General features: G+C 45.0%; 10 protein-coding genes and 1 pseudogene across 36 annotated transcripts in view; 6 read left to right on the forward strand and 5 right to left on the reverse strand.

Moving 5' to 3' along the window:
* The window catches only part of LOC106609297 (coiled-coil domain-containing protein 136), a 46,545-nt gene extending 10,519 nt beyond the window's left edge, over nucleotides 1-36,026 (reverse strand). For 2 of the 5 annotated variants that reach the window (XM_045722007.1, XM_014207954.2), the window contains exons 1-6: nucleotides 35,926-36,026; nucleotides 34,747-35,022; nucleotides 5,904-6,215; nucleotides 5,415-5,489; nucleotides 3,103-3,402; nucleotides 331-448 (exon numbers count right to left, since the gene is read on the reverse strand). In XM_045722007.1, coding sequence (XP_045577963.1) covers nucleotides 331-448; nucleotides 3,103-3,402; nucleotides 5,415-5,489; nucleotides 5,904-6,215; nucleotides 34,747-34,798 — 857 coding nt within the window. In that variant the 5' untranslated portion in view covers nucleotides 34,799-35,022; nucleotides 35,926-36,026. Of the gene's footprint in view, nucleotides 1-330; nucleotides 449-3,102; nucleotides 3,403-5,414; nucleotides 5,490-5,903; nucleotides 6,216-34,746; nucleotides 35,023-35,205; nucleotides 35,552-35,577; nucleotides 35,674-35,925 lie in introns of those variants that run through there. The other 3 variants (XR_006770652.1, XM_014207953.2, XM_014207955.2) reach the window with 3 other exon arrangements.
* A 7,821-nt stretch (nucleotides 36,027-43,847) lies between these two features.
* LOC106609296 (protein SCO2 homolog, mitochondrial) lies at nucleotides 43,848-46,076 on the forward strand. Its single transcript, XM_014207952.2, has 2 exons — nucleotides 43,848-43,995; nucleotides 44,653-46,076. Exon 2 carries the CDS (start codon nucleotides 44,669-44,671, stop codon nucleotides 45,626-45,628), a length of 960 nt encoding a protein of 319 aa, XP_014063427.2. The 5' UTR covers nucleotides 43,848-43,995; nucleotides 44,653-44,668; the 3' UTR covers nucleotides 45,629-46,076.
* LOC106609295 (condensin-2 complex subunit H2) lies at nucleotides 45,846-58,646 on the reverse strand. Of its 2 annotated transcripts, none has more exons than XM_014207951.2 (19): nucleotides 58,485-58,646; nucleotides 58,083-58,203; nucleotides 57,744-57,845; nucleotides 55,372-55,433; nucleotides 54,311-54,389; nucleotides 54,101-54,169; nucleotides 53,874-53,953; nucleotides 53,532-53,698; nucleotides 51,859-52,004; nucleotides 48,635-48,736; nucleotides 48,462-48,525; nucleotides 48,238-48,339; nucleotides 48,109-48,153; nucleotides 47,943-48,013; nucleotides 47,641-47,836; nucleotides 47,374-47,417; nucleotides 47,150-47,251; nucleotides 46,842-46,991; nucleotides 45,846-46,614 (listed from the first exon to the last, which is right to left on the reverse strand). In XM_014207951.2, the coding sequence occupies exons 2-19, from the start codon at nucleotides 58,194-58,196 to the stop codon at nucleotides 46,474-46,476; spliced, it is 1,836 nt and encodes a 611-aa protein (XP_014063426.1). In that variant the 5' UTR covers nucleotides 58,197-58,203; nucleotides 58,485-58,646; the 3' UTR covers nucleotides 45,846-46,473. The 2 variants fall into 2 exon arrangements, with proteins under 2 accessions (XP_014063426.1, XP_014063425.1); XM_014207950.2 differs by having other exon boundaries at nucleotides 47,374-47,423.
* Nucleotides 58,647-60,680: 2,034 nt separating this feature from the next.
* Nucleotides 60,681-68,586, forward strand: LOC106609294 (suppressor of cytokine signaling 2). Of its 10 annotated transcripts, XM_045722010.1 has the most exons (5): nucleotides 60,693-61,082; nucleotides 61,200-61,262; nucleotides 62,045-62,090; nucleotides 62,435-62,704; nucleotides 66,305-68,586. In XM_045722010.1, exons 4-5 carry the CDS (start codon nucleotides 62,581-62,583, stop codon nucleotides 66,781-66,783), a joined length of 603 nt encoding a protein of 200 aa, XP_045577966.1. In that variant the 5' UTR covers nucleotides 60,693-61,082; nucleotides 61,200-61,262; nucleotides 62,045-62,090; nucleotides 62,435-62,580; the 3' UTR covers nucleotides 66,784-68,586. The 10 variants fall into 10 exon arrangements, with proteins under 10 accessions (XP_014063422.1, XP_045577966.1, XP_014063416.1 ...); XM_014207941.2 differs by lacking the exon at nucleotides 62,045-62,090 and having other exon boundaries at nucleotides 61,200-61,267; XM_014207942.2 differs by lacking the exon at nucleotides 62,045-62,090.
* Nucleotides 68,587-74,098: 5,512 nt separating this feature from the next.
* On the forward strand, nucleotides 74,099-92,803 carry LOC106609292 (death domain-containing protein CRADD). The gene is made up of 2 exons (XM_014207938.2): nucleotides 74,099-74,744; nucleotides 90,317-92,803. Exons 1-2 carry the CDS (start codon nucleotides 74,438-74,440, stop codon nucleotides 90,610-90,612), a joined length of 603 nt encoding a protein of 200 aa, XP_014063413.1. The 5' UTR covers nucleotides 74,099-74,437; the 3' UTR covers nucleotides 90,613-92,803.
* A 14,768-nt stretch (nucleotides 92,804-107,571) lies between these two features.
* On the forward strand, nucleotides 107,572-142,085 carry LOC106609289 (plexin-C1). 7 transcript variants are annotated; one of them, XM_045722016.1, is made up of 37 exons: nucleotides 107,572-108,734; nucleotides 109,875-109,977; nucleotides 110,180-110,359; nucleotides 110,477-110,647; nucleotides 110,761-110,857; nucleotides 111,089-111,160; nucleotides 116,849-117,879; nucleotides 118,123-118,283; nucleotides 118,420-118,554; nucleotides 119,113-119,247; nucleotides 119,337-119,431; nucleotides 120,877-121,157; nucleotides 121,251-121,353; nucleotides 121,602-121,689; nucleotides 121,871-121,909; nucleotides 123,721-123,854; nucleotides 124,080-124,256; nucleotides 127,528-127,630; nucleotides 127,833-128,012; nucleotides 128,136-128,306; nucleotides 128,430-128,532; nucleotides 128,750-128,851; nucleotides 129,072-129,175; nucleotides 129,312-129,353; nucleotides 129,485-129,609; nucleotides 129,821-130,019; nucleotides 130,952-131,098; nucleotides 132,004-132,172; nucleotides 132,367-132,467; nucleotides 134,341-134,413; nucleotides 135,113-135,147; nucleotides 135,228-135,323; nucleotides 135,625-135,788; nucleotides 137,639-137,786; nucleotides 140,429-140,569; nucleotides 140,660-140,734; nucleotides 141,257-142,085. In XM_045722016.1, exons 7-37 carry the CDS (start codon nucleotides 117,318-117,320, stop codon nucleotides 141,359-141,361), a joined length of 4,293 nt encoding a protein of 1,430 aa, XP_045577972.1. In that variant the 5' UTR covers nucleotides 107,572-108,734; nucleotides 109,875-109,977; nucleotides 110,180-110,359; nucleotides 110,477-110,647; nucleotides 110,761-110,857; nucleotides 111,089-111,160; nucleotides 116,849-117,317; the 3' UTR covers nucleotides 141,362-142,085. The 7 variants fall into 7 exon arrangements, with proteins under 7 accessions (XP_045577972.1, XP_014063402.1, XP_014063403.1 ...); XM_045722014.1 differs by having other exon boundaries at nucleotides 107,573-108,008; nucleotides 108,653-108,734; nucleotides 116,849-118,283; XM_014207927.2 differs by having other exon boundaries at nucleotides 116,849-118,283; nucleotides 129,497-129,609.
* Nucleotides 141,706-162,654, reverse strand: LOC106609290 (centrosomal protein of 83 kDa). Of its 3 annotated transcripts, none has more exons than XM_014207931.2 (16): nucleotides 162,574-162,654; nucleotides 161,414-161,593; nucleotides 161,144-161,294; nucleotides 160,929-161,021; nucleotides 160,406-160,537; nucleotides 158,145-158,396; nucleotides 157,836-157,967; nucleotides 157,566-157,680; nucleotides 157,237-157,381; nucleotides 156,791-156,940; nucleotides 156,601-156,676; nucleotides 156,311-156,468; nucleotides 156,029-156,158; nucleotides 155,825-155,928; nucleotides 155,552-155,747; nucleotides 141,706-142,338 (listed from the first exon to the last, which is right to left on the reverse strand). In XM_014207931.2, the coding sequence occupies exons 1-16, from the start codon at nucleotides 162,633-162,635 to the stop codon at nucleotides 142,192-142,194; spliced, it is 2,223 nt and encodes a 740-aa protein (XP_014063406.1). In that variant the 5' UTR covers nucleotides 162,636-162,654; the 3' UTR covers nucleotides 141,706-142,191. The 3 variants fall into 3 exon arrangements, with proteins under 3 accessions (XP_014063406.1, XP_014063405.1, XP_014063407.1); XM_014207930.2 differs by having other exon boundaries at nucleotides 161,414-161,596; XM_014207932.2 differs by lacking the exon at nucleotides 162,574-162,654 and adding an exon at nucleotides 161,788-161,965 and having other exon boundaries at nucleotides 161,414-161,596.
* Nucleotides 162,655-162,819: 165 nt separating this feature from the next.
* Nucleotides 162,820-169,342, reverse strand: LOC106609287 (host cell factor 2). 3 transcript variants are annotated; one of them, XR_001329675.2, is made up of 16 exons: nucleotides 168,966-169,342; nucleotides 168,582-168,730; nucleotides 168,201-168,364; nucleotides 167,769-167,971; nucleotides 167,470-167,554; nucleotides 167,256-167,359; nucleotides 166,818-167,042; nucleotides 166,378-166,560; nucleotides 166,045-166,109; nucleotides 165,677-165,857; nucleotides 165,535-165,584; nucleotides 165,314-165,457; nucleotides 164,941-165,126; nucleotides 164,343-164,656; nucleotides 164,168-164,243; nucleotides 162,820-164,023 (listed from the first exon to the last, which is right to left on the reverse strand). XR_001329675.2 is itself a non-coding variant. In XM_014207923.2 (16 exons), the coding sequence occupies exons 1-16, from the start codon at nucleotides 169,153-169,155 to the stop codon at nucleotides 164,014-164,016; spliced, it is 2,313 nt and encodes a 770-aa protein (XP_014063398.2). In that variant the 5' UTR covers nucleotides 169,156-169,303; the 3' UTR covers nucleotides 162,820-164,013. The 3 variants fall into 3 exon arrangements, 2 of the variants coding, with proteins under 2 accessions (XP_014063398.2, XP_045577974.1); XM_014207923.2 differs by having other exon boundaries at nucleotides 164,359-164,656; nucleotides 168,966-169,303; XM_045722018.1 differs by lacking the exon at nucleotides 168,201-168,364 and having other exon boundaries at nucleotides 164,359-164,656; nucleotides 168,966-169,259.
* Nucleotides 169,343-175,110: 5,768 nt separating this feature from the next.
* Nucleotides 175,111-184,799, forward strand: LOC106609286 (ETS domain-containing protein Elk-3). 2 transcript variants are annotated; one of them, XM_014207921.2, is made up of 5 exons: nucleotides 175,111-175,600; nucleotides 178,393-178,601; nucleotides 180,932-181,705; nucleotides 182,673-182,795; nucleotides 183,834-184,799. In XM_014207921.2, exons 2-5 carry the CDS (start codon nucleotides 178,395-178,397, stop codon nucleotides 183,927-183,929), a joined length of 1,200 nt encoding a protein of 399 aa, XP_014063396.2. In that variant the 5' UTR covers nucleotides 175,111-175,600; nucleotides 178,393-178,394; the 3' UTR covers nucleotides 183,930-184,799. The 2 variants fall into 2 exon arrangements, with proteins under 2 accessions (XP_014063396.2, XP_045577976.1); XM_045722020.1 differs by lacking the exon at nucleotides 175,111-175,600 and adding an exon at nucleotides 180,407-180,486.
* Nucleotides 184,800-223,550, reverse strand: LOC106609285 (cyclin-dependent kinase 17). 2 transcript variants are annotated; one of them, XM_014207919.2, is made up of 17 exons: nucleotides 223,184-223,550; nucleotides 215,374-215,457; nucleotides 194,159-194,305; nucleotides 193,149-193,313; nucleotides 191,463-191,596; nucleotides 189,519-189,644; nucleotides 189,215-189,271; nucleotides 188,986-189,100; nucleotides 188,689-188,783; nucleotides 188,467-188,529; nucleotides 188,113-188,357; nucleotides 187,666-187,763; nucleotides 187,341-187,446; nucleotides 187,084-187,126; nucleotides 186,810-186,900; nucleotides 186,630-186,707; nucleotides 184,800-186,436 (listed from the first exon to the last, which is right to left on the reverse strand). In XM_014207919.2, the coding sequence occupies exons 3-17, from the start codon at nucleotides 194,283-194,285 to the stop codon at nucleotides 186,399-186,401; spliced, it is 1,581 nt and encodes a 526-aa protein (XP_014063394.1). In that variant the 5' UTR covers nucleotides 194,286-194,305; nucleotides 215,374-215,457; nucleotides 223,184-223,550; the 3' UTR covers nucleotides 184,800-186,398. The 2 variants fall into 2 exon arrangements, with proteins under 2 accessions (XP_014063394.1, XP_014063395.1); XM_014207920.2 differs by lacking the exon at nucleotides 215,374-215,457.
* Nucleotides 223,551-225,760: 2,210 nt separating this feature from the next.
* Nucleotides 225,761-232,348, forward strand: LOC106609331 (phytanoyl-CoA dioxygenase, peroxisomal-like; annotated as a pseudogene).
* Nucleotides 232,349-235,334: the final 2,986 nt, after the last annotated feature.

A 235,334-nucleotide genomic window follows, 5' to 3' on the forward strand; every position in this document is an offset into this window, starting at 1 on the left:
TATAATGTAGGAACGAGATCACACTCTCACACATCCAGGCACACACAGACGACCAAAGAAGAAATGTCTTGGGGATACAGAGAGAGATGGAAGAGACAAAGGCTTTAACCATGCAGAAGGCTTTAAAAAGACTCTTGTCTTATCTTGTCTTATCTGTGGACTGACAGCTCGTTATTGATACATCAGACACCAGACAAAAAGTTATGATAGATGGTCTGCAGACAATAAACAGACAGTAGATTTTGTAGAGCAATGTGGGGGGTCTCCAGACATAGAGAGGCTGTGACTGATTGGTCGGCAGCTTGATCGACTGGCGGCTCGGCCACTCACCCGGCTCGCTGCTGCTGTAGCTGCTGCAGTTTGTGGCTCAGCTGTTTGTTTTCGTCCTTCAGGGTCTGACACTCGTCTGAAATCGTATGACACTCCGCCGTCAGCTGGCTTACCTCACCTGGAACACACACACACACACACACACACACACACACACACACACACACACACACACACACACACACACACACACACACACACACACACACACACACACACACACACACACACACACACACACACACACACACACACACACACAGGGTCACGAGTGTGTGCTGTTTCGTCTTGGGTGTGTGTGTGTTGGGGTGGGATAGTTGACGCACTGAACCGTGTTAACAATAAGTAGTCATGGTAACAGATTCCACAGGAAAGGGTGTGATATGGCGAGGAAGGTAGTTGAGGTTTTGAACAACGTTGGTTCCACCATGGCCCTGTAACATATCGGTTTAGATATAGCCCTGAAATGTGTTCAAGTGTCCCGGAGTTAAGAACGTGACGTAAGCTCACTCCACAGCGAGCTCAAAATGTCTGCCAAGAAAGCTATCCAATGGGTGTTTGCGAGCAGAGGTTCACTAGATTCGAGACTGGTATGAAACAGGGAGAGTGGAGGACGCTACAGTATACTGTTAACGACACACAGACGTTGGCTGACAGGATCAATCCTCCCCTGGATGAGGGTGGTCAATGAGTCTGGGAGAGTTGAGGATAAAGTCTGAAAATAACCAAGTATAAGCTTACCTTTAAACACGACAGCGCTATAGCGCCAAAGAGCTCCTCTTACAGGTGTTATAATTAGGAATGTTGTTTGTAATGTTGCTGGGCAGCGTGTGTTTATGTGTGTATACCTAAACGTGTGTACATGTGTGTATACCTGAAAGTGTGTATGCGTGGGTGGCTATGAGAGAGGTTGCCACTTCTTGTTCAAGATCCTGATTTATGGCTATAAGAACAGCCTAATGTGTTGATGTGACTGGGTGAGGTACAGTACACTTAGACCTACCACTGTATCTTGCTCACAGTCTTCTTTACTGCTTTACCCTTTCTGAATCCCTGCTTTCCTTTACTTTTATAGTCCTAATTCTGTCTCAATACCACCTTCTCCTCCTGCCTCCCTCTCTCCCTCTCTCCCTTTTCTTTCCTTCCTCTCTTTTCTTCTCTCTTTCTCTCTCTCTGGCATTAGCCCTGCTATTAGACAGGCTAATGAAAGTCATGCACAGACTGAAGATGCACGAGGATAGAGTACTGTGAACTGCTAATATAACACAGGTCCCAAACACACACCGAGAGAGAGAGAGCCTTTGATCTAGTAACCCTGTGTTACTCATTCTGCTAGATAATATGTTATGTCATCATTATACTGAATACATAAAGTAGGGAGAGAAGAAACCACCAGAAGAGAGGTTTACAACACTGAGGAGGAATGGCCAGGAGGGGGGGAGTACACAAACCCAGAGTACCCAGGCTCTCCTCTGAAAATAACCAATTGAAAAAAGCAGCTCTGGAAAAGTATGGGACTTTAACTCATTTATATCTACTTTTGGGTTGGTTTTGTGCAGGGCAGAGTTGTTTTTCTACTTAATTAGCATTCAATTCAACTAAAGGAGTCGCAGCTGTAACAAATGAGCACATCGAGACAGAGAACCCAGTAAAACTTTTAAAAGTTTTCGCCTGCTTTCTGGACTTGAGGGATTTGAAGGAGGAATCAGTTTTCAGTCTGCATCATCCCTACAGAGGCCAAGACAGATTGTGATCCTCATTTTCTCCGAAACAGTTTGTTACTCATCAGGTAGAATAGATTTTTATTGGTATCTTTTATTTAGTCTGGGGAAACCCTTCGAGACCAGGGTCTCATTTTCAACACAACAATACAACAATAGAGAAATGATTACTCTAACAAAGATTTTTTTTAAACTTTTACAAAGACTACAAATGACAACTTTCAACATTACAACCACAACAGTCTCTTCATTCACTCAAAACAACTGCAACTCTCATTCAACACATCTCATACAAGAGTCATAAACTACCCTGGCGGCACCAGGGAATCAAGAGGCAAGGAGTTCTGCAGCCGATCCAACAATGGGGGGGGGGGGGGGCATTAAAACTGAAAGGGGATCTACCTAGATCGTTACGGACTAGCGGAACCACGAGAGAATCAACCCATCAAACTTAAACAGAGGCTTTCCTCCCTCTTGTTTGAGTACACACAGTGGTGCTGTGTCATTACCATATTATCCTAACAGTATAGTGGTGACACCTTGAACTCTCCATGCGTGACTTCACCAATAACCATAAGCCTGCGATCAATAACACTCATAAATCCTCTAAACATTGCCGAAGTGTGTTTTAATGGAGAGGCCTAAAGCCAAATCTGGCAACCCTGGAGTCACGATGATGAGTCCCAGACTCTCTCGTATTTTCCCACAATTCTCTGCTGCTAAGAAGGCCTCTGTGCCAACTGGACCTGTTGAGTCTGTAAAAACCTGGATCTTTTCTCGTGTTTCTATTGGATCCGGCCTACAGTTTCAACTGGATCATATTACTGTGCCGTATTATTGGGTATACTGACTGGGATTTTCCTCATCACTGATTGGGTTCCATTGCTTCAGTGTTATGTATGGAGTGGTGTACTGGTTGGGCAGGGAATGGGTGTGTGGAATGGTTGTGTTTTGTGTTTGTGTAAGGGGTTTAAGCAGTGTTGCAGCTTGTGTGGTGTTGTAGTGGTTAGTAGTTTGAGTTAGATGCAGGGTTAGTGCAGTATGGTAGTACCGTCAGTCTCTCCCTCCCTCCTCATGCTCTTCATACTGATTTCGGCCCGCAGGGTGGTGATCTCCAGCTCGTACTCTTGGGCCGTGGTGCGGAGACGCTGCAGCTCGGCCCTCAGACGACACAGCTCCTCCTGCAGGGAGGCGATGTCGTTCTCCCTCTCTGCTGCCGCCTCCTCCCCCGCATGCTGCAGCACCAGCACCTCCTCCTGGGCAGACCTTAGCTCCTCCTGCACCTCCCCCAGCTCACTCTCCTTCTCCTCCTCCAGAGAGTCCATCTCCTCCTGGACTGAACGCAGCTGAGCTAGAGGGGGAAGGAGAGGAGAGGAGAGGAGAGGAGAGGAGAGGAGAGGAGAGGAGAGGAGAGGAGAGGAGAGGAGAGGAGAGGAGAGGAGAGGAGAGGAGAGGAGAGGAGAGGAGAGGAGAGGAGAGGAGAGGAGAGGAGAGGAGAGGAGAGGAGAGGAGAGGAGAGTTCATGTCAATCTGTGAATCAGAAAAGACAAGCAATGTTGACTTGTACTCTGTCAAGGACCTTTTGTTTCAGGAAGGTCTGGTAAACACTCTAGTGAACATGTCCTGGCTGCAAAGAGCAGACACAAGAGCTGAATGAGCCAGGGATATGGGGAGGAGAGTTAAAAGGGAGAGGGCAGAGGAGAGGGACAAGGGAATTAGCTCTGGTCTGGGCTTTCTATCTCTAAAGTATAACCCCTATCGCCTCACCTCTCCTCATTAATCACACACACACACTTTACTTTTAAAGTAAAGAGAGACTGATGTGTTTACACAGACACAGCTCAAGAGGCCATGGCTATATGGCAGTGTCTGCAGACCAGCTCTCTTAACACACACTGCACAGAGGAACCACACACCTAGATCACTTCTTGGACCACAACATTACAAAGATGTACAGTCTGGGCCGTTCTGGCTCAGACAAAGCTACTTACGTACTTAGTTATAGTGTGAGGTACAGTATAGTATTGTACTGGACATAGGCTTGTCCTGGGTTAGAGACAAAAGGAGTCTGGGCTCACCAGAGCGAGGGGGCCATTCTTGAGCACTCACACGGTTGTACAATCCGTTCACATTCTCCTCTTGAGAACGTTCCTTACGGGAACATCAATCCCCTTCTGCCTTAATGTTTACAGTCATTCAGCCAATCACATGGCCTCTCTCCGACATCACATGGCATTCTGCCTTGGTGTTGCCGTTACGTGGAGCGCACCATGTATGGAGAGTTCTCTCCCTCTCGCTCCTTCTCCCTCACTGTGGATGGGAAACACTGGCGTCGTGTGCGTACAACAGCAGAATAACAAAGCCAAATGAGCTAAGACAAACTACCCCTACCTCGGCCTGCCCCCCACCCCCCTCACCTCCAGTCTGCATTCCAATAGGAGTCATGTGGTGAGTGTCACTGCAAGGGGGGAGTGAGAGAGGAATAAGGAGGGAGTGCTGTGCTCCCTCTCACCCCCCACGCACCCTTACACTCAGTCATCTACATAACCCCATGTTTATCCAAATGCTGAGCCTGGAGACTGAGCATCTTCTCCTAAGGAAGTGACATCATGACAAGGCCTCTATGTCGTCCGGAGCCACTGTCCTCCCTGTAACTAATGATGTCTGGTGCACAGAATGAAGTAGAACAGAATAGTAATATATGGATTTCTAGTCTGGTGTCTCTCTGGTCACGTGACGTCATTCATACGGTGGCCACCAATTCTCCTGAGGTTGAGCACCATTGAGATTTCAGCCAATCATGGAGCTATACCAGATCTCTTCCCAAGCAGACAAATTCTGTGAATGCAGTCTAAGATTGGTAATTGGCGCTAGATAAGCCTGTCATTTTAGGCAATTAGACCATATAACTATTGTAGGACTAAGTCATAAGAGAATAGATATAATGTCATATTCATCTATGTGTATTGAAACCCTATAGCGCTTTTTATATTGACTCTACTTGGAACAATTTATTTGAAAACTTTTGTTTAAATCTGATAGCGTTGTTAAGTGATGGGGACAGTACAAATAGAAAGAGAGAGAGAAGGATATTGTGTCCAATGCATGTATCTCTTAAAGTTGTCCTCTCTCCACTATCATGAGCCCCTGCTAGGAGACATAGGAGTGGGGAGTTCATTAATCTATAAAAGTTGTGTTTATTGGTAACTTTTCCTCAGCCAATACACTATTTCATGAGACAGTAGGGGAAGATAATGGTACTGTGTTCATTTATCAGAAGTGGAGAGAGGAGAGGTTGTGTGTAATGGTGTGTGCGCTTGTGTGCATGTTTGTGTGTGCATACACGCTTGCGTGTGTGTCTACCTTGCAGTCTCTGGATCTGTCTGGTAAAGCTCTCTGCCTGGTGAGCACTAGCCAGACGCTCATCTTCCAACAGACCTGGGACAGAGGAAAGAGGGAGAGAGGGGAGGAAGAGAAGAAGGGGGGATATGAAAGGAGGAAATGTACAAGAGGAGGGAGAGAAAGGGGGAGGAGAGGAGGAACAAAGTGAGTATGCATGTGAGTCAGCAGAATGGACCATGGGGGAGTTGGGGCAGGGACAGCTGAGCAAAAGGACCTCCCAACCCTCTCACAACCCAGCTGTGATGTCACAATGAACTAAACACCCAGCATGCAATCATGGCTACAGCTGTCACACGCGCACAGGCACACACGCGCACAGGCACACATACACTCACACTCACTCACTCAGACACACGCAATTCCACACACTAACACAAATACAGTCACACTCAGACACAAACGCTTCACTCACACACACACTCACATTCACACACACAAACAGCAACTCACCCTGGAGCTCCATGAAGCTCTCTTCATGTTGTTGAGACACCTCCCTGGCCTCCTCCAGCTCCAACACCAGCTGCAACACCTGGGACCTCAACTCCTCCAAGTCATCCTCCTCTAACATTCCTCCTTCCACCTCCTCCTCCTCTTTCACCTCTTTCTCCTCTCCCTGCTCCTCCTGCTGGCCCTTCTCTCCGTTCCCCACCTCCACATCCTTCTCTTTCTCCTCCTTCTCATCGTTCTCCTCCAGGGACTCCCTCTCTTTGGCCGTCAGCATGTCCACAATGCCAGGCCTTACCTTCAGGTCACATATGTCATCTAGAGAGAGAGGGATGGGGGAAAGGAGAGATAAGGATAGATAGAGTGTGAGAGAGAAAGAGAGAGAGAGAGAGAGAGAGAGAGAGAGAGAGAGAGAATTACTACCTCTGTAAACAGCTTAGTTTGCAAACTCCTTTCATACAGAGGTCTGTATTGGCCTACAAAGTGGTAGCAGTTCTTCCTAACTCATTGACCCTGCTTCATAGCCCCCAGCCCCCCCCCGGATTGTTCGTTCTTGCCCACACAGTCCACTACCTGAGAGTGCTGTCCTCAGACCAAGCAGAAGGCTGCTGAGCAACTATTCAAGTAGTGTAACCTGTTCTACAGAGCCATCTAGTGGGAAAACAGAGGAACATTCAGAGAAACTCAGAGGAACTCAAAAAACTCAATACACTCTCTATGGAGCTATATATGTCTCTTCAGAATCATCTAAAAATAATGCTGAGTCAGGGGAAGAAAGAATATTTATCTTTTGATACACTTGAGTCATTGCTTATGCAATATATGACGGAGACTGCTTTCCATGTTAAAGAGATGATAGAAATCACAAAAACTCAGAGCGAGAGAGAGAGACAGACAGAGACAGCGTAGGAGAGAGAGAGACAGAGAGACAGAGACAGAGGGAGAGCGAGAGACAGAGAGAGAGTCAGAGAGAAAGAGTGAGATACACTTCCTCTCTCTCTCTCTCTCTCTCTCTCACACACACACACACACTTCCTATCTCTCTCACACACTTCCTCTCTCCTCCTCTCTCTCTCTTCCTTTCTCTCTCTTCCCCTCGCTCTCTCTCTCTTCCTCTCTCTCTCTCTATTCCCCTCTCTCTCTTCCTCTCTCTCTCTTCCTCCCTTCCTCTCTCTATTCCCCTCTCTCTCTCTTCCTCTCTCTCTCTTCCTTTCTCGCTCTTCCCCTCTCTCATCCAGTGGGACTGTTGGTCTGTTACATGTACAGTTGAAGTTGGAAGTTTGTATACACCTTAGCCAAATACATTTAAACTCAGTTTTTTTTAATCCTAGTAAAAATTCCCTGTCTTAGGATCACCACTTTATTTTAAGAATGTGAAATGTCAGAATAATAGTAGAGAGAATTATTTATTTCAGCTTTTATTTCTTTCATCACATTCCCAGTGGGACAGAAGTTTACATACACTCAATTAGTATTTGGTAGCATTGCCTTTAAATTGTTTAACTTGGGTCAAACATTTTGGGTAGCCTTCCACAAGCTTTCCATAATAAGTTGGGTGAATTTTGGCCCATTCCTCCTAACAGAGCTCGTGTAACTGAGTCAGGTTTGCAGGCCTCCTTGCTCGCACACGCTTTTTCAGTTCTGCCCACAAATTTTCTAAAGGATTGAGGTCAGGGCTTTGTTATGGCCAACCCAAAACCTTGACTTTGTTGTCCTTAAGCCATTTTGCCACAACTTTGGAAGTATGCTTGGGGTCATTGTCCATTTTTAAGACCCATTTGCGACCAAGCTTTAACTTCCTGACTGATGTCTTGAGATTCAATATATCCACATAATCTTCCGTCCTCATGATGCCATCTATTTTGTGCAGTGCACAAGTCCCTCCTGCAGCAAAGCACCCCCACAACATGATGCTGAAACCCCCTTGCTTTACGGTTGGGATGGTGTTCTCCGGCTTGCAAGCATCCCCCTTTTTCCTCCAAACTTAACGATGGTCATTATGGCCAAACAGTTCTATTTTTGTTTCATCTGACCAGAGGACATTTCTCCAAAAAGTACGATGTGCAGTTGCAAAACGTAGTCTGGCTTTTTTATGGCGGTTTTGGAGCAGTGGCTTCTTCCTTGCTGAGCGGCCTTTCAGGTTATGTTGATAAAGGACTCATTTTACTGTGGATATAGATACTTTTGTACCTGTTTCCTCCAGCATCTTCACAATGTCCTTTGCTGTTGTTCTGGGATTGATTTGCACTTTTCGCACCAAAGTACGTTCATCTCTAGGAGACAGAACGTGTCTCCTTCCTGAGCGGTATGACGGCTGCGTGGTCCCATGGCGTTTATACTTGTGTACTATTGTTTGTACAGATGAACGTGGTACCTTCAGGCTTTTGGAAATTGCTCCCCAAGGATGAACCAGACTTGTGGAGGTCTACAATTTATTTTCTGAGGTTTTGGCTGATTTCTTTTGATTTTCCCATGATGTCAGGCAAAGAGGCACTGAGTTTGAAGGTACGCCTTGAAATACATCCACAGGTACACCTCCAATTGACTCAAATTATGTCAATTAGCCTATCAGAAACTTATAAAGCCATGACATTATTTTCAGGAATTTTCCAACCTTTTTAAAAGCACAGTCAACTTAGTGTATGTAAACTTCTGACCCACTGGAATTGTGAAACAGTGAATTATAAGTGAAATAATCTGTCTGTAAACAATTGTTGGAAAATTACTTGTGTCATGCACAAAGTAGATGTTTTAACCGATTTGCCAAAATGATAGTTTGTTTACAAGAAATATGTGGAGTGGTTGAAAAACAAGTTTTAATGACTCCAACCTAAGTGTATGTAAACTTCTGACTTCAGCTGTACATCATGGCTGACAGGTGCTGGTTTCTATATATATTTCTATATCCCGTTCTCATCCTCTCTCTCACACTTCCTCTCAATTCAATTCAATTCAATTCAAGGGGCTTTATTGGCATGGGAAACATATTGCCAAAGCAAGTGAAGTAGATAATAAACAAAAGAGAAATTAACAATTTTACACTCAGAAGTTCCAAAAGAATAAAGACATTTCAAATGTCATATTATGTCTATATACAGTGTTGTAACAATGTGCAAATCATTAAAGTACAAAAGGGAAAATTAATAAACGTAATATTTGTATTTACAATGGTGTTTGTTCTTCACTAGTTGCCCTTTTCTTGTGGCAACAGGTCACAAATCTTGATGCTGTGATGGCACACTGTGGTATTTCACCCAGTAGGTATGGGAGTTTATCAAAATCGGGTTTGTTTTTGAATTCTTTGTGAATCTGTGGGAAATATGTATCTCGAATACGGTCATACATTTGGCAGGAGGTTAGGAAGTGCAGCTCAGTTTCCACCTTATTTTGTGGGCAGTGTGCACATAGTCTGTCTTCTCTCTGTAGGTGATGGCTTTGTTATGGAAGGTTTGGGAATCGCTTCCTTTTAGGTGGTTGTAGAATTTAACGGCTTATTTCTGGATTTTGATCATTAGCGGGTATCGGCCTAATTCTGCTCTGCATACTTTATTTGGTGTTTTACGTTGTACACAGAGGATATTTTTGCAGAATTCTGCATGCAGAGTCTCAATTTGGTGTTTGTCCCATTTTGTGAATTCTTGCTTGGTGAGCAGACCCCAGACCTCACAACAATAAAGGGCAATGGGTTCTATAACTGATTCAAGTATTTTTAGCCAGATCCTAATTGGTAAGTCGAATTTTATGTTCCTTTTGAAGGCATAGAAGGCCCTTCTTGCCTTGTCTCTCAGATCGTTCACAGCTTTGTGGAAGTTACCTGTGGTGCTGATGTTTAGGCCAAGGTATGTAGAGTTTTTTGTGTGCTCCAGGGAAACGGTGTCAAGATAGAATTTGTATTTCTGGTCCTGGAGACCGGATCTTTTTTGGAACACCATTATTTTTGTCTTACTGAGATTTACTGTCAGGGCCCAGGTCTGGCAAAATCTGTGCAGAAGATCTAGTTGCTGCTGTAGGCCCTCCTTGGTTTGTGACAGAAGCAGCAGATCATCAGCAAAGAGTAGACATTTGACTTTAGATTCTAGTAGGGTGAGGCCGGGTGCTGCAGACTGTTCTTGTGCCCTCGCCAATTCGTTGATATATATGTTGAGGAGGGTGGGGCTTAAGCTGCATTCCTGTTTTTTGCCAATTTTAACTTGTTGACTTGACTTGTTGTTTGTGTACATGGATTTTATAATGTCATATGTTTTTCCCCCAACACCACTATCCATTAATTTATATGGCAAACACTCATGCCAAATTGAGTCAAAGGCTTTTTTGAAATCAACAAAGCATGAGAAGGCTTTGTTATTTTTTTGGTTTGTTTGTTAATCAATTAGGCTGTGCAGGGTGATTATGTGGTCTGTCATACAAAAATTTGGTAAAAAGCCAATTTGACATTAGACAGTACATTGTTTTAACTGAGGAAATGTACGATTCTGCTGTTACTGATAATGCAGAGGATTTTCCCAAAGTTGCTGTTTACGCATTTCCCACAGTTGTTGTTGGGGTCAAATTTGTCTCCACTTTTGTGGATTGGGGTGATCAGTCCTTGGTTCCAAATATTGGGGAAGACGCTAGAGCTAAGGATGATGTTAAAGAGTTTTAGTATAGCCATTTGGAATTTGTTGTCTGTATATTTGATCATTTCATTGAGGATACCATCAACACAACAGGCCTTTTTGGATTGGAGGGTTTTTGTTTTGTCCTGTAGTTCATTCAAGGTAATTGGAGAATCCAGTGGGTTCTGGTAGTCTTTAATAGTTGATTCTAAGATTTGTATTTGATCATGTATATGTTTTTGCTGTTTGTTCTTCGTTATAGAGCCCAAAAGATTGGAGAAGTGGTTTACCCATACATCTCCATTTTGGATAGATAATTCTTTGTGTTGTTGTTTGTTTAGTGTTTTCCAATTTCCACAGAAGTGGTTAGAGTCGATGGATTCTTCAATTACATTGAGATGATTTCTGACGTGCTGTTCCTTCTTTTTCCGTAGTGTATTTCTGTATTGTTTTAGTGATTCACCATAGTGAAGGCGCAGACTCAGGCTTTCTGGGTCACTACGTGTTTGGTTGGACAGGTTCCTCAAATTCTTTCTTAGGTTTTTGCATTCTTCATCAAACCATTTGTCATTGTTGTTCATTTTCTTCAGTTTTCTGTTTGACATTTTTTGATTTGATAGGGAAGCTGAAAGGTCAAATATACCGTTTAGATTTTCAACTGCCAAGTTTACACCTTCGCTATTACAGTGAAATGTTTTGTCCAGGAAGTTGTCTAAAAGGGATTGAATTTGTTGTTGCCTAATTGCTTTTTGGTAGGTTTCCACACAACATTCCTTCCATCTGTAGCATTTGTTAATGTTCCTTTGGCTTTGATGCCTCATTATTGAGTATTGCTCTGTTTAAGTAGACTGTGATTTTGCTGTGATCTGATAGGGGTGTCAGTGGGCTGACTGTGAATACTCTGAGAGACTCTGGGTAGAGGTCAATAATAAAGTAGTCTTCAGTACTACTGCCAAGAGATGAGCTATAGGTGTACCTACCATAGGAGTCCCTTCGAAGGCTACCATTGACTATGTACATACCCAGCGTGCAACAGAGGTGCAGGAGTTGTGACCTGTTTTTGTTGGTTATGTTGTCATAGTTGTGCCTAGGGGGGCATATGGGGAAGGGAATGCTGTCACCTTCAGGCAGGTGTTTGTCCCCCTGTGTGCTGAGGGTGTCAGGTTCTTGTCCAGTTCTGGCATTTAGGTCATCACAGACTAGTACATGTCCCTGGGCCTGGAAATGATTGATTTCCCCCTCCAGGAGGGAGAAGCTGTCTTCATTAAAGTATGGAGATTCTAGTGGGGGGATATAGATAGATATAGGGGCAGCAGGGTAGCCTTGTGGTTAGCACGTTGGACTAGTAACCGAAATTTTACAAGATTGAATCCCCGAGCTGACAAGGAAAAAAATCTGTCGTTCTGCCCATGAACAAGGCAGTTAACCCCACTGTTCCTAGGCCATCATTGAAAATAAGAATTTCTTCTTAACTGACTTGCCTAGTTAAATAAAGGTAAAATAAAGATAGCACACAGGAGGATGTTTTTCTCTGTTAAGATCATTTCCTGTCACACCCTGATCAGTTTCACCTGTCCTCGTCTCCACCCCCTCCAGGTGTCGCATGTTTTCCCCAGTGTATTTATCCCTGTGTTTCCTGTCTCTCTGTGCCAGTTCGTCTTGTATGTTTCCAAGTCAACCAGAGTTTTACCCGTTCTCCTGCTTTTTGCATTCTCCTTTTTCTAGTCCTCACAGTTTTGACCCTTGCATGTTTCTGGACTTTGTACCCGCCCACCTGACCATTCTGCCTGCCTTGACCACGAGCCTGTCTGCCACTCTGTACCTCCTGGACTCTGATCTGGTTTTGACCTTTTTGCCTGTCCACAACCATTCTCTTGCCTACACACTTGGATTAATAAACATTGTAAGACTCCAACCATCTGCCTCCTGTGTCTGCATTTGGGTCTCACCTTGTGCCTTGATATTTCCTTTTGAATTTCTAGCCAAATGTATCGCAGGTCTGTGAGAGGGTTTTGCTGGTCTGGGCGGGGTGTCTATTGATCTATTACTCCTGTGTGAGATGTTGGGTCTGTGTTTGAGAGCGATGTCCTTTAGGGTCCGGGCGAAGGTGGGCACTGCTGCCTTGTATAGGTGGACCTGGTCATAGAGGCTGTTCAAGTCCACGGGTGGAGTGGTGGGCCAGGAAAATATTTGGTTTTGAGGCACAGTCACGGGAAATACTTGCATTTACTCGCTGCATGGTAGCAGGGTGGAGATAACCACGTGCATTGGGTAAAGTAGAAGAAGCTTTTTCAATCACTCCCTTCAGTGCTGTGGCCACCCTTTCCTGCTGTGTCCGGCAGGTTGTTTGTGTCTGTGTGTATTATTATGTAGCTGGGTGATCCTAGTTGGTCCTCAGGCAGAAGGTCTAGGGCGGGCTGGGTGTTTGGACACCAGAGTTTAGACACACTGTGTTTGGCAAAAGGTTTTCTTCTTGTATATATTTCCCATTTGAGTCCATAAGGAGTACAATCTGTGTCTTGTGTATGTCCTCAGTGGGTGTGGGGGGGTTGTCAGGAGGGCTATCAGGCTGGCTGACAGTGGGGGCCTTGGGGTTCTTCATTTGTCTGTTCTGCTGTGATGTCGCGGCTATGGTCAGGGGTAGACTGTTCTGCTGTGGTGTCGAGGCTATGGTCAGGGGTAGACTGTTCTGCTGTGATGTCGAGGCTATGGTCAGGGGTAGACTGTTCTGCTGTGGTGTCGAGGCTATGGTCAGGGGTAGACTGTTCTGCTGTGGTGTCGAGGCTATGGTCAGGGGTAGACTGTTCTGCTGTGGTGTCGAGGCTATGGTCAGGGGTAGACTGTTCTGCTGTGGTGTCGAGGCTATGGTCAGGGGTAGACTGTTCTGCTGTGGTGTCGAGGCTATGGTCAGGGGTAGACTGTTCTGCTGTGGTGTCGAGGCTATGGTCAGGGGTAGACTGTTCTGCTGTGGTGTCGAGGCTATGGTCAGGGGTAGACTGTTCTGCTGTGGTGTCGAGGCTATGGTCAGGGGTAGACTGTTCTGCTGTGATGTCGAGGCTATGGTCAGGGGTAGACTGTTCTGCTGTGATGTCGAGGCTATGGTTAGGGGTAGACTGTTCTGCTGTGGTGTCAAGACTTTTGTCGGGAGCTGAAGTGGGCTGTTCTGCTGGCTTCTCTGCTGGGGTGGCCACCTCTCAGTGGGTTGTTCTCTGTCACACGCCATCCCCCTCACCCTCTCCTCCAGCAGTCTGATCATCTCCTCTAGTGCTCTGTTCTTCTCCAGCTCTTGCTTTTTATATTGTTGAAGTTGTCTCATTACAGTCCAGAGTGCAGATATGTCTCTCTCCACCTCCAGCTCTCCGGGTCTGGTTAAGGGGGTGTTGTTGTTCTGGACTGTTGTCTGGGTCTGTGCTGACTGGAGTGTAATCACCTCCTGTTCCAGCTCCACCTGCCTCTCGTCCAGCTGGGTAAATGTATCCTTCATTTCAATGAGGGAGTAGTACCCTGTGCTGGGAGGTTGACTTTCCACTTGGGGTTGCTCGTCTGTGGGGTTATAATATGAAGAGGTCTGGTCTGACCCACTCGGGGTGGGGGTATCTTTCTCAAGGGAGAGCTTCTCCTGCTGAGCTAATTCTTTGATTAGGTGAAAGTCCAGCTGAAACTGTTTGGGGTTACCCTGTACCAATACTGTCCCAGACTTGGAAATTTATATTAGCTGACTCAGAGTCGTCAGTATCCTGAGTTTCAACCCATTTCACCCTCTAGACCCTAGCTCCTCTCATCCCCTTTGAAGTGATTGTTTAATGTGGGTGAGGCCTTAGGAAACAACGTTGTCTAATTCTAGGATGCATAGACTAGTAAGGATGCAGCCTGTGTATGCAAGGGTACTGTATCCTGACATAAGTCATTTCCTGTTTTTCAAAGATAACTTGTGTCTTTTCATTGTGAGATCTGGGTTTGTGGCAACTTCGTATTAGGATGGACATTTTATTGAATTCATTCCCAAGTCCGTCTTCCAACCCAAATCTACTCAAATGAAAGACACGACACACTTATCCAATGTTAGCCTCGGAGAAAGAAACTCAGACTTAATTTTTTTTTTAAACACAGCATAACAATTATCATCATGGCACAATTATGGAAGAATATCTGGAGGCCCTGGTTTAGTCTGGATTTAACAGTGATGCCTAAAAGCTAGCAAGGCCAATCTATTTTTAATCAAATGTAATGAGTTGTCGAAGGGAGACGAGACAGGAGTAAAACCACACACATCTGGGACAGAGCAAGGTGAGGGAAACGCATGATTTCAAAGATGGTTAAAGTAAAACTATAGTGCCTTCATAAAGTATTCATACCCCTTGACTTATTCCACATTTTGTTGGTTACAACCTGAATTAAACATTTATTAAATAGATGTTTTTTTCTCACCCATTTACACACAACACCCCATAATGACAAAGTGAAAACATGCTTTTAAAAATATTACATTTTTTTAAAAGTACAGCTTTGAGTCTTTCTGTAAGAACTTTACAAACATTAACACATTATTCTTTTTTATATTCTTCAAGCTCTGTCAAGTTGGCTGTTGATCATTGCTAGACAGAAACATTTTAAGTCTTGCCATAGATTTTCAAGCCGAATTAAGTCTAAACTACAACTAGGCCACTCAGGAACATTCAATGTCGTCTTGGTAAGCAACTCCAGTGTTTATTTGGCCATGTGTTTTAGGTTATTGTCCTGCTGAAAGGTGAATTTATCTCCCAGTGTCTGTTGGGAAGCAGACTGAACCAGGTTTTCCTCTAGGATTTTGCCTGTTATAAACTCTATTCCGTTTCTTTTTATCAAAAAAAACCCTCCCTAGGGCTTGCCTATGACAAGTATACCCATAACATGATGCTGCCACCACCGTGCTTGAAAATATGAAGAGTGGTATTCAGTGATGTGTTGTGTTGGATTTGCTACAAACATAACGCTTTGTATTCACGACATAAGGTTCATTTCTTTGCCACATTTTTTGCAGTTGTACTTTAGTGCCTTATTGCAACCAGGATGCATCTTTTGGAATATTTGTATTCTCGGCTACCTTCTTTTCACTCTGTCATTTAACCTCTACGGGATTGGTGTCCACCCCATGGAACGGTTGAGCTAACGTGGGCTAATGTGATTAGCATGAGTTTGTAAGTAACAAAAAGATTTCTCAGGACACAGATATATCTGATATTGGCAGAAAGCTTACATTCTTGTTAATCTAACTGCACTGTCCAATTTACAGTAGCTATTGCAGTGAAAGAATGCCATGCTATTGTTTGAGAAGAGTGAACAGTTATGAACTTGAAAATGTATTAATAAACCAAGTAGGCACATTTGGGCAGTCTTGATACAACCTTTTGAACAGAAATACAGTGGTTCATTGAATCAGTCTAAAACTTGCCACGTACAATGCTTCCATCTAGTGGCCAGAATCTAAATTGCGCCTAATCTGGAATATTACATTTTGGCCTCTCTCTTGCATTTCAAAGATGATGGGAAAAAATACATTGTAGGTGTTTTTTTCTTTGTATTATTGTTTACCAGATCTAATGTGTTATATTCTCCTACATTAAGTTCACATTTCCACAAACTTCAAAGTGTTTCCTTTCAAATGGTATCAAGAATATGCATATCCTTGCTTCAGGTCCTGAGCTTCAGGCAGTTAGACTTGGGTATGTCATTTTAGGCGAAAGTTGAAAAAAAGTGTCCGATCCTTTTGTTAGTGCATTGATAAACATTTTTACTGAGCCACACGGGATCCTACCCAAAGTGTTATTAATAACTTCACCATGCTCAAAGTGATATTCAATGTCTGTTTATTTTTTATTTTTACCAATCTACCAATAGGTTCTCTTCATTGAGGCATTGGAAAACCTCCCTGGTCTTTGTGGTTGAATCTGTTTGAAATTCACTGCTTGACTGAGGGACCTTACAGATAATTGTATGTGTGGGGTATAGAGATGAGCCTTACGACAGGCCATTGCAAATATGGTTATGTGCCATTTTCAAGGTAATTTAGGGTGAAGTGATTGAAACCATTTTATTCATTTCCTTACGGTTCCCTCCCCTCTTGTTTGTTTGTTTTGTTTAACCTTTATTTAACCTTCTTACCCCTCCTCCTCCTCTTCCTCTCTGTAATCAACTCTGCGCCCCAACATCCTTCTGGTCTGCCACAGGACTGACTGATTGGTCAGGGCTTCTGGCAGGCGACCAATGATGTCCCTGCTACAAAAGCATCACTGTCACAGGGATCATTCAATAATCACTCAACATCGCTGTCTGACCCTTTCCTCTCGCCCCTCTCTCTATCCATCTCTTTCTCTACTCCTTCTTCCTCGCCTAACTCTCTTTCTCTACTCCTTCTTCCTCGCCTCTCTCTCTCTCTCTCTCTCTCTCTCTCTCTCTCTCTCTCTCTCTCTCTCTCTCTCTCTCTCTCTCTCTCTCTCTCTCTCTCTCTCTCTCTCTCTCTCTCTCTCTCTCTCTCTCTCTCTCTCTCTCTCTCTCTCTCTCTCTCTGCTAGCTCTCTCTCTCTCTCTCTCTCTCGCTCTCTCTCTGAAACACAATACTCATTCTAAAGAATGAGATTGAAATGCTCTTGGCAAGATGAAATAGACGTGTCTCTCTCTTCTGTCTGACTGAGAAGCCACAGTTAGAACAGAGCCCAAATAACAACCATAACCACAATGATCTCCCTTCTACACAACTGTGCCTGTAGATAATGACCCTCCTCCCCACCATCCATAATCCCAGACCTGTCCCTCTTCGTGTCCACATGACGAAGGGACAATCACAGTGGCTGGTGGTTTGGAGGTGAAGGGGGGAGGGGGGGTCTGCGATGGCAGAGTGAGTCATACCTCAACAGTGCGTCAGAAAACAGCACCTTGGTAACCATGGCCACACTCACTTCTCTGCGTACGGTATGCTACACATGCATCCTATCACACAGAAAGCAGCCTATTTACGCAGTCATAGAGATACACCCCCTTTAAAATACACATGAGGAGACTCGAGTCTTACACACTTGATCCCATCACTGCAATGTTACGTCAAATATGGGTTTATGGCTACAGACAATTTGGTTGCAGGGTACTCAGGGGAACAGAACTAGAGCAATCTTATAGGTATAATATGTAGTAAATAAGCTACTGAAACAATAACTGGGAGTGAGAGCAGGAGTATTGTCATCTAGCCGTGTATAGGGAAGACGGGTGACTATTAGGGACATGAACGCAAAAGAGCAGTAAAAACCACAACATCAATTACAGAGTTTGAGACATACAGACTTACTGAAGGCTAGGATTCCAGCACACACGTACATACAAACACACCCTACAGTCTCCTTAGCATGCAGACACCTGAAGTCACTGTCCACTGGGGTGTAAAGCTGATGTTTCAGCTACAATTCACTTCTGTCTGAATAGCATGTTTCACCAAGACACCATCTGTCACACAATGCTTTGGTTCCAACCTGACTCCACTCAAAGTAAAGCAATAAAAAAAGACATTACTTCCTCTTTCTCTGTTCTGACCACTCCAACACCCTCTGCAATATACTGTAAATTGCCCTGATACAGAGGAATTCAACCCAACGTAAATTGGCTTAATCTAGCAGTGAATTAGCCTGCCTTAAAGCGGCACCTTTTTTACAAAGGCAGGCAGGGCAGCCCTCTTAGCCTGTATAAAGAGTGATGTACTGCAGGTTAATGTGTATGTGGGACCTCTCACTCACTGGAAATAAACAGGCAGTGTTACAGCCGCCTCTAAAAGACGGCTATGTATAGAAAGTTCACCCACTGTGGCTGCGGCTGAAATGGCACCCCATTCCCTATATACACTACTTTTGACCAGTGCACTATAGGGGAAAAGGGTACCTTTTAGAATCAGACTATGAATAGAAAGTCAATACGAGTGAAGGGTGGCCACGGAGTGCCTGTCAATAAATATTTGTGACAGCCCAGGCTAAAATAGACTGCTGGGATATGGGCCACTGGGCTGGGGGGAGGACAAACTATGACCCCTTTCAGCATGTCTAGTCACTTACTTTATCCTTTCTCTCTCTCACTTGCCCATTCATATATTTCTGATGGATTAAGGTAAGGTGAATTAAAGATGGATACGTTTTTCAGTCCTTTTTCCTAATCTATACAATTTATGTGCCCCCAGACGATTGTGTTTTTTTGTTTGTTTATAACTTATTTTTTTACTTATTTTGTACATAATGTTGCCACGACCGTCTCTTATGACCGAAAATAACTTCTAGACATCAGGACTGCGATTACTCACCACGGACGGGCAGAATCCTATTTTTCCTTTCACGACTCTGACGAGCCCGACGTGAAGGATACACTGCTTCCTCGGGAACAAGCCCTGATCCCCGTGATCTGCGTGAAGAGGAGGCGGAGAAAGAGGGGCCAAAGAGTGGGCTGCCCCACTCTTTGGCGGTCGAATAAAACGGGTCGTAGGCGGTCGAATTCGAAGGTGGTCGAATAAACCCCCACTTCCCTCCATTCTGCTAGCAAACATGCAATCCTTGGAGAATAAAATCAACGAGTTACGCGGAAGATTAAACTACCAACGGGACATTAAAACTGTAACATCTTATGCTTCACGGAGTCGTGGCTGAATAACGACAATATCAACATACAGCTGGCTGATTATACAATGTACCGGTAGGATAGAATAGCGGCGTCTGGTAAAACAAGGGGTGGCGGACTATATATTTTTGTAAATAACAGCTGGTGCTCGATATCTAAGGAAGTCTCGAGCTATTGCTCACCTGAGGTAGAATATCGCATGATAAGCTGTAGACCACACTACCTACCGAGAGAGTTTTCATCTGTATTCTTTGTAGCTGTTTACATACCACCACAGTCAGAGGCTGGCACTAAGACAGCATTGAATGAGCTGTATTCCGCCATAAGCAAACAAGAAAATGCTCACCCAGAGGCGGCGCTCCTAGTAGCCGGGGACTTTAATGCAGGGAAACTTAAATCCGTTTGACCAAATTTCTATCAGCATGTTAAATATGCAACCAGAGGAAAAAGAACTCTGGACCACACACAGAGACGCATACAAATCTCTCCCTCGCCCTCCATTTGGCAAATCTGACCATAATTCTATCCTCCTGATTCCTGCTTACAAGCAAAAATTAAAGCAGGAAGCACCAGTGACTAGATCAATAAAAAAGGGGTCAGATGAAGCAGATTCTAAGCTACAGGACTGTTTTGCTAGCACAGACTGGAATATGTTCCGGGATTCCTCCGACAGCATTGAGGAGTACACCACATCAGTCATTGGATTCATTAATAAGTGTATCCATGACGTCATCCCCACAGTGACCGTTCGTACATACCCCAACCAGAAGCCATGGATTACAGGCAGCATCTGCACTGAGCTAAAGGCTAGAGCTGCCGCTTTCAAGGAGAGGGACTCTAACCCAGAAGCTTATAAGAAATCCCGCTATGCCCTCCGATGAACCATCAAACAGGCAAAGCGTAAATACAGGACTAAGACCGAATCGTACTACACTGGCTCTGACGCTCGTCGGATGTGGCAGGGCTTGCAAACCATTACAGACTACAAAGGGAAGCACAGACGAGAGCTGCCCAGTGACACGAGCCTACCAGACGAGCTAAACTACTTCTATGCTCACTTCGAGGCAAATAACACTGAAACAGGCTTGAGAGCACCAGCTGTTCCAGAAGACTGTGTGATCACGCTCTCCGCAGCCGACGTGAGTAAGACCTTTAAACAGGTCAACAAGGCCACAGGGCCAGACGGATTACCAGGACGTGTACTGCGAGCCTGTGCTGACCAACTGGCAAGTGTCTTCACTGATATTTTCAACCTCTCCCTGTCCAAGTCTGTAATACCAACATGTTTTAAGCAGACCACCATAGTGCCTGTGCCCAAGAGCACTAAGGTAACCTGCCTAAATGACTACCGACCCGTAACACTCACATCTGTAGCCATGAAGTGCTTTGAAAGGCTGGTCATGGCTCACATCAACCCCATCATCCCAGAAACCCTAGACCCACTCCAATTTGCATACCGCCCCAACAGATCCACAGATGATACAATCTCTATTGCACTCCACACTGCCCTTTCCCACCTGGACAAAAGGAACACCAATGTGAGAATGCTATTCATTGACTGCAGCTCAGCGTTCAACACCGTAGTGCCCTCAAAGCTCATCAATAAGCTAAGGACCCTGGGACTAAACACCTCCCTCTGCAACTGGATCCTGGACTTCCTGACGGGCCGCCCCCAGGCGGTAAGGGTAGGTAACAACACGTCCGCCACACTGATCCTCAACACAGGGGCCCCTCAGGGTGCGTTCTCAGTCCCCTCCTGTACTCCCTGTTCACTCATGACTGCATGGCCAGGCACGACTCCAATACCATCAAGTTTGCCGATGACACAACAGTGGTAGGCCTAATCACCGACAACGACGAGACAGCCTATAGTGAGGAGGTCAGAGACCTGGTCATGTGGTGCCAGGACAACAACCTAACCCTCAACGTGATCAGGACAAAGGAGATGATTGTGGACTACAGGAAAAAGAGGACCAAGCACGCCCCCATTCTCATTGACGGGCTGCAGTGGAGCAGGTTGAGAGTTTCGAGTTCCTTGGTGTCCACATTACCAACAAACTAACATGGTCCAAGCACACCAAGACAGTCGTGAAGAGAGCACGACAAAACCTATTCCCCCTCAGGAGACTGAAAAGATTTGGCATGGGTCCTCAGATCCTCAAACGTTTCTACAGCTGCACCATCGAGAGCATCCTGACTGGTTGCATCACTGCCTGGTATGGCAACTGATCGGCCTCCGACCGCAAGGCACTGCAGAGGGTAGTGCGAACGGCCCAGTACATCACTGGGGTCAAGCTTTCTGCCATCCAGGACTTCTATACCAGGCGGTGTCAGAGGAAGGCCCTAAAAATTGTCAGACTCCAGCCACCCTAGTCATAGACTGTTCCCTCTGCTACTGTACGGCAAGCGGTACCAGAGCGCCAAGTCTAGGTACAAGAGACTTCTAAACAGCTTCTACCCCTAAGCTACCCAGACTATTTTCATTGCCCTCCCCCCTCCCCACACCACTGCTACTCTCTGTTGTCATCTATGCATAGTCACTTTAATAACTCTACCTACATGTTCATACTACCCGCACATTGACTCTGTATTGGTACCCCCCTGTATATAGTCTCGCAATTGTTATTATACTGCTGATCTTTAATTACTTGTTACTTTTATCTCTTATTCTTATCCGTATTTTTTTTAAACTGCATTGTTGGTTAGGGGCTCGTAAGTAAGCAGTTCACTGTAAGGTCTACACCTGTTGTATTCAGCGCATGTGACTAATAAAATGTATCTTGCTTGCTATTTTTGTCTTTCTGTCTCTTTCGCCATCTCTCCTAATCTGTTAATCTCTTTCTTCAGCATCCTTCTCTTTCTGTCTCTCCCTGACAAAGGCAGTAATGTCCAGACACATTCCCTCTCCACAGCCCTGATCACTCCTGACAAGCACCATCAACACTGTCTACACAGTACACACATCCACTCAAGACCACTCACACAAACAAACACACACACACACACACACACACACACTCACTCACACAAAGAGGAACATATAACACTGCTCTGTGGCACAGCTGAGCCAGTGAAATGAATAGGAATCTCCGTACACTCATGATCAATGCATCATTTTACATTTATTAGGCTGAGCTTTCAGTCGTCAGACCTTCATCAGAGAATACAAAAACACACGATGACACACAAGGCCACATATAGGAAACGTGCATCAACGCAATCAGACATGTTGTGCATCAGCAACAAAAGCGCCAGGAGGCACATCAGTAATCAATTATCTCAGAAAAGTGTGACTTGATCCAGTATTTTTATTCTCATTATTTTAACATGAGGGTCATCCTTTAATATGTTTCCCCTTAACCCCTGGCTTTATGTGGTTCCTGTAATTTATGTTGGTTCTTTAACCCAATACCCGCTTACAAGTTCCCATAGGCCCACCCCTTTCGCATTTTTATTTTGTTTATTTAGTTCACACCTGTTATGTAAAAATGTAATTACAAAAAAGGTACAATTATGTCAAAACTATACTGAATCCTAAAAATATCTATACTGTCTCAATCAAGTCACACTTTTCTGAGATAATTGAGATAATTGACTACTGATTGCTTTGTACGCAGGTGTTGTTCGTCATGTCTGATTGCATTGACACAAGTTACCTATATGTGGCCTCTGGCATTGTGTGTTTTTGGATGCTCTGATTCCTTTTAATTTCAGTGTCACTCGTTATCTCCTGCACCTCAGCAACGGTCAGGTGTGCCACATATCCACTCAAGATTCTACAGCTGAGCCAGTGAAAAGAGAGAAAGGTTGAAAAGAATGAGTGACAGAGAATCAGAAACTAGTCTTTTGCCCCAGGCCAACACCTGCACTGATTACTATTCTGGTGTGATTCATCCCAGACCAAGGACAGGGTGCTAGCTTGCCTTTATCACATACACACACACACACACACACACACACACACACACACACACACACACACACACACACACACACACACACACACACACACACACCTGAGTGAACTCACACACACACACATGACCACACACACACACCACACACACACACACACACACCACACCACCACACACACATCACACACACACACACACACACACACACACACACACACACACACACACACACACACACACACACACACACACACACACACACACCACCCCAGCCTTGATGAGAAAAGACAGTAGATCGTAGGCCAGAGGAGAGAAGTACTGGAATATCAATAGGTCTGCATTAGTTCTGTGAAGACATGTAACATCTCTCCTTCACTTCCTCCATCCCTCATCTCCTCTGGTTCTCAGCATCTTCCCTTTCTTTCTCTCTGGCCAAATCAGACGTCATCACTGTGGCAGTGGTATTTTTAATGAATGTTTGATAGAGCTGTAATGAGTATTTCATATGAGATGGAGAGAGGAGATGAAGCCAGTAAGATGATGAGAGAGAATGAAAGAGAGGAGAAAAAAAGAGAAAAACAGCTGAAGGGAGAGAAGGACCGATGACAATTTTAGAGTAAAAAAGGATGAAGCAGAGAGAGGATAGGCGAGAGAAGATAAGAGTAAAAAGGCATGAACAGAATCAAAGAGTAGGAATATTAGAGGACCTAAATAAAAGCCTAAACCAGACTAGACTAATCACCAGTATTAATGTTTACCCGATTATGAACCCAATTCAATTTGTTTTCCTTCTGTACGAGGGAGGGGAGATCAATATGAGGAAAATATCTCCTATCAGAGCACCCCTGTCTCTGTGATTTACTAGGAGATTATGAATACACACACACACTCTCTCACACACACACACAAACGCACACAGAATGAGGGCTCATAAAATCCATATGACTAACCTGACTACACACAGCCCCAGTGCAGAGGGGATATGATATATTGTAGGATGATGAAGATGGAGGAGGACGGAGGGCATTGGGACATAATGTTATCGATTTCACTCTCTCGCCCTTTCTCTCCTCTACCTCTATCCTTCATATCCTAATCTTCTACGAACACACGAAGGTAACAGACACCTCACACTCACACACAAAAAGATGACATCCCACACACACTGTCAATGTCTAGCAGCACCGCATAGACACAATGCAGTCTTACTGGGAACAGTCTCATGGTCCCATTTGGAGAAAACCCACACACACCTTAAACTACAGTTATGTGCAGAATCCTCACGTTAACTCGCATCCCTCCATTCCAATGAGCCCATCCATCTTTTTTTATTGACGTCGCTCCCTCAAGGACAAAACATCCCATTCAGAAGAGAAACCATGACAGGAATCTAGCCACGTTATGAATTCACATTCTCACTGAGACAACTATGTAGGTTGTGTCAGCCGAGATCTTTCATAATAATTGACACACACACGCACCTGTTAGAATATATATATTTTTATAAGACCATACAAGGGAAGTTCACACCCACGAGCTCCTTTGGAGATGGCTGCTGTCTGGTTAGTATAGAGCAGGGGTACTCAAATACTATTTGAGAAGGTCCGGATGGATGTTGTAATTTATCGCCGAAGTAACAAACCCCCACCAAGCGACCCAATGCAACCTCAAACTGTTCACACCCCTCTTGTTGGTGGAGAAAATGTTGCAGTTTTAAAGCTAAGTTCCTGCATTTCTGCACATTTTGCCATCTTATGTGTGTTTATACAATGATACACTACATGACCAAACAATATGTGGACACCTGCTAGTCGAACATCTCATTCCAAAATCACAGCCATTAATTCCCTTTGCTGCTGGGGAGGCTTTCCACTAGATGTTGGAACATGGCTGCGGGGACTTGATTCCATTCAGCCACAAACGCATTAGTGAGGTCGGGCAGTGATGTTGGGCGATTAGGCCTGGCTCGCAGTCGGCATTCCAATTCATCTTAAAGGTGTTCGATGGAGTTGAGGTCAGGGCTCTGTGCAGGCCAGTCAAGTTCTTCCACACCGATCTCGACAAACCATTTCTGTATGGACCTGGCTTTGTGTACGAAGGCATTGTCATGCTGAAACAGGAAAGGGCCTTCCCCAAACTGTTGCCACAAAATTGTTAAATTTTTAAAATTTTAGTCATTTAGCAGACGCTCTTATCCAGAGCAACTTACAGTAGTGAATGCATACATTTCATACATTTTTTTTTCTGTGCTCGCCCCCCGTGGGAATCGAACCCACAACCCTGGCATTGCAAACACCATGCATTGCAAACACCATGCTCTACCAACTGGGGTAACATCTCACAGCAAGAACTGGCAAATCTGTTGCAGTCCATTAGGAAGAGATGCACTGCAGTATTTTATGCAGCTGGTGGCCACACCAGATACTGACTGTTACTTTTGATTTTGACCCCCCCTTTGTTCAGGGACACATTATTCCATTTCTGTTAGTCACATGTCTGTGGAACTTGTTCAGTTTATGTCTCAGTTAAGTTTGCTGAAAATAAATGCAGTTCACAGTGAGAGGACGTTTCTTTTTTTGTTGAGTTTATGACCACATCTAATGTCCACCATTTTTATCATTATGCACATTTTCCCACCAGAGATGTGTTTTCATCAAATGTACTTGTTGCAGATAAAAAGGCTGTGCTTGATGACTTAGTGCACATACAAAAAACGTTTACAATTAAATTCCCATGTACTGAATAAAAACGACAAGTTAAATAGGTTTCCGTTGCATTTTCCACTCTACTGATGGTTTTTGCCACAAAAAAATGGCATTGTATAGCGAATGTGCCGACTCTGGTATTGGTACGTGCGCTCCAGCCAACAGCTCTCAGATATAGTACGGTTACGGGTATAGCCTACACATGATGAGATTAATATGAACAAAAGAGCGAGATGTATTTTTATTTGTCAAATGGCAGCCAAGCATGGATAATCATGTCACCAGAATAAAACCCTAGATATTTATTGGAAAGGAGCATCAAGATCATCACCGTGCACTTTCACCCCCCTGTGAAATTCATCGTCACTTATTTAATCTGTAGCCTAATAAACTGTAGGCTTTCCTGACAAGTTGAAGTGGGAGGACCACAGAACATGTCATGACTCCAAGTTTACTTTCGAGATTTACTTTTGTTATTTGCGCATAAAAACGTTTCCACCGCCATTTCTCGCATAACCCATTTTACTGACACAAGAAGATCTCACCTTGTTTTGTCGACATTTGGAAAGTTTACTAACAAATTAGCTGTTTCCATCAGGCCTGTTGTGAAATGTTTTATCCAACATGTACTTTACTTGCATAAAAAGGTTGGATAGAAACCCACTGGTCACTGCGTGCAAAAAAATACTTTGTGTTTCACTTCAGTGCTGTATTCCTGTCATTACACTGGTGTGTAGCCAATGATATAGGCTTGCCAGGGATGTGCAGATGACCTGGATGGGATTTACAACCTCACTAGGAGGAAGAAGAAGCCCTTGCAGCTTGGACGAGTGCATTACCTGCTTCTGGTGAACAGATTAATTTAATTGCTTTCAGCATAACAAATGCCCACGAAATATGTTTTTGAGGAGATTGAAAGAGAAAGTGAGACTGAATATGGCTTGACAGGAAGTGATCTGGCTCCGGGAGAAGAACAGACGGATCGGTCAGTAAAAACATGCATGAATAGCTAGCTAAGCTAACGTTAGCTGGTTTCAGTAGCTAGCTAGCCATGTATTTTGTTTTATGTAGTTGTGGTCTTCCTAGTTGTGTTTGGGATACAGTAGCTAAGTTATACAGTCTAGGGCCCATGCTCAGTTCCAGTGATTTAGGTTATAGCTAATATTGGATATAAACAACGATAGTAGTTTTATATTGTTTGCTGTTAAAATGTGGATACCTGTGCATTTTTACTTTGGAGACAAATGGCCACATTGCAATTCCCCATTGTCACACCTCTGTGTGGGACTCTCCAGACAAGCAGTTCAGACTGAGTTTTTTCTTGTAGTGGGCTGTATTGCTTTACAGAACGGTGTTAAACTTTAGTTCTGGTGTTGTACTTTGTATTCCAGGTTATAGAGAAGCTTCTCAGGAACACAGAACACTGTATTTCATGAGGATAGGACTTACCATTGCTAAGAATTATATTTTGAAGTGATTGAAAAAGGTCACAGACAATGTTAATCCCTGGTCAATAATGGCACCAAATCACCAGCCTGGATTCTTAAAATCAACATGTTTTGTCCAATATCTCAAGATAGGGTGGTCATGTTGTTATGACATTTTCAAGGCTGATGTAGAACACAGAGATTATTCAATTTAAAGTAAAATTTACTAAATGAAAATGTAATATTATGCAAATTAGATCGTTAATAGTACATTAGGCAGTACAGAATACATAATTACAGTAATTTAAGCCCAATAATTTAAAGTAGGGTGGTCATATTATTAATAAATCTTCATGCTTTATGCAAAACTGAGAGTACGTAGCAATTTCTGAAATTAGAATATAACTTTTATACTATTTTATGCAAATTAGATACCTAACATGCTAATTAGCCTGTACAGAATGGAATAATTACAACACGTTAAGCCCATTAATTTAAAGTAAGGTGTTCATATTGTTAACATATATTGTCGAGTAAGGTGCGTGTTGTAACTATATGTGTGTTACCAGGGATTGTAACAAAGTACATATAATTGGGATTCCAAAATAATGAACAAAAAGCAGGGTTTCTATTAACCAATTAGTAACTGTTAGGTTGTATATATCACAGTTATATTGTATTCAGTAGACCAACTGATTAGGCCTCGAGTACCAAATAATACACCCAACCCTGTGCCCGTGTGCCACCTGCATACACACAGCCTAACACAGACACACACTTCTCACTAAGTCTGAATGTTACTAGTCTAACAACATAGCTTACTTCTAAAGCATGAAACACACTGAGAATCTCACTGCCGATAGACTGCCAATATGTACTTATCACAGTGGGAGGCCGTTCCTTCTCTTAGTAGAACAAAAGCGTTACCTGCTGCGTGCCGACTTGGTAGCGACGAACCTACCGATTCTACTTGTAGAATCACCATGCTCATTAGCGGCCAAAAATGTAACTTTGAGCCAATCAGAAAAAAGAAAAAATTGTGCATTTTCTCCAAACATCCACGGATGGGCCTATGGGATGGTAGCTAGCTAAGTGCACAAACACAGTACACACAACACTAAATACTTCCTCCAAGCTAGCTAACCACTGTATCTAGTACTGACATTATAATTAAATCCCAATTAGCTAGATTAGCTAGTTTACCTGAAACAGCTACCTGTGTTAACTGCCGAGTTAGTGCAGTGTCCTTAGCTAACGTTAGATAGCATCCCAAATGGCACTATTCTCTATATACTGTAGTTCACTACTTTAGATAGACCATAGAGCTCTGGTCAAAAGTAGTGCACTATATAGGGAACAGGATGACATTTGGGACGCAGATTGTCATTCTTAACAGGATATTTCATAGGGATTGCCAGCCAGGATACACATCCACAAGCCATTTCCAGACTTGGCTCAAAGCAGCAGAAACAAATTCACAGTCTACAGACCTGTTCCAGTCAGACATCTAGTGACTTGATGAGGGTATAGTGATGAATTGTTAGTTTGACAGTTATTGCCTTTAAGTGGGTCGTAATACAGAGACAGTGTAGGAGTTCAGTACTCAGCTACACTGATAATAATCATGTTAGACAGCGGCACACACACCAGAGAGAGCGAGCGAGAGAGAGAGAGTAAACACGGAGTTTAAAGAAGGTTATACTGTAACTAGACAATCAGCTCTCAGGACTGTACTTGTTGTTGACCTCTGTTACAGACACACTCCTACGATTAGCTCTGTGTACTAGGCGAGGATGGGTTGCAGAGTTGAGGTAGTACAGGAGGAGGACATGGGGATGGGGGGACTGGTTACTGGCAGGAAGGAAGGGAAGGCTCAAGAGGCCTCGTTTTTGCTGGGTCACGATCCTGAACTTTTCATCGCCAGTCACATCCAATTACAGATGACAGAGGAGAGGAGAACTATGGCTGCAGAACTATGGCTGCAGCTGTCTCCCTGTGTGTGAGAGAGAGAGAGAGCAGCGAGAGAGACTGCAGTAGAGTGGTGTGTTAGTGGGCCATGGAGGCGTGATGGTGGGAGGATGAGGTTGGCATGCGCTGGGCTCTGTGGGTGCTATACATGGCATATGTGAAGAGACGGAGAGGAGGGGTGCAGCTGCTGGGGGTGGACAAGTAGAGACGGGGATTGGTGAAACCAGTGGGTATTGAGGGAAGGAAGCGCTATGGGAGTCAATGGTTCTTCAAAGGCATATTGTGTGTGTGTGTGTGTGTGTGTGTGTGTGTGTGTGTGTGTGTGTGTGTGTGTGTGTGTGTGTGTGTGTGTGTGTGTGTGTGTGTGTGTGTGTGTGTGTGTGTGTGTGTGTGTGTGTGTGTGTGTGTGTGTGTGACACAACATGGATGGTGTGTTCTAGAATGTCACTGTCAGATCAAAGGAGATTGAGATGCAGTGGGTGTTAGACCTTCTCCGTCCCTCTCCCACAGTGTGTCCATCATTATCCTCTACCTCTCTATCAAACTCCTTAGAGTCAGATCAGGTGAGGGGGGGAGGGAGAAGGAGAGAGATGCTGTGTGTTTGTCAGTGCTTTGTAGTGAGAGTGGAGAAACACTGTAGTCATTACAGTAGCAGAATAAACTGGGCCATCAGCAGACACACACCGAATGAACCGCACACACACACACACACAGAGAGAATGAACCACACACACAGAATGAACCACACACAGAGAGAATGAACCACGCACACAGAGAGAATGAACCACACACACAGAATGAACCACACACATAGAGAATTAACCACACACACAGAGAGAATGAACCACAGACAGAGAGAATGAACCACACACACAGAGAGAATGAACCGCACACACACACACAGAGAGAATGAACCACACACAGAGAGAATGAACCACACAGCATAGAGCCATCACAAAGCAGCTCTGAAGATCACAACGGACGTGGGTTTTGATCAGAGACAGCATTTTACAGGGAGAACTCCCGGGACTCTCTGTTTCATCTGGGTATAGCTAGCTATACCTAGCTCAAGTCCTTCATACTAGCTAACAAACCCCATTAACTAGAGCAGCTATGGCTAACTCACAGCTACAACAGCTAACTAGCCCCATCCACTCTGCCAGAGTAGCTTTGGCTAACTAAATTTATCTTGAACAGCAACTCAACTCAGACACCTGTGGCTAACCCAAACTCACCTGTACATACGGTAACTACAATATTGTCTCACCTGTACCTGTTAAACTCTCTCCCACCTGCACCCAGAGTTAATTTCATCAATGAAAATAGTGACTACAATTTTTGTTAAACACCTATTTTTCAGAGGAAATTGACGAGACAATAACTAAACTAAAATTATATTTCATTTCAGTTATCTCTGTGATTAAAATCAGACTATTAATGTTTTTTCATTGAACCTTTATTTAACCAGGTAGACTAGTTGAGAACAAGTTCTCATTTACAACTGCGACCTGGCTAAGACAGAGCATAGCAATTCGACACATACAACAACACAGAGTTACACATGAAATAAACAAAACATAGTCAATAATACAGTAGAACAAAAGAAAACAAAAAGTCTATATACAGTGAGTGCAAATGAGGTAAGATAAGGGAGTTAAGGCAATAAATAGGCCATGGTGGCGACGTAATTACAATTTAGCAATTAAACACTGGAATGGTAGATGTGCAGAAAATGAATGTGCAAGTAGAGATACTGGGGTGCAAAGGAGCAAGATAAATACATAAATACAGTATGGGGATGAGGTAGGTAGATAAATGGGCTGTTTACAGATGGGCTATGTACAGGTGCAGTGATCTGTGAGCTGCTCTGACAGCTGGTGCTTAAAGATAGTGAGGGAGATATGAGTCTCCAGCTTCAGAGATTTTTGCAGTTCGTTCCAGTCATTGGCAGCAGAGAACTGGAAGGAAAGACAACCAAAGGAGGAATTGGCTTTGGGGGTGACCAGTGAGATATACCTGCTGGAGCACGTACTACGAGTGGGTGCTGCTATGGTGACCAGTGAGCTGAGATAAGGCGGTGCTTTACCTAGCAGAGACTTGTAGATAACTTGTAGCCAGTGGGTTTGGCGACGAGTATGAAGCGAGGGCCAACCAACGAGAGCGTACTGGTCACAGTGGTGGGTAGTGTATGGGGATGAATGGGCTGTTTACAGATGGGCTATGTACAGGTGCAGTGATCTGTGATAGACTGCAATTTGTTGAGTAGAGTGTTGGAGGCTATTTTATAGATGACATCACCGAAGTCGAGGATCTGTAGGATGGTCAGTTTTATGAGGGTATGTTTGGCAGCATTAGTGAAGGATGCTTTGTTGCGATATAGGAAGCCGATTCTAGATTTAATTTTGGATTGGAGATGCTTAATGTGAATCTGGAAGGAGAGTTTATAGTCTAACCAGACACCTAGGTATTTGTAGTTGTCCACGTATTCTAAGTCAAAGCCGTCGAGAGTAGTGATGCTGGACAGGCAAGCAGGTGCAGGCAGTGATCGATTGAATAGCATGCATTTAGTTTTACTTGCGTTTAAGAGTAGTTGGAGGCCACGGAAGGAGAGTTGTATGGCATTGAAGCTCTTCTGGAGTTTAGTTAACACAGTGTCCAAAGAGGGGCCAGAAGTATACAGAATGGTGTCGTCTGCGTAGAGGTGGATCAGGGAATCACCAGCAGCAAGAGCGACATCATTGATGTATACAGAGAAAAGAGTCGGCCCGAGAATTAAACCCTGTGGCACCCCCATAGAGACTGCCAGAGGCCGGATGCAGTGCCTAACACCGCTGCACCACTCGGGAGCCCAATGGACTGGATAAGAGTTTTTAGGTGAGATTGAGAGCTTTTCAGTGATAAGCACAATGAATATTAGCAGCACAGATACACAGAGCAGTTCTGTTCAGCAGTCTAAAGGACACACCACACCCGGGCACACACAGCCTGCCTCCGATTATACACATTGTGAAGCCGACTCTCTTGCTTCCCCGTGGCTAACCAGTCACCACCAGCCTTCTAGTTAGCTACCTTTTGCCTGGTTAAGAAAGAAGCTTCTTTACTAAATGAAAAACAACAGCAGCATTGAGCTTAATAGTGAAACAACAGTCTAGCTATGTTTTTCTCTCCCTCTATTATAGAAAAGTAGTCCGTCTTTGAATGTGTGGTCTCGTTCAACCCTCCCACTTTCCCCACTGCATTTCATAGCCAGGTTCTGTAGCCACCGTTACCAAGTCTCCTTCTTTTCCTCAGAGAAAATGAGCCATATACCAGCTCTACTTTTTTTCTTCTTTCTTTCGTGCGTTGGTGGGACGCTTTTTACAGACATAAAGCATATTGCCGGCTGTTCTGAAACTCGACTACTTACGGACCGAACCTTTAACCATTTCTTTAGGCTACACTAACTACACCAGCTATAGCTAACAACCTGGGGCCTCTCTGACATGTTGAATAAGGAATAACGTCAGTTCTATTCATGGTATTCTCCATCTGCAACATTCTAGAATGTTTTGGAGCCCTGGTAACATTACCAGAGTCATGTTCAGTTGCAAAACATTCTCCAACGTAAAAACATCTAGGACTAGAATACATTTAAAAAAAGAGTGGAAAAACTAACACTGCCTACACCTGTTAAAACTACAACACTGTCTCACCTACACCTGTCTCACCTACACCTGTTAAAACTACAACACTGTCTCTCCTACACCTGTCAAAACTACAACACTGTCTCTCCTACACCTGTTAAAACTACAACACTGTCTCTCCTACACCTGTCAAAACTACAACACTGTCTCACCTACACCTGTCAAAACTACAACACTGTCTCACCTACACCTGTTAAAACTACAACACTGTCTCTCCTACACCTGTCAAAACTACAACACTCTCACCTACACCTGTCAAAACTACAACACTGTCTCACCTACACCTGTCAAAACTACAACACTGTCTCACCTACACCTGTTAAAACTACAACACTGTCTCACCTACACCTGTTAAAACTACAACACTGTCTCACCTACACCTGTTAAAACTACAACATTGTACCTGCTTTAACCACCCACTGCACACCTCACACTCTCACCTCAAATACAGTATGTCTTGGATAACTAACATAAGGAACCATACGTGTGATCAGACCATGGCTTATATTAAGGTTACTACAAGCTTCCCTCCGTTGATCTACGTGCATGTGTGTGTGCATGGGTGGAGTGGGATTTCTGGAGTAGAGGATACCTTTTGGTAACATGATATCGGCCACGGTCCCTCTCCCATTTGCAAGGGGGCGATAGCAACGTTTTTCATTTTTGTCTTTTTATTTAGTTAAAGCAAGGAAGAGTTGCCTTTCCTTGCTAGTAGTAGTTAGGTGGCAGCCTGGCTAGCTGGTTTTAGCCTTGCTAAAAACATAGCGAGCTAGCTAGCCTTTTCAGCTTCCCACATCTCCATGTGAAATAATCAGATTTATAATTTTATAAATATTTTTATACTTGCTGGTGTAACCTAAAACATTATTCCAGTTTGATAGGCTGCTTGTGTATTAATTTCCATCAGCTAAAAATAAAACGTTATCATGTTTTGGTCATGGAGAAAAAAGCACATGGCTAGCCACTTGCCTGCAGCAGGTTCTACCATTTCACAATAGCCTATATCACAAGTTCTAAACAAAATACCTTGTCCGGTGGATTCTTGTTGTTTGGTTTACTGTTTGAACAGTTACTGAGATTATATTTGGTTATCAATGCAAAATGGGCTACTTTGATGAATAGCCTATGTAGCATATAGATCAGATCAAGAAACCAAGCGGCAAAACCTTTCAGGTAGTAAAAAGGTATGTTGAATGTCGGAGTGTATTACAAGGCCCCTTTTGTAACGAAAAACATTGCAACACTCCAAATCTTGCGTCTGCATAGAGCTTGTAGTAATCAGCTCAATGGCCAAACTTAACCTGTGGACCAACGGTCAGTCATACACTGTACATAAGCTAGTTATCATAAAGGATTCACAACAGAGGTCATAGGTTACAAAACAAATACATAGGCTGAATGTCCAACATCATTAATGCCAGGAAAACCCCTGGGGATCTAATAGCTGAAAGAATGTATACAGAATTCCTATTGTTCTGATGATTGAATATTTACCCAGCATCAGCATTTATATTTGAATAATATTAAGAGTTTATGAATGTAATATTGACAGAGCTCTGTGATCCAGCTAGCTTACAGTCTCTGCTGGATGACGTCCCTAAGTAGTGTCACTATGGAAGGCTGGCAGGCTGTCTCTCCCTCCCTCTGAGATGAAGCCTGCCTGGATCTCTCTGTTAATCCATCTGTTCTGGTAAACACAGGCCTCGCTGACTGGCTAACACAAACACCCAGACACACAAACAGACACACACACACATACACTGGTAGACCATTTATGGCTCACACACTCACGAACACAACATTTTGTGTAGACATCCATGGAGTCATTGGTATGCAATGCACACACGCAGGCATATAAACAACACACACATGATTGTGTGATAAGCACACACACAAACAAACATACACACAAACAAACACACACACTAACCTGCAGGGTCCATGACCTCCTCGATGACCGGTGGCAGGCGTAGTCCGTCCATGGTTGCCCTGGCGATTCAGTGTGGGGATTAGGTGGAAGGTGTCGTGTGGGACCGGATGCTCTCTTGTACTGCAGAGGTCGAGTGATGGATGAGTATAGGGGGACCAGGGCAGAGAGAGACAGGGGGAGGATGACACAGACGAAGCCCAGGAAGGCTCCTCAAGCTCCGGGTAGACTCAGCCGCAGCAGCCCCTCCATCCTGGAGGTGAGAGAGACGCACAGACGCTGGAGAGCAAAGAGACAAACTGAGTCAGGGACCGCAATCTGAGATGCATGCAACAAAGAGACAAACTGAGTGAGGGACCGCAGTCTGAGATGCATGCAACAAAGAGACAAACTGAGCGAGGGACCGCAGTCTGAGATGCATGCAACAAAGAGACAAACACTACAGCTCTCTCTCAAACTCACTCAGATGCTACACAATTCACTCTCTAGACCTCCTTTTGTTTTGATACTGCACTCCTGTCTTCTTTTTACTTGAGCTGTTATTCTATAACCCTTTCCTGTCCTTTTCTCTCTCTCACTCTCATTTGCACGGTTGGTCCCTCTACTGGTTTCTCTCCCGTCTCGGTCTGGGTATGAAGCACGTTTGATGCTAATGCTTTGTATCCCTTCTCTCGTTTTACCTCTCCCTTTCTCTTTCCCTCTATCTGCTCTTTCTGCTGCTTTAACCACACGGGTCAAATCAAAGGCATTCATTTCTCCATCTAGCACACGTATCTGTAAGTACAAATATCAGGTAAATATAGACACACACACACACACACACACTGTATTTACCTTTAATGAGAGTCGGACCTTGGAGCTCTGGATGCTGACAACCTATTCTCCTGCAGCTTGCGATTCATTTCCCATCTGTCGTTCACTCCTCCCTCCCTCCCTCCATCCTCTCTCTCACACACACACACACACACACACACACACACACACACACACACACACACACACACACACACACACACACACACACACACACACACTCTCCCTCCGATTCTCTTTTCTCCTTGTGTTAACTATGCAGGCCTCATTAGTAAAGGTTCTCATACTAAATACCGCTGTCTGATTAATTCCGTCTCCTTCTATCCTCCCTATATCTTTCCTTACAGATTAAAACGGCTTAACCCTTACCTGCTGTTGACCCGTCAGCTGTGATCAATGAACACAGCTAGTTTCATCCAGCCATCGAACCTAACGAGAGAGCCCAGATTGTATGTCATGAATACACAATGAACTTATGACGTGAGTGATTTAACCCTTCGCTGCACTGAGGACAGGTACTGGGGGAGAGACTGATGAGGGAGGACTCTTGTGGGTTCTCACAGCTGCCGTGTACCTTCAGAGGGACATGAAACACTGCGGGGGGAAATATGTACAGGTTTATGGTATCTGTCATTCTGCGAGCAGCATTTTGTAATATCTACAATGCCTTTGAAAGCTTTGTGTAGCAAGAACCTTTAATATTCATGACTATCAGAATGGCATCAAATGAAACTAAAGTAGGCTACTTGTCAATGCTGATTATTCTCAAACTATTCATTACGAATTTTGATCAGTCATGGAAATAAAATTGCTGAAAACAAATTGGCTCCCTATTTAAAAAGAAGATGGAGAACAAGCTATGAAGGAAAAATACTGAAGTTTTGGTGAAGGTAAAGCCAACTAGCGCAAAAATAATATTGCGATATTGTCAAAACGATACGATAAGAATTATCATAATCTGCAAGCCATTGAAAGCTTTTCTCCTTTGTGTTGCAAGAACCGTTAACATTCATGACTATCAGAATGGCATCAAATGTAACCGAAGTGGTCTATTTGTCAGTGCTGATTATTGTCAACAGATGTAACTATTTATTATGTGCTCTCAGCTTTGACATGTTGTCATTGTGAGCACAAAGGCCATGAAGTAAAAACTGAGTAACACTTCACAATACACAATGACTCACAACAAGCAGGCCTCTCGTTATAAAAATGGAACTGCGACGAGCTCAGAGCATCACACAACTCGAGGCGGAGGGGTTGCTAGGCAACCAAGTCCACTGGACCGCATCACATGAAATAGGCTAGACGCAAATTGTTCAAGCTAAAAACAAAACTACAGAGATAAGTGAAACATTCTTAACAGTCAAACCTCAATATCTAAATTAGTTGTAATTATTGGTCCTTACTAGCCAATGATGAAAGTTTCAGGAAAGACTACAAAAGTTCAAAGTTGACTTTGAAGGATTTTTCATCTTTACCAGAACACCCTGGTATCCTCTGCCCTGTGGGTTTTCTCTCGATCAGATGGCGAGTCAGTAAACCTGACTACAGTGAGTGAGTGTGACTGACCTGCTGTGCATCGCTGTGCAACACTGCAGCAGAAGTTATATAAGGCAGGATTTCAGAGAACCAGAGAGAGAAAGAACACTACTGTCTGAAAGGCAGAGGGAAGGGAGTATACCCAGAATTATGACAAATTGCATAAGTAGAATTGAATAAGCTAGCAACACATATAGGTATTGCTCCCACCACTGTGCCGCAAGGAGTGTAGGTTTCTGCTGTGTGCTATCCTATGGGAGATGCTATGAATGCCATGCTACCATCACCAGGAGGTACAGTCTACGAACACACATGGATGCACACACACAAACTTGATAACCGTGCCATGGAGGGCCCTGTGTCCTGCTCTCTCCAACAACTCTCTCCAGAATATCTCCTCCCACACACACACACACACACACACACACAAAAACTGGTATAAAAGACAAGAAGACAAGCAGGCTGTGAAAACTAGCCTAACCTCGCCATGGGCTAAGACTGGATCTCCCAGTCTCTCCTGTCATCACTTCTCTGGGTAACACAGACATTCACATTTAAACAGGCAGGAAAATGGAGTGCGTTCATTGCCATTAAGCCAGGGTGTAGATAACACACACACATAAACACTCCAGGCGTACACAATGTGCAAGTCCATTTGGTAAAAAGAAGTTGCGGCTCGGAAAAAACATCAACACAATGTTAAAAAGGCATATCCCCTAATTGTTTTTTCTTTCCTCTTTCCAACCAGCCATAAGAGCAGCTGACAGATTTGCTCCATCTCAAAACACGTGCAACAGTTTACAGTCAGGTGCCCCAGTTAGCATGAGAGAGAGTGAAACTGGGTATTCCCAGATGGAACATGGTTGCCCTGGGCACAAGGCAGAGCACTCTGTTGGAAACACATTGTGACCTTGTTATGCTGGGCCAGAGTTGGGATCAACAGAAGTGTCATTACAACACCGTTTCCATATTATATATCCATATTAATATGCCTTAGTACCATAGTGAGGTGAAGGAATATTATTGTACCTAAGGAGGTTCTTGCAGTGAAAAAAACGTGTAAAAATATTCGGTTGTGTGTAATAAGTAGATGTTCTGTGTTTTAAACCAGCATGGCTATAATACATTATGCACTATAGTCTTATAAGTCATTATAGTTCATGATCCCTAAAACATCATACAGAGTATTATGTTTTTATTTTATTTATTTTTATTTAACCAGGCAAGTCAGTTAAGAACAAATTCTTATTTACAATGACGGACTACCCTGACCAAATCCTAACCCGAACGGCGCTGGGCCAGTTGTGCGCCACCCTATGGGACTCCCAATTACAGCCATTTGTGATACAGCCTGGAATCAAACCAGGGTCTGTAGTGACGCCTCTAGCACTGCGATGCAGTGCCTTAGACCGCTGCGCCATTCGGGAGCCCTAATGTAACCACTTATGAGAATGGAGAATTATGGACGCTTATAGTTAGTGTCATAACACAGTATAAAGCTTGTTATAGAATGTGTACTTCATAGAATGTTACCAAATATGTGTGCGTGCGTGTGGCTTCCCATGCCCCCCCCCAAAGAGTATTAGCTCACTCTCCTTATTGAGGGTAAGAGAGTCAACACAAACCAAACTACATACTTCTCACACATACTTTTTACAGAGCAGAGCAACCCTGTCCTATAGGCTAACACCGCATTAGCACAAATGTCCATTGTATAACTCAAAAGGAATATTATTTGAAAGCACAAACAACTTAACTGCATTACATTATAGGCCTAAGCCTAATAATCTGTTAATAGTTCTCCTATTTCACACATGTACAAATTGGAGATCTGCATATCCCTACTCCTCCTGAGACACCCTCGAAGAGTGTGGTCAGAGATCAGCCATTATTGACAGCGACCCTAGAGCAATTAGAGTTAAGTGCCTTGCTCAAGGGCACGTCAACAGATTTTTCACTTAGTCAGCTCGGGGATTTGAACCAACGACCTTTCGGTTACTGGCCCAACGCTTCTATCCGCTAGGCTACCTGATACCTGCTGTAGGCTACAGCATCATAATCGTCATTAATTGTTACATCTAGGAACGCTGACACAACCATTGTATTTCTGCTGAAAATGGAAAGATGTGGCTATGACATCATAAATAAAGTCCTGTGATATTCTAGAATTTTGACAGTGTATATCCCGGGTAACAGAACACTCAAATGCACTTTTTCACCAAAAAAGACACCCTAAACTTCATAACACAAACTGCGCTCATAGAGTAAACACATGTAAGTATTACAATGTCTTATTTTGAAAACACAGAAAACATCCCGCTTCGCCCTGGCTTGCTGCCCTCAGCTGTCCACGTTGTGAAGAATGAGAGGAGGTCATTTGGGCCTTCAGGTGTGGGGAGGTGCCAGAAGCCTGGATGTCCTCCCTCCATCCTCTCCAGACCAAGGGACCAGTCTGCCAAAGACTGCCTGGAGCTGAAGGACATCCAGTATTACGTGCTAGTGGACGTGCGGGAGCCCAACATGGAGGCCCCTCAGAATGCTAATGTCCCCCTTTCTGCCTCCTCCTCTTCCTCCAGATGATTTCACCTATCACTCCAGCACCTGCAAAAAAAAGGACCTGGATACATAGTAGGAAGTAGGGGTGCTGGCCTGAAAAAATCTGAAAAAAATGAATAACAAAATATATTTTCGGAGAAAAATTAGGCAGAAACCGGATTGGCCCTTACTGTCTAAATACATGGCTCTGCCTATGCCTACAACTTGTTCTTATGCGTCAAAAGGCGGGACAGTAGCCTAACCTATTTGTTTTGTTTCAACAAATTTCCTGCTTAGGGTATATTTAACTTCTCAACTGTGCCCACTTTTGGAGTCACACTTGCGTATAAAGACCAAAAGATATTGATAATGTATTTGCTGTATTCAGAAGGTTAATTTATTCAGGTGTGGTAGGCTTTTAGCTCAGGTGTGCAGCTTTTCTCCCTACACTTGCAGAGTGATCAGGCAAGGTAACCCAAACAAATGTTCATCTTTATATTCATTTATTTGTAGTGGAAATTTAACCCAGACCTCTATTGTTTCCTTTCCCGTTGATAAAAAAAAGTCAACACTGTGTATGCAAACTTTAGTGCCACAGAAAGAGAGCGTAGTAGCCTAGCCAATGCCTGCTGTGCTGCCTGCTGTTGTTGATTAAAGCATTGTTGTTCATAAAACAATAATAATATCAACTGGCCCAGAAATGCATTTTCTCTTCTGATTTATTTATGGCGTGGACCTTTTCAGCCCAAATCCATTTTACAGAACATCTAGCGCACTTAGGGGAAGGAAAACACTGGCAAACAAAACAAAAGATTTTTGCATATTTATCAGGGAAAACACAGAAAACATCCCGCTTCGCCCTGGCTTGCTGCCCTCGGTCCACGTTGTGAAGAACGAGAGGAGGTCATTTGGGCCTTCAGGTGTGGGGAGGTGCCTGAAGCCTGGATGTCCTCCCTCTGTCCTCTCCAGACCAAGGGACCAGTCTGCCAAAGACTGCCTGGAGCTGAAGGACATCTAGTCTTACACGCTAGTGGACGTGTGGGAGCCCAACATGGAGGCCCCTCAAATGGTCAGTGTCCCCCTTTTTGCCTCCTCCTCTTCCTCCAGAGAGAGAAGCAGCGGACCTGGCCACACCCGGATCTGGAGAAAGGAGAGGCGCGCTGACCCCTACAGCTGCTGCTCCAGGTCCAGCCATGTTGAGAGGCATAGGGGGAGCGAGGTGATGCGGCTTGGCTTCTCTGGCGAGAGACACAGCCACCAGAGCCGTGAGCCTCACAGCCACCACTCCTACCAGAGCCACACGGAGAGAACCAGCAGGACCTCTGCTCCCAGCTGTCCAAGTCCCGTAAGAGGAGCAGGGAGGGTCGGGACAAACTTCAGGTTTCCTCCAGCTGCAACAGTAGCAGAGTTGAGCACTCAACCTACAGCATGGTGCACCCAAGGCACTGAAATTATTTTGAATTCAATTTTTTCAAATGAGTTTAATTTCGAGCTAAATATGAGTTACTTGTTGTTTAACTCTTGAGTGTCTGCCTTATATTTTGTCCCAAAAGCATGCACATATTGTTCATGTGTATATTTGTGCGATCAAATAAAACATTTCTCAAACATTTGAAGATGTTTGAGAACAGGCTAATATGGTTAGCAAGTTTAGCGCAAAGGGAGTGCGATACAGACTCTGAAGTGACCTGGATACTGCAGCCCTGTAGTCTGCTCAGCATATTAATTAAACATGGAAACCATAGCGAGGGAGAAACGTATGTGTTTTACGCAGAGAGAGAGTGTCAATGAAAGAAAAATGAAGAAGAAAAATGGGGAGGCAAGGAGTAGTTACTGAGAGAAAGAGAGGAGGAGACAGAAAGTGAGAGAGATGAGGTGGTTGAGTCAGGGATAGTGTTGACGGAGAGAGGGAGAGAGAGATTGGGAGGAGAGGAGAGGAAAAGGATTGAAGAGGAAGAGAGATGTAATTCCTGTTCTTGTTCCACAGTGACCACAGTGGTCTGGAATAGGGAGCTTGCCAATTACTGTCAACACAGCAGGGCCAGAACACACACACACACACACACACACACACACACACACACAATACCGAACCCACACACTAGCACCTACATTGACTTCTAAAAGCCAGATCTGACTTCATTTTCCAAACTAAAACAGACTATTCCAGTTGTGTTTACATACAATAACGCCACACCCCGTTTCCTGATGGTGTGCTCACAGGACATTAATAAGAGGTACCTTTTTCCCTTGAACATCACAAAAAGTCTCCAAAGCACTGTAATATCACTTTAAATACAATAACACGTAAATGATCTGAGCGGCTGAAAACAACCAGAGACAGTTAGGTAAGAGATGTCTGAGTGCAGAGCTGTAGTAGGAGGGACATGTGTGGGCAGGAGATTAGGGTGAAGGGATTTCACCTTTGGCTAGGAGACAGCAGATACACACACACATTGTTTTTTTGGTCTGGGCTAACACTGGTCCTCACGGCTGTAGTTTGTCTCATCTATAGTTTGGGTGGTTGATGCTCTAGAAAGGGGTCTGGCCAGCTTTTGTTTATTGTGGTGTGAGTGTGAGTGTGTGTTGTGTGTGTGTGTGTGTGTGTGTGTTTGTTTCCGCCCCAGAGACCAAGGCAGTGCTCCCTGAATAACATTAACATTTAAAGCAGCACACTAATAACAATGCAGCTATAATAATCACCACATTCATTGCATTACAGCTATGCAGCTACACCACACATTGCCTGCCTACCTCTTATAACAAGAAATGGCTTCGTAACAAAACGTTAACATAAGCCCGGTAATTACCTAAAATGGTAATATCAAAACACTAAACATTAGAGAGACTACACAACCCAGCTTTGCTTAACTCAAGTGAACCCTACCACACTGGTTTTTAATTCATCTGCAGACTCCGACACAGTTTACATCAAACGTATCTAGTTATTATAGCCTGGGTACTGCTTGGGCCATTTACATTTGCACTTATTACAGTAGAACAAAACAATGCATCTTACTATAAGGCCTACATTGTATTATGCACTACATGCACCACTACTACATCGGTAAAAATATCTAAATTAGTTTCAATTTGAAAGGCAAACATATCCCATGAGAAAGAGACAGAGGAAAAGAAAGAGATGAAAAACAGCCTTAGTTAAACAGCCAAGCTTTTTACCAAATTACAGTACGACAGACCACGCGTTCACCCTGCACACCCTAATTGGCAAACAAACAAAACAAAACGCAAAGTTTTCTCATGCTTTGTTGATTTCGAGCGAGAGAGAGAGAATGTATATGGGCCAGAGCTCAGTGAGGTGGTGAGAGAGTAACTCTATAATAATTCAATGTTATTGGTCGCATACACATATGTATTTTGCAGATGTTATCGCAGGTGAAACGAAATGCTTATGTTCCGATCTCCAACAGTGCAGTAATACCTAACAACACAAAACAAAACCCCAAAAGAAAAAGAAAGGAATGAAGAAAAATGGAAATATGGGAACGAGCAATGTCGGAGTCTGGAAATTAAAATATACAGTATATGTATATGATGGTGTATAGACATTATGGACAGTATATATAATATGGCGCACGCACAAACGTTCACACCATGGTATAAAACACACCATTACTATTAGGATGGAAAAACACGAAGTGCACAAGCTACACCAGTGCATAGAGATCAAGTCTATAATCTGAGGCCGGGTAAGAAGATAAATAACATTCTGTCTTTCATTGATTGGGATGGATTTACGCCAAACCCAAATAGCTGTGTAGGCCTTCATTCTCAGCTCAATAATGGAGCAAGATTGATGAGAGGGAGCAGGTTGCACCATAAATATAATGGAGCCTACCTTTTCAGAGCCTACGTTTTATTTTTTAATCTGTATTTTTGGGGGTTTTACCTGTTGCCCTTTTCCCATGATCTCTTGAACCATGGAAGTATCTAACCATGCAGAAATGTCTGATGAAATCATTGGATATCCAGCATCAACAAATTACTTACACGTAAAAGAAAGAAGCTAAACTGAAGGAATTCATATAAATTTGAACTCTGGTGAACTCCAGCATGTAGGAGAGACAACAGCTCCACCTATTGGAAAGTCTGGGACACAGAGATATACACGAATCTGGCGATGTGACTTCAACATGTAAAAGACAATTATTCTAACTCTTTTGTAACAACACAATTGTCAAACACATTTACCAATTGTCTTGTTCAAAATAGTAGTTTTTGTTTTGTTTATTTATTATATATCGGTATTGTCGAAAATACATATCTGAAAAGACGGTGGTCATGTAACAGCAGCATCACATGAGCAGTGTGTGCACGTTAAGATCGAACAGCCAGGAAGTTGAGGTAGCTAGCCTAGCAATGTTATCCATTTTGCAATCATAATTGGATATTATAAGATAACCTGCATGTTGTATGAAAGCATGACTACTTTAAAAAGCTTCGTCATTGCTCATAAAACCTGATTTAGGTAGCTTGTAGGCTTAGCCAGATAGCTAGCCACTCAAGCTGGACATAAGAATGATGCCGTTTAGCTTGAGTCGCCTAGTAGTCACAGTTTCTAAACCAGTATTGTATCTAAATCAGGTAGCTTGTAGGCTTAGCCAGATAGCTAGCCACTCAAGCTGGACATAAGAATGATGCAGTTTAGCTTGAGTCGCCTAGTAGTCAGTTTCTAAACCAGTATTGTCTTTGTGGTAGTGCTGTGTTGCTGATGATTGTGGTATGGTTTGACAGGGTCAGGACAATTACAGAGCTAAATCCTGTGGTGTTAGACTGAATGAGCTGGTATGCCTTGGGAACACAGCTTGCTTACATTCTCACTTTTCTGGTTTCCCCTAGTTACCACAAAGTCAAAATTAGCTCCATCTTAAAAAAATGCATAAAAAAATGGGGTTAGGTTTAACACTCACATTTCAAGAAGATAAATTGTAGAAATAGACAGGGTTTATGACTTTGTGGCTGCGGTGACTAGTGACGACCCTTTATTCTCAACCCCTCAAGGTTTTCTGTGGGAAGTATGCTGTGTCTGGAGAGGATGCTGGGACTTGTAGACTTCATAGGGGGTGACCTCCATGCTACGTCTGGGAGACTCCTGAGATGCACCGTGAGGTCTTTAGCAGTCCGACAGACTTCTGGCTCCACACACCACCCCCAGAGGGTGTGGCCCTCCTCACAGGCACCTCTCAGTGGTCACCATACCCCTAAACATAGGACAGGCCTGTATGGGCCTTTTACACGCCCGCAGCAGACACTGGGGAGTTCCCGTGGCCCCCTCTCCCTCCCCCTTTTCACCCAGAGGGTCACCCTGTCCCAGGGACCCAACACCTCCACAGCCAAGATCAGGCTGCGAACGCGACTGGTGGTCACCCTGCTGTTCGGCGGGGGTCTGCTTGGCACCTGGTGGTACGTGCGTAACGAGAAGCAGCAAAATCACCGAATGCAGCGTATAGAGCAGTTGAAAAAGGTGGCCCTGGGCCAGGGAGACTTCAGCCTCCTCGACCACAGGGGGCACCGCAGGACCAAGAGAGACTTCCTGGGTAGCTGGGTGCTCCTCTACTTTGGCTTCACCCACTGCCCTGACATCTGCCCCGATGAGCTGGATAAGATATCTGCTGTGGTCAGCGCTCTGGACAAGGACCGGTCTCTCCCCGCGGTCCAACCATTGTTTGTGACGGTCGACCCGGAACGAGACGACGTGGCGGCCCTGGAGAGGTACGTGAAGGACTTCCACCCCCGGCTGATCGGCATGACGGGTACCCCAGAAGAGGTGAAGGTGGCGGGGAAGGACTACAGGGTGTACGCCAGCCCTGGACCTAAGGATGAGGACGGGGACTATATAGTGGACCATACCATCCTCATCTACCTGGTCAACCCAGATGGACTGTTCCTAGACTATTACAACAGGATGAAGGACGACGTGCAGATTGCCGAGAGCGTCAGGAACCACATGAAGAGCTACGTCAAACTCTCTGAATGAATGACGGTAACCACACCAACAAGACTTTATCAAAGACCTATGGTGTGTCACGCTTAAACTGAACCCAAAGTCCAGATAATCTCCATCAGAAATGAGGCCGTGTTGAATTATTCCCAGACCAGACTGAACCACAACAACATGGACGCTTCATCAAGGCTGTGTGCGCAATAAGTCAAGGGCACTAGTGTTGCGATATTGAAAGTGTCTTCACATAATCTTAGTAAAATCCACATGCTCATGTTTTATTTTATACACATTTTTGGCCATTGTTAAAAAATATATTTTTCCTAACAAACCAGTGAAACATAATTTCCCAATTTAGGTTATTCTCTTATTAAATGAAAGTAGAAAAATGAAGTTTTTCTTAAAAGTCCTCTCATCTGATATAGAAAATGTATGAGTTCTACACCACTTGGACAAACATGCAAATAAAAAGCTGTGTATACAATTGTCATGGTTACAAAGGCAAACATTGTGAAAAGGGGGATATTCCCAGGGTCAGTCAACACCAGAACATACCCCGAGTGCGACATCTGGTAAATATATTGTGTGGATGCAGGTGAATGAGAAAAAAATAGCTTCTTTCTCTTGACATAACCAGAGGAATACACAGACATATGACACCAAAGATCAAAACAATAGAGAGGAGATTGAAATGAAATAAGAGCAAGTACATGAGCGAGTTAATGGGTGCAGCCAGGTCATGTTGATAGAGCAGGTTAGTACTAGTGGTCCGGTAGGCACAAGTGGCGTCACACACACAGGAGTGTGTACCACGTTTCAGAGTAATGGGTCTGTAGGAGGCAAGAGCTCACAAACTGGTTCAGAAGATGAATGGCTCTGGGTCATATAGGGTCGAAGGTTGCTGCAGGGGCTTTCTTGAATCGTTGGTTGGCCCGGTGTTTGCTGAGCAGAGTGAGTCCCATGGTGTCGATGCTTTCCTCGAGACCCTCACTCCTATCGATCTCCACTGTGTAGTCGTTGGCCTGAAGAGGAGAGAGCATGATAATAACCTGATAGCACAGTGTCCTGATGGTAGAGTAATGGAGTTACTGTAGACAAATACACCTTGACCTAGAAGCTATTAAACTAAATTTGTCATAAAATAACATCAAGCATCTCTAAATATCAAGTGTTCAGTGTCAAGACTGTAAACTCCAGACAGTGGTTGATTACGCTCGATTAGTTTGTGATGTATTAAAATCACACACACCAGTTGAAGGGAAGCCAGCATGTACTTGCAGGCCTCGAAGTTGTCCATGCCGTGGACTACAGAGGCGAAGGTCCTCCTCTGGCCCACACTGCACAACGCAGCTACGATCCTGTCCCCATAGTCATGGATGTCAAAGGTAGCACGCTCCTCCTACAGAGACATGGGGTCAGGAGTGTCTGGAAGTTTAGCCAACAGATCACATGACACCACACTAGAAATGACCAACAGGGTGAACAATGATATATTTTATTAGAATAGATACTTGATCTACAGCAAAATGTCTAGAAAGTATGGTAATTGAGTCTTACCTGATAGATGAGCTCTGGTTGTATTTTGTCCTCCCATTCCTTCACTCTTTTCGACAGCGCTGTCTCCTGGGCATAACCCTGGGAGTTCACCAGGAACTGCTCCTGAAATATGAAGGAAGTGGGGGGGACACATCAGTGACTAGCTACACAGAACCCTGTAGTATTTCTTGCTGGAACATGACCCAGAAAGACTGGCTCATTGAGACCGGCCTGTGGAAACGTACCACGCTCTTCTTCACCAGGTCTTCGTAACTCAGCCCGTCCATGTCTGCCCCTGGCAGCAACAGAAACATACTGTAAACATACTATCTTTGCCGAGGATTGCCTATAGTGTCTTAAAACTTTGAGTGGTCAAGAATGTTTTTTTTTTTTTAAAATTTTGTATCTGTGTTTTGTATTGTCAAGTAACATATCATTGTGGAGTGACACTAATAGATTAGTCTAACTCTACAGTCACACAGTGGAGACCTGACAGACAGGACAGTGTCTACCAGGTATGAAAGCCTGTCCATTCAGGAAGTCAGCCGGGGCTTCATCAGTCAAAGGGTCATGTTCGTTGTCAGAGATGTCATCGTGCAGGCCTAGGGGGTCGTGGTTTCTGAGGCCCTCTAACTCCTCCTCCCTCTCTACTCTCTCGTCCAGCTGCAGGTACGTCCTTCTCAGCTCCTCGTCAGACACAAACACACCCTGTAAGGGCACAAGGCTGTATGTTCAGTACATACTCATACACTCAACAGTAAAAACAGCAACAAATGCTCTTTGCAGCATGACCCATAGAAGTACAAACACATACCGTTTTTCTAAGAATCTTTTTCCGGGTCTTCAGCTTGTCTTTCATTTTACTCATATAGATGTAGTTCAAGTCTGTAACAGAAACACCACTTGCTGTAAGCGCCAAATAATAGAGGGTCCAAAAGAAAACTAAATGAGGGGATAGGAGTTATGAGATCCACCCTTACCTGTATACGTGGGTCCATTCTTTAGCCTGGGTTCAGGGGGGTCATCTGCAACAAGGAGGCATTTGTCAGGTATATTCCATCCTATTCAGTCTTCATAGACACACCAACACGTGTTTATGCACAACTTACAGGTGCCAGTGTACCAGGCCCAGAAGTCTTGCAGCGCAGCGGGGCCTTTCCTTTTCCGCTTCCCAGAATCATCAAGACCCGGAGGAACCTTATAACATTTTCCTATGGCGAAAGAACACACATTTAACACAGACAGGCCCCCTCACAGAAAATACACTGCGATACCCTCTCAGTGAGTAAGAGTCAGTTGGACTGCATCTCATCGATAGGAAAAATGTTCTCACCTGTTTTCAGAGGCTTGTCCTCGCCGACTGTATCATAAAGGTCATGTAACCTCCACATGTTTGCCTGCATCACAACAATCCTCACATCACAAAGACAAAAAAAAACAACGTGCATACTAGAATGGTTCTTTTCCGTCTCTAAATGTGTCGGTGGTTGTGACGGGTAACCGTACCATCTGAGCCCTCTCCTCCTCCATCCTCTGTTTCTTCTGCTCCTCCTCAGAGAGCTGCTGGACTCCGTCCCTCTCCCTCAACACCCTCCCTTCACTGGGGGCCTGGGAGAGAACAAGTTAGAACACACCAATAAATAACACATGGTAATACAAATCATACACAATTCAACACAAGGTCCCATAAAAAGGGCTACGATAAAGCTGTAATGGAACTAGGCGTGTGTGATACATACATACATACAGAGGAACCGTTGGTATGTACAGTGCCTTTGGAAAGTATTCAGACCCCTTGACTTATTCCACATTTTGTTGCGTTTCAGCCTGAATTCAAAATCTATTAAATACCCCATAATGACAAAGTGAAAACATGCTTCCTTTTTTCAAATGTATTGAAAAGATCTCATTTACATTAGGTATTCACATCCTTGAGTTAATACATGTTATAATCACCTTTGGCAGCGATTCTAGATGTACTTCTTTCTGGGTAAGTATCTAAGAGCTTTGCACACCTGGATTGTACGATATTTGCCAATAATTATTTTCAAAATTCTTCAAGCTCTGTCAAATTGGTTGTTGATCATTGCTAGACAGCCATTTTCAAGTCTTGCCTCAGATCTTCAAGCAGATTTAAGTAAAACATGTAATTCAGCCACTCAGGAAGAGTCAGTGTCTTCTTGGTAAGCATCTCCAGTGTACATTTGGCCTTGTGTTTTAGATTCACCTTTCAGCAGGACAATTCATATCCCAGTGTCTGGTGGAAAGCAGACAACCAGGTTATCCTCCATTTATTTATTTTATCCTCAAAAACACCCTGGTCCTTAACGATTACAAGCATACCCATAACATGATGCAGCCACCACTATGGTTCAAAAGATGGAGAGTGGTACTAAACAATGTGTTGTATTAGATTGGCCCCAAACATAACACGAATTCAGGACAAAAAGTGAATTGCTTTGCCACATTTTTCCCCCTATATATTTATCCCCTATAGGCTTCCTTCTTTTCACTCTGTAAATTAGGTTAGTATTGTGGAGTAACTACAATGTTGTTGATCCATCCTCAGTGTTCTCCTATCACAGCCACTAAACTCTAACTGCTTTAAAGTCCCCATTAGCCTCATGGTGAAATCCCTGAGCGGTTTCCTTCCTCTCCGGCAACTGAGATAGGAAGGACACCTGTATCTTTGTAGTGACTGGGTGTATTGATACACCATCCAAAGTGTAATTAATAACTTCACCATGCCCAAAGGGATATTCAATGTCTGCTTTTTTACCCATTTACCAATGGGTGCCCTTCTTTGCAAGGCATTGGAAAACCTTCCTGGTCTATGTGGTTGAATCTTCCTTCCTTTCACAGTCTTTCTGTTTGAAATTCACTGCTCGACTGAGGGACCTTGCAGTTAATTGTGGGGTACAGAGATGAGGTAGTCAATCCAAAATCATGTTAAAACACTCACAGACTGAGTCCATGCAACTTATTATCTGACTTGACAAGCAGATTTCTACTCCTGATCTTATTTAGGCTTGCCATAACAAAGGGGTTGAAAACTTATTGACTCAAGACATTTTAGCTTTTAATTTTTAATTAATTTGTTAACATTTCAAAAAAACATTCTTCCACTTTGACATTATGGGGTATTGTGCGTTTTAAATTCAGGCTGTGACAACAAAATGTGGAAAAAGTCAAGGGGTGTGAATACTTTCCAAAGGCAATGTATATCTATATAAACTCAGCAAAAAAAAGAAAAGTCCCTTTTTCAGGAGCCTGTCTTTCAAAGATAATTCGTAAAAATCCAAATAACTTAACAGATCTTCATTGTAAAGGGTTTAAACACTGTTTCCCATGCTTGTTCAATGAACCATAAACAATTAATGAACATGCACCTGTGGAACGGTCGTTAAGACTAACAGACGGTAGGCAATTAAGGTCACAGTTATGAAAACTTAGGACATTAAAGAGGCCTTTCTACTGACTGAAAAACACCAAAAGAAAGATGCCCAGGCTCCCTGCTCATCTGCGTGAGGAGGCATGAGGACTGCAGATGTGGCCAGGGCAATAAATTGCAATGTCTGTACTGTGAGATGCCTAAGACAGCCCTACAGGGAGACAGGACGGACAGCTGATTGTCCTCGCAGTGGCAGACCACGTGTAACACCTGCACAGGATCGGTACATCCGAACATCACACCTGCGGGAAAGGTACAGGATGGCAACAACAACTGCCCGAGTTACACCAGGAACGCACAATCCCTCCATCAGCGCTCAGACTGTCCGCAATAGGCTGAGAGAGGCTGGACTGAGGGCTTGTAGGCCTGTTGTAAGGCAAGTCCTCACCAGACATCACCGGCAACAACGTCGCCTATGGGCACAAACCCACCGTCGCTGGACCAGACAGGACCGGCAAAAAGCGCTCTTCATTGACGAGTCGCGGTTTTGTCTCACCGGGGTAATGGTCGGATTCGCATTTATTGTCTAAGGAATGAGCGTTACACCGAGGCCTGTACTCTGGAGTGGGAACAATTTGGAGGTGGCGGGTCCGTCATGGTCTGGGGCGGTGTGTCACAGCATCATCGGACTGAGCTTGTTGTCATTGCAGGCAATCTCAACGCTGTGCGTTACAGGGAAGACATCCTCCTCGCTCATGTGGTACCCTTCTGCAGGCTCATCCTGACATGACCCTCCAGCATGACAATGCCACCAGCCATACTGCTCGTTCTGTGCGTGATTTCCTGCAAGACAGGAATGTCAGTGTTCTGCCATGGCCAGCGAAGAGCCCGGATGTCAATCCCATTGAGCACGTCTGGGACCTGTTGGATCGGAGGGTGAGGGCTAGTGCCATTCCCCCCAGAAATATCCAGGAACTTGCAGGTGCCTTGGTGGAAGAGTGGGGTAACAGCTCACAGCAAGAATTGGCAAATCTGGTGCAGTCCATGAGGAGTAGATGCACTGCAGTACTTAATGCAGCTGGTGGCGACACCAGATACTGACTGTCACTTTTGATTTTGACCCCCCCTTTGTTCAGGGACACATTATTCCATTTCTGTTAGTCACATGTCTGTGGAACTTGTTCAGTTAATGTCTCAGTTGTTGAATCTTGTTATGTTCATACAAATATTTACACATGTTAAGTTTGTTGAAAATAAACGCAGTTGACAGTGAGAGGACGTTTCTTTTTTTGCTGAGTATGTGCGTGTGTGTAAGAGAGAGAGATTTCTACGTTCCTACCTGGTGTCTGTCAATATGTTCCTCCGGTCCCTGGTCCATCTCCATCCCGTTGTCCTCCAGGGGCAGAAAGTCCTCCGCACCGGCATCACCACCATCATCCCCGGCAACGCCAACCATGGCATCCCCTGTTGCAAGCTCTGCGTCATCTGGACACACAACAACAATAAGGGTGTCAGCACACGGTCTTAGCTTAGAAATACACATTAAAGGTCCGTATATTCTATTTGAGCTGGTCCTGGCAACATGGTACGGGATTTTTCAAATGTATTTTTTAAAAACCTTTATTGATGTGTTTTGCCTCTGTTGGAGGCAAAACACATCAAACGCTCCCAACCCGCTCACAGAGAAATCAAATATTTGGGGTGTTTTCTCAAATCAAATGTTATTGGTCACATACACGTGTTTAGCAGATGTTATTGCGGGTGTAGTGAAATGCTTGTGCTTCAAGCTCCAACAGTGCAGTAATATCTAAGTTTCACAATATATTACCAAAATACACATAAATCTAAGTAAGGAATGGATTAAGATATGTGTATGTATGTATGTATGTATGTATGTATGTATGTATACAGGAGTGATAGTTGCTGATATATATATATATTCAGCAACTATCACTCCTGTGTTCCAATGGCACGTTGTGTTAGCTAATCCAAGTTTATCATTTTAAAAAGGCTAATTGATCATTAGAAAACCCTTTTGCAATTATGTTAGCACAGCAGAAAACTGTTGTCCTGATTAAAGATGCAATAAAACTGGCCTTCTTTAGACTAGTTGAGTATCTGGAGCCTCAGCATTTGTGGGATCGTTTACAGGCTCAAATTAAATAGTACCCGCAGCTTCATTAAATCGTACCCGCAAAACACCAGTCTCAACGTCAACAGTGAAGAGGCGACTGCTGGATGCTGGCCTTCTAGGCAGAGTTGCACAGAAAAAAACATCTCAGACTGGCCAATAAAAATAAAATATTAAGATGGGCAAAATAACAGACACCGGACAGAGGAACACTGCCTAGAAGGCCAGCATCTCGGAGTCGCCTCTTCACTGTTGACATTGAGACTGGTGTTTTGCGGGTACTATTTAAATGAAGCTGCCAGTTGAGGACTTGTGAGGCGCCTGTTTCTCAAACTAGACACTCAGTGATGTGTACGCCAAGGAACTTGAAGCTTTCCACCTTCTCCACTGCGGTCCCATCGATGTGGATTGGGGGGTGCTCCCTCTGCTGGTTCCTGACGTCCACGATCATCTCCTTAGTTTTGTTGACGTTGAGTGAGAGGTTATTTTCCTGGCACCACACTACCAGAACCTACTACTGTTGTGTTGTCTGCAAACTTGATTGAGTTGGAGGCGTGCTTGGCCACGCAGTCATGGGTGAACAGGGAGTACAGGAGGGGGATGAGCATGCACCCTTGTGGGGCCCAAGTGTTGAGGATCAGCGAAGAGGTGTTGTTTCCTACCTTCACCACCTGGGGGCAACCCGTCAGGAAGTCCAGGACCCAGTTACAAAGGGCGGGGTTCAGACCCAGGGCCTCGAGCTTGATGATGAGCTTGGAGGGTACTATGGTGTTGAATGCTGAGATAAAGTCAAGCCAAAACGCTTGTGTACAGTGTATAGACCTAGACACAGTAATGTACAACTGTCGATATACTGTATCGATCTCTAAATGCCTCTCTACCTTGGTGCCCGAACAGGGTGACGGGGGCCAGGGGTGCGTCAGACAGGGCGTCCCTGAGGAAGTGGGACTGAGAGGAGGCCAAGAAGAGGCGGATGATACCCAGGGAGTCCGGAGTGAACGTGTTCATCTTAAAGTCCTTACAGCTGCCCAGCACCTCTCCTTTCAGACTGCAGCACATACACAGGGCACACACACAAACATTGATATGACAGCCCTCTACAGAAATTTGTTCCATCAGAAAGTAAGGCAGCTACATATGGCAAGGCTGACAATGTTCCATAGTTATTCTACAGAAGAGCTCATCATGTTGAGGGCGGTTTAGGCCGTGGACTTGGCACCCACCTGACGAGAAGCAGCTTCTGTTTCTCAAACGCCTCAGGAGGAATCAGAGACTCGGGGGGAAGAGGGGCCACGTCCACATTCTAAGGAACACACAGGACAATCATTTACACAGAGAATCATGGATACACACACAAATCAGTTAGTCTGATTAGAATGTACAATATATTGATTGGTGTTTCAGAGGGGCATTTATAAAGGGTTAAATGTTTCCAGAGGTGAACACTCACCGTGGTGGCATCATTCTTCATCTCTGACTGCAGGGAGACATCTGTTGTATCCTTGTCTAAGGAGTCAAACTGGGGGAACAACAAACATCAGTAAAATCAGGTAATAACAGTGTTGGGCCGGAACTAAAGCCTGCTACACACCCCGCATGGCTCTCTTTGGCCAGGGTTTCCTAGCCCAACTGTCACCACCCCCCAGCTCCACACTCTTACCCCGTCGGCATCATTAGCATTGATGGATGAGGCCCCATTCGTGCCATCCTCTCCAGAAGTCAATGCTTGTTTATCTTTCCTGAAAATGACAGGTACAAATCCCTTTAACTCAATGGGAAAGGAAGTGAAGAAGCAGAGCAGCATGAAGAATGGTGGCTTGAGTGGTGCTGTGTGTGTTCACAGGGAGCAAGGCAGGGTATAGTGCCTTGCGAAAGTATTCATACCCCTTGACATATTCCACTGCGTTGTGCTACACCCGGAATTCAAAATGTATTAAATCATTTTCTCCCCCCCCCTCACCTAGCTAGATACAATACCCCACAATGACAAAGTGAAAACATGTTTTTAGACATTTTTGAAAATGAAATACAGAAATATCTCATTTACATAAATAGTCACACCCCAGAGTCAATACATGTTAGAATCACCTTTGGCAGTGATTACAGCTGTGAGTCTTTCTGGTTAAGTATCTAAGAGCTTTGCACATCTGGATTGTACAATATTTTCACATTATGCTTTTTAACAGTCATTTTCAGGTCTTGCCATAGATTTTCAAGCCAATTTAAGTCCACTATAACTAGGCCAACGCTTTGTATTCAGGACATAAAGTTAATTTATTTGACGTATTTGTTTGCAGTTATACTTTAGTGCCTTATTGCAAACAGGATATTCCATGTTTTGGAATATTTATATTTTGTACAGGCTTTCTTCTTTTCACTGTCTTTCTGTGTTTGAAATTCACTGCTCGACTGAAGGACCTTACAGATAATTGTATGTGTGTGGTACAGAGATGAGGTAGTCATTTAAATATCATGTTAAGCACATTTTTACTCATGAACTTACTTAGGCTTGCCATAACAAATGGGTTGACTCAAGACATTTCAGCTTTTCATTCATTTGTAAAAATTTCTGAAAACACAATTCCACTTTGACATTATGGAGTATTGTGTCGGCCAGTGACACAAAATCTCAATTTAATCAATTTTAAATTCAGACTGTAAAACAACAACATGTGGAAAAAGTCAAGGGGTGTGAATACTTTCTGAAGGCACTGCACTTACTTCTTGTTTCTGTCGTTGATGTAGTCCAGAGTTTGGTACACCAGGTTGTACAAATGCTCCACCTGAATCAATCAATAACAAAATAATACATTTTAATAAAGTGTTTCCCCTATATTCATTTAGCAGCGGTGGGCTGTTAAATCGTTGCCGCTCCCAAAAAGACATGATCAAAGAATGATGTGATTTTGTTTTGAAAATAATTTGAGGGATGGAAATTTTTTCAGTGTAAACTTAAAACAGTTAAGCTAGATATCAAGTGTGTAGAAATGATAATGGACCTATATATACTGCTCAAAAAAATAAAGGGAACACTTAAACAACACATCCTAAATCTGAATGAAAGAAATAATCTTATTAAATACTTTTTTCTTTACATAGTTGAATGTGCTGACAACAAAATCACACAAAAATAATCAATGGAAATCCAATTTATCAACCCATGGAGGTCTGGATTTGGAGTCACACTCAAAATTAAAGTGGAAAACCACACTACAGGCTGATCCAACTTTGATGCAATGTCCTTAAAACAAGTCAAAATGAGGCTCAGTAGTGTGTGTGGCCTCCACGTGCCTGTATGACCTCCCTACAATGCCTGGGCATGCTCCTGATGAGGTGGCGGATGGTCTCCTGAGGGATCTCCTCCCAGACCTGGACTAAAGCATCCGCCAACTCCTGGACAGTCTGTGGTGCAACGTGGCGTTGGTGGATGGAGCGAGACATGATGTCCCAGATGTGCTCAATTGGATTCAGGTCTGGGGAACGGGCGGGCCAGTCCATAGCATCAATGCCTTCCTCTTGCAGGAACTGCCGACACACTCCAGCCACATGAGGTCTAGCATTGTCTTGCATTAGGAGGAACCCAGGGCCAACCGCACCAGCATATGGTCTCACAAGGGGTCTGAGGATCTCATCTCGGTACCTAATGGCAGTCAGGCTACCTCTAGCGAGCACATGGAGGGCTGTGCGGCCCCCCAAAGAAATGCCACCCCACACCATGACTGACCCACCGCCAAACCGGTCATGCTGGAGGATGTTGCAGGCAGCAGAACGTTCTCCACGGCGTCTCCAGACTCTGTCACGTGCTCAGTGTGAACCTGCTTTCATCTGTGAAGAGCACAGGGCGCCAGTGGCGAATTTGCCAATCTTGGCGTTGTCTGGCAAATGCCAAACGTCCTGCACGGTGTTGGGCTGTAAGCACAACCCCCACCTGTGGACGTCGGGCCCTCATACCAACCTCATGGAGTCTGTTTCTGACCGTTTGAGCAGACACATGCACATTTGTGGCCTGCTGGAGGTCATTTTGCAGGGCTCTGGCAGTGCTTCTCCTGCTCCTCCTTGCACAAAGGCGGAGGTAGCGGTCCTGCTGCTGGGTTGTTGCCCTCCTACGGCCTCCTCCACGTCTCCTGATGTACTGGCCTGTCTCCTGGTAGCGCCTCCATGCTCTGGACACTACGCTGACAGACACAGCAAACCTTCTTGCCATAGCTCGCATTGATGTGCCATCCTGGATGAGCTGCACTACCTGAGCCACTTGTGTGGGTTGTAGACTCCGTCTCATGCTACCACTAGAGTGAAAGCACCGCCAGCATTCAAAAGTGACCAAAACATCAGCCAGGAAGCATAGGAACTGAGAAGTGGTCTGTGGTCCCCACCTGCAGAACCACTCCTTTATTGGGGGTGTCTTGCTAATTGCCTATAATTTCCACCTGTTGTCTATTCCATTTGCACAACAGCATGTGAAATTTATTGTCAATCAGTGTTGCTTCCTAAGTGGACAGTTTGATTTCACAGAAGTGTGATTGACTTGGAGTTACATTGTGTTGTTTAAGTGTTCCCTTTATTTTTTTGAGCAGTGTATTTTTTAAAGAAGATCCGTGAGAACTAACAATCACCAAAATAAAAACTAGACAGTCATGGAATTGATTTTGTTATAATGTTTGAGTCACTCAGATAGATAGCATAAGAACATGCATTAAGCCATGGCAAAATGTGTAGAAGAATTTAAGGAAATTAGCTTTAAACTGAATGTATTCTCTCTCAGCCAGCAAGCCCCTTGACAAAATGCAGGAAACTAGTTTTAAAAGTAAAATTCTCTCCGTCCCGTAACGAGGGCCTCTAAATAATGTTGGTCAGAGACGGTGCCACAACCCCCCCCCACCCAACTTTGCTGAAACAAATCCTAAGGGAAACACTAATAATAAGACATTTTATCTGTAACACGCTTTTCAAAAACTCAAGCTGCTAACAATAACATAGTTATACCACAGTTGAGATCAAATGAATTGTGGTGGATCACAGTAGCTCTTGGACAACAAGTCAGGAATATTATATGAAGCCAGTCTAATGTTATTTTCTACCAAACAACTTCTCACCTTCTTGCTGTAAATGCATGCTGAGCCTTGGATGAGCAGCGCTGCCTCTGCAAAGTTCAGAGTGGTTTTACCCCCATCGAACGAGATGCACATCTCATCCAACTGCCAGAACATAGAGACAATATGAGAGTGGTAAGTGTATATGAATGTGTGAGAGGACAAGCTTTCTTAACAGTCTACTCCAGCCTTGGTCTGTGTGATTTTCAACCCGGTTGGTGACTCCATTTATTCATTCAAGGCTGTGTGTGTTGACACACAACAATGTTGTTAATACAGTACTTTAAATCTATTTTGTTTACATGATTTTCCCCATAATGCATGTCACGGGCTCATTCCTACCTCCTCCAGATAATCTGCCAACTCCGAGGCCACATCAATGTCCCAGTTTTTCGTGAGCTCCCGGATAGGCTGCAACAAATGGGCGAATCGAGTCTCCACTGTGTCCATGACCATGGCTCCCCTTAAAATTAAAGAGGAAATCAAGTCAGATTTGAATCGGTGTGGTTTTTAGAAAAGCTAACACTTTATTCAGTAGCTATCTACAAAATAGATTGGTTGACATTTAGCTATGTAGCTAGCGAACGTTTAAGTTCATAGAAAAGTATATTTGGTTAATATAGTCGCTAACGTACTGACCTACTAGTAGTACTGACGTAGTTACACCATTACTGTAACGTTAGCAAGCTAGCCAGCTACCAAAATGTTTTAATACAGACATTCATGAAATGCTATTACACTCACCAAATGATTTCCAATCACCGTAGGCGTTGATTCACAAAATACGAAGTTGACCCAAATATTTAATATGCGATGATAAACTTTGGAGCCCTTTCAAAAGAACCGCGCGTCCACCATTTTATAATTGTATGTAATATTCGCGCGAGATATTCTTATTCGCCGACTGTTTCCTCTCTGACGTCAGAGCCAGAGCTTATGCGCTTTGCTGCCATCTACTGGCGGGTGTACCACTAAAAAACAAGCTGTACCCATCTCACCGAAAGATGGAGCACTTGGATTTTATATTTACAAGGCATCCTTCAATAAGTGTGATGATGTTCGATGCTTGTGGCCAGTTAGGCTGCGTTTACACAGACAGCTCCAATCTGATATTATTCCTAATCAGATCAAATATCTTGTCAATCATTTGAACATGTTTATATCAGAATTTGGCTGCCTGTGTAAACGCAGCCTTAGTTATAATTTAGAAATCAAATGAGCATCTGTGTGTCATATATTAACCACTTCTGATGTTTTATCGAAATACCAAAACATCAACCAATATCAGCAATGCAACATTTCGTTTTTTGCGAAACTTTTCCAGTTGCTGTATACATTTTCTACTTTTATTGCATATAGGCCTAATTCGCACAATGTTTTTTGACTTTGCCTCTAGCTTACATGCCCTATAAGCCATACATGAAACGCATTTAATGTGGTTTAGTTTTTAACCAGTGGTGGGAAAACTATTCTGAAAATATAGTTTACCAAGCTACCAATTAGGCCTACTTCACACTGCAAGAAGTTAAGCAACTAAAGTCACTACATTCAAACTACTTCATGAAAAACTATCATATCTAAACATGCAATGTCATAGACTACACATTTCAAGAACAGATCATTCAGAGTCAGCTGTTCACAGAATGTGTAATTTAGCCTATTGCAAAACATGTTTCAAGTGAGAATTAGGCAGGTTTGATGCCAAAAAAGTAAGAAAATTCTTGCTTCTTCACTCATATTTTATTTTTGCAAAAAAAAAAGTATTGTGTAGTTCCATAAGTTAGCTACACCGCAACATCGCAAACAAAGTAGGCTAATTAACTACTGAAAGAATACTACGATTTGAACTTAGTTCAATACCACCAAGCGACTGCAAAATGTAGTGAAATTACTCGTTGAACTAGTCTACATGTAGTTCGCTAATCGCCACTCCCCAACACTGTTAACCCTTGCCTGGAAACCCGATGTTGAGTTGCTTTGCTACTCCCCAACACTGTTAACCCTTGCCTGGATACCCGATGTTGAGTTGCTTTGCCACTCCCCAACACTGTTAACCCTTGCCTGGAAACCCGATGTTGAACTGCGTTGAATTCTGCCTCAGGCAGAAATTAGTGTTTGAACCCGTACTTCTCACAGAGAGTGGATAATACCACCCATAACCTTTTTCAACTACTTGCTATAGGGACCGCCAGCATACCCCCAGGTGATAGTGATAGTCTAGACTAGCCTATGATGCTCAAGCATTGTTCACAGAACCATAATACATTTTCCGACACACATATAGTGAAGCCCTTCAGGGCCTTATGACAGTCTATGTGGGTGAAATTCTACTTTCAGACCCTTGACACTCTGTGGCTTCCCTAGGCCTATTGCATATTTGACCCTTGCAGATGAAGCCAGCAGTAGACTAATTTGCAAAAGTCTATCAATGATCCAGGCCTAATTGCTAAGTAAGGTCATACATTTGTCAAATAGCATGTTGTTTGTTGTGTAAAGTGATTTGAGGCCCTGGACCAGCTCGTCTTTCCCGCTGCGTCCGCACCCCAACCATCTCTCTGGGGCCGTAGCCCGTTTTGACTAGGACCCAACATCTATAATGACCATCATTAATACATTTTAGGCCTACATAACAGCACATGTGAGTCCCCAACAAAGACTCAGTATATTCAAAGCCAAACAAATACGGTGGTTAATTAAAACGTGAGTTAGACTAATTCTAAGGGCACAATCCCATTTAAAATGGGATTTGTGTGTTTATTGTATTCTATAGCAGCAGGCCGGTTAGCGTTTAGCAGCGCAGGGAACTAGACACTTCACGGTTCTATGAAAATGCAGGTTTCTTCGAAAGGATTTTCTTTCTTCCATTCTCTATCACACGCACACGCATATATATTATGAGCACGCAAATATATTCATGAGGTGCAGCTGGCTTGGCACTACCTTAAAAATGGTTGCGCTCTACACCACGTGACGTGATTCCTGGAAAGTTCTTGGAAATCGGTCTTTTGTGTATAGCTGTGGGCTTATTGGGGATTTGGTTATTCAAAACACATAACGAAGGAAGGGGATTCAACGCCGCGGAAAAGACTGTCATTGGGATCTGTACCAAAAACGAGACAAGAGTGGTTTGGTGACTTTCTGCATGGCATTTTAAACCTTAACATTACCAGCAGCAAGCGAGTCGTGCGGAGTCGACTTGCCTCGGTCGCGAGACGTTGTCATCGCCTGTTTTGCACCACGGGTTGGAAAATGTTCTTAGTTTGTTTGCCATCTCGCCAAAATGACAACCGATTGATTAGCCCGCAAGAAGATAAATAATACCACATGGAAAACTCTAGCTATGTAATGTCATCTTTCAATGTGATCGACATGGCTAAACTAGCTAGCCGTTCCCTGGAAGTGTATAGTTAACGAGCGGTTTTGTGCTTCGTTTATTAATCTTAGTCCCTTTTTCTCTAGGGAGAAGTGTGTATTTCAATGGCCATCGGTTGAGTCGTTTGGTGCTGGATCCACTCGCAAATAGTTAGGTGATTTTTCATTCATATCTGTTCATAGTATATTTACTTTGTAAACTACCTAGTCAGCATTAGACAGCTAAACTGTAATGTTAAAAATGTGTTGTGAACATACGCAATAGTCGATGGCACGTGCTTTATTGGCTTTGGAACAGCGGTTATTTAAAAACGTTGCAAATGTACACGACCTCAATGTAGGCTTTAATGTAGCCTACACAAAATAATCAAACATAGCTACAATAGACAAGTTGCAAACACCGAACAAGGCTGAGAATGGTGATTTTATCTGTTTTCAGTATCCCCCGCCCTGCGTATAGTGAGTTTAAATTGCAATTTCCGAGAAGTAGTCGATTTCGCAGATCGTGCCTTAATCTGTTTTTTAATTCATATTTGAATGCAGACAAAACACATTTCCTAATCTTTCATCTCCAAGCAGCAATTGTAATACCTCGAGCATTTAAGTGAAATGGTATTGTTTTATTGAATATTTATCAAGCGAATTAATTAGGCTTTTCAGTGTTGACCTTGTTTCGTGCCCCCTTACTTGCCATGTTTTTTAGTTTTTTTAAGATTGCGCAAAAGTAACCCCATTCATATACATCAACTACCTTTAGCAGCTATTGAAGTATCTTCTGGCAGGGGAGTTAGAACCCCGACGCTCGTGCTGAACGTTAAAACGCATCACTTGCGGTACGATTTTGGAAACGTATTTAATATCAGCGAGAAATTAAATTACTACACGCCTTTATAGGGTTCGGGTTCTCACACGGGTATATTTCCATGTTACAGGGGTACCAGTACCGAGTTGATGAGCAGGGGGTACGAGGTAATTGCGGTAGGTGTGTAGGCTACTTAAGGGTAGGGGTAAAATGACTAGGCAACAGTTAGCAGCAGTGTATGTGATGAGTCGGAAGAGTTAGTGCAAAGGTGGGTCAATGCAGATAGTCCGGTTAACTATTTAGCAGGTTTATGGCTTGGGGGGGTAGAAGCTCTTCAGGGTCCTGATGGTGCATCGCTACCGCTTGCGGTGCGGTAGCAGAGCGAACAGTCTATGACTCGGGTGGCTGGACTCAAGCACATAACAGATATGCCACAATGTAACGTTAGCTGGTATCTAGCACGAATGCCCGTGGTTAAACTGCATTCATTTACGTGTGTATCTTATTTATTGATTTACAGGACGATTCATTCATAAAATTCGAGAAGAAACCTGCAGAAGAAACTGGTTTTGTGACTGTGGGGCAACTGCCTGTCTTTTGGGGAATATTTTTGCATTTGTCGGATGTCTTTTGGCCTACGGCTGGGCAATTTCGGGTGGTTCCCCAATGACCTGCCACTCACCCGAATCCACCGAGACCATCGAAAATGAGAGAACGGATACGGAGTCGCGAGTTGTAGACTCCGATGAGACTCGCATCGGTCAAGCCATGAGAGACCTTAAAAATACAGGTGGGTACATGTCCTCATTTTATAGCTTTAGATTACCTCTACACAAACATTTCGACATGATTACTTATTAATGTTCCTATTTTCAGCGTTCTAGTAGTTTTACCAGTACCCAGTACTGTTATATACATACGAGCATGACATATAATGTCAAAGCATTTCTGAATTACAAATAAACGATATAGCCTAACTTTCTAAATATTGTTTTGCAATACAAAATCAAAACAAGACCATGTATCTCTATGACCCTGAAAAAAAACGAGTGATTGTAAGTAAACTAGTTTGAAAGTAACCTTATCTAAATGCTCAGTACGCACTGTCTGTACTCTTTATGCATGGTTGAAAATGACAACTAAACAAAGCACACTTGGTATTTCATCGTTCAATGAATGCCTTTCACCCATATTTATCGTGAACAGTAACGGGTTTGGTCTCTTGAATTTCGTAGTAATTCATGCATGAGTTTCTGTTTTTAAGTCGCAGAATGTATAAGGAAGATTTTGTTATTGTGAGTTTGTTTGAGGACAACTTTTATTTTTTTACAATTAGACGCATTCAATTGAAAACATGTTCAGAACATGTCTATGAATGAATACAATGTGCCTTCATTCACATGTTCGGCATTGATGTACCTGTTTCACAAGACTTGTGTTAATTTACTGTTCTAATGAAATGTATGTTTCACTTCAAATGCTGTTAGAGTGAATTTAGATATAGGATTGCCATTATTGGAATGCTGTGGAGAGGGGATCATGAAGAGCTTGTCCAATGTTGTGATCTTAAAATGGAGGTGGTCATTTTATTAGGTAAACATTTGTGGGTTATTCAAAGATCAAGCATCTTTAATGTATTTTAATAAGAGGCATGTATTATCATTAAAGGGAAATAAATTTTTTATACTTCATATTCATCATCTCCAGCAACATGATCAACATATGTGAAAATGAGGATGGGAGATAAGTGTTTCCAATGACATCAACCAATTAGTAAGCAATGCCTACTAATAAATTGGTGATGTCATTGGAAACACTTATCTTTATTTACTACAAAACATAGATGTGCAATTTTCACATGTTGATGTTGGGGTGGTGTTGGAGATGATGAATATGAAGTAAAAAAAAACAAATCTTTATAATTTCCCAGAAAAGCACATTGTTTCTAAGCAAAGCTCATAACTCACAACTATGTGGGGAAGCTGTGCCAACCTTTACTGTTGAAAAGCGATATCTCAAGTATAAATACAGTAAAGTAGACACACTAAAGCAGGGATCATCAACTAGATTCAGCTGCAAGCTGAGCGGATGGTCGGGGGCCGGAACATAATTGCATATTAGTTTACTGCAAATTGACCTCAAGAAGCCCAAACAGATAATATTTGACTAAAACATAATCATTTCAAACCTTGCTTACATTTGTAATCGTGATCATGTTTCATTATTATATGTGGGAATAAATCACTTAAAGCTGATTTCCTGTTTTTAGTCTTTTATGTCCAACATATATTCTATTAAAAATATTATATATATATATATACTGAACCCAAAATATAAATGCAACAATTTCAACATTATGCTGAGTTACAGTTAAGGAAATCAGTCCATTGAAATACATTCATTAGGCCCTAATCAATGGATTTCGCATGAATGGGCAGGGACGTAGCCATTACATTTGCATAAGTAATCAGACCCTTTATGCAATATTTTGTTAAAGCACCTTTGGCAGCGATTACAGCCTCAAGTCTTCTTGGCTATGACGCTACAAGCTTGGCACACCTGTATTTGGGGAGTTTCTCCCATTCTTCTCTGCATATCCTCTCAAGCTCTGTCAGGTTGCTCCCCATCCAACGCAGCACAGCTATTTTGAGTTCTCTCCAGAGATGTTCAATCGGATTCAAATTCGTACTCTGGCTGGGTCGCTCAAGGACATTCAGAGACTTGTCCTGAAGCCACTCCTGTGTTGTCATGGTTGTGTGCTTAGGGTCGTTGTCCTGTTGAAGGTGAACCGTCGCCCCAGTCTGAGGTCCTGAGTGCTCTGGAGCAGGTTTTCATCAACGATCTCTCTGTACTTTGCGAACGTTCATCTTTGCCTCGATCCTGACTAGTCTCCCAGTCCCTGCTGCTCATAAATATCCCCACAGCATTATGCTGCCACCACCATGCTTCACTGTAGGGATGGTGCCAGGTTTCCTCCAGACGTGACACTTTGCATTCAGGTCAAAGAGTTCAATCTTGGTTTCATCAGACCAGAGAATCTTGTTTCTCATGGTTTGAGAGTCCTTTAAGTGCCTTTTGGCAAACTCCAAGCGGGCTGTCGTGCCTTTTCCTGAGGCGTGGCTTCTGTCTGGCCACTCCACCATAAAGGCCTGATTGGTGTAGTGTTGCAGAGATGATTGTCCTTCTAGAAGGTTCTCCCATATCAACAGAGGAACTCTAGAGCTCTGTCAATGTGACCATCAGGTTCTTGGTCACCTCAATGACCAACGCCCTTCTCCCCGATTGCTCAGTTTGGCTGGGCGGACAGCTCTGGAACCACCAAGACTCTTCCTAAACTTCTTCAATTTAAGAATGATTGAGGTCACTGTTCTTGGGAACCTTCAATGCTGCAGGTATATTTTGGTACCCTTCCCACAGATCTGTGCCTCAACACAATCCTGTTTCGGCGCTCTACGGACAATTCCTTTGACCTCATGGCTTGGTTTTTGCTCTGACATGCACTGTGAACTGGGGACCTTTTTATATCGACAGGTGGTGCCTTTCCAAATCATGTCCAATCAAGGATGATCAATGGAATCAGGATGCATCTGAGCTCAATTTTGAGTCTTGTAGCAAAGGGTCTGAATACTTATGTAAATGAGGTATTTCTGTTTTATTTGTAATACATTTGAAAAAATGTCTAAACCTGTTTTCGCTTTGTCATTATGGGGTATTGTGTGTAGAGTTGAGATTTCTATTTAATCCTTTTTAGAATAAGGCTGTAACGTAGCAGAATGTGGAAAAAGGGACAGGGTCTGAATACTTTCCGAATGCAGCGTGAGAGGGAGACATATTTAATTAATTACTTGGGGGACCAAATAAAACCACCTGTGGGCTGCCAGTTGAGGAACCCTGCACTAAAGGGTACCAGCTTGTGAGTGCTACTTTCAGAACTACTGGCTAAAAAGTGTACAAAAGTACTGGAAAATATCTAACTTACACAAATCCAGTCAAACTTAGTTTTTTGGTTGAGGGGGTCAGTGAGAGGGGGGGGGGGGGTGGAGGTAGACAGTCGCTGCTGCAGTGTACACTAACTGCAGAGATTCCTCTCATACATTTCACTGCAAAAGCACTATAAAAATTGTGAGAATTTAACATGTTAACCCACTCTCTAAGACCAAGTGGAATTTGTTTTAAAATTCCTGTGGTCAGTATGAAGGTCTTTTTTAGGGTTAAGGCTTAAATTCAGGTTTAGTTTCATGTTCATAATTTCTGACTGTGTGCGCTCGTGCATGAGATTTTGATTTGGATTACCGTCTTTTCTCATAAAGCGATCTTGTTTTCTTTGAATAACCCAATGTTGTCCTGTCTCCATGTGCTAATGCATGCGTGTGTTTCTCTCTCCTAACAGGCTGGTACTGGGGCAGCCTGACCGCCAACGAAGCCAAAGAGATTCTCCAGGATGCATCAGAGGGCACCTTCCTGGTGCGAGACAGCTCCCAGAGGGACTACCTGTTCACCATCTCTGCCATGACCTCCGCCGGCCCAACCAACTTGCGTATCGAGTACAAGGAGGGAAAGTTTAAACTGGACTCGGTGGTGCTGATCAAGCCCAAGCTCAAGCAGTTTGACAGTGTGGTGCACCTGGTGGAACACTACGTGCAGCTGTCCAGGACTACCAGTAAAGGGGCGTCGTCAGGGGCGTCGAAGTCCCTGGCCCCACCCAACGGGACAGTTCAACTGCTACTGACTAAGCCTGTGTACACTGCCACGCCCTCTCTACAGCACCTGTCCCGGATCGCCATCAACAACGCCACCAGGCAGGTGCAGGAGCTGCCTTTACCCAACAGGCTAAAGAACTACCTGACGGACTACAGCTACAATGTGTAGTAGGACTGCAAATCCCAGATCTGGTTTGGGGATAGAGAGCAGTGCACCTGCCATGTAGTGGCAGTCAGACTATCACCCAGTCCGAAGTCAATCTTTAGCCCCAACCACTAGACACGGCTTGACGGCCCCCGTACTTCTGGAAGGATTGCTGTTGAGCAATATGCTTATAGAGCCAAGTCAGTCATCTAATCCTCAGGAAGCTAGGTGGAATGTCTCCCATATTACTACACCCTTCCAGTTCCTTTAGCGCTACAGTTGTTCATCAAAAAGGGCTTAGGAGTTGGAGCTAAGGGTTGATTTCAGACCTGGGTCATGTTCATAATCTCTGAAACGGGTGCAAATGTTTTCAAGCCGAGGTGGTATACCCTGCCTGCAGACCAGCTCAGGTAAACAGGGTTTCAAACCCTTCTGAACGAAACCCAGTAGGGATTGCAGTTGGCACTCACCTTTTTTTTTTGCTTCTCGTTTCAAGCTCTTTGTTGTTGCTTTACATACTCTGCCTCATGTCTGAGAAATGAGCATCTGACACGGTGTCCACTTTTTGTTCTGATTTATGTTTTTGTTCATATTCTAGATTTTATTTTTTTGTACTGTAATCATAAGAAGGGGCAGTGCTGGGGTGTCGGGAACTACATGTAGTGCAACTAGTCATTTAACTACATTTTTCAGTAGCTTGGAGGTAGTTGGAACTAAATCCAAGTCTTGGTAGTGTTTTCAGTAGTTAATTACTTTTTTGCCGTGTAGTGAACTACTCCATTTAATTTTTTTTTGTAAAGTTTGCAACTTATTTTTCAGACTTACTTAATTGTCACTTGAAAGTGTTTCGGTGTTTTAATAGGGATAAATTATGAATATTTGACTCCAAGGTGATCTGACTTGCAATTTGTAGTCTGACATTTCAGATTTAGATATAAGAATTTTGCACGTAGTAGTCTGGATGTAGTGAACACATTTTTCAAAATAACTTTAAGTAAGCTATAAGTAAGTGTAGCTTACTTTCTTTCAGTGCAAAGTAATTGGTAACTTGGTAAACTATTTTCAGTGTAGCTTCCCCAACACTGAGAAGGGAGAATTATTATTTATTTATTTTCACTCCTGATTTATTTTTTATAAAGCACAAGCAATATACAGGCTTCAAATCTGGCGTTGATTTCTCTCACACTGTCTCGCTCTGCCTCCTGCTAAGAGGTTAAAAATAAGATTTTTGTCGTTTCTTAATCCTGGATGTTCCTCCCACTACGCATCACTGTTCTGCGAAACATCAATACTTCATCACTGTCTTTTCCTTCAATAGAAAATGCCCTTGAGCAAGTCGCTGCTCACACCGCAGAACTAGACCTTGGTTTGACAGACAGGCTGTATCTAACATCTAGCTACTACTATAATAAGGAATTACATTTCCAAGAGCATATTAGATGTTCGGCCAGGGGTTTTCATTGGATCCACGTGAATCTTATTTTAATAAATATTTTTGAAGTATTTGATTGTGCTAATGTGTTTCCTAGAAAAATAAAAGTTACAAAAATAAACCCTGAAAGCATGCTTTATCATAGCCTCTATTCTGCAATTTGGACTGCAATAATGAATGTGACGCAGGGGTGTCATGGTGCTCGTGTATTGTTTGACTCATTCTCAATTTTCAGTACATAAGGTTCAGTGTGAACAATTCTCGCAGAATATTCCAGAATTCACTCTTGATACATGATCATGACATTTACTGTTTTCATATGGTGCTTAAATACAAGTGTCTAATGTTTTCTCTGTGAGGAAACCAGAAAAATAAAACAAAAGAATGGAATCGAAGACTCGTTCCTATCTCTGTGTGAAGGTTTTCAGTTTACATTTAGCTATAGGCTCTGGGCAAGAGGTTGGGTCGATGTCGAGGGGGCACAGGGATGAGGCACCAGTCAATATTGTTTTTGTTTGAAATTAAACGTAATAGAACCCACCCACCGGCCACTAAAACAATCAATTCCTGCTACTGAGACCTGGCTTGGCGGGCAACAACCCCAGCACACACAGCTCTGGTCTCTCTGGGTTGACTGCATTCCTGCGGCTTCTAAAGCAGGAGGGGACGTTTAGACTAGGCTGGAGCAGACAGAATTTGATGCAAGACAGAGAATCAGCAATCATGTCCTGCAGAATATATTTCTGTAAATGAGTTCTGTAATGTTGTCCTGTATAATATGCCCCTTGTTAGCAGCAGATCCAAAACACTGTTCAAAGGTACAGATTGGAGTAGACTGAATTGAAGCAATTTCCTATGACTCAAAGAACTGAGTGCTTCAGTAGGCTATATGTTCAAATTCCACCTGCAGCATTCAGTTTTATGTAGTGTATGTTGGATCCATCCTTGCTCACAGTACAGTGGCTTACCCACTGAGAAAACAGTGTTTGGGGCACATCGGCTGCAGCCTGCTTAGCTCTGGGCCGTCCTAGCTATCGCTGGTTTGATGAGATCAGGCTGGGTATTAGATCGTATTCTGCTTGTGGAGCAGAATGAGAGACTTAAATCCCCGTGCCCATGCTTACACTTTCTATAGGGACTGTTCATTCTGTAGCGGTCGCATGATGGAAAGGCCGGTGGTGTAGGGATGTGTTCTGCTGTACCTGCGGGTTCTCGCCTTCCTCAGTCCAAACACCATTACCTCCAGTAGGCGAGGAGAAAGGTTTAAATTTAGCAGGCTGGGAAACCTGCCTATTTGGTAACACCACCTGAACACTCAATATGGACTCATTTTGTGTGCAGACAGTGTATCAGAAAGCATTTTTCTGAGAAATCCACCGGGTCCAAAAACAAACCTTGGTAACGGCCAAGTAGTGCTATTGGAGAGGCAGCTTTGGAATATGTCCATATGTGTTGCACTCAGCTGATTGCTAACCAATTACATATTGATAATGCGTGTGCTTTGTCTCTTCATGTTATATACGTCAAGTCACCTGCAAAGCACATCTGTCAACAAATGTTATAATAGATCACTTCGAGGCATAACACTTCCTTCGTTACATGACAGAGGAACAGGTTATAAAACAGGTCTGTTTTACAGAAATGGTCAGTTTCACTCCACGTTGCTTCCTCCTTTCATAATCCGAGACAACTGCAGACTTCAACAAACCGTTGTTGTAATGGCTGAAGAGGAAGAGCTACTATGTCAATCAGGACTCAAAAGGTAAGACCGTTGATGACCGGTTGAATAGGAAGAAGACATGGAAGAAGGATCAAGGCTGTCAATTGTCCTATCGACCATGGGTTAGGGTTTCCCCTGCTGAGCTGTAGGGAAGCTATCTGACACTCCCTGAAGGGAGAGTAGGTAGACCTACTAGTGCTTACGCCTTAGTGTCGTTGGCTGCAAAGCTCTCACCGGGTCACTAGGGCTTTTTTTTCTCACTGTAAACGTGTTACTGTCTTACACTCGCTATCTGTTATCAATCACCGGTCCAACCTGTTTTGGTGTCCGTTATTATTACTGGGATATTTAAAAGGCAAATGCAGCATCCTTGTTCTTGTCATTCATATCCAAGTCTACCATGCAAATATGAAGCCTGGTAACAGCCTCAACAGATCAGTTGGGACATGAGTTTCAGCACTGATCTTATATCTCGACATGGTTCAGTAATGCAGAACTGGGTGCAACTAGACACATTTGAAAGTTTTATATTAATTGTGCAGTTCATCTCTATTATTGTAGTATTATAAAAAACCTTAAGCACCGGAGATGCAGAGATGTTCCTTCGGCTCTGTTCGCATTCTCATGTAGTTATGTTGGATTGGCTCTGCAGCCGTATAGGTTTTAGACTGGACACTGTTCTGAGAGTTGCACTGACACTGCACATTGCCATGCGGATGGGACATGACGTTTCAGATGCAACTGTAATTGAAAATGGCAGGTCAGATTAACATGACAATGATGACACGTAGGCCTGCCTGTCAACATGGGTTTAACTCATTAACTGGTGTCACATGGGATCCCATCAGGGATTTATACTCAAGGCTTCGGCTCCCTCACCTTATACCTCTCAAACATAACTTACAGTGTTATTAGTTTAATAAGAATGAAAACTGTTTTGTTTTATTGTTGACAAATAAATCAGTCTAAAGCTGGAAAAAAGAGGACATTTATTTGAAATTAATGTAAAAAATAAACAGTTCATCTCTGGGGTGCATTGTTTACAAGACAAACATGAGACAGGCTAATTCTGCCACAAACAGAATATTTTTGAAGTCATCAGAGGAAACATTCCCCAGTGCAATTGCCGGCCCGTTTACTTCCTCATCTGGGGCGCAGCTACAGTTGAAGTCGGAAGTTTACATACACTTAGATTGGAGTCATTAAAACTCATTTTTCAACCACTCCACAAATGTCTTGTTAATAAACTATAGTTTTGGTAAGTCGGTTAGGACATCTACTTTGTGCATGACACAAGTCATTTTTCCAACAATTGTTTACAGACATATTATTTCACTTATAATTCACTGTATCACAATTACAGTGTGTCAAAAATGTACATACACTAAGTTGACTGTGCCTTTAAACAGCGTGGAACATTTCAGAAAATTATGTCATGGCTTTAGAAGCTTCTGATAGGCTAATTGACATAATTTGAGTCAATTGGAGGTGTACCTGTGGATGTATTTCAAGGCTTACTTTCAAACTCAGTGCCTCTTTGCTTGACATTATGGGAAAATCAAAATCAATCAGCCAAGACCTCAGAAAAACAATTGTAGACCTCCACAAGTCTGGTTCATCCCTGAGAGCAATTTCCATACGCCTGAAGGTACCACATTCATCTGTACAAACAATAGTACGCAAGTATAAACACCATGGGACCACGCAGCCGTCATACCGCTCAGGAAGGTGACGTGTTCTGTCTCCTAGAGATTAACATTCTTTGGTGCGAAAAGTGCAAATCAATCCCAGAACAACAGCAAAGAACCTTGTGAAGATGCTGGAGGAAACCGGTACAAAAGTATCTATATCCACAGTAAAACGAGTCCTATATCAACATAACCTGAAAGAAGCCACTGTTCCAAAACTGCCATAAAAAAGCCAGACTACGGGTTGCAACTGCACATGAGAACAAAGATTGTACTTTTTGCAGAATTGTCCTCTGGTCTGATGAAACAAAAATAGAACTGTGGCCATAATGACCATCATTATGTTTGTAGGGAAAAGGGGGAGGCTTGCACGCTGAAGAACACCATCCCAACCGTGAAGCACGGGGGTGGCAGCATCATGTTGTGGGGGTGCTTTGCTGCAGGAGGGACTGGTGCACTTCACAAAATAGATGGCATCATGAGGACAGAAAATTATGTGTATATATTGAAGCAGCATCTCAAGACATCAGTCAGGAAGTTAAAGCTTGGTCGCAAATGGGTCTTCCAAATGGACAATGACCCCAAGCATACTTCCAAAGTTGTGGCAAAATGGCTTAAGGACAACAAAGTCAAGGTATTGGAGTGGCCATCACAAAGCCCTGACCTCAATCCTATAGAAAATGTGTGGGCAGAACTGAATAAGCATGTGCGAGCAAGGAGGCCTACAAACCTGACTCAGTTACATCAGCTCTGTCAGGAGGAATGGGCCAGAATTCACCAAACATATTGTGGGAAGCTTGTGGAAGGCTACCTGAAATGTTTGACCCAAGTTAAACAATTTAAAGGCAATGCTACCAAATACTAATTGAGTGTATGTAAACTTCTGACCCACTGGGAATTTGATGAAAGAAATAAAAGCTTAAATAAATTATTTTAAGAATGTGAAATGTCAGAATGATAGTAGAGAAAATGAAGTGGTGATCCTATCTGACCTAAGACAGGGAATATTTGCTTGGATTAAATGTCAGGAATTGTGAAAAACTGAGTTTAAATGTATTTGGCTAAGCTGTATGTGAACTTCCGACTTCAACTGTATGTAATGTCCGACTAAAAACTTGCAGTGGCTCAAGTTTTTAGTCGGACGTTACATAGCTGTGCCCCTGATGAGGAAGTAAACTGGCCGGCATTGGAGAACGTTCCTCCGTGGCTGTTTCCGAAACCAAGTGTAGGTGGGGTGGCAGGTAGCCTAGTGGTTAGATCGTTGGGCCAGTAAATGAAAGGTTGCTGGATCAAATCCCCGAGCTGACAAGGTTAGGGTTCCAAGTTCCTTTCTCAGATCTGTCATCAAAAGTAGGTGATCCAGTGATGTCTGAATAGTTGTCAGTTTCAGAACAGGGAACTAGGTTTGTGTGTGTTTTTTTGGCACAATGTGTGAACAGAATGGAACATTTCATGGAAGTGTATGGGTTGTGGTGAACTCACATACTCTTTCTATTATCTGCACGTATGCTGGGATCATGAATGACATGATTGTGCCCAGGGGTCAGTGGTAGTAGATTTCAAACCATCCATCATAATTTCATACAGTATCTCTACTGTGAGCCGGTGTGTGGGGAGACATATAGATAATTTGTATTATTTGTTTTTAAGGATATATACAGATGGTTCAAAGGATCCAGTCAGTGGTAGGGTGAGGGCTACACCCGTATATCCCAGGTTTCAATGTTATGTTAGAGTATGTAAGCGGTTAACCTATAATGTGGCCGAGTTGAATGCCATGATTCTAGGTTTGAGATGGGTGGAGGAGATGAAACCACTCAGAAAGGTGATCTGCTCTGATTCGGCTGCAGTGTTGAGTAGTGTGAAGACGGGCAGGTCAGCTAGTGGAGAATTGTTTGTGGAGATGATGGTGCTGTTAATGGGATTGGAGAGGATGGGAGTAGTGGTAAGCTTTTGCTGGGTTCCCGCCCATGTGTGTTTGGAGGATAAGAGTGCTGTGAGGAGAGCGGGTGTAAATATTCAGGTCCCGTTGGGCCGCAGGGAAGTGAAGTCCTTGATCCAGGCAAAAGGGCTACATTTTTGGCAAAGGGAGCGGGATGCTAGTAGTAATGGGAGGCAATTGTATCTTAAGCATGGGTCAGTAAAGGAAGAGGTGGAGAGAGGATGTAGGAGGATGATGTGTGGAGTAGACTACAGTCTGGACACACAGATTTGAATGCCATGTTGTGGATGATAGGGAGACACAGAACAGGCCTGTGAGATGAGTGTTTAGTAGAGGAAATGTAGAGCATGTGTTGATATTTTGTGAATTGTATGATGTAGATAGTGAGAGCTTATGTGAAACGGTTAGAGTCTGGACGGGGTTGGGGTTTGAGTGGTGCAGTGGGGGGAGGAAAGTGGTGTCTAGGGCTCTATGTCAGGACAAATGAAGATAATTTTATGTAGTTCGGCCGTGACTGGCCTCACACTCCATTACAATAGGTGGCGGTGTATGCGCCTTAAAAGTTGGGTGTGAGCCGCCAACCCAATCCCAAAGAAGAGGAAGTAAGCAGATGAGCGTGCCGAAAGTAATTGTAAAACAAGAGGAATGACAGTTGACATGAATCATGTAATAAGGTTAGTTTTTGTTCACGTTGAGACAACAAAACAAGAAATCGTTTGCGTATATGCTGCAGTTAACGTTAGCAGCAAACCAAACGTCACATGAAGGCGACCTAGCTGGCTAGCTAACTTAAGATGGCTAACGTTAGTCAAATATTATTGGCTATGGCGGGTTAGTTTAACGAAATAAATGTTTATAGACCTTAGGTACGACTAGCTAGTTATTTCACGACAACTATGGACCCGAGGCACAAAGAAATACTCAGGAAACACCGGCTGGACCTGTCCAACCAAATTTTAATTGATGACACCATAGTTCAATTCCTGTACCAGGAGAACATTTTAACAGAGAGCCAGGTGGACGAGATTCAGTCCCAAATAAGCAACAAGAAGAAGACGTTGAGACTGCTGGATATCCTTCCCACCCGAGGTCCGCGGGCGTTTGGTACATTTCTGAATTCCCTGGAGGAAGAGTTTACTTGGGTGAGAGACAAGTTACTCCAGAATTTGGAGCAACCCAATGTACCTGTGCAAAGTCCAACAGGTGAGTCTGATGCCAAGTGTTTGACGTCAAACTAACGTTATAGGCTAGATTGTCTACGGCTCTTCATTTGTACAGTAAAAAGTTCAAACCAGTGCTGGCACTTATTTTTGAGTGTAGGTACTGTTTATATTTATGTGAACTCTGCAATACTTTAGTGCTAATATTCTATAAGACGTGCAGGAACTCCAGCAGTAGAACATGGTTGTAACCATAGAAATATAATTACTCTAAAGAATTAATATTAATAATGTATTACATTTGTAAAGAACTTTTTACTATATAAGAATAATTTAAAAGTGTATAAAATAAATCAATTAGGAAAAAAATTGTAATAAGTAAACTTGATAATATAAAGAACAGAAATGTTGAAATATATAACCATATAAAGAAAGCAACAATTAGATTGGAGGAAAGGTAGGCCAGCCGATAGAGATTAGTCTTAAAGGCCAGTTTTAAATGCACCAATATGTTGACCAGCCCTGAGATTGTCAGGAAGGGAGTTTCAAAGGTGTAGTGTGTGTGTGTGGGTGGAAAAGGCCCTTAATTCCCATAATTCTATGGTTCTAACATTTGTTGGCAGTTTTATGCCTATTGCCCTGCAGTATATCTGTATAATAACTGCAATATGTTTGCATAGTACGCAAAAAAATGTGGCTTTCCTTTGCACAAACATTCCATAACAATACCTATCTGGTTTGGTGTCAACATGGCATCCATCCGAAATTCGAACTCTTAAAAACGTAGAAATCCATTGTATTCTGAGAAACTATACAAAATATCTTTGAAATTGAATGTCGCTCCAAATCTCTTTTTTATCCGTCACATGCTTTGTAAACAGGTGTAGACTAACTAGGGCTGTGACAGTAATTGAATACAATAACTGTTTTAAATAGGCCTACATTCATTTTAGGATAAACCCCCAAAATGTTTTATTAACTTTATTTTCATGTAGATACATTTGACCTAATAGCAGTTTTCACTGATAATTATGAGCAATTATTTAGCTAAGTTACTCTTTAAACTTTCTACATCTCCTCTTTCCAACAGTGCTTTGATGCTCCAGCATCTAATCTGCTAGATGCGCAGGAGGGTGCAGAATGCTGTCGGCTATGGCACTATTTTATACAATGCACATTTTCATTGCTTGCTAGTAAGTAAATAAATTGGCTTTCTTTAAAAAAGATTGGATTCGTCAGCAGTCGACAAAGTTGTTCTGGGTCTGAGGCCTATAATGTGCTCATGTTGTGTCAAATGGACAATGTGCCAATTCTCTCCAACCTGGCATGGTATAATTTGATACGGAATCTTTTCTTAATTTATAGACTAATCAACGCTGATCAGGCCCGGTCCTGTCTGAATTGCCGCCCTCCTATCTCCACAAAGTAGAGTAGTAGCCTAGGCTTTCCAGTGTCGGCCCCCAATGCACTTTTATGAATGCCTGTTTTGGTAGCCTACTGTTTGTAAAACAGGCAATTTACCGTTAAATCCCTGTCATTTGGTTACCTTCATTTCTGTTTATGCATGTATTAATTCGTCATTTACCGTTCTCATTCTCGGAGTGGAAGCGTTGTTTGTAGAGTAAACATCCTGCTACGTTTGGGAGAAACACATTTGGGTTTATTTCATACCATCAGTTACGTGCTCGATGTGAGCAATGAGCATATGTCTGCTTTCTCTGTCCTCTTAATTTTGATAGAGCCTGTGTGCCTGAGCATGTATAGAAGTACCTGGCCTGCAAATGTAGGAAGGTGCCCATTGTCTTAACTCGCCACCACTAAAAAATTGGGCTTATCAGTCTTTAAACATTTTATTTTTTTAAAACTTTTTTTTACATCCATTCAAATTATAATAGTTCCTCATTAGCCTACTTTTAGAAAGCCTAAGGTAGGCCTCGTTTCAAAAAAAAAAAAAAAAAAAAACTTTTTAAGGAAATTAGTAATATTTGCTCTTGCGTCTGACACATGCTGTTGTCTTTGATTGAAGGGTGCTTTTACGGGGGTGTGTATGTGAGAGTTCACTGATTCTCTCTATAGGCCTATATGTCTATTCAGAAAGTTTCCTAAAGTAGCTTGTCTGGACTCCATCTCCTTTAATATAGGCCTATAGAGTGGCGCAGCAGTCTAAGGCACTGTATCTCAGTGCTGGAGGCGTCACTACAGACACCCTGGTTTGAATCCAGGCTTTATCACAACTGGCTGTGATTGGGAGTCCCATAGGGTGGCGCACATTTGGCCCAGTGTCGTCTGGGTTTTGCCAGTGTAGGCCGTCATTGTAAGTAAGAATTTGTTCATAGCTGACTTGCCTAGTTAAATAAAGGTTACATTTAAAAATGTAAATAACAATCAAATTCTCCTGTCATGATTTAATCTTGTAAAAAGCTGATTTTCAGTAGCTTAGGCTAGAGGTCGACCGATTATGATTTTTCAACACCGATGCCGATTATTGGATGACCAAAACCCCCCGATGCCGATTTATTTATTTGTAATAATGACAATTACAACAATACTGAATGTACACTTAATATAATACATCAATAAAATCTATTTAGCCTCAAATAAATAATGAAACGTGTTCAATTTGGTTTAAATAATGCAAAAACAAAGTATTGGAGAAGAAAGTAAAAGTGCAATATGTACCATGTTAAAAAGCTAACATTTAAGTGCCTTGCTCAGAACATGAGAACATATGAAAGCTGGTGGTTCCTTTTAACATGAGTCTTCAATATTCCCAGGTAAGAAGTTTTAGGTTGTAGTTATTTTAGGAATTATAGGACTATTTCTCTCTATACGATTTGTATTTCATATACCTTTGACTATTGGATGTTCTTATATGCACTTTAGTATTGCCAGTGTAACAGTATAGCTTCCGTCCCTCTCCTCGCTCCTACCTGGGCTCGAACCAGGAACGCATCGACAACAGCCACCCTCGAAGCAGCGTTACCCATGCAGAGCAAGGAGAACAACTACTCCAAGTCTCAGAGCGAGTGACGTTTGAAACGCTATTAGCGCGCACCCGGCTAACTAGCTAGCCATTTCACATTGTTTACACCAGCCTAATCTTGGGAGTTGATAGGCTTGAAGTCATAAACAGCACAATGCTTGAAGCATTGCGAAGAGCTGCTGGCAAACGCACAAAAGTGCTGTTTGAATGAATGCTTACGAGCCTGCTGGTGCCTACCATCGCTCAGTTAGACTGCTCTATCAAATCACAGACTTAATTATAACATAATAACACACAGACATACGAGCCTTTGGTCTTTAAAATGGTCGAATCCGGAAACTATCATTTCGAAAACATAACATTTATTCTTTCAGTGAAGTCTAATGGGTGGCATCCCTAAGTCTAAATATTGCTGTTACATTGAACAACCTTCAATGTTATGTCATAATTATGCACAATTCTGGCAAATTAATTACGGCCTTTGTTAGGAATAAATGGACTTCACACAGTTCGCAATGAGCCAGGTGGCCCAAACTGCTGCATATACCCTGACTGCTTGCACGGAACGCAGGAGAAGTGACACAATTTCCCTAGTTATAAGAAATTCATGTTAGCAGGCAATATTAACTAAATATGCAGGTTTAAAAATATATACTTGTGTATTGATTTTAAAGAAAGGCATTGATATTTATGGTTAGGTACATTGGTCCAACGACAGTGCTTTTTTCGCAAATGCGCTTGTTAAATCATCACCCGTTTGTCGAAGTAGGCTGTGATTCAATGAGAAATTAGGCACCGCATCGATTATATGCAACGCAGGACATGCTAGATAAACTAGTAATATCATCAACCATGTGTAGTTAACTAGTGATTATGTTAAGGTTGTTTTTTATAAGATAAGTTTAATGCTAGCTAGCAACTTACCTTGGCTTCTTGCTCCCCTTGCGTAACAGGTAGTCAGCCTGCCACGCAGGCTCCTCGTGGAGTGCAATGTAAGGCAGGTGGTTAGAGCGTTGGACTAGTAACCGGAAGGTTGCAAAAACGAATCCCCGTGCTGACAAGGTAAAAATCTGTCATTCTGCAACCTGAACAAGGCAGTTAACCCACCGTTCCTAGGCCGTCATTGAAAATAAGAATGTGTTCTTAACTGACTTGCCTAGTTAAAAAAATATATAATAATAAAAAATAAATAAATCGGTGTCCAAAAATACCGATTGTTAATGAAAACTTGAAATCGGCCCTAATTAATCGGCCATTCCGATTAATCGGTCGACCTCTAGCTTAGGCTATATTAGTTCTCTCATTACGGAGACTTCTCTTTGAAGAGCAAATGCCACGGCCTTCGAATGACCGCAGCATCAGGGTTTGTGACATTATGCAAATAATTCTGGAAAAGTGGGAGAGAATCCATCAGACTTGGTTTGAATGAAATAGGACTGTATTAAAGAAATTATATGCTGAAAAGCTGACAAGGTAACATAGCTGAAAAGCTGACATATCTTTATTGTTGTGTCAATATGAAATGCCGTGTCAATACAAAGATGCGACTTCCTCTCCAACCTGGCATTTCTTAAGTTGTTTAATATTTATGCGTAATAACCTGAATGATAATAACGAAGTGAAATGGCTTGTTTCAAATAGGTTTTATTAAGATGCATATCCATGTAAACAAGAGTACAAACAGAATTGTTGTCTCCCCCCCCATGAACTGTTATGTTGGTGACGATGTACATTGGCCTGGACAATTACCTTAACCTAAAATCCCAAGACCGTCACAGCCCTAAGACTAACAATGAAATGCTTAGGCCTACTTACGGGCCCTTCCCAACAGTGAGGAGATGTATAAATATAACTATACTGAACAAAAATATAAACGCAACATGTAAAGTGTTGTTCCAATGTTTCATGAGCTGAAATAAAAGATCCCAGAAATGTTCCATACACACAGAAAGCTTATTTCTCTAAAATTTTGTGCACAAATTTGTTTACATCCCAGTTAGTGAGCATTTCTCCTTTGCCAAGATAATCCATCCACCTGACAGGTGTGACATCAAGAAGCTGAATAAACAGCATGATCATTACACCGGTGCACCTTGTGCTGGAGACAGTAAAAGGCCACTATAAATTGTGCAGTTTTGTCACACAACACAATGCCACAGATGTCTCAAGTTTTGAGGTAGTGTGCAATTTGCATGCTGACTGCAGGAATCTCCACCATAGCTGTTACCAGATAATTGAATGTCCATTTCTCTACCATAAGCTGCCTCCAACGTCGTCTTAGAGAATTTAGCAGTACGTCGAACCGGCCTTACAACCGCAGACCACGTGTAACTATGCCAGCCCAGGACCTCCACATCCGGCTTCTTCACCCAGTGGATCATCTGAGACCAGCCACCCGGGCAGCTCTATTTCCGTCTGTAATAAAGCCCTTTATGGGGAAAAACTAATTCTGATTGGGTGGGCCTATGGCTGAGCCCCTGTCCAGTCTTGTGAAATCCATAGATTGGGGCTTAATGAATTTATTTCAATTGACTCATTTCCTTATATGAGTTGTAACTCAGTAAAATCGTTGAAATTGTTGCATGTTGCGTTTTATATTTTTGTTCAGTATAGTAATAAAGTGACAGATAATAAACAGAAGCAGTAGCATATGTGATGAGTCACAAAGTTAGTGCGAAAAAGGTCAATGCAGATTTAACTAACTATTTAGCAGTCTTCTGTCTTGGGGGTCGAAGCTTTCACGGTCCTGTTGGTTCCAGACTTGATGCATCGGTACTGCTTTCCGTGCGATAGCAGAGAGAAGTCTATGACTTGGGTGGCTGGAGTCTTTGACCATTTTTAGGGGCTTCTGACAAAGCCTGGTATAGAGGTCCTGGGTGGCAGGGTGCTCAGCCCCAGTGATGTACTGGGGCCATACGCACTACCCTGTAGTTCCTTGCGAGAGGTTGCCATACCGAGCGGTGATGCAAGCGGTGACTCTAGCTCCGTTTTATTAAATCGATCCTCATGTTTTTCTCTCGCATGGAACTTTTTTGGTGAATAAAAGGTCAGTAGACTCATTATAAAACCATCCTGGAGGTCACTGGCATGCGTGTCCTTATCTGAAGGTCACCAATACAATGAAAACACCATGGTTTCATTTAGTAAAATGCTTCTCTTTTCTTTTTTTTTTTTTAAACGATGCCTTGTTGGCATCCCCAACTAATCATGAATTGATCAATTCTGTTCATGAATTTTTCAAAAAAAAATCCCAAATTCTATTTCATGGAATAAACTACGTGGTTTCCAGTAGCAGCTAGATACTGCCATGAATGACGTTAGTCGACTGTTGTAATACCTGCGGACTACTTACCCAATCAGTAATGAGGATCAGAGGACTGAGGGCCACTACTACTTTTGTGTAGGGCTGGGCGACGTATTCAATTAATTTGAATTTGTTTTAGCGCGATGTTCCAATTGTATCACAAGAATCTAGGTTTTTATTTTTTGTTTGTTTTTATGAGCGTTCTGTGTTTTTTTTTTTTTTTGGTCTAGGCTCCTTCTGTGCTGTGTGCACTGTGTACCTTCCCACTCTCACAGACACCAAGCCCCTGCCACTCACAACAAATACGAAAGATAACGAATTCCTCTCTCACAACAAGCAGTTGAAACTCAGAATCTGTCATGTCGACGCCGAAACTCTGACATTATTTTACTCTAATAGAAGACCTTTCTAATGATACCCTTTTTTATGTCTCAACTACCAAAATGTAGAACAGAGCAGACCCTACTAAAACGAGAGTATCAATGAACATCTTATGGGAAATGTACGCTCAGTTTCTGCCTCGTGTGGTATTGTGGTACCATGTACCGCTAGGAGCTTTTTAGCCACAGACTTTTATGTGCTAGCTGTCTAGTGTTTTTATAAATGTGCAACGAGCAAAATACACATTTATATAAGGAATTGGCATCTTTCTCATTCTGAGAAATAAACATATTCTTATCCAGGTAAGACACTTGATTTCAACGTCTAAACACTGTGAACAGGCGCTGTTGTTCAATCGGTTGGAGACGGACCAGAGGGGTGTCTTCATAACAGTTCAACTGTTCTTCTACCTTGTTAGAAAGCAAATAGATTAAAGTTGGCTAGACTTGAAAAACAAGCCCACGTGCTTTATATATTTTTTATAATGCCTGCTACAAGAAATTATTAGTGGATGTGCATGGTTCTGGTAAAATGTGTTACAAAAATTGCATTTTCATGAAAGCCTGAAAAAGAAGCAGGTTATTAGTGGGTCTTATGGTTGCGGAAGGCTTATCGTTAGCCTAGGTATACTTTCACAAGCACTGAATTCATTTGATTATTCCTGACAGTTTGAAATAGTGTATTGATCTTTTAATTGTGCAACAAAGCTTATTTAACATTTACAACATCGACATACATATATACGACATATAAAAATGGAGATGTTTTTTTGGGCTATATCGCCCATCTATACTTTTGTATGAATTTTTTGGGACAAAACTAATGAACTTTATCTTTGGCAGATACTAAACATTTAGACATTTCAACATGTGATGATGTAGAACACATGTAGGCCCAACCACTTCCAGTATAATTGGAAGCCTTAATATTTATTTAGAATGTACAGTATCCGTAAAGGAAAGGGGAAATGGCGAGGGGAAAAGTCTGTTTTTAGTGTCGAGTCTCTCAAAGGCCTGGTTTCCCTGACAGCTGTTTTCACTCGCAGCACTAGCACTGAGGTCAGGCACACACTGCATCCTCCTTTCTAGGAAAAATATTTAATCAAAGCCATTTGTCTGTTCTCTATTTCTCTCTCTCGCCCTCCTGTGCTGGACCCCCCCATTCACTGTACAGATTGTAATAAATAGATGTGGGGGGATGGACAGGGAGGGGGGGGAAAGAGAAAAGAATCTGCTTTCAGATTTCCTAGAAGCAGCAGCGTAGAGAACTGAGTGCGGGAAGAGTTTCAGGTGGAGGAGAGGACGAGAGCCTTCACTTTCTAAAGGCTTTTATTCTACTTGATTGAACACAATGGGGAGAGTCTGACGTTCTGAAAAGGGTCATTTAGCCTGAAAAGGATTTCATGTATTCTTTTATACAGGCCTCTCACTGAATCATTTGGCCTAATTCACATAAATGTATGGATGTGCTTTGTGATTTTATCCCCGCTTCCCCCGCTCCTGTTATGATGGCAACAGATGACATTGGTGGGTTGCCTAGGAAACCATGTGATGGTATTATGTTTTTCAATAACCCTTACCTCGTCCCTGCTTCACTCGCTGCCCAGTACACACACACACACACACACACACACACACACACACACACGCGTGTGTCTTAAATATGTTTTATTGCCACCACTGTATTTGTTTGGAACATATGCTGTCACTCCCTGTTCCCTCCTGCTCCTCCGCTCATGCAGAGTGACAAAGAAAGCATGCATCCCTCAATCAGCTCACAGGTTACCATGGTTTCTGGTCTCCACCAGTAAGGGATTCCTGTCAGCACTTGTTTGGATAGATGCTGGTACAATATGTCCTCTCACCATGACTTAACATTTCATTAGAGCTTTACCTCTCCCTGCACTGCCTGCAAAGAGCCAGTGCTGTGTAGACTATCTTTTACACAGAACAGCATCTAACAGGAGGACAGGAGAATTAGACCAGCTGCCTACCAGGGTATCCGTTAGGAAACTTTACCCGACATCATATGTGTTGGGTGCGTAACGCATTAGGGCATCCAGCCAAGGTGCTCAAAATCTACATTTTGTTTGTCGTAAATCATAACAGAATAGAAATTAGCCTGTAAAGTATAAACGATGTTCTTATACCAACATGTTTTATTGAAAATAAAACATTGGCTTTTGCATCTTCATCCCTGCTATTAATCATAAATGTATATTGTTTAAAAAAAAAAGAAAACATTTAGCCAAGAAGAACGAGTCACCTACACAGTAATAACACACAACTTCAACATTTGCATAATATAACTTGCGAAAGACCTGTCCTGATGGTTATTTGCATTAACATTTTAATTAATAAATACCAAAACACAGCTGTTTTCAATTACAATCTAGGCCTCATTTCATTTAGCCTATGCATGAACATTTTAATTAGGCCTAATAAACAAAGTGAAGAAATTATAAAACCGGCCTGTGAAATGAGGCCCACGCCATGCATTTATGAAAGCACTTGTTTCCAAAGCTCAAATTATCTCTTTTTACAGTGCTTCTGGATGATGATAATAAATGTTATGTTGATTATCATTTTCAATATTGTGGTCAAATACTCATGTCATGTGTTTTATTTATTTATATACATACATACATACATACATACATACATACATACATGCATATACACACACACACACACACACACACACACACACACACACACACACACACGAGAGAGTACACAAAACATGCTCTTTCCATGACATAGACTGACCAGGTGAATCCAGGTGAAAGCTATGATCTCTTATTGATGTCACTTGTTAAATCCACTTCGAATCAGTGTAGATGAAGGTGAGACGGGTTATTTAAAGAATAATTGTTAAGTCTCGAGATAATTGAGACATGGATTGTGTGTGCCATTCAGAGGGTGAATGGGCAAGACAAAAGATTTTATGTGCTTTTGAATGAGGTATGGTACACTGCTGGGTATTTCACGCTCAACAGTTTCCTGTGTGTATTGTGCCAAACCTTGGCCTGCTCAAAGTGAGCTGCTGCAGTTGGTAAGTCAACACTGTCCAACTCCTTGGAGCCTCGTTACTTTCTCCTCAGAAGGCGCCTTCTTGAGGTAACCTTTACTCTTGTTTTGGAGAAAGAATCCCCTCTCGGCGGGTATACTGGAAACGGGGATAATCAACACATTCAAGAATTTTTCTCCAGTCAGGGTACACTTAGCAGAAGACCCTTATGAGGACCTTGTGTATTTTGCCCGAGTAAAAATAGCACACACATTCGGCACTATTTTCCGAGAAGCTTGAGGATTTATTAGCCTATTAAGTATATTTGCCTTTGAAGTTGGGGTGAAGTTGGGGTAAATGGACTGGTATTTCCAACAATGAATGAAAAGCATTATTTTGCAATGGATTTTTCATCTTGTCCCGGACAATTTGGCCGGCAACATTATCGACTTTATATTTATTTATTTTTATCGGCCAAAAGCCAGCGTTTACCGGCTAACGGAAACCTTGCTGCCTACCCGATCATGTACAGGAGGCTATGGCTGAAATGGGAGCAGATTTGAAGACGTTTGACTAAAACGTTTCTTCTCACACTGTTACAAAGTCACCTGTTGCCATGGTGATCAGATATGACCGTCAGGAACATTAATCTAGATGGTCCATTTTTTTTTTTTTTTTATCTCCTGTGCGGTTGAAAACATGTTAATATCATACACCGATTTATCAAGACGACAACCTTCAGTGGTACAACCCTGGCCAGCAAACAGATTGTAGTGTGTTCGTAGAAGGAACTTATCTATTTGGCATGTTTAGAGCTTTGTAAAGTGAGAGTAAAAAATATATTCTTGCTAAGTCTTTGTAGCTTGTTCTTAGAAGGACCTTTTTATCTAGGCTATTTGGCACGTTTAGCCAGGGCATGATTAAGTGAGAGTTTAACTGTATTCTTCATTGCAGCTTGTTAATAGGAGCGTATCTATTTGTCTCATGGAGGGAGGGGATAGTGTGAGTTAAAGCTGAACTTGGAAGGCGTTGTATAGTGAGTTAACGCTGAGGCTATAGTCTGAGGCTTCCCTGACTGGGAGTAGAGAGGTGCGGCTGTGTCCTGATAAAGAGCAGTAAATTCATGCTGGGACAGGCCGAGAGGGAGAGTGCCGTGTGCTGCTGCTGCCTTGTTTTCCTTGGCCATGCGTTGCCTGCCGTCTGCTTTCCAGGAATCTTGGCAGGAGGAGTGTCTTCCCGTTCGAACTGTGAAGCATAAGAGTCGGAGGCCCGCTGCTCCGCACAGAGGTAGCCAGGCGACCGATCGCACGGCCAGGACTAGGGCTGTGGCGGTCATGACATTTCTGTCAGACGGTTATTGTCCTGCAAAAGACTTCCTGTCTCAAGGTTAATTGACCATTAGTTAACATAAACAGGTTTAGTGTTGCTAGTCCTCCACGCATACATTTCCCTACTCAGGGTTTGGGTTCAGGCTTTTAGTCATCGTTCATCCCTTCGTTATTACGTTGCAGTGTAAGTGCTAATAACTGAGATAAAAGTAGAATTGAACAGAAATGAATGGAACCGTTTGAACTTAGATGAATGGATCGGAATGAGTGTGTGTGTGAGTGTGTGAGAGAGAGAGAGAGAAGGTAAGGTTGGACCGCCTGCCCCCCTCCTCATCAGTGTCTGATTGGACGCCTGCTTTTCTCATGAAGAGGCGATTCCTAGAAAAGTATTCAGTTTCGTCAGTTCATTTTTTTCTCCCACAGCTCCTTTTTTGGTTACAATCTCTCTCGCACTCCCTTTCTCTCGACCTTCTTTCTCTCGACCTACTCTCTCCAGTGAAGGCCTATTTCTCAAAAGCTCCCAGCATCTTAACTGTTAGCCTATGCGCCTTTCAGCAAATGGGTTTTCAAGGAAAAAGGATTTGTTTATTCTCACACAGCCCTGTCACTCTCTCCCCGTGTGCCCTCCCTCTGAGTTTCTGTGTGTGTGTCCCCTTTTGTTAGGGAACAGATGAAGGCCTGGCTTGGTTGGGCCGAACCGTTCTTGGCATGCGTTTGGGAACATGATGTACATCAGAGTCCTACTGTTTTCCTCTGTGGGGGGGGGTTTATTTATGACACTGTGTTAAGGGTGTTTCCGGGCGTTGTTACCCAGGTTTGAGTTGCTTAGCCTAGTGTGTCAGCTGCTAGCTATCCCATAATGCGTCTTGTTCAATAGTAAGAAATGTTGACCAATGGAAGATCTCTGAAAAAGAAAGTGGCTCACACACTGTCAGGTGCAAAATGCATTCATAAATGAATGACCTATGTCACGGGAGCGTTGGAGCGCCTACTCTCATTAACTTTCAATCAGTGACTGGCGGTGTCATGTTTGGCAGTTCTCTGTCAGCCACTCTTTTGGGAACTCGACACATGACCTCCCGTGACCTTTTGGATCCGGAACTCTTCCCCCCCCACGTCTCCCAGTATTAGCTCAAACTCTTTTTTTTTTTCTCAGTATGTTGGATTCCCAAAGCGGATGATGCCATGGATGAAATCCTACATGTCCCTCTGAGCTGCTTGCCCATATAATTTCAATAGGGGAGGGGGTTGTGTGTTGCCCTCATCGCGCCTCAGTGAGTTCTCAACTGTCCATTAATTGGATGACAACCATTAGCTCGCCAGACGTGTCACGGGCCTGGCCCTGTGTGTGTGTGTGTGTGTGTGTGTGTGTGGGGGGGTGTGTGTGTGTGTGGGGGGTGTGTGTGTGTGTGTGTGGGGGTGTACTACTTGATGGTCACTAGACTTGATACTGAATGTTATGTATTGTTCATGTCTGTTGATAGTGATTGACGCCAGACTGGCGGTACAAGGACCGAGGACACGGATTGTTATTGTATTCTGGGACACTGATTCTGTAGCAGCTGATGATGTGACTTCCTACAAGCCTCTCAGCGGGTGTTTACAGAACATTGGTGCTGTGAGATGAGACTATAAGGGCCTGCTTCTCTGCTGGAGGTGTCTCCCTGTAGCAACTTGTATTAAACCACATTGATTTACTTTGTTACTTATTTTATTCACCTGGAAAATCCGTATTACCTGTGTGTGTACATGCGTAATCTGTGATGAGTTGGGCAGGGTTATGAAATCCTCTTTGTATGAGGGCTCAGAGTGCAGTGACACAGGCTGGCACAGTGATCTCTTTTGGCTGAGGGGTCGAGAGCAAATGGCACTATCAGCACAGAGTGGGGGGAGAGTGAAAGATTACCTTAAACTGGAGAGGGAGGCACGGAGGATAGATTGATTTGTGGAAGGGAAGGAGAGCGTGATTGGAGAGTGAGGCAGAGGGACTAGCGGGAGGGAGGGGATTGGGGATATAGGCCTAAGCAGGGAGGAGAGCTGGGGAAAGGGGAATAGTGTGCGGAGGAGAGACCACTGTTAGGCTATTTACTCGCCATACTGCCCCCGACCGTACACCTCCTTATACCGTCTCATAACAGCCCCACATCCATCTGTGTCCTTGGTTCCACCATCCCTACTGAACGTAACGTGGCTGGACCTTGACCTGCTCTATACATACAATGCATGATATACAGCTGTCCCCAAAGCATGTTTATTTACCATGCAAACCCTGTCACCTCCATGTGTGCACCCTTTTGATACCCTCTCCAAGGATAGTTGCTCTACTACCCTCAGCCCCTTACCGGCTGGGCAAGAAGACCATCCATAGGTGACAAACAACTGACTGTATTTGGAGGTGACTGCGGCGCTCAAGCCACATCTACTATACGTGTGTGTGTGTGTGTGTGTGTGTGTGTGTGTGTGTGTGTGTGTGTGTGTGTGTGTGTGTGTGTGTGTGTGTGTGTGTGTGTGTGTGTGTGTGTGTGTGTGTGTGTGTGTGTGAGTGAGAGAGAGAGAGTCAAAACGGCAGGTGTAGAAGCACGGTGGCTAGGAAAAACTCCCTAGAAAGGCCGAAACCTAGAGAGAAACCAGGCTATGAGTGATGGCCAGTCCTCTTCTGGCTGTGCCGGGTGGATATTATAACAGAACATGGCCAAGATGTTCATAAATGACCAGCATGGTCAAATAATATTACAGTGAACAGGTCAGGGTTCCATAGCCACAGGCAGAACAGTTGAAACTGGAGCAGCAGCACGACCAGGTGGACTGGGGACAACAAGGAGTCATCATGCCAGGTAGTCCTGAGGCATGGTCCTAGGGCTCAGAGAGAGAGAACTTAAATTCACACAGGACACCGGATAAGATATGACTGACCCTAGCCCCCCGACATATAAACTACTGCAGCATACATACTGGAGGCTGAGACGGGAGGGGTCAGGAGACACTGTGGCCCCATCCGATGATACCCCCGGACAGGGCCAAACAAGCAGGATATAACCCCACCCACTTTGCCAAAGCACAGCCCCCACACCACTAGAGGGATATCTTCAACCACCAATTACCATCCTGAGACAAGGCCGTGTATAGCCCACAAAGATCTCCGCCACGGCACAACCCAAGGGGGGGCGCCAACCCAGACAGGAAGACCACGTCAGTGACTCAACCCACTCAAGTGACGCACCCCTCCTAGGGACGGCATGGAAGAGCACCAGTAAGCCAGTGACTCAGCCCCTGTAATAGGGTTAGAAGCAGAGAATCCCAGTGGAGAGGGGAGCCGGCCAGGCAGAGACAGCAAGGGCGGTTCGTTGCTTCAGTGCCTTTCCGTTCACACTCCTGGGCCAGACTACACTCAATCATAGGACCTACTGAAGAGATGAGTCTTCAATAAAGACTTAAAGGTTGAGACCGAGTCTGCGTCTCTCACATGGGTAGGCAGACCATTCCATAAAAATTGAGATCTATAGGAGAAAGCCCTGCCTCCAGCTGTTTGCTTAGAAATTCTAGGGACAATTAGGAGGCCTGTGTCTTGTGACCGTAGCGTACGTGTAGGTATGTATGGCAGGACCAAATCGGAAAGATAGGTAGGAGCAAGCCCATGTAATGCTTTGTAGGTTAGCAGTAAAACCTTGAAATCAGCCCTTGCCTTAACAGGAAGCCAGTCTAGAGAGGCTAGCACTGGAGTAATATGATCAAATTTTGGGGTTCTAGTCAGGATTCTAGCAGCCGTATTTAGCACTAACTGAAGTTTATTTAGTGCTTTATCCGGGTAGCCGGAAAGTAGAGCATTGCAGTAGTCTAACCTAGAAGTAACAAAAGCATGGATTAATGTTTCTGCATTTTTGGACAGAAAATTTCAGATTTTTGTAATGTTAGAAGATTGGTGTTGAGAGAAATTAAAGGGGGGGGGGGGGTAAAAAGTGTGTAGCCTAGGTCTACAGAACTGGAGGACAATTGAAAATATACTTGAAAACCTGCCTGCTCTGCTCTCCATCTCCCCACCTCCTCTCAGCCAGAGGACAATGACCTGGTATTTGATGTTGTTTTGGTCTGACTCTATTATAAAAAGTGGTTTCCAGGAACAGTGTTCCTGGTCTGCCCACCTCTGTTATGCAACACATTCAGCTCATTTAAAATGCTTTTTTAAAATAAAACACTATCTCACTCTCATTCCCTCTCTCCTAAACAGAGGTCATTATCAGACAAGCTGATTTGGAAAACATGCAGTCCTACACACACTCCTAAAAACACACCTTTTCTCAGTCACTCAGACCCTGAAAAGTAAACACACACCATGGCATTGTGACGTTCACTCTCTGTGGAAGTATTTTTCCTCCTTTCATGTCCAATAAATGGACATGGAATTACATAACATCTAGTCTTATTTTCACAACAAATTGTTGTAGCGTTACATCACAATGAATCAGCGACATGTTTTTCTTAAATGGAAATTGATAAACTGTCTCTCTCTCCCTTCACCTTTTCCTTACTCCACCTCTCTTCCTCCATCTCTTTTCTCTGCGTTTCCCTCTTTCCATGCATACCCACCACCTTTCCCTCCTTCCCTTCCAAAGATGAGTGGAACATTCCAGAGGTGACGCTCCGAGCAGTCCCGTCCGACAGACAGTTGTCCCGGCTGGCATCCCGTCTCGGTTCGGAGTGGGAGTCGGTTCTCCTCGACCTGGGCCTCTCCACGGGAGCGCTGTACCGTTGCCGTGCCGACCACCCTCTGAGCTTGCACGGGCAGGTGTTAGCGGGGCTGATCCAGTGGAGGCAGAGCCAGGGGAGGAGCGCTACAGTCCACAGGCTGCTCCAGAGCCTACAGTCCACTGACGTCCACCCCTCTACCCTGGACGAGGTGTTCCAGTGAGGGGAGAGAACACTATGGATCGTGGGTGAAATCCTAAATGGATGACAGGCGTTAGCTCAGCCAGACCAGGGTTTCCGTTAGGAAAATGTGACCAGCAACATTTTTTACCAGACATTTGCGTAATCTGCCGGTCCCATGTGCATTGGGTGCGTAACCTGATTAGAGTGTCCAACCACGGTGCTCAGAATGACAAATCACATTTAGATTATGGTAATTCATAGTAACAAAATTTGCAAGTCGAGGATGCAACAATGAACATAGAATAACTGTCTACAGTTTACTTTTCCTCAGCCAGCAAGACAAGTAACTAACAGCAAAATCACTAGCCTGTCAATCTACTATCCCCCATAGTACAAAAGTTTACGTATTCTATTGGTCAGCTTGTTGAGAAATAGTCTATTCCAACCGACTCTGGGACAGTTGTGGGACGATGGAGCCCAAATTCATACAACCAGTAGGCTTAGGCTACATAAAAAAACAAACATTAAAAAGCAATGAGTCTGATGCAACAGAACAGAACGTTTAGCTTAAAATGTTAATAAACTATTTATTCACATTATAAGCACAGGCAGTGGGAAACTCCCGAATGTTCGTTCCATAATGCATTTAGCGGGAAAACGCAGTTGTCAAAAGGGCACCACACACTTGAGCGGTTTCATGCGACGGAGATGAAAACTGAGCACTCTCCAGTCCATTAGAAATGTAGAAAGCCATCTAATAGGCTACTTTGCAGAAAGGTAAGACATGCCTCATATGTATTAAAACGATATGCATAGCCTACTGCCTCCAGCTCATTGCAAAGTGGTGTGTGACGCAACAGCAACTCTCGTTCTTTGACAGATTATCTGCTCAAAGGCTCTGTATTCTGTATTCTGTACAGGTGTGATAAATAAGATGCATAACAAATATGCTGTAGCCTACACATTTGCCAATTTAATAATAACCTATCGAACGATAAATATGACCAGTCAAACGTATTTCCATCAATGAAGAGGCTAAAAAGCATTATTTCACAATGGGATTTTTTTTTTCCCAGGACAATTGGCCAGGGCCAATTTTCTTTTATTCATCAGCGTTTCTATATACTTTTTTTTTTATAGGCCAAAAGCCGTCTATTACCGGCTAACGGAAACCCTGAGCGAGATGTGCCACTGGCCTGGCCCTGTTTGTGTGTGTTGAAATGGGGAAATTTAAGATGAATAAAGTTAATATTCAGTTAAGAGTAATTAACACAATGCTGAGCATATTTATGTTTTCTCGTTCTGTAATAGACATGATTTCCAGTGTTTTATTTGGGCAACTCTTTCTGTTTGACGGTCTGAGTTGTTACGAATTGTTCTCGTTTCTGTTGATGTTGATAGTGATAGTTGATAGTGATTGACGCCAGACTGGAGGACAGAGGTCGCTGATTTGTTACTGTAAGATTAGAATAAGCTGATTTTGAAAAACACGCAGGCCTTCACACAAACACACACTCCTAAAAACGCCCCTTTACTCAGTGACTCAGCCCCTGAAAAGTCAACAAACACGATGGCGTTGCGACATTCACTCTCTGTGGAAAACAAATTCACTGATAGTGTTTTTCTTCTTTCATGTCCGTTAAGTGGACATGGAATTACATAACATCTAGTCTTATTTTCACAACATATTGTTGTAACGTTACATCACAATGAATCAGCGACATTTATGGCCAGCAACAATAGTTAAGCACCGCTGCACTCAGTTTTTAGAAAACGAAAATGCCTCAACAAGGTCAAGGCTGCATGCCCAACGAGCACTCTCCAGGATTTTTCCACATTTTTTAAAGTGGAGCTGGAATTAGAGGAGTTTGTACATGAGCTATATTCTTGAACTTTTTGCCTATGATTTGCCTTGGAAAAAGCATTCTATATTTGTCCACCTTTTTTTAAGGGGGAACTGGAATGGGGTTTTCTCTTCAAATGGCATACAATGATTGTACATTTTTCTGTGATTGCCTCTTTATTTAGTGTTTTATTGGTCTTGATGTTATGTTCCCATTTCTTAATGTAGGGCCATTTTACAAGATGTTTCATTTGCAAATGTTTACAGTTGTAAAAACAAAATCCATACAGTTTCATCTGCATGTGTCTTGCTGTTCATGACCACAAGGTTAATGCCAAACAAATTCTGTAACTACTCTAAGTAAATGTGAGAACCCGTTCTTCTCTGACATGCACGACGTGTGAGTTCCTCCTGCACCTCGGCCAATGCTAGTATAATTCTTAATAGGATCATTTATGATAGGCTTAAGGTAATTCATAGCACAGCCACATGCACAAAGTGTCAGTTACAGTTGACTCGCATACGTACACACCTCGCTGCAGGGATTTCTACACATCTGTTTTTGTGGATTGACTGGGCTGGCCCAGAAACGCAGAGCCAGGGAAACTGGGCTAGCGCAGGTAGGGTGCAGTGACTGCAGCTAGGCAGCAGTCAAATCAATCAAACTTGATGTAGTCTGTGACTTTTTACATAACACTAGTCACTGAGCAAGGCCAGAGGGGGAGAGGAAAGACTACCTACCTCTGCCTTTGTATTTATTAGGCATCAGACTGAAAGTGGGAGGGACTACCTCCCCTGAACTTGTCCAACAAATAACACTTGTTTTTCGGTGTGCCCTAATGACTACAACCCAGTTGTGTGGCAGTCCTTCTCTTGAGATCTCTACATCCAACCCCCATCTTTTTCACCATCCCTTTCTCTTTCGCAGTCTCTGCTATCTGTTGGTCTGGTTGGTGAGTGGTGGCTTTGGAGGAAAAGGTCAGAGACCCCTCTCAGCCTCTGTCCGCTGACACCATCACGACCCCTGAGAGGATCACAGGCCGTGAACCACATGGCCTGAGCTTAAATCCCTCTCCTGCTTGGTTGAGACAAAGCCACAGTGACCTCTGACCTATCCAAGGGAGTTCCAGGCCAGGGATCAACTGTGTCTAAGACATTCCCGGATGCTCTTTGGAACGCTGCACACTGACTCCAGCCAAGCGTTTAGCCTTTTCCTTTTTTTGTCAGTTTAGACCGAACAGGAGGAGGGATTTTGGGTAACTCTCTGCAGGGGAGTTGTTAGATGGGAGTGTTGAATAATGGAAGACGTTTTGGCTGCTGTTGTCACAAAGCAGCATGAACAGGTTACTACAATTTTAGTCTTTAGTGCCTTTGTGAAGAGTGTTGTGGCCCATACAGTATGTGAAAGGTACTGTCAAAAAATTGCTCCCCCTCATAAAATGTACTCTAACATAATACCACCATAAATAACAATTGTAGCAACCCTGAGTTTACAATTGTGGATATCGACTTTACCATTTCTGAATGTTTTTGTTGTTGAGACTGTTGATGCCACACAGGGCTAACAGGACAGAAGGTTGAGGGATCGCCGATCACCACGGACTAGCTCACTCCCTGTCTGTATCATTACATTACATCAGAGCCAGCTGCAGACAACCATCAGCTATATTTATATAATGAATACAACACATTTTCCACCAGCAGGTTTATGTGCCAATGCACCACACAACCAATAAGCAATGCATAACTGCATACCAATTACCGACTTTGAACTCTCATTATGGTTTGCGTTTTCAACATCACAGTCGAGTATGTCAATCCCACAATCGAGTAATGTGATTCTCGACCAGCAGAAAATGCATCCCTCTCTACTCAGTATTAAAGGCTTGGTTTGACAGTCTCCGAATGCCATTAAACTTGTTGGTGTTTTGTAACAGATTAATCGAATGGCCGTTGCGCAGTTTGGATGCTGGGATTATATTTGAGTGGATGAACGTGAGCAGGTAGCCTACGAAAGACTTGAAGTAGCCTATTCAGATGAAAACATTTTGACTAGTTGTGTTTATGCCACACAAAAGGTAATACATTTTCAAAGTATAATGACAAATATTTAGGCTATATTGAACGTTAGGTCGAGGAATAGCCGCTCTGATCGGAAAGGAGTCTGAACGCGTGTTAAGCTTTCCTGAATAGCTGTGCTTACTGGGAGCGTAGGGACACACACACACACACACACACACACACAGGTTGGTTGGACGTATTGCCAAATTCTCTAAAACGACGTTGGGAGACAGCTTTTGTAGAGAAATGAATCTTCAATTCGCTGGTGACAGCGTTGGTGGACATTCCTGCAGTCAGCCTGCCAATTTCATGCTCCCTCAACTTGAGACATCTGTGGCATTGTGTTGTGTGACAAAACACATTTTAGAGTGGCCTTTTATTGTCCCCAGCACAAGGTGCACCTGTGTAATGATCATGCTGTTTAATCAGCTTCTTGATATGCCACACCTGTCAGGTGGATGGATTATCTTGAATAAGGATAAAATGCTCACTAACAGGGATGTAAACAAATTAGTAACCATACATTGAGAGAAATAATATTTGTGTGTGTATGGAAAATTTCTGGGATTGTTTATTTTAGCTCATGAAATATGGGACCAAAACTTTACACGTGTTTTTATATTTTTGTTCATTATATTTAGCAATCTTGGGGGTAAAATCTGTTCAGGCCAGTGTCCTGTTGGTTCCAGACTTGGTGCATCACTACCGTTTGCCATGCAGTAGCAGAGAGAACCGTATGACAAATGTAATTTTCACTGCAGTTTACAGCCTACTCAACTGTACTCACTTGAAAACAGTAATGCAATTTCTTAATTAGATTGTGCTGTTGTAGGGTAGTCTAGGTAGGATCATGTCATGGTCCCTAAACAAGATCAATAGGGGAGCATTTTGAGCTGCGTATCTTCACTGTTCTTTAATGCGCAATGAAGCATCTGGCCTCCACTGCCTATCAGCTATTCCTCTATCTTGTGTATTTCTATAGAAAATGGGTTCAGATTTGAATGATTTTTACAGAGCCTTCGGAAAGTATTCAGACCCCTTGACTTTTTCCAAATGTTACGTTACAGCCCTTTTCTAAAATGGATAAAAAATAATAATCCTCAGCAATCTACACACAATACTCAATAATGACAAAGTGAAAACAGGTTTTGTATTTATTTTTTTGCAAATGTATAAAAAAACTGAAATACCTTATTTACATAAGTATGCAGACCGTTTGCTATGAGACTTAAGTTAGCTCAGGTGCATTCTGTTTCTATTCATCATCCTTGAGATGTTTCTACAACTTCATTGGAGTCCACCTGTAGTAAATTCATGTCAGGACAAAAACAAAGCTTTAAGGTTGAAGGAATTGTCCGTAGAGCTCCGAGATAGGATTGTGTTGAGGCACAGATCTGGGGAAGGGTACCAAAAAATGTCTGCACTATTGAAGGTCCCCAAGAACACAGTGGCCTCCATCATTCTTAAATGGAAGAAGTTTGGAACCACCAAGACTCTTCCTAGAGCTGGCTGCCCAGCCAAACTGAGCAATCGAGGGAGAAGGGTCTTGGTCAGGGAGGTGACCAAGAACCTGATAGTCACTCTGACAGAGCTCTAGAGTTCCTCGGTGGAGATGGGAGAACCTTCCAGAAGGACAACCATATCTGCAGCACTCCACCAATCAGGCCTTTATGGTAGAGTGACCAGACAGTAGCCACTCCTCAGTAAAAAGCACATGACAGCCTGCTTGGAGACTCAAACCATGACAAACAAGATTCTCTGGTCTGATGAAATCAAGATTGAACTCTTTGGCCTGAATGCCAAGCGTCACGTCTGGAGGAACCCTGGCACCATCCCTATGGTGAAGTATGGTGGTGGCAGCATCATGCTGTGGGGATGTTTTTCAGATGCAGGGACTGGGAGACTAGTCAGGATCGAGGGAAAGATGACTGGAGTGGCTTCGGTTTAGCCAATGTCCTTGAGTGGCCCAGCCAGAGCCCGGACTTGAACCCGATCTCTGCAGAGACCTGAAAATAGCTGTACAGCAACACTCCCCATCCAACCTGACAGAGCTTGAGAGGATCTACGGAGAAGAATGGGGGAATTGTGTGTAGATTGATGAGGGGAAAAAACTATTTAATACATTTTAGAATACGGCTGAAACATAACAATGTGGAAAAAGTCAACGGGTCTGAATACTTTCCTGAAGGCACTGTGTGTGTTATGATTGCAGATCTGGACAAACGATCCACCTACCACTATTGTCACTATGGATAGATGGCAGGATAGACAGTTTACTGGTAGACCATATTGACCTTTTAGTATTGTAAGTGCGTGAATATGTGTAGTGCATAATGTTAAGTATGCAAGCAGATGAGGAAATGTTTCTATATGGAAGACATTAAATAATAAAACCTGAAAATTGTGAATGTAAATCAGGGAAAAAGTGCACTACCCTCCCAAAAGCTAAAAAAAAAGTTAGAGAACCGTCCTCTATTTTGGACCCCCCCCCACCCAAGTACATTTCAAACTGTCCCTAATCTCAAGTTAGGACTTATGCCTTGTTGTGTTTATTGACAGGGATTTCGTGTGAGTTCATTTGAGGACACAAGCGTCAACGGGTATCAAAGGTCCTTTCACAGAGAGGAAAATCATGTGGGCACACACACACACACTGAAACACATCCACGTACTCTGGATCAGTTGTGTCAACTGCCCACACACACACAGAGGCCACACTTACGAAGCTGAGGAGAGAAACCTTAGTTCTCCCCACCCTGTAATTAGAGAGAGAACAACAGGGAGCACAGCTCTAGAATAACAGGAAATAAGACCCGAACCAAGAGAGAGAGGAAAAGTGAGAGTATCTATGTGTGTAACCAGACCCGGCTCAAAAACAAACAAGATGGCTAAACCGGCTCAAATTGTAGAGCATGGCAAATGTCCCGAGTGAAGTTTCGACATTTGTGCCACTCTCACATGGACGCCAACCAACGTTGCTCTTCTCAAAGCACCTGTTCACACTTATGTTTGCTTTGCGCCACAAGGTGCAGTTCAGCAACTTGACAAATAACAAATACAGTACCTCATGAAGAGAGGCTTCGTACGCTTCATTCATACATAATACACACTCAGCTACGTGTGTGTGTGCGTCTCTGTTCTGGGTAAGGTGTGTGTGTGTGTGTGTGTGTGTGTGTGTCAGTTCTGGGTGAGACTGGCTGATTGGAGTGTTGGTTTGGTGTGTGGTTTTAAGGGTGTGCCTCACCCCACGACCCATTCCTCTACTTCTGAACACCCAGCTCTAGTCACCCCACCACGTGGCCGTGTGTTTGTGTGAGCCCAGCATTCTGTCCTGGACCATATCTCCCATCTCTGAAGAACTCATCCACTTCCTCCATCACACGTCCCTCCCTCAGTGGCACGGCTGTATATCAGTCTACGACTGCGGCTCCCGCCGGTGTGCACTCTGTTCTAAATCACCGTCTAAATCATAGTCATCCACTGACACCGTGTTATTTTCTGTACATTAGACCTGTTGGAGATTTTCTTCATGATTTATGCACCTCCCCACCCCTTCTACTCCACACATAAGGCCTGAATGAAGTCTAGACTTCAATGACCTTTGCGTCGTATACGGTGTGTATACAGTTCAGGACGGTTTAGAAGCAGTCATACAATAACCAAACACACATAGAGGGGACTAGGTTTGTTTGAGCGGATATTCATTCTAATCTGTTCAAAGCTGGAGGCTATATTTAAAACCTCCCAACCCAGGAAGTACAAGGAAAAAGAGGGAGAGTACAAAGAAGAGGGGGAGGGGTGAAGGAATTAGGAGAAATGTTACACAACACCTCTTCAGATCTCCTCGTGTGTTTAACGAGCAGTGAGCACACTCAGTCTGTACAATTACCTCCGGCCATATGACCGAGCATATGCCCAAAAATGGAGATGAATATTTGCTTTGTTGTGTCTGTTTCCATAAACAAATAATGCAGTAATTTCAGTCATGTTGCCTCACGGATTTACAAAATACAAAATGGACGGGGAGAAACTCGTTTTCCGTGCGGACTCTAGATCTCGAAGAGAAGCAGCAGAATGGATGTAAATGAAATCTTGTTTTGTCTTTAAAGCTTGTTTTCTGGTCCCATGCCACCGCGAACCCAGCTTCCCAGAAGAGCATCTGCCTTCCCAGTAAAACTTTGTGCTGCAGCAATGCTACAGAGTCTCTTAAACACTCACCCCCTCACATATACATGCATACCCACACACACTTCCTTTGACACACACACTTGCATTCACATGAAACGCTCATAGAAACACTCAAACAGTACAGACCGAAACACACCTACTCTACCTCTCATACATGCGCACATACACACGCCACTGTCTGATTAATTAACCCAGGCCAGGAGAGGGAGTCTCCTTACAGTGCTGAAGGAGGCCAGAAATCATGGGAGGAATTTCAGCGGGATTACCTAGCGACCGCTTCCCAGAATGCCCCAGTCAGCGCCTGGAAACGGCTTTCCCAGAAGCCTGATTAGAGGAAAGTGGCAAAGTGCCAGCCAGCCAGAATCCATCCACAGGCCACGCTGCCATGCTGCAGCTAGGACGTACACACACACACAGTAATTAAATCACACACTCTGACAGACACACACATTAAATCATACATGATTCCACGTATTTTCAACCACCCCCACACACACAAATGCACTCATACATTTGCATCATTTACGTACACACACATCGCCATCACACACACTCACCCTAACCTCACAGAGGCAGACAGGCAGTCGGTAACAATCCTCAGTCCAATCATGTCTCTCTCTGTGCCCTGTGGGGGTGACCATGACACCTTGACACTAAACACTAAAAAGAGTATTATAAAGAATCCCTATCCCCTGAGTGAGAGTATTTACAAAGAATCCCTATCCCCTGAGTAAGAGTATTATAAAGAATCCCTATCCCCTGAGTAAGAGTATTATAAAGAATCCCTATCCCCTGAGTAAGAGTATTATAAAGAATCCCTATCCCCTGAGTAAGAGTTTTATAAAGAATCCCTATCCCCTGAGTAAGAGTATTAGTAGTCTAGTGTGTACACAGAAACGCAGTCAAGCACATTAGCCAGGTATGTTTACATGTGATGTGCGTTAGGTGTAGGTTGTCTGGCGTGTCGGAGTGTTGGGCCAGTAATCGAAAGGTTGCTGGATCAAGTCCCCAAGCTGACAAGGTAGAAATATGTCGTTCTGCCCCTGAACAAGGCAGTTAACCCACTGTTTCCCAGTAGGCCGTCATTGTAAATAACAATTTGTTCTTAACTGACTTGCCTAGTTAAATAAAGGTAACATTTTAAAAGGTAGTGTATTTAAATGTAACTAGGTCAATTCCCTGTAGATGAGTGGTTAGGTTAGCTGGACCCAGGCCATGTTGAGGTACCTGATACCACAAGGCTTTCCCTCTGAATATGTGGCAGTGGATTTCACTGAGATGGGACACAGATATTATCCTCTCCTTTTTTTCCCTGCCCTCTCTTTCTCCTCCTTCCTTTTAGAGATAAACAATATATTAAAGCTGGATGTGAGTTTGGCTAGTCATGAATCGGTTCATACTGTGTTCTCTTTCCTGTCCCCCTGTCTCTCCCTTCCCTCGTGTTCTCTCTCTCCTCCTAATCACTTTAATATCCTCTCTCCTTCCCTCTCTCCTCCACTTCATGTGTCTTGGTTTTGGCATTCATCAGTCCCATTGTTCTTCCAAACCTTTCCCTTCTTTCGCTCTCTCTCTCTTTCCATCTGTTCTTTGTGTACAAGGCAGACTCGAGCATCCCTCCCCCCTCCTCCTTTCTTACTCTCCCTGTTCAGAGGATTGCAGGGCTCTGAAGGAGCTAACCATATGAGGTGTGATGGAGAATTATTGCGATTTAAATTAGACGTCAGTAAAAACCTGTTTGTTGGCTTCCAGACAAGCTCTCGCTTTAATTGGTGCGTCTGTCGGCTCCTGGCCTGATTCCCTGACCCCGAGGGGAAAGGGAAAAGAGAGAGGGGGGATGAATAGAGGGAGGAAGAGGAAAGTGGCTGCGTGTTAGACATGGTTGGCTCAGCGTGCAATTACGTCCTCATCTGTTTTAAATCCCAACGGGATGTTTTCTCCGAATTAGCCAGCTTTCCAACTCGGGTTTTATTATCCTGATGGGTTTAAGGGAACAGTTCCTTCTGTATCTGGAAAAGACTCAGATGAACTACTATCTGATTAGTGATCCAGCTGTAGGAGTTAGCTTGATTGTGCAGTACAGATGACTCCTGATAAGTGTGCTTGCCTTCGGATAAATAGTTTTACATTCCCAATTCAAATACATTCTTTTCTTATTTTATCTTAAATGTTCTCCTGGAATCTGCATTGCCCAGTTAAGTCCTTGCGTCCACAACAGTCCCAAGAATGTGTATGAGTATCTATGAATTTGTTGTTTAGGCTACACACCCACACCCACACACCCTATCTTCACAGAGAGTGACAGACGGTGACAGTCCTCAGTCCTCTGGTTCTCCCCTGTGAGTGGGGGTCAATGATGGGGTACACCATGATACTAAACACTAATAAGAGTATAATAAAGAGGGCACTGCCAGAGAGTCCCATAGGGCGGCGCACAATTGGCCCAGCCTCATCCGGGTTAGGGGAGGGTTTGGCCGGGGGGGCTTTACTTGCCTCATCGCGCTCTAGCGACTCCTTGTGGCGGGCCGGGTGCCTGCAGGCTGACCTCAGTCGTCAGGTGAACGGTGTTTTCTACGACACATTGGTGCGTCTTGCTTCCAGGTTAAGCGGGCCGGTGTTAAGAAGCGTGGTTTGGCGGGTCACGTTTTGGAGGATGCATGACTCGACCTTCGCCTCCCGAGCCAGTTGCGGAGTTGCAGCGATGAGACAAGATCGAAATTGGGGAGAAAAAGAGTATTATAAAGAATCCTTATCCCCTGGGTAAGAGTATTAGTAGTCTAGTGTCTACGATATACACTGCACTTAGCATAGGCTACACAAACACAGGCAAGCACATTAGCCAGGTATTAGTAGTGTCTATTCCTTCTTATATCTTCTTAATTGTATGTTGTGTTATGACTATGTTTTCTGATTTAAATAGGAAAAGTGTGAATTATACAAGAAGAGAATATCCCATATAGTGCCGTAGCGTGAGGAAGAAGGGAATCTTTTACTCAGCTCTTAAACTTGACAACACACACCACAGGGATAACCACGTCTCAGAAAGCACTGTTTTACACTCCCACGTTTCCACCTTGCATGAACTACACACACACATTGACCGACGGGCTCATATGCATAATTGAACCTGCATTCTCTCACACAGACATACAGTACTGTACATAAATAACATCCTCACAGACACTCAGACAAGAATGATCACACACACAAATGCAAAGGTGACAAATTGCAGGTATAATGTGGAGTTATTGGAAGCAGAGGGAGTTCTCCACTGGTTTAGGATGAGAGTTGTCTTCTCTCTCTCTCTGAGGAGGCTGGACCCACGTTGCCCTGGCTGCCGACGGACCTCCTTCACCCGGCTGAGTTCCCTGAACTGGGAACGCCATATGGAAATGTGGAGCTACTGGGGGATTGTAAGCAGGCCACTGATGAATCCATACCTCACTGGCCTTTCTGTGAGGTGACCCGCGGGATTAGTCCTGTGACATAACCTAATGTCATTATGACATAACCGCCACCACATAACGCCTCAGTCAGGAGCGCTGATTAGATTCCTAATGAGCTGTCTTAGACCCAGACATTGGTTGGAAACCGTTGATTGAGTTTCACAATAGCTTACAATTCCCATTACAGTGCAGTGCTGTTCCTGTATGACGTTTGTTTCGTCACAGAGGGTAACACTTTATATGGTGGGCTATAACTACTGTTAAGTGCCATGAAAAGTGAAGTCTGCCCAGGCTATGAAATAGGCCATTAGGACTGGAAGGAACCTGCGTCATCTGAGATCAATTTCAAAGAGTGTCCTTTGTGATTCACTCATTCAGGCCCTGGTCTGTGCTGGAAATACATGCAGCCTATAAAGGGAATAGTGTAAAAAAGACTGTTATCTCCCTCACATATAAGGCCTATCATCATGGTTAAACAGGGGATTAATCAGGATCTCAATGTAAGCCTATGTATATTATAATAACCTTTTTTATGGTAAACTCTGGGAGAGTAGGCTACACCTGCCACATGGGTGAACACATCTTTAGGCCAAGGCCTGTGTGTGTTGGTGTTGGCCTACGTGTGTGTGTGTGTCTGTCTAACCTAACCCGGACAGGTACTCTAATCGATGTTCCATTTCAGACACTGTGATGGCCGGCGACTTCCTAGAATAGCACTAGAGTGAAATAAACATTTGAAAACTCCTTGGAATCTCAGAACGAGGCAATCGTTCCCGTATTGATCTTTCCACAAAGGGAGAGTCCCGGGATGTGGTCATTACTGTTGCCGTGGTGACTGCATCGCTCCATGGCTGGGTGGATAGGTATTGGAAAATACAAACGTGGGGGGGTGGTGGTGAGGGCTTTGGGTTGCAGCTGTATGGGTACCGAGCTGTACTGTGTGCTGGCCTAGTTAAACATCTACCATAATTGCTGGAAGACTGCATGAACGTTTCTTTTCACATTGACCTATCTGAGTCAGCATGGTACGGTTCAGGTCTTTATGATAGTGTGAAAGGGGTTCTGGTAGAGTACAGATTCAAGGCCGTATGAAATCACACAGCCAAAGACAAGTGTGATGAATCGTAAGGGCTGGCTTACTGTAAACTCTGAACAGTTCATTAAGGATTCCTTTCTCACAAAGGCACTTGTATAATCTAATGTTATGGAGCCTCCCTAAGAAGCCTACTGGTCATGTGTGTGTCGTTTCATTTCCATGATTGGCTGAGCTGTTGTCTAAACAGTACACAGGGTGTGACATCGCTTGATTGGTTACAGGTGAATGTTATAAAAAGCTGTGGCTTAGAATATACAAATGTCCAAGTGCTTTGATCACTAAAACATTCCCCTAGGGAATTCACATACTGTAGTGGCAAAGATATTTAAGATATACTTTATTGTCCATTAACTTGCAGAGAACAGAAATGTGCCTTTATACTCAACCAAGCCCCCGAACACACACACCCTGAGGGGCTGGAAGCAAGGAGGGCGCTATTTTTGGTGGTTAAGTCCCTTGCTCAAGGGCACAATGACAAGGATGATGTCAGCAACCCTCCTGTTGCCGACTCACTCTAAGCCCGATTTTCCCGTCGGAGCTGGGATCCGCACCTGCAACCCTGCTGTTGCTGGCCCTCTTCTCTTACCGCTAAGCTATCTGCCTCCTCCAGGGTCCATTTGGAATTGGGCATCAGTTGGCTATTTGTGGAGTCCCTATAGGACCTTGGGAGTGTTAGATTACAGTGAGCGATAATGACCCAAAATCTAGAGGTGAGAGAGATGCCTTTTAAAAAATTTAAAATTATTCGGATCCCATTAGATATAGCCAGAGCTGCAGCTACTCTTCCTGGGGTCCACACAAAACATAAGACACGACATAATACATAACATTAATAGACAATTACAACTAAAGGACAGAACTGCATAAAAGGAAACAATACATAACATTATTAATAGACAGATACAGAACTACATAAATGAAAATGTTTAAATGCAATGGGCCCATTCTCAACTTTAAAGGTGCCCCCCCCCCACCGCCTGACATTTTTGCCTGTTTTGGTGGGATGAAGCTTTGGCCTTTCAATGGTGACATCACCATTCGGTAAATTAGTTAATAGAGCAATAAGAAAGAGAGTTCCAAACCTCTGCCAATAACAGCTAGTTTTACGTTTTCCCGTGCCTACTGAAGGGGTAAAACCAAAGTATCATACCTTTTGAAAGGGTTAATAAATTGTTTTATGATAAACTATAAGGTCTCCTCTTTAGGAGACCTCTGTGTGTGTGTGTGTGTGTGTGTGTGTGTGTGTGTGTGTGTGTGTGTGTGTGTGTGTGTGTGTGTGTGTGTGTGTGTGTGTGTGTTAACACCTGTTTTGAGTGTTGTGCCCTTCAGACACTATCAGAAGGCGAAAACCGCCTACGCTCAGACTCCTCCTGTCTGGGCCCCACCTGGCTATCTGAGGTTCTGAGAATACGACTGTTTTTCTGAGAACACAAGGCTGATGAAAACAGCCACCTCAGAAGATGCTTGGACTCGTTCACCTTGTTATGACTCTATACTTGTGATGAAAGGTCAAGTTTCAGTCAAACCCACTGCTGAGCTTTTAATTGCGGACAAGATGGTTGCTGCTGTCAGGGGGAGGTTAGATTTATTAAAATGTTGTTGCCAGGGAAACTCACACAAGGAGGACTGGGGAGGCTATATGAGTTACAGGATGTCTTAGACATTTTGCAGAACCTGGGGAGAGCTATCATATACTGTACTCTGTACCAACTTCTGCCTACAATTGTATTACTAAAGGATAATATTAATACTTAAACAAAGAGTCTGTGTTTCCTTTCCATTACTAATGTATGTTTGATAATTATACAGACCTGATCATCTGTTGAAGAAATTGACCAACACTTTGGCGAGCTAGCCAGGAGCGAGTGACCACTTCACTGGACTGACCATTGATCCACGTGCAAGACCTACAAAATTATAAGGTAAGCAGATGCCTGTTGTATCTAAAGTCTGTAATTTGCTATAGCACATTGCGGTTAATGAGTCATTCTGGCAAGTAAGTGGCGCCTCGCTGTTAAATTTATACAAACCTAAATTTCTCTGTAATAGTGGAATAATTGAAAGTGTGAAATAATGGTTACACAACCCATGGGAGGAAGCACAGACCACCTAGGTGGAAATAGGTTCTAAATTCCTGGGTTAAGTGTTCATGTGATGAGACTTGGTGATAGGACTTAGGGCATAAATTCCAAGTATAAAACGCCGATTGTTGATAGAATTGAGAGTTGTTGAAATATTTTCCGATAACTGAATTTGTAATTGTTCTATCTATGATATTTTCTGTGTGTTATGACTGGATGGTGGAACATTAAATCAGGAGTTAGTTCTAAACAATATAATGCCCGTGTATTTGAATTAACTGAGTGGACATTCGGATCCGATGCTCGAAGAGTTGCCTGTGGGGGTATAAACCTTAAAGCATACACCATTGCTGTATTAGGAAATACACCTGCCCGTGTGTTACTGACCCACGCTATTTTAAAAATAAATAGTTTTGAAGTAATAGTTTCTCCCTTTGAAGGAGAAGATTATCACAGAAATACCAGGATCGTTGTGGAGGTTACACCAAAGTTTATACCAGTTATAAATCATCTTGAACCCTTTACTATTTCCTGGTTGCGCCATAGAGGACGATTATTTTACACCACCCATACATTACATGGTATTCAGTTAGAATTTACTTATCACCCTGCTTTAAATAAATTTTTGCGAGTTAAGGTATAGACTATACACATATAGGGTTATTTTGCATTCATTCATCTGTATTCACATTACACGTAGAGCCTAATTTAAAAAAAAAGAGATATGGCAGACGGGAGCTCAGAGTTGTCTGAGGGGCCAGTCGCAATGAAACCCACCACCACTCTACAGTTTTTAATTGGGAAATACCCCACTATGGAAAAAGACTTAACTTGGGTTTTCAAGAAATGGCACGAGTGGACCAAAGAGGCTTTTGAATATGGATGGCCTATGGATGGGTCATTTAACAAAACCAAATATCATCATGTGCTGGACATTGTGAAAAGAAGACAGGAAAATAAGACCAAGGGAAAGAAACAAAATCCACCCTGTTTTCTGTGACTGCTTTGTCAATGTTAAAAACTGAGGGTAACCTATTCTGGACTCAAGAAAGCTACCTGTTTGAAAAAGGAATTGACAAAGATTAAAGACCCTGCCTCCGTCAAGACACAGAAACTTCCTCTAGAATGCAGCGCCCCACCATATGCTCCACCACCCCCTCCCTACTGCGGAGATAGGTTTAAAGGAATTTATCCACTACTCCCAAACGAACTAGTAGCTCCAGGCGATAATTCTTCTCCACCACCGGCACCGGGTAGAATGTATCAAGAACTAGGAGATATATGGAATGATGCCAGGGCACACTCAACGCCTCTCTACCCGAGAGTTACCACGGCAAAGGACCTCATGACAGCTCAAGAAAAGAAAGTGCAGAGAGAAATGGATAAAGCTGTTGACAAAATCCGATGACATTGCGACGATAAAGACAAAAGGATGAGTGGAAGTAACATAACAAAGGAAGAGAAGAGAAGAGGAAAAAGATGAAGACTGAAGAAAAAGCAAGGAAGACTGGACTTGACACACAGCTCAAGAAGGCCCAGCTAGCCCAGCTGGACAAAGGAAAGACCAACAACCTGATGGAGGCTGTAGCCTCTACACCTCAACAACCACCACCACACCAACCACAGCAACAGCCACCCTGGCAGCAGAGAGGGAGAGGGAATGCTGGCAGCGGGAACTTCCAAGGTGGTAGAGGTGGAAGACCAGCCTACACTGGACAGCCTCAACCTGTTTTTTTTGCCAGACTCAACCAATGAATGGTCGACAATATGGATGGCCCCAACAGCCTCCTGTGACAAACCAGGTGTGGTTCCCACCGCAGAATAATCAACAATAGGGATGCCCTGACCCCCTTCTCCAGTGTCACCAGTACATATTTCCGGATGGTACCAAAGAACCAATCATTACTCTGAAGGTCAACGATCAAGAGGTACCATTTTTAATAGACACTGGAGCTCACACCTCCTGCATTGGATCTACAGGCCAACACCTCGGCCTGGGACTCACATCTAAGTCAGTGAGGACGATGGGAGTCGCTGGGATATCTCAAAAGCTGTACTGGGTAGAGTGTCTTCCCTTAGTCCTGATGAAAATGCGCAATAGCATAAACTGCGGAATAGGGCTTAGCCCACACGAGCTCTTAACTGGCCAGCCAATGAATGTTCCTTTACACAGACCAATGACTCCAAAACTGACTGACCTGACTGCACTGGATGATGGTTTGAGTAAATATAATTAGGAACTAATCCATGCTGTTAGGTCTTTGAATTCCCAATACAGGAAGGCCCAGGAAGTTCCAGAACAGGGTGACCCAGACAAGCCTACCTGTTGACGTTGGAGAATGGATCAAGCTGAAGGTCCACAAGAGGAAGTGGAACCACCCCAGATGGATGGGTCCGTACCAGGTCATCGCGGCGACACCCACAGCAGTGAAGGTCCAGGAGCGCGAGGGGTGGCATCACCTATCACACTGCCAGAAGACGTCCCAACCATCATAACAGATAAGAGTGCACACCCAGACCCAGATGTTGTTACACATGACCACTATGGTCACATTGTTAAAAAGAAAACTTGGGGTAAACCTTTGAGGTACATGTTTTTGATACTTCTTATCATCCACCAGCAGCCTCTTTTGGGGGGAATAGAGATCCAATAAAATCAATTGAAGACCGGTAACCAATGGGTAAAAATGGTCCAGAACCTGAGCCGACAAGCCACACCTAGTGGTTCGTATGTAGTCCCTTTTTTTGTGAACAAATGTGCAGTGCACTTACTGAACTGTGAAAGGTAGCCATACAGCCACAAAGCATCTAGTCTGCCGGAAAACTACAAGAAGAAGAAGAAGAAGACTGGAGTAGGACTTTAAGTCCTGGTTTAACATCTGGAGTAGGACTTTAAGTCCTGGTTTAACATCTGGAGTAGGACTTTAAGTCCTGGTTTAACAGGAGGAAGATAGAAGTACAGTACCAGAACCTGACCGAGGCTACTTGCGTTTGGGATCTATTATTACTGGTATTAGAGCGCCATCTTCTGGTCCAAAGTTAAAAACCTTTCCAGAAGTTTCTGCTGTAGTATATACACATAGGGGACAGTTCAATGTATGTGAGCGTACACTTTTTGTTACATGTATTGTGTGTGTTGATTGATTGATTTATTGATTTGTTCGGTGGGCCTGTTTCAAACTACAACCACAAACAATTGAATATTTTTCTTAGGTGGTTGTTACCTATCCATTTTTAACGCAATCTTAATTCAAGACCTGGTATGTGAGTAGATTCCGGTGTACATAATGCCAGTCTTTAGGCTAGTAATTTGTCTAGTACATTCTAGTGTTAGCATAGTAGGCCTAATGGAACATTTTCACCACCAGGATGCAGCAAATGACTGAACAAAAAGAGCCACCTTGAAGTATCCCATGACGTCAAAAGGAATGTGTGAGGCATGTGCTCTCAGTTAAGTATTTAATTGTTAAATCTAAGTATGTATTTCAATCTCAATAAAGTCTAGCCTATGTGATAATGGCACTGGCATTTGAATAGATAATGTAGGCATTACCTAAAATGCACGAATTCAAACAACGATGTTAATGATACGTCCTCCGCTGAGATTGAAAGGTGTCACACCTGTATGGGGTCTGAGTTGGCAGACCTGGGGGTCCAGGAGCAGGTATCATTACTCCAGCTACATCCAGCTGTCATGCACTGAGAACACCTGAGAGATGTTGAGAAATAAAAAGATCTACGAAATGTGTGTGTGTGTGTGTGTGTGTGTGTGTGTGTGTGTGTGTGTGTGTGGCATGCTTACGGCACAACGGGTTGTGGTGAACTCACATACTCTGTCTGTTTTCTGCACGCATGCTGGGATCATGAATGACATGATTGTGCCCAGGGGTCAGTGGTAGTAGATTTCAAACCATCCATCATAATTACATACAGTATCTCTACTGTTTGTGTCCTTGATTAACACTGGTTCATTAAATCAATTAACAGAGCATATTGAAATCACCAAAAATAAAAACCAAGCCTAGGGCCACAGAAATATCTAGTGTATAGAAATTATTTAGTTTAGCTTTGTTGGGTCAGTAATCGAAAGGTTGCTAGATCGAATGCATGCGCCCGCACACACACACACACACACACACACACACACACACACACACACACACACACACACACACACACACACACACACACACACACACACACACACACATACATACATGTCTACCTGTTCAAGCCCACACATCAATTTGCATTTCTATAGTAATTCACACACGTATAAGATCCAACAACATGGGTTCACCTTTGGAACGAGCTATACAGGTTAAGAAGCATGCCTTTAACTCTTTTCTATAAATGGCTACTGGCCGTGGGGTTGTCTGATGGGGAAAGAAAGTGGGTGTGGCAAGCTTTTTTTTTTTACATACTTTATTTGTTGTGTAATAAAAAATTGTTACAACTTGTGCCATGAAGCATCTTTGTTTTCCAGTGGCTTCAAATAATGTGGTTTAGACATGACTACAATTCCCATCAGCACGCTAGGTGTGACCAATAACCCTCCTCTGATTGGATGATTTCGTATGTGTCCTGCAGTGGGAAGAGGAAGATCAAGGTCCAAGGGTTCCATCTGGAGTTTGTGGAGAGAGTTGTTCATGACCACACCCCTCAGACCATCCATACCAACTACAGCTCTGAGGTAGGCATCTTAACACACTGATTTAATTGATTTCTTGACTAAGTGTCATGTCTTCACCCACTCTCACGTAACCAGTCAGTCACCTAATATGAACATGCACACTGCCACACCTCACCAAACCTTCACCTTCACACAACACAGAAATCAGTCATGGGGGCCTCAATATCTGAGGTATTCTAATTCATGTTGTTGGTGTTTTTAGACTCTGTGGTACCACACACCTCTCTTTGAACACATCAACCAGGCAGTCACCTCCACTGTGTCTCTGAGAGTGGCCAATCAGACACTGGCCTGCTCATCACAGCTCACCTACCATCCCGACCCAGAATTCACCAGCTACACCGCAATCAAGACAGGAAATGACCTGCGTGTCACCATTGAGGTATATGCACATGCATGGAGGCATGGATACACACACATATGTACGCTGGTAGCACACTCTCTCTCTCTCTCTCTCATTCATTCATACACTCACATTCCATTTCTATTTTTATTTCAGAAAAGGGCTGACAAGTTGAACATCACCACAGAAGAGATCTTAGTGTTTGGTGTTCAGGAGGAGAACCAGGATGTAGAGTGTGTCATGGACACCATCCAGACGAGCAACGAGACTGACTCTGTCATCTGTGAGATAAAGAACACTCACAACGCTAACATCAAGTCAGTGAAGGTAAAAATCTTACTCAGATGAAACCTCAACCCGACATTTTATTCGTTTCGCTGGAACACTGTCCTTGGAAATAGTGAACAATAATCATGCATTATGTTGTCTTTGTTCATCAGATAAGAGTTGGCAATGTCACAATAAACCTTGATTCAACGCACACGGTACTGCTAAGACTCTTTCTGCTTATACCCATCATCACTATAGTCATCGTTGGTAAGTATTCCTTACTTCAGCTTCATTCTCATGGTTTTCTATAGCTTTTAAATGTGGTTACTTAAGTAAGATGTACTGTTGAATAAGGCTCCTAGTTTTAGGTATGGTGTGGCGGTGTGTGTTGTGATGTCCTCAGCACTAACTTCACATGCCTCCTTTGCCACTCACCACACCTGTCCCCACTGCTGATTAGCACCACTGCACTATTTAAGCAACAATTTCCCCCTCCAGTATTCCTTATCCTGCTGGGGATCGCAATGGCCAAACTTGTTATTCATTTCCTTGATCTGCATCACTGACAACGTGAGTACATTTGATTTATTGGAGAATATGTAATAATGTTAATATTTAAGATACTTTGAGTTTGTTAAAGTTTGTGTTGTGTGCTGCTGTCATTTTCCTTAGTACATTTTCACTTAGTTTTGGTTGTGTTAACAATTATTTAATGAAATGAATTATGTTGGAGTCACTTTTATTGTAAATAAGAATATAATATGTTTCTAAACACGTCTACATTTTGGATGCTCCAGGTCATCTATAAGTCTTTGCTAGGTAAAGCTCCGTCTTATCTCAGCTTACTGGTCACGATAACAACACCCACCCGTAGCACGCGCTCCAGCAGGTATATCTCACTGGTCTTCTCCAAAGCCAACACCTCCTTTGGCTGCCTTTCCTTCCAGTTCTCTGCTGCCAAAGACTGGAACGAATTGCAAAAATTGCTGAAGCTGGAGACTTATATTTCCCTCACAAACATTAAACATCAGCTATCTGACAGGCTAACCAATCACTGCAGCTGTAAATAGCCCATCCAATCTACCTACCTTATCGATCTCGCTTCTATTTACTTTTCTGCTCTTTTGCACACCAGTATTTCTACTTGCACATCATCATCTGCACATCTAACGCTGCAGTGTTAATTTTCTAAATTGTAATTACTTCACTACTATGGCCTATTTATTTCCTTACCTCCTCATGCCATTTGCACACACTGTATATAGACTTTCTTTTTTTCTATTGGGTTATTGACTGTACGCTCGTTTATTCCATGTGTAACTCTGTGTTGTTGTTTGTGTCGCACTGCTTTGCTTTATCTTGGCCAGGTCGCAGTTGTAAATGAGAACTTGTTCTCAACTAGCCTACCTGGTTAAATAAAGGTGAAATAAAAAATAAATAAAAAATGCTACCATTATTATGGATAATCCTGAATTAATCTTGAATAACGATGAGGGAGAAAGTTAGACGCACAAATACTTTTGTTCATGTACTGTATGTGGACACCTGCTGGTCCAACATCTCATTCCAAAATCATGGGCATTAATATGGAGTGCTGATACAACAGCCTCCACTCTTCTGGGAAGGCTTTCACTAGATATTGGAACGTTGCTGCGGGGACTTGCTTCCATTCGGCCACAAGAGTATTCGTGAGGTCAGGCACTGATGTTGGACGATTAGGCCTGGCTCGCAGTCGGCGGTCCAATTCATACCAAAGGTGTTCGATGGAGTTGAGGTCAGGGCTCTGTGCAGATCAGTCAAGTTCTTCAACACCGATCTCGACAAGCCATTTCTGTATGGATCTCGCTTCGTGCACGGGGGCATTCATTCTGAAACAGGAAAGGGCCTTCCCCAAACTGTTGAAACAAATTTGGAAGCACAAAGCCATCTAGAATGTCATTTTATGCTGTAGCGTTAAGATTTCCCTTCACTGGAAGTAAGGGATCTAGCCCCAACCTTGAAAAACAGCCCCTGACTATTATTCCTCCTCCACCTAACTTTACAGTTGGCACTATGCATTCGGGCAGGTAGCGTTCTCATGGCATCCACCAAACCCAGATTAGTCCGTTGGACTGCCAGATGGTAAAGCGTGACTCATCACTCCAGAGAACGTGTTTCCACTGCTCCAGAGTCCAATGGCGGTGACCTTTACACCACTCCAGCCGACGCTTGGCATTATGCATGGGGCTCTTAGGCTTGTGTGCGGCTGCTCAGCCATGGAAACCCTTTGCATGAAGCTCATGATGAACAGTTTTTGTGCTGACATTGCTTCCAGAGGCAGTTTGGAACTTGGTAGTGAGTGTTGCAACTGAGGACAGACAAGGTCGCCGTTCTGAGGTCGCCGTTCTGTGTGCTTGTGTGGCCTAGGACTTTGCGTCTGAGACGTTGTTGCTCCTAGACGTTTCCACTTCACAATAATAGCACTTGCAGTTGACCGGGGCAGCTCTAGCAGGGCAGAAATTCGACAAACTGACTTGTTGGAAAGGTGGCATCCTATGACGATGCCACGTTGAAAATGTAATGTAACGTAACAATGTGGAAAATGTCAAGGGGTCTGAATACTTTCCGAATGCACAGTAAGTAAATTTGTCCCAATACCTAAAATGGGGGGACTATGTACAAAAAGTGCTGTAATGTCTAAACAGTTCCCCTGATATGGATGGAAATACCCTCAAATTAAAGCTGACACCCTACACTTTAACCGCATAGTCATTGTTTGCTTCACTGTCCCAATAATTACTGAGGGCACTGTATATCCTTAGTTTGTTTTTGTTAATTATTTTCAGTTTATTTTCCCTTTTGCTTGATTTAATCTGCTATTACGTCTGGAAGGAACCTGCATTATCCGTGGTCAAGCGCGGACAACACTGAAGACTGTCCTTTGAGTCTTTGCAAGTTTGTTGGTAACGTGGTTGATCTTACTCCAGTGTAAATCGCCTTCTCCTCCCTTACTTTGGGATCAAATATGTCTTACATTTTTGGAAATTGGAGAAAATAAAATGTACCTGTCAGCCTTTCTTTACTTGGGTAGAGACACTATCATTCCTCCCCACTCAACAGTTAACTGCCTGCACTTGTTTTGCCTGTAATTTATATTAATGTTTGTAGTATCCTGACTTAATATAAGACTGTGTACCACTGTCATATATGTACCTTTTTTTGTTTTACCATGTTACCATGTTATGTTTTTATGTATAAAATAACATGCCTATTCTAAATCAATTGCTGTTTTGCATTAAAACTGTGAAAAATGTTTATTTTGTGATTCCCCATTCAGGCGGGGTTTGTGCTATTTGTATATTCATGTAGCATAAGGCTAATTTGAGAAATAATGTTGCCATCCTTCAGTGTGTGAATCAATCAGGCCATCTGAACTGTTGTGTAAACATGGTACAGGATGTAAAACGTGATTGGTAGCAGGGGAAACTTGTCGACCAGTGGCCTTGAGGTTAGTGTCTGCCCTGAGATTGGACGGTTGGGAGTTTGATCCCCGGCTGAGTCATACCATAGACACTCATAATTAAGGAGATCGCTTGGGAAGGCCCTGCGCTTGACTAGAGTCCTCTCCAGGGGGTGTACGTGTACATCAGGCTGCCTCACGCTACAGAAACAGGAGATCCTGTTCCTATGGGTTGTTCCAGCTCGCAGAAGCCAAGGCTTGTACAAGGCTACTTACTTATAGGACCTTGTGGAGAGTTGGATCATTGTGAGCTTTATGACTCCCAATCTAAAGAGCACTGAGAGGGATGCCATGGGCCCATTCTCAACATTGAGTCCTGTATCAAGTGATGCAGAGTACGAGTGCTGATCTTTCCCCCCCCCTGTCCATGTAGTCTAATTCATTGTGATCCTAAAGACAAAATGGACCCTTAATCAATACTCCTATGCTGAGTAGCTTGATCCATACGGTTCCAGGTGGTTTAACATGAAGACAAGAGAAGTGTGGAGGCCACTTGTATTTCTATTTTTACTGGTATTAGACCGCCATCTTCTGGTCCAAAGTTAAAAACCTTTACTGAGGTTTCTGCTGCAGTTTACACAGAGGGGACAGCAATGGCCAGGGAAAGATGGTTGGGGTTGCTGTTGACGGCATTGGCGAAAATCTGATATCAACTTTGGAGGGGACAATTACATGACATTTTCTCAAGAGCAATTCCTGAGGGGGACACCAAAAGTAGTGCTGTAACACATAGCCTACATTGTAATATGGTAAATGTATATTGAGGAACCAAAGAAATAAGGTGTTTGCCGTACTCCTAACTACCGGTACCCAAAACTACACAACTAATCACAACAGCAATACCATTGCCTTTAACAAATCTTAGTTCAGTCACCAGTTTAAGTTGAGAGTGGGGGTATCCATGGCATTTTCCAATTATGTTCCTATTTTACAAGTTAAAAAAATTGAGAACCTTTCATAATGTTGCCAAACAAAGACTCAACAAACTTACCTGAGACTCCCTGTCTCTGCCAGTCTGTCCCTGCATATCTGTCCCCAACTCTGCTGTCTGTGTGCCATCTGTTGCCTGCTCTGCCTAATGACATCATTGTGAAACATTTCCATTAGAATTTCATTTCTTTCTTATGAACATTTTATCAACTAGTCTTTCAGATATTAGGCTACTAGGGTTCTTACTATGCGTTTTGGTGTATTGAAAAATACTCTGATGTCCGTCTTTTATTTTTCTGCCATTTTTCTACCTGGCTGGCTACACACACAGTGTGTAGGTTATTTACAGTAGGAGATGGGCTTCTATCATCTTCAATCATTCTATTTGGGCTTCGATCTAAAAGGTAGTTAGCAAATGTGAAACGGATTAAAATGACAAGAGTTGACAGCTGTATGAGTTCACCATTTACACAACATATGCTGCAACCTTTTGTAATTTTAATAGTTTGTTTCATATTGGCTGGCTTCCAACAATAGCTGAATATGCAAAGCTAGCGAGCACCAATTCCGTTTCAGTGGTGTTTGCTATAATCTTTGCTACCCGGGTTAAATAAAGGTGAAATAAAATAAATAAATAAAAGTTCACTTGCGACAATTTAGCTTTTGCAACGAGACCATTAAATATATTTAAGACAATGGTAGAAGTTTGGATTTCAGTTTATCGCTAACCTTATCACAGGGACTTTGAAGCACTAACTTACATCATCTGCATGCTGATTCCATCTTTGACGACGCCACATAAATGGAATAGGTACTAGCTAGCTCAATAGTTAATATTTGCACGCTAGCTCTGCATATTCAGCTAGTGTGTGTGCGCGATTGAATGGATAGCATATGATCTTTGATACAATTTAGCTACATAGGCCTACAAACATTTACAATGAATAGCAAAACCACAATCACAAGAATGGCTTCAGATCAAAGTCTACATTGAGACCGAAGGGAGCAAGAGTCTTTAAATTAAAGATCCAGGAAGCCTCTCGTTTTAACAATAAATTGTCGAGGTCACCCCCTCTCGCAGGGAGGGTGACATGTTCGATGCCGATATAACGTAGGGACGAAATCGAGTGGTTTGCTTCCAAAACGTGGGCCGCAACTGGGTAAATCGAGTTTTCGACATAATGGTGCTAAGATGCTCCGAGATTCGTACTTTTAATTCGCGCTTTGTTTTACCCACATCATTTTACCACAAGTACAAGTTATAAGATAAATAACTGCCTTAGTGGAGCACGTGATAACACCTTTGATTGGGATCTGTTTCCCTGTTTGTGGGTGTTTGAAGGATCTACATTTATAAGTGCCATTCATTGAGCACAGCCATTACACTTATAGTTTCCATCCAGTAGGGGCGCAGATAGACTTCTAACTAAATCTTAATTCAAGACCTGGTATGTGAGTAGATTCTGGTGTACATAATGCCTGCAGTGGTAGAAAAAGTACCCAATTGTCATACTTGAGTAAAAGTAAAGATACCTTAATAGAAAATGACTCAAGTGAAGTTACCCAGTAAAATACTACTTGAGTAGAAGTATTTGTTTTTAAATATACTTATTAAGTATCGAAAGTAAAATCATAAATAATTTCAAATTCCTTATATTAAGGAAGCCAGAGGCGCACTTCAACACTCAGAAATAATTTACAAACAAAGCATTTGTATTTAGTGAGTCCGCCAGATCAGAGGCAGGGGATGACCAGGGACGTTTTTACACCACTGCATGCCAGTCTTTAGGGTAGTATTGTGTCTAGTAATTCTACACTTTCTCCACCAGAACGCAGTGAAGGACCGAACAAAAAGTGGGATCATGAGGACATCAAAGTAATGTGTGAGGCATTCACTCTCGGTTACGTATTTCATTATTGAATCAAAGTATTTCAATCTCAATAATCATATAGGTGACTTTGATGTCGACACTGGCATTTTAATAGGCAATATAGGCATTACCACAAATGCACGTTTGGAGACGTTTTGGAAACATTCAAACAGCGATGTTGAGATTGAAAGGTAAGGAACTAACGTTAATTTCGACATCACGGTAGAGAGTTAAACACGGAAGTCTGAGTCTCGGTACATAACCGCCGGAACTAAATTTAATGACCTAAAGTTAAGACATAGTTGCAGCATCCATCCACTGTGCGCTTTTACGCAATCCCTTTTATTGGCCTCCGGCACCGTATGACAGTGGCATCAGAGACGCAGAACGGAGTTTACCATGCACTCTCTCAGGCTTGACTGACTGCATGACATACGAGATGAGGGCTGTTTTCTGGGGCGTTCTCCTCGCCTGTGTGGACTGGGGTCGGGGCCAGGAGAATCACACATTTGATGGAGACGTCCGCGACTTTGCCATTGGTGACCGCTCGGTATACGTCGTTACGGATGACCGACTCTACCAGCTGAACCATGATTTTACCAACGTTATAAAGAGGGACAATCCGAAAGTAGTTTATCCTAAACAAGAGGCACCTCTTTCCAATGAAACGTATCTATTTAAGGTGAACATTTTACTGCCATTCATCAAAAACGAGACCTTGATCATCTGTGGAACCACAAAATGCGGTTACTGTGAAATACTGGATCTCAACGAAATCTCCAAATCTGTGTATTCGGAGGATATTGAAGTGGGTTCATTGGACCCTGGAGATTCAACCATTGGCTTTATTGTTGATGTCGGTACGAACTCCTACATTATGACTGGAAGGTTGCAGAGTGGTGTGCATAACGCGTGTGCCAATACAGATCGATTGCTTGTCCTACGGAATTCACTAGATGGACAGAATGGGGGAATCTTTTCTGATACAGGTGAGCATGTGACTCCGTATATTGACGCCAGACAAAAGGAGAAGTTTCAGTTTGTGGACGGCTTTCAGAGTAATTCACACATCTACGTGTTCTTGAACCTTCCCAAAAAGCGTAAAGTTCGACTTATTTGGTTCAAGAGCGAGAACAATAAAGCAAGTACTTTGGAGTCCCTCAATGGTGCGACACTCAAATGCTGTGGAAACATGGAGCGCCGGGAGCTCCTATCTTCCTCTGTGATTCAAGGTCCTGGTGGGCTCCATGGGCAGGTGCTCTGGGCAGGTGTGTTCACGGATGGTAACACAAGCGACCCCATCAACACCATGCTGGCCATCTATAACATCAGCTCTACAAGGCCTCATCTCAAATACGATGACCCAGACTTCTGCTATGAAGACTGTGCAATGGTTGGTGAGATGATAATGATTTTATGTATGGTTAATAACCAACACCATAGCAAAGACACTCATTATCGTTACCCTAATTTCTTAGCAAGTGTGTTGAGATTGTCTGTAACACTGATATATATGTATGCTGTTCCAGTCAAAGGGTACCACCTTGAACCTGCAGCCTGAGGCAGTGGTGTTTCAATACAGCTCCATGACATCAGTGTTGGCAGTGAGACACAACTCCTGGCTGGTGTTCTTCATCGGGACAGGAGACGGACAACTCATCAAGGTCTGTGGAACACAGTTATGAGAACTCTTAACACACACACACACACACACACACACACACACACTGGCCTCATAACACCCCTCTCATGTCATTAATTCTCCCTTGAACACACAGATACTCATACAACAGAATTACAGCATTTTTTTTTACCAAACGTAGTTCACATGAGGGAATTTGAGGTCTAAATTAGCCTGATGAAACCCCACAGTAACTTTATTAGGCACAATAGTCTCCTTTATGCAGTGTTGTCCCTGGAAAGCTTTAATAATCCAGCCAAATCCCCTGCATGTTTCTAACAGAAATATCACAGCCATGCAGTACACTCTAACAAGCCAGACAGGGGATTGGTCACCACTACACATCAGTGATTGTTAGTCTATCATGTATCATCATCATCATCAAATTCATACTCTTGTTGACAGAGAGAAATGTGTATTTCTGATATTTACAACTGCAGTATAGCTGATTTCCTAGGGCCATGTTATGTATTGTGGTTTGTTAGTGTTCTGTGTCAATCTACAGAGAGATGTTAAAGTGTCACTCTCGGTCCCATGTCAGCTTGCTGTAGACAAGGCCTACAAACCTGCCTGTCCCAGAGTGCTCTACAAGTCAGATGACGACCGCCGTGTGTTTCCCAAGATGCACCTGGATCCAGTGGACCGCAAACATGTGTACATGGCACTGAGGAACCAGGTAAGTTCCACTGTACACAGAGATACATATTATACAGTACAACCATTCTGAAATAGAACCCAGGACATAATATTATGTGTTTGTTGTAGATGATACGTGTGCCTATGGCTCAGTGCAGTGAACACAAGAGTCTGAAGGACTGTTGGTCTGCTCAGGACCCCTTCTGTGGCTGGTGTGAGTCAAGGTCAGTCACAAGAACCACAACTACACACTTCTACAACTTACACTATATAGAGATTTCTTTATTATGTCACTTATTTTCTTTTCTGAAATGTACTTTTGAATTCTTGTTGTGAAGATAAACAGTGGCAGTCATTTCAATGTAATTCAATGAGGACAGTTGTCTGGTTTGTCTGTGTTAATGACATACCTCGGCCCAGGTTTTTTCATACCATATGATCTTGATTAAAAAAAAATCTGAGTGGTAGAACAAAGAGGAAATGCCCTATCAGCTTCTTAAAATAAACGTGGCACTATAGATGAAACTTCCTGTGAATATACACTGCCGTTAAAAAGTTTGGGGTCACTTAGATATGTCCTTGTTTTTGAAAGAAAAGCGCATTTTTTGTCCATTAAAATAACATCAAATTGATCAGAAAACAGTGTAGACATTGTTAATGTTTTAAATGACTAATGTAGCTGGAATATCTACATAGCCGTACAGAGGCCCATTATCAGCAACCATCACTCCTGTGTTCCAATGGCACGTTGTGTTAGCTAATCCAAGTTTATCATTTTAAAAGGCTAATTGATCATTAGAAAACCCTTTTGCAATTATGTTAGTACAGCTGAAAACTGTTGTTCTGATTAAAGAAGGAATAAAAATTGCCTTCTTTAGACTAGTTGAGTATCTGGAGCTACATCATTTGTGGATTTGATTACAGGCACAAACTGGCCAGAAACAAAGGACTTTCTTCTGAAACTCGTCAGTCTATTCTTGTTCTGAGAAATGAAGGCTATTCCATGTGAGAAATTGACAAGAAACTGAAGATCTCGTACAACGCTGTGTACTACTCCCTTCACAGAACAGCGCAAACTGGCTCTAACCAGAATAGAAAGAGGAGTGGGAGGCCCCGGTGCACAACTGAGCAAGAGGACAAGTACATTAGAGTGTCTAGTTTGAGAAACAGGTGCCTCACAAGTCCTCAACTGGCAGCTTCATTAAATAGTACCCGCAAAACACCAGTCTCAATGTTAACAGTGAAGAGGCCACTCCGGGATGCTGGCCTTCTAGGCAGAGTTCCTCTGTCCAGTGTCTGTGTTCTTTTGCCCATCTTAATCTTTTATTTTTATTGGCCAGTCTGAGATATGGCTTTTTCTTTGCAACTCTGCCTAGAAGGCCAGCATCCCGGAGTCGCCTCTTCACTGTTGACGTTGAGACTGGTGTTTTTTTTTTTTTTTAAAAACAGCCGTTTCCAGCTACAATAATTATTTACAACATTAACAATGTCTACACTGTATTTCTGATAAATGTTATGTTATTTTAATGGACAACAGTTTTTGCTTTTCTTTAAACAATGACATTTCTAAATGACTCCAAACTTTTGAACGGTAGTGTACTTCTATGTCCTGTTTATGTGTGACACCCTAAACCTGCCCACCCTGACCCCTCTATGTGATGTGTTCTAGATGTTCGTTTCAGGATGACTGCCTTCAGCCTTCAGCCTGGATCTCCATCTCTGAGGACTCCCAACAACAGAACATGGTCTCTTACCAGGTGGAGAAGAGCAGCAGTGGAGAGAAGATCACACTCACTGTCAAGGTCCACCTGACTCTGAATGGGACAGGAAGTCTCACCTTTGCCTGTAACTTCCTCAATAGAAGCGGTCATATGTGTGACAGGACAACCCCCGCTCCAGCTTTTCCTCGATGCTCCTGCCTGTTCTCCAGCGACCAGCTTCCTGCTGGAGGTAACCTTTCACCTTCTAACTCTCCTGTAGATTTTTCATTGACAAAACGGAGCATCTTGCTTAGAGATTGTTTCCCTGTGTTCTTCCACATAGGTTTGAATGTCACAGTGAAGATAAGAGTGGGGAAGCAGAACCTTGCTGAGAAACTGATGCTCACTAACTGTTTAGACATCACTGGACCACCTACCTCTGCCCTGTCAGTCAGAAATACCAGATCTGTCATGCTACGCCTCAGCACCTTGATTATAGCTATGTTTGAACCTACTTGTTTAGACCTACTATAATGACATCTTTTAAATTATATGTTGGGCAGATTGTGTTACACACTTTCCTTTCTGTATGTTGTACATCTGTTAGTACACATTTTGCTTGAGTAACAGATGGTACACATGTTTATGATTAAACTCACTGTACTATTCTTATTCCTATCTCTGTGTCTCTCAGGTGTTCTCAGTGCATGACAGCTGGATGTAGCTGGAGTAATGATGCCTGCTCCTGGACCCCCAGGTCTGCCAACTCAGACCCCATACAGGTATGACACACACACACACACACACACACACACACACACACACACACACACACACACACACACACACACACACACACACACACACACACACACCTTCTTTGAGGGTGTTCATCTCGCAACTTCTTCACCCATGTGTGTTCCTGTATCTTGTTCATCAACCGTCTCTCACTTCCTTCCCCAGGACGTGTGCAGACTCAGCCAGTCAGGATTGAACTACTCTGTAAGTCCATCCTGCTGATCACAGCCTTTTCCTCTTCATCAGTGGATCTTATGTCCCTTATAGGGAAGTTTGATCTCAGAACAGGGAACTAAGTTTGTATGTATGTAGGGTTTTTTTGTGCGCGAGTGTGCGTGTGTGTCTGCATGTGACACAGAGTGGACTTGAAGTGGTCTGAGATTTTCACGGTGACATTGCCGGCACAGTCATTTTATGCCAACTACCTATCAAATAGCTTAGGACATCTGTTATCAAAGCTTTGTTGTGTATGGTCACTACAACCCATACACTACCAAAAGCAATATGTGTTCACACGTGTGTTGTAAGCTACATACTGTACATACATACATACATACATACATACATACATACATACATACATACATACATACATACATACATACATACATACAGTAACTTATTTCAACAGCTAAACAGTATTAACATCTGAAATCTAATAACCCCGAAAGATACATTATAGTGTCTGTATTTGAGATGTTTTAATGGGGTTACTTTGTTATCACGCTCCTCACAGTCTGAATGAAATTTGAATAATTGAATTAGATGTGATGAATATAGCTGTGTGTGTTTGGTGGTGAAGGAAGTGTTTTTTTCCTTATAGGGTTTGGTGTTTGTTAAAGTGTCATAAAGTTCCTTTGGCCTTTTCAAACCTCACCCTCTCACGCTCTCGAAAGCTAAGACTGAGGACAAAATGAAGACACTCAAATGGATGTCTACCAATGCCAAGATACTATATTCAGTTAGACAGAGCAATATTCATAGATCTGGGCATCTTTTGTAGATTCGCATCCTACATTTAGATCACTCGTAAAATAGAGATTTTATCTCAACCAGATAGATCAAAAAGGTTATATATAGTAAGAAGATGTTTGAGAATAGAGCCTTTGTCTCTGAGTCAAGTCATCATACCTCTTACAGTGGGGATCATGGATCACATGACTGTGCCCCAGGGCAGTAGTAGTAGATTTCAAACCATCCATCATAATTACATACAGTGAGCTCCAAAAGTATTGAGACAGTGACACATTTTATGTTGTTTTGGCTCAGTACTTTGGATTTGAAATGATACAATGACTATGAAGTTCAAGTGCAGACTGTCAGCTTTAATTTGAGGGTATTTTCATCCATATCGGGTGAACCATTTAGAAATTACAGCACTTTTTGTACGTAGTCCCCCCATTTTAGGGGACCAAAAGTATTGGGACAAATTCACTTATGTGTATTAAAGTTGTCAAAAGTTTAGTATTTTGGTCCCATATTTGTTTTGGTTAAGTTTCAGATATTTTTTTTGCCCAATTGAAATGAATGGTAAATAATGTATTGTGTAGTTTTGGAGTCACTTTTATTGTAAATAAGAATAGAATATGTTTCTAAACACTTCTACATTAATGTGGATGCTACTGTGGTTACAGATAATACTGAATGAATCGTGAATAATGATGAGTGAGAAAGTTACAGATGCAAAAATATCATACCCCCAAGACATACTAACCTTTCACCATTACAATAAAAGGGGAGGTTAGCATTTTATATTATACCCCCAAGACATGCTAACCTTTCACCATTACAATAACAGGGGAGGTTAGCATTTTATATTATACCCCCAAGACATACTAACCTTTCACCATTACAATAAAAGGGGAGGGGGGGGTATGATATTTATGCCTCTAACTTTGTCACTCATCATTATTTACCAAAACTAAAGAGCAAGCCTGCGGCCACAAACACATATTTAGTTTCACTTGTCTTTATCAGAAATATTGTCTGTGTCTGCCTCTCTGTGTGTTTGTTAGGAGCCAGTGATATTTTCCATAGAGCCCAGTGTTCTGTCCTTCCATGGGAGAAACCATGCCTTGATGAATGGAGAGAACCTGGATCATGTGATCAAGGTTCGCATCCAAGGGCACATGAACTGCAGTCTCAAGGAGTGAGTCAAAGTGGACAATCGGTTGAATATGATTTGTTTTCTAATGATGCAAACATCATTTTTTGAGATAAATAAATTGTTGATTATTTAAATCAATGCTTTTAAACAATGATTTAGATGTTTTTTTCACTGGTGCTCACTTCATTCATGAAAACCCAATGCCTTATCACTGTGTTTTGGTAAAGTGTGTCTCTAACCTGTGTAGTGTGTGTATCACATGGTCAGGTCTCCAGTGTGGAACCACACTGGGTCCAGTCTGACGTTCCACATCCCCGGTGGAGACAAAGGTTCTGTCAGTGTGTGTGCCGTGCTGCCAGATGGTCGCTGTCTGGGCAAGGCCACTGTCACCTATGGGTCCTCACCATCCTGCACTGGGCTAATACCAAGCTCTACCTGGGCTAGGTAAAAACACACAAACACATACACTTAGGTACGCACATATGATCAGAATTGTTATATATACACACACACACAAGCTATACAGTGGTTAAGAAACATGCCTGTAACTCGTTTCCACATATGGCTACTGGCCATGGTGTTGTCTGATGGGATAAGAAAGTGAGCCGCTTCCCAGAAGTTGCTTCATATAACAGTGTTTTAATAGATGTTTCATTTCCCTCTTTCTCTCAGCTGCTCAGCACTGGCTTCCCTTTTTGCTTTTGGTAGCTCTCTAAAGCAGATTCTTCATGTGTCACGGCTGTCTTCGTCTTCTGACGATATAGCGAAATCGTCGTCTGAAAATGTAGACCAATACGCAGCGGATGTCGTGTTCATTTTTGAATTTAATTAATCGTTCACGTGAACACTATACAAAAAACAATAAACAATGACAGTGCAACAGTTTTGCAGGCTATCCTAACGCAGTGCAAAAACAATCTCCCACAACAGACAAACACAAACACACCCTCATATATGGGACTCTTAATAAAAGGATATATGGGACTCTTAATAAAAGGCAAATAGACAACACCTGCCTTCAATTGAGAGTCCCAACCCCAATGAACCCAAACATAGAAACAGACACACTAGACTCAACATAGAATTACATAAACATAGATCATAAACCAAAACCCGGAAATACTAAATCAAACGCCCTTTTACCAAAACACCACCCCGAACCACATAAAACAAATACCCTCTGCCACGTCTTGACCAAACTAAAATGACAATTAACCCTTATACTGGCCAGGACGTGACAGTACCCCCCCCTTAAAGGTGCTAACCCCGGAAGCACCTCAAGAAAACAAGAAAAACAACCCCAAACAACAACAAAACAAAAATTCCCCCCTACTAAAGGGAGGGAAGGGAGGGTGGCTGCCGTCAACGACGGCACTGTGCTACACCCCCCCTCCCCAACCCACCTATATCTGGAGGTGGCTCCGGTTCTGGCCGTTCCAGGCAGTCGGGCCACTCTGGCAGCTCGGGGCAGTCTGGCCTGTCTGGCAGCTCGGGGCAGCTCTGGCAGCTCGGGGAAGTCTGGCAGCTCTGGCAGCTCGGGGCAGTCTGGCAGCTCTGGCAGCTCGGGGCAGTCTGGCAGTTCCGGGCAGTCTGGCCACTCTGGCAGTTCCGGGCAGTCTGGCCACTCTGGCAGTTCCGGGCAGTCTGGCCACTCTGGCAGTTCCGGGCAGTCTGGCCACTCTGGCAGTTCCGGGCAGTCTGGCCACTCTGGCAGTTCCGGGCAGTCTGGCCACTCTGGCAGTTCCGGGCAGTCTGGCCACTCTGGCAGTTCCGGGCAGTCTGGCCACTCTGGCAGTTCCGGGCAGTCTGGCCACTCTGGCAGTTCCGGGGCAGTCTGGCCACTCTGGCAGTTCCGGGCAGTCTGGCCACTCTGGCAGTTCCGGGCAGTCTGGCCACTCTGGCAGTTCCGGGCAGTCTGGCCACTCTGGCAGTTCCGGGCAGTCTGGCCACTCTGGCAGTTCCGGGCAGTCTGGCCACTCTGGCATCTCCGGGCAGTCTGGCCACTCTGGCAGCTCCTGACTAGTGGGCGGTTCTGGCGACTCTTGACTGACGGGCGGTTCTGGCGACTCTTGACTGACGGGCGGTTCTGGGGACTCTTGACTGACGGGCGGTTCTGGCGACTCTTGACTGACGGGCGGTTCTGGCGACTCTTGACTGACGGGCGGCTCTGGCGATTCCTCACTGACGGGCGGCACTGGTGACTGTTGACTGGCGGGCGGCTCTGGTGACTGTTGACTGTTGGGCAGCTCTGGTGACTGTTGACTGGCGAGGCTGGGTTTACGCACTTGAAGCCTGGTGCGTGGTGCTGGTACTGGGCGTACCAGATTGGGAACACGCACCTCCAGGCTAGTGCGGGGAGCGGGAACAGGACGATTCGGACTGGGCTGACGCACTTCCGGGTCCGCACGAGAGACAGGAGCTGGAAACCCAGGGCTATGGAGGCGCACAGGCGGTCTTGATCTTACCTCCTGCACAACACGTCCTGGCTGGATGGAACTAGTAGCCCTGTACGAGCGGGGTGCTTGTACAGGGCGGACTGGGTTGTGCAGGGGCCTGATGGTAGCCGTGCGTAGAGCGGGAGTTGGATAGCCTGGTCCTCGGAGGCGTACCGGCGACCAGATGCGCTGCGCAGGCATCCTCCTACCAGGCTGGATGCCTGCTCTAGCACGGCACCTGCGAGGGGCTGGAATAACGCGCACCGGCCTGTGCGTGCGTATGGGTGAGATAGTGCGCTCCTCAGCGAAACATGGCGCTCTCCACCTCATATGCTCCTCCATAAAACCACGGGTAGCTGGCTTCCGGCTCTTCCTAGGCCTAGCCAACCTACCCGTGTGCCCCCCCAAAAAAAATGTCTTGGGGGTGCCTCTCGTGCTTCAACGCCAGTCGTGTCCCTCGGAAACGTTCCCGGTCCATACCATCCTTACTCCATGGGCCTTCTCCGGCCATAACCTGCTCCCATGTCCATCTCTCCCCATAGTCCGTATCCTGAGCGTGCTGCTCCTCTCTCCGCTGCTTGGTCTTGGTTTGGTGGGAGATTCTGTCACGGCTGTCTTCGTCTTCTGACGATATAGCGAAATCGTCGTCTGAAAATGTAGACCAATACGCAGCGGATGTCGTGTTCATTTTTTTATTTAATTAATCGCTCACGTGAACACTATACAAAAAAACAATAAACAATGACAGTGCAACAGTTTTGCAGGCTATCCTAACGCAGTGCAAAAACAATCTCCCACAACAGACAAACACAAACACAAACACACCCTCATATATGGGACTCTTAATAAAAGGCAAATAGACAACACCTGCCTTCAATTGAGAGTCCCAACCCCAATGAACCCAAACATAGAAACAGACACACTAGACTCAACATAGAATTACATAAACATAGATCATAAACCAAAACCCGGAAATACTAAATCAAACGCCCTTTTACCAAAACACCACCCCGAACCACATAAAACAAATACCCTCTGCCACGTCCTGACCAAACTAAAATGACAATTAACCCTTATACTGGCCAGGACGTGACATCATGCTTGGTTAGCTAGTTTTACTTAATTTATTCTGTGAAATGCTTTGTTTTGTGTTACAACTTTTTTTTCTTTCTCTGGCTTATTTAAATAATGCTGATGGGACATGACTACAATTCCCATCAGCACGCTAGGTGTGACCAATAACCCTCCTCTGATTGGATGATTTCGTATGTGTCCTGCAGTGGGAAGAGGAAGATCAAGGTCCAAGGGTTCCATCTGGAGTTTGTGGAGGGAGTTGTTCATGACCACGCCCCTCAGACCATCCATACCAACTACAGCTCTGAGGTAGGCATCTTAACACACTGATTTAATTGATTTCTTGACTAAGTGTCATGTCTTCACCCACTCTCACGTAACCAGTCAGTCACCTAATATGAACATGCACACTGCCACACCTCACCAAACCTTCACCTTCACACAACACAGAAATCAGTCATGGGGGCCTCAATATCTGAGGTATTCTAATTCATGTTGTTGGTGTTTTTAGACTCTGTGGTACCACACACCTCTCTTTGAACACATCAACCAGGCAGTCACCTCCACTGTGTCTCTGAGAGTGGCCAATCAGACACTGGCCTGCTCATCACAGCTCACCTACCATCCCGACCCAGAATTCACCAGCTACACCGCAATCAAGACAGGAAATGACCTGCGTGTCACCATTGAGGTATACACACATGCACATGCATGGAGGCATGGATACACACACATATGTACGCTGGTAGCACACTCTCTCTCTCTCTCTCTCATTCATTCATACACTCACATTCCATTTCTATTTTTATTTCAGAAAAGGGCTGACAAGTTGAACATCACCACAGAAGAGATCTTAGTGTTTGGTGTTCAGGAGGAGAACCAGGATGTAGAGTGTGTCATGGACACCATCGAGACGAGCAACGAGACTGACTCTGTCATCTGTGAGATAAAGAACACTCACAACGCTAACATCAATTCACTGAGGGTAAACCTCTTACTCAGATAAATCCAAAAAGGTTGTGAGTTGCTCGTGGAAACTCAGAATCAGAACTGTCCTTGGAAATAGTATTTTACAGTCAACACGCATTATGATGGGTTTGTTTTTCAGATAAGAGTTGGTAACTTCACCAAAACACTTTTACCAAAACAAGCTGCACCTTCACTGCTAATCATCCTTGTGCTTTTACCCATCATCATTGTGGTCATTGTGGGTAAGTATTCACCTTCACCTTCATCAACTTTGTTTTGACTTCGTGTCTCATGACAGACTGTACATGTCCAATCAAGTAGCTGGCACACAAGATTTGGTTCTGGGTTCTGAAATTAGGTCTGACCTGGTTTGGTTGAATAGGTTTAGGTATGGTGGTGTGTGTGTGTGTGTGTGTGTGTGTGTGTGTGTGAATAAAGCTCTTGTCCTGTCCTGACCAGGTGCGGTGTGGTATTCCTACAATAAACAGAGGAAAATGGCGGCACAAATGAACAAGCAGCTGGAACTACTGGAATGTGACATCAGAAATGACATCAGACAAGGTCAGTCGTCGTGGTCACCCCGACCTTGATTTATATTATTTAAATCGCACGCAGATAGGCACACACACACTCATACTCACTGATGCACCAAATTGGCATCATAAATGGATTTAACAGAGTAAAGACCCATGACTACCACCCACATGCAATTAACACGTAGGGTTCATACGCTACAGTTACACCAAAAATAAACGCCTTTACTTACCCTTCTGTTCTCTAGGATTTGTGGATATGCAGACGGAAAAGTGTGATTTAATTGAGAACGTTGGAGCCATCCCTTTCTTGGACTACAAGCACTTTGCTTCCAGGATCTTCTTCCCTGACGTACGTAGGAGCAGAACACAGAACAGAGTCGATGCAGTATACCTAATACAGTCTGCTTTAAAATAAGAAATGTTGTATTAAATGGACAGATGGGTTGTGTTTTAATGTTCATAGTTTGTCCTATTGTTTCTATTAGGGTGGACCTGTGATGACCTCCTGTATCAAAGACATTGGCCAGGTGAGATTTGATTTGAACCGTATGGGAAATCTGCTCGTCTGATTGCCATAACATTACTTTATCAATGACTGGAAGGGAAACAGAGGATGTAATAGATTTCCATAAGTAGCTAACATCTGTCCTGTGGTCAGGACGCGGTGAAGGTGCAGCCAGACAAGAGCTGTCAGGCCCTGTCCAGACTGATCCGGGATCAGGTGTTCCTCACCTCCTTTGTCCACGCTCTGGAGGAGCAGAAGAACTTCAACGTCAAGGAGAAGTGAGTCAGTGAGGACAGGACAGGACACAGTTTAGACCAAGAGTCACTTAGCTGGTTTGGGTATAGGATATACGACAGATAAGGTTAAGGTAATGTATATAGTACAGTAGAAATGGTTTAGGTGTTGTTTAAGTCATTATGGATGAGCAGGTTGGTGTGTATAGCAGGTAATAGAGATGTCATAAGTCTGATGTTTGTTGTGTCCTACAAGGTGTGCGGTGGCCTCCCTGCTGACCGTGTCCCTCCACGGTGACCTGCCCTACCTGACCCAGGTGATGGAGGAACTACTCAGGGCTCTGATGGATCAGCCCAGTAACTCCCAGCCCAAACTCATGCTGCGACGCACCGAGTCCATCGTAGAGAAGCTGCTTACCAACTGGATGTCCATCTGTCTCTACGGCTTCCTCAGGGTCAGTCCGTCTGTCTCTATGGCTTCCTCAGGGTCAGTCTGTCTGTCTCTACGGCTTCCTCAGGGTCAGTCCGTCTGCCTCTATGGCTTCCTCGGGGGGTCCGTCTGTTTGCCTCTACAGCTTCCTTGGGGTTCGTCCGTCTGCCTCTATGGCTTCCTCGGGGTCCGTCCGTCTGCCTCTACAGCTTCCTTGGGGTTCGTCCGCCTGCCTCTACGGCTTCCTCGGGGTCCATCCGCCTGCCTCTACGGCTTCCTCGGGGTCCGTCCGTCTGCCTCTACGGCTTCCTCGGGGTCCGTCCGTCTGCCTCTACGGCTTCCTCGGGTCCGTCCGTCTGCCTCTACGGCTTCCTCGGGGTCCGTCCGTCTGCCTCTACGGCTTCCTCGGGGTCCGTCCGTCTGCCTCTACGGCTTCCTCGGGGTCCGTCCGTCTGCCTCTACGGCTTCCTCGGGGTCCGTCCGCCTGCCTCCTCGGCTTCCTCGGGGTCCGTCCGTCTGCCTCTACGGCTTCCTCGGGGTCCGTCCGTCTGTCTCTACGGCGTCCTCGGGGTCCGTCCGTCTGCCTCTACGGCGTCCTCGGGGTCAGTCCGTCTGCCTCTACGGCTTCCTCGGGGTCCATCCGTCTGCCTCTACGGCTTCCTCGGGGTCCGTCCGTCTATCTATATCAGTCTATATTTATTATTTTCTTGCTACTTCTATCAAAGCCTTATTCATTCATATTGTATGTATTTATTACCCTCCATGTCATTATGGTTAGCTCACAGTACATTTTTTATTTTTCTCTCATACATTTCCACGTGTGTTTGAGTGTCTATGTAAATGAGTGTCTGTTTTTGTAACTTTTCATATGCGTGCATGTTAATGAATCATACCTAATTGAATACCGGTTTGGGTGTGTTTAACTGAGCTGTGTGTGTGTGTGTTGTGTCCTAACAGGAGAGCGTGGGCCAGCCCCTTTTCCTGCTGGTGTGTGCTCTGACCCAGCAGATGTCTAAAGGCCCAGTGGACTCAGTCACAGAAAAGGCTCTTTACACACTTAACGAAGACTGGTTACTGTGGCAGGCTCAGGACTTCAGCCCAATGGTACACACACACACACACACACACACACACACACACACACACACACACACACACACACACACACACACACACACACACACACACACACACACACACACACACACACACACACACAGCACACTGCCACGAACACACCCTTCCTGGATCTAGGGCAAGGCGAGAGAGGTAGTTGGCAGTTCCTCCTTTATGTTTTGTTTGTTACCAGAAAAGTTGTGGTTAGGGGAGCTAGTCTGCTAGTTGTGGTTAGGGGAGCTAGTCTGCTAGTTGTGGTTAGGGGAGCTAGTCTGCTAGTTGTGGTTAGGGGAGCTAGTCTGCTAGTTGTGGTTAGGGGAGCTAGTCTGCTAGTTGTGGTTAGGGGAGCTAGTGATGTTACCCTCACAAAGATCCTCACATGCGATGTTGACAGGGAAACTATTGCTGTTTTAGGAAGCTATTAGTAGATATGGCCTCCGCTTTCGCACATTTCTCAGTTTGTCTCTCAGAAGCGAAAGATTAACCCATTTAAATGAAAGAAACGAGTCTAGAAGTAAATGGATCAGAGCCAAAATGGACCCAGACTCTAGTCTTTATAAGCATAGGTTGAGCCATATGGTAATCCTGCTGAGACAGTTGCTCAGTGGTTTCTAATACCAGAGAAATGTTATCCCTGTAGTGTATAGGTTTTATTGTATGAAGTCTATCAAGTGATATACACAGACATGTGGCTTTATAAAAATGTAGCTAGTTGTATGTTTTCCCTGACCCAACTAGAAAGATAGTGGGAAAGGTTAGCTTCAGTGGTTAGCCACACTGATGAATAGATCTTATCTCACGTTTAATTTTATAACCCAAACCTCATGTAAGTAGCCTACATCATGATGTATGTGTGTCTGTTGACCCCCTCCTCCACCCACCCTCCACCCCAGAGGCTACAGGTGCTGTTTGCTGTGGGAACAGACGGAGAGGTCAGTGAGCCTCTTGAGGTCAATGCTCTGGACTGTGACACGGTGGAGCAGGTCAAGGAGAAGATTCTCCTGGCCTTCAAGACCAAGTTTGGCTTCCCCTACAACACCCCTCTCCAACAGATGCACATCGGTCAGTTTCCGTACCTCATGTGTCCGAGACATTAGGAGAGAATGCAAGAGTGAAGAGTGCTGGCGGGAATTATGACTCTAAAAGCATGTGTACCTCAAATGAAACATCTTGATCGATCATACATTCTTTCAAAGGAATGGCTTTCAAATGTTCATTAGAATGAATTCTCTCTCTCTGTTTCTTGAACTCTGCAGAGTATGAGAAGAATGGAAGGTTTGTCCCACTGAAGGAGGTGGATGCCAGCTCAGAGGTTCTAGGAGAAGTGACCATGCTCAACACACTCAAGCACTACAAGGTTAGAGAACACTACCAAGATTCCTGATACAGGAAATAAGCCTAATCTCACGTTCAATATTTCTCTCCATATCTCAAATCACCGTCTATGACAGAGAATATATATTTTTTTACATGTAGTTGAAGGCCTAAATTAAAAAAAAATGCAGATTAAAGGTCCAATCACTGGCAGCTGTAGTATTACTCAATGGCTAATGCCTGGATTCCATCAGTACTGCTGAAGAGCTGCGCGATTGGAATTTAAAGGCAACGTTCCCGTGTCTGCGGAGACTGCATTCACTGTAAACCCTGCATATGTCGGCTCAATAGGAAAATACCTTTCCATTTCAATCGTGCTATAACGCGGATCTTCCGCGATCCGGATTCAATCTAGTCCTGAGTAGTTGTAATAACTAGACGGATTGGGTTGTCAAATTGTTGCTTAATGTCGCCAAACCACATGCACAAATTTGTCAGGTATCTTATAAGTAGAGGGCCCCACTAGACCAGAACACCCTTGACATTGAATCAGAGTACTAAGTACAGTGTACTGCTCTGCTGCTCTCATTCTGCAGCCTGCTTTTCAAGGCTAATAACAAACAGTATTAGCTCCATTCAAGTGTAACCCTCTCACCAGGCTCGAATATGACTCTCACAATATTAACTTATGCAGAGTATCTCAGCAGCATGGGATGTTAGGTGAGAAGGACATCTCCAATAAGAATTCCTATTGTAAACTATCTAGGGTTATGACAATAGGGTATTAACTTCAGATTAAATGATTATAGGTTTCTGTTATTGAATCAGGATAAACCATCCCATGCATTAAATTAAATTGAAACAATCAATGACTCCACCATGGCAATATACATAACGTTCCATATGTGTATTAAAACATTTTTAAACACAAATACATTTTCAGACACGTCAAAAGACATAAAAAATAATAAACCCCAATGAGTCCAAATTATTTCAAGTTTGCTTAAATAAACCGTTGGCGTGCATTGGAGCTCAAAAAAATGATGACATCCAAAAATATCCTGAAACACCTCACGTTGTGGTTACTCACGACTTGGTAGATATTCCCTCAGCGAAGTATGGCAGTTCCATGCAGGTTTCCTCACAAAGTCCAAGGCAAGCACAGCTACCCATGCAGACAGTACTCCTTAGCCGTAACCGATATCCCATGGGAACACGAACTCGTTAAGCTTCCCAAGCAATTATCTCCCGGTGTCACACGATGCTAGGCTAACCTCAAGGCTGGCAAATACCTCCACAACGAGACGATAGCTTCAGTCTTTACTAAGTTTTAACAAAATTATAACTCTTTTATAAAATAAAACATGTATTTCCCTTCATGTCTTAGTAGGTATGGGTTTTGTTCTAGTTCTGTCGTCTTCTTTTATAATTTCTTTACCAACCGTCCTAAGGTAAAAACGTCCATCCTCTCATCAACGTCTTTTCCCTCTCTTTTTTCCAGGCCTCCCGTTAACCAGGTCAACTCCCATTGGCCACAACTTAACAAGCGACCTTATTGGTCAAAACTTAAACTTCAAAGTAAAACAAACTATTCACTTATACATTAAATAAATATTTCTTCAAAAGCATAATGCATTAACAACATTACAGTTTAGGAGCAATTCAATCATCTTTTAAATATATAACCAATTAATTATAACAAATAAACTCAATACCTGGTTCAAACAAGGGTATTACACAAGGCAGTCTGGCTGGTAGGACTGAGCTGCCTGTCACAAGGCTAAACCAGACCACAAATAGATTAGAACTCCTGTACTCTTTATTAGTCTCACTGTAGAACATTACTGTATTTTAGGTCTACCAGCTGGTTGAGAAGCTGGTAACTATCGACCCTCTAACTCGGTGTGTGTCTACAGGTACCAGATGGAGCGTCCATCAAAGTGCTCTCTAAGACCCATCCCAGTCTGAGTCCTCAGAGCAGCCTGAAAGGTAAGGGTGTCAACAGAGATTGCCATGCTACAGTACACCATGCCTCCATAGCTCCTAGAGATGTGGATCTTGTACACTTTGCCTCACACTGTATTAAACAGGAAATTAATGGTTGTGTGTGTGTGTGTGTGCGTGCGTGCGAGAAGGGGGGGTGCCTAGAGTACACTACACACAGAGTACACACGAACAGTATTCACACACACACACAAGCGCATGCTCATAGTTAATGCTCATCACACTACCACACACGTGTGCACGGGGTAACTTTTGCGATTCGCTTTGTCAAAGTCCATCTTTTATTTATTGTATTTGTTTATTTAAACTTTTATTTTGGCAGGGTGGAGTCCCATTGAGACCAAGGTCTCTTTTACAAGGGAGCCCTGCGTGCAAACAATTACTCAATCAAGGCAGCATGGGCCCATAAGAAATACACAAAGAAACATACAAATAACAAAACAACATTCAACAAAACAAACATTCCTCAGTAAAGTTGAGTTTAAAGTAGACATGTTTTGCTCCACATTTACCCTCCCCATCTTTGTAATATTGTTATATGGCAGATGTGAAACACAAGTGAGATGCAAAACCACTTAACTGTGTCAGTTTATATAAAACACTAACAGAAACCAGGAAGCTATTTAGTACAATTGTCTGGTATTGAGTCATCCATGGTGACCTGTTGTTGTGTATTTGTCACAGACGATCAGAACTACTCCACAAAGTACTTCCATCTGGTAAGTGCCAACATGACCTCTGAATTTGATGTCACTGATTTGCGTTTGATATGATTGATTAATGGTGCTCTTTGACCCAGATTGACCCTGACATTGACCAGGACCAAAAGAAGAACCCAGAGAGGAAGAAGCTGAAACTGAAGGAAGTGTACCTCACCAAGCTGCTCTCCACCAAGGCAAGAAAACTCACTGTTAACTTACATCCTGACCTGTCAAACCAACCCCTTTCAACCTGCCACTGTGCTCTGATAAATGGTTAACTGAAAGATGGAAATCTAGACTCTTCAGTTACGTGAGATCCAGCATACATAGTGACTGTGTAACAGTTCCCTTCCCTTTTCTCATTTCCCTTATGAACATTGCTTTAAAAAAAAAACATGGATAGGTACTAAAGTGGCTTGCTTAGAGCTGTCAGTGCGGTTTCAGTGTAAGGGACATTATATATGACCATATGCCCTCCACTTCCTCCTTTCTCAGGTGGCTGTGCATTCGTTTGTGGAAAACCTGTTCAGAACGATCTGGGGAACCCCTAACCTCAAAACCCCGCCTGCCATCAAGTACTTCTTTGACTTCCTGGACGCCCAGGGAGAGAGCAAGAGGATCAGTGACCCGGATGTACTGCACATCTGGAAAACCAACAGGTATGTGTTCATCTGGGTCATATGGATGTGTCACTGCAACCTTAAAGGTCCTTAATGATGTCACCATTGTCCTTGATTCTAGGCAATGTTGTGATGCTATTTTTATTGACTTGGCCATGGCTTTTGATACGGTAGATTCTTGTGGGCCGCTAATGAGTATTGGTGTCTCTGAGGGGTCTTTGGCCTGATTTGCTAACTTCCTCTCTCTCAAAGAGTGCAGAGTATAAAGCCAGAAAATCTGCTGTCTCAGCCACTGCCTGTCACCAAGGGAGTACCCCAAGGCTCAATCCTAGGCCCACGCTCTTCTCAATTTACATCAACAACATAGCTCAGGCAGTAGGAAGCTCTCTCATCCATTTATATGCAGATGATACAGTCTTATACTCAGCTGGCCCCTCCCTGTATTTAGTGTTAAATGCTCTACAACAAAGTTATCTTAGTGTCTGACAAGCTTTCTCTACCCTTAACCTTGTTCTTAACACCTCCAAAACAAAGGTCATGTGGTTTGGTAAGAAGAATGCCCCTCTCCCCACAGGTGTGATTACTACCTCTGAGGGTTTAGAGCTTGAGGTAGTCACCTCATACAAGTACTTAGGAGTATGATTAGACGGTACACTGTCCTTCTCTCAGCACATATCAAAGCTGCAGGCTAAAGTTAAATCTAGACTTGGTTTCCTCTATCGTAATCGCTCCTCTTTCCCTGCTGCCAAACTAACCCTGATACAGATGACCATCCTACCCATGCTAGATTACGGATACATAATTTATAGATCGGCAGGTGAGGGTGCTCTTAAGCGGCTAGATGTTCCCTACCATTCGGCCATCAGATTTGCCACCAATGCTACTTTATAGGACACATCACTGCACTCTATACTCTTCTGTAAACTGGTCATCTCTGTATACCCGTCGCTAGACCCACTGGTTGATGCTTATTTATAAAACCCTCTTAGGCCTCACTCCCCCCTATCTGAGATACCTACTGCAGCTCCCATCCTCCACATACAACACCCGTTCTGCCAGTCACATTCTGTTAAAGGAACCCAAAGCAAACACATCCCTGGGTCGCTCGTCTTTTCAGTTCGCTGCAGCTAGCGACTGGAACGAGCTGCAACAAACACTCAAACTGGACAGTTTTATCTCAATCTCTTTATTCAAAGACTCAATCATGGACACTCTAACTGACAGCTGTGGCTGCTTTGCGTGATGTATTGTTGTCTCTACTTTCTTGCCCTTTGTGCTGTTGTCTATGCCCAATAATGTTTGTACCATGTTTTGTGCTTCTACCATATTGTGTTGCTACCATGTTGTCCTGTTGCTACCATGATGTGTTGCTGCCTTGCTATGTTGTGGTCTTAGGTCTTTCTTTATGTAGATTTGTGTTGTCTCTCTTGTCGTGATGTGCGTGTTGTCCTATATTTTTTATTTGTAATCACAGCCCTCGTCCCCGCAGGAGGCCTTTTGCCTTTTGGTAGGCCGTCATTGTAAATAAGAATTTGTTCTTAACTGACTTGCCTAGTTAAATTAAGGTTTAATAAAATACAAATACTCATTAGATCACACTGTAGCAAAACATTTTGCAATGGAAAACGAATATGAGCATTTTATTTTTATGAGCATTAAGTTCAAGTAGTCCCTCCATTTTTCAGTGTTTTCTTCCGTTTGGTGCCTAATGAATATGACCCTGATGGTACACCTGTTTGAGTATGTTTATAGTAGAATCCATCTTTCTTAATGTCTTTCCTCATGTCCAATCAATGTGTTGTATTTACTCACTCATACTCAATCCACTGCTCACTGTATTGGGATAGTGATAGAATGTTTGACTGGCCCTCTGTCCTGCTCCTTCCTAGCCTGCCCCTGCGGTTCTGGGTGAACATCCTGAAGAACCCCCAGTTTGTGTTCGACATGGAGAAGACCCCGCCTCTGGACGGCTGTCTGTCTGTCATTGCCCAGGCCTTCATGGACTCCTTCTCCCTGGCTGAGAAACAGTTGGGCAAGGTGGGGCCAGGACAGAGACATTACAGAATATAACGACTAACACACCTCATCTCTTGTGCTTTTGTGTGCGTTTCTGCTAATCTCAATGTCAAATATGCAAAAAGAGTTGGTGGTTCACACAACTTTCAATGTAAAATATACTAGGAGCCATGTAACAGACAAAGGTTGGTGGTTCCAATCTCGTATCTTGCGCGTTTGTGTATGTTTCCACAAGCCTTAATGTCATTTATTCAAAGATGCGAAAATGCGAAGTTAAATTCCTGCTTTGGACCTGAGATGTTTTAGGTTCAAAGTAAATTTCTTGTGTTTTTGTGTAAGTTTACACAATTCTCTATGTCAAAAATACAAAGAGCCTGGTAAAGAATGTGAAGGAGACAGTGGTCCAATGGTTAAATCCCTGCCTAGCAGCAAAGCGGTTGTAGGTTCAAGCCTAAATTCTTGTATGTTTCTGCAACTGTCAATGTCAAATATACAAAGAGAAGTGTAATAAATGTTAAGGAGTTTGTGGCTCTGGTGCAAGAATCTCGCCCCCTAAGGACAGGGATGTAGGTTTGAACCTAGGTGCCCGCTACTGGGCATGGTTGCCTACTGAGGACTCTGCTGGTCAGTGAGTCAAGGCCATTAGTGAATAGTGCTTTTCGAGGTAGTTTCGATTCGATTATTAGTTTTCGATTTCAAATATATTATTTAAACATGAAATGCTCTATGCGGGTTGAATGCTGTAACACAGAATAAAACAATTATTAAAAGTCCCATGATGGTGGTGACTGCCCCTTACTGCTTATCACTTATTAACCATCATTTATTCACAATATTTCAGTTTTTTAATACATTTGATGACTTCATTATTTCATTCGAAGTCATCATCTCATCTCTATAGAGCTGCTGCCTATGCGGTCTGACAAAATCACTATTTTAGTAGTTCTTCAAAGTAAATAAGGCATACTTTTATGACTGCTGAATACCAACTATCAATCACTTAGATCATGTAATTTCAGGTAGCGTCTTGTCTCCAATGTTCCCTCTAAACTGATCCACTTAGATCATGTATTTTCAGGTAGAGATACCTTAAGCGTCTTGTCTCCAATGTTCCCTCTAAACTGCACAAGCTAGGCCCGCACCTCCTCCAGGCCTGCCACACAGAAGAAATGTCAGGCCGCGCAGAGACGCAAGAGATTGAACTTCACTGAGTTCACCACATTAGTTTGCACTATATAGATCAATGTTTTTCTGTGATTGAATCAACATTATATCAGCCCCTTTTCAATGCAACGAAACAAATCAAACTTTGCAAGATTTGAGGGTGTGATTTTGTTGTAGGCAGAGCGCAACGGAGTAGAATTCTATTGGTGGGTAGCCCACTAGGGGTCTTTCAATCACCTGCTAGTGAATGAACGTGCTTTTCAGATCAGTTCAGAGCTGCTCATGTGAACATTTGTTGATATTCTTTGCTAGTTAGCGAGTTATTACCCTAGTTATAGATAAGTATAGGTCAGCAATGGGGAGGTACTGCTTCCTACAAGAGCACAAAACTTGTGGGCTACATTTCAAGCCATCTTTGAAAAGCCAGTCAGGTAAAAAGCTTGTCTTAATTAAAGGGGCAGTGTTGTATTTTGAGACAGGCTTGAATATGCAAATAAGCCAATAGTCAGAGGGGTAGCCTACATTCTAATTATCTGTATGTTAATAATACATTTTATTTTGCGAAGATGTTTCTTGCAACATACAATACAATTTACAGTCACCTATTTGGTCCAATAGTGTTACAGACCAAGTAAAAAATCATTAATGTCAAGCCCTTCATAATGTAAAATAATGTTTTTAAAAATGTCATGCAATGTAGGCCTGCATTGAACACCAGATATTAGGCTACTGTAGGCTATATCATAGAAATCAAAAGCTATTTCCGTGTGAAAATGTTATGGGATTTGCTCCATTGGCTTTGTTGGTAGGCCTACATTATGCTCAAGTAGCCTATTGGCTATTGTCAAACTGTAAGGATATAGCCTCAGTCTTCACAAAAAAATGTGCATTGGAAGTTGCAAATAATTCTCACAACTTTCAAGTTTCCACTCACAAGACCTAACATTTCAGTGACCCAAAGAATTTGAGGCAACATGCTTGTCTCTTCTCTCCCTTTCTGTGTTTGCCCTACACAGACAGGCCAAGTAGAAGCACAATGGATTATGGTCATTGTAGTTAATTACCATGTTTCTTTGCAGTATGTAGAATATTGGCTTGTTGGAAAATACAACTCCCTACTACATCGCACAGTTCAGGCTTGATCTGATTTATCGCTAGAGAAACTGCGCATTGAGCTCACAGAAAAAACAAACAAAATTGAATTCAAATGAACTTAACCGACGTCAATCCATTAGTTGTTTTAAAAAATGAAAAATAAGAAATGTCAGTTAAACGCTCAGCACTAGCATCGATAGGTATAATGCCAGTAGCTGCTTATGGATTTGACAGCTCTACCTTGAATCGAGCCCATAGATGTAAAACAAAATGCAAGCCACAGATTTGGTCTCATAACTTCCAGGCCTCTTAGAATACCTGGCATTGACAATGCTAGAAGCTCAAATGTAAGCACACCTATCACCTAGATTTGACATGACTCTTCTACCCTCTCTCTGTTCCAGCATGACCCAACCAATAAGCTGCTCTATGCCAAAGATATCTCCCAGTACAAGCAGGAAGTAAGGGCTTACTACAAGCAGGTCAGGGACCAGCCACCAATCAGCAGCTCTGAGTTCAAGGAATTCCTGCATGAGGAGTCAAAGGTACCTCCCATCAAGTGGTTCAGTTTTCTATTAAATAATTAATTTTGATATTGTGCTTTAAGGACATTAAATTTATATTTCTTTCTTTAGAAACATGAAAACGAATTCAATGAATCTGCTGCCCTCTGGGAGCTCAACAAGTACATGCAGCGGTACTTTAATGAGGTAAACTGTCTTTTTCACTCCCTTTAGTCTCACCACCCGAGTAATCTCCCCTTAATTGGCATTCATGATTGTTCCCATAACCTTTACACTTCCCCTGGACTGTCTAATCACTTCAACCAGGACTAAACATCTTGAAATAGCTGTTGTTCAGGCCAACATGACCACTGTGTAACTGTAAAGCTGACTGGAACAACGCCTAGGTCTTGGGAAATGAGAAGTAACTGCAGTGTCAAGGCAGAGCATAAAACACAGCTTATACACTTCTCTGTGTGGTGGGAGTCAGGCTGTTTTCAGTTCTTCATTTTGTAATGATCTATGGACTGTTTTGAGCTCCACAATGGCAGCTGGCCATACCTATGCCAAATATTTAGTTTAAATTTGCCTAGATTGTGTGGAATGATAATCCCCCATTGTGGCTTATTGCGACTGGCTGAGGTCTTAAATTTATGGACACAAGCTGGCCTTTTATTTTTTTTGCCCATTTGTGAAAACAATTGGATGCGTTTGGTGTTTCCTTGGCAGATTAAACTGAAGCTGGATCAGAACGGCGCCCCCGTGGAGTTGAAGGAGCAACTGCAGCATGTGAAGAGCCTGTTTGACAGCCTCAAGAGCTGTTCCTGGAACTGAGCTCACTCCCTCCCTCTCGACATGCTGAATGCCAGAAAGCTACTCTAAGTACCGATGCCCACCCCGCTTTGTGATTCAAAGACGGAATATGTCAGGAGACTACATAGGGATTTACAACAAGAAAAAAAAAAGGGGGGGGAAAAAACTAAAATAGGGAGGCTTTTCAGATTACTGGGATGAACCAAATGATTGCAGGAATTAGCAGGTCACATTCCAGCCAGACATTTACCCAGAAGCAGGGAATATACTCTTATTCTGAAGCTGGGACTTTTGTTTCCTCAACCGAAACTGAAAGAGTTCAGCGCTTCTAGTGGCTCACAACACCAAAAAATATGTACACAACCTCAGTAAAGCATAAACATTTATTTGTATGAATTGCAAATACAAAAACACATACATCTTGAAATAACATTACAAAAAAGTTGTATAAATGTTGTGCAGCTCTTTAGAGCCATGAAACCAACTTTTAACACATGCCTTTGGGACTATCACGCTTTTAAAGTGATGGCCTTAGTGTAAACATTTGATACAAATCTCACAACAGTCAATTAAAACTCTGAGGAAGTCATTGGTTGGCCATTGAAATCATTATTTACATAGGCATCAACAGCAAAGGCATGGAAGGACTAGAGTACCGTTACTCACCAAGGAATGTAAACATTGAATCCATGTAGTTCTCTTTTCATTTGACATGTTTTGTGCCAATAAAATCAAACTTTTTCACTAAATATTTGAGATCTCACTGATTAAATTAGAATATTACCAAACATCACTTTTAGGGTGTAATAAATCCTACGGTGAAGGTCATGCTCACTCTCAGAGAGGAGAGGTCAGAGTTCAGGGAGAGAGTCGTGCAGGCCAGAGCCCCTGTTCCTGTCCATGGGAGGCCCCAGTTCCTCCATCTGCTGCTGCTGAGTACAGGCTAACTCCTCCAGCCTCCGACGTAGCAGTGATAACTCTCTCTGGTGCTGCTCCTCCTGAGAGAGAGAGAGAGGATGAGAAGGGACAGAAAGGGATGGAGGAGTGACCTCTACCATGTTGCTAACACCTATCAAATCAAAGTTTATTTGTCACGTACACAGATGTAACCGCAGGTTCAGCGAAATGCTTGTGTTTCTAGCTCTAACTGTGCAGTAATACACACACAATCCAGAAAAATTGCCAAAAATAAGCCATGACTAAAAGTATATATAGTGTTTTACTCACTTTGTTTAAACATTAAAGTGAACATAATCATTTAACACTGGTAACTAAGAGCCAATTTAGGCTTGACCCGAAAATGTGGTCGGAAGCGCCGTATGGATGGTGTGACGAAATTGCGGAGCCCCCAGTGGGCAGATTGAGATCCGTACCACATCGCCGTGCGCCTTTCAAATGTAACAATGCAGAGGGCTCCCTATAGCTCCACATTGACATGATTGGTTCACGGTAGGTGAGGGCGGGAGGTCCTGTATAAACAAACTCACTTCCTTCACAAAAGCCATATCACCGAAATGCTGCACGGCCAACGCAGACGTCGGAATGACCATGCAGAATGACCATGCAGCACTAGCGGAGGCCGGCTAGTGACTGAGCTTCAGGGCAGGGTACTGGGCGGAGGCCGGCTAGTGATAGTGACTGAGCTTCAGGGCAGGGTACTGGGCGGAGGCCGGCTAGTGACTGAGCTTCAGGGCAGAGTACTGGGCGGAGGCCGGCTAGTGACTGAGCTTCAGGGCAGGGTACTGGGCGGAGGCCGGCTAGTGATAGTGACTGAGCTTCAGGGCAGAGTACTGGGCGGAGGCCGGCTAGTGATAGTGACTGAGCTTCAGGGCAGGGTACTGGGCGGAGGCCGGCTAGTGATAGTGACTGAGCTTCAGGGCAGGGTACTGGGCGGAGGCCGGCTAGTGACTGAGCTTCAGGGCAGGGTACTGGGCGGAGGCCGGCTAGTGACTGAGCTTCAGGGCAGGGTACTGGGCGGAGGCCGGCTAGTGATAGTGACTGAGCTTCAGGGCAGGGTACTGGGCGGAGGCCGGCTAGTGATAGTGACTGAGCTTCAGGGCAGAGTACTGGGCGGAGGCCGGCTAGTGACTGAGCTTCAGGGCAGGGTACTGGGCGGAGGCCGGCTAGTGATAGTGACTGAGCTTCAGGGCAGGGTACTGGGCGGAGGCCGGCTAGTGATAGTGACTGAGCTTCAGGGCAGAGTACTGGGCGGAGGCCGGCTAGTGACTGAGCTTCAGGGCAGGGTACTGGGCGGAGGCCGGCTAGTGATAGTGACTGAGCTTCAGGGCAGAGTACTGGGCGGAGGCCGGCTAGTGACTGAGCTTCAGGGCAGGGTACTGGGCGGAGGCCGGCTAGTGATAGTGACTGAGCTTCAGGGCAGGGTACTGGGCGGAGGCCGGCTAGTGACTGAGCTTCAGGGCAGGGTACTGGGCGGAGGCCGGCTAGTGACTGAGCTTCAGGGCAGGGTACTGGGCGGAGGCCGGCTAGTGGTGACTGAGCTTCAGGGCAGGGTACTGGGCGGAGGCCGGCTAGTGACTGAGCTTCAGGGCAGAGTACTGGGCGGAGGCCGGCTAGTGATACTGAGCTTCAGGGCAGGGTACTGGGCGGAGGCCGGCTAGTGATAGTGACTGAGCTTCAGGGCAGGGTACTGGGCGGAGGCCGGCTAGTCTATGACTGAGCTTCAGGGCAGGGTACTGGGCGGAGGCCGGCTAGTGATAGTGACTGAGCTTCAGGGCAGGGTACTGGGCGGAGGCCGGCTAGTGATTCTGAGCTTCAGGGCAGGGTACTGGGCGGAGGCCGGCTAGTGTGACTGAGCTTCAGGGCAGAGTACTGGGCGGAGGCCGGCTAGTGATACTGAGCTTCAGGGCAGGGTACTGGGCGGAGGCCGGCTAGTGACTGAGCTTCAGGGCAGGGTACTGGGCGGAGGCCGGCTAGTGAGCTGAGCTTCAGGGCAGAGTACTGGGCGGAGGCCGGCTAGTGACTGAGCTTCAGGGCAGGGTACTGGGCGGAGGCCGGCTAGTGACTGAGCTTCAGGGCAGGGTACTGGGCGGAGGCCGGCTAGTGACTGAGCTTCAGGGCAGGGTACTGGGCGGAGGCCGGCTAGTGACTGAGCTTCAGGGCAGGGTACTGGGCGGAGGCCGGCTAGTGACTGAGCTTCAGGGCAGGGTACTGGGCGGAGGCCGGCTAGTGACTGAGCTTCAGGGCAGGGTACTGGGCGGAGGCCGGCTAGTGACTGAGCTTCAGGGCAGGGTACTGGGCGGAGGCCGGCTAGTGACTGAGCTTCAGGGCATGGTACTGGGCGGAGGCCGGCTAGTGACTGAGCTTCAGGGCAGGGTACTGGGCGGAGGCCGGCTAGTGACTGAGCTTCAGGGCAGGGTACTGGGCGGAGGCCGGCTAGTGATAGTGACTGAGCTTCAGGGCAGAGTACTGGGCGGAGGCCGGCTAGTGACTGAGCTTCAGGGCAGAGTACTGGGCGGAGGCCGGCTAGTGATAGTGACTGAGCTTCAGGGCAGGGTACTGGGCGGAGGCCGGCTAGTGATAGTGACTGAGCTTCAGGGCAGGGTACTGGGCGGAGGCCGGCTAGTGACTGAGCTTCAGGGCAGGGTACTGGGCGGAGGCCGGCTAGTGATAGTGACTGAGCTTCAGGGCAAGGTACTGGGCGGAGGCCGGCTAGTGACTGAGCTTCAGGGCAGGGTACTGGGCGGAGGCCGGCTAGTGATAGTGACTGAGCTTCAGGGCAGAGTACTGGGCGGAGGCCGGCTAGTGACTGAGCTTCAGGGCACGGTACTGGGCGGAGGCCGGCTAGTGATAGTGACTGAGCTTCAGGGCAGAGTACTGGGCGGAGGCCGGCTAGTGACTGAGCTTCAGGGCAGGGTACTGGGCGGAGGCCGGCTAGTGATAGTGACTGAGCTTCAGGGCAGAGTACTGGGCGGAGGCCGGCTAGTGACTGAGCTTCAGGGCAGGGTACTGGGCGGAGGCCGGCTAGTGATAGTGACTAAGCTTCAGGGCAGGGTATTGGGCGGAGGCCGGCTAGTGACTGAGCTTCAGGGCAGGGTACTGGGCGGAGGCCGGCTAGTGACTGAGCTTCAGGGCAGGGTACTGGGCGGAGGCCGGCTAGTGACTGAGCTTCAGGGCAGGGTACTGGGCGGAGGCCGGCTAGTGACTGAGCTTCAGGGCAGGGTACTGGGCGGAGGCCGGCTAGTGACTGAGCTTCAGGGCAGGGTACTGGGCGGAGGCCGGCTAGTGACTGAGCTTCAGGGCAGGGTACTGGGCGGAGGCCGGCTAGTGACTGAGCTTCAGGGCAGGGTACTGGGCGGAGGCCGGCTAGTGACTGAGCTTCAGGGCAGGGTACTGGGCGGAGGCCGGCTAGTGACTGAGCTTCAGGGCAGGGTACTGGGCGGAGGCCGGCTAGTGACTGAGCTTCAGGGCATGGTACTGGGCGGAGGCCGGCTAGTGAACTGAGCTTCAGGGCAGAGTACTGGGCGGAGGCCGGCTAGTGATAGTGACTGAGCTTCAGGGCAGAGTACTGGGCGGAGGCCGGCTAGTGATAGTGACTGAGCTTCAGGGCAGGGTACTGGGCGGAGGCCGGCTAGTGATAGTGACTGAGCTTCAGGGCAGGGTACTGGGCGGAGGCCGGCTAGTGACTGAGCTTCAGGGCAGGGTACTGGGCGGAGGCCGGCTAGTGATAGTGACTGAGCTTCAGGGCAAGGTACTGGGCGGAGGCCGGCTAGTGACTGAGCTTCAGGGCAGGGTACTGGGCGGAGGCCGGCTAGTGATAGTGACTGAGCTTCAGGGCAGGGTACTGGGCGGAGGCCGGCTAGTGATAGTGACTGAGCTTCAGGGCAGAGTACTGGGCGGAGGCCGGCTAGTGAAGTCTGAGCTTCAGGGCAGGGTACTGGGCGGAGGCCGGCTAGTGACTGAGCTTCAGGGCAGGGTACTGGGCGGAGGCCGGCTAGTGATGTGACTAAGCTTCAGGGCAGAGTACTGGGCGGAGGCCGGCTAGTGACTGAGCTTCAGGGCAGGGTACTGGGCGGAGGCCGGCTAGTGACTGAGCTTCAGGGCAGGGTACTGGGCGGAGGCCGGCTAGTGACTGAGCTTCAGGGCAGGGTACTGGGCGGAGGCCGGCTAGTGACTGAGCTTCAGGGCAGGGTACTGGGCGGAGGCCGGCTAGTGACTGAGCTTCAGGGCAGGGTACTGGGCGGAGGCCGGCTAGTGACTGAGCTTCAGGGCAGGGTACTGGGCGGAGGCCGGCTAGTGACTGAGCTTCAGGGCAGGGTACTGGGCGGAGGCCGGCTAGTGACTGAGCTTCAGGGCAGGGTACTGGGCGGAGGCCGGCTAGTGACTGAGCTTCAGGGCAGGGTACTGGGCGGAGGCCGGCTAGTGACTGAGCTTCAGGGCAGGGTACTGGGCGGAGGCCGGCTAGTGACTGAGCTTCAGGGCAGGGTACTGGGCGGAGGCCGGCTAGTGATAGTGACTGAGCTTCAGGGCAGGGTACTGGGCGGAGGCCGGCTAGTGATAGTGACTGAGCTTCAGGGCAGGGTACTGGGCGGAGGCCGGCTAGTGATAGTGACTGAGCTTCAGGGCAGGGTACTGGGCGGAGGCCGGCTAGTGACTGAGCTTCAGGGCAGGGTACTGGGCGGAGGCCGGCTAGTGATAGTGACTGAGCTTCAGGGCAAGGTACTGGGCGGAGGCCGGCTAGTGACTGAGATTCAGGGCAGGGTACTGGGCGGAGGCCGGCTAGTGATAGTGACTGAGCTTCAGGGCAGAGTACTGGGCGGAGGCCGGCTAGTGACTGAGCTTCAGGGCAGGGTACTGGGCGGAGGCCGGCTAGTGATAGTGACTGAGCTTCAGGGCAGAGTACTGGGCGGAGGCCGGCTAGTGACTGAGCTTCAGGGCAGGGTACTGGGCGGAGGCCGGCTAGTGATAGTGCCTGAGCTTCAGGGCAGGGTACTGGGCGGAGGCCGGCTAGTGATAGTGACTGAGCTTCAGGGCAGGGTACTGGGCGGAGGCCGGCTAGTGATAGTGACTGAGCTTCAGGGCAGAGTACTGGGCGGAGGCCGGCTAGTGACTGAGCTTCAGGGCAGAGTACTGGGCGGAGGCCGGCTAGTGACTGAGCTTCAGGGCAGGGTACTGGGCGGAGGCCGGCTAGTGACTGAGCTTCAGGGCAGGGTACTGGGCGGAGGCCAGCTAGTGACTGAGCTTCAGGGCAGGGTACTGGGCGGAGGCCGGCTAGTGACTGAGCTTCAGGGCAGGGTACTGGGCGGAGGCCGGCTAGTGACTGAGCTTCAGGGCAGGGTACTGGGCGGAGGCCGGCTAGTGACTGAGCTTCAGGGCAGGGTACTGGGCGGAGGCCGGCTAGTGACTGAGCTTCAGGGCAGGGTACTGGGCGGAGGCCGGCTAGTGACTGAGCTTCAGGGCAGGGTACTGGGCGGAGGCCGGCTAGTGACTGAGCTTCAGGGCATGGTACTGGGCGGAGGCCGGCTAGTGACTGAGCTTCAGGGCAGGGTACTGGGCGGAGGCCGGCTAGTGACTGAGCTTCAGGGCAGGGTACTGGGCGGAGGCCGGCTAGTGATAGTGACTGAGCTTCAGGGCAGAGTACTGGGCGGAGGCCGGCTAGTGACTGAGCTTCAGGGCAGAGTACTGGGCGGAGGCCGGCTAGTGATAGTGACTGAGCTTCAGGGCAAGGTACTGGGCGGAGGCCGGCTAGTGACTGAGCTTCAGGGCAGGGTACTGGGCGGAGGCCGGCTAGTGATAGTGACTGAGCTTCAGGGCAGAGTACTGGGCGGAGGCCGGCTAGTGACTGAGCTTCAGGGCAGGGTACTGGGCGGAGGCCGGCTAGTGATAGTGACTGAGCTTCAGGGCAAGGTACTGGGCGGAGGCCGGCTAGTGACTGAGCTTCAGGGCAGGGTACTGGGCGGAGGCCGGCTAGTGATAGTGACTGAGCTTCAGGGCAGAGTACTGGGCGGAGGCCGGCTAGTGACTGAGCTTCAGGGCAGGGTACTGGGCGGAGGCCGGCTAGTGATAGTGACTGAGCTTCAGGGCAGAGTACTGGGCGGAGGCCGGCTAGTGACTGAGCTTCAGGGCAGGGTACTGGGCGGAGGCCGGCTAGTGATAGTGACTGAGCTTCAGGGCAGAGTACTGGGCGGAGGCCGGCTAGTGACTGAGCTTCAGGGCAGGGTACTGGGCGGAGGCCGGCTAGTGATAGTGACTAAGCTTCAGGGCAGAGTACTGGGCGGAGGCCGGCTAGTGACTGAGCTTCAGGGCAGGGTACTGGGCGGAGGCCGGCTAGTGACTGAGCTTCAGGGCAGGGTACTGGGCGGAGGCCGGCTAGTGACTGAGCTTCAGGGCAGGGTACTGGGCGGAGGCCGGCTAGTGATAGTGACTAAGCTTCAGGGCAGAGTATTGGGCGGAGGCCGGCTAGTGACTGAGCTTCAGGGCAGGGTACTGGGCGGAGGCCGGCTAGTGACTGAGCTTCAGGGCAGGGTACTGGGCGGAGGCCGGCTAGTGACTGAGCTTCAGGGCAGGGTACTGGGCGGAGGCCGGCTAGTGATAGTGACTAAGCTTCAGGGCAGGGTACTGGGCGGAGGCCGGCTAGTGACTGAGCTTCAGGGCAGGGTACTGGGCGGAGGCCGGCTAGTGACTGAGCTTCAGGGCAGGGTACTGGGCGGAGGCCGGCTAGTGACTGAGCTTCAGGGCAGGGTACTGGGCGGAGGCCGGCTAGTGACTGAGCTTCAGGGCAGGGTACTGGGCGGAGGCCGGCTAGTGACTGAGCTTCAGGGCAGGGTACTGGGCGGAGGCCGGCTAGTGACTGAGCTTCAGGGCAGGGTACTGGGCGGAGGCCGGCTAGTGACTGAGCTTCAGGGCAGGGTACTGGGCGGAGGCCGGCTAGTGATACTGAGCTTCAGGGCAGGGTACTGGGCGGAGGCCGGCTAGTGATAGTGCTGAGCTTCAGGGCAGGGTACTGGGCGGAGGCCGGCTAGTGATAGTGACTGAGCTTCAGGGCAGGGTACTGGGCGGAGGCCGGCTAGTGATAGTGACTGAGCTTCAGGGCAGGGTACTGGGCGGAGGCCGGCTAGTGACTGAGCTTCAGGGCAGGGTACTGGGCGGAGGCCGGCTAGTGATAGTGACTGAGCTTCAGGGCAAGGTACTGGGCGGAGGCCGGCTAGTGACTGAGCTTCAGGGCAGGGTACTGGGCGGAGGCCGGCTAGTGACTGAGCTTCAGGGCAGGGTACTGGGCGGAGGCCGGCTAGTGACTGAGCTTCAGGGCAGGGTACTGGGCGGAGGCCGGCTAGTGACTGAGCTTCAGGGCAGGGTACTGGGCGGAGGCCGGCTAGTGACTGAGCTTCAGGGCAGGGTACTGGGCGGAGGCCGGCTAGTGACTGAGCTTCAGGGCAGGGTACTGGGCGGAGGCCGGCTAGTGACTGAGCTTCAGGGCAGGGTACTGGGCGGAGGCCGGCTAGTGACTGAGCTTCAGGGCATGGTACTGGGCGGAGGCCGGCTAGTGACTGAGCTTCAGGGCAGGGTACTGGGCGGAGGCCGGCTAGTGACTGAGCTTCAGGGCAGGGTACTGGGCGGAGGCCGGCTAGTGATAACTGAGCTTCAGGGCAGAGTACTGGGCGGAGGCCGGCTAGTGACTGAGCTTCAGGGCAGGGTACTGGGCGGAGGCCGGCTAGTGAAGCTGAGCTTCAGGGCAGGGTACTGGGCGGAGGCCGGCTAGTGACTGAGCTTCAGGGCAGGGTACTGGGCGGAGGCCGGCTAGTGATAGTGACTGAGCTTCAGGGCAGAGTACTGGGCGGAGGCCGGCTAGTGACTGAGCTTCAGGGCAGGGTACTGGGCGGAGGCCGGCTAGTGATAGTGACTGAGCTTCAGGGCAAGGTACTGGGCGGAGGCCGGCTAGTGACTGAGCTTCAGGGCAGGGTACTGGGCGGAGGCCGGCTAGTGATAGTGACTGAGCTTCAGGGCAGAGTACTGGGCGGAGGCCGGCTAGTGACTGAGCTTCAGGGCAGGGTACTGGGCGGAGGCCGGCTAGTGATAGTGACTGAGCTTCAGGGCAGAGTACTGGGCGGAGGCCGGCTAGTGACTGAGCTTCAGGGCAGGGTACTGGGCGGAGGCCGGCTAGTGATGTGACTGAGCTTCAGGGCAGAGTACTGGGCGGAGGCCGGCTAGTGACTGAGCTTCAGGGCAGGGTACTGGGCGGAGGCCGGCTAGTGATAGTGACTAAGCTTCAGGGCAGAGTATTGGGCGGAGGCCGGCTAGTGACTGAGCTTCAGGGCAGGGTACTGGGCGGAGGCCGGCTAGTGACTGAGCTTCAGGGCAGGGTACTGGGCGGAGGCCGGCTAGTGACTGAGCTTCAGGGCAGGGTACTGGGCGGAGGCCGGCTAGTGATAGTGACTAAGCTTCAGGGCAGAGTATTGGGCGGAGGCCGGCTAGTGACTGAGCTTCAGGGCAGGGTACTGGGCGGAGGCCGGCTAGTGACTGAGCTTCAGGGCAGGGTACTGGGCGGAGGCCGGCTAGTGACTGAGCTTCAGGGCAGGGTACTGGGCGGAGGCCGGCTAGTGATCTGAGCTTCAGGGCAGGGTACTGGGCGGAGGCCGGCTAGTGACTGAGCTTCAGGGCAGGGTACTGGGCGGAGGCCGGCTAGTGACTGAGCTTCAGGGCAGGGTACTGGGCGGAGGCCGGCTAGTGACTGAGCTTCAGGGCAGGGTACTGGGCGGAGGCCGGCTAGTGACTGAGCTTCAGGGCAGGGTACTGGGCGGAGGCCGGCTAGTGACTGAGCTTCAGGGCAGGGTACTGGGCGGAGGCCGGCTAGTGACTGAGCTTCAGGGCAGGGTACTGGGCGGAGGCCGGCTAGTGACTGAGCTTCAGGGCAGGGTACTGGGCGGAGGCCGGCTAGTGACTGAGCTTCAGGGCAGGGTACTGGGCGGAGGCCGGCTAGTGACTGAGCTTCAGGGCAGGGTACTGGGCGGAGGCCGGCTAGTGACTGAGCTTCAGGGCAGGGTACTGGGCGGAGGCCGGCTAGTGACTGAGCTTCAGGGCAGGGTACTGGGCGGAGGCCGGCTAGTGACTGAGCTTCAGGGCAGGGTACTGGGCGGAGGCCGGCTAGTGACTGAGCTTCAGGGCAGGGTACTGGGCGGAGGCCGGCTAGTGATAGTGACTGAGCTTCAGGGCAGGGTACTGGGCGGAGGCCGGCTAGTGATAGTGACTGAGCTTCAGGGCAGGGTACTGGGCGGAGGCCGGCTAGTGATCTGAGCTTCAGGGCAGGGTACTGGGCGGAGGCCGGCTAGTGATAGTGACTGAGCTTCAGGGCAGGGTACTGGGCGGAGGCCGGCTAGTGAATGACTGAGCTTCAGGGCAGGGTACTGGGCGGAGGCCGGCTAGTGATAGTGACTGAGCTTCAGGGCAGAGTACTGGGCGGAGGCCGGCTAGTGACTGAGCTTCAGGGCAGGGTACTGGGCGGAGGCCGGCTAGTGAGACTGAGCTTCAGGGCAGGGTACTGGGCGGAGGCCGGCTAGTGACTGAGCTTCAGGGCAGGGTACTGGGCGGAGGCCGGCTAGTGACTGAGCTTCAGGGCAGGGTACTGGGCGGAGGCCGGCTAGTGACTGAGCTTCAGGGCAGGGTACTGGGCGGAGGCCGGCTAGTGACTGAGCTTCAGGGCAGGGTACTGGGCGGAGGCCGGCTAGTGACTGAGCTTCAGGGCAGGGTACTGGGCGGAGGCCGGCTAGTGACTGAGCTTCAGGGCAGGGTACTGGGCGGAGGCCGGCTAGTGACTGAGCTTCAGGGCAGGGTACTGGGCGGAGGCCGGCTAGTGACTGAGCTTCAGGGCAGGGTACTGGGCGGAGGCCGGCTAGTGACTGAGCTTCAGGGCAGGGTACTGGGCGGAGGCCGGCTAGTGATAGTGACTGAGCTTCAGGGCAGAGTACTGGGCGGAGGCCGGCTAGTGATGCTGAGCTTCAGGGCAGGGTACTGGGCGGAGGCCGGCTAGTGATAGTGACTGAGCTTCAGGGCAGGATACTGGGCGGAGGCCGGCTAGTGACTGAGCTTCAGGGCAGGGTACTGGGCGGAGGCCGCTCGCGATAGTGACTGAGCTTCAGGGCAAGGTACTGGGCGGAGGCCGGCTAGTGATAGTGACTGAGCTTCAGGGCAGAGTACTGGGCGGAGGCCGGCTAGTGACTGAGCTTCAGGGCAGGGTACTGGGCGGAGGCCGGCTAGTGATAGTGACTGAGCTTCAGGGCAGAGTACTGGGCGGAGGCCGGCTAGTGACTGAGCTTCAGGGCAGGGTACTGGGCGGAGGCCGGCTAGTGATAGTGACTGAGCTTCAGGGCAGAGTATTGGGCGGCGGGCGGCTAGTGACTGAGCTTCAGGGCAGGGTACTGGGCGGAGGCCGGCTAGTGACTGAGCTTCAGGGCAGGGTACTGGGCGGAGGCCGGCTAGTGACTGAGCTTCAGGGCAGGGTACTGGGCGGAGGCCGGCTAGTGACTGAGCTTCAGGGCAGGGTACTGGGCGGAGGCCGGCTAGTGACTGAGCTTCAGGGCAGGGTACTGGGCGGAGGCCGGCTAGTGACTGAGCTTCAGGGCAGGGTACTGGGCGGAGGCCGGCTAGTGACTGAGCTTCAGGGCAGGGTACTGGGCGGAGGCCGGCTAGTGACTGAGCTTCAGGGCAGGGTACTGGGCGGAGGCCGGCTAGTGACTGAGCTTCAGGGCAGGGTACTGGGCGGAGGCCGGCTAGTGACTGAGCTTCAGGGCAGGGTACTGGGCGGAGGCCGGCTAGTGACTGAGCTTCAGGGCAGGGTACTGGGCGGAGGCCGGCTAGTGACTGAGCTTCAGGGCAGGGTACTGGGCGGAGGCCGGCTAGTGACTGAGCTTCAGGGCAGGGTACTGGGCGGAGGCCGGCTAGTGATAGTCTGAGCTTCAGGGCAGGGTACTGGGCGGAGGCCGGCTAGTGATAGTGACTGAGCTTCAGGGCAGGGTACTGGGCGGAGGCCGGCTAGTGAACTGAGCTTCAGGGCAGGGTACTGGGCGGAGGCCGGCTAGTGATAGTGACTGAGCTTCAGGGCAGGGTACTGGGCGGAGGCCGGCTAGTGATAGTGACTGAGCTTCAGGGCAGGGTACTGGGCGGAGGCCGGCTAGTGACTGAGCTTCAGGGCAGGGTACTGGGCGGAGGCCGGCTAGTGACTGAGCTTCAGGGCAGGGTACTGGGCGGAGGCCGGCTAGTGACTGAGCTTCAGGGCAGGGTACTGGGCGGAGGCCGGCTAGTGACTGAGCTTCAGGGCAGGGTACTGGGCGGAGGCCGGCTAGTGACTGAGCTTCAGGGCAGGGTACTGGGCGGAGGCCGGCTAGTGATTCTGAGCTTCAGGGCAGGGTACTGGGCGGAGGCCGGCTAGTGACTGAAGCTTCAGGGCAGGGTACTGGGCGGAGGCCGGCTAGTGACTGAGCTTCAGGGCAGGGTACTGGGCGGAGGCCGGCTAGTGAGACTGAGCTTCAGGGCAGGGTACTGGGCGGAGGCCGGCTAGTGATGTGACTGAGCTTCAGGGCAGGGTACTGGGCGGAGGCCGGCTAGTGATAGTGACTGAGCTTCAGGGCAGGGTACTGGGCGGAGGCCGGCTAGTGATAACTGAGCTTCAGGGCAGAGTACTGGGCGGAGGCCGGCTAGTGACTGAGCTTCAGGGCAGGGTACTGGGCGGAGGCCGGCTAGTGACTGAGCTTCAGGGCAGGGTACTGGGCGGAGGCCGGCTAGTGATAGTGACTGAGCTTCAGGGCAGGGTACTGGGCGGAGGCCGGCTAGTGAGTACTGAGCTTCAGGGCAGGGTACTGGGCGGAGGCCGGCTAGTGATAGTGACTGAGCTTCAGGGCAGGGTACTGGGCGGAGGCCGGCTAGTGATAGTGCCTGAGCTTCAGGGCAGGGTACTGGGCGGAGGCCGGCTAGTGATAGTGACTGAGCTTCAGGGCAGAGTACTGGGCGGAGGCCGGCTAGTGACTGAGCTTCAGGGCAGAGTACTGGGCGGAGGCCGGCTAGTGACTGAGCTTCAGGGCAGGGTACTGGGCGGAGGCCGGCTAGTGATAGTGACTGAGCTTCAGGGCAGAGTACTGGGCGGAGGCCGGCTAGTGACTGAGCTTCAGGGCAGAGTACTGGGCGGAGGCCGGCTAGTGATAGTGACTGAGCTTCAGGGCAGAGTACTGGGCGGAGGCCGGCTAGTGACTGAGCTTCAGGGCAGAGTACTGGGCGGAGGCCGGCTAGTGAATACTGAGCTTCAGGGCAGAGTACTGGGCGGAGGCCGGCTAGTGAAGTACTGAGCTTCAGGGCAGAGTACTGGGCGGAGGCCGGCTAGTGATAGTCTGAGCTTCAGGGCAGGGTACTGGGCGGAGGCCGGCTAGTGATATCTGAGCTTCAGGGCAGAGTACTGGGCGGAGGCCGGCTAGTGACAGAGCTTCAGGGCAGGCTACTGGGCGGAGGCCGGCTAGTGATAGTGACTGAGCTTCAGGGCAGAGTACTGGGCGGAGGCCGGCTAGTGACTGAGCTTCAGGGCAGAGTACTGGGCGGAGGCCGGCTAGTGATAGTGACTGAGCTTCAGGGCAGGGTACTGGGCGGAGGCCGGCTAGTGATAGTGACTGAGCTTCAGGGCAGGGTACTGGGCGGAGGCCGGCTAGTGATAGTGACTGAGCTTCAGGGCAGGGTACTGGGCGGAGGCCGGCTAGTGATAGTGACTGAGCTTCAGGGCAGAGTACTGGGCGGAGGCCGGCTAGTGATTACTATTTAACAGTCTGATGCCCTGGAGACAGAAGCTGTTTCTCAGTCGCTCTGTCCCAGCTTTGATGCACCTGTACCATCTCCACCTTCTAGATGTTACAAGGGTGAACAGGCCATGGCTCTGGTGGCTGAGGTCCATGACCTTCTTGGCCTTCCTGTGACACTGGGTGCTGTAGATGTCCTGGAGGGCAGGCAGTGTGCCCCCGGTGATGCGTTGGGCTGACTGCGCCACCCTTGCGGACGGTGCGATTGCCATACCAGGCAGTGAAACAGCCTGACAGGATGCTCTCACCTAGCTAGGACCAGACCCCCCCACCCCTGTCCACATAATCTTATCCATCATGATCTGAAAGTAAAACTGATCCTAGATCTGCACTCCTACTCCGAGACTCTTTATGGAGACTGTCCCTGATCTGTGAACACCAGTGATGAGGTATATGAGAAGGTACCCGGCTTCAGTGTACTCACATGAAGACTAGGCCCCTCAGACCCGGGTACGAGGACAGGGCCAAGTCCTGTGCCGGTGGTGGAGGTCATGAGGGCGGGGCCTGTGGCAGAGGTCACCTGGTTGCCCAATAGGAGGCGTCGGAACTCGCTGTGTCGGCGCTGCAGCTCCTTCAGTCGTCTGTTAAGGAGGGCATGCTCCTCGGTGTAGGAAGGACGCCTGGGGAGGAACACACACACACACACTGGTCTTAAAACACACACAGTCATTAACATACACTAAGAAAATATACATACGTCTTGGCTGAGCTGGTCTGTAGCTCCAGCTCTGCCATCTTAGCCTCCAGTAGCTGGATCCTGTCCTGGTATCTCTTCTCCTTGTTCTCCGTCATGTTTTTCCTCTGGGACAGAGAGACATCAGAAAAAAGAAGTCAGAGGAGCAAAGGAGGAAGGGAAGAGAGGTAAAGATGGCGTTGAAAGGAAGATAGAAGAGGCAGGTACCTTTTTCTGTGCCAGCGCGGCCCTCTGAAGTTTCTCCTTGGCCTGGCCGTACTTCTCCTGCAGCTCTGCATCCCTCTCCTGCAGTTTGTGTTTCTCACCTAACCACTCCACACGACGCTCCTCCACCAATCTGCAGAGAAAGGGAAGAGAACAAAGAAATAGGAGAGAGGGAGAAAGAGGAAGGTTAGAATAGAAACCACTTGATGGTTCCAACAGTTCCATTCCTCCTCATAGCATATCTATACAGTATACAGACCACAGTATAAAGGCGATGCAGTGTACCTCTCCGCTTCGTGTTGGGTCCTCTCAGCTTGTGAGCGGGCGCTCCTCAGGTCCTCCCGGGCCCTCTCCAGGGTGTCCCTCAGACGCTGGTTGGACTCCAGAAGCTCAGCCTCGGAGTGGGACAACGTACCCAGCTGCAACCCCAGCTCCTGGTTCTGCTGTGAGAGGGAGGGACAGATACGCGGTCAACTCAATGTTGTTTGGACATTAACATATGGCATTTACATCAGCCAATCAATGTTGAAAGGGCAATACAAACTGAATGTCAGTCAGGGGCTGAGCTTTAGTACCTGTCTCAGATCAGTATTATCTGTCTTCTGTCTCTCCAGTTCCTCCAGCTGAGAGCCCTGCTGCTGCAGTTTAGTCCTGACACGCGCAACACACACCGGGTCATTAACACACACACACACACACGTACGTATGTGAAATATATTAGTAATGCACACTATGCACGGGTAAAGCAACACCCCTCTTACTAACCTGAGGATCTGCAATTCCTTACGGGCAGACTCCTCCCCCAGCTGGGCGCCACGGAGACGCTCCTCCCACTCCTCTTTCTGGGTGTGGCCAGCAGCATCCTGTAGCGCCTTCTGCTGCTCCAGCTCAGCCAGACGATCCTCCAGCACCAACCTGAACACACACACACACACACACACATTATATACACACGCACACCAGTGGAGGCTGCCGAGGGGAGGACTGCTCATAAAATGGCTGGAACGGAGCAAATGGAATGGCATCAAACGAAGGGAAACCATGTGTTTTATACCATTCCAATAATTCCGCACCAGCCATTACCACGAGCCCACCCTCCCCTATTAAGGTGACACACACATTATATACACACACGATCGATGTACACAATTTCAACAAAGTCATCTGAGACAGTGTGTATGTGAGACAGAGAGAGAGAGATGGATCCTAACTTCTCCTCGTGCACGGTGGCTGTTTTGTGGAACTCCTCCTCGCGAGCAGCCTGCACCCGCCGGACGAGTTCCCTCTCCCTCTCAGCCAGCACCTCCTTCTGTCTCTCCACCGTCCCCTTCAACACCTCCACATCAGACTGCATACCTGACAGATAGCCAGAGAACAAAGGAAGGAAGGGAGAGAGAGAGAGAGAGAGAGAGAGAGAGAGAGAGAAAGTTGAAGGAGATGAAAGGAGACAGGAAGGAAAGAGCTAAGTTTGCAGACTAAAATGAGAGTGATGTACAGTACATGTATGATCAAAACACACAGAGGTTATTTGCCGAGTTACCTTCCATTTGGCCCTGTAGTGTGTCTCTCTCCCTCTCCACCTCCCCTCTCGACCTGGCACACTCCAGCTTCACATTGGCCACCTCCAGCTTGTGAGAGTGCCTCATGCTCTCCACCTGAGAGAAACAGAGAGACTAGCATGAGCACACAGCAACCTATTGACATAAGTGTTTATGGCGGGGACTGTAAGTCGCTCTGGATAAGAGCATCTGCTATGAGTAACAGCTGATGATCTCTGGGGTTAGAGGTTAAGGATCACATAGGTACTTACCTGGCTGGTGAGAGTGTTGACCTCTCTCTCAGCCTTGTGTAGTCTGCCGGTCAGCTGGGTGTTCTGCTCATGACTCAGCTGCAACTCGCTCCCCAGACGCTCCAGCTGCAGGCGCAGTGACTGCCTCTCTGCCTGAGAAACAATCAAATTGTTCATTACTCCAGAAATCAAAAAGAAGCACACACAGTAAAGTCATTCTACCCAAGTTTGGACTTCCTCCATCAACACATTTATTTCATCATCTAGCTTAAGTTTCATAGTGACAATAACAGTTCAAAAGAATGGACTGACAGAACACAAGTTTCTTACCTCCAGTAACTTGGCTGCAGCCTGGGATTCTGCGAACTGGCGGACCTGGATGCGCTGCACGTTCTCGGCTTGCTGGCCAGAGTTGTCCCTCTGGGCCCGCAGCTCAGCCACCTCAGCCTCCAGGCCCTTCAGACGCAGGTGGAGCTGGGCCTTCTCTCTCAGCAGAGACTCGACGCGTTTACCGTCTCTAGACGGGTCTGTGCCCTGATACTGGGCCATCAGCTCCTCTCTGTCCCGTTCCAGCCGTGATACCTGAACACACACAACATAATCAGACGAGCAACGTCTATACATACACGCAAAAGAATGTAGACACCCCTTCAAATTAGTGGAGTCGGCTGTTTCAGCCACACTAGTTGCTGACAGGTGTATAAAATCGAGCACACAGCCATGCAATCTCCATAGACAAACATTGGCAGTAGAATGGCCGTACTGAAGAGCTCAGTGACTTTCAACGTGGCACCATCATAGGATGCCACCTTTCCAACAAGTCAGTTCGTCAAATTTCTGCTCTGCTAGAGCTGCCCCGGTCGACCGTAAGTGCTGTTATTGTGAAGTGGAAACGTCTAGGACGAACAACGGCTCAGCCGCAAAGTGGCAGGTCACTCAAGTTAGAAGAAAAAGAAACGCACACCTATTTAGGCGAGGTGCTGGCTAGCGGAGTAGAAAACTTGAAAATAAGGGAGCCGCACACTCTAGGAGCTCAGATGCTAAAATGTAATATCCAACGTTTCGACAGCCAAGCTGTCTTCATCAGGGTATGATCACAAACACTGAGAGACGACTCGTTTATATAGTGTCAAGACACACAGGTGCCTGTAATCATGGCCAAGTGTGGCCTAATATCATTGGTTAATTCTCAAATATAAAAATGGCATACAAAGAACAGCATACAAAAAACAGATGGATATCATACAATCATAGATTCATTTTAGACTACACAAGCTTACCAACAATTACAATGGCAAAGTCACAATAATCACAAGAATGGCTTCAGATCAAAGTCTACATTGAGACCGAAGGGAGCAAGAGTCTTTAAATTAAAGATCCAGGCAGCCTCTCGTTTTAACAATAAATTGTCGAGGTCACCCCCTCTCGCAGGGAGGGTGACATGTTCAATGCCAATATAACGAAGAGACGAAATCGAGTGGTTTGCTTCCAAAAAGTGGGCTGCAAAAATGGGCTGTCGTCTTGCAGTGTTTGTGATCATACCCTGATGAAGACAGCTTGGCTGTCGAAACGTTGGATATTACATTTTTGCATCTGAGCTCCTAGAGTGTGCAGCTCTCCCTTATTTTCAAGATCACTCAAGTTCACAGAACGGTACCACTGAAGCGTGTAAACAAATGTCTGTCCTCGGTTGCAACACTCACTGCAGAGTTCAAACTGCCTCTGGAAGCATCGTCAGCACAAGAACTGTTTGTCTGGAGCTTCGTGATATGGGTTTCCATGGCCGAGCAGCCACACACAAGCCTAAAAACCACCATGCGCAATGCCAAGTGTCGGCTGGAGTGGTGTACAGCTCGCCACCATTGGACTCCGGCAGTGGAAACCGCTCTCTGAAGTGATTAATCACGCTTCACTATCTGGCAGTCCAACGGACTAACCTGGGTTTGGCAGATGCCATGAGAACGCTACCTGCCCGAATACATAGTACCAGCTGTAAAGTTTGGTGGAGGAGGAATAATGGTCTGGGGCTGTTTTTCAAGGTTTGGGCTAGGCACTTTAGTTCCATTGAAGGAAATATTAGCGCTACAGCGTACAATTCTAGATGATTCTGTGCTTCCAAATTTGTGGCAACAGATTGGGGAAGGCCCTTTCCAGTTTCAGAATGACAATGCCCCCGTGCACAAAGCGAGATCCATACAGAAATGGTTTGTCGAGTTCGGTGTGAAAGAACTTGACTGACCTGCAGAGCCCTGACCTCAACCCCATCAAACACCTTTGGGATGAATTGGAACGCAGACTGCGAGCCAGGCCTAATCGCCCAAATTCACTAATGCTCGTGGCTGAATGGAAGAAAGTCGCCGCAGCAATGTTCCAACATCTAGTGGAAACCATTCCCAGAAGAGTGGAGGCTGTTATAGTAGCAAAGGGGGGGGGGGGACCAACTCCATATTAATGCCCATGATTTTGGAAAGAGATGTTCAACCAGCAGGTGTCCACATACTTTTGGTCATGTAGTGTATATGGAAAGACAAACATACTGTATTAGACCTCACGTTAAAAATACTCTCTCACACGCACGGACGCACACACACCTCAGCATCAAAGCGGATCTTCTTCTCCTCCAGTAAGCGAGCGCTCTCCTCTCTCTGGTGGTCAAACTCAGACTTCAGGAAGGTGTAGTCGTACCGCAGCTTGTTATACTCCGACCTGTACTTCTCAGTCTCCTGCAAGGAACACAGAGATAAGAGGGCTTGTCATAATCAAGGAGGAGAAAGAAACAAAAGAGAGAAAGTTGAATTTGAATGGATGTACCATTTTCATTCTCAATGATCTGACAGTTCAAGTGTGATGGCCCACCCTTCCCTGCCCTCAAAAATGTTCAACGCTTAGTTCTCAAGCGGTTGCTATGGAGATAGCGGTTACAGCTGGGACAGTTGGAGAGCACAGTGGAACTAAAGTGTCAAAGCTATCAAAAGCAGCTGAAGCTGGATAGAAGCAGTACAAAGTATAAAAAACAGGAGCAGAGGCAGTCGGAGGTGGTTGAAAGCAGTCAGGAGCAGAGAACAGTAAATAGCATTAGAGAACAGAGAAGTGTCCCGGGCGCTCGAGGCTCACCTCCTCCAGTTTGTTGAAGCGCTCTCTGACAGGCCCCTCCATCTCCTGCTGCACCTGGGCCCTCAACAGCTCCAACCGCTGGGGGGTCAGCACCTTACAAAACAAACCGACTGCTGTACACACTGGCACAGAGACAGAGACACTGCCATATACAAAGGGGACACTACAGTAGTCACAGGTCGGTAGGTGTGTTTTCTATGGACTAGCTCCAGTACCTGTAGTCGTAGTTCCTCCAGCTCCCTGGTCTTGTCCAGCATCTCCCCTCGGAGTTCAGCCAGCAGCAGCTGCAGTTTCTCCTGGACGGTTTGCTTGTCACTGAGGAGACGCTTCAGCTCTCCCTGCCCCCGGGTAAACTCATCCTGCAGCCTGGGACAGACAACACGGTGAAGGAGATGTATACAAGCGTGAACACAACACACACACAAATGTTTTTTTTTTTTCCAGTATTATGGTATTACACACTCACACTTCTCCCGGCCTGTTACCTGGTATGTTCAGCCTTGAGAGTCCGGTAGTTGGTCTTGTGGTTCTCACATCTCATCCGCTCATCGATCAGCATCTTCTGCAGCTCCATGTCAGACCCCCCCAGCTTCACCGTCCCCCCAGGGTCCAGGCTTGGGAGCAGGGGGCCGGACTGAGCGAGGGCTGAGGGGTTCATCTCGCCCCTACTGGATGGATATATCGAGGGAGGAAGAGAGAATGAGGTTAGGGAAAGCGAGAGCTGTGGGTTGTTCCACTCCATCCCTTTTCAAATACATCATCCAATTAGTAAGAAAGATTGACATCAAAGCGAGATCCACTTCTTCCTCTCTACACAAAGGCTTTAGCTCAACGAAATTAATCACAAGACAGAACCAACTTCAAAGGGAAGAGACGTGCAGTGCTCTCCTCGGTTTGCAGGTCAGACATGGTAAAGACTGATGTTGTAAGGATGGTGTGATGAGTGGTTTGGGGCAAATTGCAGTTGTTACCATGGTAGCCCTAAATTCCCCAGCTATTTGTGCAAATGACAACCGCTCAGGTAACTACACAGCCTCAGTCTCAAGTGATTTCTCCACTTTCTGTTGTGGATACGCGTGGTCAAGGGAGGGATGATTATGCTTGATTGCAAACACTGCACTCGACATCTTGGCCTCATCTCAAGCACCCCACCCACCCTGGATAAATGTAGCTAGCTACTCAAAGAACAAAGACAGAATGTCAGACTCAGATGCAACAAATACAGGCAAGGCAATCCAGCCCAGCCAAGACAAACAGTCCCTTTACTGCACACTAAACAGTTCAGCTGACTGTCTTGCCCGGGCCATACGACGTTCACTAGCTACAGTACTTGATAGCATAACTGTGTTTGGCTGATCACTGTCGCACAAAAACAAAATAGCAAGGACACAGATCTCCAAGCGGTCATCAGTAGCTAGCCAGTCATTTAGAGTCAACTAGTGCCACTCTTACTACTCTTTTTGAAAGTGGCGCTTTAACTCCCGCCGTTCTAGCCAACGTACACTAGCTTGCTAACAACCGGTCACTGAACAATGTCAAATCAGTTATCAAGTTAACTGGCTAGCTCTTGGGCACAATTTAGAACGCTCCTTCCTAGAAGCTACCACTTTAGCGATAATAATATGCAGTTTTGATCGTTGCTTACCTCGAACTCGACTCCTTGACAGAACTAGCTAGCTTATCCTGCAGAGAACTACAGATTCGCATGGGATCATGGGAGATGTATCTTAACTCTACTTCAATTTTAACCCCATGTGGTTAAATTGCAACATTACAAAGGCTCTTGGAAAACTCGCTACAATGAATTTTTCAGTTTGATCCATTTTCACAAATTGAATAAAAAAGGTTATTGTCTGATTTCAGACAAGAATCACACACAATGATATTAATGCTCATTAGCAGATTGTCATGACCAGTTTTATTTCTTGTCATTTTTTTAACCACATTTGGACTGTTAAAACAGAAGTCCAAAATGTTCTCAGTTCTCCTTTGACAAATTGTACAACATACACCTAACAAGAGTACAGGGATAACAGTTAGTCATGCCGCCGGGATCATTTTTCAATACAACCCTGTAACAAAACAGGAATGTTAAAAGACAATTATCTCCTGCACTGAGCTTATATTAACAAAAATGGGATCTGGGCTACATACTCACTGAGTAACATATGGTACAAAATGTTAAAGATTCAACAATAAAAAAAAAAAGCTCATATGTATCTTCGCTTTCGCCATACTAAAGTAGCTTTGGAATCAGATGGAATTAATGTCTGGATCAAATCTACAATTCAATTTGTAAACATGAGCAGCCCAAAGAAATCTAGTGATTTCCACATTGCATAGTGAGCTACAGTGCTATAAGAGAGGAACGGTAGTGTCAATCACTGTATTTCTGTATTAACAGAAGTATAGATAGCTTAAGATTCAAACACATGGCTTACCTCCTATGGCTACAAAATAGAAATAAAGACTTGAAAAAAGGATAATACCAGTATCCATAAATATTAAATGGTAAAGGAACAACATAAATTGATGGACTCAAACACTCACATTCCACACCCACAAGGCATGTAAGAAGTGCTGTGCTGGAATCATGTTATACTTAACAAAAAACTTCTGCATGTTGAAGCTGAAATACAACCATTGACTTGGCCCAAATGATAAATACACAAAATATCCCACTATTATTCAATTCAAGTTTGCTACATGTTAATTATTGTGAAGCAGTCGCTGGCCGGTTGACCATCATCCCCATTCATACACTAAGGCACGTTCATTCCTTGTCTGTTTGACAAGAGGGGAAATGCTCTAACATCAGTTATCTATTGAACTTAAAAAATACTCATGGAAGTGCAACTTATTTGACACTATAATGTAATACAGTATGGTCAAATGACAGGTGGAAATTAACACACGCAACAGTTATGTACAACAATTAGAAAAAACATCAAAAAATAACTTTAAAAATCTATAGGTTCTGTACAGCCTTTTGGTGAGGGACATGGTGAGGGTTGGAAAGTAGTCATGCCCTCTGACTAGTTACATCATCTTTCCTGGGTATCGGCGAGCGTCTGGCAGTCCATCTTCAACCTGAACTGCAAGACACGAGAAGAAGAAAAAAAACGACATTAAGTCCTCTAACATCAAACTCTAAAAAGAGCAAGCCTGACAATGGCAAGGGACAACTCATCTCATATAAACCTTTAAGGTTTATTCAGATCAGAGTAGAGCTTGTTCACCTGTCTGCTGCCTCCTGTTCTGCCTCTGTGGGGCTGCCGTCTGGTTGTGTTGACGAGGCTTTGAGTTTACTGGCATCTGAAAGGAGACAGAGCACATGGTAAAACACCACTCAGTGGTGACAGTCAGTATGCCACTAGAGTACTGATTCAGGGTCAGGATAACCCCTCCCCCCACCTGTCTTGCAGCGTACCCTGTAGCCAGCGGATCTGGGTGGCGGGCCCGTAGCCCTGCTCGTTCTTGGCCGCGATGCGGAACACGACAGCTGGCCGGTTGGGGGCGGAGCTGTCAATGTAGGCATTGGCCAGGTGGGCGGGGCTGACGGTGCAAGAGGTCTTGGTGCCGCGGTAGATCCTGATGAAGGCCAGCTGGCCAGGGCGCTCAGAGCTGCTGGACCGGCTCTTCCTCACCGCCAGGTACATGGAGTACTCCAGGATCTTACCTGACGGGGAGGTGGGGGAGTCCCACGTGATGTGGACCGAGTCATTAGCCTGGGGGAAGACAGTGGTTGATGGATAAAGGATGAGAGGAAAAGCAGGTTATTTTGGAGAAACAATGATTCACATATGATAAAACGAGAAATATATTGTGGAACTAGAAAACTAGTGAAATTGAACAGGTAGCAAGAAATCACAACAATCTCCCACGTGAGCTCTCTGAAGCCTCTGCTGAACAATAACGAATGCTGGCAGCACATTCTGTTAATGTGCTTGGCCTCATATAAACCCCTCAACAGTAACCTTCTCTCAGTGTAAAATTTGCTGTTGTAGTGTACCTTGGTGATCTTGACAGAAGAGGGTGCTCCGGGAAAGCCGGGCTGGCAGGTTTTGAACTCGCTGGCAGGGCTGAAGTCTCCCTGACCGCAGCTGTTGATGCCTGCTACTCTGAACCTGTAGGCTACACCTGGACACAGCTCCTGCTTCTCCCTCCACTCATAGTCCTGGGGCCCCTGCAACTTAATCTGTGGGAGTGGGGTGTGTTGAAAATCGTGTGTGTGTGTCAAATCGGGAAATCAATGAACAGATTAGACAAATGAACAAAAAATGACTGCTAGCTGAAGATGGTTTCTGCATGTTATCTGCACACATTCTGGGGCATGTTTTTCATTATATACTGTCATTTAAGATTCAAGCCAAGATGTGGCTTACCTCTTTAGTGTTAGTGGGTCTGCTGCAGATGGTGGGAATAAAGTCATTCCCAGGTGGCAGGTAGTAGTGGGTAACCTCAGAGAACAGGGTTTTGAACACTCCAGCATCAAACCACTCAGACTCATCTGATTTCTCACCAGATACCTACAGGGCACAGACAGGAGTTACTTCCTTCAGTCTCTATGGTAGGAAAATGAATAACTTTAGTATTTTTATCCTACCTTGCATTTGACAGTGTTGAGATCTAAGGAAGTGGTGTCAGGTTCTTGTCCTGTGAATGAGGAAGGACTGTCATTGTTTATGCAGATGATATTCAAACCATACTGGTAGAGTAAAAAGCTAGCTTGGGGTCCATGCTGTTACCTGGCTGGTGTTCACTGCTCACCACTGTGTCTGAGGGCTGGGAGGTTTTTGTGGGGTCAGCCTCATGTCCCAAGGGCTCAGATTGTGTTTTTCCACTAGCATCACTCTCCCCCTCTGGATGGGGGTCTCTAACAGCCTCTGACACTTCCATGGGAGTCTCTTTCTGCCCTGCAGCCACCTCCTTGCGTGTGCGGAAGGGGGGGACCGCAATATTCAGTGTCAGTCAATGTAGCATTAACAAATCGGGATGTAACATTTAGCTTAGCTGTTACGGTCTCAATGGCAGTACTAACACCATCTGAATATAGCACTTTCCCAGCACTGTAGCTAAGACAACTGGATATGCATGTAAGGGGTCACCATCTAACCTGTTGGGACGTCTTCTGGGCTTCCTGTGAGGTGGGGTCATCTGGGACCTGAGCTGACTGGACATCTGGAGGAAAACGAGCACATCAAGCATAGCTTTACATGTATACCTCTTCTTAGCTCATCATATCTTAGCCTGCGTCAACCTTCAACCCTGGCCCGGTACAGACGTCAACCCTGGCCTTGTGAGTAGACCAGATGGCCCCGGACAAAGGCTTCTGCTTCTAAACCACTTTCAAAGCCAATAGCTTGGCATCAGACAGAACTCAAGAACTCTTGAAATTTGTGGTCTCTGATTGGTTGTGTGTGAACAGCAGGTAGATTTCTCCTCTCACCTTGGTCCTGGGGGTTCCTCTCTTGGGCACCTGTGCTGGGTCGGTTGTCTGGGGTGTTAGAGGGGGAGACGGGCTGCAGCTGGAGGATGTAACACTCTGCTGCAGGTAGGGGGCGCCAGGCCACATGGAGCATGCTGACGGTGGACTTGACCAGTAGTACTGCTGCTGGGGTGGAGGGCCGCTCTGAAAACACCACAAGTCACAGTTAGGTTGTAGCAGCAAAATGGCCTAGCAGGTAGCAATAGCCATTTAACTTCATCTGAGGGTTTCTAGTGTGAACAAATGAGAAATACACTCTCTCCACTGACTTTCCTAGATAAATAAAGGTTAAATTAAAATGTAAAAACATGCTTTAAAGATGGTATGACTCTGCAGCACATATTGAGCTACAGTAATAAGACATGTGCTGAAATTAATAGTATCCTTGTCTCTCTTCTCACCTGTCTCCAGATACCACAGGTCCTGGCAGCACACCTGGTAGTTCCAGCTCTTCCGGTAGCCGTCACGGCCGCTCCAGATGTAGAGGCGGGAGCCGATAGAGGCAGCACAGTGGCCTGCCCTGGCTCGGGGTCCCCCACTGCTGGGCTGGGGCTCTTCTTGGTCCCCCTGGCTCACTGTCTGCCCCTGTTGCTGATCTGGGCCTAGGCTCTGCCATGTCATGGTGTCTGATATCAACAGGAAAAGGGGTCAACTATTTAAGCACTTTGTAACATCTGCTTATGTAAAAAGGGCTTTATAAATAAACGTGATTGATTTAACCTTACTGGGTTCAATTCAATATGATTCTCAAAATATGAATTTAATTAAATGGAATGCCTGTTATGTGACCAGTCAGATACTCATTATTACAAGCTTATCACTTAGGGTATGATACTGACCTAAGTTGAGCACGGATAAGGAGTTGGTACAGATCCATTCAGCTCCCAGGGCGTTAGGTTTGTCTGTCTCTGGAACGGGGACCCACCCCCCAAAAACATACATCCTTCGCAGAGGCAAAGCAAAAAAAAACACACAAAAAAAACATATATTAGGCAAACATCCATGATACCACACAAACATATACAGCACACACAAAATAAGTATTTCCATTACTTGTTTTCTATAATGTTGGCAGAGTGAAGGCTTCTGGGTAGAGGAGGGGGTCCTTTAGTGTCAGGTGTAGACCATGTCATAGATTCTAAAGAGCAGACAGAAGAGAGTGGATTCAGAGAGCCGGTTAGATTACCTCATTGCAATCAGTTCATCGCCACAAACACGAATGCAAGGTTGCGTTTTATGGGAACTGAAGGTTGGTTACAGCAACTTGAATTCACACCAAGGAGGTTAGTTCATTCAAATTGTTGTGGTTAGGTTGTGGTTCATCAAAGCATGGCAGTAGACTGTAAGGTTACCGAGGTCAAGTTGCCAGAGGTCGTCAAGGCGACTGCCTCTCATTCCTCCGAAGATGTAGAGTTTGGGGGAGCCTGACCCAGTGTATGCTACTGACGTGTGGGACTCTCGAGCCCACGGACCCACGCCCTTAGTATCCGGAATGTTCCAACCCTTCACCCCTGACACTGACTGCAGCTCCAGCTCATAAAAGTCATCCAGGTACCTACAGAGAGAAAACAGAGACAGCCAGTGGGATGAGAACTAGCCTGATCCCAGATCTTTCCCACTCCTATGGTCATTGGTGTTGCCAAACAGATCTGGGTCCAGGCTAGATGAGAACAACATTAGTGACAGAGCAAGGATTAAGGTTACTTATGATTATCACAACCCTCAGTACCCTGATTAGAGAAGCTGCGTTGGAGACTGTTGGAGCTAGGTACATAGCTCCATACCTTGGGACATTGCCATTGGGGTCCTCACTGTCATTGGCCAGTCCCCCGAACATGTAGCACTTGTTCCCAATGAGGGTGAAGCTGTGCCCGAGGCGGGGACAGGGGGGCGGCATGCCGTTCTTGGGTGGCCTGGGTTTCAGCTTCTTCCACAGCCAGCGGCTCGCCTGATAGACAAGGGGTCAACTATGGCATCTTATCCATCAGTGACTACATACAATCTACTGTACAATCTAAGGGGGAAAGAGGCTGTACTTGTGAAGACCTTCCATCAGAGCTACAGGTCTGTGAATGACAATGCTGCTGCACACTCTTCACCTTGTAAATAAAACATGACAAGAGGATCCCTATTACTGAAGACACTATTGAGTGGGAGAACCTCACCTGTAGCTCATACAGGCTGTTGTTGTATTTGCCAAACTCCACCATGCCTCCAAAGACCAGGATGCGGGTTCCCTCACAGGCAAAACCATGGGCAGCACAGCCTGGAGGGATGTCCCCTCTCACCGCTGGGAGAAACCACTGCTTAGAAACTAGACAAAGGGACAGAGACCGACCAAAAGTTGGTTTGCTTAGCTAGCTAACGTTAGCCTGGTAAACAAGCTGGCTGCTGCGCTTCAGGGAATTTTTGTGAAACTTCCAAGGCATTAACATATTAGTCGCACCAGATGGCTAGGAAAACCAAATAGCTAACTAGTTTACTTCTCAAAAGCAAAATGTGTAGCGTCCATTAGCTAGCCAAACTAGTTAACTAACGCGTTAGCCTACCGGTGTTGAAAACATGGAGCTCCTCCGCTATCCCCTCGTTTCCACCTCCAAACACGATAATAAGTTCCCGAATAGCCGCTGCTCGGTGTCCGTGTCTTGACCGGGGAATAGGTCCAGTAAATGAGTTGACTTTTTTCCATAACGGGTCCATTGTACCGTTAGGAACGCTACACACCGGAGTTCGGTCCATAAACGGTTACAGCAGTTTGGCGCTGTTTGTTGTTAACAGAGAGAAATAGGCGGAGCGAGGTGGCAAACTCTCACGTTGTTTCCTTCACCGGAAGTGCAATACTAGACAGAGGAAGTTGCTATTTTTGTATCGAAATTAATGGAAAGTGTCCAATTTTGACAGATTTTTTGTTGTTGCCAATAATAGGTGTTGATACAATTTATGGATTTGTATTGCCGAATTGATTTCTAAGCTACTATAAGCTATATATATGCAGTTTTCACATCCTTCCAACTTTTGTGTAGGCTTGCCTAAATGCCAGAGAGATCCAGTCAAGAAATTGAGTTGAGCCAGAGTTTAACGTTTGATTTTAGTTGTAATCCTTGTCCTCTGCTTATATCCTTTACCTACTTTGTCTGCATTATTTACTGGTAGTAGAACAAGCTACAACATTCAAGAAATATCCCGAAACACTTTCTCCAGCCTCACATGGTGCAAGTGGAGAAGAGCCACATATTTTTCTTAGAGAACCTCTATTTTAAAAGTGTCGTGTGTGTGTGTAGACTCAGGGCCGGCGGCCATAGGAAGCTCTTGAGTTTCAAGTTTGGGAAAGTTTACGGTAACTATTTCCCCAACACTTTCATCACACATTTTGGAGATATGTCAACAAAACCATTAGTTTCCATGGTAACAAGGGTGTGCAAATGCCACGCTACAACCAAAGCAGGGGGTTTGGGGGTAACTGTCTCTGGAATATGTCCATGACAAAAACAAGGGGGATTGGCTGCCCCGTTCACATTTTGTAAAAATTGTATATATATTCCAATGAAGTTAGATCTATATATATATTTGTTAAATATACAAGTAGGAAAGCCTTAAGATAAATAATCCACTTGTTTAGAGAGAAAAATGTAGATCATTTTAGAGTAAAGTAGTAATATGTTGGATGAGTGTGTTGAGGGCAACATCGCCCCCAAGCACATTCATAACTGGCTTCTATGACTGTGTCACTACCTGTCATTTAGACAATGACTAGCCCGGTTAGCGCTAGTTTATGCTAACTTGCTAGCTAGCAACTTCACTAGCAGTACATGCTAGCCAGCTAGCTAGTTAGCATAAACTAGTTAGCATAAGCGGCTAGGAGTGGTAAAATAGATTAAATAAGATAACGTGACTTAATTGCAGTTGTAAATGTTTCCACTAGTGACTGATTGAATTACAGTTAATGTTACTTTATAGCTATTTTCCACAGCATTTTATGTCATATAGTATCTCCCCCTGTTTTCAGTTACAGGTGTGGACTGGATTAGGTGTGAGCAGTGCAGGAGGTGGGCTCATGAGTTGTGATCCAATTTTACTGGGGATAGCTTTATTTGTGACCTATGTACAAATTAGAATTGTGCAATAACAGAGCATAAGAGAGTTGCCACATCAATGTGTCACTGAATTCATGAGTTAAGTTATGAGTTGTTATTAAATGATAAATTCCAATATTATTTAATGTTATTAGTTATATTCACTTCCAATATTCCAATGAATATTTTTTTCATTGATTAAAAGCAGCTATTGAAAACCTTTTGATCCTGAATGTCATTTTAAAGACTGCTAGGATTTAAAATCTTGCAATATTCAAATAATATTTAGCGCAATTGTACATAATGGATTGTATGGAAAAGGAACAACAAAGAAAATGAATGTGCAGGTGAGCTAAAGAGGGACTTCACATCAAATCTCCTCATAGTGTGAATATTAATTGTGACATGTGCAACACCCTTTCCCCTCCATATTTTATTTAAGTAATTAAAATAAGACAACGAGACTTAGCTTTTAAGTATTACTTACTAAAGAATTTCTAAATAAAACTGATTAAATGGATTTTAACACACTCGTGTGAAACCCTATGCCATAATCTTCTACCAATGTAACTGGCAGTGATAACCCCTGGGGAGGGGCCAGTAACCCTGGTACTTTTATAGAACGCCCCTTTTCTACAAACATTTCATGAAATACCTAAAAAAGTGTAAACTGTAGCCATTTATTTCCCTTTATAGTTTATTCGCCTAAGCATGACCCTCATACCCATTTTTTTTCAAACATTGCTTTTATGTGTCAGCAATTAGACATTGTTCTTAGGGGGGGCTAGTTACCTCCTAGTACCCTACAATTTATCGTACAATTTCTACCTATCTGGGTGCCAGTTATTATTAGTTGTATATGCGCATTTTCGTGGAACAGTTTCATTTCAATAATAATGTTTTCGTTTCTCAAAATCATTGTTACGTGGTTAATCATAAAAATATGAAATAAAAATATCTAAAAGTTTTTTTTTAAACTAAGGCGAGAGCACCAGTCTCTGCCATATCAAATCAAATTGTATTTGTCACATACACATGGTTAGCAGATGTTAAAAGAGGTTAATTAATGCGAGTGTAGCGAAATGCTTGTGCTTCTAGTTCCGACCATGCAGTAATATCTAACAAGTAATCTAACCTAACAATTTCACAACAACTACCTTATGCACACAAGTGTAAAATAATGAATGAGAATATGTACATAAAAATATATGAATGAGCGATGGCCGAACGGCATAGGCAAGATGCAGTAGATGGTATAGAGTACAGTATATACAGAGTAATGTAGGGTATATAGACACATTGATGGACTACTCTACACTATGATCCATTGGCTTAATAAATGAGCGCATGGAAATCAAACATAGCCTTTACGCCAATGCAGCAGTAGGCCTGTACTTCCATCTTCAACTAAGTAAAATACATAGGCCTGAAGCTGACAAAATAAAAACAATCAAATATCCTGATGAAAATTCTGGTTCTTTCAATCACATTCATCAACTGGCTCCAACTGGGTTCAGCCGAAGCTGTCGCTAGCGAACTTGCAACGTTGTATCAATCAGCCTATTCCGGGCCCTCAGTTTCCTGCGCCAGTGAACTCGATCGGGCCAGACATCTGTTTTTTATGACGTTTCCACTGGATATATGGGATCATCAGATCAAGGCTTGGTGATTATCGAGGCCTGGAGTGTTGAAAAGTGTTTTCAAATAATGTGAAGAACTATTAGTATTCGCAATGGATAGGAAAAAAACTGTTGAGATGAAGAAGAAAATTACTGAGAAGCTCAGCTTATTAGGGGTGGATGTGGTGAGTTAAGACAAGAAATAAAACATCCCAAATGGGCACCTTCCTACATATGCATGCAGCAGGCCAGGTAGGCCTACTTCAATGCATGCTCAGGCGCGCGTGCTCCCTAAACATGATCAGGACCGAGAAACCAGACACATGCTCATTGCTGACATGCAGCACTCAGAACGAAAAACAATGAAAACATTGCAGTGGTGATTTTAGCATGTACATCTTGGTGGGGCAAAACAAAAAAGTGGGATGCATGTCAGCAAAGCAACTACACAACACTAAACAATACATTAATTGCACTTACTAGGAAAATAGACCCTTAATCTTAGACTTGGGACCACACAGCTACTCCACTGAATATCAGGCTAATGATTGCTTTGCAATGCTTGCAGTTAGCCACAGATTCCTTCCAAACCACTCATTGTTTAATTTGCGATTTCCAACTTGTTGTACAATGTTTATGTCCAATGGCCTTCTGAGCACCAATACGTTTTATAAATAATTTCTCCTCATTATTTCTCTTCATATGACAAGTACTAAAAAGGATTTGCCAGTATATTGTTGACTTGATTCATGATGATGACTGCTAGCTAAGATTTTGAAAGTATGATGTTGACCAATCAAAGCTACTGTACATATAACATGATTTGACGTCATTTTATCTGTGGCCAATGACCTTGAGCCTTCTTGGATGGGTACTTCTATTGTAACTCTATGGCAGCACAGAAGTGGCTGGAATTTTCTAGCTCTTCCCTTAGACTTGGCAGCAACATAGTGTCCACCATGAGTAACAAAACACTGAGAAAATCACGACGCAACGCTCCATATTTTCTACTGGCTTGCCCCTTCACCACAGAAAGCACTGAGCTAGGCTGAAACACCTGCATTTTGAAGCTGCCTTACTCAAGAAAACAAAAAAGAGACTGTTTGTATGCGGCTTTATTAACTTCTATATATATATATATATATATTGTTTGACATTGTTTGACATTGTTTGCAAACTGATATGTGACTCGTATTAATGCCAAAATAACATGTAAAACATGCAATCAAAAAAATAAAATATATATATGTATTTGGGGGGTGCAAAACAGGTGGGGCTCTGCCACACCAGACCTGAATGACTGTAATTAATACATGCATTAATATACATTCATGTAACTAAATCATGGGGGATTAATGGTACATGTACCAGGCCTAGTGACGACATACTGTATGTAATGGGAAAATTGATTAAAAAATTTAACAATTGAAGTCAAACAATTCACACAATGAAACAATTAATTCGCAAGAATTTGCGGCAGACAACTGAGCGCATTCTGGAGAGCTGAGTGCATGCATTCTGGAGAGAGACATACCATATCTTCACAACACAACCCTCTTCTTGTTGCAACATTTAAAATGATACTCAACACACATTATCTTCTCACATATTTTAGATGCTTTTCACTGACAGCCGCAACTCAATCAGCTAGGCCTGTTGCCATGCGCGCTGCCCAAATTGCAGGCTTCCCAAATAGGCGTAGGGATAGCACAGGTATTTAAATAAAATAATAAGCTAATAATCACTTTGTGGCTAAGTCATGCTCTCTGGTGAAGTTTTTTTAATGCTTTTATTTAGACAGAGTAATGAAATGATTTAAGCAAAACATAAATTTACTTTAGTGGAAGCCAGCATCCAAACAGTGCACTGTGCATCCGCCAACTTTCCTTTCCAATTCAAAAGAGGCTGAAACTAGATATGTATATAATGTTGAGATGCTCACGTCTCCGCCCTAACAATGGGAGTCATCGTCCCAAAGGAGGGAAGGCAGGCTACAAGCTGAGGTCTGCATATTATGGCCATGCAAACGCATCGGGCTTCGGCTCTTCCTCGCTGCTGAAATTCTCTCACTAGAGAAAGCATCCGAGCGAGCGAAACAGCGCCCCTCTGGTCTGAAGGTTTTCACCAGCAACGAATTCGTCAGAAGTCCAGCCCCCATTCATCATTTTCAACGAGGACACAGAGAAATATGCAGGGGATTGTGGGAAGGTGAGCAGCGAGAACCCTGCTAGAGGAGCGGTAGAACAAGTTGAGTTCTCCTCTACATTATGCAAATTTCAACCGAAGCCTTTGTCGACAGGAGGCATATATGTAGCCAATGTTTCTGTTGCTTTCTGGACAGAAATAATATGACAGGGACATGGGGGCGCTGTTTCGCTTGCTCGGATGCTTTATCTGAGATTGATGCAACTTTCTGTCGGGTCGCGTCTCGGTCAAATAAATTATTATTAATATTCAATATTGTATTTGTACAAGCAGATAGACTACGGTAGGGCGGGCCTTACAGGCCCCTAAGGCCCGCCCATAACGCCGGCCATGCGTAGGCTATTGACCTACGTGACGGCATGTGTTTTGTGAGGCACAGTTTCCTGTCAGTGAGAGGAAACACATGCAGCAAACCGGAAAAGTGGATACACACACACACACCATAAGCCTACTTATTGCATATTCTCATTGACACACAACAACACTCATGCACACAAACATAATCACATCACCTTATTCCACTAAGGCCAGGATTCAATCCGATCCGTGTAAGATCCACGGTATAGTGCGCTTGACATTTAATGGTAATTTCCGATTGAACCGACATCTCCAGCATTTACCATGAAGTTCGGGGAAAATGCCTTTAAAAGCGCTGTGAATGGAATCTTGGACTGAAACATGTGGAAAGATTAAAGAGCTCCTCTTCTCCCGTTTTGACCTCAAGTGAAGCCTGTGAGAATGAAAGTGTGTACACACGTTTGTCTGTGTGTGGTGCGGCTGATGGAGAATTTTAAGAATAGCCTACTTTTTTAAATTGAATGTAACAGCTTGCCCAATGCCTTTCCATAATTAGATGTCAAGGAGATTTCACACACACACACACACAGAGAGAGAGAGAGAGCACTCAGACTGTATGTGCGTGTGGAGGAAGGAACACGAACGCCTCCAGGTACTTGCCAAGAAGGTGACGTCAGTTGGGCCCGCAAGTAGTCAGAATTACAATATTACTGTGTGTGTGTGCGCGCGCGCGCAAGCGGTCGCAGAGAGGAGGAAAAGCGTGTTTACACAGACGGCATAGAGCCTGGGGAATAATGCGCGAGAGGAAGTGAGCCGGCTCTATGTCTGCGCGCTCCGACTTCCTGCTCTGAAGAAGGAGAAAAAAACCTCCGGATCCTCTTACAGTCTCGAGCGCCGCAGCCCAGACGGCATCAACATGGAAAACCAGCGCATTATACGGAATTCTCTTTAAAAACATATACGGAAGGAAAGTAGACGTCTAACACCAGGGTATGTGGAGGCATGCTTCTCTATGATATTCATATTCACTTTATTAAACCAGGATAGTCACTGAGTTTGAGTGATGATGACTTAGAAGTAAACTCTGTACTAGAAAATATAGTTTGGAAATATGATATAACTCGGTCATCACAATGAACTTGAAATTTAGGGGACGACAGTCGATAGATGCTGGTAGTATATCCCCGATTTGTTACGCTATCTTGGCACACATGTATACATTTGTGTAAAAAGTATGTGTTTCCTTCTATTCATAAAAGTACGCTATAAAAAAGTTATATTTATTTTCGTTTTGATGTTTGCTAATATTGGGCTACTCCGTTATTCACACATTGGATGTCAAACTCAAATCGCTCGGGTCTGTCACGGTGCTCTAGTCTGCTTTTCTCGCGCAATTTCTTGTTTATTGTGATGCATTTGACAACTCAAAGTAGCTGTTGGTGTGAAAATGCGCTCATGGCCCTTTAAAAACTATAGTAGACTTTCTGGTTTGTCTGGACTCTACAGACTAATTGCCATGCCCTTCCGGATTGAAACTGGCAGCAGACAACATCTTGAAAATGAGTCATAGGGCAAACAAAGAGCCGTTTGAGTATTCCAGGCTACCCGAAACATATATGATTCTACACAGACCCGAGCCCGGCAGCCCACCCGTGATAACCCATACTTTTTTGAGACTTCAGAGCGTCTATATGCGGCGTTTGGTACGATACAGCGACCAGAGGCATTATATAGCCTATGATGTCTTATGATATCACTGGTGGTTGAACAGTACGTGCTAGCGACAGGAGCGCGTAGTATCGTTGTTAGATACTGGAGAAGCCTGTCCAGAGGACCAGCTGAATGATTTCTGTCTCTGTGTCATAACACTGTTATAAGATACTAGAAACTCCCCATCAACAAAGTAAATAATCCCTACCAGAAGCTACATGTAGTGTGTGTGTGTGTGTGTGTGTGTGTGTGTGTGTTACTTACCTGTCCAGGAGGAGGGACACTGGGCTGTGGGCCTACCATCCCATACAGTACAAATAAATAACATGGACATATTCAATGCTGCAATAAAACATATGTAAATCTATGGTAACAGTATTTTTAGTTTCACCAATCCAGTGTTTATCAGGCAATGCAGAGTTGCAGGTTTCCTTACCATTGCTAAGGATATCCCCAAATGAACAGATCCTGCTGCGTTCTCTGTGCTTGGCTAGTTAACCCTTGTCACTAAGGAACATCAAAGACTAAATCCATCATACATCATGCCACAGCATGTCCTGGGGGAGACCCAGAGTACATACATGTATGCAATGCATTCTCCATATGTTGTTGTGGAATAGGAAATGGGTGGTGTGTGTTGCCGTACCAGAGCGAGGCGAGGAGGAAACCTGTCCATTTGTCCCAACTGTGAGGTCCCTGTGTTTCCGATGGTTCCCGGTGACAGGAATTCCTACCTTTGAGTTGGGACTGGTCTTTCCCCGGGAAGACGCCCTGTAGCAGAATGAGAGGAAGTCCTCATTTAGACAGCTTTATGGTCTCCCATCACACACACACACACACACACACACACACACACACACACACACACACACACACACACACACACACACACACACACACACACACACACACACACACACACACAGGAGACCTCCTCAGGAAACAGAGCCAGAGGGGGTAGTCACCTTTTTCCTCTCCTGGATGGTCTCTCTCCCACTGATGGAGGTGGAGAGGGGGATGGAGGAGGAGGGAAAGCAGGATACTCTGTTCGGTATTTTCAAACAGACAAGCTTGTGTTTCTGGGAAATACGTGTGTGTGTGTGTGTGTGTGTGTGTGTGTGTGTGTGTGTGTGTGTGTGTGTGTGTGTGTGTGTGTGTGTGTGTGTGTGTGAGAGAGTTAGAGGGAGATGGAGAGAGGTGCACAGAAAGTTGTCTGTGTGGAGTGTGAGAGAGACGGACAGTGAAGTCAAGGTAAATAGTGTCGTTGGGCTGTGGACTGTCTTCGCAGAGGGGGACTGACCACATCCTCTTTTATCACCGCGGAAACATCCCTAGCTCCACCCATCTGGCCATAGTTGGCAGCACCAAGTCCCTGAACTCTGACACAAGCACACACACTTGAACTCTTTATTTTGACCTATAATGAAACATAATTACTACTAAGAAGCACACAGTCACAAAGCACAGCGTATGAGTGAGTGAGTGCAAGTGACCAAGTGTGCATGCGTGTTAGTGGAGTGGCATAGAGTTTGAGTGGACAAGCTTCTCTGACTTGTCTGATGTACTAAAGCTGCCAGGCAGCCCTCATTCACAAAGAGCTGCTGTGTTGACCCGTCTTATCATTTAGGCAGCCAGCCAAGCTCTCCAGTGAGTGAAAGTTTTACACAGCCACTGGTGTGTCTCATTACATATGCAGTAATGGCTTTTATTCCCCACTTCAACATATTGCAAAATGAGATGCATGATGTCGCTGGCTGGCACTTGGCCCCATAGGCATACATATGTTTATATACAGTACATTGGTTGGCACCAGATCTGGCACATGATGCCAGGAGTATTATAATACTATGACTCCACTGTCTGCTGTAGTGATGATGTTGTTGGTGTGTTTTCTGTCTTTATGGGTAGGATTTGTATGGTGCAGGAAACACCTTCTTGGTTGGGGGCGGGACATGGGGGAGGCTTTTGTACTTGTTGTACTTGAGGGTTAGAATGTGTGTGTTTTGTCGATTTACATGCAGTGCAACTGACGATGATGACCTCTCTCCCCCCTCTCTCCCCCCTCTCTCCAGTCATGGAGAGTGCCATCACGTTGTGGCAGTTCCTGCTGCAGCTGTTATTGGACCAGAGCCACAAGCACCTGATCTGCTGGACGTCCAACGACGGGGAGTTTAAACTGCTCAAGTCAGAAGAGGTGGCCAAGCTGTGGGGCCTGAGGAAGAACAAGACCAACATGAACTATGACAAGCTGAGCCGCGCCCTGCGTTACTACTATGACAAGGTACAACTCCCATAGATTACATTGGTACTACACTAACACCAAACACACACCTGCTGGTATGGATGACCAGGTACAACTCCCATAGATTACATTGGTACTACACTAACACCAAACACACACCTGCTGGTATGGATGACCAGGTACACCAACATTGTATAAACCCTTCACAAACATACAGTGAATTGAGAAATCATGTAACAAAACAAAATGAAGAAACTATACTATGGAACTAAGATAAATTGTATGAAGAATGATAGTAAAAAGCTCAGGAGTACTTTAATGAAATTTGATGCAAAACAGCAAACTCGGCTTCATCCTTCGCTTAGGCAGATAGCTTGTTCATCACAAAACCCTTTGATATTGCCAACCACTTTTAATATTTGTTGTTGTTGACAAGATTAGCAAACTTAGGTATGACATGCAAACAACAAATGCTGAGTCTTCCTATTCATGCATAATGGACCAAATAATGAAAGACAAGAACTGTAGTTTTGAGTTCCACAAAGGGGGTATGGAAGGGTGGAAAGTGGTTGCTATCTATAAATAAGGACAAACCAACCGGTAGAGACAACCTGGATGGTAAATTGCTGAGGTTGGTAGCGGAATACATTGTGACTCATTTGCCACATCTTCAATTTAAGCCTAGAAGACAGTGTGTGCCCTCAGACATTGAGGAGGGCAAAGGTCATTCCGATACCCAAGAATAGCAGGGCACCCTTTAATGGTTCAAACAGCTGGCCAATCAGCTTGTTACAAGTGCTTAGCAAACATTTGGAAAAACATTTGATCAAATATAAAGTTATTTTACAGAAAACCAATTAACAACAGACTTTCAGCATGCTTATACTGATGGACACTCAACATGCTTGGCATTGACACAAATGACTGATGGTTGGCTTAAAGTAATTGATAGTAAGAAGATTGGGAGAGCTGTTTTGTTAGACTTCAGTGCAGCTTTATGTCATTAATCATAACCTATTGCTGAAAAAACATAGGTGTTATTTGCATCCTCTGCCTTATGGTTTGAGAGTTACCTATCTAATAGAACACAGAGGGTTTTGTTAATGGAAGCCTCTCTCATGCAAATTCAGTTGAGTGGGGTATACCACAGGGCAGCCAGCTAAGGCCATTATTGTTTTCTATTTTTACAAATGACCTTCCACTGACCTTGACTAAAGCCTGTGTGTCTATGTACGCTGACGATTCAACAGCATAGACGTCGGCTACAGCAGTCAAATAAATAACTGAAACACTTAACATTGAGCACCAGTCAGTTTTAGAAAGGGTAACTAGCAATAGGCTGTTGCTAAATATCTCAAAAACGAAAAGCTTCATATTTTGGGACAAATCACTTGCTCAACCTCATTTAGTTCTATTATTGAGTAATGTGGCTATTGAGTAAGTTGAAGGGACTAAACAGCTGTGTGTAACCCTAGATAGCAAGCGTCATGGTCAAAACATATAGACTCAATGGTTGCTAAAATGGGAAGAGATATGTCCATGATAGGGCGTTGCTCTGTCTTCTCAGTCGACCAGACGTGTCCTACAGGCCGTAGTCTTGTCGCACCTGGACTACTGCCCAGCTGTGTGGTCATGAGCAGCAAAGAAGGACATAGGTCAATTGCAGTTGGTCCAGAACAAGGCAGCATGTATTCACACTTAGATGTACACGGATGGAAAGTTGAGAGATTGACTGCATTACTATTGGTCTTTATGCAAGTTATTGATATGTTGAAGGTACTGAACTGTCTGTTCAAGCAGCCAGTTCAGTACAACAAGACATGCAACCAGAGGTCTCTTCACAGTCCCCAGGTCCAGAACAGAGGCTGGGAAACGCACAGTATTAAATAGAGCCATGACTACATGGAACTCTCTGCCACCACAGGTAACTCAAACTAGCAATAAACACGTAAAAAAAAACAGATAAATAACACCTGCACAAAGGGGACTGTGACAAGACACAGCCACTTTATATATATATATATATATATATATATATTGTATTGTGATTTGCACTGTATTATGTTTTAGACCTAGATATTGTGTGTATATACTGATATGTAGGCTATGTATTTCAGTCCTTGACTAATAATGTTCTGTACTATGTATTATGTCATGTGGACCCCAGGAAGAGTAGCTGATGCATTTGCAGAGGCTAATGGGGATCCTAATAAATACCAAATATCTCTACACAGCATGAACATGTCTGTACCAATTCTACAGGTCAAACCACCATATAACATCATGGCATGCATGTTAACATTACACTGTTATTACTGTATAACATAACATATGATGGTTGAACTCCTCCTTCCCTCTTCCTCCTCCAGAACATCATCAAGAAGGTGATTGGCCAGAAGTTTGTGTACAAATTTGTGTCCTTCCCGGAGATCCTGAAGATGGACCCCGCGGCGGTGGAGATGGGGGTGCGGGTGTGTGATGAGGCTGGTGGGGCCCTGTCAGAGGGGAAGGGGGATGAGGAGGGGGTGAGGGGTGGCCCCCCAGGGAGGAACGAGTACCTCCACTCAGGCCTCTACTCCTCCTTTACCGTCAGCTCCCTCCAGCATCCCCAGGACCTCCTCCGCCCCCCTGATTTACTCCGGTCAATCAAGGTGGAGCCTCGACATGATCACCATGACGACAGTGGCACGGTGATTCGCTTTGTTCAGAACCGCAGCCATAAGGGCGTTGCACTGCCGGTGGTGTCTCTGCCTTCATCCCCGCTCCCTTCCTCCAATGAAGGCTACTATTCATCCAAACCTTCCCCAAGGCTAGCCCACTCCTCGTCCTGCTCCTCCTCCCCATCACACAGCCCCACACACACACTCTGGAGGGCACGGAGCCCCGCCCCTGAGACTGACGAATCAGAGCAGAGCGCTCAACCCCTTAACCTATCATCTGGTCACAGAGATCGTGGCCAGGCCACACCCATGCCAGAGAAGAGGGGCTTAGCCAATAGCGTCCCGCCAAAAACCAGGAAGCCTAAAGGCCTGGAGATATCCCCACCCTCCCTGCTCCTGACAGCCAATGACATCGGCTCTATCGCCCTCAACAGTCCTGCACTGCCCTCAGGGTCCCTAACACCAGCCTTCTTCACTGCACAGGTCAGCACCACCCTCACTCACAATCTTTTCCCAGGTTAGCCCTGAACACAAACGCATACACTCGCTCCACCCTCACCCTCTGTGTGCGCGTGCTGATTTATGTGTGTAATGACATTTGGGGAAAATACATGACTTATCTTGACTTATCCCTGAGTCTCTCTGGAACTGTCTGTCCTTACCCTGAAACAGGCAGTGTAGGGAGAGGAGAGTAGAGGGAGGGAGGGAGGTAAGAAAGAGTTATTGAGGAGAGACGGAGAGAGGAAATGAGGGAACTAGTGAAAGAGGTAAGCGGAAAAGAGGGAGTGGGTGGGGAGTGAGACTAGTAAGGAGGAGAGAGGGAGTGAGAGAGGTAAGCTGAAGAGAGAGTGAAAAGAAGGGAGGGGAGGAGGAGAGAAGGGAGGGTGGGGAGGTCTAAGTGAAGCCATATGTTTCTAAAGCTCTTGAATTGCCGGCGTGAGGTAAGGGCTGTTGTAATACAACGGATAGAGATAGATTCTCTCTACCTAAAACTCGTCTTTATTGGGCCACTACAAAACAACACATTAAAATAGCATACATCATTCCTTACCCACATAAACACAACCCCCCCCCATAAGCAGATACATTAAGTCAGGAAGAGAGAGCGATAGGGAGGCAAGATGGAGAGAAATTGATGTCATATGTAACTTCTCAGCTGGAACCTAGTTTTCCAAGTTCTGTGACCTCAAGAGAGTTCCCAAAGTCAGCCTTGAACTCACTCTCCCCCCTCTGTCCCCCCAGAGCAGGGTATGAAGCTCTCTCTCCCCTCCTGGTTCTGCTGTTTTACTAAAACAAACAGTGGCAGCACAGCAGGACTGAATAACCACAGGGAGTGTTGTGTGTTCAAACTCAGCAAGCTCATTTTACAGATCACCAAGAAAAACACCAACAGAACATTGATCGAAATCTCTCTCACGTTCTCCATAAACTCTTTGTTCTCCCCCTTTAGACTCCCTCAGGTCTCATCCTCACCCCCAGTCCCCTGCTGTCCAGTATCCATTTCTGGAGCAGCCTGAGTCCCGTAGGACCCCTGAGCCCCGGTCGCCTGCAGGGCCATGGACCCCTGTTCCAGGTAAGACACACACACACACACACACACACACACACACACACACACACACACAAAAAAAGATAATAAAGAGAGAGGAGAAATGAAAGAAGGAGAGTGACACCACCTGGAGTGAAGACTGATGGAAGGGAGTTGAGGAGAGAGGGAGGGACAGAGGGGAAAGTTGTGGGATGGGTGACAGAAAGGGGGAGGACAGTATAGTATTTATGCTTGTTCGTACTGAGCTGAGAGGGAAAGGGCTCAACTCTAGCTGGTAAACAGAGGAGGGATAGTGAATTCTGACAGTCTGAGTTAAAGTTTGAGCTACAACTAGGGTTGCAAAATTCCGGGAACGTTCAATAAAATCCCTTGTTTCCCGAAATCCCGGTTGGAGGGTCCCAGATCCAGGAGGGAATAAGCAGTAAATCCCCAATCCTCCATCCAGGACTTTGGAAAACCAGATTTTATTTTGAAAGTTCCCTGAATTTCGCAATCTTTGCTAAGACAGAAGATTTCCCCCAACAACAGTCACATGACACTGCCGCTATTTAGTTCTGTGTGTGGTTCGCTGTGATTATACTTAAGTGTGTGTATGTGTGTGATTCACTGTGTGCATGGGTTTCAAAATAAGCTACAGATGTTTCCTTTCTGGTGTAGACGAGGAGTGGGGGGGCAGCTTCCTGCTCGGGAGGAGGGGGGGGGGTGGTCAGGAGCTCCACCCACTCCCATCAGCCGTCTCACAACAGGAAGTGCCTCTCCTCCCATCGTCAGGAGGGATGGGCGTTAAAATACCTCGGCCACCATTTTAGGGAATTCTTAAACCCAGTCAGCCTCTCCAGAGTTACCCAGAGTTTGGGCTGGAGTTCTTTAAAAATAAAGTTAGCATTTGTAGGAGTAGTACACATGTATAACACTAGAATAGGGATATAGATGAATGTACTTTACCTCAGTATAATATGGGGGGGCATTATTATTATTAATGTGTGGCATTTCCTATCTGACAGTGGATCTCAGCAGTCTTGTCCTTTGTCCATCTGTCTGTCTGTCTCTGCCTGTCTGTAGTTCCCCACCCTCCTGAATGGGCCCATCCCAGTCCCCCTGTCCAGCCTGGACACCTCCTCCCCCCTACTGCTCACCCACAACCCACACAAGTCCTGATCCTCCTGGAGGACAGTACCATACCCTACTGGACTCTACTACCAATTGGACCAAAACAGGCTTAAATCAGGCCCGACCAGAACAAATATGCCCAGTCCACGCCATTTCAAATCCTGGACCCCGACACAGCAGGACTCGAGGCCAAATCAGGTTAAGCCAGTAAAAATCAGGACACTGCTGCAAACCTACTGGATCAGCCTTTAACTGCGTCAATATCATTGACTTGAAGATACATTTTCTTTAGCTTAGTTGAAACAGATTTTTTGTAAACTTTCTTATGTTTAGTTTGGATCTTATCCATCTTGAAAACATTTTCTATCCCATATTTATCCACTTCACAATGCCAGAGTGCTGTCTATCAGAATGCTGTCCCATGCATTGTACCTTGTCAGCCCTTTATCAAATGCCTGGCGTATGGTTATAACGCTTTATAAAAGAGACAGGGCGTGGTTATAAATGTTTGTATCATTGTATAGTGGTTGATATGTTCATTTGAGGCTGTGAACCTGGTTGTATTGTTCTGGCTAAGTGTTTATCTATGGTTTTGTATTGTATTACACTTTATGCATTATTACCTTGTACCGGCTGTGCCTTCTCAAATGTAAGTGTTATGTAAATGATTTATTTTCAAGCTTTAAAACTTTTTTTATAGACGAAATTCCAGTTCAATATTGAACAAAAGCTTATTTGTAACAGCTTTTGGTTATTTTATTTTTTATATAAAGGAATTGATACAAATGTATTCTCAATGATTTGCTATTTTTTTGCGGTCCGAGAGTCAAGTAAAAATGTCTTACACATGGTTTTAAATAAACATGAAGCATTGAATGCTATTCAAGAAAAGCACAATAAAAGACAAGGACAAGTGTATTTATCAAACAGACTCATTTTACTGTGATGGTTATGAGAAATAAATAATTCCAGGACCACCAACTGTCAGTGTTCCAGAGAAGTTGAGTTTACACCACAGCAGGAGTTCCATATGTCTGGCGCACACACACACACACACACACACACACACACCCCTCAGGTAAGCTCAGATCATTTTTAAACTTGAAAAAGTACAGTATTACAATATTAATATACATCACTGTCAGCTGAAAACACACACAGCGGCTTGTTAAGTCTATTTAAAATTTCAATTTGAAATGTGTACAAACGCTGGAAAAAAGAAAAACTTGAGGTCCAATGCAGACTGTGAAACAAATATTTTTTTCTCCTTTGAGAGGCGAAGTTTCTGCCCCTTGACATGCCACACTGACACTGTATTCACAAGGAGAGGTCAAAGACCAGAGGTCAAACATAGAAAACAAAAATCTCTTAATACTGTCAAATCATGTCAGCCATTTTAAACACCGGTCATCCTAGTAGTGCCCTGAAATCATGGTTCAACCCCACTCCCATGGCCAGCTACAGAGTAGACAGCCATTCAAAAAACTAGAAACTGCTTTGATGACGCACAAAAACAACCAGTATTGTAGACCTCCAAAAGGCAAAAAGAGAAAATGAAGATCTTGCATACAAGAACTTAAGACCATCCTGGGGGTCAAGACCATCTAGGGGAAACGGAGAAGGAGGGGGGACTGATGAGTTCCTGTGGGAGGTCACATCACTTCCTGCGGCGCTCCTGTGTTTCCTTAATCATCGCTTCTCTGTTGCCACGACAACCGGAGAGGGAGACCGGGAATGTCCTGGGGAGTCAAACTCCACCTTCTGCTGTGGTCCCATTCGTTGGCTAAGAGGCTCTGAGGGTCATTGTGCTCTCCAAATGACTGGACCCCATCTCAACCCCTTTCTAAAGCCCCGTCTGGCCCCTGAAATGTTCTGGAATGTTCTAGGTCAAGGAGAATGAGAGGGAGGCTGGGAATTGATTCGGTTCAGAGGAAAGATTTCCAGTTGAGGACGAGACACTCCCAGTCCAGTCTCTCTCTCCCAGTTTGGACTGGTCTGGTCTCATTTCAGTCAAACACCACCATCAGAGGAAGCTTGAGAAAGTACTTGAGAAAAAAATGCTAAAAAGGCATTCTTTCTCTGAACACGACGACATGCAAAACAGCAAAGGTAACAGCTATGATAAACAACATCGAGATCATCAGTGGAATCATAATAGCCATAATTCATAATTTACAATAACAATAGTAACCTTAGCGACTGATCGGCTGTGCATGGTGTCTGAGTTCACATCATCATATACACAAACTGCGTGTTAAATACAGACAGTAGTAGTATAGCAGCAAAATATACCCCCCCACCCCCCTTTCCATATCTTCAAATAAATAAACGTAGTTCATCTCTCCCTCCCCAATCAACTCCAGACTCAATCGCTCTATGGGGGTGAGGGGGGGGGTCTGTCCAGGGGTGAGGGGCTCATGCGAGAGGGGGGAGTGGGCTCTGTCCCGTTCAGTCTCATCTCAAGCGAGAGTCCGTTACTATAGCAACAGGAAAGAGCTCCACCCAGGAGCAGAAAGTCTAGAAGAGCATGCTCTGTCTTCTGTTCTTGCTGTTGCCTGGAGAGATGGAGTGGATAAAAGAGAAAGAGGGAGAGAGAGCGAGAGAGAGAGAGAGAGCGAGAGAGAGAGAGAGGGAGTGTTCCATGTATGTCATAACAGTTATAAAGCTCCAGGTAAGAAGAGGTGTGTGTGTGTGTGTGTGTGTGTGTGTGTGTGTGTGTGTGTGTGTGTGTGTTTGTTTTATACACACCTGACTCTAGGTTTGACGAGTTCCGATAGCCAGGGTCTCTTTGCAGTTGGATATCCTTCAGAGTGAATATTGATACACCTGAGCGAGAGAGAGATGGAGAGCAGAGAGAGATTTGTAATTATGTGTGAGTATCTCCAGGCCATTCAGAGGACTAGACCATCCCCAGGTTTAGAGACTCACTCTCATGCAGTGTGTGGACCCGTGGCCCCAGGCTCTTAAAGTAGGCCTGCTTCATAGCTTCATCTGCTGAGATCCGCTTCTTGGACTCGTACTGGAAGAGGAGGGAGACCAACAGTTAACACACAGACAGTACAGCAACAACAAAACAGAACGAGTAAGGCAGAAGTGACTACCGTACCCCCTGTTGTTATTTTATCAGTACTGCATGCCAGTGGTTCAGAGTATAACTGCGTAGGTTACACAGTGTGCGGAAAATGTGGACAGAGAAACTCACTTTCAGAAACGATAACACCAGCTCAATGCCTTCTGTGTCCAACCTGAAAAGGAGAGCGAGAATCACAGGGTTTACTGTCAGTCGGTGGTGACTGATGGGAACTTCAGAGGAAGGAAGTGAACAGTTGCTTCACTAAAGTTCCACAGGATTTCCTGCCTCCTGCACTGACTAAACACACTCACGGATACGCAGTCACACACCCACACAGAAACGTGCGCTCTCAAACACACTCATGGACGTGCGCACGCACACGCTACCTGGGTGCATGGTTAATGAAGGGCTGAGGTTTGTATTTGGGGAAGTTGTAGGATTTGAACTCGTCGACGCCAGAGATCCCTGGCCAGCTGTCCTCTGATGGCGTGCCTGAAGAAATAAGAGCGAGGACAGTCTTTAGATAACACTATCAACGTTTAGCTAACGCTCAAATAATGTCCCCATCGTCAGCAGCATGCCTGAGGACTCTCCTGCTTATTTAGAGAGTTCTGTGGTTGTGTGTTTGTCCCTGTAGCAGACACTAGGTGGCGCTAGGTCAGTGGGTTAGATAGGCTGTAACATCCAAATCAGGCTGTATTCTGTCCTCACCCAGCAGTCTGAATATGAGGTGGAGCTCGTCCTCTACGGTGGAGCCAGGAAACAGGGGCCGACCTGCAGCCATCTCATAAAATATACACCCCACACCCCTAAACACAGAGAGAGAGAAATCACGCACACATCAAAAATAGAGGCTAGGGAGTAGGATGAAGGGGTTAGGATGCATAGCTCTTACTAAAAGTTTATGTGTGTACAATTCATTGAATGAAGTGGTCGTAGTTCCTAGGGTGGAAGGGCCTCAAATCTGGACCTCGAAGCCAGTTCCATTGCTTTTTTATTTATTTTATTCTTCCCCTCGAATAAGGGACCTATTTAGACCTGGGACACCAGGTGGGTGCAATTAATTATCGGGTAGAAGAGAAAACCAGCAGTACTCCGCACCTCCAGGGTAGGATTTGCTTACCCTTGGCGTAGCTTGTTAGGATGTAGTGTTCTTACCACATGTCAATTTGTGTGGAGTACTCGGAGGAGCCTAGCAGGACGTCAGGTGGCCGGTACCACAGAGTCACCACCTCGTTGGAGTACGTTTTAGTGGGGACAGACTTAGCCCGCGCCAGACCAAAGTCAGCCAGTTTCAGTTCCCCTCTCTCATTAATGAGCAGGTTCTGGGGCTTTAGGTCTCTGTGGAGAACCTTCCGCTTGTGGCAGTATGCCAACCCCCGCAAAATCTGGAACAAGAAGATCTAGAACCGCACAAACACATGCAATGTTAACCACTATTATGCAAGGGCTTTTATCTAAAGTGACTTACAGTACAGTGAGTGCTAGGTCATTAGTCTTGGTCATACTCACCTTGACGTTGTGCATGCTCATGATGTTCCCACAGTCGTCCATGTACTGCTTCAGGTCTTTATCCTGCACAGGAAGTGAGGTCAGCAGTCAGTCAGACAAGACAGGAAGTACATGTACAACAGCCTACTTAGGACTAGAAACTCCTCAGATAATTAGGGCAGATTTTTGACTACAATGACCAGCATGCAGTGTGAGCAGAGTCAAGTAGTAAGTGATTCTCACCAGGTACTCGAAGACCAGCGTCAGGCTCTTGTCTGTGTGGACGATGTCATGTAAGGTCACGATGTTGGCATGTTTCAGGTCCTTCAGTAACGACACTGGAGAGAGGGAAGGAAAGAGAGGGATGAGGGAGAGAACGAGAAGGGGTAATATAGTGACAAAGAGGAGGAACAATAGTGAATGAGAAAGAGTGATACAAAAATAAAAGACAATGTAGCATTGAAATCAGTAACGGGAGGATGAGGGAGAGGAGAGGTGATTAAGTGATAGAGGAAGAAAGGCACAGAGGTATAGACTCACCTTCTCTGATGGCGGTGCAGGGTGCTCCCTCTTCGTGCTCCAGCCTGATCTCCTTTAGCGCCACCAGGTTGTCAGTCAGCTTACTGCGCCCCTTAAATACTGTAGCATAGGTCCCCTATAGAAAAAACTAACTGGTTATGACCGGAGTCAAAACTAAATCACTTTCAGGAACCTCTTGTGAAAAACATGTTTTCTGAGTTTATAGGAGTGTTTGTGTGTGTTCCCTGACCTCTCCCAGTTTGTCCAGTTTGATGTAGCTCTCCAGCTTCCCAAAACCAATCTCCGACTGAAAAACAGAAATAAAGAGATCATCTTCCATGTTGTTTAGGTCTTTTTTTCCTGTGTTGAATGACGTTCGTACAGGATACCTTCATTCACTGCACAAGATTACATACAGAGACAGTCCAATTCAACCTCATGCCTGTTGCTATGGAGACAACCAGAAAGGAGGGCGGTACCTGAACACTGTCGGGCAATAATGTTATATTCCTTCAATCTCACACACACACACGCACACACGCACGCACGCGTACCAGGGAGGCCCTGCGTGAGAGTCGGCTGAGGGGCTGGTCGAAGGTAGGGCTGCTCAGCTGCAGCTTCTCCAGGTAACCGTCAGGGATACGGATGTCAGCAGGCAGAGACAGACGCTTGTTCAGGTCCTACACACACACACACGGGTTAGAGACGTATCATACACATCACATATATCATGAGTCCTATCGAACACTGCGTCTGTCTGTGTGAGACGTGTAGCCATCTCCACGATTACACCCACACACTAGGTCCTAGAAATGACTCTCTCCTCCCACTCACCCCAGAAAGAGAGACAGAAGAACAGAGGCGCTTCTAGAAAAAATGATCCATACATGAAAACAATCGCTATTGAAGAACACAAAAACAACATAGATAAGCAAACAAGCATCTTCACACACACACACCCACCATGGATATCACGTAACACACTTGTATACCGCCTGCCATCTCTCGCCCATAGAAGCAGATGAAGAGAGCATCGTGTTCTCTCTATAGATAGTGATATGAATCAGTGTATTGTTACAGCCTACGAACCCCATCAACGGGAACAAATGGGCAGAATGATATGCACCCACATGAGTGCGTTTGTGTGAATCTGGTTAGATGTAGTAACCGAGATGATGTGAGTGAGTGAGTGAGTGAGTGAGTGAGTGAGTGAGTGAGTGAGTGAGTGAGTGATTATTCAGATGTCTGATGATTCCCATCTAAAGGCCAAGCACCTCGTGTCTCCGCTCAGACTAATATGATAAACACTTGGCATCAAGGAGAAATAGGTCAATCCCTGTGTGCGCAATAACATAATACTGATATATAGGTAGTCAAGTACTGCTTACATTTCTCCAGACTGACCACCAGGTGGCAGAATGTCACCAGGCTGAGGAAACAACATTCCTACCAGTGATTCTATAACTCAGTAAACAGAACCAGTGAGACAAGCACTAAATCTATTATACATAGAATAAGTTCTAGTCCATGGGACACCAGGAAGTCAGGTCATACTTCACAGCATTCACTCACATAAAAAAAAGAGCAAAAAGAACACAGCTTACACATACAGGAAAAAAGCAAAAACGAGTCACAGAGACGAAAGGAAAAACATCCCCAGTCTTAAAGAGTGACTGAACACTCGCCGATTGGTGTGTTTTTCTGTTGCTTACAAAAAATAAAAAAACAGGATTTCAGTATTGAAGGTGTTTGTCCCTCATGAGACACTAGACACTAGAATTTCACTTCCTCAAAATCCCCAGAATGAATCCAAGATAACTCAAGAAATCTGTAATGAAATACAATTCAAGTTGTTGCCGAGGACGTTTTAGTTAGGTCATTTTACATATAACCAACGTGTTGGGTGCTGTATTTTTCAAGTACAAAAAAAAATATGTGATGCATTGTCTTATGTAAACAAAGTCGGAGCTGCTGGGCAGGTCCGTCACTGTTTATCATATTGGATGGAGAGCAATCACCGCAGCAGTTCACCCCATGTTAGTGGGCAAACGGACACGGTCAAATTAAAAACCTCAACCTTCATTTACCGTTGTGACGCACGGATGAGACTGCCTTTATGACCAAAATGATCCTCTTTACACTTTGTAGTAAATGTTGACACTAGAACAACTGTTTGATTCATACTGATGCCACATCAGTAGATTTTCAAAAGGGAATAATTGCTTTTTAAAAGGCAGTCCCTCTTTAAATCCCAGGTTCTCGCTGAGCTAAGTGGTGCAGTCTCTCTCTCCGTCTCCATCCCACTCCCTGTCCGAGGTTCCTCTCAGGATTGTTGACCAGCTATGTGGCAGGGGATCGTCTGGAACGTCAGCAGTCAGAGGCCAAGCGTGCCACAGATTACTGTCGCATGACAACATTCCATTAGTCAGTCAGTCAGTCTAACTGTTCGTGGCCTGAACCAGCTCATGCTTTCCACCCTGACAGTTGTGTTTGTGTACCTCCATGGAGATGCGTCGTTGCACCCTGTTCCTCAGACACACTCCGGTGGGCGACTGCACCTCGTCTGACGACGTCCCAGACGCCTGGTCACTCTCCCCGTCTGAGCCCATCTTCAGGTTCTCATGGACGATGTCTTTGGAGGAGGAGAGGAAGAGGAGAAAGAGGGAGGAAGAGTTAAGAGTTTAGAAGCAGAACTTGCTCAATTTCAACATTTTGCCTGGCAAATGACACTCGTGATGAGATAAACATGGCAGGGACTTGCTATAGCTTGTGTCAAACTGAGTCAGTAGTCTGCTGTTCTAGTAAGAATAGGAGAGAATAAGTTAGAGACATTACAGAGAGAAGAAGCGCTTTCTCTCATTCTGTCAACAGTTAGTTTATGGCCTGGTCCCAACCCTACAACCTCTCCTTCTCTCTCTCAAGTTCCTTTCTTTCATCATCCTGCAGTCCCTCTCCATTTCTCTCACCCCTTCCCCCTCTCACCCCACAGGCCAAAGATGAAGCACTAACCAACACTGCTTCCTCCAGGGTCATAAAACTAATGCCTCTGGTGTAGAACATGGTGCGTAGTGGGGGGGTGGACTAATGAACACACAGTGTGTGTGTGTGTGTGTGTGTGTGTGTGTGTGTGTGTGTGTGTGTGTGTGTGTGCTGGCACATATTCTCTCTGTCATCAGTGTCAACACCTCCAACCCAGCAGCCTGTCATCATATCATCCAGCACACTACTGTCATTCCCCCCCCCCTCTCCTTTCTGCTTCTCTCTCTAGCCGTCTATCTTCTGCTCTGCCTACCAAATAACCCTCCTTTCTTTCCAACTCCACTCGCTTTCCTCTCCTTGGCCCTATTTCTCCCTCGCTCTCTCCCACTCTGTTGTTTGCGCTAACCAGGCATTTAACATAGTGTGACAGTGTGTTTTAATCTAGTTCCATCTTGTCCCAGATAGACTTGCCTGGTTCTCTCCCCCCCAAAAAAAATCCCCAAACCCATTTAACTCTAACTGGGACAGAGTTCAGTCTGAGGAGAAGCTCTTCGTGAAAACTTATCGACTAGACCGCAGACCATAATAGTTGGCTCACCCTGGAGACCAGAGAACAGCAAGGAACAGCTATCGTCATGGTGATGGCTCAGAGAACATGCAGGGAAGACGTTTGTCCTCAGACACACACAAATGAATGAAATCACATACGCACACAAACATCAAACTTTTAGACGCAAATATACACCCGCACAAACACACAGCGTAGAATGAGAAAGGTCGAGTCGTACAAAACACACTTAATTGCGAGGAAGGTTGGAGATAGAGACGGAGATAGACGAGTGTGGTGTTGTGTGTGATGAAAAGTCACACCGTGACCGTGTCAGGACAGAACTCTCAGGGGCTATGACTCACTTCCTGTTTGTCCTCTGTCGCCATCTGCTCTTTCTCAGTCACTTCCTGGTGCACAGGCACGAGCATGCCCGTCTCCACGGCAACTCACCTTGGCAGCTGGGTGGCATGGCCATGAAGGAGAACAGGCTGCTTATAGCGGTGCTGCTTGTGGGTGTGTCATTAGTAAATATGCCTGCATGTTTGAATGAGTGTGTGACGTGTGTGTGTGTGTGCGCGTGCGAGCATGTGTGCCGTTAGCGTATACGTGCTTGTGCATCTCCGAGTCTGTTTGTTTCTCTCTCTGTGTAACTCACCGAGGCGGCTGCCGTTGCTGGGGAAGGTCATGAAGGAACCCAGGCTTCCTCCGATGACACTGTGTGGCCTGCGGAGGGGGGGCTTCTTGAAGGAGCCGGTGTACTGGTGCAGGAACGAGTGCATGCTGTGGGAGGAGGGCGGTCGCCCATTACGCACGATTGGCTCTGCCAGGAGAAACAATATGTCAATCAATTAGTCAATATGTCAATCAATCGGCCCATCTATCCGATTCATCACGCAATCTACCAATGAATCAATCAGTCATTATAAAACAAGTAGTTCATATACTGTTCAGTCTTCTGTTGAGCAGAATTCAGTAAACAGAGTGCTTCCTTGTTTTATATAATAACAGTAGAAAAAGAGCACTTATGTAACCTAATGTAGGCCAGAGGATTTTAGCTTCATACTTCAACAGCCCAAAATGTCTGTTTGTTTATGTGTGAGTGGTTTCCTTTTCTGTGTGATGTCTTTTCCACAAACAGTGTAGCAGCATTACCTTCCGTCCCCATGCGGTGTTTTTTTCCACAGTATGTGTTTCATCCCACCAGGCTGCTTCTGTTGTTACATAAGGACATAAAGAGCTACTCTCTAGGACACGATCATTCACACTGCTGCTCGCTCTCCCTGTGTGTCAATTTCCCCTCTTTCTCCCTCTCCATGTCTCTCACCCTGTTCTCTCTGTCTCCCTCTGGCCATTGGCACACCCTCTCTTTAAACTCTCATTAGCCATCAAATTAAATCACTTCAGATGGCAAGAAAGGATACTGCTGGCTGCCAGCTACATCAAACATTTCAACTGTATCCTCAGGGGTGACCAAAGGGCCCTAGTGTGTGTCCACTGGCTGGCAGTATCCTTCTCTACTGGCGTTTAGTCAAGAGTCACTTCAGAATAGTAACATTATCAGTCTCTTATCGCTGCGACTGGCACAAAGCGCTGGCTTGTGCGCGCTCTGTTTACTAATACAATCTCTAATACTCGCTCTCTCTCACACTCACACACGCTACTGACCGTTGTCCTTGTTGCCGCCGTCCTCGATGGTCATCTGCTCGGCCAGTTCAGACAGAGACTCGTCTATGGTGTGGCTGGAGCGCAGTGTCAGGGACAGACGCCGCTTAAACCTCTTCATCTTCTCCATCACACAGTCCTCTGGGTTGGCTGGGCACAGAGAGCAAAGGTCAGCACTGGACCCACACACACACACACACACACACAGGTTTTAGGTGGCCAGGCGTAAACAAGTAACTTGTAATTGTCTCGCTAGTCACTTCTAGTCCAATGTTGCTCACATAGGGACATGTTAGCTTCCTTATGTTGAGATTGGTACAGCTGGGCTGGAGTAAGTATGTTGTGTTGTTGTGATTGTGTTATTAATCCAGTACGGACTGGTATTGTACATGCTACCAACACATGGACACACAGACCGTGAGAAGCCCAATCCTTAAGCTGCAAGAGTATGCATGAGAGGCTGAGAACACACGCGTGTGCTAAAATAGCACTGTTCATAAATAAACTACACCTTTTAATCTAATATTTATGATGAGTAGAGGGGAATACTGCAGTCACTGCACCTCCCCTCAGCACTCAGCTAGGGCCTTAATAAAGCACCAATTAAACATGAATTTAACATCCAAACATGAATACCGCTTTCCTTAATTGTAAGCAAAATGCATTAATACACACACACTTATACATACATACCAACACAGATGCAGAAGCAGACACACACATAATTTGTCAAGGCCATCTACTGTGGCTAAAATGACATAACGAGAAGTGCAACACAGAGGTCAACTTCAAAATCCACAGTACCAGCTAAATATAGGAATAGCAGTCATACACACACTTAAAAACACACACACACACACACACACACACACCTCCCCATCAGTGTCCTCAGACTGGCCACACCCTAAGTAACAGCAGTGGTCGTCATGTGGTTGTGTCCTGTGATGTTATTGGTGGGCTGCAGTGACAGATCTAGTCCAGCGGCTGCAGTGATTGGCCGAGGCAGGCTGGCTGGCTGAGTGTGATGGGAGGTGAAAAGGCCAGCAGACTGGGAGAACTGGCCACATTTCATAGCAACACAAATACCAGCCTGGTCCGATGGTATGGCTGTGTTGTGTGTGCATCAATCTGTGTAGGATCTACTGTATGTGTGTAAGTCTATCAATGAATTATGTGTTGTGCGGATATGCTAGTGTATGATTTGTGTGTATGGTAAATATGTATAAATGCATGTAGAATACAGTGTGTGTGTGTGTGCATGTGTGTATGTATGGTGTGTATATCAGTGTATGGTTTGGGTATCAGTGTGTGTGTTTATGTGTGTGTACGCGCATACTGACACAGCAGTAAGCCAGGTCATAGGAAACACCTTGTTCTCTCTGCCTCAGGCCAGTTTCCCTGCCCATTGTGTTGCCGCGGTGACTCCCCTCGAGAGTGGGACCCCCCGCTTCTAACCCCCTCACACCATCCCGTACTGGACACAGCGATAACACACTGCCAGCTAGCAGTGAAGGGTGCGGCGTGCGTGTGTCTCTCACACACACACACGGGATACAGTTATCTCCTACATCATGGAAACATCCTAACACAGCACTAACCTCACATCAGACAGACACACAGACACACAGACAGACAGACGGTACAGACAGACGGTACAGACAGGCGGGACAGACAGGCGGGACAGACAGGCGGGACAGACAGACAGAGACAGACAGACAGAGACAGACAGAGACAGACAGGCGGGACAGACAGACAGAGACAGACAGACAAGAAGAGGACCAAGATTATCTAGCTATTCATCTCTCCAGCCATCTACACTATATATACAAAACTATATAGACACGCCTTCAAGTTAGTGGATTAGGCTATTTGAGTCATACCGGTTGCTGACAGGTGTATAAAATCAAGCACACAGCCATGCAAACTCCATAGACAAACATTGGCAGTAGAATTGCCCGTACTGAAGAGCTCCGTGACTTTCAACGTGGCTCAGTCATAGGATGCCACCTTTCCAACAAGTCAGTTCATCACATTTCTGCCCTGCAAGAGATACCCCGGTCAGCCGTGAAGTGCTGTTATTGTGAAGCAACAACGGCTCAGCCGTGAAGTGGTAGGCCACACAATCTCACGGAACGGGACCGCCGAGGTGCTGAAGCAACTGCGAGCCAGGCCTAATCGCCCAACATCAGTGCCCAACCTCACTAATGCTCGTGGCTGAACGGAAGCAAGTCCCTGCAGCAATGTTACAACATCAAGTGTTAAGCCTTGCCAGAAGAGTGGAGGCTGTAACAGCAGCAAAACAGGGGGGGGGACCAACTCCATATTAACGCCCAGGATTTTGGAATGAGATGTTCGACGAGCAGGTGTCCACATACTTTTGGTCATGTACTGTACCTTTCTCTTTCACTCCCTCTGAGATCATTAGCTCCACTGCATCCGCTTGAGACACCATCTGTCTGCCTAGATAAACATCTCAGTCATCCTTCAAATCCCTGTGTCATTCCTGATGGCATGAGCGTACATTGCAGGAATCCCTGGAATCGTTCAAGCAATGACTGTCTGGATCTGTGACTGCAGTTCACCACCCCCCTCCTCCCCTCCCAAGTGCACACACACCCCTCCCAAGTGCACATACACCCCCTCCCAAGTGCACATACACCCCCTCCCAAGTGCACATACACCCCCTCCCAAGTGCACATACACCCCCTCCCAAGTGCACATACACCCCCTCCCAAGTGCACATACACCCCCTCCCAAGTGCACATACACCCCCTCCCAAGTGCACATACACCCCCTCCCAAGTGCACACACACCCCTCCCAAGTGCACACACACTCACCATGTCCAGCCTAAGCCTATAGGCTCAAATTACCTCCAGGCGTACAGGTGCCAGTCAGTACGGCGCAACGTCAAAGAACGATCAGATACAAATATATAGTGTAGAACAGACATGCCTCTCTGTCATGAAGAGTGAGGAATCACATCAGCTCTCAAATACACCCCAGGCCAATGCATAGAAAACTCATATAGCAGCACAGTCCCCCCTCCCCTCACCAGTCAACCACTGATCTACCAATGAAACACTGTGTGTGTGTGTGTGTGTGTGTGTGTGTGTGTGTGTGTGTGTGTGTGTGTGTGTGTGTGTTTAGGGGATAAAAGATAAGTCTCCCCCACCCTTCGCCCCCCACATGCCCTAACACCCACCATGTACCTGGCAGGGCGAACGCTTTGATGTCAGGTTTAAGTGTGTGTGTGTGTGTGTGTGTGTGTGTGTGTGTGTGTGTGTGTGTGTGTGTGTGTGTGTTGCACGGGTATGACCTGGTTCTCTTCTCATCTCAGCTGGAGTTGATCTCATTAAAACAAACTTAGTTAATGGAGGAGTGTGCACACACGTGTTTTCTTAGTTTTACTATCGTTGTGGGGACATTACGCCAGTCCCCATAAGGAAAAAGCTCATTTTAGGCTTACGTTAGTGGTTAAGGATTAGGTGTAGAGTTAAGGTTAGGGAAAATAGGATTTTGGATGGGAATGAACTGTTTGGTCTCCACAAGGATAGTAAAACAAAGGTGTGTTGACATGTGTGAGCGCATCTGTTTAAGCACAACAAAACTGCTGGGGGGAGAAAAAGAGAAAGAGAGAGAGAGAGAGAAACAAAAAAAACTAGAATGCTATTTGGCCCTAAACAGAGAGTACACAGTGGCAGAATACCTGACCACTGTGACTGACCCAAACTTAAGGAAAGCTTTGACTATGTACAGACTCAGTGAGCATAGCCTTGCTATTGAGAAAGGCCGCCGTAGGCAGACCTGGCTCTCAAGAGAAGACAGGCTATGTGCACACTGCCCATAAAATGAGGTGGAAACTGAGCTGCACTTCCTAACCTCCTGCCCAATGTATGACCATATTAGAGACACATATTTCCCCCAGATTACACAGATCCACAAAGAATTTGGGTAAAAAAACGATTTTGATACACTCCCATATTTATTGGGTGAAATACCAGTGTGCCATCACAGCAGCAAGGTGTGTGACTTGTTGCCACAAAAGAAGGGAAACCAGTGAAGAACAAACACCATTGTAAATACAACCCATATTTATGTTTATTTTCCCTTTTGTATATTAACTATTTGCACATAATATGACATTTGAAATGTCTTTTTTCTTTTGGAACTTTTGTGAGTGTAATGTTCACTGTTAATTTGTATTGTTTATTTCACTTTTGTTGATTATCTACTTCACTTGCTTTGGCAATGTAAACATATGATTCCCATGTCAATAAAGCCCTTAAATTGAAAGGGAGGTAAAAACAGAGAGAGCAGAAGAGCGAGAGAGAAAAACAGAGAGAGCAGAAGAGTGAGAGAGAAAAACAGAGAGCAGAAGTGTGTGTTCGGAGTTCACTAATAGGATTTTCCAACAGAACATTCTCCATTTATCCTATCAGCCACACTCGTGGTCCACACACACACACAGTATTGAGTGCAGTAATGCCAATTAGGCTATGATATTAACATGCTCTGTTACCATTCCAACAACTCTATCCTGTGCGGGACACAGGCCTGGTCATGTGGCTGGGGCTGAGTATGCCTGTGTCTGCCCCTCAGGGCATCACTGTCCTTGGGCAGACAGGCTAGGAAAGTGGGCAGGCTGTGGAGGATTGGGTTGCTGAAACCAAGGTTGTCTGCTGCTGTGGGGAGTGACACACACGCTCTCCCTTTCCTGATGCATTTTGAAATGTTTTAATTTAACCTTTATTTAACTCAGCTCAGCTGCATGAGCTGAGCTGGCAAGGAAATATGAGAAGAACTGAGGGCCAAGGAAGCCACAGCTGTCCTCCAATGTGTGTGTGTGTGTGTGTGTGCGTGCGTGCGCATTGGGCAGTCTTTTATATCCAACAATGAAAAAACATATGCTGCTGGTCCCACCTTCAGTAACTGGAGCAGATCCCTCTCTGCCACCCTGCAGCATAGATATAGAGTTACTAGATTAGCTGTTCCCATTGGACAGGGTCCAGAATCCTGTATCAGCAGCACAGGGAGAAAACGCAACCTCTTCCTCCCTCTCATTCTCTAACTCACCCTCTCTCTAGTGGTTGCACTCACTCACACACACAGTACAGCAGGGATCATCAACTAGATTCAGCCGCAGGCCGATTTCTTCTTGAGCAGATGGTCATGGGGCCAGAACAATTACAAATAATTTGTAGACTGCAAACTGACCACAAGAAGCCCAAACAGATATACAATTTTACTAAAAGTTATTTAAAACCTTGCTTACATTGCACAAGATCACATACACTGAGTGTACAAAACATTAAGAACACCTTCCTAATCTCTTTCTCATATATATATATATATATATATAGTGTACCAACACACCTACTCATTCAAGGGTTTTTCTTTATTTGTACTATTTTCTACATTGTAGAATAATAGTGAAGACTTCAAAACTATGAAATAACACATGGAATCATTTAGTAACAACAACAAAAAAGTGTTAAACAAGTGAAAATATATTTCAGATTTGAGATTATTCAAAGTAGCCACCCTTTGTCTTGATGACAGCTTTGCAAAATCTTGGCATTCTCTTAACCAGCTTCATGAGGTAGTCACCTGGAATGCATTTCAATTAACAGGTGTGCATTCATTTGTGGGATTTCTTCCCTTCTTAATGCGTTTGAGCCAATCAGTTGTGTTGTGACAAGGTAGGGGTGGTATGCAGAAGATAGCCCTATTTGGTAAAAGACCAAGTCCATATTATGGCAAGAACAGCTCAAATAAGCAAAGAGAAATTACAGTCCATCATTACTTCAAGACATGAAGGTCAGTCAATCTGGAAAATGTCAAGAACTTTGAAAGTTTCTTCAAGTGCAGTCGCTAAAACCATCAAGCACTATGACAAAACTGGCTCTCATGAAGACCGCCTCTGCTGCAGAGGACAAGTTCATTAGAGTTAACTGCAACTCAGATTGCAGCCCAAATAAATGATTCAGAATTCAAGTAACAGAAACATCTCAACATCAACTGTTCACAGGAGACTGCGTGAATCAGGCCTTCATGGTCGAATTGCTGCAACGACACCACTACTAAAGGACATCAATAAGAAGAGACTTGCTTGGGCCAAGAAACACGAGCAATGGACATTAGACCGGTGGAAATCTGTCCTTTGGTCTGATGAGTCCTAATTTGCGATATTTGGTCCAATCGCCGTGTCTTTGTGAGACGCAGAGTAGGTGAACGGATCACCTCTGCACGTGTTTCCCACCGTGAAACATGAAGGAGGGGGTGTGATAGGGTAGGGGTGCTTTGCTGGTGATATTGTCAGTGATTTATTTACAATTCAAGGCACACTTAACCAGCATGGCTACCACAGCATTCTGCAGCCATACGCCATCAAATGTGCCGAATACAACAGGTGTAGACCTTACAGTGAAATGCTTACTTACAAGCCCTTAACCAACATTGCAGTTTTAAGAAAATATATATATTTTTAAAAGAGATAAGAATAACAAATGATTAAAGAGCAGCAGCAGTAAATAACAATAGGGGGCTATATACTGGGGGTACCGGTACATAGGCAATGTGCCGGGGCACCGGTGTCGATGTATTTTGTACATGTAGGTAGAATTACTAAAGTGACTATGCATAGATAACAGAGAGTAGCAGCAGCGTAGAAGGGGAAGGGGGGGGGCTTACCAGGCAGTGATGCAATCCATCATGATGCTCTCGGTGGTGCAGCTGTAAAACCTTTTGAGGATCTGAGGACCCATGTCAAATCTTTTCAGTCTCATCAGGGGGAATAGGTTTTGTCGTGCCCTCTTCACAACTGTCTTAGTGTGCTTGGACCATGTTAGTTTGTTGGTGATGTGGACACCAAGGAACTCTCAACCTGCTCCACTACAGCCCCGTCAATGAGAATGGCGGTGTGCTCTGTCCTCCTTTTCCTGTAGTCCACAATCATCTCCTTTGTTTTGATCATGTTGAGGGAGAGGTTGTTGTCCTTGCACCACACAGTCAGGTCTCTGACCTCCTTCCCATAAGCTGTCTCATCGTTGTCGGTGATCAGGCCTACCACTGTTGCATCATCAGCAAACTTAATGATGGTGTTGGAGTCATGCCTGACTGTGCAGTCATGAGTGAACAGGGAGTACAGGAGGGGACTGAGCATGCACCCCTGAGGGGCCCCCCTTGTTGAGGATCAGTGTAGCGGATGTGTTACCTACCCTTACCACCTGGGGGCGGCCCATCAGGAAGTCCAGGATCCAGTTGCAGAGGGAGGAGTTTATTCCCAGGATCCTTAGATTAGTGATGAGCTTTGAGGGCACTATGGTGTTGAACGCTGAGCTGTAGTCAATGAACAGCATTCTCACATAGGTGTTCCTTTTGTCCAGGTGGGAAAGGGCAGTGTGGAGTGCAATAGAGATTGCATCATCTGTGGATCTGTTTGACCGGTATGCAAATTGGAGTGGGTCTAGGGTTTCAGGGATAATGGTGTTGATGTGAGCCATGACAAGCCTTTCAAAACATTTCATGGCTACAGACGTGAGTGGTACAGGTCAGTAGTCATTTAGGTAGATTACCTTAGTGTTCTTGGGCACAGGTACTATGGTGGTCTGCTTGAAACATGTTGGTATTACAGACTCGACAGGGAGAGGTTGAAAAATGTCAGTTAAGACACTTGCCAGTTGGTCAGCGCATGCTCGTATGTACACGTCCTGGTAATCCGTCTGGCCCAGCGGCCTTGTGAATGTTGACCTGTTTTAAAGGTCTTACTCACGTCGGCTACGGAGAGTGTGATCACACAGTCATCCAGAACAGCTGATGCTCTCATGCATGTTTCAGTGTTACTTGCACCTTGAAGCGAGCATAGAAGTTATTTAGCTCGTCTGGTAGGCTCATGTCACTGGGCAGCTCTCGGCTGTGCTTCCCTTTGTTGTCTTTAATAGTTTGCAGGCCCTGCCAAATCCGACGGACATTGGAGCTGGTGTAGTACGATTCGATCTTAGTCCTGTATTGACTCTTTGCCTGTTTGATGGTTCGTCGGAGGGCATAGCGGGATTTCTTATAAGCTTCCGGGTTAGAGTCCTGCTCCTTGAAAGCGGTAGCGCTACCCTTTATCTCAGTGCGAATGTTGCCTGTAATCCACGGCTTCTGGTTGGGGTATGTACATACAGTCACTGTGGGGACGACGTTCTCAATGCACTTATTGTTAAAGCCAGTACTCCTCAATGCCATCGGAAGAACATATTCCAGTCTGTGCTAGCAAATTTTGGCCCATTCCTCCTGACAGAGCTGGTATAACTGAGTCAGGTTTGTAGACCTCCTTGCTCGCACACGCTTTTTCAGTTCTGCCCACAAACTTTCTATAGGATTGAGGTCAGGGCTTTGTGATGGCCACTCCAATACCTTGACTTTGTTGTCCTTCAGCCATTTTGCCACAACTTTGGAAGTATGCTTGGGGTCATTGTCCATTTGGAAGACCCATTTGCGACCAAGCTTTAACTTCCTGACTGATGTCTTGAGATGTTGGTTCAATATATCCACAATTTTCCTGCCTCATGATGCCATCTATTTTGTTAAGTGCACCAGTCCCTCCTGCAGCAAAGCACCCCCACAACATGATGCTGCCACTCCCATGCTTCAAGGTTGGGATGGTGTTCTTCGGCTTGCAAGCCTCCCCCTTTTTCCTCCAAACATAACGATGGTCATTATGGCCAAACTGTTCTGTTTTTGTTTCATCAGACCAGAGGACATTTCTCCAAAAAGTACAATCTTTGTCCCCATGTGCAGTTGCAAACCGTAGTCTGGATTTTTTATGGCGGTTTTGGAGCAGTGGCTTCTTCCTTGCTGATTGGCCTTTCAGGTTATGTCGATATAAGACTCATTTTACTGTGGATACAGATACTTTTGAACCGGTTTCCTCCAGCATCTTCACAAGGTCCTTTGCTGCTGTTCTGGGATTGATTTGCACATTTCGCACCAAAGTACGTTCATCTCTAGGAGACAGAACGTGTCTCCTTCCTGAGCGTTATGACGGCTGCGTGGTCCCATGGTGTTTATACTTGCGTACTATTGTTTGTACAGATGAACGTGGTACCTTCAGGCGTATGGAAATTGCTCAAGGATGAACCAGACTTGTGGAGGTCTACAATTCTTTTTCTGAGGTCTTCGCTGATATATTTTGATTTTCCCATGATGTCAAGCAAAGAGGCACTGAGTTTGAAGCTTGGCCTTGAAATACATCCACAGGTTCACCTCCAATTGACTCAAATGATGTCAACTAGCCTACTAGATGCTTCTAAAGCCATGACATCATTTTCTGTAATTTTCCAAGCTGTTTAAAGGCACAGTCAACTTAGTATATGTAAACTTTTGACCCACTGGAATTGTCTGTAAACAAATGTTGGAAAAATTACTTGTGTCATGCTCAAAGTAGATGTCCTAACCGACTTGCCAAAACCAGAGTTTGTTAACAAGACATTTGTGGAGTGGTTGAAAAATTAGTTTTAATGACTCCAACCTAAGTGTATGTAAACTTCCAACTGTATGCATGTATAATAATGACAATTACAACAATACTGAATGAACACTTCTTTTAACTAAAAATGTAACAGAAATAAAATCTATTTAGTCTCAAATAAATAATGAAACATGTTCAATTTGGTTTAAATATTGCAAAAACAAAGTGTTGGGGAAGAAAGTAAAAGTGCAATATGTGCCATGTAAGAAAGCTAACGTTTAAGTGCCTTGCTCAGAACATAAGAAAGCTGCTGGTTCCTTTTAACATGAGTCTTCAATATTCCCAGTTAAGAAGTTTTAGGTTGTAGTTATTATAGGAATATTTCTCTCTATACCATTTGTATTTCATATACCTTTGACTATTGGATGTTCTTATAGGCACTATAGTATTGCCAGCCTAATCTTGGGAGTTGATAGGCTTGAAGTCGTAAACAGCGCTGTGCTTCAAGCATTGCGAAGAGCTGCTGGCAAACGCAGGAAAGTGCTGTTTGAATGAATGCTTACGAGCCTGCTGCTGCCTACCACCGCACAGTCAGACTGCTCTATCAAATATCAAATCAATGACTTAATTATAATAACACACAGAAATACGAGCCTTAGGTCATTAATATGGTCAAATCCAGAAACGATCATTTCGAAAACAAAACGTTTATTCTTTCAGTGAAATACGGAACCGTTGCGTAATTTATCGAACAGGTGGCAACCCTAAGTCTAAATATTACTGTTACACTGCACAACCTTCGATGTTATGTAAAATTCTGGCAAATTAATTACGGTCTTTGTTAGGAAGAAATGGTCTTCACACAGTTCGCAACGAGCCAGGCGGCCCAAACTGCTGCATATACCCTGACTCTGCTTGCATTGAATGCAAGAGAAGTGACACAATTTCCCTAGTTAATTTTGCCTGCTGACATGAATTTCTTTAAACTAAATATGCAGGTTTCAAAATATATACTTGTGTATTGATTTTAAGAAAGGCATGGATGTTCATGGTTAGGTACATTGGTGCAACAAATGTGCTTTTATCGCGAATGCGCTTTTGTTAAATCATCACCCATTTGGCGAAGTTGAAGCAGGCTGTGATTCTATGATAAATTAACAGGCACTGCATTGATTAAATGCAACGCAGGACAAGCTAGATAAACTAGTAATATCAACAACCATGTGTAGTTAACTAGTGATTATGTTAAGATTGATTGTTTTTTTATAAGATAAGTTTAATGCTAGCTAGCATCTTACCATGGCTCCTTGCTGGATTCATGCAACAGGTGGTCAGCCCGCCACGCAGCCTCCTCATAGATTGCAATGTAATCGGCGTCCAAAAATGCCGATTACCGATTGTTATGAAAACTTGAAATTGGCCATGTCAATTAAATCGGTCGACCTCTAGTCTGGATATATGTATTATACGAGGGAATGCTTTGGAACAGATTCACATAATTTAAATCACTTGGAGCTGATTTACTGGTGTTTGTACAGTCTTTAATATCCAACAATAAAAAAAAACATACCTACCTTTTTATTTTTGCTCAGAAAACAGGGGGCCAAATATTATATATTTTTGAAATCACCCACGGGCCACCAGTTGGGGAAGCCTGCTGTACAGGTAGGGCTGCACGATATGGGCAACTAATCGAATTGTGATTTTTTTAACCAATTGTTGCGATTGTGATTCGACTTGCGATTTAGATCAAAACACTTGGGTGAACTGTTGAAATCACATAACATTACTCCGACTCTATGGTTGGTTTTGTTTGGCATGACAACTCATGAAAAAGACCTGTAGAAGTTTCTGCGACAGGCTAGGAACTAGGGATGAACGATAATCGGTGAACATATCGGAATCCGACGATATTAGCTAAAAATGCCAACATCGGTATCGGCCCGATGTCTAGTTTAATGCCGAAGTCCAAAATCGATATCAAAGCTGATGTGCATACCTATATAACCTAGGTACATGACGTAATGACGCCACGTACAATCGAGCAGTCATTTGAAAGAGTAAGAACATTTCAGCGAGACAACTCAAAGGTGAAATCCATTAACGCCAAGATAGTGGAATTCATTGCCCTTGACAATCAACCGTTCTCTGTCGTGGGTAGGCCGTCATCGTAAATAAGAATTTGTTCTTAACTGACTTGCATAGTTAAATAAAGGTTAAATTAAAATTGTTTAAAATGTTAGCTTTCGCCGACTAGCGAAGCACCGGTACAAGTTGCGCTACCGGAGTTACACAGTAATAGCGTCACTGCTATTAGCTTCACGACATACCATGGAACGCCGTTTGGGTCTTTACGTGTCAAATAACACTATTTTACAATACCGTGTTGGTAATAAAGCATTATTTGTTCAACCGCAACTTCAGGGGTAGCTAGCTTTAACTTGGTACCTAGCTAGCACTAATACAACCAGGCTGAAAACAACGACCAGTAGAAACTGCAGTTATTTTCATTATTCTTAGCAATAATTTAGGAATCCTTGTGAGTAAGTATTAGCTAGGTAGCCACTTTTTGTTTGCCTATTGAAATTTAACTTCAGTTCATGAAAATAAATAGCTAGCCAGCTACTTAACTCTGTTGCCCAAAACTAACGTTATAAGCAGCCAGCTAGCTTCATCTGGCTAGTGAGGCTCGACCGGACCGGGTTATGTGTTGTGAAGCTAGCCACAATAAGGATTAAGCACAATAGTGGAATTTGCGGTTTGCCTACAAAATAAAAATACCTCTTTCAAAGTGATGCAGAAGGTTACAATTGGTGGAATCATGCCATATTTAGACTAGATAATGTTAAACAAGGTTGGAATGTGAAGCAATGAAATGGGCTATCAGTCTACTCGGTGACACCAACAGAACACAACTGTCAAGAGTTTACGTAAATATTAGCGTTGTAGCTCTTATTCCGGAACTGTGACTGTGTGAAATCACCTCCCCAGTCAGCCTATTGTGTGTATTGACGTTCATATTGCACTGTATAGCTTTACCTAAGAATTGGGAATCAATGAAATGGGGTATCAGTCTACTCAATACCCAATATTTTTTTTTCCTCCTCAGAGTTATCAGACTCCAAAACATCCACGCAGTATTGTTTTTCCTCGGGAATAGTGTTCAATACACATAGATTGACAATAAATGTGGCTCATTTCACAGTTGTTTCAGAGTCCCGCAATAAGAGCTACGACACTAATGTTCTCTGGGTGTCACTAAGTAAACTGATATCCCGTGTCATTGATCCACAACCCATAGGTAAGGCTGTACAGTGAAATAAGTATGCCCCCAATGCAATTCTAAAGTAGAATACATCCAGTGTGATTTCAACAGATGTTAAATTAACAAATTGTATTTTGTTGAGGTATTTAACAACCTTCCAACCTCATTCAGCATGATTTATTCAATTATGGCATAATTCTACTATTTGTGTTCATTTGCGTCACTGTCAATGACATACTTTTATTTAAGGCTAACTGCAAAGTCCACTATTGTGGCTAATCCTTATTGTGGCTAGCTTCACATAGATGGGTCCGACCACCATTAATCAAATAACCCTAATTTATAAGGCAGTTCTTATTTTAGATGACACCTAGCTAACTATAGCTACTGAAACGGATGTTGTTTTGCTATGTATTTGGGGAAGAACATTGTTTGCATCCATGAGATAGCTAGCTTTTTTTGTTGTTTTTGTTCGACCAGCACTGTAGGTACGAGAGACAACATTACCAGCATCATAGCTTACGCATCGATGAATCGTTGTGACATATGAAATACGACTGATAGTGTAATCAGTGTAATAACTACGGAATTTTTTTAATGAATGCGTTAAATTATTATGTGACGTGCAGTCAAATTCAGGTCCTGATTGGTCAACAAGCTTATTTGACACGTCAAATAGTGTTACTTGACACGCAAAGACCCAAATGGTGTTCTATAGTATGAGAAATCCTGGTTGAGAATGAAACGACTGAACAAATATACGAAACAGCACAGCAAGTAAGTGAAAGAAATAGGTTTTGATTATGTTTTACTGGTAATGTGGATATACGTAAATGACAACAAAATAACTTAATGGTCAGTGTGGTGTGTGTGTGTGTGTGTAACCTTTATTTAACTAGGCAAGTCAGTTAAGAACAAATTCTTATTTACAATGACGACCTACCCCGGCTAAACCCGGATGACGCTGGGCCAATTGTGCGCCGCCCTATGGGACTCCCAATCACGGCCGGATGTGATATAGCCTGGAATCGAACCAGGGACTGTAGTGATGCCTCTTGCACTGAGATGCAGTGCCTTAGACTGATGTGTCCGTGTGTGTGTGTGTTAACTATTTAACAGTACTAGAATGCTTATAAGGCCGCTAAAATGTTAAATAATCGGTTATCGGTATCGTTTTTATTGGCAAAGAAAATATCGAAATTGGCCAAAAATGTCATATCGGCGCATCACTAGTAGGAATCAAAGTGTTGGTCAGAGTTTCAGGGGATCCTTATTACATTTGAATGTTCCATTCATAACGTAAAAAAAAAATATATATACAAAATAAAAATCAGCCTCGAGATATTGCACATGTCAATATTGCAATTTTGATTAAAGTGTGATTCATTGTGCAGCTATAAGTACGAGATAAGCACTCTTTATCTCAGATACAGAGGGGTGTAACAGAGACGGGTATTATCTCTGGGCCACACCAAAACAAAGAGAGCTCATGTGACAGGGCTGGGGGGCTGGGGATAGGGAGGGGGGATAAAGCATCTGGCATATCTGAATGATGTGAAAGGGAAAGCACAGAGAATTCCCCATTAAACACAATCCAACACAGTGGCTGATGGGCTCTGTCCCGGTATCCCCCTCCATCTCCCCCATCTCTCCCCCTCATCCCTCACCCCCTCATTCCTCTCGCTTATCAGCATCCCTTCAAAAAAACATACATGTGCAAGCAGGCACACACACACACACACAGTCTAAAAATTATTCTGTGAAGTCCTGACCCAGAATTCCTAACCCAAACCAGGCACTCCCTCAGATCTCCCCTCATTCCTCTTAGCCTGTGCTTCTGGGGGTCCCCCAGTGCATCGTGGGTAGGCCAGAGCTCAGCGAAGAGGAGGAGACAAAGGGCAGGCGAGGGAGAGACGGCAGACGACAAGACCTAATTATGTTGAATACACACACTCACATCAAATTAAATTCCTTAAAATTTGACAACTAAGACAGCTCCCTTGAAGTCATGTCCCTAAAGATACAGTAGTTCCACCCCCATTTAGGGAAATCTGCCTTGAAGTTGAATAAGAACAGCAACTTTTGTCTCTCTCCCTTTTGTCTCTCTATATCCCTGAACTCCTCTCTCATCACCATGGTGACCAAGGCCCCAGAGTCTATATTCTGCTACCAAAAGATTAGTAGGTCTAGACTATCCCAGAACTCTCTCTGGCTGGCTGCTCTTTTCCTTCTAGTCTCACTCCCACTATTTGTCAAGTAACTAGGAAATATGATATGATCGAATTAATATTCAATTGAAAATGGAAAAGATAAAATGGAATGAGAAGAGACGTAAACGCGCGTGCGTTGATGTGCGCACGTGCGCGTGCGAGAGTGTGAAAGCGAGGGCGAGCAAGGGATAAAGAGAGCGAGGAAAAGAGAAAGTGAGCATATTTCGAGTGAGAAGAACAGAATGGCGTCTTTGTGTTTGTGTAAGAGGCATGACATCACCGGGGTAACTCCAGGCATGTACTGTTAGCTGAGGAAGGAACAGAATAGAACAGAGAGAGTGAAAGAGAACAGAGACAGGGCTGTACTGTAATTCAATACGAAACCAGGACAAAAAAAATACATGATTTTGAAATGTTCACGAAATGTAATTCATAGAAGGGTCCTTTGGAGGAACTTTTGACATACGTATCTAAAAGCATAACTGAGAAATAATTAATGAAAGTTGGCCTCCTTTAAGACTCCATAATGTTTAATCTGTAGGTGCTACAAAGCAACAATTGGTGTCATATGAAGCTTTACCGCTTGCTCTGTAATATGAATAGTATATTGATTTCAATAACACAGTTTTACATTCATTTAGCTTAAAAATAAATAAACATGACAATAGAAAAATACAAATTTATTGATGAACGCAATATACTTTACGGGCATATCAAATGTTCCAGAGCGGATCTCTGCTACTTTTATGATCAAATTTGTAAGCATTACCAACAGAGTGAATGTGAAAATGGATTCAAATTGGTCGACCTCTGCTGGTGATGTGCAGGATGTGCAATGACAAGTAAAAGGAGTGCAATGACTGGCACAGTAGGCAATGAAACCAAAATCTCTATAAAACGGGCTATAACTTTAAAACTAGTAGAGATCCCCCGCTGAAACTTTGATATGGCAGTAGAGTATATTATGTTCAACAATAAATAAATAAATAAATAAATAAATAAATAAATATATATAAGCCATATCTAAAATATAGTTTCCAATATTTATGTTTATAATTTTCAATATTCATAAATGAAATAGAAATACTATTCATATATCAGAGCAAGCAGTAAATCTTCATATGACACCAACTTTTGCTTTGTAGCATCTACAGATTAAACACTATGAAGTCAAAAGGAGGACTGGCTAAGGGCAAAATGTCATAAATATGCCAACTTTGATTAATAGACAAATGTCAAATACATGTCAACGACCCTTCCTCCAAAGAACTATTCTATGAATTAAAATGTAATAATTTGACCCGAGGCTAATATGGTTAACACTCTTATAAGCTATTCAACCACGCCCTTGAGGAAAAGGCCTAGTACATGTCCATAGGGCTGGGGGATATATCAAATTCATTCAAATTTTGGTTTTAGCGTGATATTCCAAATGCCTGTATAGCAAGAATGCTATTTTTTGTTGTTTTTATGAGTGTTCTGAATCTTTTTGGTCAAGGCTCCTTTGCTCCTTCTGTGCTGTGTGTACCTTCCCTCTCTCACAGACACCAAGCCCCTCCCCCTGCCACTCACAACAAATACGAAAGATAACGAATTCCTCTCACAACAAGCAGTTTAAACTCGCTATTTGCATTTGAGGTTCGGTCCAACAGAATCTGTCATATCGACGCCGAAACTAAAATATAGAACAGAGCAGACCCTACTAAAAACGAGAGTATCAATGAACATGTTATGGGAAACGTACGCTCAGTTTCTGCCTCGTGTGGTATTGTGGTACCATGTACCGCTAGGAGCTTTTTAGCCACAGACTTTTGCGCTAGGTGTCTTTTTACGCAATGAGCATAGAAATACACATTTATATAAAGCAGTTAGCAACTCATTCTCATTAGTTGGAAGGAAATTTGCAACACAAACAAACATGGAAGAGAGTGAACGTGACACAGAGCATGGAAACATGGAGCTCGTACCTAAAAAAAGGGGCAACTTCAGTCGCATGGATGTGGTTTGGGTAGGAAAATTCTGACACGGACCAAAAAAACGGACCAAAAAAACATCCACTGCAAAAAAATATGCCGCAGGCCGGTCCCGACAACAGGCTCAAACACCACTAACCTCTTTTACCACCTATGCAAGAATCATGTGAAACAGTACGGGGAGATTCTACGGATGAAACTCAAAAAAGTACAGTCCAGTGCCCAAAACAAACCCTACTCAGATGTTGCTAGAGACTTTTTCCCGCGGTACACCATAAGGCAAAGAATCCCGTTACAACTTACATCTGCAAAGACATGGCCCCAATTTACACGGTTGAGAAACGGGGGTTTCGTGAGTTGGTGCCAACACTCGACCCAAGGTACCAATTGCAAATCTCCTCATGGACTGCACCAGATTTGCCAGATCTTGCTGTAAGATGTTACCCCACTCTTCCACCAAGGCACCTGCAAGTTCCCAGACATTTCTGGGGGGGAATGGCCCTAGCCCTCATCCTCCGATCCAACAGGTCCCAGATGCGCTCAATGGGATTGAGATTCGGGTTGTTCGCTGGCCGTGGCAGAACACTGACATTCCTGTCCTGCAGGAAATCACTCACAGAACGAGCAGTATGGCTGGTGGCATTGTCATGCTGGAGGGTCATGTCAGGATGAGCCTGCAGGAAGGGTACCACATGAGGGAGGAGGATGTCTTCCCTGTAATGCACAGCGTTGACATTGCCTGCCTACAATGACAACAAGCTCAGTCCAATGATGCTATGACACACTGCAACAGACCATGACGGACCCTCCACCACGATCCCGCTCCAGAGTACACGCCACGGTGTAACGCTCATTCCTCGACGATAAACGCGAATCTGACCATCACCCCTAGTGAGACAAAACCGCGACTCTTCAGTGAAGAGAACTTTTTGCCAGTCCTGTCTGGTCCAGCGACAGTGGGTTTGTGCCCATAGGCAACGTTGTTGCCGGTGATGTCTGGTGAGGACCTGCCTTACAACAGGCCTACAAGCCCTCAGTCCAGCCTCTCTCAGCCTATTGCGGACAGTCTGAGCACTGATGGAGGGATTGTGCGTTCTTGGTGTAATTCGGGCAGTTGTTGGCATCCTCTACCTGTCCCGCAGGTGTGATGGTCGGATGTACCGATCCTGTGCAGGTGTTGTTACACGTGGTCTGCCACTGCGAGGACGATCAGCTGTCCGTCCTGTAGCGCTGTCTTAGGCGTCTCACAGTACGGACATTGCAATTTATTGCCCTGGCCACATCTGGAGTCCTCATGCCTCCTTGCAGCATGCCTAAGGCACGTTCATGCAGATGAGCAGGGACCCTGGGCATCTTTCTTTTGGTGTTTTTCAGAGTCAGTAGAAAGGCCTCTATAGAGTCCTAAGTTTTCATAAATGACCTTAATTGCATACCTTCTGTAATCTGTTAGTGTCTTAACGACCATTCCACAGGTGCATGTTCATTAAATTGTTTATGGTTCATTGAACAAGCATGGGAAACCGTGTTTAAACCCTTTACAATGAAGATCCGTAAAGTTATTTGGATTTTTATGAAATATCATTGAAAGACAGGCTCCTGAAAAAGGGACTTTTCTTTTTTTTGCTGAGTTTATATATTTTAGGCCTATATTTATTTTGTTTGCAACTATTGTTGAAGTGTTTTCTATTTACCTTTTTAGATTTTACACATTTATATTTTGTTACATGCTTAATTGAAAATTTGCAGAGGTTCTAAGTAAAATAAATACTCATATTTGATTAAGTACCTTTTATTTGTTGAGTATAATTCAAAAAGTAATAGGAAATAGGCCTTTACATGTGGTCATTTTATATAAATGATTTATTCATTGAATTTACAGAAAATGTGCTATATCGTGATATGTATCGTTATCGGGATATGAAACGACCTATGATCGGGATGAGATTTTGGCCACATCGCCCAGCTCTTTAGTGTTGTGTGTTCCTTCCTTCCAAACAACACAACTTTCATCTGTCCACAAAATATTTCGCTAGTAGCACTGTGGAACATCCAGGTGCACTTTTGCAAACTTCAGACATGCAGCAATGTTTTTTTTGGACAGCAGTGGCTTCTTCCATGATGTCCACCCATGAACACCATTCTTGTTTAGTGTTTTACATATCGTAGACTCGTCAACAGAGATGTTACCATGTTCCAGAGATTTCTGTAAGTCTTTAGCTGACACTAAGATTCTTCTTAACCTCATTGAGCATTCTGCACTGTGCTCTTGCAGTCATCGTTGCAGGACGGCCACTTCTAGGGAGAGTAGCAACAGTGCTGAACTTTCTCCATTTATAGACAATTTGTCTTACCGTGGACTGATGAGCATCAAGGCTTTTAGAGCTACTTTAACCCTTTCCAGCTTTATGCAAGTCAACAATTCTTAATCTTAGGTCTCTTTTGTTCAAGGCAAGGCAGCTCTAACCAACATCTCCAATGTCGTCTCATTGATTGGACTCCAGGTTAGCTGACTCCTGACTCCAATTAGCTTTTGGAGAAGTCATTAGCCTAGGGGTTCACATACGTTTTCCATCCTACACTGGTGCATGTTTAAATTATGTATTCAATATAGACAAGAAAAATACAATAATGTATGCGTTATTAGTTTAAGCAGACTGTTTGTCTATTGTTGTGACTTAGATGGAAAATCAAATCAAATTTGATGACCAATTTATGCAGACATCCAGGCAATTCAAAAAGGTCCACATACTTTTTCTTGACAATGTATAATTTTACAAGCCCTGAATTCATTACATTATTGCTGACTGTTTGAAATGTGGTGTATTGACCTTTAAAATTGTGCAGCAAAGCTTATTCAGAGGAAAAAAAATGTCATAAAAATGGAGATCTGATTTTTAGGCCATAAAGCCCAGCCCTACCTGTTCTGTGTCTGCTGTGTACATGGAGGTGAGTAATGAGCTATAGCTACAGGCCTAGCCCTGGGCTAGCTAGCATCACGCCTATGATATAAAGATCACAGACACTCACAGCCTCCTGTAGGCCACCACACAAACACACCTGTGTAAGAGAAAAGGTGGTACAGCAGTGAACCCACAGTACGCACGCACACACACACACCAGTGCCAGAGGGGTTGCAGGTGTGCCTTACTAACCAAAACCACCACTGTCGTCAAATGAATGGGATTAAAGACATGCGGACTACAATATACTTCCGAGCACTCCCGAACACAGCATTACACCCCCTTCCTGGACCCTGAGGAAGTTCCATTTAAGTTGAACCGCAGTGCACCGGGCTATGGCCCGTGATGTGAGCCGGGGGGGGCTTTCTCAAATCAATCAGTAATCTGCCCCGCTCCGTCATGTCAACAAGGCAGCATGATACATTGTTTAGAAACATACATATTTTCCATAAAACATATGTCCGAATTCTCAAACTAGTGTTCATTGAGAAAGCAGATAAAGCGTTTTTTATCAAAAGCAATCACTTTTGCATGTGAAAACACAGAATCCTACTCATTACTCCAGGTGCTTAAACTGTCACTTGTGTTGAGCCAACTTTGCTGGCTAACTCATTGATTATGCTCTATAGTACACCGCTCTGGAGGCAGCTCAGTTCCAAATCGAATACAATCAACGCTAATCCGGTTAGGCCCGAAGCATTAATCAAATCCCTTCCCTCTCTCATCACTGCCCCTCCACACCCCTAACCTTGCCTTATCCTACACACACACACACACACACACACACACACACACACACACACACACAACCCCTCCCCTTAACAAAAGTCAGTCGTATCTCAGCTATCCTACCCAAACACACAGATGAGGTAGTAACATAAAGAATGGAACACTGCCATTAGAGACATAACACTGCCTCGCCTCTGATCTTTTGACCTGCAGCCAGACTCCGGGATGAGAGGTCGGGCATATCACTATGACAACCTGTGACCTCTGAACTCCCAAAACCAACACGGGCCAACCGGCTGAGAGGTAAATGACTGCTGCAGCCAATAACCATAAACCAGTGCTGCCAGGGGGGCAACCATTCACAGTGATGTAATGGGATGTGTTAGCACAAAATGCTGCGGCTAGACATCCATCACACTGGTTGACTGGAACTGAGCCCAGCCCAACACTCCAGCTCGCACACACACACCTCTCAGTGTAAGGAGCTAAAAGGAGTTTCAGCGTGACTGACCCTGGAGGGATGAGCTGAAATAACAGCGCTAACGGGTAATGGACATGTGAGTGTCTGAGAGAGTGAGTGAGTGAGTGTACATTAGAGGTACTTGGGCAAACAGAGACAGAAATACCTATGTCCCAAATGCTGGAAAATCTCCTTCGGTGTGAGCGTGGAAGCCAAGGCAATGAGACAGAGAGAGAGGAGCGATCGGATCCTGTAGAGAAGGACAGAAGGAGGGCAGAGAGAGAGAGAGAGGAGATAAGAATGGGGAGATAGGAATAGCGAAGGAGAGAGGGGATGGGTGAAAGGGGGGAGGGAGGAGAAGAGAAGGAGAGGGGCAGTAAGGGGGGTTATTTTTAGGACTGGGTACTGCAGACTCTCACAGCTGAATACACAGTGTGTTCTACAGAGGACAGGCCTGCCATTATACACAGACAAGCATAAACAGCACACAGGCACGTGCTCCCTCCCTCTTTACAGTTGACATTTTAGTCATTTAGCAGACGCTCTTATCCAGGGCGATTTACAGTTGGTGCACTCATCTGCTACTGTGATTAGGTGAGACAACCTCATATCTCAGTCATAGCTACTTTATTGAGGAAAAACCATCACCAATCAGAGCTAGAGTCTCTCTGATAAAAATACAAACAACCCACAGAATAAAGCAGGAAAATTAGATATCATAGCCCCATAGTGAGTGGCGTGGCATGACACACACACACACACACACACACGGCTTGAATTGGCGCAGACACTACAGTGTCATCAGTGTGCAGCAAGGGGGTCTGGAAAGGGAGAAAAAGCACTGCGCGTGCGTGTGAGGGAGATAAGAGGATGAGTACGGACGAGGCTATACACTATCCCCGTGTCAAATGGAGAGATGAACGGGACAGACTCCAACAGGACCCAGACCTCACCCCTAAACACACACGCTCTGAGCCAGTTAAACACAACCCTTCAGGGTTGCCTAGACCGCTATCCTTTAACCAGCTTTTTCAACGTCTCAGTCTCACACGACGACCCTTTGAGAAGATAAAAAGACTCTGTGCTTCGTCGTCTCCCTCGGTGTGAGCGAGGAGCAGAAGGCCACACCGGTGCAGTTATTGAACCCCCTGTAGTCTGACAGTCAAGTCAATAACTGTCAGTCAGCCCATCCATCCTCTCTTCCTGTAGCACCTTCCTCCCACCAGCCCTCTCAGCCTTAGTTACACATCTTGCCATTTAGTTCTTCTTCTCCTTTAAAGCCATACCACACTAACGAGGTCTAACGAGCTGCTTCCGGACGACTCAGGACAGCCAGCCAGAGGAGCACAACAGGGAACGTGCGAGTGTGTCCCAAAACACGGGCTTCCTCTTCGCAAGGAACAGCTGGAATAGTTCCCATTCCCACAGGACAGAGATAGGAGGGACACACACAAACACACACTCACACGCAAGATGGATGTGAACATTAAAGCAGTAAAATGCCTAAGTTATCTGGAAGTGTATTCCAACAACAAAGAACAGATCAATTATTTCATCCTTGCACCCTTCAATGGTTTATCACTTCACCGTCTTTTCTGCCCACTGTTATCCTTTCCCTGATCTCTCGCTTTTCCTGTTGAACCTCCCCTTTCCCACGACCCGTCCCAGGCCCCACCTCTAAACCATAAAGCCCTAGAGAACAGGTGTGCCCACCAGGTGCCCCTGGGGATCGTCCCGGAGACACCCAGGCCAGGTGGTTGTTGTGTCCCACAGTCCCAGTTCTGTTCCCACTGGACCAGCCAGCGGTGCTTCCTGTCTTTGTCCGGGTCGCTCCTGGTGTGACATTCCTCCTCGTCACCAGAGTGAGGGTTAGGAAGTCAGGAAGAGAAACATCCCACCCTCCTGCCTCCAGCTCAGGCTTCTCAACAGTTTCAGCCAGTCTCCTTCCCTCTCCATTATCTCCTCTGATTTGGCTGTGAAGGCAGAACGGCTAGGAAATGAGACTAGGATAGGAAGCCATTCAAGAGTATCCCCTGCCTCTCAGCCATGTTTCCCTTTAGCTCACTACCTCCTCCCAATACCACTTTAACCCCACTTGCAGTCAAGACAACCAAGCCTTCACCAGGTTAATCGTTTATCTGCACACAAGCGTCATCTTCAACACACACACACAGCCTACCACCCAAGACCCTCCAAAAGAGTCCTGAGACTATCAGCACCAACATACAGCGTCCGACACACACACGCACAACAGGAGTTCAGCTACTGTACCATACCAGAACAAACCCTTTCTGTGATGTAACTTTACCTTCGGCTAGATTGATTTCCTTCAGCCTCTTGGCAGTTTGCTAACAAGGTTCCCATGACTTCCTTAAGCTCCAGCGCTCCACACTGTTAGCTGAACCAGAGGTAACAGGCACTGTACTCTGCTGTCACTGTGCTGTCACTGTGCTGTCACTGTGCTGTCACTGTGCTGGTTGGGATATGAGGGTCTGTGAGGGAATGTGAACAATGTGCCTGTCAGAACAGTGTGCTAGTCCCCCACTATGTGAAGTTACCTCCCAAGGTAGGGTTTGTTCTGTTATGGTAGCTGAACTCATGTTGCTCTGTGTGTCGGCGTATAGAGTTCGCTGTGTGGAGATCACAGCTCCATGACTATTTCAACATGGCAGACAGGAAACACTGACGTGACAGTCGCTCTGTGCTGTTGTGCGTGTCTACTTCGGGGAATTTCCCTATGAGTGTGTATAATGAGTACAGTATGTGAAGTGTGTATGTGTCTGTACAGTATTTGTGGTGTGCTTAGTGTACGAGTGCTAATGTTCGTGTGTGTGTGTGTGTGTGTGTGGGTGTGAATAATCCGTCTGTCTGCTGCTCGGACAATGCCACCCTCTAATCTCCAGATTACAAGCCAATGTCCCAACCCCCACAGGGCAACGCATGATGGGACAGTCTCCCCAGGGGGATGGAGGGAGGGAGGGTACGGCTGTGACGGAGGGAGGGAGGGAGGGAGGGAAAAAAGAGAGGACAAAGACAGAATGTGTGAGTGCACACACACAGTGCTGGTCTGTGCATGGTACCGGAGTGGTGTTAAATCAGACCCTGGGCTCCTTCCAAAAGGGCAGCTCCAGTTCCCACAATGCCCCTCTTCAGGCAACAACAGGAGGGCATTAGGATAGTCTACAGAACCCCCCCCCCCCAGCTTTCCTCCATCAAACTCTTCAGGGGACAGAAAGTGTATCTCTCAGAAGTCGTGGTCCCATTCCCACCAGTACATGGCTCTGGACTAGAGTCAATTCATGTAAAATGACATCACAGCCAGATAACAATAGACTGGTATTGTACTGTTGCCCTACATATACTCACACACACATCGCAGGCTGATATAAAATGGCTGATTACTGTATATATGATCGCAACGCTCTCCATAGAACAGCAGGAAGGAAGCTGCTGTCGCCATAGCAGGCCGAGGATGTCTAACACACCTTGAAAGTCTAATCGTTAGGAGAGCAGTACACCAGACAACGAGACAGCGGCGACCGCTGACAAGATCGTTAAAAATACCATGACTAGTCATCAGATCATACCGCTAATCAACGATACTGAAAGTCTTTTACAGTCGAGCTGTCCACACCACAACTTCCTCAGTCTCCCTTTAAAACTGTGAACACAGAGAAAGAACCAGATGATCCCCACCATACGAACAAACACCCAAGCCCACCCCTCTTCCACATTCCTGACATGGCTGACATAGCTTCCATAATCAGCACGTGTGCATATCTGTCTGTCCCTCCGCCTCCCCTCGCTAGTTGTGCTGATTCAGTCATCCATGTTGTAAAGCAGGCCTGGGAAAAAGAGCTGGGCAACTGTTGTCACACACACACACACACAGCAGGGGTCGGACACAGGCAGCTGCTACGTAAGTGGAGATAGCCAATAAGTCATTAGGTTTCAGGCGTGGTCACCCATCAAATGAGCTCCACTACACTTTAATGGTGTATTGTCAATACTTAGTCATGTGCAGGTTAGACAATACACATGACTATGAAATTGGGCGAATAGCATTGATAAAATGTTAGAAGTAACACCTCGGTGTATTCCATCTTACAGAATGCTGTTCTCTGGCCAGTTCTATAGCCGCCTGTACATTCCTTGACCTCTGTTCTAAGACTCTTTAAATGTGTCTGTGTGGGAGTGAGGCGCACTCAGGCTGCAATAATTATACTCATTATCAAGCCTCCAATTAGACTGCCCCGAAAAAACCCAATTGCTAAAACGACCCAAAATACACCCAATGACAACGGACCATGTCCGGAAGACACATGGCATCAGATGATAAATAAACGGGGGGGGCTTCGTCAGCATCCACTCCTCCTCCTCCCTCTCTTCTCTGTCCTCCTCTCAGGAATCAGGAACTGAGGAAAAGCATCTGATTGCCCCTATTGATAATCTGATGTCACATTCCACACGTCCAGGCAAACAGTTTAACCCTTGGCTGACCAGACGGAGGGGAGAGGGGGAGGCAGAGGGCTGTGTGAATTAGCCTGCCTTCCCAATCCATCTCTTCCTCCACACATAATCCTAGGAGCAGGAGTAGGGAGGTGCACGCCTCACCGGCACACACATGAACATTCACACAAGGACTAAAGAGGAACAAAGTCGTGGAAAACGTATATCTTGCTCTCTCGCCCCGCGCGCACATATAAACACGCAGGTGTTCATCCCTCAGTACGGTGTTGGCGATGTCTTTGGTGATGGGCATGGTCAGGCTGTGGGGCACGGTCAGGCTGTGGGGCACGGTCAGGCTGTGGGGCACGGTCAGGCTGTGGGGCACGGTCAGGCTGTGGGGCACGGTCAGGCTGTGGGGCACGGTCAGGCTGTGGGGCACGGTGTGTGTGCTGCATCTCTCGTCCCGAATCAATGAGCTCTCTCAAGACACGGTAACAGAACACAAGATTAAAACCTGATGTGATAGTGAAAGCGAGAGAGAGAGAAATCTCGTAAGTTGGGACGGACAGAAATCGAGACAGAGATAGCGCCTGGTTCTGTTGTCAATGGCAACAGTGTGTTCTAACCTAGGATGATCCTCTGTAAGCCTGTCAGAGTGAGATATCCCCCTCCCATAGCAGACAGGAACTTTATGAGCATACTGCGTACTTTAGCACATCTGCACTGTGAATGTGTGTACTGTCATTGTGGGCATTACTCTGTTATCACCACCCCCCAACCCACCAGATTTAACACGTTCATATAGGGAGAATAGTCTGGACCCCAGTGGTGTAAAGTACTTAAGTAAAAAATACTTTAAAAAGTACTACTTAAGTAGTTTTTTGGGGGGGGGTTTGACAACTTTTACTTTACTACATTCCTAAAGAAAATGCGGTACTTTTTACTCCATACATTTTCCCTGACACCCAAAAGTACTCGTTACATTTTGAATACTTAGCAGGACAGGAAATGGTCCAATTCGCACACTTATCAGGAGAACATCCCTGGACATCCCGACTGCCTCTGATCTGGCAGACTAACTAAACACAAATTCTTTGTTTTTAAATGATGTCTGAGTGTTGGAGTGTGACCCTGGCTATCCGTAAATAAAAAAATAAATCAATCGTGCCGTCTGGTTTGCTTAATATAAGGATTTTTTTTATTATTCGTACTTTTACTTTTGATACTTAAGTATATTTAAAACCAAATACTTTTAGACTTTAACTCCAGTATTATTTTACTGGGTGACTTTCACTTGAATCATTTTCTATTAAAGGTATCTTTACTTTAACTCAACTATGACAATTGAGTACTTTTTCCACCAGTGCTGGACCATGTCCTCTATTTTTCATCCCCTCTCCTCTCATCTCTCCTCCCTCAGACTTTATCTGCTGATTTGCATGTGAAGGCAGACAGACATATTGATTGAACATTTGTCGGACAGACAGACACTGTGGCTATAGTAGGCAGAGGGTCCCGTGACAAGAACACTCACAGAGGAACCTTTCCAAAGACAGAGGGAGAGAGAGGATGGTGAGTCTGGTGTCAAAGGACAAGAAAGGGGAGTTGACACAAACACACAGAGACAAACGAGAGAGAGAGAGAGCGAGAGAGACAGAGCGAGAGAGACAGAGCGAGAGAGACAGAGCGAGAGAGACAGAGCGAGAGAAAGAGGGGGCTGGCAAAAGACAGACTGTACAGCACAATATTCTGTGCAACTACCATGAATAATCAACACGATCATATCCAATCGGACCTGAGAGGATGAGTGTGAGCCCTTTGATGAGTCACGACAGAGGAAAGTCACAGAGCACCAGTACACTATCACAACTGTATATAATCTGATTCTTTCTCTGTTATCCTTCCATGCACTTCACCTCCCAGCACTGAGACTGATCAATATCAAGGCTATCGTGGCATGGTGTTATCAAGCAGGGTTACACTGTAGCACTAGAGAGAGATTAGAGAGAGTTGGGACAGAAAAATGAGGGTTTGGGCCAGTATAATTAGCCTGTCATGAGGGATTGGTTTCACACAGATAGAACCACCTGGCTACATACCCCTGATCTGGGTCATTCTAGCTGCAGGGAACTGCTAGGTCTAACCTGAGTACATGTACACACATACCCCTGGCCAAGAACTAACTTACAACTACTCAGATTTGACACACACAGACATACCTACGGTGGATGAAAAACACACTCTGGACACATGCAGTACTGGGGAGGATAGATGGAGGGGAGGGTGCATGTTTCAGCCCAGGGCCATATTGGCTCCAGAAGCATAGTAAAGGGCTGTTCCAAACAGACATGTAGGCTACACCACCACTGGAAAAACATCACAGGGGTCAGAGGTGAAATGACACGGCTCCAATGAGACGAGCATCATCACAACCACACACACACACACACACACACACACGTCAAAATTCGGAACTGCCAATAGGATAGGAAAGATGGACATAATGTGTTACCTCAATTCTTCTCTATTGTTGGCCTCTTCCAACTACACTAACAAGGTATGACATTAATGGGAGATTTATCCTATGCCAGTCTGCTTGCCTGGTATCTTTGTGGCATGGTTTTCAGAGGGAAATCTGATCCATTTCCACCAATTATACCATGATATTGTTTCCCTGAGAGGCAGTCACAGCTAAATGCTGCTACACTGAGATTAGAGTGTGCCAGGTATTACTGTGGTCCAAGGAACCAATTCCTCATCATCACTATTACACACTTACAGTAACCCTAGTTCAGACATCTATATGCGGTGAATTGTAACTTATTGGCCTAACAACCTTACATTCATTGATAACATTGTACACAGTAGCCAATCAGTTTCATATATGCACATTTGACACAAACTTACAATGTGCGACACCTGTTATGGACCGTAAAGCCTATAATACATTGTTATTTTAACGGTTCAGATACAGCTACAGCAAAACATCATAACATTGGGCAAAAACAAACGAAGCCAGTGTAACAGTGAAAGGAATCTGTGTATAAAAAGTGATGACATGCATCTAACTGGAATGGCTCAAAGCATTGACTATTTACACAATTTATACTCTACTCAGCACTTTCAATATAACCTACTGTATGTAACGTTACATGCTTCAGATTTTCCTGGGTGATAGCCTAAAAGGTATTGACAACATGGTGTTGAAAATCAAATGGTGCGCAAGTTAGCCTATAGGCTGAAGGCAAATAAACAGCAATGGTATTGCCCATTGTAACCACTCACTAAGGTGTTTAAACCACACATGTAATTGTGTTAATACAACTCATATTAGTAGGTGTCCGGTAGCTAGTCCTATTTTGACAAGCGAGCAAAATAGTTGGTCAACTCAACCAGACCCTTGTGGCGACGCAACATTGCGCGCTGACAACATTGTATCTAGTCATTTCAAAGCGGCATTGCAGTAGCCATTCTGATGGATAGTGTGCTTGTAAACCTACACGAAGCAACAACATTTGGCTACTTACCAAAAACGATGGACGTTGTTTCTACCTGACTTCCACACCTCGATAGGCGCTTCCTCCGAGGCCGGATGCCCGTCTTTCCACCCACCCGTAAAAACAGTTCGTATACGTCTTGCTTTTTCTCTTGCTCACATTATTCCGCACAGAATGTTCTCACATGAACACCGTTTTCAAAGTTCAAATGATACAAATTACAGACCAGATTCCCGAAAGCTCACTTCTATGACGAGAAGGGAGCTTATGGGGAGTGAGAACGGATTGTGTCCGTGGATGAACCGGTAGAGGTGCAAACTGTGGCTGCCCACATTCTGACGCCTCCGCCTATGCTGGTGCTGACACGGAGAGAGACGGGGGAAATGAACTGAATGCTATTGGTGGCCGCATACCAGTAGCACCAATATGGCCCTTCATTCAATGAGTAGTTTTGTAGCGCCTCCTGCAGTAGGTTTACTACACAGATCATCTTAGCCGACATTCCCTGACAACTAGGCCTATTAATCAGTGGTGCAAACTACTTAGTAACTTTTTTGTACTCAAAAGTACTTCTCACAAAAGTACTTTTGAGTACTTTTGGGGGGTATCTGTACTTTACTTTACTTTGCTTTTTATATTTTTGACTACGTTTACTTCACTACATTCCTAAAGAAAATAATACACGTTTTACTCCATACATTTTCCCTGACACCCAAAAGTATTCGTTACATTTTGAATGCTTAGCAGGACAGTCAAATTGTCTGTTTTCACGCACTAATTAAGAAAACATCCCTGGTCATCCTTATTGCCTCTGATCTGGCGGACTGAACACACATGCTTCATCTGTAAATTATGTCTGAGTGTTGGTGTGCCCTTGGCTATCCATACATTAAAAATACAAGAAAATGTTGCAATCTGGTTCGATTAATATAAGTAATTTGAAATTATTTATACTTTTACTTTTGATACTTAAGTATATTTAAAACAAAATACTTTTACTCAAGTAGTATTTCACTGGGGGACATTTTCTATTAAGGTATCTTTACTTTCATTCAAGTATGGAAATTGTGTACTTTTTCCATCCTGCTATTAATTTATTAACTCTTAGAATTGGATTGGGTCCTTTGATTTTGGAAGTATGCATGGATTGATCTACTTAGGAAGGGAACTTAGGGATCTAATTCTCATATGAGTCTGCATCAGTTGATTTACATTTTTAGTCATTTAGCAGACACTCTTATCCAAAGCGACTTACAGTAGTGAATGCATACATTTCATTTCACACATTGTTTTTGTTTTGTACTGGCCCCCCATGGGAATCGAAGTTGAGTTTATCTATGTCTCCTAATAGTTCATTCAGTTATTAGGCTATATCTGTTGATCTCTGTCTCCTAATAGTTCATTCAGTTATTAGGCTATATCTGTTGATCTCTGTCTCCTAATAGTTCATTCAGTTATTAGGCTATATCTGTTGATCTCTGTCTCCTAATAGTTCATTCAGTTATTAGGCTATATCTGTTGATCTCTGTCTCCTAATAGTTCATTCAGTTATTAGGCTATCTCTGTTGATCTCTGTCTCCTAATAGTTCATTCAGTTATTAGGCTATATCTGTTGATCTCTGTCTCCTAATAGTTCATTCAGTTATTAGGCTATATCTGTTGATCTCTGTCTCCTAATAGTTCATTCAGTTATTAGGCTATCTCTGTTGATCTCTGTCTCCTAATAGTTCATTCAGTTATTAGGCTATATCTGTTGATCTCTGTCTCCTAATAGTTCATTCAGTTATTAGGCTATATCTCTTGCATGTTTTGTACGTTTGTCACAAAGATGCTCTGTTTTCTTTTATTCTCTCATGTCTTGTGGGCATATGCGGATGGTTGCCATCGGACGGGATTGAGGAGTGGTATTTAGTGTTTTGTGTCCAATTATTTGTTTGCTTGTTTGTTGTTGTTGTTGACCATGACTGAAATGAGCTCTGAGGCCAGGCTGAAATGAGGGGAAGCTTCCATTAATAGTGTGTGTTTTTTGTGTTTGGTTTTACTATCCTTGTGGGGACCAAATGGGTTACAATTAGGGTTAGGTTTAGGGGTTTTAGGGTTAAGATAAGGGTTAGATGTAAGGGAAAATAGCATATTGAATGGGACTCAATTGTTTTTACCCCACAAGAAAAGTAAAACAAAGTGTGTGTGTGCGCGCATGTGTCAATGTCCTTCTCTATCATGTTTAAGGTAAGACCCAGATGCAGACTGTGTCGAAGTAACAATGTTTATTACAACAACAGGGGCAAAGGTACAGGACGGCAGGCAGGCTCAGGTCAGGCAGAGGTCAGTAATTCAGAGTAGTGGGGCAAAGGTACAGGACGGCAGGCAGGCTCAGGGCAGGAAGAAGGGTCAAAACCGGGAAAAACTAGAAAACAGGAACCAAGACAGGAGCAAGGGGAAACGCTAGAAGGTTCTACGAACGAAACAAACTGGCAACAGACAAACTGAGAACACAGGTATAAATACACAGGGGATAATGGGGAAGATGGGTGACACCTGGAGGGGGGTGGAGACAAGCACAAAGACAGGTGCAACAGATCAGGGCGTGACTTTCTCACTTGTGAACTTTGACCTAGTTGGAGAGTAGCCTACACCAGCAGCATAGGTCTACATAACAGTGGGCATATGACTGTCTGTGCATCGAAAGGAATACAGAAAAAACATATATTCTTGCAAAATGTCTCGAGCAGCAGACAGACTGAAAGTGATGGTGAATCATCTAGATTGACCATCTTCTTTTGTTGTATCCTTTTCAACTGTTTTACTGTAATTGTCAGGCTTTTTCAGAGCAAACTGAACATTGAGAGTGGAACTATAACATTGCAAAATGTGTTTATTTTCTGTAAATGTGTTTATTTATCCATATAAGACTACACTATCTTATAGCCTATGAATGCGTAAAAGGCCCGCGTGTATATTCTAACTATTAGGCTATAGGTATTCACAAGTTAATTTGTTGTTATAATTAACGGTATAACATAGCTTACATAAATGTGTAATAGCTACAAATAACAATTTTGTTATAAGAAATAATTCATATATGGCCTTAATTCATTGCATAAAGCAAGCATCTACCTCTGGCCAAAACGTTGCCTTCTATCAACTACAGGCAGTGAGGTACAGTAAGTGGCACATCAATCTCCTATTTGGCCTGTTTTTGACTATGTCAATGGCCTTATATTAGGACAGTCTAAAAGTACAGGTACTGACCCTTGCCCTACTTACTGTGCACATTACACAATGCTGAGATCCTCTCAGTAGTTCATTCATCTTTGAGTTACCATCACTCTGTATCTAAACACATGAGTCTAATAAGCGTTTATCACACTGTCATTCACTTGCTGTATCCAGGTACTTCTTTGACAATGATCTGCTGAGCACTGAACAGAGAATCTCCTATGAGGAGGATGGCTTCCTCCTTATCAAGGGCCTGGTGTATGGGGAGCACATTGACAGATTCAGGTAAGACCACAACACCATGAGAGAGACAACAGAAAAGGTGTCACGCCCTGACCTTAGAGAGACTTTTATTTTCCTCTAGTTTGGTTAGGTCAGAGTGTGATGTGGGGTGGGCAATCTAGTTTGTCTATTTCTTTGTGTTGAGCCGAGTATGGTTCCTAATCAGAGGCAGCTGTCTATCGTTGTCTCTGATTGGGAATCATACTTAGGCAGCCCTTTTGTCCACTTTTAGTTGTGGGATCTTGTTTTTGTGTAGCTGCCTGTGAGCAGCCCAGAACGGCACGTTTTGTTTTCTTCTGTATTGTTTTTGGTGAGTTTCTTATTTATTAAACATGTGGAACTCTAAGTACGCTGCGCCTTGGTCTACTCATTTTGACGAGCGTGACAAAAGGTCTCAGATGTGACTGAAAGGATAACACTAGATAAACAAAAAACAGGTGTCTAATGTAGAATGCTCAATGATAAAAGTAGAAAGACCACAGAAGAGAAAAATGCCTGAAGATCACTTCACTTGTCTCCACCAGCGCTTCAATATGTCCCCTGTCTTTGGCCCCACATGCAGCATGGTTCACCGGCAAAACACTAGAACACTGCTCCTCTGTACCAGAGACACATGGCTTTACCAGCTGGGCTTAATTAGTGATGCTACACTGAACAAGGACTGAGTTTGTGTGTGTGTGTGTGTGTGTGGCAGGGCGGCGTTTGAGCGGATATTCCGTCGGGAGGTGCAGGTCCCGGGGCTGGTGGTGATGAGGGACGTGTCCATCGCCAAGTCAGAGTTCATCCCTGACCAGAAGGCCATCTCCAAGCTGCAGGACTTCCAGGAAGAGCCTGAGTTATTCCGCTACTGTAGCATGCCTCAGGTACACACACTGCATGGACACACACACACATAGACCCACGCACGCGGACTGCATCAAGATCTCATAGTTTCCCTTTGAAATTCGACGTCTTGTGGATAAACATCTATTTTTGATGAATTAATTATTCATTGCGGCTTGCTAGAAAATTGGGAACTGCTGTAGAGTAGTGGTCTGAGCAGCGCCCTTTGTCTCCGAGCATCACAAGTTTGTGCCGGGCAATCGTTTTTATTTTTCTTGGTGAGCGCCGAGGAAGGCATACATGTTCTTGGGACCTTTTCAAACGTCCGAAGTCTATTTCTAGTGATCAGGCTGACACAGACGCATTCTCTCTCTCTCTCGCTCCAGTTTTTTTTTATTTCACTTGTCTTTCTCAGATCCTGAATTCAAATCAAAGTTTATTTGTCACGTGCTCAGAATACAAGCCCTTAACCAACAGTGCAGTTTTTAAGTAAAAAAAAAGAGGTATTAGGTAAACAATAGATAATAAAAACAGTAAAAAAAATTACGGTAGCGAGGCTATATACAGGTGGTACCTGTACAGAGTCAATGTGCGGGTGCACCTGTTAGTCGGGCTATTTGAGGTAATATGTACATGTAGGATTAGTTAAAGTGACTTTGCAAAGATGATAAACAGAAAGTAGCAGCAGGGTAAAAGAGGGGTTGGCGGGACACAATGCGTAGTCCGGGTAGCCATTTGATTAGCTGTTCAGGAGTCTTATGGCTTGGGGGTAAAAGATGTTGAGAAGCCTTTTGGTCCTAGACTTGACGCTCCGGTACCTCTTGCCATGTGGTAGCAGAGAGAACAGTCTATGACTGAGGTGGCTGGAGTCTTTGACAATTTTGAGGGCCTTCCTCTGACACCGCCTGGTATAGAGGTCCTGGATGGCAGGCAGCTTAGCCCCAGTGATGTTCGGTGCCGTACGCACTATCCTCTGTTGTGCCTTGCAGTCGAAGGCTAAGCAGTTGCCGTACCAGGCAGTGATGCAACCGGTCAGGATGCTCTCGATGTTGCAGCTGTAGAACCTTTTGAGGATCTGAGGACCCATGCCAAATCTTTTCAGTCTCCTGAAGGGGAATAGGCTTTGTCGTGCCCTCTTCACGACTGTCTTGGTGTGTTTGTACCATTCCAGCTTGTTGGTGATGTGGACGCCAAGGAACTTGAAGCTCTCAACCTGCTCCAATACAGCCCTGTTGATGAGAATGGGGGTGTGCTCGGTCCTCCTTTTCCTGTAGTCCACAATCATCTCCTTAGTCTTAGTTACGTTGAGGGATAAGTTGTTTTTCTGGCACCACCCTGCCAGGTCTCTGACCTCATCCCTATAGGCTGTCTCGTTGTCAGTGATCAGTCGTGTCATCTGCAAACTTAATGATGGTGTTGGAGCCGTGCCTGGCCATGCAGTCATGGGTAAACAGGGAGTACAGGAGTGGACTGTACACGCACCCTTGAGTGGCTCTAGTGTTGAGGATCAGCGTGACAGATGTGTTGTTACCTGCCCTTACCACCTGGGGGTGGCCTGTCAGGAAGTCCAGGATAAGTTGCAAAGGGAGGTGTTTAGTCCCAGGATCCTTAGCTTATTGATGAGCTTTGAGGGCACTATGGTGTTGAATGCTGAGCTGTAGTCAATGCATAGCATTCTCGCATAGGTGTTCCTTTTGTCCAGGTGGGAAAGGGCAGTGTGGAGTGCAATAGAGATTGTATCATCTGTGGATCTATTTGAGTGGTATGCAAATTGGAGTGGGTCTAGGGTTTCTGGGATAATGGTGTTAATGTGAGCCATGACCAGCCTTTCACAGCACTTCATGGCTACAGACGTGAGTGCTATGGGTCTGTAGTCATTTAGGCAGGTTACCTTAGTGTTCTTGGGCACAGGGACTATGGTGGTTTGCTTGAAACATGTTGGTATTACAGCCTCAATCAGTGACATGTTGAAAATGTCAGTGAAGACACTTGCCAGTTGGTCAGCACATGCCTGGAGCACCCGTCCAGGTAATCCGTCTGGCCCAGCGGCCTTGTGAATGTTGACCTGTTTAAAGGTCTCACTGACATCGGCTACGGAGAGCGTGATCACACAGTCGCCCAGAACAGCTGATGCTCTCATGCAAGCCTCAGTGTTGCTTGCCTCGATGCGAGCATAGAAGTGATTTAGCTCGTCTGGTAGGCTCGTGTCACTGGGCAGCTCGCAGCTGTGCTTCCCTTTGTAGTCTGTAATAGTTTGCAGGCCCTGCCACATCCGACGAGCGTCGGAGCCGGTTAAATTTTAGTCCTGTATTGGCGCTTTGCCTGTTTGATGGTTTGTCGGAGGGCGTAGCAGGATGTCTTATGAGTGTCTGGGTTAGAGTTCCGCTCCTTGAAGGCAGGAGCTCTACCCTTTAGCTCAGTGAGAATGTTGCCTGTAATCCATGACTTCCGGTTGGGGTATGTACGTACAGTCACTGTGGGGATGACTTCATCGATGCACTTAGTGGTGGTAAATAAACATCCACAAAAAATATAGATGAAAACTCTCTTGGCAAATAGTGTGGTCTACAGCTTATCATGAGATACTCTACTTCAGGCAAGTAAAATCTAGAGACTTCCTTAAATTTCGTGCACCAGCTGTTGTTTACAAATATACACAGACTGCACCCCTTCGTCTTACCGTGCTGTTCTATCTAGCCGGTGCAGCTGAATGTTATCCATGTCATCACTCAGCCACGATTCAGTGAAACATAAGATATTACAGTTTTTGATGTCCCGTTGGTAGGATATTCGTGATCGTACCTCCTCTAATTTATTGTCCAATGATTGTACGTTGGAAAGTAATATTGATGGTAAAGGCAGATTTCCCACTCACCGTCGGCGGATCCTTACAAGGCACCCCGCCCTGTGTCCTCTATACCTGCGTCTCTTTCTCCTGCCAATGACAGGGATGTTGGCCATGTCGGGTGTCTGAAGTACATCCTGTGCATCCTGCTTTTTGAAGAAAAAATCATTGGCTAATCCAAGGTGAGTGATCGCTGTCCTGATATCCAGAAGCTCTTTTTGCCATAAGATACGGTGGCAGAAACATTATGTACAAAATAAGTTACAAATAGCACGAAAAAAAACACATAATAGCACAATTGGTTAGGCGCCTGTAAAACTGCTGCCATTTCTTCCGGCACCATCTGAGCACTATTATGTCGAGTGTTTCGCTGGTCCAACATCATGGCCATGCACACCATGCTGATCAACAAGCCCCCAGACATAGGTCTAACCTCTAACCCCTGACCCTCAACCCCTAACACTGACCCTTATCCAGAAAGACACATAGACACACACCTTCTAGAGAGTGAAAACAGGGAGCCTGTCTATTTAATGTATGTTTATTTGTGTGTGTGATCTATCTCAGGTAATAAGGCATCTCGTCACTCCATGCACCAGGACCTGCATTATTTTCCATTCTGTCCGGCGGACCGTATTGTGTGTTCCTGGACCACCATGGAGAAGGTTCACCGCCAGAACGTCTCTCTCATGGTCCTTCCTGGTTCTCACCATGGCACCCTCAAAGAACACGACTACCCAGAGTGGGAGGTAGTACACACACAGCTGCATCCTCAGCAAGCATGACTACCCCCACTAGATCTTGTGACGTCACTTCCCTTTCCTCTTCCTCAGGGCGGGATCAATAAAATGTACCACAGTGTCCGTGACTACGACCCCAATCATCCCAGGGTGCACCTGGATATGGAGAAAGGAGACACAGTGTTCTTCTACACTCTATTGCTCCACGGATCTGAAATGAACCAAACGCAGGGCTTCCGCAAGGTAACACACTCACCGCTGAAAAACACTCTGGAAGCCATATATACCTAACCATTCTAGGATCCCTAAATCATGGAAGTGTGTGTTTTGTGTGTGTGTGTGTGGGTGTAGGCCATCTCCTGCCACTATGCCAGAGCTAACTGCTACTACATTGACGTGAGGGGAACCACCCAGGAGAACATAGGGCAGGAGGTGTGCGAGATCACAGCAAGGAAATATGCTGTCGATGACGTCACATTTTAGGTACATCACATCTCTGCAGGAGTGATTCAGTATACACCAAACACATTGTTAATAAACTGTGTGTAACAGTGTGCTGTGTCTAAAACAGTCTGTTGCGTGTGTTATAGGATACCTGGGCTGTAAGGGGCCGTCTGGTGCAAGGGGATAGGACCAATCTGTGAGAGAGCCCACCCACCGCAGTGTGACAGTCACTCACCACTAACAACCTGCCAACCAATGGAGATTGAAAAAAGTTGACATATCCACCAGCCAATAAACTGAGTCTCAGTGACGGGAGTAATTTATTCATTGGGTGAGAGAGAGTGTCCAAGAGTCCAGTCAGAGATGTTTTCTGGGTGTGTTCAACATATTAAACTAAATGGATGTTAATTGCACAGTTAAACATTGATTGAAGTAATCATCTTCTGCCTAACAATAAAGCACTTACTGTGTGGTGGACTGGAGTGAGAGGAGCAGAGGTAGAATGTGAGAGAGAGAGTGTGATAGACTGGGAGAAAGGGAGTGTGTATGAGAGAGGTGAGTGGATGAAGGTGAATAGCAGGCTATTGCTGCTATGAATATGAGTGTGTTTTAGTACACTTTGGAAACCAGGTACTCAGGGTGTCGCTTTGTAGACCAGTCCGCCCTGAAATACCAGTAACCTTGTTGCCTCAATATAACAGAATCCTAGTTGTATTTTACATCACCGCCTTAACAATCAAATCTATGCTACTTTTAATGCGTTTGTAATGAGTACTTGTGTTTAAAAATGGTTTGAAAATTAGTTTATGTGATTTACTTTCATTACTGTTGATGTAACTGACAATAAACAGACTCAGAATCAATTGCTTCACTCGCTTTGTCATCTGTTCCTTGGAGTTCTAGTGAGGATGGTGAGATACTCTTTTGGTTTCCTCACTCCTTTGTGCCACATCCCAGACGCACACACACACCACCTCGGAGACCATTCTTGATCCCCTAAATCTGTGTTTTACCTAAACCTTCCCCTTCCCCCTCGACCCAATCTGCTTTCCAGACACACTCCCAGCCAGCTCCTCCCCCCAGCCCCAGGCCTCATGAATATTCAGAGGCTAAAGCTCTGTGAAATCTCCATCACCGTGGAAACACGTACAATCCCAGTGTCCCACCTTGTCCCAGATCCAGACACAGTGTTGGGGGGAGGTAGAGTTCTTAGAATAGTGTGGGGGGGATGGGACAAAAAGGACAATTTAAAGTCAGAAAAAAGCATTACAATTAAGATGGATAGCATCCAAGTCCAATTTCCATATACAGCACCAGTCTGGATACCAGGCAAGTGACAGGATCTACGTATGTGTGAAGGAAAGAGTGTGTCTGTGTGTGAGGCGAATGTTTCCCCTGTTTTCAAACCGAGGCTGAGATGTTTCCTGACTAGGGCTGGTACCTCTCCTGTGGAACCAAAGAAAGCACCTAAGGGCTGCATGTGTTTGTGCCGTGCCACGCGCGTCTGTGTGTCATGGAAAGGAGAACAGCCATTCCATTCAGAGTAAAGAGGAAACCCTTAAGTCTACCAGTTAATCACAGACACCATACATGAAATCATACCAACCCTACACATGTAATTCAGTGTCAAAATCAATACCCACAAACCTCATACTCTTTTCATGATCACACACACACACACACACACACACACACACACACACACACACACACACACACACACACACACACACACACACACACACACAGCGCCTCTAAGGCACTCATTCACTCAGAAAAACAGAAGCCAAGGACAGACTCCTCTGCCCAGTTTCCTACTGAGAGAATCTTAAAGAGAGCTCTTCTTGATTTTTCCAGTACATAGACACCTGCGTGTGTTTATGTAAATGCATAAACAGTCCTCAAGGTGGGGTCCTCGAGTTACTGCGTTAGTAAACTGCATGATGTCTTTTGCAGTATTTGTGGATGTGGTCTGGCTGTTTGTCATTATTGTGTTTACATAGATACTGAAGGTAGATTCCTTTTAGAGGAAAGAAGAAAAAAAGATTAACTTCACCTTGAAGCTTGAATATGAAACAGTAAAAATGTAATCAGCTCTTCCCCCTCAGGAGGCTGAAAAGATTTGGCCCTCAGATCCCTAAAAGGTTCTACAGCTGCACCATTGAGAGCATCTTGACTGGCTGCATCACCACTTCCCCACATGGAAAAGATATAGAAGAATTTAACGAGATTCTTATCTGTTGTACCTGGAACTTGTCAGTAATACATATGGCAGCAAATACACAAACAAGATTCATAGAAGATTATTGCAAAATCTGACTTCTATGGGTGGTTAACATTTAGACAACAGAAATGTTGCATGTTTTTTTTTTTTAAAACATAGAAGAGACATGTAAGCTAAGCCTTCTAAGATCTCACATATATGGGACATTCACATTTCAAAGCACTTGGATAACACTGTCTGACGTCATTGAGGCATGTAATGTAACACTAGTTGAAAAGGAGGAGAGGAGGAGAGGAGGAGGAAGAGAGGAGGAGGAGGGGCAGGAGAGGAGAGAAGAGGAGGAAGATGAAAGAAGGAGGACATGAGGAAGAGGAAGGGGAGAAGGAGGAAGAGGAGAGGAGAGGAGAGGAGAGGAGAGGAGAGGAGAGGAGAGGAGAGGAGAGGAGAGGAGAGGAGAGGAGAGGAGAGGAGAGGAGAGGAGAGGAGAGGAGAGGACAGGAGGAGGGTGTGGAGGAGGAGGAGCAGGAGAAGAGAAGAGGAGGAGAGGAGAGAAGAAATACAGGGGAAGGATGATGCGGAGGAGAAGGAGGAAAGAGAGACGAAGAGGAAGAGGAGGGGAAGGATGAGAGGAGGAGGATAGAAGGGGATGAGGAGAGAAGAGAAGAGAAGGAGGACAGGGAAAGAATGAGGAGGAGGAGAGGGAGAGGAGGAGAAAGAGGAAGGGAATGATGAGAGGAGAGAAGAGGAGGAGGAGAGGAGAGAGGAGGAGGAGGAAGAAGGGGAGGAGGAAGGACTTTGATAGCAGCAGTGAATCTATTTCGTTATTAAGTGGAGACATCTCAACAATCATTCTCACGATAGCACATTTAGTTTGCCTGCTTGCCAATCATACCTGTGTGTGTGTGTGTGTGTGTGTGTGTGTGTGTGTGTGTGTGTGTGTGTGTGTGTGTGAGAGGTACAACAAAAACACTCACCTTCTCCTATGCAACACACTCACTGCAAGGGTCACACACCATCACACACCTGGGGTGAAAGGTCATAAACCAGGTATGAAAAAAAGGAAAGTAGACCATAGACCATAAACCATGGAATTACATTGATCATTTTTCAGACGTACCATTTGTGTGTGAATAAGTTGTGTGAGTTCATACGAGGGTAATGTCAGTGGAGGCTGCTGAGGGGAGGACGGCTCATAATAATGTCTGGAACGGAGCAAATGGAATGGCATCAACCACCTGGAAACCATGTGTTTGATGTATATGATACCATTCCACTGATTCCGCTCCAGTCATTATCACAAGCCCGTCCTCCCAAATGAAGGTGCCACCAACTTCCTGTGGAGGGTATAGCACATTGTTTGTAACTTATGAGAGCTGTGCCTGTCGGGGCAATGCACAGTACTGAGATCATCCATACCAGAGTGGCTAATGGGCTCTGCTGCTTTGCATATGCCCCGGTCTGGCAAGGCTGGCATGCATCAACACGAAACACACACACCTGCTTCTCCTCAGGGGGAAAACATATGCATCCACACACACAATACAACAGATGGACACACACAGCAAGTTAACACACAGACAAACACATTTTAATCCCCATCTGCTA

Source organism: Salmo salar, chromosome ssa07 (assembly GCF_905237065.1).
Source record: "Salmo salar chromosome ssa07, Ssal_v3.1, whole genome shotgun sequence".
In the NCBI taxonomy this organism is placed as follows: Eukaryota; Metazoa; Chordata; class Actinopteri; order Salmoniformes; family Salmonidae; genus Salmo; species Salmo salar.

Coding starts and splice junctions, on each gene's coding strand:
- LOC106609296 (XM_014207952.2), top strand. CDS start 44,669: ATGCTGTGTCTGGAGAGGATGCTGGGACTTGTAGACTTCATAGGGGGT.
- LOC106609295 (XM_014207950.2), bottom strand. CDS start 58,196: ATGGTCATGGACACAGTGGAGACTCGATTCGCCCATTTGTTGCAGCCT. Junction 55,434..57,743: donor CATGCATTTACAGCAAGAAG/GTGAGAAGTTGT, acceptor TGATTGATTCAG/GTGGAGCATTTGTACAACCT. Junction 48,737..51,858: donor AACATATTGACAGACACCAG/GTAGGAACGTAG, acceptor GTTCTCTCCCAG/GCCCCCAGTGAAGGGAGGGT.
- LOC106609294 (XM_045722009.1), top strand. CDS start 62,036: ATGTTACAGGGGTACCAGTACCGAGTTGATGAGCAGGGGGTACGAGGT. Junction 62,091..62,434: donor GGGGGTACGAGGTAATTGCG/GTAGGTGTGTAG, acceptor ATTGATTTACAG/GACGATTCATTCATAAAATT. Junction 62,705..66,304: donor GAGAGACCTTAAAAATACAG/GTGGGTACATGT, acceptor CTCTCCTAACAG/GCTGGTACTGGGGCAGCCTG.
- LOC106609292 (XM_014207938.2), top strand. CDS start 74,438: ATGGACCCGAGGCACAAAGAAATACTCAGGAAACACCGGCTGGACCTG. Junction 74,745..90,316: donor ACCTGTGCAAAGTCCAACAG/GTGAGTCTGATG, acceptor TCCCTTCCAAAG/ATGAGTGGAACATTCCAGAG.
- LOC106609289 (XM_045722013.1), top strand. CDS start 117,318: ATGACATACGAGATGAGGGCTGTTTTCTGGGGCGTTCTCCTCGCCTGT. Junction 128,307..128,429: donor CTAACATCAATTCACTGAGG/GTAAACCTCTTA, acceptor TTTGTTTTTCAG/ATAAGAGTTGGTAACTTCAC. Junction 128,533..128,749: donor CATCATTGTGGTCATTGTGG/GTAAGTATTCAC, acceptor TGTCCTGACCAG/GTGCGGTGTGGTATTCCTAC.
- LOC106609290 (XM_014207930.2), bottom strand. CDS start 162,635: ATGCGAATCTGTAGTTCTCTGCAGGATAAGCTAGCTAGTTCTGTCAAG. Junction 156,159..156,310: donor ACCCAACACGAAGCGGAGAG/GTACACTGCATC, acceptor CTTTCTCTGCAG/ATTGGTGGAGGAGCGTCGTG. Junction 155,748..155,824: donor CAGACCAGCTCAGCCAAGAC/GTATGTATATTT, acceptor GTTCCTCCCCAG/GCGTCCTTCCTACACCGAGG.
- LOC106609287 (XM_014207923.2), bottom strand. CDS start 169,155: ATGGACCGAACTCCGGTGTGTAGCGTTCCTAACGGTACAATGGACCCG. Junction 167,555..167,768: donor CCTCTGGCAACTTGACCTCG/GTAACCTTACAG, acceptor TCTGCTCTTTAG/AATCTATGACATGGTCTACA. Junction 166,561..166,817: donor CCTGTGGTATCTGGAGACAG/GTGAGAAGAGAG, acceptor TGGTGTTTTCAG/AGCGGCCCTCCACCCCAGCA.
- LOC106609286 (XM_014207921.2), top strand. CDS start 178,395: ATGGAGAGTGCCATCACGTTGTGGCAGTTCCTGCTGCAGCTGTTATTG. Junction 181,706..182,672: donor CAGCCTTCTTCACTGCACAG/GTCAGCACCACC, acceptor CTCCCCCTTTAG/ACTCCCTCAGGTCTCATCCT. Junction 182,796..183,833: donor GCCATGGACCCCTGTTCCAG/GTAAGACACACA, acceptor GCCTGTCTGTAG/TTCCCCACCCTCCTGAATGG.
- LOC106609285 (XM_014207920.2), bottom strand. CDS start 194,285: ATGGAGAAGATGAAGAGGTTTAAGCGGCGTCTGTCCCTGACACTGCGC. Junction 187,764..188,112: donor TCCACACAAATTGACATGTG/GTAAGAACACTA, acceptor CTCTGTGTTTAG/GGGTGTGGGGTGTATATTTT. Junction 187,127..187,340: donor TTCATTAACCATGCACCCAG/GTAGCGTGTGCG, acceptor TCTCCTTTTCAG/GTTGGACACAGAAGGCATTG.